The 288358-nt window shown below is 39.3% G+C and overlaps 1 protein-coding gene and 1 long non-coding RNA gene across 4 annotated transcripts; both read left to right on the top strand.

The window, feature by feature from the left end:
• The first annotated feature begins 37394 nt into the window (after positions 1-37394).
• On the top strand, positions 37395-225167 carry GRIN2A (glutamate ionotropic receptor NMDA type subunit 2A). 3 transcript variants are annotated; one of them, XM_074596894.1, is made up of 15 exons: positions 37395-37907; positions 38731-38959; positions 40443-40865; positions 140009-140601; positions 153961-154075; positions 166287-166492; positions 167879-168047; positions 168172-168325; positions 172869-172994; positions 176092-176321; positions 182920-183080; positions 200593-200780; positions 217679-217917; positions 219525-221185; positions 224755-225167. In XM_074596894.1, exons 3-15 carry the CDS (start codon positions 40461-40463, stop codon positions 224768-224770), a joined length of 4263 nt encoding a protein of 1420 aa, XP_074452995.1. In that variant the 5' UTR covers positions 37395-37907; positions 38731-38959; positions 40443-40460; the 3' UTR covers positions 224771-225167. The 3 variants fall into 3 exon arrangements, with proteins under 3 accessions (XP_074452995.1, XP_074452996.1, XP_074452994.1); XM_074596895.1 differs by having other exon boundaries at positions 219525-221125; positions 224755-224899; XM_074596893.1 differs by lacking the exon at positions 224755-225167 and having other exon boundaries at positions 219525-222704.
• A 29183-nt stretch (positions 225168-254350) lies between these two features.
• On the top strand, positions 254351-279378 carry LOC141747479 (uncharacterized). Its single transcript, XR_012588744.1, has 3 exons — positions 254351-255565; positions 275304-275361; positions 279197-279378. It is a non-coding gene; the product is annotated as an uncharacterized LOC141747479 (long non-coding RNA).
• Positions 279379-288358: the final 8980 nt, after the last annotated feature.

Genomic DNA, 288358 nt, shown 5'->3' on the forward strand with positions numbered 1-288358 from the left:
CTGGCTGTCACTGGGCCTGATCCTGATGGTGTGGACTGACTTCTTGGTTTGACCTCAGATCTGTGTCGTCATCCTGGATTTGCCTGATGATCTGGCCTCTTGGCTGAACCTGCCCTCCTCCCTTGCTTGGGTTCTGGCTTTGGCTGGCAAGGCCCTTGCCCTCTTGGCTGTGCTGCTGTGCTTGGCTCCCTGTTCTGTGGGGGAGCAACCATCCCTTGCTTTGATTTGACAAGTGCTTTATTGGCTGGAGTATGGTAGGCTCAAGGAAAATCACAAATTTACACTTTATTTATTCTTTTGAAGTATTAGGTTGGCAGAGGAGAACCTATCTATTCCAGAAATGAACCACTTTAACTGATTTTTATCTTTCAAATAATTCCTTGCGTAATAAAATAAGAAAAAATATACTAGTGCATGGTATTCTCCCAAATACTATTTTCCCAATAATCACCCCTTCTAGGTCTACAGTTCTGCTAAAATAAGCTGGGTTTTAATGACAATATACATGACTTGGTATGTTGCTGTAATAGCTGGGGGAATCTAACAGTAGATGTTTGTAGTAGGTAGTAATGGCACTGTAGCCAATGATATCAGATCAGAGTTTGCAAGTGCTGAGCTTTATGACAGCTTACCTGGTATTTGAAACTGTAGTTTTAATATTCTTAGATATTTCAGCTGAAACTGTGTAACAGATGTTATTAACAAGTTAATTCTTTAAGCATGAATTACATTAGTTTGGAATAACTTTAGATCTTGAGATCTAGTTCGTTTGACAGTTAACAGTTATACAGAAATCTTCTTGCCAATGATTACCTTCTATAGTTTATTCTAGTCTTCTAATGTATGACTTCTCAGCAAGAAAGACTTTAGCCTTTGTAAGTACTATTACCTTGCAAAAAACTTATTGTATTCATCTGTTCTTTCTTTTGTTAGAACAGCTAGCCTTGATACGATATCCAGTTTGCTTCCCTGCATTTACAGTATATCTGCTTTCTAAAGGAAGTGTGCCTGACCTTAAGTTAAATGCTTAATGAAATACTTCTTCGATTGATTAAGATATGTTCAATGTTTCTTCTATTGCTTCTAATTACACAATACAAAAAAACATTTCCATTCCCCAGAATAGACTTTTCTGCTCAGCCTTTTCTGTCCAAATGATAGATGAAACTGTCCTATTAACTAGCCTGCATTAAAGTGAAGATAAATGGTAAAGCAATGGCAGAGGCATCAACCATGACCCTAGTCTTTTGCTGGTTATGCAGGCTCTGCCTTGCAAGTCCTCTATTTAGGAGACTAAGATAGGGCATGGGATTACAAATACAATATCTAATATATGTTCTTAAGGATTTGTTTTATATGTAGGTATTGGTTAAATTGCTTTCATTGATTGCTACTGTTTCTGACATTACAACTACCAGTACTTCAGAATATCACTTCTAGATTTCAGTTTGTTTTCTAGCTCAGTAGCTATTGTTTAGATCTAATTAAAATTTTATCTGTAGTCTGACCTTGGCAGTTGGTCCTGCCCATCCTCCATTTTCAGAGATGCAGCATGTGCTTCAGCTATGTTATAAACACACTGCAGAGATGAGCAATTACTTAAATTATTTCTTGGCTTTAGCTATGTGCTTACTCACAAAACTAGATGCTTTACTCATCTCCCTGTGAGATATGGGAGGGTGGTTCTTGGTTCTAGGAATTATGTAGAACTTCAGATTTCCAATAGAGAATGTCGGAAAGTGAACTAACATTATAAACAACTCAGTCTTGTGCTGGTTTGTTAGGCCCTTTCAAAAAACAAGCCAGTACAGGGTATCATTTTCCTTCAGTTGTGTAAATGCAAGAAGGACTTCCACTTCCCAGACTTCTTTGCTTAGTTTTGTTGTATGAATAATAAACCATACTCATATTTACCAACAAGTTTTACAGTGGAGGGGGGAAAAGGGTAGAGCAATAACAAGGTCATCAACTGTAGCAGAATAAAGAACTTGCCTTATGCAAGTTAGAATTATCTGGAAGTGATAAATAAAGTACTTTATGAAAACCACAGCTCAAAAAGTCAAAATGGAAACAAACTACCTGGGATCTGTGCTGTGACCTGGGGACTTTGGCCTTATGTATTAGGGATTCTACAGGAAGCAGTAGTGAAGATAGTCTAGCTAATTTACTTTTGGGCTGCCAACCTACAGAAGAAAACCAGAGCAAGACTAATATACTGTATTTTGTTGCCAGCTGGTCTTGACATTATTCTGGGATTGCTGTCCCAGTACAGGACCTTGAGCTCAGATTGTCTTTCCTTATCTATGCTTTAGAAGATTGAAGTAACTTGCAAACTTGTTTTCTTGGGCTTCCTGTGCTTCTTCCTTTTATTCACTGCCCTTTGTGAAGTACGGGTTAGATGAACCCTTAGATTAATTTGAGTAGATTAGTTTGAGTAAGTTTGCAAGCTTGCTCTCTTTTGTGCTGCTGAGGAACAGCGAGCCTCTTGTGTTGCTCTCTACCCTTCTAGATTTTTCAAGTAGTACTGGATCGTGGTCTTTTGTGGGAAGTTACCATCTTAAAGTCTTTTTACAATACAGTGCTATTATATTGCAGAAAATGGAAAGTCGTAAGCAGAGTTACATTAAATACAATAACTTCAGTCACCTGAATAAACAGATCCTAAAGAAGATCCATGTGGAGTGAAGGATTGAAAATATTTTCAAAACTGGGTCTTTTGGTCAGTTGCAATGGAGATATAACCATACTGAGATTGCTGTAAAAAAAATTTACCACGTGTCTCCCCATGAGATGCAGCATAAGAAAGACTGAAAACCAGTCCCAATTTTACTGAAATGGCATAACATCGATAATGTAACTTAAAAACTTGACATGTCAGTTCCTTACATGTCATCTGATAAATAAAAGCTACTTCAGACGTGATTGCAGGGATGTAGTGACTTGCCACTGAATAGTCGTCTGATTATAACCTCTCTAAAATACTTAATTTAACTTGTTCATGAATTATTGAAAATATATGATAGTGAAACAGATATCTCAGTAATATTTTCAATGTTCTTTCCTCCTCTCATTTAATCATGTCACCTTTTTACTGTGACTGTTCTACATAGAGCAAGGGAATAATGTGATTTTCTCATCTTGTAGATCTCAAAGGGTGAAGTATTCCATTATCACAACAGCTGCTCTAAAAGCTGAATGTCCCTGACAAAAGGATGTTCCCCCTCCACCCACCACCTTTCAGGTGCGCAGTTCCTTCCTCTTCTCCAGTGTTGTGCTGTCAGACCCCTTGCTGAGCCAATTCAGCTAACTGAGCTGCACAGCCAAGAGGAGTGAAATATTTTTGGTAGGGTAGGGAGTTGTATCAATTCAGCAAAGAGTCTCAGAAGCCACAACAGGAGGAGCTGGGACCATTTGCTTTTAGCTGTGATGAAGTTAGTTTCATCATCAGTCTCCAGAGTCCTTATATGATTTGCTGTTGCAAAGAGTACCTGGCTGGCTTGCTTGGTTGACTATTACAGTTTTCTGAGTTTAAAAAAAAAAAAAAGCCTTAATCAAAATTCGTGTTGTGTTATTCAGAGTGAGAATTGAAAATATGGAGGCTGGCTGCTTCAAAGGCAGTGAAAAAACCTATATTTTTATCTTCAAAGTAGGGATTTGATTGTTTCTGCTTATTTCTGAAATATATATGAGCCACGAGCTGCTGCCTTGGCCGGTTGTGAGATGCTACATTTCTGATCAGCAAGTGGGCGGCATCTTCTTTGTAAGGGATGCTGACTTCCGGTTCCTCTATATTGTGAAGCTTGAAATTCAGGGGGAACAGGAAGCAAGAAGCAGCTGCCCCTCTCAAAAAGATGTGACTTCCAACTTCTGGCACTGTTACATGGCTGTTGTCCTCTAATTCTGTCCTTTTCCCCCAAGTTTTAGCAGCCATGTTCTGGGTTTTTTTGTCTATACTTTCCTGTGCCTATTAGTTATTCTTCATTACTCTCTTTCCTGGTCTATTTTTTTTTTCTATTAACAATGTTTTCATTTATTGCTTTCCCTTTTTTACTTATCATTCCTGTTCCCAGAGCTTTGGTTGCGCACGAACATTGTGTATAAGTTGTCATGTGACTAAAAATACAGTTTTTCTCTGCCGCTTAATGGCTGTAGCTTTTGGAGAATATACAGTGCTTTCCAGAGGTTCAAGTGAAACTTAGCAGTTATTCTGTTAACTGGAAATTATAAAGCTTAACAGATTCTTTACTTCTGCATCTTATGTGGTTAGTAGATGAAAGATGAAACATATCTGCAGACAGTGAAGAAGATTTTGGCTGTGCTATTCAGGTAAACTTCCTTTATGATGACAGTTAAAATAAAAAGGGTTAATAAAATTCCATTAGCATGGATTTGTCACAGCCCTCCTTTCCATGAATATAAGACATGGCACAGAGTAATCTAGTTCTTTAAATAATGCAGTTGTCTTGAGCAAAGATTTATGAATCCTTCTGTAATATGAAACATATAAGATTGGCGTGGCACTTTTTCTGTCAAAATAGTTCACCCTATCCTAAATTTGGATTTAATGGCTTTGGGGGAAGAAGGCAGAGCCCTCCTTCCCTTATCAATACCTCAGGCTGTGTGACAGCTCCTGTATCATAAGACAGCACTGTGCAGTCCGTCATTCATGTTGGGGCTGTATTTGCATTTGTTTGCTGTGTTTTTCAGCAGGTTAAACTTTAATTTTAATTTGCGTCAGGAGAAATTAAAGGTGATTGCCTTCTCATCCTACTTTCAGATGCTTACAGTTATATATTCTTACTGTTCTAGGCAAAAAAAAAAAGCTTTTCTGTATAGAACATTTACACAGCTATGGTCTGTGTCATAATGTTCCTAAGGCTTTAGGTGTTTTTTTTTTTTTGTTTTGTTTCTGGTCAAATTATCTCATAGCATCATGATAGTGAATACGTTTTAAGTGTTTGTTCAAATGTATTAATCGTGCTAACGTGCCTGCAGTTACTGTACCTTGTGTGTTTATGATCTATGCTGCAGTATCATCAAAACAAGGAAACCCTTCTGTGCTTATTGTACTTACAAGATTTACTCTTTTATTTCAGAATCTATCTCTGGGCTTAATCAAGTATTATAAGGGACTGGATTTCCTGAAGTACAGTTGGACTCAGTACCTTGGTTGGACAGCGTCCTACTTGCAGGCAGTGAAGTTGTGAACCAGGATTGTGGCAGGTGAGCAAAAAATTCAGTAAACAGAAATAAATATAAGGGTTCATTTGTACGATAAGGAGACATGTTGGACACTGGTAGAATCTCTGCTACTTAGGGTACTGGGTATTAGGATATTTAAATTTTAGTATAATTCAGACTGAAAAAAACCCCAAACCACAAAAAAACAGATGAATATAATTTAAACTTTATATATTTTCTCTACCCTCCTTTGTTTTCCGTCTCTTTCTGACCTCTTTTCAACCAAATCTTGGATGGTAAGGTAAGGTTTCTGGAAAAAGAATCGCTGAATTGCAGAACACTTGCATCTTAATCAGAGAGTAGGTAGGTTAAGGGATCTGTACTGGCTCTGAGCAGGAATCCTTAACTACAGGATTCCCACTGTAGACTGTCTAGCCATGTTCTGTTCTGTGCATTGCAGTGTCTGGGGAGGTTCAGGATGTCTTTGAGTTTTGCAGAATCCCCGTATACTCTTGAAATCTGATCAAAAGGTAATAATGGTGATTTCCCAACTGCAACTGGGCAAGGAGTGTGGTGAGAAGGATATCTTTGTGCTGCATTTCATGGCTTCAGGTGATGACAATGGAATTAAGGAAATTATTCTTCAGGATTTTGTGTGTTTTCAGCCCTACCTCCCCCTTTCAGTTCACACCTAAGAACAGATTGACCAGTAAATATGATTGAATTGGTCTGAAGTCAGGCTTTAATGATGCTAGCAGAGGGCTGGTACATTACAAGTTCAGTTGTTACTGACTTCAATGACTTGATTTGCAGGAAAGAGAACTCGAAATAGACTTATATATAAGTAGCCAATTCTTCAGCATCATGTGTAGGTCTTCTAAAACTTTATTGCTCTTCTTGCTAAGGGCAAATTCAGTGATTATTTTTTTAAAAATTTTTTTGTATAATTATTTTCTTAACTCTAATTAAACCAGAGTGCTGAATACTAGACGTCTGCTATGGTCGTCCAGGAGTTCTATCCAAATTTTTAAATCTTAGTGATTTTTGAACTAGGGAGTATCTTGACTCTGTCAGCAGTTTCCATGAACTAAATCCTTCTTGCATTTAACAGTGGTTACTGTTTTAGGTAAATCTGTATAGTTTTGTTGCCTGTTTTTCTCTGCTGTGGTCTTGTGAGTCTCTAAAATGAGAATAGAGCTTGCTTTTTCTGGAAAATTTGAAAGGCTACATTGCACAAAGGATGCCCCTCTGATGCATAATATGCACTGAAGGTTCAACTTTGGGCACACTAGAGGTACATGGGAAGCAAAATATCAGGGAAGTTGAGGGTTCACATCTGTAGTAGTGAAACCACTGGAATTGTGCCTTCATCCTACTTTCATCCAAACTGACAAACATAATTTTTTTGTCTGTGAAAGCTGTACTTTAAAAACACTGTCATTTGAAAAGTGCTTCCTGAAATTCAATGTCACTGAATACTTCACAAGATTATGCTTGTAAGTAAGTGGATCCCAACTTTTTGGTAGCCAGACCTTACAGACCCAGTGTTCTATGGGTAACTGGGTCATGCTCTGAATGGGGAATACTCTAAGAGGCAGAAAGAGCACAAGTCTACCACAGATGTGCATGCATAAAAGACATATATCAGCAAATACAGTTTTCGGTATTACTGTTCTAACTTTTCCAAACATAATTACCTTTCTTAAGATGGTCTCCTTACATACATGACTCTTATTTTTGTTGATGATTTCATTATGGAAATATATGTGGACAAACTATGTAGTGTCCATGTATGCTGCTTTCAAGTCATGTCTAAATTGCTGCGGAGCTAAGGAAAGCGCTGGTATTACTCTCTGTGTTATACTGTCCTACTGCCCATACTCTCTGCACATATTAAAGTATCTTAACCTCTGGCAATCATTTTGAAGCTACTTTCTGTGTGCAGTGTTATTTGACCTCAAGGAATGTTTAAGTAGCTGAGTAACTGGATAAACAACCTGTTAGGTGCTTGAACAAAACTTACTTGTGGTGAAAATGGATGTGCCTGTGAAAACAGAAGGCCATTAGCTCTACCACTGTGGGGGGGAAAAAAATTCCATCAACTTAAAAACTGTTTTGACTACTCTCTGTTATTCAGGTAGTGTTTGTTACTGATATTTGAATAGCATAAGGTAAATATAAAACCATTGCTTATCATTCTTGTATTTCATTTTTGTACTTGGTGGTATAAATACTCATGTCAGCACAAACTCATATGTATGCTAATCACTTAACTATTATATCTCAAACAGTAGGAATGCCTACTCAAAAACAGAAGACAGAACAATTTTGCTAGGTATTTCCGCAAAAGTCCCATGTATTGCTTCAGGGATGGGGTTTCTAGTGATCATCCACTTCTCAGATATCAGTAAATCACTGGTTTTCTGAGAACTTTTTGGGAGGGTAAGAAAATCAAGAGATACTTAAGCATATCTCCAAAATGAGTACTTTATAGACATATGGCTAGGCAAGTAAATTAACTTCACTTTTTTAGTGTCTTCACTGCACAGCTGGTATCAACTTTTCTTTTTCATTTTGAGGTAAAGAAATGTTAAGTCAGTTTATTTTTGGTGATAATAAGCAGTTTGTGTAATTGCTCTTAGGTAATAAAAATAGAACTTTTTATATGATTTTTCACTACTTTTGGATACCTCATTCATATGCAGAAAGACCTTGAAATTAAAACATTTATTATCAGCTGTTTACAAGGTTATATCTATTTATGACTGCTTAACTTGAAATATAGGAGCTGGCACTCAGGATTTCCCTTTTTGAAATTGTTTCTTCTGGTGCACTCTCCTCTGGCTGCATGAATTGTTGCACTGCGCCTTCTGCAACTTGTGGGCTGAAGAAACACTTCATATGCAAAGGCAAAGCCAGGAATTTATTGTTAGCCTAATTAAAGTCTTAACAGTCTAATTGAATAGCATATTGTTAATCTAGGAATCATTATTGCAGAGAAAGGAGAGTACTCTTGTAGAAAAGGTCTCGGTCATAATACAGTTAAATTTGTTATTCACATGCACCCTAGTATCTACCCCTTTTTCTCCTGGTGGTGTTCATCCATTTGCTACCCTTCTGTACCCTAAGGTCAACAGTCACAGCCTTCCTTAGTAAGGAATACGGAGGGACTTAAAGCCTGGCAAATTTTCACAAGGAAGGCACTTGATGTTGATGGTGGTGCTTTATTCTTCTTCTAGAGCCCCCTTGGGGCTCTATTTGTTTTCTAATGCATGCCGGGACCTTACTCTTTCTACCCTTATACAGCTGAATTTCCCAAACGTAAAATATACTGTATGCATATCTATATTGGATGCTTATTCTTTGTTCTCCATTGTATCTGGTTTTGCCCAGCTCCTGAATTTGCATGCATTTAATGACCAGTAATCAACTATTCATGACTTGAATATAGCTGAGAGCTCTCTTACTTTCCTCTTCTTGTACTTTCAAGCTCTACGCTGTCATCCTCTGCCTGAAGTACTCTACACATGGCAGGGAGGAGATGTGGAATTCATCCTCACGGCTCCTCTTTGCTGTCTGACTGCTCTGGTGCGGTCCTTTTCTCTACCTGTCTGGGGCTGGTTGAAGAGAAAGCACCTAAATTTAAAGAGAGATTGATTTCAGTTTTGGTGCATTTTCCAATAACAGGAAATAGACAAACCAAAACTGAGACAATATAGAATGTGCAAAGATAGTTACATTCTCTAATGTGAGATACAGGAAATGGTAAAAGTACCTTTTCCCTCAAATGTGTGGGGAAGAGATGGTCCATAAATGTTTTTTTTTCATCCTCTTGTACATGCTTTCTTGACATCTCTGTTCTGATCTCTCTGTTCATTTCATCTGGACATGTTAGGAGCTTTTTGAAAAACAAGTTGTGATTCTTCAGTGTGTTCATTTCTTTAGAGCCTGTTTGGAGATGTACTAAAAGTGCATTTTAGGAAAAATCCTGAATATTTTATTTTTCATATCTCATTACAAAAATGCTAACCAATTTTGAAGGTCTTGGCTGTGCTTTTGATACAAAGTTAATTATATGCTTTCTTAATACGCTGTGAGAGGCGAACAATGCTTTAATGTTTATGGAAGAAATGCAGATACTGTCTGAGAAACTAGTAGTGAGGCAGTTGTCCAAAAATGTTCAATGCTGCAGCTTGGTGTTTGTAATAGGCTATTATAATAAAAGATAAACTTCCTTATAGGATTTAAATCTGTAATTAGTAAGCGTGCTGTTGAGGATTCGGTCAGTTAAATGAGTAAAGTGGGTATTAAAATTCTTGTTGTGCTTACAGGCCAGTGAGAAACTGACTGCCTGCCAACCTCCTTGACTCATCTTGATGCCTCAAAATTAACATAAAGCACTTCACTTATAGATTAACTTGCTCGAAGATTGAAGCTAAGGATGAGGTGACTGATGGGAGATTAGACTGGAGTTTTGTGGTGTAAATAGAGAATTCCCCTGTATCAGGAATAACAAGTTCATGTTTCCATAGTTCTAGAAGGGAACAGTGGCTCCTTGGACTTCAGTGTACTTCAGGTGGGGTTGGCTGCTCTATGTACTTCAGAGCATGGGAGTAATAGAGATGATTTGATTTATTAATGAAATTTCCGTCACTGTTTTCTCCCATCCATTTTCTTTTCTGGGCAGAGGGGTTCAAAGCATTCAGACATCAGTCTCCAGTGTTTTTTTTACACTTGTAAATTGTTAAAAAGCATTGAGGGTTCAGATTTTGACCATTTTTTTCCTACTGCTTTGTCCTTTGCCTGAGTTCTGATTTTGCTGTGAAGATTAAATGTTATATGCAGTGGTTGTAGAGTTAACCATTTTAATAGAAGTGCTTTAGAGATTAAATAAGCATTGAGACTTTAGTGTTGCACAACTTGTGATGGTTTTGTTGAGGATTCTGTATACCGGCTTCCCAAAGTTGCTGTAGCATGTCACATGGATGCCACTGAGGATTTCTACCTCTGGCTACGCTATGCAACATCTGCTGTTGGAAGCTTACTAGAAGCATCTGGGTTTTTTATCCATTTTTGCACTTTTTAAAAAAAAAAAAAAAACCAAACCACAAAGTGCCAAGGAAATTTACCCTATCCAGATAAAGGAAATCTAATCCCCAAAATCTGTGTGGTGCACCTTTTTCCCCAGGTAAGAGAGCTGCTTTTACGGTATTTTCACAAGACTCCAAAGAGTTCCTTGAAACTGTGGGTTTGTGCACATAGGGACAAGAGCAGGAGGTTTGTGAAAGATGTAATTTTCTACCCTTTGGTAAAGACAAACTGAATTTCAGAGCAATTAGTTAAGTATTTGTTTTAATGTATCCTAAATTTCATATCCCTTTTCGTACTAATATACAGCATGTGATTTAACTCTGGTATACAGAAATCCATTGCTTTTACATCTCGTGTAAATCTCATCTCATGAATGCTTTAGATGAGGCACTCATTTCTGACATGCTTCTTAAAGGTCTCTAGATACAGCATTTGGAAGAATGTCAATTTATAATTAATACTTAAATGTTGAAAATTGCTAAGCTGTAACTTGCAACAGAATGAAGCATGTGGAAAAAAGTAATACACAGTAGAATGAGGCAAACTACTAAATTTAGATCAGCCCTCAAATTTGAGGGCCCTAGCCATAAATATGAATTATTACCTAATTTCTTTGACTTTGCATGAGTATATAATCAGGGTCTCTTGAGTATCAGAGTTCTTAACTGATGGCGAGTCTAAGCTTTGTGAATTCTTGAATATGCAGTGGTGGAAATCTTTGCTGTTCCCTTTATTGGAAGAGGTGAAGGTCAAAACTCTAAATCCAAACCCCATCCCAGGCCAAAAATAAAAATCACAAACTTAATCATGAGCCAAGTAAGGTGTGGGCTGAAAAATACATAAAAGCCCGTCTAGTGAAAATACAAGTTATTTTTCCTAGAAAGGGTATATAGAAATGTTAAAGTGTCACACTTCAATTGTTACTACTTCAGGTGAAATTTATATTGAATTTGAGAAGAAGCTCTGATTTGAAATATTGAGTTCTACTGCCTCAAATTGTACGTAGCAAAAATATAACGCTCTGTTAAGTGCAGTTCCTAGTATATTTTTGTCTGGATGGATACAGGGCTGAGATGCATACCCGGGTGTCTCTTGCCTTATCAGTTACTGCAGAGCAGCTTGACTGTGGAGGCTGTAAAATTCATTAACCTTTTGCAGTGAGCTTTCTTTATTGGTACGTCTCCATATAGGTAACCACATCCAAGTCAGAGGGAGAGTTAGCTAGGGAGTAAAATCCTTGGGCAATGCAAAGTAATTCCCTTTGCTTTATTACTTGTCCTGCAAATAAAATAGAGAAACTACCCATTAGTCAGTGGCAGTTTACTACGTGTGTCCCTAGCATCTCAAGGAAGTAACGTAAATTCAATGGGAGCATGGTCTGTGATGTGAATCACACACAACTGCAATGCTTGGCATCATCATTCATTGAAGGTCATTACCCAACTTTTAATTTAAAACATTATTTTAGCTATGACCATAAGGACAGGATATTGAATGTAGGTTGGAAATCACCTTTTAAATTAATTGAGAAAAGCTAAAGAAACCATTAAAAATGAACTCATACAGAGCTGGAAAATAAACATTGAAAATGCTTTATCTACTTTGTAATGATGAATAAGTGTTAATTAAAATGGTTCACTATACCTGTTTGACAACTGCTTTAGTGGTAAATAAATGTTTTTTAGTGCTGCTGAATAAGTACCTGATCAAGAACGTTTAAAGCAATCACGATGGGCTGAACTGACTTCTAACCATGACATTCATGCTCTGCAGTTCTGAAGATCTGAGCATTTAAAATTTCAATGTAATAATCAATGTACAGAGACAAGGTTATTTTTTGCATAACAGTAACCTTTTGCATTTCTTACACAAAACTGTTGAAGGTAAAATACTTTTTGCTCAAACAATGAAGCAGAAAAATCAAGTTTATGTTTTGCAATATAGGGTATTACTGTTGATCTCAGATCAAATTTGGCCGGAATTCCTTTCTTGTTGAAGGGCATTAGTCTGCGTATCTGAGTTTATTGGTCTAATGCCTTTGTTGGTGGTGTGAATGAATGTGTGCTAGCTATTTTTAAGCTTAGTTAGTCTTAAGGGGTTTAGTTGCATGTCATTTAATTTTGCATGGAATTGGGCTGACAGCCCAAATGATGACTGTAATGACTTTGGTTCTAAGTGTGTGATGAATTTGTTTGAGGGCAGCTTCTGATGCGAAATGCTAGACTTGTGAAGCAAGCATGGAAATTGTGATCTGAAGTTTGTTTCATATATTTTATATATATTTTTATATTTACTTTATATATAAACTTCATAGATGTGAGTTAGAAAATAAGTTTCTGTTTAGGAAAATTCATGAAATGCATAGAACAAATAGATACAGTGCATCAAACAGTAGAAGAAGAAAGGACGCAAGAGTGGGTTTATTGGAAGACTCATATGAGTCATTAGTGAAGAGTAAATTCTTCATGGCTGTGTTGGTTATGAAAAATATATATTTTGATTACATCCCACCACCACCTCGCCCTGGTCCTCCTTTTCTCTTTTCTTTTTAAATGACAGTTAACTGTCTGTATAGCAAGACAGGAGGCTTTTCTCATTTTGCATAATTTGGTTTTAGGCTTTGATCCTTACTTTTCCTGTTCTGCATGGGGATAAATCAACTTCTCCCAAAGCTCATTAATTGGGAGCCAGTCTCTTCAGCATTATGTGAATTGCGACTTTGAGTCAGGGGTTTTGTATTCCAAGTTAGTGTCGGTAAACTGTTTTCTTTTCTGGGCCTCTTTCTACTGGAAATTCAGCAGTAGATTCTTTATTGGGGCCGCTACTCCCTATGGAAATGTTTATTTTCTAGAAGAGCAGCTTGTTGGCAAATTTCTGATGACATGTTCTCCCTGTACAAAGTGAGAGGGGTAGGTAGATACTGAGAATACCTAAGAGAAGAGAACAATCCAGAAGGGAAATGAAATTGTGATTAGCTCATAATGAAAACAAATAGAGGAAAGTGATGTTAGGGAGTTTGAAAGAAATGCATATAAAAAAAAAAATAAGAAAAAGATGACGTTCAAGTGGCAGATGAGGTATTTGAAGAAGCTGGACTGATGAACTACAAGGTTGCAAATCTTGATAGGGAGGAGCTATTTCACCCAGATCTGCAAAGAAGGTGCAAATGGTTGGAATAAAAGAAATACAAAAACAGAAATGGCTCGTGGCAGATAGTGCTGGCTGGTTTTCTGAGTGCAAAAGAATATTGCCTCTTGGCTTTTGTTGTTGGCCAGTGCAGCTGTGGGACCTGCATAGCTGAAACAGTCTCTTCTTGAATCACATCTGTGTTCAGTGGCAGAAATCTCTTCCTCTCCTCCGATTGCCTGTGCTCAGAGGATTTCAGGGGCTCTCTTGCTTAATGTTCCTAAATTTCACAGAGGCATAAGTTGGTTGGAACTGAATAGATTATGAAATCCTAATGACTCCTAAGAGAGCAGGTTGCATTACCAGCTTGCTTGTGTCCACAACAGAAGGCCACAGTTGCCTTTGGCAGGTCTACCAGAAGTTATCCATCTTCTTACCCTAGAGGATGGCTCCTATGGATTTTTGTTGAGAAGGAATGAATGAGTTGGCCAAATTTTTTTGCAGCGTGACATTTTCTGACTTAAACGTATTTAAAAAGCAAAACAAGTAACATGTAGTAGAATAAATGTGCATACTTGGATAAGTAGCAATTCCATAATGATTTCAGTGAAATTCCCAGAAGGGGAATCTGTAAAATAAAATAAACCAACATGAATTCCCACAGAGTGTATTTAATTTAGGAGATGGTGAACAGTTTTCAGTCAAGTGAATGGATGGCACCTGCTGTTTGCCAGTTGTGCTGAGGCTGCAGTGGCAGAATATGCACTGTTTTATCCCTTTTTATCCTTATCCATAATGAACAAGATGAAAGTAGAAGAGAATAGAGGCATTTCTACTGTATCACCAAGAAGCAGGTGTCCCTACTCAGTTATTTATAGACCACAAGAATGCATATCATGGAAATGGGCTGTGAATGGCCAGTTACCCATCTGTTTTATCTGCTGGGTATCGTAACCGATTGTGTGGTAACTGACTGATTTTAGCTGATGAAAATTGGGGTTCTGAACAAACCATTATATGGCTGACTTCTTGTTTCTGCTATCCTGTTAGCCCTGGAAATTAGTCATATGTGATTTCGGTTTTAAACAAAAAAAGGCTCTTACTGTAGACCTTTTCTCATTCCTGCTGAGCAAACAGATTTCTTCTATCTGGCCTTGAATGCAACATTCTAGCTTGTAGATATTTAGTACAATTGGTTTACTAGCTGATTTCGCCTATTTCTTCATTATGGGTCTATTGGTTTCTGTGTTTGCTTGTTGTCCCTTTCAGTTTCAGACACTTAGCTGAAAGAAATGTCAATACCTGCTTTCCAGTACTTCCTCCCCGCATTAATCTAAGCCTGTGTCCCAGAATTGTGGCTGTCACTGAGACTATGTAAGCTCTGAGTTCTAGCTTGGAAATACCCTATTTCTTAAGATCTAGGTCAGAAGCCAATTCAAATGTAGTAATTTATAATAATGAAACTAGGGCAAAAGAAAAAAATAAATGCAGCTTTTCAAGTATGGAGAGAGGGGAATAATCCATTACAAACAAAACAGACAGCACCTCATGAGTTGAGAGAACGTATTACTGGTCTTTAGCAAATGAAGCTGTACAGACCCACTCAAGCAGTTTTCTTTAGTAACCATTGCTAGTTCCTTATTGCTTAGTTCTTCCCCTTTCAATTTGTGGAGAATGGTGACATCTACAAATATTGCTCTAGCTTTCACAGAGAAAATCTGACCTCCTTTAATGCACAGTCGTCTACACTATGAACAGTGAAAATCTGCTCATTGGTAGATTAATTTTGTGTGATTATGCATTAAAACAGGTAAATATATTTAAATGTCCTGCTTGTATACATGATAATGTTATAAATAAACCAATCTTGTGCCCCCTCTATAACAGTGAGATTATTACATCTTGGAGTTGCTAGTATTGTCAGGTCTGCATTTAAAGTATAGCTATTCTGGATAAAATAAAATGCTAAAGAATATATTTTCACTTTGCATACTTGTTTAAAAATTTGAGCTTGTAACAGTGATGTTGCTTCTGTTGCTCTGAAGTTATAACCTAGAGCATGTCTTTTATTGAAATTTTGTACAAAAAATGCATTCCCTCTGTGGAACGTGGGATTTGTCATATTAATTTGAATTAAATTGATTGGGGAATATTTTTATAATTCAAAGTGTAAGTTCCTTCTATAACATTTATATGCAATTTTGTTTATTTGTGCTACCTAATATCAGAGTCTGTTCATAGGGCATATTATGAGTTAACATTCCCAAAAATGCCCTGGTGGAGAAAGGCTTATTGAAGAGTCAGTGAATGAAAAGGTTGCCCTCCTGGGGAGTAAGGCTATAAGGTAAATACTATGGTGTACTTTTAGTGGTTAACAGCAACTAATCCTCTCTCTGATATGCTCAAAATATTTCATGAGGAAGGCAGAGGAGCATTCGCTGGAGGCACTGAGATCCTACAGGATCAGCAGTCCTTTTGATGGGTCAGGACAGATAAAGGGGCACACAAAGTGGAAAGCTTCTAAAGTGTTCTATTTATGAGTAGAACTGGGCTGTATTTTTCTGGATACTTATTTATTCAGTACGAAATACAGATCTGGGTCAGCCAAAAGTCTGATATTGATATGTAATCCTATTGAATTTGTCCAGTTGTTACAGAAATAATTTTGACCCGGTGTTTTTGAAACAAATCTATCTTGCTGAGATATCCATTTAAAAGGTTAATATCCCAGCATTTCCTTCAAAGTAAAGTTTTGATTTAAAGTGAACCAAATTGTTTTTCTTTATTGGATTAACCAGTGAACTGAAAATATCCTTCATTCATGTAGCAATATTTGCGATGCTTCTGTTGGAAGAAGCTACAAACAAGTCAAAGCTTCAAAGTAAATCTGCTTTAATGTGTTTAAAAAAACATGTGAGATATTCCTTGATGGGAAACAGAACACTTCTATATTATTATGTAATATTATATAAAGATGAAGGAGCTGAGGAAAAAAGATTAAATGACTCATAGCAAAGAAAGATGATGGAAAAACATTTGCTCCTTTTCTCCATCACAAGAGACCTGTGGATAACCGTATTAGGAGATCGTGAGCTGCTGAAATACAACAAGTGGGGGACGTATCTCTAGTTTGAGAAAATCCCATACATTACACTTTCTCTTCTATCCTGACTTTTGCATGGAGATCGCTTAGCTTCTTTCAGCCATAAATTTTTAAAGTTTTTGCAAAGGCAATATAGAGTTGGTTGACAATGATTATGCATACAGAAATGCTAGTATGCTAGGAAGAAGGATGTGGCATGGAAGAGTTAGGATCTACAGGCAGGCTAGGTTCCTGGCTGTGCTGCAGCACCTCCTTCCTTCTATTTAGTGCCTTTTCACCTATTTAAAGTGATAGGAATAGTTGGGACTGAGGTACAAACTCAGCCCCATTGAAGTGAATCCATGGTTGCAGTGCTGAAGCAGTAGAAGGCATGCTGGAATGAAAGTGGTTGATAAAACCATTCTTCTGTCTGTCCTGGCATACAAAGCAGACAAAATTGGTTCCTCACAAGTCATGGTACTAACACTTCACAAAAAGTTGTTAAATAGGTGAAGCCTGTGCTTCAATGCAACCCAGCTTGCTTTGGCTATGCCTTAGGTTCCCTTTCAAGTCTTTCTTTAAAATCTTACAAAGGAAAAAACACATGAATATAGAACTTCTATAGTGGAACAGAAGCACAAACTCAGTTATGACTTGGGAATGCCAGCCCAAACCTGAATAATCTGATCCAAGCTCTGTGTGTGTAGAGGATGGAAAAGGAATACAAAGAGAATGGTATCTGCTTTCTGTCCTTTTGTTTTTTCCCCTCCAGACATTTCCAGGCAGGCTATGGCAGCAATGTAAGCTGTGAACTTTTAAAGGGAAGGAAGCTATGGTTCCAGTTATAAACTTGGCATGCTCTTAAATAAATGACCAGGGTCAGAGTATATGCCCACAGCCTTCACAAACTGATTAGAAGAGTATCAGGAGAACTAAAGCAATCCTACTACTGCATTTGACAAAGCAAAAAAACCTCAAATCTCCAGGCAGTGAACTGAAATGTTGGTCTCTTCAGAAAGGTCTTGAGACTCATTTTTTACCAGAGTCTGGGAAGAAAGGAAGCAGCATCTGTAATTTGTTTTGCTTGTCTGTATACTCCAGAGTACTTGAAGGCACTTCACGTGCACGCACGCTGTGACTGCATGCTTGCTGTGTTCTAGAAATGTTCCCATGCCCCAAGCAGATTAGTCTTGTGAAGAGCTAAATAAGGGGATTCCTCCAATGCTGGCTATGCTTTTGCTATTTGTTGGGACCATCTCTGAAGAGTTAAATGTGCTATTCTTAGCTCTCTGTGTTTCTTGCTTGTTTCACCTCTGATGCAATGCAGTGCTGAACTGCAATGTATTGTCAGTTTATATCACATTACACCAGTAATGATTTTTAAATCAGCACAAGGTTACATGATTTGTTTTCCTTTCCTGTGGTTAGATGCCTACTAAGTAATCAGGGCTGCATGATAATGACTCAAGAGTAGTTACAGATCATACCTTGACAAAATAATTTGATGTGGACAGTATGTGAATAGCTTCTCAAAGAGTTTTTGTGTAAACAATATAAATATAGCTGTGCACTGGAAAACTTCAACCCAGTTTTGAATGTAGTTTCCATGCAGAAGCAAACTAAAATAACTTATGCTGAACACTAACTTTGGGCTGTTTCATGCAGGATAGACTTTATTTTGCAAAAACAAATGCAGTTGACTAGAGTCAACTGTTTTACTCTGTGTTCTGTCCAACTAATACTCTGTAAATATTACTGGCTAGAATTTTGCTCTGAGAGCAAATATGCCCAATCATATGGCCACCCAGCGTTAGGGTGGTGACACATTGGAACAGGTTGCCCAGAGAAGCTGGACGAGACCCATCCCTGGGGCATGGTTCATGGGCAGGTTGGATGGGGCTTTGAGCAACCTGGTCTAATGGGAGGTGTCCTTGCCCAAGGCAGGGGGATTGGAACTAGATGATCTTTAAGGTCCCTTCCAACCCAAACCATTCTATGATATGTTTGGTATCATTCTGGATTTGACTTTTTGCACAGTTGGACAGAACCACAGAGAAATTTTTCCATAGCTTGTGCAACAGGAATTATAATCAAGTGTCCAACCAAGAAGCTTTATGGACTGGTTTTCTAGATCCAACTGGGCAAACTGCAGTACAGTTGCAGGCCTGGATTTTAAACCTAGTCTGAGACAACTTCAAGCATTTGGTTTAAGCACAGTTTATTTCAGTGTATCATTTCACTGCTGCCTGCAAGAGTGTAAGAAGCTTGAAGACCGACATTCACACCGCACAGGAACAGAGGAGTTCTCACTAGGTGGAATTAGTACCAATGACTCTACAAGCAGCCTGAATGGTTTGCAGTTTTAACAAGCTTAGTCATTCTTCTGCTGCAGTTGGAAGGTGTGGTTACTGCTGAAATAGCTGTTTTCAGGTTCTAAGTTTACCTTTCCTATAGAACAACGTGCAGCGTGCAGTTGCTTTGTGCTTATGCAAGGCTGCTGTACTCTGGTGATATGCAGCATATTTTAGGTAATTGCTATTCAAGACAATGTATGGAGTTGCTTTTTGTCCCCTTGAATAGTTCTAATGTCCTTTGACTTTTAGACCATCTTTCCATCCATTTTAGGGAGTGGATTGTACCCTGCTGTTCCCTTTCTTTTTCTCAGTGGGAAGTCAAACTCTGGGATGCTGTTCAGCTTGATACGAGTAGTCATAGTGGAATTTTGGGATTTAGCCAGAGCTTTAACTATTCAAAAGCCCTTGTGAAAGAAGTGTCATATGCTCAGAATAACTTAAGAGGAGCATTTTATAGAGTGATGTACTTGATACTAAAAATAGACATGATTTCATGTACTTAGATTAACAATCGCATGCTCCAAAGGTGACATGTATACAATCTGTTTCAGTCTGCATGCGATTCTTGAAGATGAGATGTGATGGGCTCTTGGCATTCTCTGTAGTCACTAGAACGTATCTTTGTGTGATGCTTGTTACTGTGTTTATCTAGCTGCAGCAGGACATGGTTTGTTGGGATATGGCTCTACAGGCTGCATCTTGGGACAAGTGAACAACTATCACGTCAGACCTTATTTTAAATGGTAAATCATGTTGTTATGGCCCATAGTCCTTTTCTACAGGAACACAACAAAAATAATTTGAATATAAGAAATATAAGGGAAACAATTTCTTTCTGCCGCAATCCCCTTGATGCAGTTCCTCAGTAAAATACCTACTGGGTTTATAGAGGATTTATCACTCACCCTTTAGAGAAGAAATTATTGATTACATTTTTAGTCTTTCTTTTAGAAATTGAGTGCTTCATACTATAATGTTTATAAGTTCAGTTGGAATTTTTGACTTAATGCTCCCTCCTATCATAAGCTAGTGTCTTTTATGGATCTATATATAAAATCAAAGATTCTGGATCTGTGCTGATTTGTCAGATCAAGCGTGTGTTTATTCTTCATGAAATGAAATGAACATATTTGCAAAACAGTCTGAATGAGAAAATACTATCCATTTATCCCTAGAAAATGAGGTTCATTCCTCCGTATGCTCTTCTCTCTCAGCAGTCTAGGTGCCTAGAATCTTACTGTCACTCAAGAATTGCTAGAGACCACATGGTCCAGGACAGCACTGTGGCCCCCCTTGGCTACCAGGGTGATGCTCCTGCACAGGTGCCATGGCTCCCTCACCTTCCCTGGTCCTGCTGGGATTACCATGGCTGCCACTCCCCAGGCTGGAGCCACGAGTGACCAATAGGAAGACGCCTTGCTGCAAGGTGGGGAAAGCAGTGGCCAATCAGAGAGGCCCTCATGTCTCTCGCACTGGGGTGGGGAGGAAGGACGTTGGCCAGTCCTTGGCACTGTCACTCCAGGGTGGCAAGCATCACCGCCAACCACAGTGTGGCTTCTTGGTGCGTGCTCCAGGCGCCTGGTGCCGTGCAGCATGGCTGATGTTGTGGGGCTGTGGGCGGGGAGAGCGGGGCCATCCCCATGCACAGAATGCGCTGGAGAGCCAGCGCAGCAAGTGCATCTGCTCCAGCACAAGGTGCTGTTGGATGGACACCTGCAATGGAGACTGCCACCACCTCTCAATGTGACTGTCCGTGGTCTTTGAGAAACTCCATCCTTCATTTGAGCACTACTCTGTGTTTTCTTTTTAAAAAACACACAGGCCATGTGTGTCTGCACAAAAGCTCAGTGCAGCTTTGCCCAGCAACAAGTGAGCAGTGGAAGACTGTGTTCTCCACCTCTTTTGACTCTTTTTGAGACTCTGTATTTCTTCAATATCTCAGTGGACTGTGATAAGAGCCTTTTGTCTGGATTCTCGTGCTTGTTGTAGGAGGCTGATTAAATCAGGGTGGTGAAGGAGTTGTTTGATTATAGTTAGATTAATTCCTGTAGGTGTGGGTTGTAGCTCGCGATAAAGCATGTAATCAAAAGACAAATCATCGTGAGTAGTTATTGGTACAGAGAATTAAAATCATAGAATCATAGAATCATAGAATTGTTGAGGTTGGAAGGGACCTTTAAGATCATCGAGTCCAACCTTTAGCCTACCCTGACAAGAGCCACTTCTAAACCATGTCCCTCAGTGCCCCATCTACCATTTTTTTAAACACCTCCAGGGATGGTGAATCCACCACCTCCCTGGGCAGTCTATTCCAATGTTTAATAACCCTTTCAGTGAAAAAGTGTCTCCTAATATCTAATCTAAACCTCCCCTGACGTAACTTGAACCCGTTTCCCCTCGTCCTATCACTTGTCACCAGGGAGAAGAGGTCAGCCCCCATCTCTCTACAACCTCCTTTCAGGTAGTTGTAGAGGGTGATAAGGTCTCCCTTCAGCCTCCTCTTCTCCAGGCTAAACAACCCCAGCTCCCTCAGTCGCTCATCATAAGGTTTGTCCTCCAGGCCCCTCACCAGCTTTGTAGCCCTTCTCTGGACACGCTCCAACACCTCAATGTCCCTCTTGTAGCGAGGGGCCCAAAACTGAACGCAGTACTCGAGGTGGGGCCTCACCAGTGCCGAGTACAGGGGGATGATCACTTCCCTAGTCCGGCTCACCACACTGTTCCTGATACAGGCTAGGATGCTGTTGGCCTTCTTGGCCACCTGGGCACACTGCTGGCTCATATTCAGCCGGCTGTCAACCAACACTCCCAAGTCCTTTTCTGTCGAGCTGCTTTCAAGCCATTCTGCCCCAATCCTGTAGCGCTGCATGGGGTTGTTGTGTCCCAAGTGCAGGACCCGGCACTTGGCCTTGTTGAACCTCATACCATTGGCCTCAGCCCATCGGTCCAGCCTGTCCAGATCCCTCTGCAGAGCCAACCTACCCTCAAGCAGATCAACACGCCCGCCCAGCTTAGTGTCATCTGCGAACTTACTGAGGGTGCATTCAATCCCTTCATCCAGATCATTGATAAAGATATTAAAGAGAACCGGCCCCAGCACCGAACCCTGGGGGACACCACTTGTGACTGGACACCAACTGGATTTAAGTCCATTTACCACCACTCTCTGGGCACGGCCATCCAGCCAGTTTTTTACCCAGCGAAGAGTACACCTGTCCAGGCCATGGGCAGCCAGTTTCTCCAGGAGAATGCTGTGGGAAACAGTGTCAAAAGCTTTGCAAAAATCCAAGTAGATAACATCCACAGCTTTTCCCTCATCCACTAAGTGGGTCACCTTATCATAGAAGGATATTAGGTTTGATAGGCATGACCTGCCCTTCACAAACCCATGCTGACTGGGCCTGATCACCCTGTTCTCCTGCATGTGCCGTGTAATGGCACTGAGGAGGATCTGTTCCATGACCTTCCCAGGCACCGAGGTCAGACTGACTGGCCTGTAGTTCCCCGGATCCTCCTTCCGGCCCTTCTTGTGGATGGGTGTCACATTTGCTAACCTCCAGTCAGCTGGGACCTCCCCGGTTGTCCAGGACTGCTCATAAATGATACCAAGTGGCCTGGCGAGCACCTCCGCCAGCTCTTTCAATACCCTTGGGTGGATCCCATCCGGCCCCATAGATTTGTGCACCTCCAGGTGCTGAAGCAGGTCCCTCATCATTTCCCTTTGGATTAGAGGGGCTTCATTCTGCTCCCCATCCCTGTCTTCTAGTTCAGGGGTCTGGGTGCTCAGGGAACAACTGGTCCTACTGCTGAAGACTGAGGCAAAGACTTCATTAAGTACCTCAGCCTTTTCCTCATCCTTGGTCACTATGTTGCCGGCCCCATCTACTAGAGGACAGAGATAATCCTTAGTCCTCTTCCTATTGCTAATATATTTATAGAAGCTTTTTTTGTTGTCCTTGACAACAGAAGCCAGGTTTAGCTCCAGCTGGGCTTTAGCCCTCCTGATTTTTTCCTACATAGCTTATCTACCTCTTTGTAGTCGTCTTGAGTGGCCTGCCCTTCCTTCCAGAGGCCATAGATCCTCTTTTTTTCCCTAAGTTGTAACACTAGCTCCCTGTTTAGCCAGGCCGGCCTTTTTCCCCGACGGCTTGTCTTCTGGCACATGGGGACAGCCTGCTCCTGCGCCTTTAAGACTTCCTTCTTGAAAATCATCCAGGCTTCCTGGGCTCCTTTGCCCTGGAGGACTGCCTCCCAGGGGACTTTGTCAACCAGGCTCCTGAAAAGCCCAAAGTCCGCCCTCCGGAAGTCCAAGGTAGCAGTTCTGCTGACCCCTCTCCTTGCTTCTCGCAGAATCGAAAACTCTTATCATTTCATGGTCACTGTTCCCAAGACAGCCTCCAACCTTCACATCCCCCACAAGACCTTCCCTATTTACAAACAACAGATCCAGCAGGGCACCTTCCCTAGTTGGCTCTCTCACTAGCTGTGTCAGGAAGTTATCCCCAGCACATTCCAGGAACCTTCTAGACTGTTCCCTCCCTGCTGTATTGTATTCCCAGCAGATGTCCGGCAAATTGAAGTCCCCCACGAGGACAAGAGCTCGCGATCTTGAGACTTCTCCCAGCCGTTTATAGAATATTTCATCTGCCTCCTCATCCTGATTGGGCGGTCTATAACAGACTCCTACTATGATATCCGCCTTGTTAGCCCTGCCCCTGATTCTTACCCATAAACACTCAACCCCATTATCACTATCATTAAGTTCAAAGCATTCGTAACACTCCTTAACATACAGGGCCACACCCCCGCCTCTCCTTGCTTGCCTATCCTTCCTGAAGAGCCTATAGGCATCCATGGCAGCACTATAGCTATGTGAGTCATCCCACCACATTTCTGTGATGGCGACTACATCATAGTTTCCCTGCTGCACGATGGCCTCCAGCTCGTCCTGCTTATTCCCCATGCTGCGTGCATTAGTGTAGATGCACTTCAGTTGGGTTAATTGTCCTGCCACTTTCTTGGGGGGACAGGCCCTGATTTGCACCTGGTCATTCTCGGACACTACTGTAGCTACCATATTATCACTACTCCTTGTGTCTATGCTGCCACACAATTCACTATCCCCCACCATCGCTGAGGCAGGCTGCAAGACCCTGCTATCACTTATACCCATCACAACGAACAATAATGGAAAAGTTGTATACATATAACGTAAGCTGATTGGTTATCATCTATCAATAAAGATTCACACAATGTTCACATGCAGACACATCCTTTTCCACTGTATATGACTATGGTTTCAGGAACTTCATTTGGGTGGATTTCAAAGTGGCAGATGTCTTGTTCTGTGTCTAGACAGATGTCTTGAGCTTGAAGAGTGTTACGTTCACAAATGAAGCCTTGTTGGTCTTGCACAATGCATGCATTTGCATCAATTGCCTGCCAGTTTTCCTCTTTTTGATGGGCCCACACTCTGTGCTCTAAGGGATAGATTATGGTTCCATTGCGATTCACTCCCAATGCAAAGATTGAGTATATAGTGTACACTGAAGCATTGTGTATTGTGAGGATGAAGGCAACAATCTTACCACTTTCTACAGGATAAGTGGAGTTGATTAATTGACACCATGATTGAAACTCCTTTTAAATTCTGAAGCATTGTCCCAAATTAATTTACGAATATCGGCGGGTAGGGTTCCTACTTCTCCTTCTCTAATAATGGCTGCTACTATAGACTGTATCCACCATTGTTCTTGCATAGAACACAAGGCAAGAGAGGTATTACCTTGGGTTGCTATGCGGGCTTTTACAATTCCTTCCCAATGAGGTAAAATGTCTGTTACAATTCATTGACTTGCTTCCAAGGCTGATAAAGATGACTTCAGTGGGCATTCCAACTTGGTTAGACCATTGGCAGTGGCAGTTATTTTGTTCATTAGGACTTCAGTGTCTATGCTATTTAGTACTCCTGATCCTTTCCCCAATAAGCTGATGGTGTCCCGTCGTGTGCATTGGGATTGCTTATTGTTAAAAGATTGTCCATGTAACCATGCTAGCCAGCCAGTGTGAGCAACTCCCCAAAAGGTAGAACAGTCTGGGTTAATCGATCGCTGATGCATTAACGTGCAGCACTCGACCCACTCTTTTTAGAGACCAACTGGGGTGATAGAGAACTCGCTGCTGTCCAGTATTTTTAATTATGTAAGAGCCTGTGTAGTATATGTGAGGAGACAGTTTAGTAGGAGGCCGAATTGGCAAAAACGGTTGTTGAATTTTGATTTTTAACTTGGAAAGCCAAACTGGAATGGAAATCGCAGTCGGCCCAGAAACACGTTATGAGTACTGAGCGGAAGTTGGTAAATGTATACCAATATTCATATCCATAAGGACAAACGTGTGTGGTCAAAATCATGTTTATTTCCAGTGTATTTGACAGTAATGTGCCCCACTGTGACCTGCCACATGCCACTGGGCAGGGAGCCCACCCACGATTGGCCCATAGGTCCTCTCGGGGTGCCACCAGGCCCCCATCTGCCCTTTGAAAAGTTTCTAAGATGCTCCTTACTTGTGCCTTTAGAGATTTCTTGAGATTTCTAAGGTATGCAGTGGAGAGGATAGACTTTTTTTTATGGTGTCTGCAATCTCACTGCTTAACAAAGCTCTCGTTCATTTTTGTCTTCATCAATGCTGGCTCAAGGTGCAACTCACAGCTTTAAAAAGAGAGAAGATGTTGGAGGTTGCAGACCATGAAAGGAGAAAACTAGTTGGCCTGGGGTGAAACTGATGAGACTATAAAGGGAAAACCTGTCAGACAAAAGATCGGAAAGTATAGCATCAGGATAAAAGAGGAAAAGACGGAATAGAAGGTGCAGCTAGGAATGAGACTGGGACTCCTGCGGGTCCCAGTCCAGCAGCCCTGTACCTGCCAGTGCGGCCTGCAGCAGGACAAGAAACCTGTTGCCCTGCCTGTACCTCCTGTGTGTGACTGGCTGCTGGAGTCAGGTGGACCTGGCACACTCCCCGGTGCCAGCCAAGGGGTACCTCAGAGAGGGCGCGGGGGGATCCAACCTCTCCTGATACAGTAGCTGGTGATACAGTAGCCTTGAACAGCACAAAATGCTAGGGTGGAAGGCCCCTCGAGTTGCAAACTAAGCCAAAAGATGAACTGAGTAAGCGCGAAGATCGAGTTCAACCAGCAGACACGGTGAGGAAGACTATCAATGACCACCAGAGGACCCTGGAAGACCACCAATGGACAGGGTTGTGCATGCGTCAAGGACATTTACATGTATAAATGAGTTCTAGGACATGGAAGAGCTATGGATATCATCTACCTGGACTTCTGCAAGGCCTTTGACACAGTCCCCCACAACATGCTTCTCCCTAAGTTGGAGAGATATGAATTTGATGGGTGGACTTTTTGGTGGATAAGCAACTGGCTGGATGGTCGCATCCGGAGGGTGGTCGTCAATGGCTTGATGTCCAGATGGAGAGGGGTGACAAGTGGTGTCCCTCATGGATCTGTACTGGGACCGGTGCTGTTCAACGTCTTCATCAATGATTTAGACAGTGGGATCAAGTGCACCCTCAGCAAGTTTGCCAATGACACCAAGCTGAGTGGTGCAGTTGACAGGCCAGAGGGACCTGGATGAGCTAGAGAGCAAACCTTATGAAGTTCAACAAGGCCAAGTGCAAGGTCCTACACTTGGGTTGGGACAATCCTCGTTATCAATACAGGCTGGGAGATGATGTGATAGAGAGCAGCCCTGTGGAAAAGAACTTGGGGAGTACTCGTGGATGAAAAGCTGGACATGAGCCAACAATGTGCACTTGCAGCCCAGAAGGCCAACTGCATCCTGGACTGCATCAAAAGAACTGTGGGTAGCAGATCGAGAGAGATGATTCTCCCCTTCTACTCTGCTCTGGTGAGACCCCACCTGGAGTACTGTGTCCAGCTCTGGGACCCTCAACAGAAGAAGGACATAGACCTGTTGGAGCGGGTCTAGAGGAGGCCATGAAGATGACCAAAGGGCTGGAGCACCTATCTTATGAAGGCAGGCTGAGAGAGTTGGGGTTGTTCAGCCTGGAGAAGAGAAGGCTCCGGGGAGACCTTATAGCGACCTTCCAGTACCTGAAGGCGGCCTACAAGAAAGATGGGAGAGGGACTGTTTGCAAGGGCATGTAGTGATAGGACGAGGGGCAATGTTTTTAAACTAGAGCAGGGCAGGTTTAGATTAGACATTAGGAAGAAGTTCTTTACAATGAGGGTGGTGGGACACTGGAACAGGTTGCTCAGGGAGGTGGTGGAGGCCCCATCCCTGGAGACATTCAAGGCCAGGCTTGATGAGGCTCTAAGCAACCTGATCTAGTTAAAGATGTCCCTGTGCTTACTGCAGGGGGGTTGGTCCCTTCCAACCCAATGCATTCTATGATTCTGTGATTCTATGATTTAAATCCTCATATGAGCCCACTCATGCACCAGCCCCAACACCTGTCTACTGCTCCCTTGCCCCCCAACATCCTCTCAGCACAATACAAACCCTTGTGTGAACCCTTGAGCAAGGCTTCATGCAAATCCTTGTTCTAGCCCCCTTGTACACAACCACCCCTCCTCCATCATAATGCAGATTTTACAGCCTGTTTCTGCGTGTAGCGGTCGCAGTCACAGCCTGTGAGGGTGACCCAATCTCTGGGTGGGTAAAGATTGTGACCAGGGGGTTCTCAGGATTCCACAACACACAAGGACACAGAGGTCTGGGTTTCTAAGAATTTTGTTTCTTACAAATTACTGTAAAACTACTGTTAGTGGAAAACTTATATGTATATATACACACATGTACACACATATACAAAACCACACGCTACAAGTCACTACAAAATTAGTCTCCAGAGTGCCCTGGTGGTTGAGCCCACAGGGTGCCCTAGGACTCCTAGGGTTTTCCCCTTGGATCTCAAGTATGCCAGGGCAGTCCCAGGGTGTTTCGGGTGGTCCCAGGTGTCCAAGGCCCCTTTGGGCAACCTGTCCCCTTACTCGCAGCCGTTGATCCTGGAGGGTTGGGGCTGTCTCAAGTCTTTCTGTGGCTACCGCATCCAGGTCCTTCCTGCAGGGACAGAGCTAAACAAGGGGATGTGGGGGAGGAGGAGAAGGGGACAGTGGGTTCTGGTGGGAGCAGGAGGACAGTTGGGTATGAGGGGACCCAGCTAGGCAGCTGTGAACACAAGGACCTGGGGAGTCCTGGAGGGCAAAATAAGGGACAGGAAGGATGCTATTATGGACCTATTATGATTGGTTGGAGAAAAGAAAAATTGCCAAAGTTATTCAGCAATCTTGTCTGATGTGATATATTTACAATATATACATTATACAGTGTGCACAAAAAGATGTATTTTAAAATAGTAAATGTGTAGCAGTTTTGTGTATAGATTGTTTAGGTGATTTCTTAAGGAACCAAAAGTTTCTGTCGTTAAGAGGATAGCTGAGTGTTGAGGTTGGTTTTTTTCCTTCAGAATATGCCCAACTGAGATTCTTGGAGGACATCTCTTTTGGGTCAAAATTGTACATTCTTTTCAAAGGGGCGGGGGAGGGGACTGTTCTTGGCTACTTTCTTACTCAATTGTACAGTAATTATTGGTGTTCTGTATTGTCATATACATTGCTCTGTTTTGTGATTTTCAAACTGACACCAGACTTTAAAAAGGAGATGTAATAGAAGGCAAACCTGTCTCTTACCTTTCCCTGGAAGGTGACTTATTGTGCAAAGATAGTCAGGTGGTCTTCAGGCTTTCATTGCTTCTCTTAACTAGCGTACTTTCTAATAAGTTGTGTGGAGGAATGAATGGAAGGTTGTAATTTTTTTTAAGTTGAAGCTAAATTTGGTAATCCTTCTGCAGATACACAAATGACAGTGTCCAGTTTGTAGAGTAGTGAAGATCTAAGAGCTAATAGTCCTCTGAAGAACAAGAAACTGGAAAGATAGTGCAGGCTTGAGGCACAATTTTATTGTGGCAAGAAGTGACAGTGATCTGAAGTTATAGAGCAAGATATTAGTGAGAAGGTTTGTGACATATTTGTTTGGCATAATCTAAATAAATTGAAATTGAGTGAGGCAGCTGGTGATGGAGGGAAGGGTGAAAGTTGGAATGGTAGTAGGTAAAAACCAGGATGCTTGATTTACATTAGAAAGCGTATTGAAACAGTCTTCTCCCTGTTACCTTTGAACTTGTTTTTTTTCACTGATACTAAAAGCTTTTGTTTTGGAAAGTCTGTCTCTCCATCATCCGGTACTCTCTTCAATAACAGTGCTCTTTTAAGTACTATCTTTAACTTTCTGAGTGCCTGTGTAATTGATGGTGGTGGTGTTTTAATGACTCTAAATCTAGAGGAACTGGCTATGCCAAACATCAAAGCTCTCAGGATTGTCAACCTCAGGAAATTATGTCAACTGTGAGCATGTTTCAAATGCCATAATGTTAGCAAGGGCAAAGGAACTCTAGTAAGTGAAAAAAATGTTCTAGATGAGCGAAGATGAACATCTATAAATCTGTCTTTATGCATGTATACATGCTTATGGCTAGTGGAGCTGATGAAGGTTTGAAGAAGGTAAAAGACACCAAAAAACCACTTGTAAATGGTATGAACACGTTTTCATAATAACGGTTAAAATTAATTGCTTAAACCCCACTCCATGTGTGCTATTTAAAAACTGAGCCAACTCCTACTTCAGAGCATTAAGATGTCCCAGCCCCCAAATGGTCATTGAGGAAAAATTTCCCCCTTTGCAATCTACTCCTGGGGTAAATGACTAGTCTAGGAACTTGTGTTATTAAAAAGATCGTTTAGTTCACCTGGGGTAAAAATGAGGGCTGGAAAATCTGCAAAGACTAGGCACGGAGTCTATTTTTCATTTTGTTGTTGAACCTTGAAGTGTTTATCTAGGATGAACAGCTCTTACACCTGCATTCAAGGATGAATGTTGATAACCAGCAAAGATGAAAACTGAATTGGTAAAAAATACGATGTTTAAAGTTTTTCAGACTTGGATCAAGGAGAACTCGGAACCATGAAATAAATCTGTGATGGACTAGGACAACAGAGATCAGTGAGGTCAAGCAGTTATTACTTTAACAGTTGCATAGGAGTGAATATAAACGCAATGTCTTTTGAAATTTCTTAAATAATATAGCTGTTTTATGTTAAGTATCTTTAACTTGGGATACTGTGGAAGTACATACTGTTTCTCCTGCAAATACTCACATATTCTGTGGGTTTTGATATGGGAGTATAATCAAGTATGTAAAGATAAACACAACAGAAGGTAATTATGGATGGGTAGCTCATGAACCCTTGCCCAGCGTCTGTACCTTGGAAGAGCTCATTGTTCCCCACTTAGCAAGAAGGTCTAAGAAGGAAGTCTTACCTTTTGGTTATCATCTTCCATCATTTTATCTTCCTGGCTAAAATCAAGAAAGCAAGAAATCTGTCTGATTTTTGCAGATGAAAGATAAGATCTGGCAAGCTTAAACTAGAAAAGTATTCTTGTTCCTACATCTATCGCAGTTATTTTGGGATCTGTGTTACAGAAAGGACTGGTGGGAACAGAAATAGTTGTGTGAAAGTAGATAGCATACAACTGTCTGCCAAGCAAGATTCCAGTTAATTGGCTTATAAAAATTAAGTGATTGTATATTAATTCCAGAAAGCAGGTCTGGGACCATTTTTTTTTCAATAGATTGGTGAATACCTTCAGATGTTTAGGTTTGTTTAGATGATTCCACATATGTAGTTGTCACCTAAAAAAAACCCCTAACCCTGCATGTATTTTAATGTGATTGAATGTGATTGTCAGGTAAAACAAAACTGAGGATATTTAAAGTTTAAAATATATACTTGAGCATATACTTGAGTTGATCTTATGAGTTTAAAAAGAGGTTTAATACTTGTTGATATGTTAGTGCTATTGTTTAGCAGATGGTATTTCAGAGTAGTTGAGCTCAATTTAAAGAATGTCAGTAATGTAAGCAAAGATTCCGTTCATATCCATTTAAGTTGCTATAATGAGGTCACGATCATGAAGTCATTCCAGTGAATCATGGAAGACTCCTTATTTGGAAAAAGTTACTTTTTGTTTTGCTTTCAGTTTCTGTATTTCTTAATGGTTATCATAGTAAAGTTTAGCAGAAATCATGCACCCATGTATATTTTAAATATAAAATGCATTTGGGTGTCTATGTTCAAATATGAAAACAACAAAACAACACAAATCTTTGTGCAAGTGATTCACATCATTGAATGTGAACAGAACTACGTCTTGAACACTGAACCAGCTTGGAAAGATCAGATCATAGCAATGCTGCAAGCAAAGTCTGCAGTCAGCAGTATTCTCCCTGGTGTAACTGAGGCTCCCGAGTATAGGATTCACATAAATCTCAACCTCTGAACTCGACTTCCTTTTCAAAGCAACATAGAACTGTATTGTGTGACACCTGGAGAACTAGGAGCTTCCCATCTCCAGTCAAGTGTTTAAAGCTATAGTGTGACCTTTGAGGTTTAGAAGTAATGATGTATAAAAGCTAGAAATGAGTCTATACAGTCCTTGAGCTCTCTTTGTGGAATTCATACAGGAATGAATTATTTTTCTGTCCCCTTAGCGTGGGAGAGGAGGAAAGAATAGGGTTCTCAACAGTAACTTTTCTGGGAAAAGGTCTATTTAAACCTGTAACTTTTGACAGTACAGAAACCACCACAAGCAAAAGCTGTTTCTCCTCCTAAGGGATGATTCCGTATGAGTTACCTTGAAGGTAGGCAAGAGAGCAGACAATTCCTGTGTTTCTAGCAACCTGAAAAAATTCCTTGAATCCTTCCATCCAACTTGACCTTCCCTGCCATAAGAAGCAGAAGCCAGCTCTTTCAGGCTTAAGAGCTACTGTCAGTCAGACAAAAGTTTAAAGGCAGGTGAAATAGTATTTGCTTTTTTGGGAGCGGGTTCCAGAACTGTAGGAATAATTGATTTGGATATCAATTCCTAGAAAAATGTGGTCATCTGGGTAAGTTAAGCCTGCATTTTAGGTAGGAGACAAATGTGTTTTAATATGTTATTTTATTTAAAGTTCCTTTGTCTTTTTCGTTGTTCCCACCAATGAGATTAAGCTATGCAAGGTTTGCAAATGCAGTAGAATGAAACTAATTAGATCTACTGGTAATCACAGTTGGTGTAGAGAGCACAGCAGCCCAGAATTCTCCTTGGTCAGGGGAAAGCAAGAGGCTTTGTTTCTATAGGAAGCAAGTAATAGGGTTACTTAGACTGGACCGAGAGCAAACTAAATGCAAAACCTGGAGGCACCAGGACAATTGCTTTTTAAAGAAAACTGATATTCAGGTGGCTCAATAGAATTCCTGTATGTGAACGAAAGCCACATAGCATGTATGCAGAAATAGGTAACAGAAGGCTCTGACTCATTATGTGGAACTGTAATTTAAATCCGATGGGGATTTTTCTATCTTGGATCTATTCCTACTGGCTCAGATGTCTCATAAGCCTTTAGCACCTAGTTTTAATAGAGCTAGTGCCTACAATTGAGAAATGGGTTGGATGCAAGGAGCAAAATACTACTCATCTTAAAAATATCTTCCAGCTAGAGCTGAGGTAACTTTGTGTTGATAGGAAGCTTCCATCGACCTTTACTAAACTTGATTTTCTGGATTTAGAAAAGTCTCAACTCCCTAAGCAAAAATTTGCTTAGTGAAGCACTGAGAAGCAGATGCAGTGTAGGCATCTTGGTGCTTCCCACTCAGTACAGCTTTCTTTTAGCAACAAGTTATCACCAGTGAACAATGTGTGAGAGGTCGCTGCTGTCTCTTACCAGTCATAAGTAGTAATTTTCTTTGTGTTGAATCAAATTTTGAGTGAAATAAGTTCAGAATATTCCATGAGAGTTTGTTTTACAAGCAATACTAGTATTGGTAAGACTAGTAGCTCACCTATCTTCAAGACTCGTAAGATATTTTTCTGATTAATATTTTCAAAACTAACAAGTCTGCCTAGCTCCTTGAATACCTTATACTTATTCAAGGGACTAGGCTTTAGAACCATGTATTTTCCTCAAAGATCAGAATGACAGTAATCTCTGATTTAAAACAAATTTTTGGTAAAACTTTTGAAAATATACATCCGTTATATACATAGGGGCTTTTTTAGGTACATAAAATCAGTGTTCATCACAAAGACCATCGCAAATGTGGAGACACAGAGAATGTTCCATGTGAGGCAGGAACAAAACTAATCCTGTCGTTACACACTTCAAGAATCTGAGCATCCTTTAGATAGACTAATACAAGCTGGTCCTACTTGGCTAGGAGGCCCATTTTGCTGTCCAGAAATAGATACAGAAGAGACAGATTTATATAGTTCGGGGGGGAGTGAAAAGAAGACTTAAAATAGCATTTTTAAAAATTCTGATTCATAAAGGGTTGTCACTTTTACTGAATTCAGAGAGGAGTGGGAGATCATGTTTTGGCCCTAAATAAATAATGGTCGTTTTTGACTGCTCCTCTACTGTTCTAGGTATTAATGAACAAGCTGTACTGGCTCTGCAGTAGTCAGGTGTTTTCTTGGGTGTTCTTAGCAGGTTTTATTAGAGATACACTGATACTTCACAATTTCTGTGTGGGGAGAGCAGGGAGAGAAGAGGAGCAGTCTTAAACTAGGTATTTACACCTGATTTGATTCCCTGAAGCCCAGACCTTGTGCAGGCAGTTGAATGTGTAATGGGATTGTAACTAACACAGTCTTCACAGGGCCGCATTGTTGTGACACAGATTTCTTTGTTAATAGAGCAGCTTTAATTAAAAAGTACAGAGTTCATCATGAAATTCTGGCTTCACCCTCAGAGTTAGATTTGACTAATTCAGTGATTTCCCAGAGAAAGAGAATTCATCTTGGGAACTGCATAGCAGAGTTTGGAAATAAAGCTAAAGATTAATTTGATGCGGAAAATTGATTACAAAAGAGGCAAAGACACAATCCTGGTGAATCCTGGTGAATAACTCTGATAATTGGAGGTGAGGTGGGAAGGCTGAACTCTGGAGCTGAACTTTCCCTGGGGTGTTCCTTCCCTGCTGGATGTTGTTTGCAGAGAAGCTGAAGTGCTGTAACAGCCTCAAGCTCCATTCAGCGATGTTGCCTCCTTTTTTTTCTGTGACAGCCAGCTCATGTCCTTTGCAAAATGGAGAGTAGCTTAAGGCCATCATTTCATGCATGACTTGGTAAATCGTGCAAGAAAGGACACTGCCAAATGAGGAGCGAAGCCAGTTTTCAATAAGAGGGCCATCTGTGACCAAATGTTTTAGCAAGTTCGAAAACAATTGAGTTCTTTCCCATTTTTACTTTGGGTTCATTTAGCACGTATGTAACTCTGCTGCCCCTCAAGAGTGAGCTTATGTTACTGTATCCTTGTTTGCTATGAATTAAACTTTTGTTGACTCAAGTGGTTTCATTTCAGACTTGATCTTGTGTGGTCCTGAAAAATGACTTTGCATCAATATCGCTTTCGATTCCTGCTTGAGAGTTTTCTTGGGGTACATGAATTCAGATATTTGTGGCAGGTAAGATAGATGCATGTAAATGTATTGTTCCTGGTTACAGAAATATTCCCTAACTGTAAGAGGAGATTATTGCTGAAACTAGAAACATTTTTAAAATTGGAATTAATTCTAAGTAAGCGTCTCTCGCTTAACCTAGCCAGTTACTTGTAATCTCTTGTTACCATTTTGTTTCACAAAACGTGAAGTCTTGTGTAATAGTGTTTGCACGTAGGAATGGTTACTCAGTAGATCTGCAATTTGGTTTAGAGATCTCTTGAATCATGGCTTAAACTTTTGTAACAAAGACTATTCCTATTGAAAATACAGTGGCAATAATTTGATATTTAGTGTGTTGAAGGATTTTTCTTGGCTAACTTTAGTGTCATTGCATGAGAACAAATTCTTTTTAAGAAGGGTGACTGTACTTACCTTCCTTAACGCTGCTTTCTTTAAGAGCAAGAGGAAAATGACGGAGTTGTTTCCATTGATCTCGGGGTTAAATCTGGCTTTTAATTTAGCTAACATGTCTGAGGCAAGCATTTTACACCTGGTAAAGTAAAGCAAATGGAGAGAAAGTAACAGGCACGGTGTCACTAATGAGTCAGCAACAGAGACAGAAATGTGCCTTGTGCCTGACCATTAGACCCCACTGCCTCTCTCCCCTCCTTTGGAAACACTGCTTCTGCCTGATAATTTGGCTGCTTGTTTCTGTTGACAAGTGTACTCTGCAACAGGTAATTTTCAGGAAAGGGAAACCTTTTTGTAATTTAATGTTGCTTTGGAAGGGACTGAGTAAGAAGAAAGTTTCTGACCTTTAAATACGGGTTTATGTATCATGCGGGAGGTAGGGAAACCCCAGCTGGAAAGTATCCTCAGAAGTGCACGATTCCAAACTTCTTGAAGTTATGTTGTACCTTCTTTTAGATAAGTGCACAGCTGTTTGTGTGGAGAAGGCAATCACTTACATATCAATCCATCTGCCTTTCAGAATAAATGTTCTCCATGAAAATACTAAATTTGTAACTGAATCTCCCAAGTGCAGGGATGTTAGTGTTTGTTACACTGCTTCTAAAGTAAGTGTTCCCTTTTTACACACAAATTACAAGGGTAGGTTAAAGACACTTAAATGCAAATTTTGTTTTCTTGTTTCTGCTGAGTGAAGTTGATTTCTTAAAATGTTTGCAGCCCTTCTTTTAAATCTTAAATTAAATTGTGCAAATATACCTAGAAATGGACTATGGATGTCTATTAAAATAGCAGTCTAATTTTGCAGCATTTACTCAACTCTGTAGGCAGTAATCTGCTTGACTTTGAGGTTTTTGGGAAGACTGCATATGTACTGCCAAGACGGGTCTCAGTGTCTTTGGGCAAACTTTTAATTTGTAAATTTATTTGGACTAAGTTTTAATGTGATATTTCACAAGCTTTTATAAGAGTAATTGAGGAAAAAGATTGAAAATAATGCTAAATGTGTCTAAATTTACATTAATGAAAATCCTATAGCTCTGTTGAAGTTGGAAAACTTGGCTATTTCTTGTATTGGTCTTTCAAACCATTAAATTCAGTCAATGCACTGTGCACAGCGTATTGTATACTAAGTATTTTCCAAAACCACTGTGTCACTTCTAATATTTTAAGCATATACTAATGTTAGAGCCACATTTTTTTGCCATTGTGAATTTCACTTGCATTTGAGGATCTTGATTGCTGCTGTTTCATTGAATCTACTGAATGATCACAGTGAAATAACCCTTACACAAGGACGGAGATGCTACCCTAATCTCCAGTAACCGCAACAAACATCACTGTAATATTTACAGGAGAAAAATGTGCATCAAGGGTGAAATGCAAAGATGCCTTAAAACATCAAACTTAAAAAAAAAAAAAAGGCACAGTTGTAGCTGCTTAATTGCTTTGCTTAGAAGGACTAATGCAATGTCTAAGGAAGTAATCTCTAAATAAGTTAGGAGATGAGGTCTTTCAAAGGAGGAAAAAAGGCATAGACCTATTGGGGAATTTTATGAAGACACTGTCAAGAGCAGTAAAGCTGATGCGTTGTTAAATGTCTTTGGGAGCGAGTTCTCAGTATTCTGTGGCTTAATGTGGTGAAAAGGAAACTTTGGTGAGTGGACGCTTGGCATTATCCTATTTGAACTCAAAGGTTTCCTCTGGCACAGGTGCCTCGTTGAGTGGGTCTGTCAAAACGTGTGAATTGGCCGTACTCTGAAGTATTCAGCATAGAAATGTGTATGGTTGTAAAGGATGGAGCACAAAAGAGGACATCACCTACGCGGTAGTTAGCCGGTATATTCATTCGTGCAAAAACAAATAAGTTGTGGCAGCTGGAGCAGGATGGTGGAAAAGGGAAAGCAGAAGAGCAAGGGAGGAGGTGTGGTAGTGTGTGGTGGCGGAAGGTAGTGGTGGCGTGGGGTCTGGGCAAGGAGGAAAGAGCTGCTCAACAGCAAGGTGGGTCTGACACCAGGGCTGTGCTACATGAGTGGGAGATGGAGAAACGGGCACAATGCTGTGGGGGGATGGAGCAGTGGGGATGCCCAGATGGAGCCAACTTCTACAGAGCATTTTTGTGATATTTGGCTGTGGTCTGGAGCTTTTTAGGGCTGCTTTTAGTGTGGAAGCTGCTGCTCCACATTTGTTCCCCTGAGCCTGTGGCAGGAATTTCTGGTTGACAGCCCCTGTATCAAGGGAAAGGAGAACACTCAGGGTTTTCCTGGGCTACTAGCCTTTTGCTGGGGCTGTTAACGTGGGAAGAGAGCTCAAGTTTGCGACTCTTCTGCCCCAAACCTGGTGTTTTCGCTGCTCCCCCAGATCTGACACCCCCTCCCCCGATTGTCTGCCTCTGACTCATTCGCTGGTGCTTGTGGAAGCGGAACGGGGCGGGGGGAGCCTTCAAAGTAGCCGCGATTGGTCTCGGTTTGACAAGGCGCCCGTGAGCTTCAGCCCCTGAAAGGGCGGCGGTGCCGGGGGCGGTGGAACGGAGCGGAGCGGGCCGGCGCTGCCAGTCCCCGCAGCGGCGCGCAGGCGGCCCCCGCGCGGCCGCCGCCGGGTGGATCCCGCCGCGCCTTCAGCAACCGGCGCTGCCGGTCCCCGCCGCTTCCAGGAAGCTGAGGGGAACGTGGGCGCTCCGAGGCTGCCGTCCTGAGGAACTGCTGCGGCAATATTGCAATTGCCCTTTACACGGCCAAAAAAAGGGGGAGGAAAAAAAAAAGAAAGGAAAATAAAAAGATGAAGACGCTTAAATATCTCCTGACAAAAGTAAAGAGCAAACCTCAGTTGCAATGGCTGTGCTAAAACTTGATCATGCGGGATTTCAAGCGATAAAGAGGTGCCGGGCTTGTATTTACTGCGGTGGGAACAAGTTGCAGGATGAAATCCAGGCATTAAGGGACCTATTTTCCACTTCGTTGTTTGCAAAGGAATCTACTGAAATGACTTTGAGGATCTTTAAACTGGAACTATGTGGAGGGAGAATGCAGTAAGTATTGCCTTTCTGGCCAGCGCTAATACGCGCCCAGGAGTTGGGAAGGGGCTGGGCGCCCTGGCGCGGCGCAGGGATGCCAGCGCTGCCGGCCCCGCGCTTCCGTGCTTGGCTCGGAGTTTCTAGTCCGCACCGAGGACCAGTTATAGGGAACGCCGGTCGCCTTTGCCTGGCGCGCCGGCGTCCTACATTTAACTGGGGATGCTTGAAGGAGTATATTTACTGGAAATAGTGAATGAAAAATCAAAGCAACCCGAGATTTTCGTGGAGGATCTGCTAGAGCGTGTCTCCCTGGGTTTGTTTAGGATAAATTGAGAATGAATCTGTTCCGTTACAACATCAAAAAGAGCTTTATCCCACACCGATTTAGCTGTTTTCCAGATTATGCTTGTTTTGAACCTGTCAAGAAAACCCCTGGCCTTGATCATGTGAATTAGTTTGCTTCTACCTGCTCTTTCCAGGTTGGATGTCTGTTCCCTTAGAGCTCAAACCCGTGCGTTTCTCTTGGAAGCAAACGCGCAGTTGGGAGCCCAGGATTTTCCTGACCTGGATAGGATGAGGGACGTTTCCCGGACGGCTGCGGGCTCACGGGTGCTGCTGTTAGGAAAGAGCTTAAATTTATTTCGAAGTGAAGCGGGGGGGGGGGGGAGGGAAACTTTTGAGTCTAGCCACTTTATTTCGGTTCACATGCCACATGAGATTAAATTATTTCTAGTTTATTTTCTTTCCCGCTGTCAAATCTTCAACCTGACTAACGGCTTTTCATCGTCTCCTCTTCTCCCCCCACGTTACCCCGTTCCGTCCCCTTCCCCGTGTCCAGCCCCCCTTTGCCTGTCTCCCTGTCCGCCTAGCTGCCCTCCCGGGATGCGATGTCGCCGGCAGGCTGCGGCGGGGATCACGCGTGCGGCCAGCGGCGCGGAGGCCGCCCCTGAGCCCGGGCACCGAGGGGCGCGACATGCCTGCGGCCGCGGCATGCCCTGCACCAGCACCGGCACCACCAGCACCGGCACCACCGGCACCCGCCGCCGCTCCGTCTCCTGAGGCGCAGGGTACGTGGGACGGCGCCCCGCCGCCGCCAGGGGGCGCCATCGCGCCGCGCCGCCGCGGGAGCCGGGGGCGCTCCCGGTGCGGTGCGGCTGGTTACGGGCAGCGAACTGTGCCCGAGGCGGGCAAAGAGGGGTTCTGCGGGTGGTGTTTGCTATTATAATTAGTATTTCTCGGGGTCTGAAGGAAGCTGAAGCGTCTTCGCGTCTGCGGGCATTTAGGTTTGTTTATTTCTACCCCTTTCCGTGCTACCTCTTGTGCTGCAGCGGCGGGAAGCTGGCCCGCAGTGCAATGACTTAGGAAGCACAGTGGCACTGATTTGCAATTAAATGGTCTCTCAAGTGCTCATCTCCTTGTCTGGCCCGAAAGGAGGTGATGATACAGCAAGCCCTTGTCTTGGTGTCTGTTTTGGCAGCAGATGATTCTGATTGATGATGGAGGTAGGGCTGGCAGGATGAGACGGGAGATCTAAAAAATGCCACTCCTAATTGGACAGCCCTGCTAGTGTTTTCTGCGTGGCGCTTTGCAACAAGCTTGGCTTTATGTGGCACAGGGACTCCCTTCTTGCAGCTAGCAGAGAGCCAGTTATGGGGGTGGAAATCCCTCGGGGCACAGAAACAGAGGGAGATCTTGCAGAGTCAGACCTGCTCTCCTTCTTCTCCCTCCTTCAGATAGTTCAGATCACTTCTATGGCTCATTTCTCTCCCCGTCCTACTCTGTCTATATTCAGCCCCCTACAGAGATTCAGTGAAGACATGAAGTAAACCAATGCAGTGATGCTGATTTATGGAACACCCTCCCCTTCAGCACCAGTGACAACTTTGTGTCTGAGATCAGCAGTTCTGAGATACTCAAGTGAATGCTGCGTAAGAGGAGGGAGAAGAATTAAGATAGAATATTGTGCTTCTGAATCTGTTCCAGAAATACAGTAGACTGTGCTTGAGCAGCAGCTGTCTAGGAGAGATCTTCAGAAATAAAACAGCATGGTTCTGGGATGCTGTGAAATGTATGGAATATATGGACTGGGGTTTTCAGCGGACTTCTGGCTCGCTTCTCTCATTTTGAGCTAAAGCACCTCTTCCTGTTAGACTGACTAAACTTTAAATAGACATTCAGGACAAAGGAAGATAGATTTCTGTGTTTTACCTGTTTTAGGACGGCAAGGATGATAATGTCTTTTTTTAATGATGTCAGTCATTTCAGTTTTGTTGGCTGTCCAGGAAGAATTTTAGCAGGTCTTTCCTCTGAACTTATGCTACATGTTTTGCCTTGCTTGCGGGAGACCAGTTGTAACACTGTCATTGGCAAGCCAACTTTTTGAGAGGATGTAAGAGGCTTGAATTGAAACTAAGGTGAAGAATGCATTATAAAAGGCTGCTAAAGTTTGCATTGTGTCCAGAAGTTTTCTGTTTAAAACCTTCATTGGAGATACACAGTATATATTTTTTTCCTCTCTGTTTTTCTCACACAATGTGATCACTTTTGCAGGGGATAAAGCTGGCAAAGATGAGGAAAATTGGCTGTGCTCTCCTGGTACTCCAAGCTCTTCTGGCGCCTCTGGATCTTGTTCATGGAGCGGAGAAAAGTTATCCCATCCTGAACATTGCAGTGATTCTGGGAAGGACCAAGGATATCACGGAGAGAGATATCAGAGCTCTCTGGACCAGGGAAATGTCAGCAGACCTGACTGTTGATGTCAATGTAGTGACCCTTCTGGTGAACCAGACTGACCCTAAAAGCATCATAACACATGTTTGCGACTTGATGTCAGGCACCAAGATCCATGGAGTGGTTTTTGGAGATGATACTGATCAGGAGGCAGTAGCTCAGATTTTGGATTTTATTTCATCTCAGACTTCTATTCCAATTCTTGGAATTCATGGCGGAGCCTCCATGATAATGGCAGATAAGGTAGGAAAATTTATTAAAAGCTTTTGCTAGTCTAATGTACTTCACTGTTGGTCTCTATCATGAATAATCACTACAGGCAGTTCTAAAAGGATGCTTCTAATTGTCTCTCTGTACTTTAAAAAAGAAAAAATATACAGAGCAGTGTCCTTGTTGATCACTCATCAAATATTCTGAAATATTTTGGGATTCATTCCTGAAACTCAACTTTCTGCCCATTGTAAGAGCAGTCCTATTGAAATTTTACTCTCCGGTCCACTGAATGCTGGTCAGTTTGGTAACTTTGCTAGAAAATATGTCATATGGCTGTAAAAACAACCTCAAAATAGTAGGTCCATAAAATGATTGTAGGGATAAGATGTAAAATTATAAGCAGATATTCTGTGGTGCTTATAAGAAATAGCAAGCAATAGACCTGAATGTATTTGAGGACAATAGTAGTAACAGGACAATTGTATCAAGTTGGACTTCTGTGATCCACTACAGTCTATAAATTAAGTAAACTTGAACCACCTTTTGTATTTATTATATTTATTAAATTAGATTTTGCTAACCGGATACTTCTAATTTCCGACTGTAGTTCATGAAAATCCACAATGGAGTTGTCTGAACTCTGGAGATAATGAGAAATTTTTTTGTTGGAAAACATCTCTATATAATCTGTTGTGGGACTGTGGAATGACAAAAGCGACTCATGTACCCAGCTCATGTTCCTTAACATTGTAAAAATTTTTTAAAAATCCTTGCTGTCCTTACAGCATTGATCCTGTAAAGTGATCACTGCTGTTTCTGAAACAGGTGCTTAGCACCGCACAGGACTAAGCTCTCTGGCATGGACTGCTGCTTGGCTCGACAGTCTGAGAGGAGCTCCCACCGTGGTGTAAAAGAGGGTAGCTGAAGAGGGAGTTTCAGTGTGGGAAGTCACTTACTGGTTTCCCAGCACACAAGGCTTTTCAATGCTAATTGCAACTTATTTCCTGATATTTGCGCCCTTTAGGGTTTCTTATTCATTAAATATTGTTATTCCTTACAAGTGGCTTTTCAATAGTACTTGAATAGTAAAGAGCTCTCTGAATCCAACTAAAAATGAAGTGGTCCAGATACGTTATTTCATAACTTGAGTGGTAAAAAGAAGCAGGAAAGATGCAATGATTAATTACAACTGAGGAATCAGCTTTGAATTTTTGAAACTTTAACCTCTGGGAAAGACGTTTTTCATTGGGATAAGAGATCTATCTCTCTTGTTATTCTGAATGGCCTTCCTTTAAAACTTCTGTCATACAAGGGGAGGACAATAAGTGCTGAATTATAGCAGAGATTCTATAACGATGGCTTTGACATCTTGATTTTTTTGGAAAGATCATTACAGTCAATGCTACTGTCTTAAATGTAACTGTAGTGACCAAGTTACAGAGGCAGTTATTTCATGTGCTTTTAAATTACTGTACAGATTTACCCATCTTTATAAAGCTCGCTTTATCTGTATTTAGGAATTTTATTCGATATGTATTTCACTCAACTTTCTATGCCAGTGTAAGAACATTTGAAGATTCCAGCCAGTGCTGAGTGATGAAACACTGGCAAAAATCCTTACGGAATCAACTTCACGCTCGGTTAGCAGATGCAGGATGTTACTGATACAGATCTATTTTTCACTTTTATGTAGGAGTCTCTAGAAAATGAAATAGATTGTATTTTTCTTGTCTCAGTAAGTTAATACTATTTTCATTGCATGTTAACATTGTCATTATTATATCACCGTCTTTGATTTTAGGGGTTATCACAGTTTGCTAGTAAAACATTTTTGTGCTGAAACTTGGCTTCTAAGATTTCCACTTGGGAAATCAAAATTGTTCTTTTGTGCATTAAGACAATCTAACAGAGCTGTCTTCAGTAGCTTGAATTGGCTGAAGGAATTGTTCATGTAACTAGACTTGCCTTAATTTTTACCTTGGCTTTTCCAATGTGCAATGTCTTGCAACTGGGTTTGGAACATCACAGTAATGAGACTCAATTAACCATTCATTTAGGAATTAATTCCTGGGAGTTGAAGGTGAAATTCACATTGCTGTCATAAAGGCAGAGGAGATGAAATCTGAGGGAGAAGGACTGCAAATGTAAAATCTGTTTTCCAAGTTAGTGTCAGGATTTCAGTTGAAACACATGGGTGTTGGCTGAACTGTGAAGTTGATCAGTGTTTAAAGTCTTCTGTTTTGTCTCATACATTGACATGCTGGACATGCAAAAAAGATGTTTGGTCCTGATCCTGCCTGTGGACGTAGTTCTCTGGCACTCTAATAAGGGCATTTCATTTATGTCCTTATTGTGTGGCTCTAACAGATATTTTCTTCCTCTGTGGCATTATGTTGGTACTGTGTTTTAGATTACTTTTACTTCAGAATGAGTGTGTGTGTAGTACCTGCTCCTTTGTAGTCTACCAAGCACAGCTGACACAAAGGCTGCATGATAGTTCAGTGAATTCTGTGCCAGGTGGTTGTTATATGCTGCTTTACATCCTTAACAGTCCTAAACATGAAGTAAACTGAAGGCACAGAAATGAGCAGTCATCTATAATGCTCTATACTGCTAAAGACTGGAATGACTCAGAGTAGATAAGCCTACCATATTCTCTATGGCTCATAAATACTATGTCAATGTGAATCTCACATGAAGAGCAGTGTCTTTAACAAAGAAAAAGTTTCTAGGCTTCTCAATATGAGAGATGCCCACATTTGGATTATGCAGTGATTAATGCAGAACATACAGCTTTTGAAGTACCGAGTCCCTGTGTGAACATCTGCTGTGAACGGTGCGTAGTTTAGACTGCCTCCTCCATTGGCCCAGCTGACTGTACTCAGCTTCAGTTTGGTTAAAGTTTGCCTGCACCAGCTGAGAAGATATGTTGCTTGATATAGACTATGAAAATTGACAGGCATGTGAAGCCAACAAAACTGCAATGTTTCTGGAACCTAGCCGATCTGCCTTCACCTGACATCTGCTGTCAAAACCCTATCAATAAACCAAGGTGACGCTTAAGGATTTATGGTACCTACCTGATCCCAACTGTGCTGTAGAGATACCCTTTGGACAGTGCCACATGCTCTGTCTCCAGCTGACTTTATCACCTGCTGTTGGCAGGAATTCTCCTGCCAATGAACTGCTCCTTGGCTTTGGTCCCCAGTTCTGCCACAAACTTAAAACATATTCAGATGTGGGATAGTCTACTGAAACAAGATGAGAATTGTCTGGGGCATCTGTGCCAACCTCCTGTGCATCAGCCTCCCTCATCCCTTGGAGGATGCTGAAAACAGACTGGTTGTTTATTCATCATCTCTCTGTTGACATTTGAGGGATCTCAAACCAAACATTACTTAGGAACTGTTTCCTGACTTGAGCGTTTGGTTTTAAACTTAGTTATGTTTGTTTCACCACATGCTATCATTACAATGGTAGTATTTGGGATATTTTCTAAAACTGAACATCATGGTTAGTTTTACAACAATAATAAAAGATTTGTTTCCTTCAGGAGTGGGGGAAAAAGCCCCTATGTATTATAAATACATCCAGGAATACTTAGCGTCCTTGAACCATACTACACTTGCATATTGCAAAATTAAGTGTTTCTAACTTCTCATTAGAAATCTTTCTGAAAGGCATAACCTGAAGCATTTTATCGTCATGAAGTACTGACAGTTATAATGCGTAGCCAAACAGCGTTAAAGGTGAGGCTAATTTTCCAGAAGGGGTATTACAAAGCTTCTTGAAACAGCTCTGGAAATGTTATGCAAAATAAATTTTTGCTTTTCAAAAAATAAGTACTATGCATGGTTAAATTATCCTTCTTCATTATTTTTTATGCTGATAATATTAGCAAGAAATACTTTTAATTGTTTAGTATAAAATTCCTTTTGCATTTACCACCACCTTCAGCTTTCCTTTTTTACCCGCATCCTCCTCTAAAATAGTAAACATAGGATCACAGAGCAATGGAAGTTAGAAGGGATCACTGGAGGTTGTCTAACTCAACCTTTGCTCAGTGATGAGCTAACATCAAACTTAGATCAGATCATCCAGTCACGTTTTGAATATCACCATGGATGTAGATACCACAACCTCTCTGGACAATCTGTTCCAGTACTTAACCTTTCTCACCATGCAAATATTTTTGATATTTCTCATTAGAATTTCCCTCTGTACCATGCCCAGGGGCTCTTGTTCTTTTGCTGTGAGTCTCTGAGTCCAGCTCTCTCTCTGAGTAACTGTAGGCTGCAATTATACCTGTCCTTTCCTACCCCTTTTCTGGGGAAAAGAGTTGTCTCAGCCCTTTCTTGCACCTGCTGCACTGCAGTCCTCTAGACTCACTCAGGTATATTGACATCTTGTATGGAGGAACCCAAAACTGGACAGAGGAGTGCAGATGTGGCCTCAGGAGGACCAAAGAGGGGAATAATGCCTCCCCTCAAGCAGCTGGCTGTGCCAGTGCAGCCTGGTTAGGCTTTATCACCGGAAGGGTGCACTGCTGACTCATGTTCAGCTCATCCCCCTGCCTTCTGCAGTGCTGCTGGGATACTTGTTAAGACATCTAACTGTGAATAAATAGTGAGGGAAACTACTTTTTAATCTTGTTTGTCCTTTTGATGGATATTTTTCAGATATTTTACTGAAATACTTGCAGATGTTTGCAGTACCTGTCATTTTTAGCTCATAGCTGGAATTGCTCTGTTTTTTCTCATTCTTGAGATACAAACCCCATACTGTACTTGTGCAAACCAGAACTCTCAGCCCAGCCTGGTAACTATGATCAGAGCACACCCGGACTCCTGGCTCTGGTAATGAAAATTTACACTCCCTTATACGTATACAGCTTTTTACGCTGCTCTTAAGGTTCTTCTACATGTACAACTTCTTTGCCATATGTCCTCATAGTGCAGTGATCATGTAAAAAAAAAAAAGAAAAAGTTCAAAAGCTACACTTCACATTTGCACTATGCATCCGTGTGCTTCGACTCTTATGCTCTAAAAATAAATGTGATGAATGGGGTGCGTGTGTTGAGTTTGTTATAGAATCTTTTCTGGAGCTCATACTTCATGGAATGTGCTCATCAATTTGCATGTCTTCGATATGCGTCATGTAGAATTCTGTCCAGCTCATCTAGTTGGCTCATAAAAGCGCTCCTGTATTTTTTCCAGAAAATCTTAAATTTAAATTTTGTAACTTTTCATTCCTGCCCTTCCTGATAACTGATATTAGCATGTGTATGGCAGTATACTCCTGAGATTGATATTAACTTTGGCTTTGGTTGGTACTGCAAAAGACTGGAAGATTAAACCATAGTTTAATAATTGCTTTAGTGCAGAAATACCTGTATTCATGTAATTGGTGTTTCAGGTCTAGATATAGTAGCTTGCACTATTCCATTGCACGCAATACTTCCAGCTTCTGCCTCTTTTAAAGAAGCAGTTGAATTTGATTTTCTTTCCTTCTAGCTGTACTAATGCTGCTATGGGAAGCATAACTTTCAGATATTCTCATTTTTATTTTTATTTGCAAATCTGTGTTTAATTGACCATATCCATAAAAGTCAATCTATATGTGTTTTTTTAAAAATAAAGTTGTGTTGCACATCCATAAGGATTTTTTAGAACTAGGCTCCTAATCTGTGGTCGTACCTTTTATGCACACATGCATATAATCACTGTTATTAAATGGTTAAAAACATGCTTGAAATCTGTCTTACTGAGGTGAATGGAGCGGTTACAATATCTTCAACAGGAGCCAGTGCTCTGGGAGCGTGAGGTGGTTATGATACAGGATGCTGGCTTACATTACTATTCTTGTACTGTCATTGCTCTGAGAAAGTAAAGCTTTAACAGCGTCCGCTGCTTTGAGCTGTGTCTCAGAACTCGGAAGAGCATTATATTAATGACGTGAGCCTTGCTTTATTGCGCACTCTCTCTCCCACTCTCTCTTTTCTAAAGGATTTTCCTAGCTATTTCTAGAGGGGATTTTATTATTCCTCATTCTCTTGTCCACACAAAAGTTTCCCTCATAATTTAGCAAAGGAAAGCATGGAGGGTTTTCTGGAATACCATGAGAGTAGACTTGAACTGTCACTTCTGTGGAGTTGAAGGGTGGGATATTTGCTTTAATTTTCCTAAGGAGAAGGAACGTAATTTGTGAAGAGATTGGGAATTTCCGTAACTAATAAGCAGACTGTAGGAAATAGAAATTGTTTAGAGTTTACTTGATTTTTTGATGCAGCTGAGGTGCGGGCAAGTTCCTGGTTTTTTTAGCTTGCTTGTGTTGACACAGTTGAAGGTGAGCCCACGGTGCAGGGTGGGGGTCCTATAAGCCGTTCTTATTTAGGAGAGAGGGGTGTTTGGTTTCCCTTGGATCCAATCATTTGCAGTAAGAGCAATATATTTTAATCTCAAATGTAGTTTTCTTTCTCTTCAAACTGTCTGTTCTTACAGTTCTTGAAAATAGAAATCCATAAGTGTCTTTGTTTTGAGCAACAACATTTTAAAACTGCTAGTAAGTCACTGTTGTAGACTGTCCATGCAATCGCTCCAAACTATTGCCTGCCTATAGGTAATTGTAACACAGCAGACTCCTGAGCTGTAAAAGTAGGACACCAGGCCTTCAGTGTAGTTTTCTGCTTGCAGACATTCCTAGTGGCATCTTTGGAATTCTTTTCCCAAGGACATTCTCAAATATAAAATCCAAAATTATTTCCTTTAAGCTACAAAATAATAGTAGAGTACTATAAAGCACAATAGACATTTCTGGCAATCAGAATAGATTCAGAGAACATAACTGAAAATATTAATCCTAATAATTATGCAAGAAGGGCCTTGATATCATGTGAAACACATTTTTCGTGTTTCATCTATTAATTATTTTTGAGAGGATGCTTAGATTTTTGAATAGGCAGTTTAATAGTGTATTTTATTTGTCACTTATTTGAACTAACAATTTAATTTGAAGAATTTCTTTATAATTTTTTCAGACTTGCTTGGAAGATCTGCTGGGGCAGATCTGCATAGTGATGGTATAAAGAGCTTTGTATAGATGAAGAGAGAAACTTTGCAGTCTACAACTGTTTTTATTTGTTAGAAATCTGTGGTCATCTGGGCCAGCTTTGCATGTACTCTCTTCTCCCCCTCTCTCCCCCTCCCTCTTCCTCCTCTGCCTACCCTCTTTCCTGAAGCTATGAAGTTGTGTGGATTTTACTGAGGGAGCCCAGCCTGGATTGTCTCCACACCATCTGTCACCATATTGTTTAAATCCTTGAGATATTTTCTTCTGTGCTTCACTAAAATAAATAAATAAAACTGTAGCAGCATCATTGGCTATTTATATTAGATTTATACTTAATGTCCTTAGGAGAAAATCCCTGTGCTTGCAGTTGAGGTGCATAAGCTAGATGCATAGTTTGTAAAAATGGAAATAGTTTAATTCTCTTAGTGCAGAGCTCCAGTTATGCTGCATGTCCACCCTCTCCCCAAGGGCCCCTCTGTCTTCTCAAGATGGAGACCTAGGGGGGGGTCTCATGGCCCCTGAGAGGCAGCGCTGCTCGTGGATCATGCTTGGGTCTCCCCACTGTGTCTAGGAAAAGGTTTTGTGCTCTTGTGTAAATGTATAGCAGCTAGCAAGCATTTCTTTTTGAATATTCGCACTCAGAGAAGCTGTGCTAGAAGGCCCATGGTGATCATGTATCTTCCTCTATCCTGAGACTTGATATATGGGGTCAGGGAAAAGTTGAGACTCACAGGCTCTGTGTGAAACCAGAACTGAAGATAAGCTTGGTTAGAACAGGAATATTTCGAAAGAGAAATTAAATTTAAGTGTCTGGAAGAAATGTAGTATAAAAGCTGAACAACCAACAGGAAAACTAGCTTGTTTCCTGACGTGCAAACATGATATTCCAAATTGCAGATGGAGGTTATTTGGTGTCCAGCAGTTAATTCTGTCTCACCTTTCCCAACAGCAATTTCCCCTATACTTTACATACATGTGAAGCTTAAGTGATCAAAAAGCCTGAGTGTTTGGAGGAAGGAGGTCCCACGAATACAAGTTGTCTCTTATTTAAGGAAGAGCAAAATTCCTTGGAGAAAGGTCTGTGCCTTTGGGACTTGGGCACGAGGGGTTCATTGCTGCCTACTGGGGTGGGCTGAGGAGGTGGGCTGATCAGACTTTCTGATTGATTTAAACCTCTTGAAAATGCAACAGTTTCTTGCCAAAATTTATGCCTAAGGTTTCATTTGAATACGGACTCTTTAAGTATCACACACAGATTAAAGATATCATTCCTAAGTGTATCTATCTAGACAGTTTGTGTAACACATTGCTGTTCCCCTCATCTCCTCAACAGCCACAGAGACTGAACTAAAACTGACCTAGGACGTCCAGCAACACACCCGAGGTCATAAACTGGTCCTAAACTTCTAGAGTGTGGGCAACAGGGAAACATCTCTATTTGATTGTATGTTTATAGAACAGAGAATGCCTAGCAAGATTAGCCTGTATTTGGACAGGGGCAAATTCAAAGCAAAAGTGCAGTCCCTTTTGGCTCTAATACACTAAAAAGCACATTGGAGGGCTGTGGATGAGACGTGATTAAAACACTAATATTCTGCATGCAACTCCAAAATTACTTCCGTTTCTTTCGGAAGTCATCTTTCATTTCTTATTTTTAGGCATGATCAGGTCTGAGAAAGCCAGGTCTATTTTTTTCGGTATACTTGCAGGTTTTTCTCCCTGCTTTCTCCCAGATTCTCTTGCTGAAGGTGGAAAGGAAGGGTGAGAGAATAAAAGGTGGTCATCTTCATGTCTTTAATATTTTTCTTCAAGTCCATTGATTTACCTACTCCTCAGGATGGAGCCTACAACTAATAGTGGTTTGGTGTGTGGAATTGTCTGACAGTAGTGTAATTTCCCAGTAGGATCACATACACCTATCTTTGAGTCACCTGAACAAAGTAGGTATTTTCAGATTGAGACCGTACACCTTTCAACTTTAAGATTTATGTATCCCTTAATCTAGGTTTTGAGTCAGCTCTCCCGGGGAGGTGGTTCATTGCCAGATGAATCTTCAGTCAGTGTTTTAGGCTTCCTATCTCCATCACAGGTTTGGGAAAGTAATTTCCTTTTAGGCTTTTAATGAAGATAGGCTGGACTGTTTCCTTGTCACGAGTTACCTGTTACAGCATGACTGAGAACACCAATGCTGGTCTTGCTCAACAGCCTCTGCTGAGTGTGCGTAACTGTTTTCAGCCTGCCTTTTGTGCACATCAGAGCAAAATATTTCTATGAACATCTTTCATTCAAGGGATTGCTGGGTGGGAAGCTGCTTATCTTTTCCTTTTGTTTCCTTTTCTTGATAGTGGGGTCTCTTTTTTTTTTAAACGTCCTAACTTTGGATTCAAGATTTCTGTCTATAATTTTGATGATACAAAGTTTTGTCTGTTTGTGCTGACCAGCTTGCCTCTCCACATGACTAGAATTAACAATAGGACTGCTTTGTTTTCACTACATTGATTTTGTGTCTAGTGGAAACGCACTGCATATGTAGAACCACTATGAAAGAGGAAAGAGCAGGGATTTTATAGCCACTGTCCAGCTCAACACAATTTACAATACAATTAGGAATGACAGTTATAATTGAATAAACAGAAAATAGAATTAAGGTAATCTGTTCTAAGTGCATGACATTCCTGTAATGAGTTGCTTTTAGGAGTTACAGAAACATATAATTACCAGACAAATTACATGTTATTTTTTTTGTGTGAGAGGCTAATTAAGAGTTCTGGGTAAATTGTGTTGGCAGAGGCATCAGAGCTGTATGAAGTACCTAATTGTGACAAGATAAGCTGTGAATTCATCGTAAGAAAACAGATGCAGAAACTCTGGAAAGTCTCTGTACTCTAGTCAAGTGCCATTTAGGATGGTCATGTTTATTTTCAATAGTCATGTTATCTTTGTAGTAAATAAGCTAACTTTGTCCTTCGTTTCATTTTTATCTGTTTGCCATCCCCTCCTCTCCTTTCTCTGCCTGCATTTTAACTATTGGTATCTGCAAAAAGGCTGAGGTTTGCAGTTTTTAAATCTGGTTTCTAGTGAAAGATGTTGTGGATGACTCCAATGCTTAGCGTGCAAAATGTTAAGCTCTACCACTTACATAACTATGTAACAGGAAACTGGTACAGAAGTTGCAGAAAGAAACATTTTCTTCCTTCGCTTGCTCTTATTCTGCATTTGTCTTACCTAGTTCATTCTGTATAAAATCTCATTGCACCAAACAGCTGCTTCCAAACACCCTCCTGTTATGCTGCCTTCATCTGCATCCCATCTATTTGCTATTCTACTTTATACTTGGCTGTCACTCTAGTGATAGAGTTAAGATGGGGTTGGGTTTTTTTCCCCTGTATTGCCTTAGTTCACTTCTAGCAGAAGCGAGGTTGGCTAGGAGAGATTATACCACTCTGCTTAAAATTATGTGTCCCTTAATGTTAGGAGTACTGGGACTCTTTCAGTGTACACAGAGCACAGATGATAATTGTTCTAAAATAAGATTAATTGGAGCAACTAAAAATTTGAAAAGAACAAAGTAAAAACTGTTACAACTTTAAGGCAAGCCTGTTTATATCTAAAAAGCAGAAAATAGAGAAATGATGAAAAACTAAACCAGGTCAGCTAGGGTAATATTGGTGGAGAGCTGAGGTGGTGATAAGCCAGCAGCAGAAATTGCTGATGAAAGCTATCTATTTGTGAACAAAGAAGTATGAGAAACCCAAAAGTATTCAAAGCTCTGAACAGTTTCCATCTTAGTATCTCTTCAGGGTTCCTGGGCTTGGGATTTTTGGCAATTCTTCTCCTGTCCTAAGTGATTCCTTCTGCATTCACTGTGACCAGCTTTACACACTCAGGTAGGGGGACATTTGCTTTTCCTTGTACAATGTAGGGGGTCTGGGCTGTAGTTAGGCATCTGGAAATTGATATACTAGAGTCTGCATGTTTCTCTTCTAATGTCATTTAAAATTTTCCTACTGCTTTTGTTTTTTTCTTTATTATAGCCTCTGGGACAGGGTCAGTCTATAGGCTTTCCTAAATACACAACCCTCCCTTTATTTTGCTGTGCACTTGGCTGGCTACTGTGTCCAGCACTGATGTCCTTCTATATAAACACCCATTTCTATAGAAAATGGGAAGAATTTTTAATAATTCTCTGGTAGTAATATATGTACTTTTTTCTGTGTATGTATGTTCACTATGTTCAGGTCCTTTGTTGGGGGTGCCTACTACCTTGGATTTTTAGGAACTGACATTTGAAAATATATTTATGATTCCCTTTTATAATTGATTTTCAATTCAATGAATCTGAATTTCAGATCTCCCATTAGGGGCTTCAGAATACCTGGGGACAGGACAGACTGACAGTTAAAATATATCAAAATAAATTGCTTTCCACACTTAGCTGGTTCGCTGATTCTGCAGTCTCCCCTGTATGTGAATGAGTTTTGCTCTTGCTTTAAAATATTATTCTGAGACTTATGTTTCAGGCACTTATAACTGGCACTTATAGCTTAAATTGTAGTTATGTGCACAGAACAAAGTTCTGGATCATGAATAACATAAATGCTGATGTTGTCTAAATAACTGGTTGTATCATGAGGTTGAAAATGAGCAATGTCTTCAGAGAATAGAGTATAGGAAACTGTCAGACAAGGATAGTTTTGGCTCTTTGCAAGGTAAGCTCACTTGTGGAAGGAAAAATAAAAGTTTCCATTGTTATAACTACCCCCTCCCCCCTCAGGTTGGCTAAAGTCAACAAAAGATCTTCATAGCTGATTCCAGATATACTCATCCTGTCATTTTTCCACTCTTAACAATTTTAAAAGTGGTGTCACATGCTTTCTTCTAAACCTTTTCCAGGATACAGGCTTTGGGCTAGAATCTTTTTCACTTTCCTGTTGTTGTTCTTTACTATCCATTACCATTTTATACCATGAGAGTTACTGGAATATTTCCAATGGTCAGTGAATAAGTGAAATGACACTAAAAGCTGACTTATAACCGGTGTAAATAATAAAAAATCTTCACACTTAAAATATCCTGAACAGTTGCTCAGTAGCTTCTCACTATATAAAAATATTTTCAGATTCCCAATTCCTCATAAAAACACATCCCATGGTCTCTGAATTAAAATTTAAATGAACATGTGGGAAGTTTATGTGGGAGCCAGCTGTCACCTGCAGTATGTGTGCCTTTAATGGTCATCGAAAGCCTTAACAATCTTTTTTGTGTGCTTGCTTGAGTTGTTTTCTTTCTGTTCGTTTCCTTGTATGAGATGACTCTTGGCTTAAGAAGAGCTGTTTTGTGATTTACCTGTTTCGCAGTACGAGGCGGAGATCTTAAAATAGTGAGTTTTTTCATCCAATAATAAAATGTAACGGTCCAGCTCAGTAATCCTTATTCCAATGTAAATTCTATTGACTTATTAAGCTGCGGTGGACACTGCCTGAAAGCAGTGGAAAACTTAAGCCAAAATAAGAATGAATTTTGCTCATTTCTCACCCTCTACTGCTTTTTTTTACTGTCTGATAAGTAAGTTATAGGCATGCAAAACCTCAGTTTTAAATAACGGGAATCAATTCTCTGGGTCAGCAAAGGCATTTCTAAATGCCAAGGAGCATACTTCTGCTAGGAAAAGATAGCATCCAGGTCATGTACGCATCCAACATGGAATGCAAAAATCCTGCTTGTGGGATCCTGGCTGCTGCACGATTGATTTCATTCTGAAGTAAAGGACTAGGAGCAAGTGCAAAGTAAGGAAATACTTTAAATATTTAGTCCTTTAATGCCTACTTAAATGCTTTTCCTGAAGGCTTGAATCCTGCAATGTAAAGAGAAGATGGAGGGGGTTTTGCCTTTCTAATAAGGGGCTTAGTATGTTTATATAAAAGGCATAAAGATGCAGACATAGCCTCTTAATATCTGAGGTGGAAAGTCCGAGCAACACATTAGACTTAAGGCATATTCTGCTTACAAGAGCCATCTCTAGCTAAAGGAATGATTCGGTACGTTAAGGGCTGTAATGGTACTTGGGGTGCTCTCTTTCAAATTACTGGACTGTTGGTGAAATATCTTTCTGACATGCTACCTGGTTTTACTTAAGTTAAACCTGATATTCTATTTAACGTTCATTTTTGGTAATTAGATTTTTGTCTTACTAAGTCACTTTAAGGGTTCATTTCCATGTTTGACCCAGTTTAAAACTTTGTTATTAAAACAGTTTTTCTGATTCAGCTCAGATGGTGATATATTTTCCTTCTTAACAAGCATTCTAGTGTTGTATTAAAAAAAAAACAACCATAACACAATCATTCTCCCTCCCTTAGCTTCTTTTAAAATCAAGTATGTACAATAAGTCTGACTCCCTGTTGAGCTGGTTTAATCATTTGTTTTTCCATCTGCAGAGAGCCAGTTCCCAAAGTAACTTCAAAGAGCCTTGCCTCAGTAAAAGCTTCCAGCTTTGGAGCAACAAAGATTACAGAAATACGCTTATGCAATAGCTTGAAACCTCTGGCTATCTTGGCATGGAGGCTACAGCTGAGTACTTGCCTCTCTTATTCTATTACTCTGGACCTTAAATGTTTGTAACTGAAAGTTTGACTGTCGTTTTGCTCTTGCTTCCCACAGTAACTGTGCGCAGTGTGATATGTTACGCAAGTGCGCAGACATGACGTTTGTAGGCTCAAAGGGAGCACTGCCTTTCTGGGTCTTGAAGTGATCTCGTGTAACTTCATCAAGAAAACAACCATAAACTTCAGGCTAGACATAAATTGTCTATAGAGAAGCCTGGAGACTTGCAGCAGCAAATATAGAGTATTTGTTATATTTGAGATTTAATCTAGCCTGATTTGTGCAGCCTTTAATCAAATGACGAAGAAGCTTCAAGTGAAATGGCTCCTGGGAGAGTGGTATCTTCCCTTCTTCATTTCTAAAATTTTCTGTGTTGACATGTGTAATCTCTCAGTTTGCTAAAAAGAAAAACAATCCCCTGCCCAATACAGATAAATAGATACAAGATAAATATTTTATATGTAATGGGTATGTCATGTTTTTGAGTACAGTAACAAATATAAAGTAGTTAAAATTGCCACTAGGGTGTTTGTGAGAATCTGCTTTATAAAATTGCAATATGAGTAATTGTCTTTATTTCTGTGGTCTTTCTAACTGGATGCTGTGCCTTATTCACGGCATTCCAGTCCAGCAGCTGTCACCATCATTTTGGAGAAATGCTGATTTTTTTTTTTCTTTTTTGACAAAACTCCTATCTGAAAATCAGTGTGTCTGGGATTTGTCCCAAATTAATTTCCTGTGGTGAGAAGGGCTATGAGTTTGGTCTCAGTACAATGACTCTTCTGGATTATAATATCTGTCAGTAGAAATGCACTATTTTGATTTTAACTGAAGCTATTTCAGATCTTAATTTTTGGCTTAATAGAATCCTTACCACAAGCAAATCTAATTCTGATATACTATTTCAGTTGCACAGACTTTCATTTCTGACTAAGGATTGGAAGGCTTAACCCAGATTTTAGCAGCTCTCTCCATGACCGGGTGGATAGGATTTAAAAACTCTGTGCTGCTCATTGTGCCTGTTTATTCCAGTTTCTGAATATTAGTTATGTCTGTTGACTGGGACTGGAAATTTTCTGAGAATGAGTACAGCTATAAAGGACAGCATATTGAATTCACTGGATTGCATTTTATTTCAATTAAAAAAACCTCAAACACACTTTGCCTGGCAGGGTGTTCCTGTATTTTTTTCTGTTAGTGTTGCTATTAGGAATAGAGACAATTTCACTCCACTGTGCAGGAAATAGAGGAACTTCTGGAATATTGTCTGCAATTAGTCTCCTACATTCTAAAAAGCCCTGGCTAATCTCGGAATTGGTTTAGAAATTAGTTATTTGAGTGACTGGGGAATGGAGAGTCTCCCCTGTAGGAGATGAGGTGAGTTGGTTTTGCTTAATTTAGTAAAAATGAGCCTGGGAGGGGAATATGGTAGCTAGATATAGGATGAAGAAAAGCTGATTAAACAACATAAAATGAATTATAGGAGGACTGAAACTAAGGTGGGCATCATTTGGGTGGGAAACTGGAAGTAGTGAAAAGTAGTGTCATGGTTTAACCCCAGCCAGCAACTAGGATAATGCAGCTGCTTGCTCACTCTTCCCCTCAGCCCCCACAAGTAGGGCAGGGAGAAGAGGGAGAAAAAGAGAGGAAGTAACTCGTCATTTGAGATAAACACAGTTTAATAGAACAATAATGAAAAAGGAAAATAACAATAATAATAATGGTAAAAGAATATGCAAAATAAAGTGATACAACACAAGTCACTCCCACCACCTGATGATCAGTTGCCCGGCCTGTCCTGAGCAGCGACTGCAAATTCCTGTCCCCCCCCAGCCAACCCCCATTTCTACACTGAGCATGACGTCTATGGTATGGAATATTCCTTTGCCCACCTCGTCCTATCTATGCTCCCTCTCAGTTTCTATGGGAAGCTGAAAAAGTCCACTTAGCAACAACTAAAAAATATGTGTTATCAGCATTATTCTCATACTGAGTCCAAAATGCAGCAGCGACTTGAAAGAAAATTAACTCTACACCAGCTGAAACCAGGACAAGTATTTAGAAGGAAAATTGAGAAGTTCAGGAATGGCAAGAAGCCGGTTAGTAGTGTTATGATGGAAACTGGTCAATGAATGAAGGAGGATGAGGACTTGCAGCATGAAGTTCTTTCTAATACCACATTCTTATTTAAATTTATAAAAAGCTTCAGATAACCTTACAATACCATAAAAAGATTGTCTCCAAATCTAGCCAGGCTTATATAAATGCTAGATTTGGTGAAGATGAAGTGGGATGAGTAGAATTCTGAAGTACAGCTCATCAGAACATCAGGGACTGTGCTTATCACCCTTGGCAAGACAGACTGGCCTTGGGATCCTTGTAGGAATATAGTAAACTATATTCCAAGAATTTCTAAAGCCTCACCTCCTAGAAAAGGATATATTTTTTTTATTTCCTGAGGAAATGTTAATTTTACCTTTTTATTTTAAGTAGGAGAATTTATGACTATTCTTTGGGTATTTCTGCCTTTTTGTATTTTATTCTCTTGTGCCTTAGGCAACAGCATAATTCTCAAGAGAGATGTGATGAAGACACACTCTCGACTTGGAAAAATGGTGCTGTTTGCTGCGTGTCACCCTGTTTTATTAGGGAAAAAGAGAACTTGTTAACAGCCATGGAGCTGCGTGGTTGGAAGGTTACAGTATTCATAATGGTGAAAGCCTTGTGATTTCTGTGGTCTTATCTCACCGTAATCTCCGCGTGATGTTGCCTGCATGTCAGACATGCTATGCAGTGGTTTACATTACAGAAATTTGTGGGCAGTCTGGGTTGCAGTTGCAGCTGAACACACAAAATGCTATAGTTTTTAATGGTTGTGCTGGACATTCATTGCTACTCTGTGGATTGAAGACGTAAGTGGAACAAAGCGTGAAAAAAATCTGATGTATTGCGTGATGGCAACGTGTACATAATTATGTAAAAATCAGATCCCCATTGTGTTTTCTTCTAGTAGCTGAGTGACCTTGTTTTTCTTTGGAAAGCCAAGCCATTAGTACCCCGTTTGCATGAGTATGTTCCACAGGATGCTTTTAATTTTGTTCTGTTTGGTTTCTGTGTTACATAGGCATCTAGAAGCCAATCATAAACTGTTAATGTTTTTCATGTTCTTGCAGATTACCAGGTTTAACAGGTTCCTCGCTCCTATCCAATTGCTTCTGTATATTATCAGTTACTGTGATAATTTCTTCCAGAGATCTTAATTCTATGGCCTCCAAATACCAGAAAGAAAGATTTAAAACCTCTTCATGCTCAATTAAATGCTTTCGGGTTCAAGTCTGTGGTGGTATTTCTCTCTCTGTAAATAATCAGGAGTTCTAGACCAATAAACTGCCTTTGGCACTGAGAATTGACTTCCTGAATATGCTGTCTGACTCTCAGAAGTTTGGTTCATAGAGCAAAATCGATTAGTTTGTTCTTGTGCTCTGGAGAAGGGGTTTCTAGTACTGCTGTGACACGCAGGGGATATCTCATGTGCCATGAGCTAATATGTACGTAGTGAACATAGAGAGATAATGATGGTGTGATTGTTGTAAGTAACCAGGTGAAGGAAGTAGAAATTGTAAGTATGACTTCATTTTGGTGAGGAGGAAAAGTTGATGGAACTGCGTCTGTGAAGAGATGTAGACCTGTGTTTCTTCATATCTAGGGAAGGATATACTTTAAAAGAAAAAATCTAGGTAAGTGTACAGATAAACATTTTTCTGGATTTTAGGCACTTTGTCATTTCATTTCAGGGTTCTGGTCCCAGTCCCTTGTCTGTCCACACTTCACTCCTGAGATTGTACCTGGAGAAAACTAACTATTTCCCTCCAGGTGGAAACCTGAGCATGAAAGGTAGGATAGGTTGCTCTAGGGTGTTCTCCTTGCGGGTGATATGTGCGCAGCAGATCTACTCCCACGGGCATGAAGGGGAGCACAGCCCTGGATGGGGAGGCCAGCACTTGCCCTATGGCTCAAGAGCAGCAGTAATGCAGGGGGTGCCACTTCTCTCTGGCTGACTTAAGCTGTGAGAAAGAGTTTCAAAGATGAGAATAAGAGTTAGAGATAATGATAAATATCCTTTTAAAATTTGAAAATCTCTCCTGGCTGTTTCCCCTGGGCTACTGTGTTTTTCTCCACAGCTGTCCCAAGGAACTGACGATTTCAGGTGTCTGCTCACAGAGCTTGCACAGTCTTCAACTATGAAGGGTTCCTCAGAGACAGCAGGCTTCATGTGGCCTTGTTGAGCAATTGAAAATGAGTGTTACTATCACTGAGAATTTGATTTTATTATTGGATAGCTCTTAAAAAGGGCTGTATAAGGTAATGCATTTCAGAATCCTTAATTTTTGTGTAGATTCAAGCTAGGTAAGGATGTATTCTCAGTCTGCGAGAGAGGCTGTGCTCCAAGTGCAGGACATGACATACACATACAGCAGAACATTAGCGAAGGAAGACTGTAAAAACATTAGTTATGCTGCATTATTTGTTGCTGTTCGGTGTGGCTGTGCTTAAAGAACTGAAATGGTGTCCTTGCAGGAATGGAATATTCTTCCTAAAATACTTTAATGAAATGGCCAAAGTCTTTACTGATAATTTACTGTGGCTGTAGAGGAAGGGTAAAGTGATGTGCTAATGAATGCTATATATGGTCTGCAACACATGGGTAGTACTGGTTATAAAGAATTTTTTCAACAAAAAAGGCTGAACAGCAAATAGGATAAAATTCTGTTTCAAAGTGACCAAGCCTCTTTCTTCCCCGAAGCAATTCAGACTTCTTCCAGACTTCACTAATGCTGGAATTATCATCATCTATTTATCTCTTACAGCTGTTTCATTTTCAGGGACCCGCAGAAGCCAATTATTTTGTGATAAAGTGCTTATTAATGAAAATATGTGGCCAAGTGGAAAGAAAAGGCCAGTGCAGGTGTAAAAAAAAAAAAAAACAAAAAAAAAAAAACAAAAAAAACCCCCAAACTTTCTGCTTCAGAAAGTTGAAGGCACTCCTACCTCTGCTTTTGGGAGAGAAGAAAAAAGTCAGAGCAGTATCCTTGGTTTTAGTGTTGTTTTGTTGTTTGCGTGATGACCCTTGCTTTCTTGCAGTGGGAGTGAGGTAAAAAGAAGGATACATCTCAGTTTGAAAAAGAAAACAGATGTGTGCTCTGTTTGTACTCATGCCATTAAGTAAGGCAGCATGAAGTGCTGGAAAAAGTTAGTGCAGTTTTGTGTAGTACATGGCTTAATCTCTAAGTTAGTGAACCCAGTTCACCAATTTACCTAACAGAAGAGAGCATGTGCAGAGTCATGAAACAAAGCTGTGTTACTAGCACAGCCAAAACTCCTGGAACTGCCTTCGTGTGCACCAATAAAGCCAGTTCCTCTGAGCACCCAGGGCTTCATTCCCTGACTCTGCGGGGCAGTTGGTATCTTTCTGCTTGGGCATTTTTGTTATAATAGTTTTACCTCCCCACAAAAGCATCTGCTTCATGAACTTGAGCCCACATATGATTTTCCTCAGAAATGTAGTTCCAATGGCATGGTGTAATGTTATAGTTCTCCTGATTCTTACAAACATTCTATTGGGAATGCCTTCGCCATTTTGGATTTTTTTCCCCTTTGTTGCCTTTATTATTTGAGGTTTAGGTTTTTAATGTTTAGATGACCGCCATCCGCTTTCAGCTTTACGTTCTTCATATGAGTTGGGCCTTAATTCCCCTCTTCCTCCCCCATGCTGACAGTGTCTTTGTGTTCTAGACCTACTTCTTCTGCAGATACACAGAGAGAGTTGGAAAAGTATTTTGAGTTTAAGTTGTCTTTTACATTCCTTTGCTCCATTGCTGCATCTGATCTAGTCTGACTGGCACAGAGAAGCCCTCAGGGCCTTAGCTGAGTCGCCTGTGGTCTGCCTCTGCTAAAAGTGAGAGCTGGCCTCCTGCCTCAGTTTCGTTTGAAATGCCTTGGAATGGCAGCTGTGCTTTGTGTGCTATTTTGGATAGAAAATTGGCAGAATTCACCACCTGCTTTTTCCAAAGTGAAGATCAACATGCTGCAAAGAGAGCAAAACAGTAAGAAACATCTAGCGAGTCAGCAAATGAACAGTCTGCTCTCTTTTGTTCAATGGCACTTTTGAAAAAACCCTCACCAAATAACTAAAACCTATGCATTCATAGTTTCTACTTTTAGTCAAGTTACAACACAGACTCAAAATCATACCCCGATTTTCAAACTTGACTGTTCTTAGAGTAAGCATTTAAGTTTATAAGTACCTAAGTGCCCAAATAGACGTGCAGGAAAACTTGTAATCCTCAAAGGACTTAAGTACAATACCAAGGCAGATACTAGTGTGTAAGTAATTGTTGCTCATGTATGAACAGCTGACACATGTGTTGCCTTCTGTGATGTCTTCTTCTATTAGTGTATTTATTTTCTATTGCTTTTCTCTAAGAGATGATTAAGAAGTCCTGGTAAGTGATAAATTTGCTCAAAAAGTGGTGCTGCCAATGAAGAGGTATTTCTGTGAAGAGGGAGAAATCCGAAAGGTTGCAGGCAAGACTCCTAGAGTAGGGCATGTGGGTCAGGTTCATTTGCTCATGTAGGCACCAAGAGCTCTGAAGTTTGAGCTGGCACTTTGTCCAAGGGACAGTAAATCTGCTTTCCCAAACTTCTTATGTGGTTTGGGAATAGCAGCAATTTTTACTTGTTACTTCAGACTTAGACTGTGGAACCGTGTTGCAGTGTTAGCTTAGTAGACAATTTTTGTGTATATTTGTAATATTTTAGGGTTGAAGCAGTAGACGTTATCAGACACGCTAATGAAAGAAGTAAATAGCCAAAGCAATATGGCAGAATGAAGCAGAGGATCCTCTTATTCATGCTGTCAGAAAGGTAGCTTCTGCCAGTTATATGATCTTACTCTTTTGAGGGTGGGGAATCAATAACCCAACATGTTTTCCCACTCTGGCACTTACTGTTCTAACTTTTCCCATTTTCTCCAAGTTAGTCCAGTGAGCACAGTCTCTTATTGACCCCACCAGGTATATGAAAAATCTGTATTTCACTTTGACATTTAGAATCCCTGCCATGTTGATTAAAATCCTGCTGATTGTTTCTCTTTGGGAACAGCGTTGGTACAGTTTTGAGTGGTGAACTAAGAACCGCTTGCTGTTGCAAAAAGAGCATCAGGTAAATAAGCTGGAAATCCCAACTGAGAACAAGTGCCCTAATAGCATACCATGTCTGAATATTAATTTTACATTACCAAGGATTCCCAGTAGACACATAGTCCACTAGCTGTTCAAGTAACCTGATTTTCACATCTGAATAATCAGTATGGTGACAAGTACCTATGAGATAATGTATGGGTAATGAAATGGTCCCCTTCTATAATGTTTGATTGGGCCTTTCATTGTGGACAACATAGCTTTTGATTACTGGAAGAAACAAACAAAGCAACAAATTAAACTACTGTTTATTTCTCCTTAGCTTAATTTAGCATTTACATAGTTGCACGTGCATTGAGAAGAAACCTAGAAAATGTATTTTTTCCACTGAGGCACGTCTTATTAGGGTAGATCAATTGAGCTGGAGATACATGCTGAAACAAACTGAAATATAGCAGTATAGATACTGTAAGCTATTAAGCAAGTGTTAGCATGCTCTTCTGCGAAAATACTCTTGATGTGAGGCTGCATTAATTCACTGCGAGTTAAACTGTGGATATGCATGTTGTATAGTAAAAGAATAGTACCTGGAGTCTTGAATGATGCTTTTGCATTTAAAGTATTTATTCCTTTTATATTTGTGAGAATATTTATCTCTGTGTTACTGGCCTATGAAAGACCAGAAATAAATCCTGTCCCTGATCTTCAATTATTATTCTTATTGCATAATACCAACAACTCACTGAATTGTTTTGAGCAAATTCATAACATCATTTGTGACACTAGCTAACATTAATCGGAAAACTTTACATGTTAGTCCCATACAGACTTTGACACAGTCCACAACAATCAGGTTTTGCACTATATCATTGCCTCTCTGTTCTTTACTTTTTGAGAAGGGTAAGCACAGCACAGGAGAACCACTGGGCAAAACACAGTATGAGGAAAGATCTCTGTGCTTTGACATCTGAAACAAAGCAAACAGCCTTGAAAGAAGGCTTAACAAACTGAAGTTGGCTGATGCAACAGTTGGATGTGTGCAAAATTAAAAAGCAAGCAGAGCTGTTTGTATGGTGGCCATATCTCTCAAGGAGAGACAAATTGTGTCCCATCTGTGAATAATACCAGAGTGTGTCTGTAGAAGATAGACAAAACTGAGAATTTTTGCAATGTGGCAATGTGCAAAATAAGTCCTGCAAGTAGTATGCTATTGAATTAAATGGTTTTAGTCCAGAAACAGGTAACTTGTTGCCTCCTTTTATTGTCTGTCCTATACTTATCCCTTAAACTTGCTAGTCATTATTAATGGTAATTCATATTAGTTCACCCTATCAAATCAAGTTAAAATGGTAGTATTGCTGAGACTATGGGAAAATATTTGGTTATGAGGGGAAAAAAGAGTATGTGAAGTACTGTTGTAGAGGGAGGAAAAAACCTGACATTGTCATATGCATAAATGCATTTTCTGCTTATCACATGAATAGTTGTTATAATTACTAAGAACAATGTGTTTTATATAGCTCATGCTATGAAATCTGTTATTAATGTATCTGCACAGTGTATGCAAATGCATTATATCATAGCAATACTTGCCATTTTAAAGGTGTTTTCTTCTGTGTCATATTAAAAGAAGGTGAAAATGGACTGTATCTACATAAGAGCAATCAATAACTACTTACCAAAGAAGTTTCTAAACAAGGATCTCAACAGATTCCTCCTGTTTGTGTGCTTGTGGCAGGTAATTTAGGGCTTTATAAAAGGTTGTTCTTGTCTGGAATACCCTTGAAGTGGTAGTTACAATTAACTGTTCCTCTCTTGGAATATAGAATAATGTTTTTTCTTAAAAGAAAGAGGAACAGTGGTCTGTTTAAAGATAACTGATAGCTTGCCTCCTTCAAACTGTGAATAATGTCAAGATCCTCATCTTGGCATGCACTACTGAGCTATTTTCAGCAAAGCGCAAATAAAAGCTATAATTCCCTCTGGCACATTAGGGGTGTAATGGAGGTGTCTGGCAGCATTTCAGTAAAACAATTAGATTTAGTGAAAAGGATTCCCCCTTGGCATGACTGACAGTCAAAGTATAAATAGAGAGTGAGAACCTACTACCCAGCCTTGGTAACTCCTGGATGGCAAGTTTCAAGCCCTTGCCAGCTAGCACAGGTAATATGTAACTCTTATCCCAATATTTTTGAATTTATAGGTTATGTATTGACAACCTAGATTGAGCACACTTGAAAATTAGACAACATTTACAGTCTCTGAGATGGGGCAGAACTGCAGATATTTCATTGCTCGCAATTTGTAACAAGGTATGTGTCAAGGTGAGGCAGCTCAGATGTGGCTAAATCTTTGGAAAGACTTCCAGAATGATTTATTAGAAATAAGCTTTAGGGAGAGATCTGAAACAATAAACTCCATTGGGCTTAGGCTTTGCATGTGCATGATAGCATAATGATTCATATGCTTTGTATAAGTTGAAAAAAGTAGAAGCACTTGACGTTTGTCATTTGCACATCCAGTAACAAGTGTTAAAATGACACACAAACAGGTACTTGAATGCTCCCTTGAATAGACATGACTAGGAACAAAATAAATAATGACTGGACAGTGGTTGTTTGTAGAATCATAGAACGTTTTGGGTTTGTTTCCAAAGGTTTTATAATAAACTGTCCTTCTGTAAACATAGTGAAATGTGCTTTCTTTAACTGCCATTTCTGGCAATTCAGTTTGGTGACATGTCACCATTTATGTCACTGTAATGTGCACTTTTGAAAATTCCTTCAGAGTGATTGCCTTCTTTTAACAGAGAGCACAGACAGGGCTGGTCTACACGGAATTGCCTTGAGGGCACAGCTGTGCGCAAACTGCTGATTTAGACTTGGGATGGGTATCTCGAAGTTTGGTAACTTCTGTTGCTTAATTATTTAAAATATGTAACAAAAAAGTAATGATTATTACATTCCTAATTTAACTTGTAAAATATAATACACGAGACCATCCTCCTCTTATTTTGTGCTTGGGAGATAGCGGGGGTTTTTTTTTTTTTTTTTCCAGGTAGGATGTATAGAACAGAGAATGAAAATGTGGCATGACTTTTTCTCCTTCTCATGTTAGAGTGACTTTTCTTAAAATAGTTTTGTATTTCTTGTTGCAGCATTAGATATTTTCATTTTCCCACAACACGGAGAGCCTTAGGGCTCTGCACTTCACTAGATTCCTCTGCCAAAACGCTTCAAAGTGGTGAAAATTCAGATATTATTTCCTTGCGGTTAGATTCCACCTTTATCTCTGACTCCAGTGTTTTTGTTTGCCATTGGTTGTGGTTGTGTCCTACCTCCTAGTTCCACTTCTTTATCTCCGCTAGTCTCCTGCAATTGACTTTCACAACATCTTTTTTCATACCCTTTTGCACCCTCCTCCCAGGAGTTTGCAATGACAGCTCTCCTGGGTATAGATCTTCTGCAGCAACACCTCCGAAATTCAAGCTGATCTTCATGACAATGTAAATAATTGGTTAAAGCTTCAGGGTCCCAAATCCAGAACACAGCATGCTGTTTCATTCCAGGCAGTTATCCATGGATTGTAGAATATTTAGCTGATGGATTGAAGACAGGTTTTGTAAAAAAGCTCTTGCATCCTTTAGATCACTGCTAGAGATCACTAAATGAGATCGCTTTAAGCATGTTGTAGTCAAGCAACGGTGAGTAGAGGGAAGACACACAAGCATCAGCAAAGTAAAACTTTTGGTTGCAGCTTTTTCTGGTTCCTATTTCTTAGAAATTTCAACTTTTTTTTTTTTCTATTCCAAAAGCCCATTTTGGAGCAACTTGTGTGTGGTATATGGGACAATTTATCTGGGCTCTCTGTTTTTCTGTTAACATATGTAAATGAATCTTGCTTCTTTCATATGGAGCTACCCTGAAGATTAGTCAGACTTATTCTGTGGCAGGTGTAGTGTTTCACTTTTAACTTTAATGTGAATTAAGAGCTCATATAGGTAAAAATAGAGCTTTTTTTTTTCCCCCTAGTCCACTTTATAAATTTTCCAAGTATGCAAGTTCCTTTACAAACGTGTTCAAGGCTTTGGGCAGTGTATCAAGGTGTACTAAGGTTTGTATTCAAGGGGAGTGAGCAAACTTCTGAAAAAAAAAGTAACTAAGGTTTTAGTTCAGAGGAAGTCCTCTTGATTTAATAAGCATCTTTCTTTTGTCACATTTAACGTACATCCTGTATGCTTGAACAACTGAAATGGAAAATGAGGCTGTGGAAAACTAGCATTAAGAATAACTAAACATCATGGATCAATTTTAGGTTTATTTTAAAATAGGGGTTTTAAAATTGAAAATGGATATGACTTTATACTTAATGTTGTAACTCCATGTCTTATCTCATATAAACTATTTTGGTATGAATAAATCCCGTGTATTTGATGTTTTCCATAACTCTGGTTTTCTTTGTGCCATAATTATTTATGTTCATGCGTAACTGCACCACTGAGGAAATAACAAGTGAAACTGGAGGCTGCAACGGTCATCTGGGAGATGACTTAAGCTGTGGGATAAGCATAATAGTTGGGTATATTTGCTAGAATGATCAGTAGTGATTGGAAGTTACAATTCAGAAATGAGAACTGCACTTCCTAATGACCCTTCTGAGATGAGCAGTTTTGATTAAGGGTCTTCTGAATATTCAGGAAGATATTACTATATCATTTTACGTTTGCTTGATACATTTAAGGATGGCTTCATCGGTATGATGCTAGCCATAAAAAAATTGAAATCTGGGACTTGGTTTTAGTAACTTGCAGAAGATGATTAATTTTTTGTGCAGAAGAGTTCCCTTTGCACCATCCGTTTTGCATCCTTTGCATCCTTTTGTACACTGAAGGCAAACAAAAGGAATCCCCTGGTTTATTCCAGTAAGGACCTATCTTAAAGTCTTACAGTTAGTTCTTTCACAAATTGCTTTAGAGCTCACAGGTGTCGGAACATGATGTCACCGGAGTGCTACATCTGTGGTTCCTGCTTCTGAAGATGATGACTTAGCAGCCATCATTTCTCTGCTGTAGCTTCATTTGTTGCCTGTGTAAGGCTTTCAGCTGCAAACCTCAGGGACTGTCAGAACTGCTTGTCTCATGGAAAAATTAAAGTACTATGCAGTAGGAACATCTGAATCACTCTGTCTATATGAAGTTGTTCATACTGCAGCTGTAGCTGCTCTGTGCACTTAGGAGCCACTGTGTACTGTTTCTGTGCAGCTGATCTGCTATGGGGGTCTCATGTCCATGTATATACATGAAAGCAGAATGGTTGTCACCAGGTGTGGTACCTGTACTGGTACTGGGCACAGACACCAGGCTTCAGTGTCTAGTGGGCTGGTCCCACCATTGGAGTTCTAATGATAACAGCCTAAGAGTTTGTGTTTGGGTAGGAACTCTGTCCCTGACAGCAGAGTTAAACGGGAAACTGTTGTTGATCGGTGTCTATAACAACTGTGTGCACCAACTCTTGAGGGTCTCCTGGCTGTTTCTAAAATTGTGTGAGTCATAACTTCATCGGATCCATACCCACAGGGTTAGGAATTCTCTTGTGTGGGAGTGTGCAGAATAACCTAGGGAGGAGTTGCAGTGTTTTTCCATTTCTGTCTGTGAAGAATGCAGTAAGAGAAAAAGGAGTTGTAATCATGGTAGCAATTATGATTGCTGGTTTTCTTTGCAACTCATGGCCAGTAAAGTGCCCATCTGTTACTTAGGGCAAGCTATGGCTTTTGAGATGACAGTGTGCTCCCTCGTAGCATTTGGTTGTTCTAGGTCAGCATTGATGTGCATTGGATTTCAGCATCTATGAATGTCAGTCTGCCACATCATTAATGTTTGGGTTTATTTTTAGTTTTTCTAGTTGAGTAAACTTAAGAGTTTGTGGAGGTGCTATAGACTTCAAACGCCCAGGAGACAGAATTTCAGCAATTGCAATCTTGTGCCTCACTAAAGAAGTAAATCTTCCTCGGCAGAGTGTCATGACTGTATTAAATGTTTCTGTTCAGAATTTGTTGCTGATGAATATCCTTTTGTCCTAAGATCATGAATGCAGTTCTACACTGTTACAGCATGCTGTTTGGTGCAGAGTACATGTGGACGTCCCACTGACAGAGTTACTAAATAATTATGTTACTGAATGAAGCCTGAAGGTACAGGGATTTTGTTGAGAAGGGGTTAATTAACTGCGTATGCATCCCTACTTGTTCAGTTGCTGGGATGCTTGCCAGTTGAGGCCATGGATCCAAAAAAACCAAAAGGTCAGCTGTGTCGATAGTAGTGTAAATCTCCAATACCATGAATCTAAGCTGGATTCTCTTTCTGTAAGCCTACCAAACCTGGGACATGGGTGATTCTCCAGTATGATTTCAATGTTTACTACCACACATCCTTGGCTGCACAGTCTCTTCTTAAAAGTCCTCTGGCAACCATGCAAGGGGCATAGCTTTATAAAGGTGGGAGACAACCTGAAGAGAGATCCAGGATTTTGAATTTGGTTTATTTTGCAAGCTGTTTGGTGTGGACTGTCAGTCTGCCTGGGGACAGCCCCACATCCTTGATTTCCCTCTGCCCTGGGTAGCAGTGAGCTCAGGTAGGGAATGCACTGTGTGAGCTGCAGTGGCCTCTGGGACTGGGATAGGGAGGGGAAAGCTTAATTGCAAGGCTTTTGGGAAGGTTGCAGGGGAGTAGACAATAAAGATGATGGAAGTGTCTGCTAATAGTTGGGACTGAGGCTTTTTTGAGGGTGGGAGAGAGACAGAGAAGATGGTTAGGGTTGCTGTGTATGATGAGAGGAAAGCTGTTTGAGACACAGTGGAGATACATGTACATAAATGATGAAGGGAATGAGATTGGTAAGGAGAAGAGGAATGAAATTGGTATTGTTTGGGGTTTTGGTTTTTTTTTGTTGGGTTTTTTTTTTGGGTTTTTTGGTTTTGTTTGTTTTTGTTGTTTTTTTTTTTTAAATAGTTCCTGGACTACTGAACAAATGCTTTTCTTCTGCCCTCTTCTTTCCTTATTCAGATCCGTTGCAGCTCATGCTTAGGGTCCCTTTTTTTTTCCCCAACTCCATCAGCAGCTCTTCTCCTCGGTGGCCCTTTTCCCGTGAGAGGAGGGAGAGCAGCTTGCTGCTGCAGGAGGAGAGCGTCTGTGAATAACTTCTAGTCATGTTCCATTCTGAAAAATCAATACAGCTGGGAGATTTCAATCTGAGACAGTATGCTTGTTTTCATCTACAGCTCACATGAAACCTAAAATTTATGTGCATATTTCCCACAGAAGCTCCCATCTGTTACCTTAAAGTGAGTTTTCATATGTATAAATAAACTTAATTTGCAGTTGAGAGAACATAAACAATTACCTATAGGCTCTGTAGGTATCTCAAGGGTTGCCTTCTGCATTAATGTAATGAAATGAAGACTGTCCAAGAATTAGTGTTAAAGAGTAACTCTTGTGATCAAGGGTCAACTTAGATTGAGCATTTCCCTTTAAGGGTGTATTTTCATTTTTCATAGAAAAGTTTGATTTTAATTCAGCTTGTTAAAATGGCTGAAAAAAAAAAAGATACTTGAAAAGCAGAACTTTTTAAAATTACTTTTTTTTGATACTTAATATTGTATATAACTACCTGAAGCTTCCAGAAGAGGAAAACTTGCAGCTTTGTAGTCAGCTATATAAAAAATAGGTTACACCTTGTTTCGAGTGTAAATTATTATTGGTGTTTCCTAAGTGCCTCATTGAAAGCTTCATTGCTGTCGTATTTCTGGACCAGAAGGCAAACAGCAAGTCTGAATCAATTCAAATGAGCTGTTTATGAAATGGATCACTGGAGAGGTTTTATTTTGCATCTTAAATTAAGAATGATACTTTTAAGAGCATCTTAGTAACTATTGCTTTTTCTGAGAGATTGTAATCAGTGCAAACTCATCTTCCTTGTCTAGGACTGCAGTTCTTAAACTCTCCTTCTGGCTGCACAACTATATTGATACCTATTCCATTACTACAGTTGTGATTTTCATGCATAGTTTAGATTGCAGGTGAAGAGCGTCCATAGCTTTAAACGACCTACTATGCAATTTCTCATGAAGTTTTCAAGTTTTACAAATTCCAAACCACTATCACGTCCTGCATGAGAAGTCATCTCCTTTCAGTTATCCTCCTCTTACGAAGCTTTTGTGCAGTTTCCTAAAAGATTCACACACAATTCTTCTGTTACATATCAGTGACTTTTGACCAATAATGAGAGGCCCGTGATACTCACATGGTGCGCAGGAAAGTGAATTGGGAACTAATGCTACTTGTGTTTCAGAAGTGGGCATCATTTCCAGGCTGGGAGCAGGGGTGGGTGGACTTGTGGTCTCTGTACTGCTCTTCTGCCTTGTATGAGTAAATACTCATTGAATAGAAAGTTGGAGCCTTCCTGGAGAGAAAAAGCCTTGTCTAGCATCAAGTAGGAACTGAATGTCCTGGTAGGACAGAGAAAGCACATCTAATTCCAGGAATTCCACCTGAGTTGAGGAAACTACAAGAGAAAGGCTTCAATAAGTCACCTTTTCTGGTAAACTGTTTCACTGTGCCATTTCTACAATCAGATATGTTTTCCCCACCACTGAAGGGTTATGCAGTTATAGTCCTGAAAGCATCTTTTGTTCCATTTGGATGGCTCAGAAAAAGTCCTGACGGTGGAAAAGAAACCCTGGTCTTCTCTATGTTACTTTTAAAAACAGTAGGTAGTATTTTCTCAAGTAACGTCATGGTAAAGATGACACCCTGTTTTGCTTACTACTCTGGCTTCTGCTGCGCTTGACGAACTTCTAACTGTATCAGCTATAATTAGGTAATATCCCAAATGTTACACTGCAAACACTCGCACCCGTCTAAACTAGAAACTACTTCATTTTGAAAATTTAGAGGGATTGAGAAATAATGGCCCATTTTGCATGAGAGAACAAGTAATGAAAATTAATGTGCAGTGAATTTGTCAAAAAGCATTAACAGGGAAAGTGTGTGTGTGTGTGGGGAAGCAATTAAACCTGAGCTGATGAAGGAAGTTCACTGTACTGTGAGTGAGATTACCTGCCAAATATGCTTATGCAAACAAAATGTACATTGTAGAGAAACATTTCATGTCATAGCCATAACCTTGAGGGATATTTTAAAAGGGTGTTTAATGATAAAACTCATTAATTTGTGCAAGTTACTCCTGCATTTTATTGGTTGGCTTTGCAAGCTTTGAGAACTAACAGAGAAGCAACACAACCAGGTTGAAAAGGTCCCTTTCCAATTATATCACTGAACATATAGGGTCCTGTTGTATAATGAATGATCTAGATTAAAGTTGCTGACATTCAAATAAATGCACCCAGTGAGAAAATCCCAACAGTTCTCTTACTGGTTCTACTTACACTTCTATAATGTATTTTACACCTTCTTGAACAGATGAGTTTGAGCTTTCTCATAGTGTTTTCTTTACTCTATACAGAAGTGTGAAGCAGCCTTCTGTAGAGAAATAGGCCAGAGTTGCTAGAGGTTCTTTGACATGTTCTTACAATCTTCTAAATTTTCATGACTCTACAACAAGAACTCCCATCTGATGCCTATTTTAATAAATTCAAGCTATGCATTTTGATTTTAATTAATGGTTGCTTGTAGATGAAATATACAAGCAACTTCATAAATATAGCAGTGTTATTCAAATGTCCATCAGAATTGCCCCCTGGTCCTCCCTAGTTTCTTAATGTAGATAGGAAAAAAAGATATGAAGACTGCTAGCCTTGAGGCTGCTACAATAGGTATTGAACCCATGGCTATTCTGGGTTATTCATGGATTATTTGTTCCTTAAGCCTCTACATTTGTTTGTAGGATTCTGCAGTATAAACTGGGTACTAGTTGATGGTGAAATGATGAGGGAGAAAAAGCTCTAGCCATTATCTCAAGGGATGTTTTAAATTAATTTTAATTCCAAACCTTTTGAGACAATTAGCTGGATACAAAATAGCTGTAAATGTCATATATAACTCTTTATAGGGTTCATTGAGTAGCGCCTCTTTTTTTTCTGAACTGCTGTCTAAAAATAGACAGGAAAGTAAGCCACATATTTATTTTTTTTTATCTGAACACAAATACCTCATGTTTCGGTTTTCAGTGCAAAATTTCAGCATGATCCTTTGAAGAGAGTGTTGGGCTACTATAATTGTGCAATGACTGAGGAAAAAGAATTGCTGACAATGAAAGGCTCATATCTTTGTAGCAAAGGAGCTTATGAAAATCTATCTAAGAAATTAGTTTAGATCTTGCCTGTAAATAGAAGCTGTGTTTTTCAAATGAAGTTGTTTGTTTTTTGGTTTTTTTTTTGTTCCTGCCCTCTGCTCTCTACTTCTGAATGAGACATGAATCAACCATTAATCCACTTCTGCTTCTGAGTTCTGAAGATAAAAGAAAGGGGGGATAATTTGAGTGGTGCAAGGAAAATGATTTATCTTCCTATTAGATCTGCTGCCAAAGGTAGTTTATTTTATTAGATCCCCTCAGCCGGTGCACATAAAGATCTCGTTCCTATCTGCAAACTTCATCAGTGATACTTAACTGCATTTATAGAACGTGGTTTAGTCAGCTAAGTAGAGATGCTACACACCAGACTGAAATCTGCTGGATCCTGTATGCGTGGATACAAATGTATTTGGGAATGTGGTGAATAAGTCTCACTTGTCCCATGTTATTCTAAGGAACCTGACTGTATCCAGAGAAACAGAATTGCCCAGCATTTTGATGTTTGCAATACCAGCCGTATTTCTAATAAATCCCATATGAAGAAAAGATCTTTTCAGGCCCCTCAGAAGCTTTTCTTTCCCTTCTGTCTTGTGATATGTGCTTATAATCTCTTCTAGTCTTTATCCCCTAGACTTGCTTTGTACTCACCTATTCACGTATCTGCACAATGAAGAAAAGAGATCTTGAAATCAAGTAAGCCTTCAGTACTATGAAATTAATATATAGTATTTGCAGTTCCTTTAGTTATTTTGCTTATGCTTAAGTTAAGAACTCATGTTCCCCAAACAGATATTGAAGAGTAGTAGCATGCAGTGGGCCTAAGTCAGACTTTGCGCAGTGTCCATGTAGCAAATGTAGCTTCCTAAATTAGATGTTTAAAATGGTGATGTAAATACCCTTCTCTCCTGACCCATTTTACTACAAAATGTGCATCTCTTTTCTATTTTATATTGAGTTTAGCTTTTAATTCTGTAGCCGCATTTAAATGCAAACCATTTCCTTTCAAATTTGAGTTCTTAAATGATGTTTTTCCAATTCAAATATCATGGTAAAATATATTCCCCCAGAGGCTTGGTACAGCGTGAAAATGTGCGAATAATGGATGCATGTGCATTGTACATCTTCCTACCAGATGGTACTGCTCAAATTTATAGTGTGTTGCGTAATCACTTTAGAAGAGGCTGAACAAATTTCGTTAATTTTAAAATTTCCTTTGTAAATGTTAAAGGATTTTTCCTGCAATGTCTGGTGTTTCATCTCCAATTTTGCCACAGCACTGACCTAGGCCACAGGAACCTGAGTTAAAAGAAAAGTCAATATTGTGTCTGCTATCAGTTGGAGGGTAGACAGCTTTTGATTGTCGAAAAACTAGTTTAGCTATTGATTTTGGCATATCAGTAAAATAAGAATTTTTGCTTATAGAGCTACAGTTCACATGAGACAATGCTTTAGTACAAGGAATGATTTTTGTTGATTATTACGAGAAAGCTTGGTAAGCTTCGATTACTGATTACCTTCCCCCAACCCATACATTTCTGTTAGGACACATATTGAGTGTCCAAGCTGTGGCCCTGCACACCAGTAGTCAGAGTACAGAATTTAGCTACTTGTAGCGTATATATTTCCTGATGTGTCGGAAATTACTGGGGAAACTGAGTGAGGTTAGTGTTGGCTTAGGATGCTATCTTAATGAAACATATACTCCTTCAAATGTACTTACCAAACTTAGGAAAACCTTCTATGTTTCTTAACATTATGTTAAATGTAAAGAAAACCAATAAAGCTGTCTGAGAAAAGACGCTTGCAAAAGTGCACTGGTTGAGTCATTTTGTACAAGCAGATGTCTTCACTGCTTAAAATGAAGCCATTTGTAAAATACAAATTTTGAGAGATAGAAATTATCAGGCTTCTGACAAACTTGACCTTGGACAGAATTCTGTATACAACTAACAATCTATTTGCAAAAATATCTGTGTATGATTGCAGCTTCAGGGCAGTTTACTTTGGAGGAGGAAGGAAGCAAATTTGAAAGCCTTAAGATGCAAGCAAAAGGTTTGCATCGTGATTTTCTCAGCAGCTCTATCTGCTGTCTTCTGAGTAGAACAGAACAAGATCTTATTTCATCACCAGTTTCTGTCCAGCTTATAACTATTTTGTTTTTGATAAGTTGGACGAAAGCTCTCTTCCTTTTATTTGTGTCAGGTTATTGTGTGAAGTTTTTAAATTTTCAGCCTTGTGTTTAGTATGTCTTCCTCTCGTTGAACTTCTAATCCGTTTTGGTTTTGCTTTTCTGTAAATCCTAGTGTCACTGCCACCACTTGTCTGAGACTGAGTCAGAACTGAGATGATCTATTTAAAATTCAAGTAGAAAATTCTAATATTTAAGTATTAGATAGTGTCCATCTGGTTTGGAATCTAAATATAATAGCACAGCATAGTGCCAGACTAGCTGTCCTGTAATTCTGCCTGCTGATGAATTTTCAGAGAAGCTGACAGCATCTTTTTAGTTTTCCTCTTCAGATGAGAAAGGAATGTTTTGGTTGGTCTGGAAAACTTTTGCACTGTAACAATGCACTCATGGTTAACTATGAGCTTGTTTCCAAGTGGGCTGTGACTTACAGTCAAAGAACCTCTTTGCAAAGTTATCTCTTTACATTTCAACCTTGCTCGTTTTTATCAGGAAATTTCCTTTCCTGTTCAAAAACTCCACTTGGCTTCCATCTTAAGAGCTGCATAACAATATCCCTGTCATAAACTGTGCAAATATTACATTAAAGATTCCTCGGTCCACACAATTTTCCTTTTAAAAGGATGATGTTTGATAGACTCTTTATTTTCATGGTTAGACACCTTTCTTTATTTTTGAACCTATATTTATTCAGGGTTACCTCATATACACTATGACTGTGTAAGCAGCATTCTCAAATTTAGACAGCTCTTACACTTTTCTAATGCTTCGTTTTCATCCCATTCACACAGTAGACAGGAGTCTCTCTGTCAGGCTTCACTTTGCTAGGCTAAACCAGCCTGTGTGATAGGTTCTTGATTTACCCTGTTATTCCTGTAGCCTTTTTTATACTTGTACAGTTTCAGGTATCTTTCCTGAATATGGACAATAAGACCTGTACAAAATAGGATTATTTCAGGTCATTGTTCACTAGTTCTTTGTCAATTAGCACTAATATTTCTGTAGCTGTGCTGCAAACACTGGCTGACGATCCAGAGATGAATTTTTTTCTCAGGACTACGTTACATCATGATCAGTGGTTAATATAAATCATGCCAGGCTATACAATTTTGGGATAAAATATCACATTCGGTGATATGAATGTAAGGTATCATAATATTGTTTACCTTGTCTACTAAGACAAATATAAAATATTTATTTCTGCAATAAATGTTAATTACCAAGGGTAGCTTTTTTAACACTTCAAGTGTCATTTTTCAAGGTTCGATAGTGTTGAATGTACAGCTCTCCTCTCAATTCAACATATTCTACAGGAAAATGCTCATTGTAAGAGGCTGTGATTTCTTTTATTTGCAGGGAGCAAAGTGGGAGCCTAGTTCTCCTTCAGATTGCCTTCCTTTTTCTTTACAACACAGTTCCGATCCTTAATTTGAAAAGCCCAACATAACTCTTTTCAGTGCATTTAGAGTGGTATCCAGAAGACTCAGTGTCTAAGGTAAAAGCAGCGTGTTTTCTGCAATTAAAGTACTGTAACTTCAGGGTACCTTCATGGTTCTAGCTGAACAGCTAGAGTAAGATGGTGATTTAAAATCACTAAATGGTTTAAGAACGATGAAAGTTTTATGTCTGTTTCTCATTATAACTATTTTTGGGATGTATACTTTTCCATAAGATCTGTGGGCTTGCACAGAGTGGATTAGTCAGGGCTATAAAATCCGGAAGAAATAGTAAAAAATGGATATAGCTGCTTTAATAAGCTAACATTCATATTCTGGTACAGACAAGATCTGTGAAATTAAACAGTCATTAACACCAAATTAACCTTTATGTTAATAAGTATTTCTTTTGGTCAAGCTCTGTCATTTCATTGGCAGTCAAAATGCTACTAATGACTGTTTACCAAGACTGGGACTATCTATCACAGAACAGTTCTTCAAGTGCCAAGACCAGCTTTCCTTGGTCTTTCCTGCACTCTTTCCTGCCAGTTGCATAACAACTGAAATTATACCTGTCATTCAATTTGTCTGTATTTTGGTAATTGCACAGCTTGCTGAACTTTGTTCTGAATCTGTAATTAGCTATTTCTAGCAGAAAAATGAGTTACTATTCTAGTCGACTCAAGATCTGTAATGGACTAAATTTGGATCTTCCAGGAGTCAGTATGTCTGTCTGTATTTTAGCCTCATTTATAATTTCATAGAAGACTGATCTTTGCTTTGTCCTTCATGGCCCATTGTGCTCCCATAAGGTTAAATGTAGCCTACTTTGTATAACTGTTTTATAGATCTAAATTAATACATTTGTTTTACTAATGGTTAACTTCTTTTAAAAGTTTCAGACATACTTGTTCCTGTACTTAGAGCATATGAGTTTCAGACTAAAAGGTTCACACTTAATTATATTGAATTTAATAAATCTAGCAATCAAACCATGCAAAGTATAATTGATGTGTTGGCAATGTAGCCAGACTGTCTAGAATACAAAGTGATTTAGAATAGCAGGACCTTGGGGGGGAAAGACTGTGCTATAACTTTTAAGCTTTCAGATGCAAGATTTATAATTTCACTTTTTTTTTTCCCTTTTCAGTAGAGGGATAAAAGAACGGTGTTTTGTTAGTAGAATAAGAGCTAATGAGTTTATAGGAAATATTTTACAACTGCACAGGAAGAGTAGGTTACATCCATACAATACACATACAATACTATGATGGATTTATATATAGCCCTGCATATTTGTGGTAACTTATGCCTAGATTTCCTATCTGTAAAACAGATATTAAGAAGGATAACTGTTTTAATGGATTTTCTCTTGCGACAGTGTATGATACTGTTAAATTTGTCTTCTCTGCTCAAGATTTTACATGGTGGGTGGTTCTTCTGTATAACAGAACCTTCACAGAGTTTTATCCTTTAGAATATAACAACATCCCATTGTTAGTACAGAGGGACCTGTACTAGGTCTAATCTAGCAGTAATAAAAACTGAAGTCACAAGGAAAATCATGTCCTAAGAATGTGACAGTTTCCTGGAGAAATAATTCACCAATTTAGTAACTTGAAGTTGTTCACTGTTTTGATGAGCTCTTGTTCACAAGTCAAAGAATGTCTTGAAGTAGTAGAAGAAAGGGCTTGGCACCATTTGTTCTTTCTTCCAGACAGTGCTGGTGACAATATAGGTTACATCTGTTCTCATGGACATGTGATGCTGACTAGTGATGACTTCTTGAAGTCTGGCATATGTGTCAAAGCAAAGTGGTGAAGTACAGAACAAGGCCAAACCATTTAAGGACTTTGGTGTAACCTGGAACAAGTCCTGGAATATTTTGCTTCTTGGCCTGTGGTAGGTCTGTTGTGCAGGTCTGCACCTCAGTCAGCATTACCAAAACGTGAGAGAGATCCAAGAATAAAAGAGTGAAAAATTGTTCTCTGTAAATGGCTATAGGCAAAGTTATTTTGATGGAGAAGCAACTAGAACAGCTGTGATGAATAGGGCAGCGTGGGGTGGGAGTGCAAGTCATGCTGTCTACAGCATGGGGAGGCAGGTTGTTGTGAGGAGCTTCTCCCCTTCCTCTGCTGCAGGCTGACGTATGTGTCTGTTGGCTCTGAAATGGCTACTAAATGTTGCAGTCCCCAGCTCCATGCTGAACCTTCTTATAGGAAAAATGGGATGAAGGCAGAATGAAGTGTTGTTGGAGAGTGTGTGTAAAAAATATATATAAAATTTGTATATACACACACGTAAAAAAAAAAAACCAAACAAACATGAATTTGTGATGTGACATCAAGAAATGTGACTGTTTCCTTTGGAACTTCCCACTATTCCCTTTACAGAGGGAATATCCAAGTCAACCTGAGGCATAAAAATCAAGAGCAGTGAGTTTCCGGCTCAGTGGGGCATATTTCACCTATTCCCCAAGGGGAAATGTAGAACATTTCCTTATAATTCAGGTGTGTAAATGAGAAGTGCTCTGGGTGCATTATATCAGTCTTTTCTCGTGGATGCAGCATACTTACAGAATCATTTTTTCAGTGGTGGCATTTATTCTATGGTCACTCTTACTATTAAAATAATTTGGATGTTCTGATTCATTTGGAGCTGACTTAGATGTCAAATAAGAAATTTCGGTTGTAGCGTGCTCACTTGCATAGTTTCACACATTGCAGGAGCATGACTGTCAGCATATAAAAGATATCTTTCAGAAAAGAATATCTCGTCTATGAATGTACCAGCTTTTTCTTTAGACCTCTGCACTGTTCACTTAAATTAATGAAGGTACCTAATTTATTAGATAACAAAATACTGTTGTTGCTTACATTTATAAAGAATCCTGCAAGGTATATAAAATGGGAGTTTTGATCCAAGTTGAAATGACAGCACTGTCCTACCCTTTTATTCATTAGATACTTTGAGGAAATAGCCTCTGACATATGCACCTCAGAACAAATGTATTTTACCATATTATTGACAGACTAACATCCCTGTATAAATCAGTGTTTTCTGCAGTTCATCTGTTAGCCTAATTTCCCCTAATAAGTTGCCCATGGGCTGAAATTGCTGTATAGAGGACTGATGATTCCTTATTTTGTTCTCTTAACATGGCTATCGTCAGTCGTAGTTTCATTATTTCAATACTGCTGCACCATTAACCACAGAGCATTCACGGAGATGCGCTGGGTATTCAGAGGACTTGCTGGGTCAGTGAAACAAAATCACAGAACAGCTGAGGTTGGAAGGAACCTCTGGAAGTAATCTGGTCCAACCCCTCTGCTCCATCAGGGCCACCTAAAGCAGGTTGCCCAGGACTGTGTCCAGACAGCTTTTGAATGTCTCCAAGGATGGAGACTTCACAACCTCCCTGGGCAACCTGTGCCAACGCTCGATCACCCTCACAGTGAAAAAGTGTTTACTGATGTTCAGAGGGAACTTCCCGTGTTTCAGTTTGTGCCCTGGGTCCTGTCACTGGGTGCAACTGAAGGGAGCCTGTCCCCATCTTCTTCGCACCCTCCCTTTAGGTATTTATATGCATTAATAAGAAATAATGAGAAACGTTAATAAGAAATGATTGGAAATGAAAGTGGAAGGACAGAGGAAGCTAGATATTGCTGTCATACCACTTGCAGCTAATTCAGAATTGCTGTGGGAAGGCCTTCAGCATTTCAAGTGGTATAAAAATTGCCTGCCTTGAGGTCTTTATCTGGTTTTATCTTAGTATTTGGTATTTGATACAACACCTTCCTTAGATTTTAACATAAGAACTGAATGTATTTTTATCTTTTCTGCTGTTCTGTTTATGTTGAGATATGGGAATGATCAAGTGTTACAGTTGTCCTAGTTTTCTTGTCTGAGCATTTTCAAGGATGATGTGCTTTCAATGAGAGACAGCAAAACAAAGTGAGGATTGAAATATGGTGAGTGCTGCAAATCTATTTACATAAAAGAAAAGTTACGCAACTGAATGCAATATTAGCCAAGAAGTGAATCCTCTATGCCTGGAATAAGGCATCTGCATTCACTTGCTACTGTTGCCTCAACCAGCTCTTTCCTCCCTTTGTCCTTCAAGCAGAAGTTTTCTTTGAAAATGGTTTTATATAGAGCAGAAATGTAAATAAAGTGGACTGCAGGTGACTTTGAATAAGAACAGTATGAGTCCTGGGGATATTTGCTTATTTATCTATTTACTTTTGAAGGGTTTTTTTATACACTTTTTCCATTTGAATTCAGGAGAACCTTAAGTTGTCTGTAAAATTTTTCTTAAACTCAGTGTTGAAGACAGAAAGTTAGACATGACTGGTTTATACAATGGAATAGACTGTGTCTCATTTGCATATCCTGTGCCAAAAACTGGAGAATTGCAATGCCACAGGGGATGAGCTCATAGCTTAAAACTTTAGAGCATGAAATTTAAAAGGCTGAAAAAATAGTGCAAGACTATCCCCCAAATCTGATAATTCAGTAATAACTTAATCTAAGTATATTTTTAAATGGTGATGTTACAAGTTGTAGAAAAGAAAAGTTCTGGGTGAAGATGATATAATCTCTGAGAAAAAACAATAATATAATAACAGGTTTTTAAAAGTAGATCGGATCATCAAATTCCACTCAGGTCAACTCACGACTAGAGCGGGCTCTGCAGGACATTGCAAGTAAAGATAATCTGCATATATGTGAGTACTTGTTAACAGAAACATTAAGTAAAATACTGCTTCCTTTGTTTGACTCCATGAAGACCTTAAAAACCCTTTTGGTGTGGTAAAAAATTATTCCGATATAGCTTCTAAGCTCTCCTTCTTTCTCTCTGTCCTCAAGTACAGCGTGATGTAGAAGTTCCCTAAGCTGTAAGAATCCATGGGTTCTGGGTATACCTAAAATGTTTTTAATAATTTGGAATGTGTGAAGAAGTATATGTATAAATAATCCAAATCCAAACAGACCTTTAAATTTTTTGAAAGAAGTGCATAGTATAATAGGAACTCAGTGAGCGAAGTGTGAATGCATATACTTGATTACTGAAGCACAAAGAAAATCTAATAATCTACGAGAGTCTAATTCAATGTTGTAAAGCTTTATTAGCTGCTGTTTTAATGTGATTTCAATTAGATCAATATTGGAGGACTTATATTATCTTCATTTCTCTGTTTATCATAGAAATGCTTCTCTTCGCTAGTGAATACAGTGCTTGAAATAATTTTTCTCTGGCTAGACAGGATTGTTTTTCGTGACAGAAGGATGTGTTTTTGCAGCATTGATAATGATCAGAACATATTCGGAGAAGCTCCATTCAGTTCTGTAATGTAGTACACGAAGCACACTGAGATCTGAAAAACAGTTAATCAAACTTTAGTTCCCCCTTAGCCTTTTTATTAACTACAAAAGTATAAATGTGTTTCTTTAATGTATTCCTCATAATTCAATTTCTTTAGCCATTTAAGTAATTTTCTGTTCTTTAAGTGTCCTTCTTTTGTCTGACACTTCTACCACTAAGTTTTGAAATGGCAGACAGTTTTATAGGTGAATCTTAGCAGTACCTCACAGAGATTTTCTTGATTTGTTCCATGTCTATAAAAGTGGCAAAAAATGCTAATGGCTTTCTCCTACCTTTGGTACATTCTTTTATAGCTGGTTGAAAAATAGAAAGATATTTAAGCGAGAACTTCTCTCTAACTGTCATTAATATTCAGACAATTCATTTTTTGACATGTTCAGGGATAGTTTTCTGATGGGCCACCATTCAAAATGGCGTACAGCTTCTCATGACAATCCAAGTTCAGGATCTTGTTTTCTATTGCCTATTGAATTACTTCAAGTTTTATGTTTTAACCTTACTGCTGCCATTGGCATTTGGCTGGATAATTCTGTAGCTGTTGTCTAGCCTCTACTGTTCCATTACTGCCCTTTAATGCTTGATCTACAAGATGCCCTGATTCGTGCAATGGCAAGGCTTGAGACTATTCTGTGGACTCGGGGTCTAATGGTAAATGGCTACTGAAATATTCCAATGTTCAAAAAGCCAAAGTTGTTTAATTTTTACATAGTGCTGAGAAAGCAAGTGGTTCAATGCACAGCTGTTGGAATAATAATCAGTATGAATATTTGTGTCCTAGACCTTAAGGAAAAGACAAATCCATTGTCTCTATGTAACTTTTTTACCTATCTGATTGTCCATTCTGTACATTTGTCTTTGTCTTGTTGGCCAAAACAAAAATGAAGTCCACAGAAAAGTTTCAGTGGCATATCCCTGAACAACCCTTTGCTTAAAAAGGGCTGCGTTCTAGCCCAAGAGCTATGTTGAAGCTTTAGTGACTGGAAACGCATCAGAAGGTCTTTGGTCTGGGGTCAAGCTTGAAAAAAAGCTCCATTCTTTAAAGTTCACCAAATGGTCTTTAAAATACATAAGCAAATGCTGACTCTCCTGACTATACTTAATAAACTGTAGCAATCTCACCTTTTTTATTTTTGTTAAGGCTAGTGTAAAGATCTTTTTCTAGCTCTGACAAAACGTGTTTGAATGATGATTTTGGGTGTAGCGTAGGATTCACTTTTGTCATCAATTGCAGAAATACTGGCCAATGCAAAAGCAAAGCTGGCAGAAGCCAGATCTCTAGATGGTCTTCTAGGACATTGTCCAACATGAGAACTCAATAATCAGCTGTCAAAACCACTCTCAATTCTAGTAATTCAAAAAGTTTGCAATTAATTTTAGAGAATTTATGTAAGTCTGTTTCCCAGTGCTGATGTTCCCATGATTCTGCAGTGTTCTCATTTAACTTACAAGTTTGCAACCTGTCAAAGACTAATCTTGCTGCAACAGAGGTAACAACATCTGCGAATATTTACAATAAGAATTGGGAGAAAATTCTAAATGTACAGATGTGATCATTTTTCTGTTACAGAAAGGACAACTGTCACACATGCACAAGCACACCTGTGTGTGCACATACAGCCAGTTGCCCAAGGGTGGTCTCTGTTTATGAAGATGCCATTACCCAAAACACTTCACAATGCAATTTTGCTTAATCTTTAAGCCTTCTCTTGGAATGAAAACATTTAACCTCTAAAGCTGCTTTCATGTGGAGCAATCTCAGCAGAGGTTTACCTAATTGTTCACAAATGTTAGTCATTATGTTTAGCAATGCCCTCTAAAGATACGGAAAAGCATATGATTTATTCTGAAGGAGGTGCAGTTTTCTTACCATCCTTTTCCTCTGATAGCTTCTCACTTTTTTTATCATTTTCTCTGTTGAGAGCTTTGTCCTTCCCAGTGAGAATTCTGGTAGGAAAGATATCCCCCTTCCAAATGTAACACAGTGATATTTAATTTTTTAAGTGTTGTCCCTTTTTATGGTACCTGTGCAAGCCATGCCAATTTACATGTCAAATATGAGTACAATGTCTTCTGTGTGCCTAGACCACGTGCCACAGATTGAAATATACTGAGCGTACCTAGTGAGAGGTAGAAGAAAACACCATACATTTCACCATAGATTTTAGAGAAATCTCTGACCCTTCCATAGAAAGATAGTGCTGCAGTGTCTCCTGACCAGGGAGGAGTCTGGTTCAGGATATTTGCTGCTCTAAGAAAATTCAGTAATACTTCATGTAATGATAAATGAAATACAACATATGAAACGGAATCAATTTCAATTTGTATTTGAGTTGGGAGATCTATGGGCTGCGATCTGTTTACAGGACGCAGGAAACAGTGGGATCGCTGGGGGCCATGGTGAGAGAGGCACGGGAAACATCCAGTGATCTTTTCTGGTTGGGTGTAAATGTGCTTTCTATTGGAGAATGCATCTTTTCAGACACATTGGTGGCTCTTAATAAGCTTGTTTATAAACCCTAGATGATAGGATATATGCTGAGTGGGAATCCATATAAAAACTCTGAGGGCAGAAGGGCATTTGCACAACCCTTTCTGCTTCTGACATGATAATCTTATGACCCATGTGCTGGACGGCTGCAAGGTTGTGGGGCTTGCAGGGGATCTGGGGGAAATGTTCTATGTCACAGGCTGTTGTTAGCAATATCTGCTGCACCATTCCTCTCTGAAAAACAAATGAAGCCTCTATGGAGTGAAAAGGAGGGAGCAGCATTTTTTTTTTTCAAGTCATGGAAGACAGCAGGCAACAATCACTGCATGTAGATAAGCCTTCTTTGGAAGACCTTTGCTGCTTTCTGCTTTGGCTTTTCTTTTGTATTGACACTCTCCTGCCTTTGAGTGTCCAGTATAGTTTGGTTTCTAAGTAATCAGGAATCAAACCATTCAACTAGCAGAGAAATAAAGGAGATGTTTAAGACTGAAGGGGTTTGCAGATCTTTAACCTGGTTCAGGGATTCAATTTTTGTATTTTAAGACTAAACAGTCAGAACAGACATGTCCTCATAATATTCTGAACCTGTTGCCTGCCAGGGTGGTAGAGGTGAATGATTAAGCCTCATCCACGGTGCGAACTTGTGGCGCTCTGCCACTGTGTTAGTACGCAGTGCACGCTCTCAGTGATGAAATATGAAAACATTTTGAATGGTACTTGGGAACAGGACATAGCAATAAAATTTGCTTTCCACTGTGGTTTACTGCTGTCTCTTGAGCAGCATATGCTAGTGCTTTGCTTGTTTGCTTCATCACTGCCTGTGTTGTCGGGCAAACAGGTTGTCACAGGTAAATCTGCAGATGGTTTTCTTAGCTTCGATCCAATTTATCTAATTTGTAGCTTCCCTGTGACTTCCTGCTTCTCCCCTAACTGTGAGACATAGCAACATTAGAGCCCCATGAAAACACTATGCAGCTCATTTTCAACTAAATTACCCCTAGCATATAATTATAGCTATTAGTAAAGCTCCCTCTGTCTTTCAGCCTTCTCCAAAAAACACCCTTCTCAGGCAAGTCAGGCAAAAAGCCCACGGAGGTTAGTAGCTAGATAGTTAAACAAGTCAATCATTTAAGAAATCTCTCGATGTGACCAGCACAGAGTTTATTGTATGCAATAAGATAATATCTTGCCTGGGCAAAAGAGCTATTTAACAATACTGTTGTCTGGAATTCACAACTGGAGAAAAACAAACTCTTTGTCTTACAGTTTTTATAGTTACCTCTTTGCAGCGTACTCATCCATTTCAATAGTGGCAGAATTCATAAACACCGCTGGAGAGCATTCAGGATGTTACAGAAAGTACCTCTCCAGAAGACAGATGTGGTTACTTCTCTACTTTATGCTCTGGAATCTAAAGGGTTTTTGTGTTTTGTTTGTGTGGTTTTTTTTTTTGTTTTGTTTTCTTTTTTTTAATTCAGGTTTAATTTAATTTCATTTAACTGCCAAAAGCAGAATACTTTAAAAGAATTAAATATACAAACCAGTGGGGTTTAAATTCGTAAGGAAACAAGGCTTTTAAAGCAAAATTTGTCTTTCTTTATTGTTGATTCTATACTGCGGTGGGATCCTTCTCACTGTTGGCCCATCTGACCGTCCACGTGGCTGTGTCAGAGTTCAGCACTATTGAGAACTGGCTTGATCAAGCATTCTCAAGGAAAAGACCATTCCTTGCCCAGGAAAATCCTGTCTAGCATTGTGGAGAAAGCTGAGAAAACCAAAAAATGCAGCCATGTAAATGACTTCAGCTCAAGACATTTGTGTTATTTTCAACATTGGCTCCATGATGGCTTGGTTTAACTGGTTTACTGCTCTTAACTTCTGCACCAAATCTGTTAGCTGCAGGTATTGTGGTGGACTTGTGAAGTGGGTGTTCTGCAGCATACTTCTTGGGTAACTGAAAGATTTGAAAGTGTTGCAGAGGTTACTGGATGGAGAAGTGTTGACTTTCTCTCACATTTTTACCTCTGCCCTCCCACCTACTTCAAAAAGATTTCAAGCAGAATTTTGTACTGAAGCAGATTTCTTGCAAACTCCTCGCTTTCCCTGTGTGTCTTTGCATGAGATGATAGGGAGTGGGCAATTATCTTCTGAGGGATATTTATATAGATACTGGCTCTGTTGCTGCATGTATGCTAGTATATATTAGTTCTTTCTTTTTATAGACTGGTGATCTGAAATAGAAGTGACTGGCAAAGAGAAATGTCTTAAGGGACTTGGGCATCTTAGCAGAATACAAAATGTTCCATGATATATATTTACCTACCTAACCAACACATCTTCCATACAATTCCTCTCTTAGGTTTAAGTGGGACTGTTAATTATTCACGCTGGTCTTTTCTCTTCTGATTTTCCTTTTCTAATCATATTTGCTTATAATTATTCTCAAGACAATCACTGCATAGCACAGTTTCTTCAGTATATCCAGTATTTCAAGAGGTGTTTATGCAACCTACCAAGCAGTCTATCATTCCGTGCACTTGGCCTGGTATTTGTTTATGAATCTCACATTTTGAGCTCAAGCTTGTAATAGCAAATGTGGTAGTTTCTGGGGGTGCAGACGTCCCCTTCTCTCAGTGGTAGCAGAGGGACAGTCATTGTAGCACACTCGCTGCTCTGGAACATTGTATGGAATGTGATAAGCATGTGACTTTTCTAGGGGGTAGTTCTTTGTGTAGTTTACGGAACCAGAAAAGACTATTAAGCAGAAAATAGAAGCAACTACCCAGGTAAAAAAAAAAAAAATAAAAAAATTGTTTAACAGAAAAAAGTTAGCCATCCTTTGTCTATGCAAGTAACAATTTTGTGTGAGGAACTTACTAAACCAAACTATAGTTTGCAGAATAGTGAAATTAAGGTTATGTGAATGTGGAACAAGGTTTTCTGTAGCTTGCTCCATAGTTCTTTAGACATCTTCATTGTATTCAAAAGAGCAGGCCTGAACCTGGGCTTTATGTTAACAGCTTTCCTGTCTGCTTGATTACTAGTCTTCTGAGCACCTTGTGTATCCATAAATATGGTTTCTATTCCTCATGGCCTTTGCATAATTTGATGTACATGGAATCTCTTGCTGTACGCAAATCTGGGATAGGACCATTTTATTACAACTGCATCTAGACATTACCATAATCTACCCAAAATTCAAGTCCTGATTACATAAAGAAGTATACAAACACAATCAGTTTCTTCTCCAAAGACTTCACTGAATTCAGTAAACTATTTTCCTCATGCTTTTGGTGACAGAATCTGTATTAGCCACAGGAGATTATCAACTATAGAGAGATACCACTGTGTAGATGCAAACAGCTAATAGAAAACCAAACCAAGGACGACCAGTTGTTTTACTTGGGAGCTGATGAGGGGAAGCAGCAAGAGCAGGCTGCTGTGGGATGGAAGGGAAGCCGAGAGCAAGGCAGCGTCCTCACCAAGCGTGCCGTCCCACAGTAGCCAAACAAGAAGGGCAGAGCAGGTTTGGTGATAGCAGCCAGGTTCAGCCCACAGTCATTTTGAGATAAGTCTGTGGTGACCCGACAGGCTGGTGTCATGCTGGCAAGTCAGTTGGCAGCCAGTGTCAGGTCCAGATCAGCGAGGCAGGTGGCTGGCACAGCCATACTTGGAAAACAGGTTATTCAAAGCCAAGAGCCTGAGCTTCCACACAACTCCAGGTGAGTCCCCAAGAAGGTTTCTTTCAGCTCTTTTCCCACCAGTCTGAGCCAATGTTACACAGCTGAACTGTATCAGCTGGCCCTCAGTGCAGACCACAGAGGGTCTGCAGACACACCAGAGAAGGTGACAAACCAGACACACCAGAGAAGGGGAAGAGGTTGCAAAACTCAGGTGCATACAGAAGCCTGACAGGTGGAGGATAAACTAATACTAATGATTGAATTTATAATATAATTTGGAAACAGTCTTGTTCAGTTTCTGCTCTGACAAATGAACCTATTTCTACAGTAGTAACTTGCTTCATCTCCTCCTCCTCTTTGCCCCTTCTCCATGGTTTGCCATAGTTTGTCTTTCTCTTTTTTCCAAAGAGAAAGTCACAGATTTTAATAGTTTTCCCCTGACCTTTCCAGCTCAGCTCTTGAGAAACTCCATATTTTGATGTGCTTATTCAACCACGTCTCTAAACAGCCTTATGCCTTAGAAGAAATATATTGTCTAATTACATCTGTGTGCCATAGGCAATTGAGGATATTTATTTGGGTGCGTAATTGGCCAAAATATTTTTATAAGCATCCTTTATCTTTTGTGCTACCCTTCACTACAACAAGAAAGAGAAGAAATCTAAATGTCATCAGTAAGAGAATAAGTCATTAAAACAATAAAATCCCTTACGTTTGTAAAATAGATAACTCAGTGAAGCGTCTGCTTTCATAGCAAAGTATGCTTTGTTGAACTGGTTGTATCATGTATGCAAGCCTCACACAGTTTTCTTGCTGCAAAAAGTATGAGCAAAGTCTTTCCAAAACTATCTTTTTTTTTTCCTAAAATGTTGGTCTCTGAGGTATCTGAATTTAACACAAAATTGAAGTACGTACACCCAAATGATGTTGATATACTAGAATGCAAAGGTTGTATAAAACTTTTTGAAATGTTAAAATAAGGACTGTGTTTGAGCCGGAGATAACTAAATTAATCCCATGAATGAAGGATGGATAGTAGGACAGCCATGAACTACCCTGAAGAAACTTTCACAGCATATAGAATGCCAAGTAACATTTATCAATAACCAGATCTGTTTCTTACCAGGTGCACTGTAAATCTTCCTTCTTGTAGCAAGTCTCCTTGTGCATCCTGCAGCTGGAAAGGCAGAGTTAATATGAAAACCTTGCAATTCCTTAAGAGGTTCAATTCTAGTAAAATTAGGTATGATAAATAAAAGTCTTCCATGCAGACTATGTCGTTCCTTTGCTTACAAAGGAAATATGTAGGAAATACTGTATTTTTACATTTCTCAAAAGTACTGCTAAGCCTTCTGTGAGTGATCAGAACCACATAAAATTACTTCTTTTGTGGATCTCTCTAATTTTTTAAAACATTTGCTTCTAGTACAAAGAAAAAGGACTTAATTCGGGGGGAAAGGTGAAAGTGGAACTAATTTTTGAGTCATTCCTTTGAATCCTGCCAAAGAACAGTCTTCACCAGCACATTGACTGCCATTGTGGGTGGCTTGTTCCTAGTCACAGGGGAAAGAATATCTTGCTGCAGTTCAGATGGAGGTGGAGTACTGTTTATTTTGTAACTCTAAGGATGGTTTCCACACTCAGTTATAGGTCAAGAAATGGTATAAATATAACTCCAGAAACTAGACTTCTGTTTTTTTTTTCTGCTGCGTATGTGCATGTAGCACAAAACCCTGGAGTGTTGCATTGGTCAGGCTGTGCCAAATGTGATTTTGGTTGTCTAGCTTCAGTGAAACCACACGGTTAATGTTTCTGACTGAGCTGCCAAGATCTGGCTTTTCTCATTTGTCTGGGCACTGCCACTTACCCTGCATGTTAGTTGCAGCTTTGTTTGCCTGTGGATTGTTTCTCATGTTTCTTGACCTTGAATGAGAATTTTGCTTCTGCTGTCATCATGAATAGTTTTGAGGGGGGTAGACACAGCCTTTTCATCAGCCTGCCTGACCACAGGCAGATGCTTCTTCAATGTAAACCCTAGTGACCTCACCAGGTCTCCGTCTTTTTTAATTCTGTTTACGGTTGATTGTTTTGGTCTGTATTAATGTTCTCTGGACCAAAATAATAGTAGGACTGAATTATTCAATAGCTGCAGTGTACTGGTCTTATACAGATAGATCAGAACTGCACAGAGGGCTGTACAAAGTGTTGCACAAATAATACAAAAGAGGTGGAACAGATGAATTCTCTGGACTCTCCTTCCTCTCAATAAATGTCTAGGTACTTCACTAAAATACTAGTAATTAATCTGCTGGTCAGATCCATAGAATCTACTATAAGTGTAATTATCAAGAGATTCCTGGTCCAAAGTCACCATAGTTATTATCTTACATCTTATTGTCCAGTTGGATGAGATGATCACTGTAGGCCCCTTCCAACTGAAATATTCTATTCTAAATATGAGTTCAGCTGTCTGTATTTTAAAAGACTTGAATAGAGCTGAGCAGATGGAATCTTTTTCATGTCAAAAGCTTCAGAAAAACAGTTTAAAAAGATAGGAATTCACTAACAACATGAATTAGTTTTTAATGTCACCACCTACTGTGCCAAGTCCTGTGGCTTTGTTACATACATATCAGCTGTTGCAAAAAAATCATTTTCTTTAAATGCAGAGTTATTTTAGGGCCATTTGGAGTTTGGCCAGAATCCAGCTCTGTCAAAATACAACTAAAAGATTTGATTCAGTAAAGAATTCTTTAAGGAGCTGATCATTTATATTGTTGCTTTCTGCTTGGAAAGAGTTTCTGTTCTGTAATGTAGGTTTCTGTGTAGGGCTGCAGGAAAGTTTTCCTGTTTGGGGTAATGATATCATGTACCACTACTGGAAATGGTGCTGTTGTTTTTTGGTTTTTTTTTTAATGTAAATTGCTGGTGTGCCCTCTGTTAGAAGACCAAAACTAGTCACACTGTGTTTGATTCACTGCAAATGTAGTGATAGTTGTAACTGTATGATTTCTTACTTTACAAAAAAAAAAGGATTGCTATTATATATATAATTATGACTGTGTTTTGCATTGTGACTTCAGATCTTTAACATCATATCTTCAGAGAAGACATCAGGTTTGTGCTTTATTTTGTCACCTGACAGAGGTGAGAGAGACCTTTCTATTGATGTATTTGTTTATGTGTCTAGAGGAGAATGAAGGGGATGAGATGAAGGAAGGCAGGGCGGGAAGAGGGCAGAGCATTCATTGACTCTAAAACCAGAGCTCTGCTGATTGGAGTTTTCTTCCTACGTGAACGTGAGCAAGCTGTTTAGTTGTTGTGTATAACCGCAGTTGCAGGGAGTCCAAGTTATTCCCAGCTTCTGCAGCAGATCATTACTGGCTGGATCTGTTGTTCAGTAATCACTTTGAGCCAAGGAGGCTGAAAGAAGTCTGCTTCATTTGGTGTCTGCTTCCCACAGATCAATAGTGTGGATCATGAGCTTCTGCACCACCTGTCAGCCAGGTCCAGCCGGTTCAGGAGAGCTACTTCTATCAGGGAGCGCTTTTCTGTTGGCTTTAAAAACAGCTTTTACAACCACAGATGCTGGACATAGATTTGTGGATTATTAGCTTGAAATTGGAAATATGAATCTGATATACAACAAAAGTACTGTTGTCAAAAATCATAATTAGAGCTACTGTACATACATGTTTTCAGTGTCTTTTTTTTAACCCATAAATCTTATCTGCTAGAATTGGAGCATGTGGGATGTTTGCCCAGGCCGCCTGGAAATCCTTGGTATATCCACAGAATTGTGCAGATGACCTATTCCTATACAGTAAATTACTCATATTCTGATGTGTTAGATTTCTTGTCCAGATGGGTGACCTGTATAACACATGTACAAATTTGGGAAATTCTAGAAAATAATATCATCTATGTATTGAAAAAAAACTGTATAAAGGTCAGTGGATATTATTATCCCTTTTTGCTGAATTGGGAGATGGCAGTGTGTCTCATTTGAAAGCTACTGTTGTATAGGAGTTGTTTTTCTGCCTGCTCTTGGTTCATTCTCACATTTTCTGAGGTACATTAAAGATCTGTTCAAACAACTGTGCCGATAAAAATGCAGAAGAGCTACACTATACAAACTAAATGTGCTATATAACTGTATGGTGTATTACCATTATGTAAAGAAAGATACCATAAAATCTTTTATTTTCAACAAATTCATTCAAAGGTGAAATCTTTGAGGTTTCTTCAAAGTCAACACAAAAAATGAGGGCAATTTTTTTTTTTTTATTAAGCAAGCAAACGTTGGTGAGAATGCCCATAGTTATTAATTATAAAGGACTTCTAATAACCTTGAAAGTTGGAGGGTGTTTTGGTTTTGTTTTTTTGGTGTTTTTTTTTTTTTTCTCCTTATGACAGAAAGATAGAGAATGTGGTTATCTCGGAAAAAAGAAATGATTAGACAGGCATGATCAGAGATGAGGGAGCACCCACGGGACAACTTCACAAGCCTTTGCTCAGTCAACCCTGCAATGAAGTGCAACCTTGTGGAAGTAAAAACACCCGAGAGGCAGAGGCAAGGCACATCCCAAACCTGAAAGTCTCTTAAGTCTTCTATAGGTGCAGCTTCATGCTAAAATACTTAAACGTTATCCTAAATGCAAACTGTGATTTGTTGCTGAACTTGCCAAAGCATATAAATTCTGCGTAAAATCAAATGCATTTTTATTATAGCACAAAGATAAAAGTATATACAATTAAGCAAACTGAGTTTCATTGCTCTGGCAAATGAAAGCAGGCAAGGACTCGTGACTAGTCTGAGTTAATGTTAGCTTGAACAGCATATAGGGATCACTTCATAAGGTAAAAAATTAAAAGGTTGCTTATAGAAGGTGTCAGATATTTGATTTGGCTGTTTTCTATATCTCTTAAAGTGAATTATCACTAATATTTAAGGATTTGCAGACTAGATCAAATAGTAATTTTTTGTTAATGTTTCACATAAAACCCCTCAAACTATTTTGTGATCAGAAAACCTATTAATACTGTATCTATTTAAATAAATAAAAGGCTAGTGCATTGATACCATCTAACATATGAAAAAGATTTGTTGAAACATGGCTGGATACTGGCAAGTGTATTTTTTATATTCTTCAGGGAAGTGGGCAATGTGAATGTGACAATGACTTGGAGATGTGCTGGTTCCACGATTGCTGGTGGGATCAGACTGTGTGATGCAAGTGTTAGTTTGCCAAATCTTGAGTATGCAAGGGCTGTTCACTCACTGCGGTGAAATCAACGGGTCTGCTTCTTTCTGTGTGGGCAGTGATCCTAAAGTCTTTGCTTACGTGCCTCTATGTGTAGAGACCTTTACAAAAAACTGAGGAGTATTTGGTCTTACTGAACCAGTGGGCAGTGATCCCACAGTCAGAAGGAGAACTGGGACATGTCCAGCTCCAAGGAAGAGTTTCAGCGAGTATCAGAAGTGAGAGGGAAAGTAGTCGTCATAATGCAGAGACATTGTTACAGATATTTGGTTATGACTGAGCAATTAGAGAAGATTTATACTGGATGTCACGCTGAATCCAGCAGTGAGCCCCTAACGGCAGTTAGGTAGCCAGCTTCCCACTAAAACAGGCGTGACATTACCCCGGGAGCCTCCGAGGCTGTTCTGCACCTGGTATCCCAGGTGTGCTCAGGGAATGGAGCGCCTCGTGGTGTTGGATGCTCACCTTGTTGTGCGTTGGTGCGTTACCCATTTCTGGGTAGACTTTGTCTCCACAGGCAGATGGTAATTCAGTGGTGTCAGAGAACTCACTTACTGCTTGGTGCTGATATTTAGTTTCCTGAAAAAATGAGCATTTGAATTTAATTTCAAAAAGAATTACATGCATGTTTTTGCTACCTACTTGAGACGTAGCGGGCTGTTTGATGTTATGTATATTCCATACAGATTTGGGATTTTGGAAAAGTTTAATAATACATTTTAATTAAATTTTATAATGGCTTCTGTTACTGGATCCTGCACTGACACCCAAAATGTCATTGGAAATAAAACTAATGCTCAGTAGGCAGATCAGAAATAATGTCCAGTCCAGACAGAGATATCTGTAACTGTTAGGTGGTTGGTGGTTCTTCTGTTACAGACCTTCAGCAAAAAGATCTGCTTTTGCAGCTTCCTTCCCAATTATAGTCTGGCATACAGATGGAGCAAAATGATTTGACTTTGTATTGTAAAGCTGTTAGTAACTGTTTAAATTCCCGTGCTCAAAGCCTTTTAAAGGTTAAGAAAGATTGCACATGTACTTGCGTGGGGAAGTTGGTGTTTGCTCTGATGGATGAACTGCCAAAGGGCATCCTTTGCAGTAAAATTGAACAAATGGATATGATAAAGGCTGGCATACTTTTACCAGTGGTTTGTATAGTTAGAGTTACCATTTTGTTGTTCAACTGTAGTTAGGGAATATAAGAAAAGAGGAAAGTTGCTTCTCCTTGGGCTGAATATATCAAATAGTGCCTGAGTGGCTTTCATTAGACAATAGAATGAAGGCCAATTTAAAAAGTGAATTTTTACCTAGAGGTTTCTTTTAGCAATGTCTGTTTTGTATGTAATCATGTTTGGTTACAGAATTACCAGCAAACTTGATTATTTGCCATCACCTTTTTAAAATATTTGTCCCTTTCATCCATGTGATGTCTGCATGTCTGTTGAAAACTTTTGGCAGCTTTACTTCTTACATAAGTTTTTTTTTTTTTTTTAGGCAGGTACTTGCTGTCTACAAGAACGTGATGGTTAAAACTGTCTAATTAAAGTGTATCCTCTGTGCTGGTAATTTCAGAGCTGGCCTAGCCAGTTTTGCTTTCAACAGATTTTTTATTTTCAGGCTTAAGATAGGTTGCCTAAATCTTTGGCTTCTAGATAACTGTCATCTTTAAAATAAAACTAAGTATTTGAAATTCATATGAAGTTAGAATAGAAACAACTTCTCTTCAAACTATGATGTGTACAAAACTCTATATATAAATTTAAAGCAAACACGTGTTTGCTCCTTTGAGCTTGCTGACACGTGTTCCGCATGGTGTCTGATACGTGCTCAAGGGAGCATCATTTTCCGTGCTCTACCATTGCTCGTATTACATGCTTCCATCGCGAATGAATGTAGGGGAATGCGGTAAAGTAGAAATACGTCCCTGCACATTAGCTGCGCAGGTGTTTATTTGCACCTGCACCATGCTCCAGAAGCATCTTTCGCCCAGCCTCAGGTATATGGTGCTACAGCCAGATTGTAGAATTCACCTGGCAGACATTGTAAGTTTTAGTTTTGCTAGAAACAGGGGGAAGATATCAATGTCCAGTGGCTCAGCAAGTGTGACAGCAGCATTATATTTTCATGTGTGTGTGTAGCTTGGGTCTCTGATCTACGCTAACATCTCATTGCTGTACAAAAGCGACTGGAACATTACTGCCCAGTGGCTGAATTTTGTGAATTACTGAGCATGAGCTTTGAAAGTATACAGCTGTTAATGCCACCTTTTTTATTGACAAGTTCTGCTTTGGAATGTCACTTACTGGAAATGCTGGCCGCTGTGAGAGGGCGTATGCGTGCCTGTAAAACCCTCTGCATGCTGGGTTCACTTAGATCATGTATTGTAAATGCTTTGCTAACATTTTCATAAACTTTTTTAGTTTCTGAGGTACGTGTGCTCACTGCAGCACCCTTCTGACTCCCCTCTCAGAACGGATTGGTGCTCTGGATGGAAAATCAGAGGCTTTACCACGTATGCAGTGAATCCTGTAGGTATGCTTACAAGTGATGATCACTATTAGCTATCAGATCATCATCTGCTTAAGATGCCAGTCAGCAGGGGAATATGAACTTGCTGGAATTACAAAATACAGTATGGATGAGGAGCAGGCATCGTGCCCAGGATTGAGCTGAAATTTTTGGCAGATCCTGCGTGATCCTGTGAAAAGGCATCAGGATGATCACAGATCTTGAATATGAGTCTCCCTCATGGTGGAAGTGCGGGAGGTGGTTGGTCTGGGAAGGGCTGTGAACAGGACGAAGGCTGGAAAAGGCAGGGCCATTTTTCTGAAGGGATCCCCTGGGCAGGAGGAGCCATTGGTGGGAGAGGACAGTCTTGGCTCTGCCACGTGAGGAGCAGAAGGAGCCGTGGAAGCAGCTCTGGCTGCACCAGGCTCTTGTGGTTGTGCTCTCCCCAGCAGCATTCCGAAATGCTTTATGCCAAAGGCTTTGTTTTCTTTCTGGGTTTTCAACCTGTCCTGGCAATGTGTGCAGCTTGAATAGCCAAATACACTTTATCAGGAATCTCATGCGCAGAAGAAAATGAGTCCTTTCTGCATTCAGTTACCATGTCTCTAATGGAGTGGCGAGGTGTTGGAGCAAGGCCAGCTCTCCCTGCCAGAACAAACAATGCTGGGGCTGTGGAGCTAACCTGGCACTGTGTATTTACTTAAAGGTTTAGCACTGGAAATGCATGAACACTTATGACTTCATTTCCTAACTGGAGTGCATTTTGTGATTACAGAAGAGAACACACCAAATGGGACTTAGTGTATTTGGGGCTGAAACATGGTTTTACACAATGAAACCTACTCTTTACAGAAGAGTCGACTGAAGACAAGACAAAGCAAAGTTTTCACCATAATTGTACCTTCTACAATGAGATTTATCTATATTAAAGAAAGTTGCCTGAGTTTGTAGTAAATATAATTCAAACCACCCTTTCAAATTATATAGGTTATTGTCTCTATTGTAAAGCAAGACACAATGTTGCTCTAGAGATCATTTTATCTACTTTCATTTGTATTTTTTATTTTGTCATATTTTTTGCTTAGCTTTTTCTGTGTAAAGACTTGCTTGTACCTTCTGAAAGTTGGAAATTGTGACATGAAGCGGTTGTAGTGGTAGATGAAATAGAAAATGTTATATTTTGAGATAGAATGCATTTATCAGAATGAATTATTTATTTCAGTCATATATTTATTTACTTATCATCTTTTTTTTTTTTTTTTTTTTTGGTGGAGAAGCCAAAGAAAGGTGATAATGTTCCCGGATGTTTTTCGTTTTAGTTCAGCTATTTAGGTGCAAATCTTTAACTTTTCCTCCTCGATTTTTATCTTCCCTGTAAACTGCTGAAGTGAATGCTGCATTACTCCTGCAGGTGACATCAGCTACAGCAGCATGAGTGGATGTGACTTGTCTCTGAAATTGCTTGGAAATCACTGTTATCCCGAGGCTCTTTATCCCTTTATCCCCCCAGGAAAAAATGCATAGAATGTAACTGTATTTGGGACTGCTGCAAGTAGAAACTGAGGTGGTGTACATTTGGTTTCCAAGTAGTTTATTACCAGGCAATGCAAAACCTCAAGGTCTCAATTTAAAAAAAAAAAAAAAAGATTTTTGTATGGAGAAATGCTCTGTAGATGGCAGCATTGATGAGGCCTTACTTGCTTTCACTCTCAAGTGAAAAGCAGCAAAAGTGTGGTTAACTGAAGGCATTTTCTTAGTAGGTTTTTTTATACAAATATAGAAGTAGCACTTGGCATTTTGCTTACATAATAAATTGAAGTTGCTTCATAGTCCAGTGAGGTTCATTTTAATGCTATAGCTGCTGTAGGTAGAAAGTTTTTGGTAATTTACAATTTCCACTTCTAGTGGGACACATCTTTTTTCAAACTGCATATGATCATTTTTATTTTTGAGGCATTAACTGATCAGCTATTGGTCCTCTTATATGGTTAGATATATTCTGAAAGATTTTCTGGCTTAACTCCTTAAATAGCTCTACATAGTGTATGATCACAGGCATCATGATTGTACTGCCTACTCCTGCTGAATTCTTTTATATATATCAAGACATTTTTCTTGCTAAGGATCAAATAAGCTTTATTAGGAAAAGAGAGAGTACTCATTTAGTAACGTAGCATACTAACTCAGAAGTCACATATCACGTACATGGAATTTTTAGGTCCCTGCAGTAATTACGGTTTCCACACTCCTTGTTTGTCTGCACTGAACCTTAGCTTCTGTCGGTGCTGGTCTTTCATGAAGCAGCCACAGGGTTTTGTAAGGGTACAAGGGAAGTGAGGTTTTAAAGGAAGGGACAGCAGTTGTTTAAAATATGTTGACTTATTAAATAGATATTTACTTAAAAGGTGCATGACATTTTAAGTTCCAGGACACTGTAAAATGCCCTCTTTATATCAGTCATATTTGCCTTTTCATTCATCTTGAAAATCTATAGTCAGGACTCTGCTTAGCAATAACATCAGTGGGGCAGCCAGCATTTAGTGGTGGCAATGATGAAGAGCAGGCTGAAGTTAGTTGATTTTCCTGTCATCTGTTTGTAAGAAATAGTCTTCTTGCTTGGTGTCGTCAGTTTCTGTCTATAGGGTAGGGAACCGTGGTGATAGTGTTTGATGGTTTTTGGATCATCTGAACACTACTGTGTTCTTAATATTATTCCTAAACTTTAGCAGGGTTATCAAAAACTATAGCTGCTTCTGTTCTTTTGGATGCTTACAACTGCAAAAAGTTGCACCCTTAAGTGTGTGTTGGAAAAAATACTGAAAAAAATGCTGAAAAGATGAAGCAAATTTTTTTTTATGGTTTCAAGCTTCAAAATTTGCAACCTCTTATATTCACACAATTATATTTTCAGGGGAGAATCTTAATTATTGTGCATTGGCAGTTACACTTGCTCTAAAGTACCGGTTTTGAGAATACAAATGAAATAACAAGTAATAAAGTTGGAGGTAGGAAAGTGGTCAGAGTTTTATGATTAAAAAATTGTCACTTGGCTGTAAAATCTTACATACATTCGTAATTAATTTGATTGTTTTCCTCAGTCATTTCTGATTTTCAGTGCATGAATTGAGAAATAGAAGTCTTGATACTCAGAAGCGTGGACTGTGTGCAAAGCCAAAACCGTAGCTGGAAGTTCAGTATTGTTTCAGGGCTCCGGGGCTGCAGGCTGGACTTTAGGCCAGTTTCGAACACTGCTGCGTGTTGCTCAGTACATTGCTTTTGCCCCTGGAAGATACTTCTTACCTTGCAGGGTATTGAGAATTAATTTATTTGTATCAGTAAATTGCTTTGAAACTATTGACAGAAGAGTCAGAAGACTGTCAGAAAACTGAAAAATATGAATTGTTGTTGCAATAGAAGCGTAATACTTTAATCACTGATGAAAATGCTTAGAGCGTGATGCTCCCTGAGAATTAAGTAGGAATGTTCTTGGCTTCCTAGCATATTAACATGCTAAACAGTCTGCTTATGCTTTCATTTACAAGTGAGGCAGCCTAGATATTAGCCTCAAATAAGCCTGAAGCTGTTTTGATGACTTTTCAATCAATGAGAAAAAATGTAGATATGAAGGTAAAATCAATAGTAGCAGCTGCTCTGCCACAGCACCACAGAATGGACTGAGTAGCGGTGATGTACAGAGATTAAAAATGAAAAGCCTCCTCTTCAGATCTGTAGAAATCACTACTACAAAAGGTGTTAATGAAGTTGTATTAATAATAAAGCAGGATTTAGGATTTCGTCCTAGTTCTGCTTTGATGCCTACATGAACTTTCTGACAGTGATTTTGAGGAAAGATTTAACTTACAGTGACTTTTTTTTTGCCAAATTAGATCTAACATAATTTGGTAAGTCATAATATCTTCCAGTTCAGAGCAGATATTAGATGGCTACTTCATTTGCTGTTCCATTTCTATCAACTGCAATGAAGTCATCTTATAGACTCTGCTTAGTTTCTGCTGTTAGTTCCTGCATTATGCAAGCTACTAAAAAGCCGTATGAATTAGGGAGAACCTTTTATGTACAGTTGAAGTGACACAAATGCACAATCCACAAATAAATGAACTTCAGTCGCCTATTGTCATGATAACTTCTTTATTTTTACATGCTAAAATATGGAATATTTTATTCGTTATAATAAGCCCTATTTTTTGTTAGTCTGTTGTGTTCCTTTTAGTTTGCATAAGCCTTCCTGGCTCTGAGAGCAAAGGTTTTTTAGGTGATCGCGTGCATGTTGGTGCAGAACACTTGTGCTCCTGGCCTTTTCCTCTGAGACTGCATGTTACCCCGAGTAAGTTTCGAAGCATATGTTGGGAGCTGGATTTTGTCAGCTGAAAAATGAGCTAGCATCATGCACTTTGCATATTGAAGCCCTCTCGGTATAATCTACAGATACAGAAGAAGCATTATATTTTCTCATCCAACCCTGTGTATTCTCCTGAAGTCTGACCTGCAGAGCCCTGTTCTAAAATTCCTGAGATAACAGTACCTCTGGGGTCATTCAGTTTTGCACCTTGTATCTGTGAGCCAGAAGTGTTCAGCCCAAGGGATTAGGTGCTTGGAAGTGCATGGAGACCTTCAGATTTTTCCAGTGGAAAGTTCTGGTTTAACTGGTCATCAAAAAAAAAAGGTGTTCTATTTTGTCTAATGGGCTAGTGATTACCTCTTTCTAAGACAGTTTTTATAGCGTGTCTGAAGTATTTTAAGGTCATAGGAGAGAAACAGCAGCGAAGAGGAAGAGAATCTCAGAATGATTCTAGAGAGCACTGGTCCTGTTAAAGTGATGCTCCCTCTACATACCTTGCATGATTTTAAGGCAAAAGAAGAACCCTCTAATATTAGCAGAGCTAATTACTTAAATCAATTAGGATGGGATTTCCACTATTTATATATTAGGCACTAATAGCTTTCTGCCGTTGTTTCCTCAGCACTCTATCAGTATTATGCAAGAAAAAAGTAACTCTTCATTCACTGCAGTGATGCTTGCCCGCTGCCGTGCGAGGATGGTGCAGCAGCTGTGAATCACCCTTGATCTTGGGGGCCATCTGGCTTTCATAATTTCACAGTTTGCCTCTCCTGAGATGGACTTCTATTGTTTCTTTTTTTCATATTTCCTTCCTAATCTTTCTACTCTGACCATGTTTTACATCATATGCTTCCTTGTTACTTTAGATATTTTACCATCACAGTGATTTAATGGACTGCAGTGGAGACCAGAACCGAGAAGCATTACTCTAAGTGACAGAGCATTAGAATTTAGATCTAGATTTTTAGCTCAGTACTCAGTCTTTGAAGTCACTGCTTCATCTTGAAATACAGCTTAAAATAGCTACCAAATAGGGAACAAGACAGTTAATGTAGGTATTTAATGTGGAATGATGGAGATAGGGGGAAGAAGGAAACTGGGGCTCTCTGATGGCGTGTGACACATTCCCATGGGTCAGTGTGACAGCAAAGGGCTGCTGACGCCTCAGTGGAGGACTAGGCTGTCACAGGGCACATGAATGCCATGACAGAAGCAAAGGTTTTGTCTGTCTATTTGTAGCTGTCTCTGAAATAAATTGGAAAATTACGGACTTTTACACTTGAGAGGGAAACAGGTATAAGAGAAAAGCTAAATTTTTGTCTGTGACTCATATTACTTTTCTGTCACAGCACAGAGGAGGACTTCTATGCCAGAAAGAGCTAGACACTGCCATTTCTCAGACCACACAGCTTCTCTCAATATAAAATGAGGCATGAAAATGTTATATCTTGATAATAGACTCTACTTAAATGTGAAATGTGTCCTTGGAGCTCATTTTTATAGTGCGGTACTCTTTCCGTGCAAGATACCCTTTTGTAAAATAGCTCAGGCTTCCATTAGTGCTTCTGGACCTTCGCTTCTGGAACAAATTTTTTTTTTTAAACATTAAACACTACTTCATTGGGATGAAAGGGGTGTGGGATACCTTCACTTTTAAGTACATGCCTTGACACACTGACTGTTGAGTTTGGCATTGCCACATTTATACCACAGCACAGTAAGTTGAAGGATTTTGTATGGTTTTATGTGAAGGTCTCAGTCTTTCATGTGTCCTTTAAAACAAATCCTCTAAAGAGCGTATCTAATAGCAAGGAAGGGATAATTTAATATAATTTAGTAAGTTGACCTTGGTGAGCGTTTTAAGTTGTTAGTTTTCCCCATCCCTTCCTATTTAGCTGGACAGCAGTAACGAGTAGAAGATGTGCAGTAAGAGGCTGCTGAAGTTGATTTCGTTTTAAAGGTGTCTCATTTTTCTTTGCTTATTTTGGCTACATCCTTGATGCCCGCACTCTAGACAAAGATTCTCTCATCAGAACTTATCTTTCATTAGTTTGTCAAACTGATCAGGTTCTCACTACTTCTAGCAGTGCAAAGAAGTAGGTCAGGTTTGCATGACCTGATGAATGCAAGCATTAATTATATCTTCATTAAAAGAATGAAAATTTTGATGGGTATTAGTCTGTAAGAATTGGACAGTTGAGTTGATGCGTGTCCTAGATTGCAGATTGCATGAAGTAACTTTGAAAGAACAGAGCTCCGAGCACTGAAGGAGCTGAGGGTTCTGATCCTGTTCCTGCTTTGGACTCATCTGAGTTACAGAGATGATTTACCAGCCCATGTAGTTCTCTGTGCTTGCAACAGCAGGTTTGAATGAAGCAACATGAAAAAAATAGCAACACAATGGCTGGATTATCTCTTGTTGGTGACTCCAGACCACTCTCCAGTGAACGTTTACTATACAGCTTTCTTCTGGGATTTGAGAGCTATATAACTGTACACGTCTTGATGTCAGTATTAGCCTTTCACATCAGTGAGTCTGAAAAGGCTTTTACTACAAAGCTGAGACTGCCGAATCACTTCCAATTAGAGCTGATACGATGTTAATTAGCCTGATGCTGCTTGGTAAGCTGTTTAGCACTTTTGTCTCACCTATAATATGTGCTGGGGAACTGTGACTTTTCCCTTTGAGTGAGCTGGTGAGTTTCTGGAAGTAGTAAAACTGCCTTGAGATTTAGTCTGATTATGTGAGGACTGATTTCAGACAGGCAAAATTTCTCCTGCTTGTGAAGCCCCGTGATCCATAGCAGGTCCATTGTTTATAATCTAAGTGAAAATTCTCTGTGAAATTGTCACATAACACTAATGTGTTTACCTACATGTTCAATCTAGAAAAAATGAATATGGAACTATGTGCAAAGCAGCTGAACTAATGCTGGGTTTATTCTACATTTCCTGTGCTTTTAGCTATGCGAGTTCAATATAGACTTAATTGCTATATATGCATTTTTTGCATATATTCATTCTTTTATGGAGGTGATGGATATCTTGGAGTTGGGACTAGCACTTAAGATTTTGTTACCTACTGAAAAAATTTCAAGTGACTTCAATATTAATAGTATGAGAGAAGCTTAAACACTTAAACTGGTTGAAATCTTTACATGGTGCAGGGTTTTAAGGCAAATAACCTACTAAGTGCTTGGATGGCTGTTCTGACAACTTTGAAGTGTTAAAGTTTGTCCTGAGAAAAATCATAAGATTATTCCAAACAGAGAGCACCTGCTTATTCACACATGATCACCTAGAATGAAGCTAGGAAAATAAAGTGTATATTATATCATGTGAGCCTGCTGTCTGAAACTAGACTGATACATTGCCACACATTCCTTAACTAAACAAAACTAACTTAAATTCCAGTTGTGTCTACTAAAAAAACCCGGAAGTTCCTCCATCCTCATCTATAAAATAATAAATATCTGGTTTTATATTCTCCATGAGTAATGGCTAATAGCTATTCCATATCTTTAATATGCAAGATGTGGTTTTTAGGCATTTACATAGTTATTATTATCGAGGCAGCTTCAATAGTTCACCTGTTTGATTTGTCTTCCTGGGAAAGTCTTTGACAGTACTGTCTTCTCAACCTTCTGAAATGATGCTGGGGTTTTGCTCAGAAGGTCAGATAAACTTACATATGCAGCAGAAACCTCATATGACATGTCAGCCCCGGAATGGCAATTTTATATGTATTTTTAGAGAGCTATGCATGTCGGAGGAAATGTAGTTTAAATATTTGAAAGCTTTTTCTGGTCATCAGCTAAATCAGTACTATTGTATTTTTAATAGGGAGATGTATAAAAATTAAGGAGTACTTGCTGATTTGTTAATTCATATCGGTTAGCATATTTACATGTAATTTGAAAAAGTTTGGTAGCATGTTAATGGAAAAGGCTCAGTAACTAAGCATGGAAGCCGTATCCTGAGCTGAGCATTGAGTACAGTGAATGTGGTGCTTTCTGTTTAATTAGCTTTAAAATGTCCCTGCCTTGAGGGAGCTACGTAAGAGCCAATAAAAATACATACTTGATAGATTCATAGAGCTCATGACTTTTGAATGAAAAGACATTGGTCCTAGGACGCCCTTTTTCATAAAAAGCTTTATTAGATACTCAGGAATGGTTTTGTAGCACTGACAAAGTAATTTGGTGTATTTATGCTCAGTAGGTATTTTTGCTTGGATTGGCATGGCTCTTAGTTTAGGCCTGTCACAGAATTGCCTGGTGAAAATGAGAACTGACATTTCACGTGACCACATGATAACTGTGACTATAATAAAACAAAGATCTCAGCTTTGCCTCCTTTTGAGAAAAGAAATAATAATAATTTAAAACCCCACTCTAAAAGTCTTAGAGGAGTTTTGCACTGCTATTCAGCAGTCTAAGATTATAATTTACACAAACATTGATGCTGGTGATCAAAACCCTTAAATTACAGGAATCCCAGAAAAAAAGCAGTTGTAATGATTCGCTATTGCTGTGCCACTGTTCATTTTGAACCTTTTACCCTGTGCTTCTGAAAATGCCCAAACAGGATGTCCATTCCTGTTTTGCAAGAGATAAATTGTATAGAATTTCATGAAGTCTCTTTGGTTTTGAGAAAATGCAATGCTCCAGTTAACGACGGCGTGGTCAAAACTTCCCCCCAAGCTCTAGTCCTAGGACCTGTTGGCCTGGCAGCTGCCCCGATTGCTGCTTGTCCTTGGCACTGAGGAATCACCTCCATCTGATGCACTCTTAGGTGGAGATCTCAGCAGGGAAGCATCAGGTAATACGGCTCTTAGGAGTAATTTACGTAGAAGCTGTTAACTTGCAGGGAATGGGAGACTGGGAAAAGAAACAGATCTGCTGGGTCCCAGGCCCGTGCAGCAGTCATTAAAGTGGTTTTCTTTTTTTAGTCATAACTCTCTTTTTTGGTCATCTTATTTTCTTACCATATTGGTCCATTTGTTTGAAATCCTACCTCTAAATTATATTTCCCTGGGAAGCAGGGATATGAGCATAAAATTCATGAGTTTAGGAAAAAGAAACCCTGAGTTATTACAAATAATCTAAATTTTGCAAAGCGGATGCTTTCTCAAGGAGTCAGAGCAATATGTGGAAGATGAGCAGTGCTGGGTCCTAGTACCGTTCTGAGTATCATGTTTTGTAAGGTCGTATTAGTAATTTATTTAAACCCTCCATGCCTCAGATTAATGCTGACTTTTCCTTCCTGTTGCTTACAAATTATCTTTATTTCATTTGTGTTGTTATGTACAACACTGAAAGGAATTCTCTTAACTTCACTTTTTTGCTTCCTTTATTTCATTCTTTGCTGAAAAATGCAAGAGTCATTTTATTAAAACAGTCTAAAGAGCGTTACTCATGTTTCTGTAAAAATATTGAATATTTGGGAGTCTGCTGATAAAATATAGATACTATAAATACATTTTGTGATGTGACAACAGCTAAATGTGCTGCAGGCCTGGTAAACCTGCGTTGAGGATGGGCTCGCAAACTCCAAGCTTTATTTAAAGGGAAGCCCGTGCACCAGGGGGCTGGTGACTTCTGCTGTTGTCAGATTTGATGGCAAGTGCTGTAAAATGCCATCCAGCATGGAGCACAGAATGGTTAAAAATTGTGGCTCTTTGGGGATCTCCCCTGTTCAAGCAGTCGTTGTTGGATGGGCAATTCTCTAACTGGCATGGCAGTTTTTAGTAGCAGAGTAGAAAGTGGTATTTGTATAATAGCAAGTCACATCAGACTCTTCTGCTCAGACGAAGTTGGGGAAGACTCCAGCGTGACAGGTGTTACACAGATTTTATCAGGGGCTCGGTATAAATAAGCTGGCATTTACTGGTAGGGAAAGACAAGCAATAAATAAGGATAGTGAATGCCCAGAAATATTCTTATCAAATTAAATGAAGTGAACAGTATTTGCTAACTGAAGATGCTGAGTGGCAAGGAAGGAAATCCGTTTTAATCGCCTGCTTTCACCCAGGCGCGGTTCAGTCTGTTTCCTGCTGTTGTGTACCAAACATCCGAGTGGAGGGTGGACGCTGTCAGCTGATGTGTCCTGTCTAGCCCTGGCTCCCAGCATACTGTAGAAGTGCTCATCTCTTCACCAGCTGCCATCGTAAGAAGATTGGTGGCTGAGAGAGGGGCATGTCTTAGTGCAAAAAGGGCACAGCAGAAAAGACGAAAAAGTGAGATGAACGTAAAAGACCCATTCTGATATTTTGCCCAAGAAATCATGTCTGGTATTCATCTGTATTTGTAGCTAGAGCAGGTGTCTCTTCAGAGCATTGGGGTGTTGGGTTTTTTTGTAAGTACTTGCTAATAGTTTACAAGTTGACTAAAAGGGATCTTTTTTTTTTTTTCATTTTAGGCTTGAATGTGTTTGGATGTAATTTCTCTCTCAGTCCCTTTATTTTTCTTTTATATATTAAGGAGTTTGAAAGTCAATGTCTGATTGTTGTATGCTGGATACTTGCCACAACACAGTCTCCAAGACTTTAATTACAGTAACATTTTCAGATATCTTTTATTACAGTATGCAGCCAACTTTTTTTTTGGTGAAGAAATTGCTCTCAGTCTTTCTGGAAACAATTAAAAGTGTAATTAGCAGAACTTGGCTTACAGGCTGCCGTACAAGAACTGTACAGTACGCTGTACTCCTAAGATTAGGAGTTTTGAAGTAAATTCTTTGTTAGGAAAAAAAAAATGCTGCTTTTTCTTTTGGGGAATGTCAGTTGTGAGTAGCAGTAGCTAAGGATAGAAAACCCAAACACCAGTATAACGGGTTTATATAATGGGTGAACTGCACAATACAAGAACAGTGAGAATCCTTAGGTCAGGTCTGAATGAATCACTCGCAACTCCTCAAATCATGAAAGATTAAACACTTCATGTACTCTATAGAGGCTTTATTAATGGTCAAAGGATAGGAGGAGGAGAAACACAAGATTGAAATTCGAGACTTTCTGAAGAATTGGGAGACTACCTGCTCCTAGTTAGGTACTGGCTCAAAAATTAATATCTGTTTGGGCAAAATAAAGAAGTTATTTGTGCTTCAGAGGAAACTGTCTTAAAGTTGATAAAGCAGTCGCAAAAGTAGTATGGCAGGTGTAGGTAGAGGCTATGAAAAACAACATAAAGAAGGGAAGTGACAGCAGTTTCTCCCCACCTTCCATCCTCTAAGAACTGCACAGAAAACGGCAATCGGTCTCCATGCTGATGGTGTGGAAAAGCTGCAAGCTGGGATATCGAGTAGTGCTTTGTTTCAACATACTTCCTGAGGCTATTGTGAATGTTTCACAAATACCCAGACAGACCATTTATGCATGTTCTACATTAATATTTTTCAGTTTAAATAACTTATGAATATTAGTTATATGAAAATGTAAACGTGGAACGTATGACAATTATAAAAACAGAGCACTTCTGTTTAAATTTTTCAGTTGGGGTGCTCCAGAATTTTGAGATTAGTTTTTCATCCCAATTTAAAATGGGAATTTTTCTTTCCCTCAAGTTTTTGATGGGATGTGGAAAGGGCTTCCTACTGATCTGTATGTTTTCAGGATCCGTTTTAGTAGTCTAGGACCAGGTATTTCCTGGGCATGTCTGCATAGCGCAGTGTCACAGCATGAAGAGAGACCCTAACTAGTGTGAGTGTCAGGTGAGTAAAACTACTTCAAAAACTTTCCTGCCCCTCCTTGGTAAGGTCTTCCAGGCAGGAGCTCTACTGTGTTTATTCCTCCTGCCTTCAGCAGCTGATCTTGATTTACCCTTACAGCTGTCGTAATTACAGTTAAGAAGGTACAGAATATTTTTAGAGTCTTCTATCATCAGGAGTCAATCACACGGTTTTCAAGAGATGTTTATTCTCTTAGTGGCTACTTAGAATTTATATCTATTTTTCAGAAAATAGGTAAGTTAAAACCAGAAGGTTTCATGGTGTAAAGCTGTAGTCAGTCAGTACAATCAGGAAATTATCAATAGAGAATAAAAAGCACTTTGTGTAAATAATGCATTTTATGCTTGAGGGTGCAGAATAATTAAATAAGGGTTTGAAGTTTGATAACTGAAAAATATTTTCACTGTCTGAATCTATCAAAGGTCCAATTATATATAACTAGCACCGGAAGCAAAGCAGAGCAATGAAAGTTTCCTGCCATTTGACAGTCCAAAAATCCTGTGCCATATTGATCTAAGTACAGGATTATTTTTATGTAGTGAAATAGTTTACATAGGAGGTAGGGCCCTAGTCATGAGGATGTTGTTAGTGTATATAAAGTACACTTCAGTTTTGTAAGTGAAAATCCTTCTTACTTTTCCTTGTGACTAGTGCATGTTTTGGGTACAATCAGTTGCTTCTGGATAAAGGAAGTCACTTGGTGGACTTCACTTCCAAGAGATTAATCTGTAGTTCATTTCTGTATTTCAAGTTTGGGCTTCTAAGCATCCCAGAAATTAAAACAGAAGTACAAAACTTTATATTTTACGTTAAGGAGCAAGTAATTTATACCAAACCTTCTGCTTGAGCCGATGCCTCTGTAGATAATTTTTTTCACTTAGCTTGTCATTGTAGGCAGGCTGGGTGAGTGGGCTGGGTTCCTTTCTTCCCCTCCAGAATACTTTCTCGCTAAGCAGTTTTAAGCCATAGCTGATTAACAGTATATTTGCCATTATATGTATATACACTTTTGAGGGAATGGACTATGTCAGCAATGTGTTTTGATGCTGGGAAAATCCATGCAGCTGATCCATTCCCTGAGGTGCTCCTGCACCCTGTAAACTCTGGCATGTTGGCAGCAAGAAGGCAGGTGCTTTTCTGTAGCTTTTATTCACAGAAACTTCTATTTGAGATGATTATACATTATGGTTATCCCTACGTTTGAGTAGTTGCACAGAAGGCTGATAAAAATGCATCTCCTATATAAATCGATCTCAGTATAATCAAAAGAATTAGGTTATGAGTACAATTGCAGTATTTTAGGGATGCTCCTCACTCTGAACTTGGGACATGCAGACTTAATGGCAGAAGCATTCAGAAATTTTTGCTCTGATTTTGAAAAATAATCAGGTGAACTCAATCACATAATGATAGTGCAATACTTACCAACAGCTACTTACAAGCTACGTAATAGTTACTAAAAAGACATTTAAAATTCTGTAGCACATATCTGACACCGAAGAAGTGGGCAAGGAGTTCGCTGAGGTGTTAAAGCGGATGGATTTTTTGTTTTGTTAGGTTGTTTTTTTTGTTTGTTTTGTGTGTTTGTTTTTTTTTTTTTAATTAATTGTGGACCTCTAAATATATACCAGAGAGGGCAAAGAGAATGACCTGGGGATTTCTAGACTCAGCCATACATCAGTTCCAGGTAAAACAGCAGAACAGCTGATATGTGACTTGATTAATAGAAAATCAGGAGAGTAACATAATCAGTGTCAATTAAAGTGAAAAATAAGCTACTTTTAATTTTTAATGAGATTAAAAGTAATAGTATTGATTAAATCTCTTCCTGCAAGACCTTGAATTTGGTTATACTAGATGAGTTTTTGAGGAAAAGTTACACAGTGTTCAGTTGACAAACAACACTGATATCCTGCAGATGACCACAACAAAATATAATTCCAAATGGAAATCCATTTTCAGCAGATGTTACTTCTGGCAGGCCTGGGACTTGCTGGACATCTAGAAGAAAATTATGGACACATGTTCAGAACAGTGACTCTCTGACTCTCAAGGCAGTTTATAATTGCTGATTATCCACCAGAAACTCCAGTGTTATGAGTGAAAGAACACATACAATGTTTTTACTGGTTGGGGAGTTCTCAGTAGCAATAGTGGAGCTGTTTCTGGCCTAAAGGTAACTTCTGTAAGAACTGACTGTCCAGTTCTGGTCACAGTCATGAAGAAATCTGTTGAGGGAGAAAAGCAGCCACCCAACACCTTTCTCTCCCAGAAGAATCATGAGGAGACTTACAAAAACTGGAAACATTGCTTCAGCAATTTTATTTGACAAGATAAAGTGAGCTGATGTCTTGACCACAGTACGTAATTAAATGGACAACAGAGCCTTCTCTTCTGTTGAGTAACAAAGATTTGGGAAGAAAGGTGTTTGAGCTTAAATTTACAGAAGGCAGGCAAGTTTTTAACTCAGAGTGATTATTTTTTGGAAGCTTTTACTAATGGGATGGATGGACTGAGATGGTTACTTCTTCGCTAAAAATGTGACAATCTAGGTTTGTCTCCTCCCAAAGTGTGTAATGTAGTCCCAGTAGGAATAAATTCAAGGAAGGACTAGGTCTGCCAGAGAAAGCCTGCTAGGTACCAGTGGCCTTTTCTGGGCTTCAGATAGATGTGTCTTTTACAAAACAAGAATAGCACATTCTTTGGTCCAGTCTTAGGCTAGAAGGAACATTGCTTAATATCAGTCTTACATAATAGATTTGTAGTCAAATCACTTCTTATGTGCAGTGTTGTCAAATTTTTTGGTATCATGCCTAGGACACTGCTTTTCCTCTTGACTAATGATAGGATAGCATTTGGATTCCATTTTTTTTTTGTAGTGTAGCTTCTTTTCATTTAAGCTTAGATTTGGAATCTTCTTAATTGTTGTCAGTTTACTATCATTGAACAACAAAGATATACATAAAATGGAAGATATTAGAGAACTTTTGTTTAGCTACTTTGTGTCTGTTGAGTGCTGTAAATTTTTCAAATGACTTCATCTTGGATTTATTTGTATATTGTCTGTATGTGGAGCCTGTGGCTTCATGGTAAGTTGTTTTTGATAGCAACACAACATGAAGCATGCCTGTTTCCTCACCTTCCCCCAGACATCTGTTGTGCCAGCACAATGTTTGTACGGCTGTGCCGTGAACCAGATCAAGGAACTGATCTAGCTTTTAAAACAACCATGTAAAGACTATATGATACTTGGCCTCTTTCCAAAATGTGAATGAATTTCAAAAGGCAATGACTGTGTACAAATGTGCCCATATAGGTATTTCCTGTGTATGGCGTGAACTTGTTTCATTATCAAAACGAAAGCACAATTTCTCTTCCAGAAGCATTTCAGACCTGTGCCTTAACTTGCTGGGAGAATTGGTTAATGTTGGATGAGGAAGCAACTGTCAGTGAGTTCATTCACTACTTTTACAAGAGGAGGCTAGATGATTTCGGGATGAGAACAGTGAGGATGACCCCATCATTTTGAGAAAATTTCTTGGAACATTTTATGTTCACAAAAATAGATGTTCACAAAACTCTGCAATGCCAAAACCCGCTGATGTCACAGGGTAGTGCCAGTTCCTAAATTGTCTATGCAGGAAATAGTTTTAGATCTTTGAGTATATCTGTGGATTTTGACCCTCCCCCCCAACTCCTCAACCAATCTAAGTTTCACAGCTGAAGATATTACAGACAGAATAATTGTTGGAGGTTCTTTTTTTGAGTAACTTCATACGCGGTATGGTACAGTCATGGAGTCGGGGGGTTTTTGTTTGGTTTTTGTTTGTTTGTTTGTTTTTTAAATTTAAATATATAGCTAATATGGGAATTGATCATAGGCACGGTGTAATAGCGTTGTGAATATAGCTCTTAATTTATCAGAAATGCTGGAGGCTTTCCTTCACTTTCTCATCTATTTGATTAAGTTTTCACTCCACTTTCTACTATAATGGATATTTTCTTTGTAAGAAACACATTAAAGTCCTTAGGTGTCCTCCCACATACCTAAAAACTCATTTGGCAGACTGAAAACACTTTGACAGCTGGCTTTTTGGGTCAATTAAAAATAATGCTACATTGCTAATGGTACTTTTCTCTTTACGATGCCTGGTAGGATCCAGCAATCCTGAAGGAGCTGATGTCTGAATGCTATATTTGTTTTTTTGTAGTGGGTTGAAAGATACCATCACAAGTCAAATTTACTGTGTGTTTGATTGAGTCCACATTTTACTTGGTTTAAAAATACTATTTTCCTACCACTTCCTCTACCACTGATTCTTCTACTGCTGCTGAAGAATTGCTCCCTTGTAGCTCTTTACTGCAGACAATCTCCTTCTATACTCCAAAAAGACCCTCTTAGACTTTTAAAATCATCCAGGCAATGCTCACTTCTTGGTGTCCACAACTGCTCTGCTCCTTGCTGAAGACAGTGTAAAAGCAGCAGTTGCAGATCTCTGTTTCAAATGCTGATTTTGACACCAATCCAAGGAACAGCCTGTGGCCAGCCTCTCGGCTGCCCGGGCTCACTGGACTAGAACGGTTTAATCTCAGCTGGACGGGGTGAGGCTGAGTTTAAGGACCTGTCACTGAGATGCTGTTCACTCATGTGCAGCTCGTGTGGGTAACATCCTGAGAGAGAGGATCCCAAGTGCATCAGGTTGTTTGCTGCTTTGATCTAGGTCTGTATTTCTGTGCCTCTGTGTCTGTATGGATATTTTCAGAAACAATAATTATTTTTGAACGTGTTTGGTATTGATACAATATATTCAACAGTTATGGGCTATCTTTGCAGATCTAATACACGTTTTGATCTATTTTGCTTTTGCGGCTAATTTGTGGGGTTTTTTCTGTTTTGTCTTATGACACCCATCTCAGGTACAGTTGTATTTTTCCTTTCAGTAATTTTTGGATGAGTGTTAACCCATTTATATCATCTGCTGATGGGTGGAGTACTGTGGGCTCAATACCACTCAATAATTAAGAAGTATCGATTCATTTAATTGCTCTCCTGGGGAGTTCAGTAGCCATTTTTATTATAATTGCTAGACTTTTTAAGTAATTCTCCTGATCATGCGTCAAAACTAACTGGGACCAAGGCTGGAAGAATGAAAAGCTTTGGAAACCGTGGAGGCACATAGCTGTAAAAACTGCATGAGGAAATATGGTATTTCTCAGCAAAAATAGTAGCTTTAGCCTATAGGGACTAATAATCTTTGGGGCTTCATTCTGTGTTGGCGTTGCAGGTGATTGCTGTGTCGCTGTGAAATGAGACAGGAGCACCAACCCTCTTGGAGTTGTGGAGGCCTGTGTGTCACCTCAGTGACAGGAACTTTCTGCAGAGAGCTTGTATGGTGCTATAATTTTAATTTAAAATTCCATGCCCTGAAAAGGCTTCCACAAAATTAAGTTGACAAACTACCTCAACTCCTCGGAGTTATGGATGATGCACCGCTTCTTGTTGATGTATGCTCCCTTTGTTAAAATAATTTGAAATTCTGATGTAACATAATGACTACTTAGGAATTATTTTGGAAGCTGATTAAGAACTGATTTTTCTTGTGCCATGTTCTGAATGGTTCTGTGTAGGCACACTAAAATTAGCTGCCACTCTTTAATAATGTAAATGTAAAACTGAGGCAGGTGTCAAAATAAGGCAGTATTGCAATATTTTGAAACATAACACCGTGGTGTCTCAAGACATTTGTATATAAGCCTCTAAGTTTAACAAAATTCTGTTAATCACAAATGGTTCCTTAGTCTTTGGGGAGTTAATATGTAGATTAAACAATCAAAATAAAATTCAGCTTCGGAAGTGCCTCTGGAGGCTGCCTGGTCCGATGACCTGCACAAAGCAATGTGACGTTGGAGATGAGGTGGCTTGCAGCCTGACGTGGCTTTACTGCTTTATCAGGTTCTCTTTGGTATTCTCCAGCTAGATAGTTGCCAAGGCTGTACTACCTTTAAAGATCTGACACTTTTCCTTCTTGGATAAACTAGAGCGTCAGAGTCTATATCGTTCACTGAAGGTTTAGCAGAAAAAGCAGGATAAACACTTCTGCTCTAAGCACCCAGCTGTTAGAAAGACATTGGGCAAATGAGATTGATTTTGTGAAACTTACAATATCAACTTTTTATTCCACTGCAAAACGGTCTATTTAAGACTACTTATAATCACAGATGCTCTATTTATGCGCAATGTATCTTACTGAGGATAATTCAATTTAGCATTTTGAAATATGTATGAAGAATAGAGGGAAAATTTATACCTTGTGCAGTCAGCAAACATTTGTACCCTGCATGACAGTAAATCAGATGCATCATACTGTTTCTCCTTTTCTGGCAAGTTATGAAGAAACAGGTCAAAGAGTGCTGGCAGCCAGCATAGCCTTTTAGACTTAGGTGGCTGGTAATGTACTGCCTGGATTCTTCAGTTCTTGCCAGGGAAAAGAAATAAGATTTGGTACTGTATTTTATTTGTGCTGCTCTGATTTAAGTTCTTCAGTTTCTGCTGAGGGAGCAGGATCTCCTCTTTGTTTTACACGCTGCAGCCCAACAGCAGCTGCAGCCCCCAGGACCTGCAATTTTGAGATTTTACCATTTGGTCCTCCCATGAGTATCATGAAATATTAACCTCCTAGTGTGCTGTCCTGTGAAAGTACAAATTAGCTAAATGAATGTAAGCATATAACCTCAGAACTGGTTAAATTTCAGCACTAATCAAAGTTAAGCAGAGTTGAGGTGACTGAGTGCGAAGTTTGTTCAGGTGATGTCCTTCTGCCATGCTGCTCTTTGGCACTCCTGCGTCTCAGTGTTTTCAGACATACATTATTTCCTGGTTAGGGCAGAAGTCCTTAAGTGGCAGGTTCAAAGTCATTTCCCCCTCAACCGTACGCTACTTTAATGGTGACAAGTGGGAGTGAGGAAATATGCCTCTGTTGCAGTGTTAGAAAACGTATTAGTTTCGGTGTTCTGGGCTCTGTTCTGGGTTCTGTTTCAGAACGTGCTAAGCAAAAGGAATCCAAGAAACAGGGCACATGGATGATCCACTCCTTGGTATCTCTTTCATCTTTTAGGCTCTAGGGAATTGGAATGAGATAATAAAAGCTTCAGGTTGTTTATATTGCTTCCAGAGGAATTGTTTTGCCAGGCTGGAACGGGTGTAATTTAAAGGTCTACTTTGTGGTCCTGGCTATTTAGTCAGTAATGTGTATTTTCTGTCTTGCAATGAGTCTTTGCACATGCTCAGAAATGTGTGCATCCAGTGTCTTGAGTCACCTTTAAACTGAAAGGTAACCTTTCCATCTGAGAATTTGGTTTTTAATTGATGTTTCAAGCATTTCCTATCTTTGAATAGGAAAAATGTTTTTTTTTTATTTTCTTGTAAGAGAAATTACTGGGTTTTATTGGGAATGATTTTTAGTAGGATTCATACTGAGAAATCAGTTTGTAGCATTTTGAAGGCTCTTTTCCTGTGCCTCGTCTTACAAAATGATGTTTTTCATTCTAAAACCATTTTAGCATACCAGTGAACAGATTGGGCATTACAGTGTACTTAAATTTGTTCCTTTAGTGGCAGTAAAGCTGAGGCCATGGGGCAGTAACCGTGGTGGATTTGGCTGGGGATGAGAAATGCCTATATGTGTAATTCAAACCCCTATAAGAAGGTGGTGTAGTTAGTGAGTTAGCCATTTCTGAACTTACACTGGGAATTTTTGTTTAGGTTTATTCCAGGTCTTCCCTAGGGTTTAGTCTGTGCAGAGGGTGGGGGAAGGAGGCTGAGGCTATAAATACAGGTGTTAAGGAGTGAGTGATGGGATGGACTGAGAGAGAGAGATCTCAATGTGTGTTTAGGATACAGATCTGTGCCAGTGGTAGCTGAGGACACTAAGCAACTGTTGTCTGAAGCATGAACTGTTATTAAGGTTCAGAAGCTTGTGATTCCTGTTTGTTGGCAAAATTCCCAAGTGTTTAGATGGGTGTGGAGCTGTGGTTTGCTTACAGAACTGTATTTAGTGACAGCAGATACTTAAGGTAAGCTTGAAAACTTAGTGTTCCTGGTGTCCTTCCTCTCCCTTCCTTTTTTTTCTTCTACTCCCCCACAAACTCCTGTGCTTTTTGTATGTGTTAGTGATTATTTTTCTATACAATTTTTATGGTAGTCTTTTGAAAGTTGCTTGGCAACTACTAATTCTCATTTGTTAGAAGTGCGCATACAAGAGTCCTGGGCTTTGAAGTGTTTATAACAATCCTAAAAGAGAGTCGTGTCCAGAAAAGAATCCTGACTTTCATACCAGGAGGCTTACGTGCTGGTTAGAAAGGCTTTTCTGTGAGGATTCACTTTAGGACAACATCTGCCGACCAAGATAGTTCTTATGAAAATGAGGATACGTTTTCAGTGTTTATAACAACGATTACAATGAAATCAGAGGAGTTGGCGAGACTCTTTGCATAATATGGGGAACGCTGGATTTCTACTCACTCCTCAGTTTGGTGGCACAAGGCAATGATAGGGATTTGGCCAGTACAGCCATGACTCAATCTTTTATTCAGTAGGAGCTTTGCTGACTGCTGGGAAGAGACTATGCCCTGCTTCTGGCTTAACTCCAACCTTCTGCTGAAACATTTCTCCCCGTGAATGGCTCTTTGCTTATTTTGTTCCCATAAGGGCAAGAAATGCTATTTGCCGCTTGTTTTAATAGTAAAAGATTTAATATGAATTCAGTCTTGACATCAAAGGACCATGCTATCAGTTTCCTTGGTGGAGGCAGGTGATCTTGGTACATCAGTTGCCCTTATTTACATCCATCCCTCTCTGCAGGTGGCCTGACTGTCACCCAAGTTGGCAATGATGAACTAAGAAGACCCGATTTTTGGTGGTCTTTGGCGACCTGCACAAAACATTAATGTTGTTTGCTCTCTACACACTGATTAATTGTGTCAGCTTATGATTGCTGTAATTGTAACTCTAAAGCTTGTGCTTCCTTATATTGTAGCCCCATTCTGTCATATTTAAAATTGGTTTGAAAGTTCCTTGGGGCAGTATAAAACCACCTATAATTAATCACATCAAGCATCTAGCCTACATCCAGTACAAGATAAATGGCAATAGACAGTATCAGTTGGCACTCATGGATATCATGATCTGTAAAGCTATGCTTATCAGAGGGGGAGAGCAAAGAATGGAGCAGGGGGGTCCAAAGCAAAGTATACCGATGGTGGTTCTGCTTATACCAGACCCTCTTTGGAAGTTTCTAAGGACCTCAAGGTGCTGCAGTTGCCATTTAGCGACTTTCAGAAATGCTATCTCCACTACAAAAGCCGATAGCTGTGGGATTCACCTAAGATCTGTAGCCTTTATGTGCTTAATTCCCTGGATGCTGCAGTGTAATCCATAGGATATACAAGCCTTCACAGTTATTGTATTTTGTTGGCTCTATGGACATTATAGATGATGCTAGATAACTGTGTTATTTCTCTCAGAGGAATATTGACAATTATTAAACAGAGAAGACTTTTTGAAAATACCATTATGTGTTAGGAACATATTAAGGAATGAGGCCCAAAGGAATCTGGGCTCTGATCTCCCTTTGAACTTAACTGAACTGGGCACCTACCTAAATATCTTCAAGAATTTGAGCCTTGAACCCATAGGACATTTTAGTCTTGCAGTGCATGTAGCCTTGGGAATAGCATTTAGCTTTCAGAGGAACTTGACTCCTGTAGAGTGAATTAAACCGAATAATGTTTTATTCTTGTAAGACACTCTTTTTTCCTAAAGGATAAAGAATTTAAAGCCTTTAACAGTGCAAAGCACAGAGTTAGAAGTATCAAAGGAAAAAGATAAGGATGGATGGTTTCTTCGACAGTTTTGTTTCCCTGCTGTGCCAATTGACAGCCAACATCTTATTTTAGAGGAAAGCTTTCCATACTGAAAATGGTGGCACAGAAATTCTTTCTTTTGGCCTCATCCAAACCACGGCTGATCCTGGTGATGCTTCATGCTTATGGCAATTTAAACTATTGTGGATCCAAAGATAATAGGATTCATTCAAGGGCTATCACAGCCAAGTGGGACCAATGTCACATTCCCCTTAACACTTTAAGTAAATAATGCTTTGAATTATTTATTTACATGTTTATTAGTTTGGATGGTATTTTGTGAAACAATAAATGAGTACGATCTGTTTACTGGTAACCTGATTCTGATGGACAGTTTGGCTCTAACACTCCTATCTGAAATTACAAAGCAGTTTTAATGACTGCATTTTTTCATGGGAAAGTTAGATTTAGTTTTAGAAGAGCACAGCAAAAAGCACTTCTAATGAAATTAAATCTCTGGTCTCATCTGGCTGTGTCTCTGGAAAAACTGCTAAATTCAGCATTTAGTCATGAGACTAAATTATTCTAATTTTATTTATTGATTGGAGGAACGCTAGGTTAAACTACTATCGTATTAAATTCTTGCACTATTCAGCATTGATGTAGCATTTTGCAAAAGCATAAATAAATACGTAGGTGTCTTCTGAAATTCTGAGAGATCAATTTTTAGACTTTTACAGACCTTGCCAAATTAACTTATGCAGTCATTAAAAACTGTTTGCAGAGGCACTATTCTTTAGGACTATTATTGAAGGTTTTAGAGTTACAAAAGGACACTTATTGCCTGTTTTTAAAATCTCCCCTACTGTACTTTGCTAAGCGGCAACATTAGCTTATTTACTTGGATAAACATATGCGAATACATAGAATCATAGGATCATTTTGGTTGGAAAAGACCTTTAAGGTCATTGAGTCCAACCATACACCTAACACTGCCAAGTCCAGCACTGAACCATGTCCCTCAGCCACATCTACACGTCTTTTAAATACCTCCAGAGATGGGGACTCAACCATTTCCCTGGGCAGCCTGTTCCAATGCTTGACAACCCTTTTGGTGAACAAATTTTTCCTAATATCCAATCTAAACCTCCCCTGGTGCAACTTGAGGCTGTTTCCTCTCAGCCTATCACTTGTGACTTGGGAGAAGAGACTGACATCCAAAAAAATATTTGGGGGAAAACCCAAACCCACACAGAAACAACCAGCAAACCCTGAAACCTTACTTTTTTTTTTTTTTTCCCTTATATCTTTTCCACTACAATGGAAAGCAGCAGGGAACTAAAGAGGGCAATGACCAAAGAGTAGGATGCCAGGAAGAGAACAAATTACAAGCTTTTCTTAGCAAGAGATCCCTTCCATTCGGCCTGGTGACTTCTGGTGACTTCTTAAGCATTGAGTGTGGGTGTTTCTTTTGGCTTGACATGTCAGCTTGAACCTATGGTTATACTGAATTACTGGGCAGCCAAACGGAAGGTGTGGTGATACAGTAGCGCTGTAGTTAAAAACTCGGTGCATAGCAAAGGTAGTAAATCACACTAATTGTTTCTATTAATAGTAGTAATTCTTTAATAAATAATACATTATTCTTACTTTTTATTTAGTACTATACTAAATTACTAAATAACAATTTTATATATATATATAAAATTTATATAGAAATAGTAATAAATGACCTACATATTAAAACTGCAGGTTTTCGTTGGGGGTAAACCGGTAGCAAATCTCACCGATGCTGAAATTCCTGAGAACTTTTTCTTGGGGAAAAAAACACAGGGGAGAACCCAGAGTTGAAACCTAGCTGCCTACTACTTTGTCCCTGTAAAAACTGAGAGTCAAGTTTTTCAGTATATGATTTAGATCTGCCAATGTGTTTATTTTTCTGAATTGAAAGTTGCAAGAATTGGTGGTGAACTGGAAGGAGGAAAGAAGTTCTAAATAATCTCTTTGCTCCTTGGGTTTACAATTTTTATGAAATGAATCTGTGAAATTTGGGCTACAGTTCTCTGAATTGACTTCACTGGAGGTGTACTAAGAGTGATGCTGCACAGAGCACTGTGGTAGTGAGCATGACTGGGTTACCTCTGAAGGTGAGAGGTAATGTGCCACACGGGTAAGTCGTGCTCTCAAGGGGAGGAGACAGGCTGAGCGGCAGCAGCTCGAGTCCTGGTGTGCTTCGTACTCCCTCTGGGCCCTGCCCTTCACTCAAAGCACTGCCTTGTGCAGCGTAGACACATGCATTCTGAATTTCAATCTGTGAATAGTGAGGAGTAGGATGGGAGCTACAGGACTCTTGTCATTAATTGAGAATTTGCTTTGTCTTTTTCTTGATCCATTGATCAGCCCAGCAAGCCTGGGAGCAGGCTGACCCAGACGGCCTAGCCTAATGAGTTCTGAGACCAGAGTTTCCCATGTATCTGCAGCAAGCACTGCATCCCTGGCTGACCGCTTTATCATCGCTGCCATCTAATCAGAGCTGATTTTCTAATCTAGAAATGAAGATTTCGGGTTTGGTAATAAATTAGTGATTCCAGTCAGACATTTTATCTTAACCTACAAGAAACAGATAACTTAGCCTCTGCCATTTTTTGGTCAAGTCAAAGGCATTGCTAATCGTTAAGGTGGATGTGCTTATTAGCTAGACCTTTCCCTATGCAATGAGCTTCCCCCAGAAAACCTCAAATGGTTTTAAACTTAAAGCAAGGATTTACTGTAATAAGTAGAAGCTTTTAAAAACGTATTAAGTAACAAAAATTTGAAATGGCTTTAGAAGAGAGGACAGAAATAGGAAAGGTTTATACGCTATTTTCCCAGGAATCACTTTTCTAAGATGTGATTACTCTGTCTGCTTTGCTTTCCTTCAACAGGATAATTACAGTCAGACGTGTTGGGATAAACTCCTCTATGTTTAGGAATCATCCAAACACTATAATGCGATGTTTATAGAAAGCCTGTAAATTAGCTGTGAGCACTCCAGAAATCATCATTATGGCTCAGCACATGCGGGGTTCAACACCCACAAACAGGCTTTTCTTGCTGCAAATGACATTTTTGTTTGTCTCAAATGAGGATCCATGTGCTATGGGTCACTTGGGAGCTATGTCTCTCTTCCACTTCTAATTAAAACAACTCATTTAAAAGAAGAGGAATTTAATTTTCTCTTCACTATTTGTAAAAAGCCCAAAAATGATTTCTGTCATAGCCTTTTAATGACAGGAGAAAATGCTTTCCACAAAACAGCAAGATTCCTCACTTGAGACAGCATCATGCCAGGAGATTCTGAAGGGATCCCTCAGAGATCTGGAAATTAAGGATTCACTTTTTTTAAAGTCTTATGGAAGAGGTTTGCACTCTTTTTGTTAAAAAGAGACAGATATTTGCTTTCCTTTAGCAAAAGTGAATGCTTTCTATTCTTGTGTTTCAACCAGCTAAGCACTTGGGTATTGTCAGGCTTTAAATTTAGATTTGGAATATCAGATTTTTCTAATGTAACACTTGTCATGCATGGAAAACAGGGCATGCCAGCTCTGAACAGGTGAAGAAAAAGTAGGGGGTTTTTCTGCTTATTGGTTATATATTCCAGTTTGCAAGTTCTCATATGTGTTTGTAAAATCTGAAAAAAAATCGGTTGTCTGTAGTGTAATTCAATAAACAAAGCATAATATGGAATTTTCTGGTCAAGAAACTTTAGAATGTGTTTGGGTTATGTTTGGAAGTTGTTATGAACATATTCCAGTTCTGGGAGAATCCTGCCATTAAACTCCAGTAGTCCCCACTGCCTTCTGGTGACGCTATCTGGTCTTTTGGATCATTTTACCTGAGACAAGTTTGAATAGTTGAACACCTCTGAGATCGTTAGTGGTGAAGAATGTGGTGTACTGATCGTAACACAACGACGTCTGTATTTTGAAGAAACATACTCCTAACATGATAATGACTCTACTAGGATCCCTCATAGATCTAGAAATGAAACAATAATTTAGGTTAAAATATTACGGAAAAGTCTTGCATAATTCGTAACAGATAATAATATGGGTGTTTGCTTTCCTTTTATTATTAGCAGTGCAGGTTTTAGAGCCCTGGGTGTTGACCAGCTGTAGAACTGTTTGAGATTTTGGATCGGCCTTGACTGTTCTAGGATTTTGCTTCTGAAAAACTGCTAGAAATACTATTCTGGAAATTGATGAAGTCTTTAATTTCTTACCAGCACTAAAGGAAAGAACTTCCCTGCAATCTTATTTGTGTATTTGTATGCTTGATCTGCATGATGTGTTATGAAATTTGTTACTCCTTTCTGTAGTATTTCATCAGTCTGCCTATGTGCTAGTGTAGTAAAGCTAGGTTAAATTTCTGTCAGTACATAGAGTATTACTGACATGAGAGACAGGGATGAAAGCACTGTGGAAGAACTGTAGCCTGAAGACAATTTCAGCCAGTCCACCTTCATTAACTTTAAATGGCCTTGGCAAGTCTGAGGTGTAATCTGGAAAGAAACTTGGAAGGCAGTAGGATTGTGGAAAGGGAATTGGGATATGAAGAGGATTTGTGGCCTGCGTTGGAGTGGGAATGCATACAGAGCTCAGAATGCGTCCTGGGTTCTGAAAAAAAAAAACAAGCAAGCAAGCAACAAAATGCTTTATCGCTGCTTACCTTCAAGTAAGTCTGTCTTCAAAACATCCATTTAGTTTAGTATTGCTATTCTAGTGCTTAATTTGGCTGATGGGTAAATTATAGGTAATGTTCTTCTAGTAGTAAGTGAACTAGAAATCACTGTTCTTGCCTTCTACTGGAAAATAACTGAAATAGTTTTGGCATTATAAAATTCGCTTGGTTAAAATAAAATCTGATACTTAAGCTTTTAATGACTAAAGTAGTAAATATCTTTGGTTCTGTGGTGGTTTCATAGTTTCTTCAAATTACTCATCAGCTGTTAAGGCACCACCTAGTATGATGGAGTCAGTATGACAGGAGGAATATGTTGTGTGTATCAGTGTGTGTGTAAACATATGGGTATTTTTTGGTATATATAGGGATTCTATCTGTGCATTGTATATAATACATGTTGTTATATTTTTTTATATGCAGTAGTTATGTAACAAATAGAGTCCACAATTTGTTCTGAAACAGATTGTTATTACATGGTCTCCAAATGTTGGATGCAGCAGTACCTAGATACATATATTGATGTGACTTGGAAAAGACCGCCAGTACCCTGCAGGGACTGAACAGCTTAATGACCATTTAGAAGGTAGAACTTGCTCGAGGAGCAGATTATTCCGGAAGTTCTTGTAGCTGCAGTCTTTCCTTTTAATCCTATAACTCCAGTCAGTTGGTGTCACTTACTTATAAACCTCAAATTAATTGGATACTGGTGAACATTCTGTTACGCAAGAAGGAAGTATGCTAATCATGCCTAATGAACTGTCATGACCTTAAGTCACAGCCATCACCCGTGCTATTTCGGAAGATATATGCATTTTGTGATCTGTTTGGATGGAAATTACATTTGTTATTCTTTTGGCTTATTCTCTTCATGGAGTTTACCCAGCACGTTCAGTTGATTGCATCGATTAATTGGTTGCATCGATTAATTGGTTGCATCATTAGTATTTGTTCTTAAATGTACAGGTTATCATATCTCCCTGCAAAGAAATTAAAAAAAACCACAAACAACAAACCAACAGCAAAAAACCAGAACAAACCAAAAAAAGGCACTTCTTACGCTGGTCTGCATGGCCAAAATTAGGAATACAAAGGGACGGTCAGAGACCTATGTTGTATTCTAGTGTAACAGCACTACAGCATTGGACTATCTGTTCAGAATATGAAAAGAGGATGTCATATCTATATGCTGGGCAGGAAAACCAAAAATGAAATAATTATTTCTTGATGTCAGGGTCTTAATAAGAGTGCAAAGCAGAATGAAGCTGAACAGCTGATGTGTAATACATTACCTGCAAAAACTGCATTAAATAAATGCAAAGCTTGCTTAAATTTAAAGTGTTAGCATATGTTCAATATTTCCAAATAGTTCCTTGATGCTACAGATCAGAGGTAGAAAATATAAAGCCTGAATATAAGTTTAAATAGGCAGACGTGATTTTGAGATAGTCTGCCTGATCTGATTTTTTTTAATTGGAATGTGATACAATTTTTGCTTTGCTTTGAGGTTAGTAATCTATATCATTACAAATGTCAGTGAGATTCTAATCACAAGTGATTATTTTTTTTTATGTCAATACAATCTCTGAATCTAACCTAAACTTTAGAGGTGTAATTTGATTAATAAATTTCAATAATGGGAGACTGAGTCTATGGTCAGATAATAATTGCAGAAATAAGTTATTTCACTCCAGTCTGCATCTCTTGCTCCAGTCCCTGCAGTGTTCAATAGCATCCCTCTCCTTTGAGGTTACTGCTCTGGCAGCACTGAAAATCACTGCACACCCTTCATCATCTTCAGAGCAGAGTTGGCCATTTTTAAGATGAATGAGACACAAGAGCCTGTTTAAGACAACCTGACTGATTTTTGCACTGAAGCAACCAAGGAGTATTCACATGAATCTTTCTTTCAGCTGCACCACAAGGATGACAGCTGCCAATGGGAGGTAACAAATTAGAGGTCAATAAAAAGGGGCGGATGGGACACATCGGTTAAATAATTTTAAACACAGCAGGTTTTATTATTGATTATCATTCATTGGCCCGAGAAATCTCAGCAAAGTCTGCCAAGCTATCTGTTTTCATGATTTACAGGATTTCCCAGCATGTGGATCTTAGAGTATGAAACTTGTGCAATGGTAAAATGTTAATAAGAAGGTCGTTGGGCATTGTACTCTCCCAAACTTTGGTTAGAAGCTAAAATACTTGTTCTGAAGGTCTAGTGGTTGAATTACTTACCCTGCCAAGAAAGTAATGGTAGTTCAAATAATAATACAAGACTAACAAAATTTGTAGAAAGTTCAATTCAGCTGAGATGTCCTACAGTTAGGTATAAATTTGTAATGGTGTGACTGCTGTGCCTTCCCGGGCAGCTAGTTAAGGATCATGGCTTACTTGTAATGTTAGAGATTTGTCATCCATCCATCCCCATCCGATCCCTCCCTCCCCTTTTATAGTACTCCAGTACATAGACATTGATCAACATACCCTTTCAAAAAATGTACATTAAGCTCTTGGTGAGTATGGGACCACAGAGTAGTCTTTGCATAGACAGGGCTCTGAAAACCAAGTGATGAGCATAAAAGAAATTGACTTCTCCGATTCCTGTGGTGAAGGGAATAAATGAAACTGGTTTATGAGTATATAGCCAACCAAATCACACTCGCTAACTAAACCTTTGCTCCTCTTAGTCATCAAATACCCTGAGTCTATCTGGAGATCCTGACAAGTTTAAGTGCGTGGGCCCCATCTTTCTGAATTGGGCAGGAATTCGTCCTAAGCTTTGCAGTAAATAAAGGTGCACCTGGTTTTTTTATAAACACATTCTTCAAGCTGCTGCTTGGTGGGAGTGTGAAGAGGTCTCTGTCAAAGATGTTAAGAAACAGTGAAAATGTTTGAATAGTTTGGGAAATTACCTCATATTCATGAGTAGGAATCCGTACCTTGGGCTTCATAATGCATCTGTGCGCATTTAACTAGTTCTCTGAAAGAAACTGAAGAGATGACGGAGTCTTCCCAGATAGTGGTGTTAGCAGTCAGGCCCCGTTGTATTTCTTCTGCTTGTTTGCTGAAGGAACTACAATCATTTTTCTCATAGTTTTCTCAAATTCTTCTGCTCATTGTGCACCAATTTATATGAATGAGTTAGTGAGAATATTCCTTATGCATCCATTTAATTTCTAAAAGCGCCAATGTATGTACAAATATAATTGCTCAGTTGAGCTCTCCTTTTGATTTAGTAGTCTCATTTTCAAGTAATAATTTGAGCCCTTCCTTATGAGCAGACAATACTTTTCTGTATATGCTTGTTTCTGCCACAGCACCAAGCACCTGTATGTTATTTTAATGATGATGTTTTTATTTATTCTTAATTCTGTGCTTTATGTTGTATTTTGCTCATGAATAATCCATAAAATCTGTTCTTTCTTGGGGTTTTAAGTGAGGTTGTAAGAAAAACCACTTTTCACAGAAAACACAAATGGGGTATTTTAACTAGTCACCACAAGCTGTTTGATATTTTCATAGTAAGGAAGAAAATGTTACTGTGTCTTGTTTCTATGGAGTGACTGTATATAATAATAAATTCAACTCCTTTATGAGATTGGTGGGCAAGAAAAATCAAAGGAAAATGTGCTCCTTAATCTCCTAGAGAGGGATGAAGCACTCAGTGTGCAGAATTCTTTCAGTGTACATAATTCCATATATAGTATATCTTACAGGTTTGCATTTTTTGTGACTATAATAGAAGTTAGAATATTTTCAGCTTCAATTTTTATTCTACAATCAGATGATGTGTTGTCATTTGATACACTGAGATAAAATACAGTTTTATCCTCTATTATGGGTATGTATAGCAACACATTATCATCCATATAGTAAAATATTAAAACCACCTTTTGACCAGACTTACGGTCACATGAAAGAGGGACTAGAAACTATTTCCATATGGATGGTTAGAAGACGTTTTACGAGGTGCGCCACTGTAACATGACTTGTGCTAAATTATTCTATGTATCAGTGGGGGTAAATAAATCTTCCAGGAGGGAAGACTTAAAAGGAAATGCATTACACTTGCTTATTCTAAGGCTATTCTCCTTATTACAAGGGAAACCTATTATATCTTTGAAAATTTATAGCTGTTGAATTGCTGCTTTCATAAAAATGCCTTTTTATGATTCGGTCATTGTGCAAATGCACTCTGAAGTGACAGACAGATTATTGCTACATTACTAAGAATAATGGATAATTACTGCTTTAGTTTAGTGAGTTAAACTTTTACTGGCCCTCACTGATTTTATTTAAAATCATGGTATTCTTAGTATTTGTTTAATAATAAGGATGATTAACTTAAAGGAAAAAATGGCTTTTGTAAATGGCATTCCTTAACTGTGATTTGTGTCCAGTCACCTGTCACATTGTATTACTTCTGCTCTATGCTTTTTTTAATGTTTTCTGAAAGAGAGTACGAATTCAAGTGACAGAGGATTTTGTGTTTATGTTTTCAAATGAAGGTGTTTCATTTTAAAATTGTGTAAAACTTTCATACTTCATACTTTCATCAAAAACCAGTGGTTGTCCAAAATATTTATCAATAATAGATGATCCACAAATAGTGAAAGAAAATATGTACTGCTACTGATGAGGGAATTAATTTGTTTTGCAATATTGATCTATTTCTAATGGTGTCTCCGACATGCTGAGTGTTTGGCTGTGAGTCAGCTCTGGACGGCAGAGCTGGTATAGGATGTGTTGGAAATAGCTGCGCTGTGACCAGAAATGGCTTTCAGAGGCAGTGTTGTAGATGACATTTTTCCTTGTGGGCTGCCTACCAAGGGGTCTGTTGGGAGCAGGAAGCTCAGCTCATGGGTCTGTAGGTACTGGCATACCCGACTCTTCCTCTTTTGTGGTGCTTTTTAACATCAACCCTTCTTGACCAGGTTTATGCTGAGGAACTGCTCACTTTTCAATGGATGGATTTTGCTCCTCTCTTCCATTCCCATTATCCAAGGTCCTTTGCAGTAGCTCAGTGATTCTGAATTCCTTGCCAGTGATTTTGAAGTATGTGCCAGGCTGCTCTGTGCAAGGAAAGCCAAGTAGAAAAAAAAAGATGCACGTTGTGGGACATTGACCCATTCTCTGCAGCATGTGTTTGGTAATACAAATGTGGTCATTTGCTCTTTGCATGTTTTATAGTGACACTTTTGTTCTTAATACCTGCTCCTGTCCTGATCTTCAGCAACCAGGTTTACTACCATAGAAGTCAGGGATGATCAGAAGGGAGCTTTTCTCTGCATGAGCTTGCTTCTGGTTATTTCTTTGAGACTTCTAATGAACTAACAGACTGTTACAATTGTAGCAACAAATGTCTGTCCACTGAGAAGAATCACGGATCTCACGCGAACTTCCATCCAGCCAGGTATCCACCTCCTGAAGAGCTTCCTGTGGGGGAACAGTTCTACTTTGTGTGAAACAGAGCACATCTAGCAATATGGCATAGTTTTTACATCTCATTTTTCTTTTCTTTACCAATTTTCAATACATGCTGTGCAGGAAGTCTGTTTTATTTAGTAGGGATTTGAAAAATCAACACCTTTCTCCCTAAAAATGAGCTGTGTCTCTGTGTCTGCTCCTGAAGACAGGACAGTCCCTGCTTGCTCCACAGATCCATCTTCCTTGCACAAAAAGGGGAGATATTCAGTTCAGCTTCATTATTCAGCTTTTAATTCTCTGTTAATGTAACATGAAATATCATCATCTGCCGAACTTGAAGTCGCATTGCTTTTATATAGAGAATTATGTTTCATGGAAAGGAGTGCCAAAACTGCCTAGTGAAAGCTGTGCGGTGAAGTCTTCCTCTGTTCTTCCATGTTTCACCCACATTCCAGGAGTTTTGGTGGAATGTATGGTAAGGAATCAGGTCATGGCTTTTTCTTTTCCTTTTTGGTAGTATATCCTGTCACAGTAAGCCATGGCAAGTTTGAGGATCAATCCTAAAATACTTATTTAATAAGATGTTTAATCATAGTAAGATATTACAGCTGCTGTGAAGAGCAAGTATCAGATGGAAATGGCTAAGATGCTGCTTTCAAGTCTCAGTATTTTTCAGACTGGATTTTGGACACCAGAAGGTCCATGGGTTATTTATTTCTAAAGGACCTGCAAAAGAAGACCAATCTTGTAGTCTGTAAACTTAAAATTGCTATTCTAGGGTATGGCACTAGGAGACACAAATGGAAACAAATCAAGATACGCTAGTTGGAGGCAAAGCACAATCCCTTGTGCCTATTACACTGAAATCTAAACTGCAATTGCAACTTTCTTAACGAGCTTTGTTACATAAGGTCCCTGAAATGTAATGAGCACTCATGTTTGATGTGTGGAACTGAAGGCACTTAGCAACATGTAAGAACAGGTGTTTTGTTTGTTAGCCATCCTACACAAAAGGCTTTTTTTCAAAGGAACCCAAAGGATTGGCATCTAAATCCCTTTGATGCACAGTTCCATTAATGAAAATGAGCAAGTACCCCCGCTTTGTATTGGTAGACAATCTAGTTCAGTTAACTGAGTACTTAAACACTTTTCTGAGGACGTGTGTAGTAGTATAAATGTTTAAACTGGGTATGGCCAAAGTCTCACATCCGTGCATATGTTCCTTTCTGCATGAGACACCCACCTTTGGAGGCTGTCGAGCACCCTGAGCTCCCACAGAATTTAGATGTGAGCGTAGTTACAATTTAGTTGCATTATGGATACTTGAAGAAATCTATTAAATGTTGTAGTCTATACTGAGATTACTTTAAAATCTTTCATGTTTCCTACCTAGGTTAGAAAACTCTGATGTTAATTTTTATACGTTCATAGGAATCTATAGAAGTCATTGATTTGTGTGGTTGTTGTATCCTTCTAGGAAACAGCTATATGCATAGTGTTGTCAAATGCACCTAATAAAAATTTCTGGCATTAAAAACATCAACCCAAGTAATATGTTTTGTTATTTATTTGTATTCAGTACAAGAGTTATTAAGTCTCTCACTTCAAAGTATAAAGATACTGTGCAGGTTAAGGAAGATGGCTTCAGTCTTCTTCACACTGTACTGAACGTTGTACAAACGTTTTTTTATGGCTGGAAACGAGATACTCAATTTCCTGTAGCAGTGCAGTATTTACTGAATCTAGTGTGACTGTCAAATCTGTAGTAATTTCTAGAAAGAATTACTATGCCTTATAAGGACCTAAACTCAGGATTTTGAACATTTCCTTCCTTGGAGTGATGTTTTCCCTCTGATATTTACTGTAAATCAGAACCATGCTTAAAGATATTTTGCATCTACTTAACTAAGGAAAAGTAACTTAAGCTAAGCTATTTCATAGAAGAAATAGTTTTACCGCCCATATAAAAATCTCAGTAATTTGAATATACGTTGGTAAAGCTTGTCTGCCTGGAATATTATTTGCTCATGGGAGTAATGCTCGGCAAATCTCTTGATGTGTGACATTCTTGTACATAAGTCCTTACACAGAATGCTAAAAACAAAATGTAGATTTAAGTCAAAGGTGTGGAACAGCGCCAGCGGAGTCAGAAAAAGTAGGTGCAACAGAGTTTTTTGTCTGAATATCTCTGTTGCATTACCTTACTTACCATCCATCACAGAATGAAATGTTAAATCCTCGTGTCCTTGTCTGGTTAGCACATTGATACTGCAAAACTGTTGAATCTGCCTACAGCTGAATTCCACATTCTTCATTGCTATGTTCCTTCTGGTATGGATGCAGTAGCTCTGAGTACTGGAGATTTTGCGACTACTTCAACACAAATGTGTTTTGTTTTGTGATTTGCACTATGGTTGTTCAAAGGCTCTGCAATGAATACCAGGGAAATATCACCCATTATTGGTGTACTTTGGGCTATGTTCTTATCAGCAGGATTCATTCTAAGATAAGCAGTTAGCCACCCTCTTGTTTTGAGCTAGAGTGATACGTAAGTACCAATATGGATCACACAGATCAGAAATTTTGTAACTGAATTTGCTTCTGCCCTGCTGTTATTAAATGTACAATGGAAAAGGATATTCACTGCTAGAGTGATGGGCTGATGGCTCACTTCGAGAAAGCATGTAATTTCTATTAGCATAACAGAAGTGCAGCTGTAGCTTTGCCCAGAGGCCAAAGATGGTGCTTAAAGAGGAGAATATAAAGGATAAGCATAAATGGTACTTCCCTTGAGTACCGTCTCTGCTTCAGATCTGCTGATTGTACATAGGAGCGGAGGAGCATACCAAGTATTTTGAAACACTTCCTTCTGGGAGAATTTAAAAGCAGCATGCACGTTTTGGTTAAGTTATGATGTTTTTGTGACTTTGTCTTCCAAAGGCAGGTGAGTCAGATTTGCGCCTCATCTTGTTTAGCACCCAAACTACCTGGGGAACCAAAATACATATGTCTTACTGAAGAGATCAAGAATTTGGAATCTCTCGTCTTGTCATGATCTTCCTCTGCTGCTTGAATATACCCCACAAATCTCTGTTGCCATGGAAAGCTGCTCTGAACGGCTCCTTGAACTTTGTTTAGCCTTCCTTTTAAAAAATTTCCTTCCATCTGTCTATCTGTTTGTCCTCCCCAGCTAGCCTCCTGCTGTTGGATTTCTCTCTTCAGTCCAATGCCACTGAAGCAGACTAGGTACACAGAGGTGGCTAGTCCAAGAGTCCTGCCTCATAAAGGAAAAGCACACAGTTAGAACCGCACAGTAAAAAAAGTGAATTGGCTTTATATTTCTTTTATTTGCTTAATATTTCATACTCACCATTTGGTGAAAGGGGGCGGAGGGGGAGGTTGTTTGTTGCCTTCATTTTTACTTTTTAAGTGTAGATGTATGGAAATCATTTAGTTAATGGTTTTCTGGCTTAAGCACAAGTGAGAAGTATTTTAGCATCCAATTGAGACCAAATGTTTTTAGATAAGAAGATGATGTCTTAAGGCATTTTTATTGATATTTAATTATGCATATCTTTCTATATAGTGTATGGCATTTATGCACACATGCAATACATACTATAAGTAATCAGCCATTTGGCTTGACTCAGCTGCTATTAAATGATAAATGGTTAGTGATTCTGGATTTAATGCTGGCTTCATGTTTAAATAACATATTTAAATGTTATTGTGGGTAAGTGAAGTTTTGATTCTGTTTACAGGATTGAGTTTGGATGGTGTTGGTTTTAAAGCTCCTGATGGCAAAAACTGAATGAAAATCCTTTTGCAAATTTTGTTGATGCATGAGCTGAAAGCAGTTTGTTATGCAGAATTTTCTTGGTCAATATTTGTACTAGATAAGTTAGAAAATTTGAACAGAGACTCATACTTGTCCTCAACCACTCTAAATTCTTGTTCTGATTCACTCTTCCAATAGGTTGGGGGTATAAGACACATATCTAAATTACTCTGTGATGTCACCTTACCGTTAAGTGAAATGGTTAGTGTGTTAGATACCAAATAGCTGGAATGAAATTTTGTCCCAAGGATGAATTATTGCATAGTATTGATTATTGAAAATTTCCATAAGCTATTCAAACAACTTATATTTGTTTTTTTTATTCCACAGCAATGGTAATGTAAGCACATGAAATTTTGCTTAGCTAAAATATTACCATTAAACTGGAAAAAATATTACCCAATCTGCATATTTTAATTTAGCAGGTACCCAAAAAGATGTCAAGTAAATTGGATTCTAGCAGATTCTGTAGCTGGCTCACAGTAATTTGTGTGCATGTTTAAACTTGTGGCTGGGGTAGAGCAAAATCGATTTGGATGACTCATTTTGAAAAAAAAAATAAAAAATTAGGCTGGTGCTGTAAAAAGCTGTTAATCAGATAAAATGTGGCCATTGCACTTTTTAAAGACTAATGACATAACCCTTTTGGGCAGTAAAATCTGTTAGACTAAACTATTAAAATGAAATTTTATTTGCTGAAAGCTTAAAAAATAGAGATTAGCAAGCTTCACTTTTTATTCAAAGATGAAGATAAAACACTGATTTTTCATTTGTTTTCAAGATTTATAATTAGAACTGTCTGCTCCAAGAAATAATATAACTCACTGTAAACTAAATGCTTTGATTTTTATATCCATTAAAGTTCCCCAAATTGCCCATGAATAAAGAGAAGCTCATCTCTGATGGCCTTGTGGGAGCAGATGTGCTTCAAAATAAATGAACTAATTGATTTGATAGATAATTCTCTATAGTCACGGACTGAAACTTGAGGAAGGTGAGAAATTCCACATAGACCAGCATGGTGTTTTGGTAGTAAAATATGTAGTATCTCAATATTGATATGACACAATGTGAACATCGGTAAATAATGGCCCAGTAAGAATGTAAGAGAGTGGGATAGTGGGGATGGATAGCCTGTATACCAAGATTTTTATTTATTTTCCAGAGACCTGTCTGGCTCATTTGGCTGGTATCCTTCATTCATCCTATGTCTTTGTGGTATTTTATTTCTATAGGTAAATTATGTGAGTTCCAATGAAATACCAGTACTAGGAGAGGGAAGTTATCCAGACTTTTCCTTTCCTCGGATGTCTGTGTCTATCCCTGCTGGATTTCCTGAGTCTTGGCCTTTCACCGGGCTAATTCACAAGCTCACAGATGCTCTCTTAATGCTTTTTATTTCTGTTACCTGGTGAAAAGCTTTCTATGACTGCAAAATGAATTTTTGTGCTTCTGAAAATAAGCTGATGCTTTTCTCCTTCCAACAAGCACGTTTTGAAGTACGTCTTGCAGTAAAACCATAGTTTGGGTTTCTTTCTGCCTTGTTTCATAGCATCGTTTCATTGTTTATTTTTCTCATCCAGGTAGGTAACCTGTGCAGAATAGGTCATCATCAGTTTGTTCTAAACTTCCTCACATTGCTGTGGGGAGAACAGGAACAGGATCCCATTTTCTTCTAATGCTGTCACCAGAGCTTCATTGTGATGTATCGAACGTGAATTGTTGGCAGATGAATGTTTACATACAGCAGAAAGCCAGTTACTTTCACCAGTATTAAAGCATCTTCACAGCAATTGCCTTCTCTGTCTTTGAAAAGTCATTAACTTTCTTGATTGCTCTCCAATCATTCATAACTGCTGTTTGAAGAGTTTTCACTGAAAGGACAGACTCAAGAGCTCTCCATGTGAACTCAGGTGTTCCTTCAGGTGAAAGATGTGCTGCATGGCTAATTTAAAGTGATTTTCCCATGGAAAATGAAATCTTTAGGGCTCTTAAAGAGGCTATTTACTTGCATCAGTTTAGTCCTGACTAATTACATGAATAAAGCAGAAGGATGCTGCTTGTACAAACCATGAGAAAATCAAGACACCTAAATTTAAAAAATGGCAAAACATTTATCTGCAGTCATGATAAGGGGCAAAGGAGAAATGATACTCAGCTATAAACTATGGCATAAAATTTGTCCTTCTTGCTAACTATTTGATATATTAGGTCACACACATTTTTCAATATTTATGTTCATGGTGAAATACTTATAGGAAATGAGAAACTTCTGTACAAATCTCATCTTCTCCATAAAGGAAAAATATTTTAAGATAATGCTAACGCTTTATAGTGATGTAAAGCACCGCATGATCCTGTATGGGTTAAAGAGTGACTGGTTTATATTCAAGAAATATTTGAACATACAAAGCAAATATAACTTGTCTGAAAAATACTCATAATTCTCTGTTATCTTCCTTGCAGGCATCAGTGCTTTACTACTTCTTACATATTGGAAATCTCTTTCACCCCAAAAACTGTATAATAGCTGTTACTCATCCAAATAGCTAGGGTACAGCCAGCTCCACGCTGCCTTTTTGTAGAACCACAACTTTGCCCTTCCTCATTGAGACATTCACAGTGTAAGGCATTTCTGTAACAGTGGAAGCCAAAATTTATCTAGAAAGGAGGCATCTTGTGAATAAACCTTTCATCAAATGACCACACCAAAATCCCTGCATGAATCTTTTCAGGAGTTTATCAAGTTTGGTTATAAATGACTTGTTGATGTCATTTCAGCCTTTGAAAGTCATTTTTCACTTGTCTGTCCTGGTTGAATAGGAGCTCAGACTGAGACACCACAATGTCCAATGTTTGAACAATCTCTGAATGGGAACCCAGATGCCTTGAAAACCCTGACAGTGTGCTCCAGCTCAGGGAGCTCTGTGCTAAACTAGTCGTCTTCCATAATTAAGTTATGTTGTTTCACTGTGGTGGCATGCGGAGTTACTTTAATTCATTAGACTTGACACTATTATTTGAAGAATGTAAAGGATCAAATACCAGTGGACTCTGCGATGATCTGTAGAAACTCTATTCTTGTTCCTTTGTATTTGTTTATTTGCTATTCTAGTATAGAAAAAATAGTGACTAAGGTCAACACTTGTAGCAGGCCCAGATAAGCCTAGCAGGTAGTATAAAATTAAATGGACATATTAATGGAAAAAAAAACCCCAAACCCCTCTATTATCTAGCAATATTCTTAGGATAAAACCATGACCTGAGAATACATAAGCCTCTGCAAAATGAATCTCTGCAGGCTCCCTGTGGAAATGGGAAAGAACATGCTTGATTAAACTGATGCTAACCTTTCAAAGTCATGTTTCTCTGATATTTATTCCTTGAAATAATAAAAGAAACATGTCAGATGGTGGAAAGCCATAATGTACTCCCTTGCTTGCCACTGCCCTTTTCTAACTTGAGTGTTCCTCTCCCAGAGCAAACTTTTAAAATAAAAAATAAGGCCTTCGTTTGTCCTTTTTCTTGACCTTTATACCTTTTGTGGCTCTGCATTTGCACCAGTTAAATTACAGAGTAAGAGAATTTCCATCCCTTTTCTAGCTCTGCTAGAAGGCCTTAGTCTCTTCAGTGGCAAATGCTGAAACACATTCCCAGGTCTGTGTGGGCAGATTTGGGGAACTTCAGATCTATCGTGTGGGGCTGCAGGAGCCCATATGCATCCTCGTCTGCAGAGCCCCTGCCTTGCTGCCCCCTCCCTCCCTCCCTCAGCTCAGCCCGTGCCTCGGGAGGGCTGGCCCGGGGGCCTGGGCGCTGCTGGACAAGGACAGAGTTGGGCTCCTTACAAGGAGCAAGTCAGTGTCCGCTGGGGCTGGGCACGGGCCTCGCTGCAGCTGGGGGTCCCACGCGGGGCGATAGTGGTCGGTGGGGGATGCCCGGGGCCTGGGCAGCTCCACTCCCAAGGGAGAGGTTGGTATCAGCAGAGAAACCTGCCAGCGGGGGGTCCTGCGTCTGTGTGCCACGTGTGAGGCCAGAGAGGTGACAGGTCCTTGGGAAGTAAGTCTTTTCTGCTGTTCGTAATGATTAGTAAATTATTTCCACTCTCACAGCTCTGCTTTGCCTGAAAATACATAATTTTGTATAATTTCCCCCAAATTGCTCCCATGGTGATAATGGGGGAGTTTTCTCCCTAGGCACCTCAGTGAGATGTTTTGTGTTGGGAATTGCATGTTATATACTGTTAATGAATAGAGGCAGGAATTCTTTAACTTAAGAGTTTAGAAATGTGCAGGATATCTTGGGAGGAAGGGGTTTCCTTTCAGCTCCTCCACTTCAGTGTTTGCATTTGCTGAAAGTTTTGCATGGGTCTGTATAGTAACACAGAAGATCATAAGGCTGAAACCTAGATATTCATGACAGATAAATGCGATTCACTTCAGGTTTACCTGGGGATCATTTCAAGTAATCCATGAAAAATGATACCAAGTTAACACACTGGGAGATACATTTATTTACCTACATTTGAGATTGGTACAAATAAATTCCTTCTGTGCGTTTCTGATGAGATGCTAGGTTATTCAGCTTAAATTAATGACTAATTTCTGGCTTAAAGTTTTTCCATAAAATGCCAAATAACTACTCTAACTCATTAAATAGGAAACAGCTTGCATTGTATATGTAGACCTAGCACCACATGCCTTAAATCTGTTATAAAAATGGAATATATGAGTTGCAGTGGTGTAAAACAGGAGAAAAATAATTTCTGCCGGTTCTCTGCGGAAGATACAAAGTGAGTAGGAATGAAGTAATTAAGATAACTTTAAAGTCCTACTTGTAGTCCTGTCATAATAATCTTGTTTCTAGCTGAACAAAATCATCCTCTGGATTGCTTTTTAAACTGTATTTCATATTGTTTTTTGCTTCCCGTCATAATATTGTCTTACCAGCGAAACAACTGTCCTTGACAAGTCTGCCAAGTGGAAAATCGATTTGGTCTTACGTTGACCCCTATTTTGTTCTGGTTTAGCATTTCATTTTCATTTAACAAAAGGTATATTATTTTAGATAACAAATGTTTCTTTCTTTAACTAACCAACTATTGCTGCTTTTTCCCTGGTGGGCATAAACTACTGTCAGGGCCTCCCTCAGCTGTTCCAGCAGCTGCGAGTATGCCCTGCTGATCCCATGGAAGAGCCGGATCTAGGAAACTAAGTTGTCATGAAAATAGCTGAGGATGAGGTTTTGAGAGAAATATTCCTGTAATTTGTTGGAATTGGGGAAGTGAAATGTGCAATTCTGACAACAGTGACAGATTTATAGACCCAGTACACTAATTAAAAAGCAACTTACTCTAACATATTAATCTATGAAATGACAGCACCAGAGAGCTCTGCTCTGTTTTGTGCACAAGCATGGGAACGCTGAAGTGCCCTTCTCCTGTAATGACAGACTTCTGTATTGTATACAAAATGCAACAATAATGTTAAACAAGAAGCAATTGAAGGATTACTTCCTTCTGGTGTGAAACATATGGGGAGATGTTTTGCTATAAACTGTATGTTCATACAAGAACAGAAAGAAACAAAGTTTTCATTTGTTCTTTACCTTCTCTTTTCATTGCTGTTTTCTGTTTACATGGCTGTGGTAGAATCCAGCTAAGAAGCTAGAACAGAAAAATCAAATAAAGCATTGCTTAATCGTTTCCACAACTACTTCTAACTAAATTTTTGCTCGTATTGGTGTAACATCTTGGGATTTTTATGCTTTGAGAGTTCTCTGTGGAATCCCTTTTTATAAAAGTCTCTTGTATTGTATAGGCGGTACAGCTTCCTTGCGTCCTCCACCAATCGTCTCAATAGGTGGGGCCAAGAGGAGAGAAAAAGAACGTATTTCTGATGTGCATTTAAAGCACCTCTGGTATTGCAACTGTGTATTCCTATCTCAGCAATGAATTAGACAGATGACTTGATAGATGACAAGATGACAATTAAATTAAAATAACAGAATAATTTTTTTACATTTTTTTTTGTTTACATTGTTACATTGTTTTTTTACAAGCATCGCTTTTGTTTGCTTTTGAATATAGGAAAGTAAAACTTAAATTCTATCTGTGTAACAAAATACTAAGTCTGTACAAAGCAAAGGAATAATAATGCTCTTCAGGAAGAATGTGAGGTTTTAAAAACCCCAAAATGAGCAGTTCTGTAGACGTTTAAGGATACAGTAGTTGAATCCTTATACTTTTTACTGAACTTCCTTTCCCCTCCCCCCTACACTTAATGGATAATATGTCCTTGAATATTCTCCTTACAGGCATTTAAATATCTGCCGAAGTTCCTAAGGCTGCAATTTGCTTGTAATCTTCCATCTGTTTCAAATTTATTGTAAACACATGCAGTAAGATCTTTAGCTCTATAAAAGCATCACAAGAAGTCAGCGGAGCTACATGGAATGTCTTCAGATGAGAATCTTACGTGTGATATTTGTATCTCCACTTTTCTTGAACTCAAACTTGTTTTCACCATATAACTAATTTTTTTTCATTATTCTGTTCACAAATTTATATTAATTGCCTGATTTTGACTAAAGTTCACATTCAGAATTACATGAAAAAGATTCTTGTAATATGGGTGTGAACTTTACAAAAATGTTTAATCAAAACTCCTTTCATAAACTGTTTTCCTAACAAAATGTTTGCAAAAGGAAAGGATTTAGTCTTAGTACTTTGCTTCTGTTGTCAGACTCCTTTAATGGTGACACAGGCTGTTGTGCACAAGACCGTTATTCATGGCCAGGGAAGATGACAAGGACTGCTCTAATTTAAAAATCAGTACTTACTAGTTGAAAGGTCACACTTGGAAATGTCCGTGTGCATTGGTTTTTGCCCTCAAAGACTTCATCTTCCGTTGCCTTACTGGAAAAGTTGCTTGTGATGCATGAAGGAGCAAGTTGTATGTGTTGTTTGAAAGAATTATTCCACTATATTAGTAGCCATAAACTATATATAGAAATAGGGTAGAGTGAAAGGATATGGTGGAAATAATCTATTTAATTTATTGTAAATTGTTTTTACTTATTTTTACTGTTCTTTAGCATAATCACAAGTGAAAACCAGGGTAAGAGCTGGGGAAGAAAACTGAAGTGATTGACTTTGCACTACATATTTTTTTTTATGTTCCATTAGGAAGCTACAGCAAACTTGGATTCATGGCATCGTCTCTAGATATCTAATTTACTTTGTAATAGTAAATCAGTAACTAAACCATTAAATGCTGACTCTGAACAGATTTTCTCTGTGCTGGATTTCTTTAGCTGTAAGTGTCTCCAGATGAAAAGCCTGTTTGTTTGTTTATTTTTAAGTATACAGTGCAGGTCACCAGGAAATTGCTCCTAGAAGGATTCAGTAATCAAATCTTGTTAATTCAATTCATCTCCCAAATATGTTTTATAATATCTGTAATTAACCCAAACCATTGCAGATCTAGCACTGGCATTCAGAATGCCGTCTTGGAGGTACCAAAGAAGCCACGGCAGCTTATTTCGTTACCGCCAGTGGTGTGTATTTTGTACCCTTGATATCAGTCTTCATGGTCTAACACCAGTCGTAAGATTTGTATCGCTGTCAAGCTATATAAAATCCTGGTGTCAGGTTCTTAACATCTGGAAAGTCATAACACTCCTCATCTTCTATTAAAAAAAAAAATATAGACAGTTTGCTCTGAATAGATTTCTGTAGAAAAAATACAGAACTTGTACAGCTGAGTTACTGTTCTCACTAATAATTGTATGTTTAACACCACCTTGCCATGAAACCTAAGTCAATTAATCTGTTTCTGTTCCCCGCAAGTGTAAAATAGGATAGCAGTTCACAACCACATTCATAAAACTCTAAATTAAAAGCACCATGTGTCTCTTTCCTGTAAAGGCTACATAAGAAATCTTGCATGGTTAGTATCTTCTTTTTAAATCATAAACTTTTCTTTCAGCAGGACTTCATGCTCTCTGTATCCGAAAACGATGCCACTACTGGTCAGGAATAAATACTGAAGTAAAATGAAAATAAAGAATTATATAGTTTACTGTATATAGTTTTGGTACTGTAATAATTGTGATGTATATAAATCTAGAATGTAAATTTCAAAAATAAATTTAGATCAAACAGCAACATGGCAAAAATAGACCAATGAAAATGTTCATAAATGTAGTGCCAACAAAATACATTATTGTGTTGCCTATTTCTGATAGATGTTGTTAAAACAAGAGGCACCTGCCCTTAAGCTGTATAAAATGTTATGAATGCTGTAAAAGCCTAAGACAAATATTAGAAACAAGTCTCATAGCAAATTGTCAACACAGCTGTGTCAGGCAAGGCAGCTACCAGTTACAGATTATGAGGCCAATGTTTGAATTTACTTCCATTTAATTCCTTTAATGAGGACACCAGCAGCTTCCTGGTTGTCCCTGGAGTCCCATCCTGTTAATTCAACATCAGACATCAATGGGCCATGTGCTCTGAATGAAGCGTAGTCAGGAGCGAGCACATGAACAGTAGTGAACTTGGGGATGATAAATCTATTTCTGCAGAGTTTGACAGCTTCTACCAAGTCCAATAAACCTGTGGAAACGAAGTATCCCTCAGACATTAGATCTGGAAGCACAGAGCTTTTTCATGTATTTACAACATGTGCATTGCAATTTATTTCTATTGTAACTGAAAAGTGGTATGAATTTATTGGGTTGCATTCCTAGTAAGTTTGATCAATCTAAAGCTAGCTGCTGGAGATGAGTTGTTTAACAGTGGGTGACTGTCTCTAGGGAGCTTCCTCAGTTAACTACTGCTTTGAGTTGCTGTCTTCAAGTGATCGAGCCTTCAGAAATTTCCTACATAAATATCTGTTTGTCACTTTTTGGCAAATATTTTAATTAGCTGTGGTACTTACTTTTGATCACTGTTGCTTATTAATGATATGAACATGATAAGGCACAGAAAGTTATTTGAATGCAATGGAAGTTTGGTAGCTGTGGTGGACCGAAGAAAGGACTAGATATTCTATTCTCTTCAGACTTGTACAAAAGTAGTAATCTTTCACTGTCTTTGGTATTCTAGGATGTGATGTCCACATTCTTCCAGTTTGGGGCTTCCATCCAGCAAGAAGCCATCGTCATGCTGAAGATCATGCAGGATTATGACTGGCACGTGTTTTCTCTGGTGACCACCACCTTCCCTGGGTATCGAGACTTCATCAATGTCATTAAGACCACAGTGGAAAATAGTTTTGTGGGCTGGGACATGCAGAATGTCATTGTACTCGATACTGCCTTTGGAGATGCCAAGACCCAAATTCAGCTGAAGAAAATTCATTCATCTGTCATCCTGCTATATTGTTCCAAGGATGAAGCTGTCTACATATTGGATGAAGCTCGTTCCCTGGGCCTTACTGGCTATGATTTCTTTTGGATAGTTCCCAGCCTGGTTAGTGGTAACACAGAAATCACTCCCAAGGAGTTTCCTTCAGGACTCATTTCAGCATCTTATGATGAATGGGACTACAGTTTAGAAGCTCGGGTACGGGATGGCCTTGGGATTATTGCCACAGCTGCATCAGCCATGCTGGAAAAATACTCCTTCATTCCTGAAGCAAAAACTAGCTGCTATGGACAACCGGAGAAAAATGACCGGCCATCTCACACCTTGCACAAGTAAGGCTTATTGGTTTGGGGTTTTTTTTCCTGCATAACCTTGATAATTTTTCTTTCTATTGCCACTATATGTTCTTGAAGGAGGATATTGGTTTTCTTCAATCCCATCATGCCCTTTTTAAGCAGTGATTTTCAGATGTTCCAAGGGAACATGCAAGAGGACTTGCTGTATTGATAACTGTGTGTATGATGTTACGTGCTGGGGAGAATAAATACTGCTCTGGATCTGATGCAGAAGATGACAGAAATTGGTCTTAGAGAGTATAAAGCTGAGTTTATAAAATCATGCTATTGTCTACTTTAACTATGAGGTAAAATTGCCCAAATGCTCTGGAGGCTGTGCCTGAATCACTTGCATCAGCAGGAACCTGGTAATATTTTAGAAGACAGGAGATGTACAGCATTAAAGAGATGTCCCTGGAAATTACAGAAGTATTAGATTAGTTAGGCAGCTTTATCACCTAATAACTGAAATCTGTCACTTCTGCTTGTGAGGATTTTATTTTTGTCACCTATACTAGAATAGCTGTAAAAATTAATCTGCATTAATAATCCAAGTTGATATGGATGTTTTCTCAATACAGTTTGTCATATGGGAACTGCCAAGGTTTAAATCAGGACTCTTTGCACTTTCTTTTTTGCCTTTTAATTATCTCTTTTAGACATGATCCTGATTACTTCTATCCAAGATGTTGCATAATACATGCCACACAGTAATAAATTTCTTCATCTGGTTTGTGAGAGGAAATAAAGGGAATCTTGCATGTTTTTTAATAGCCCTTTACAATATCTCATATGGAAGCTAATAAGCAGTAATTATGAAATTTGTTCTAACCAAATATTGCAGATGAAGCGCTTTCTACAGAAAAGCAGGATGGAACTGGCACAAGAAGGAATGTCAGTGTGGATTTCATATAGGAGATTGTGGAATATTTTAATATCTAAGATGTACGTGCATATTTAGATTAGAGGCTGACTGCCATATGATGTCTTGGAACAGTTGTTGTTTTCCATGAAAATGGGGTCTTTGTGCACAGCATTCTTCAGAATCTCTTTTAAAAGCCAAATACTGCTAGGTAGATGGGTTTTAACATTTCATAAACAGTGTGACCAAAGTTCAGAAACTTGCACAGCTCTCTGCAGAGAGAACTTGCCTTTAGTATAACACTTCCACATTTTTTTGGTCTCCCCTTTCCTATTCCTAAGCCTCTGCCTTGAAAACTGTATAAATTTACCAGAGGTGTTGCAGAAAACCTGTGATTCTTTTCCTGCTGCCCGACTTGCCCCTGGGGAGTGACAGGAGGCAGCACTGGGGTGGCTCTCCGGTCCGGCATGGCCCTGGAAAAGCCATCGCAGGGTCACTCAGGTCAGGGCAGAGCAGCTGGAAGCCACAGCCAGCATGACACCACACCCAGTACGTGATCCTCGTGTGGTTCTTCCTAATGCATGTGCTGACAATGCCAGATAAAAGTGAAAGCTAATGGCATCTCATTAACCAAATTCTGGGCCTTAACAGTGGGATCTGCACAAAGAAGTTCAATGTTAATATTTGAATATCAGTTTCTGTGACGTTAAATTGTATTCTGTCATCAGAAGTGTTAGTGTTTAACATACTGTGGTTCAGTTGGATGGGCCACAAAAACTTGAATGTGTTTTGAAAAGGTTTTGGTAATATACGAGCGTAGACATGAATTAAGTATTCAGCATAAGTTGTCTTTCTTCAAACAATCACTTTTTTCCTCATTAAATCTGTATAACTACAAGAATAGGGCTTGTGAGTGTTAGGGCAGTGAGATTAGACTTCACCAGGAGATTCTGCAGCGTGCAGTGCATGATGCACATACAAATTATTAATAGGAGAAGTTGTAATATATAGTGCACTGTGGTTAATAAAGTCACTTCCCAATGCAAAACAGTGAGCTGTGAAGTGAGAATATATTTTCCGTACCAGAGATTCTTTGAGCTTCTCCAACACCACAAGAACAAGAGGCAGGCTGTTTTTAGTTTAGAAATGTCAGAATTACACTAAAATGAATAAACTTTAAATAGTCCTTCTTATGTAATAACTCCCCAAGACTATTCTTGTCACATATAATCTGCAAGAAAAGCAAGTATATACAGGCATTTCGCAGTGCTAAGTAGTGGCTGGGAGCTGACCAGTCTCTCCATGCCAAGGTGAATTATGTAAATTCCTTGTACTTTCTTATCCTCATCACTAAATTGTAGGTTTCTTCCTTACGTGACAAATCAGTGCCTAAATTGGGGTTTTATTCTGAGATGTAATCTTTATTGTTTCAGGTCACAGATAGTGCAGCTTTGTGTTTTAAATTGTAAGATGGATGTATATGGTGCTGTATTAAGGAGTTAACTCAAACAATGGATTTCAGAGCATCCTCACAATGAAAAGGGCTGAAGTAATTGTAGACAGTTTAGGGACCTGGGATCTGCTGTACTGTGCCTCCCTGTTTGTGATGGAAATCAATGCTGGAGAAGTAGGGTTAGGTGGAGGGACACTGCTTGTGAGCTCAGGAGCAGAGAACCCAGTGGAAAGGAGGAAAGAGGCTCTGTAAGGCGATGCTTGAGCAAAACCAAGCTCAAGAATGGAGCAAGAGGATTTTTAGACTCCATCTATTTATAATGACAGTCTAATTCAGCTTTAAAGCCAGTATAGTATTCTAAGGCTATGCCATAATAGCTAATTTGCTTGTAAATGGAGATTGGTAATGCTTTATGTGTGACTTCCCACATCTAGATAGTGATTTTCATCTCCATTTATGAAGAAATTCTATGTAAAGAAAGCCATGAAGTGAAAGCTCCTCCTCCCTCTTTCACAAATCCTTTGAATATTAAATTGGTTTGAAGATATATGTTTTGAAGCATACAATTTATCCTTCCCCTGTCACTGCAATTTTAAGATGCTTTTATTGGCTTTCTAGACCTAAAAAAAACAGGTTGGGTTTAGTTTTTGGAATTATTTGATCAATGTTCAGTTCTGATACACATGGGAAAACTAGTTTTTCCCTATGAATAAAGGATTTCAAATAAAATACAGGGATCATTTTCATCATTAAAAACATACCTATATATAGATAGATGTATGGATTCAGATCATCTTTTCCCATCTGTGTAAGACCCAGATTCTCCCAAGACAGAAAAATACCATTATGTGAAATCCTAATACCAGCGCAGCAGGATAGGTAGAATTAGCAGCTCATTAATGCAATGTCAGTTGAACAAATGCTTGCTCTCCCTCAAAAAAAGGAAAACATGTAAGCAAAGAAACAGCCAAACAAAATAACCCTGCCAGTCGTCATGGAAAATGCTGCTGCTTTGTGAATAGAAATGCTTCTGCTTTGTCTAGAAGAGTGCTCGTGTTGTGTGTTAAAGTCATAACCCTGGGAGATACATTTCACAACAACATTTCCAGTCGCTCTGATCTGTGCAGGGGTGGATGGGGATGACAAAGCTCTGGTTCTATTGGCATTATCCTGAAAAGCAAAAAGATGCGTCTGTCCACAGGTAGCCAGGCATTTACCACACCGTGCTTACACTTAGTTACATTCAGTTTCCAAATACAACCAAATAATAGTCAGGATTTAGAGACTCATCCTACGTTCGGTAGTGAAGGTGTAGGGCTTGCAAGCTGTCCAAGCCGCGCTGGGCGGGCTCTCACTTCACACCCCTCCCAAGCAGAGTTTCCTTTATTTGTCGTCACCCAGCCAGGGAGCAGGAGCAGTGTGAGGTCCAAAGGACCAGGTACAAATGCATTAGTTGATCCCGCCCTGAATCACCCTACTTTAAAAACTTGGGGACCTAGTGGTAATGGTGTTTTGAAATGTGTTACCTAATGTTGCTGTCTTTCCATGGCCTACCGCGAGGTTCATTTTCTTCTTGCTGGGGTTAGCTTACAGCGTGGCTATGAGACAGCGTCGTCTTCAGAGGGCAAGGGCGTGCTGTCTCTAGAGTCCTCATTTTCATTCAGCATGTTCAATATTTTGATTCCAGCTTTTAGCAGTGACAGATAAATTTTCCTCTCTTTCTTTTGAGCAAAATCAGGTATTAAATGGACATAATGGTTTGATGAATAATCCAGCAAATCTGTTTAATATTTTCCTGCATGCAGATCAACAGCAAATTTACAGAGGGTTTGTTAACTTAAGTTCTGTGAAAAGACTTGGGAAAAATAAGTATCATCTGCTCTATTGTATGATTGAAGAGATATCATTATTTAACTAATTATATACGAAGCAAAATGCATTTTCACTAGTAGCATACTTGCTGTGCAGAAAACCAAATGTTATTTATATTCAGCTAAGACTCTCCAGGATATTTCATTTCTCTTTCATTTTTTGGTCCCGCTGCGGTTTTACTGGAGCCACTGCAAGCTCACAGGAGCGCACTGCATGTAGAGCGATGATCTGAGATGGTACCCCAAGTTTCACTACTCACATGCATTGCTTATGTGTTGTGGAGGGAAACAGCTAATTTGAGTATATTTTAAATTTAGTACTTCAGTTTTGGTAACTTTAAAACTTGAAGAAGTTTCAGATTTTTCATGCTGATAGATTTGCTGCTTCTTCTCCTTTGCTAGTGCAAATGCTGCTCTACGGAAACAAATCCGAATGAGAATGATGCACCTAAATGGCTGAAGGCAGGGAGAGAGCTGCAAGCCTTCGTGGAGTGCTGAGGCCACAGGGATGTGGGGAGCAGCAGATTTCCAGGGAGGACAGTGTATTAAGGCAAGCGTCTCCAAATGAGGACCAAGCTTCCACTCCTAGAATTTAACGTTAACAACTGATTTCAGGATTTGTCAGTGGCAGGATCCCACTTAGCCTCATTAATTTGTGAGGAGATGATTTCTGATCAGGAGACCCAGCAGAGTATTGTAGCAATTGGATTGGTACACAGGGATACACAAACTCTAATGTACTGCTGATGAGCAGATTTTAAACAGTCACAACTAGATATTTGCACTTCCTTTAATTCCTGTGCTGTAAATGCCCTCTTCTATAGTATGAGGGTATTTTCCATATAGTTGCATTAAACAGCAGGAACTGAATTGATGAAACTCTTGTCATGTTCCTCCGAAAGTAAAATTAAATTTCACTGGCAACAAAAGAGGGGTTGCAGGGGACAACACTCCACCCAAGAGATTCCACCATCACTGATGAGGTAATTCAAGAAATTATAGAAAATCTATATCAGAATTTTCTCCCAGGTTAGGTCAGTTTAGGAAGCAGAAGGTACCAAACGCTTACCAAATTAAGGGCTCTTAGAACATTTTCCCCTTTTTGCGATAATTATAAAAAATTTAAACTAAGAGAACATGCTGTTCTGGAGTTGAGCCAGCCTTCAGGGCTGAAAGCAAGCCTTGAAATTCAAAATGTAAATGAAGGTTTTTGGAGATGGAGCTGCTGCAGACACCATCCCCGTGCAGGAGGCCACGCAGGTTCACAGGGAAGAGATTGGGATGTTTCTGAGCTGGTGCGGCAAAATATGACCGTATTAGTGCTTTTTATGAAATGTTATTTCTAACAATAACATTAACTCCCTAAATCTTTTGGTGTTTTATGAGTTACTCTAGTCTGCGGCACCCTCCTAGGCATCTGGGCCCTTTCTAAGTTCGCTTCCCTGCCCTTTCAGACTTTCAGAATGGCTCCCCAAGAGTTTTATCTCTTGTCTGGCAGAGTTGGGGCAAAATTACTTTTCCAGACCTAGTGGCAACTAATGCTTTAAGGAGCAGCTGGCAGGAGGTACAAGTAGCTGGCATGCCATTCCTTTTTTACAGTCACTGAGCATATTGTTCCCAAAATTTTACTCATCCGTGCTGGCTCAAGGCCTACATCTCCAAAGCAGGGTATTGTCACGGAGCTTTATTCAGGAGAGCGAGGGCTGGGGGAAGTGGAGGAGGAGGAGGAAGCACGAAGAGGAAGAAGAGGCTCTTTGCATCACTGCGAAGCATTTGAGTTTAGAAAAAAAACCATCCTACCTAGCCTAAGCTATACAATTGTCTTTAAAAAAAAAAGTCTTCACTGTTTGACAAATGCATTGCTGCCTTGTTTAATAGTGACCTATTTCAGCCTATTTTTGTATGTACTTCACAAGTTATATATTCTGCAGTCAGCATTTCTTGAGTTAATTTTGTAGATGTTTTTAGGAAATCTGTTTCTTAATGTTAAATAATTTGTCTTGGGGTTTCTATTCATAAGTATCTTTCAAATTTCACAGTAGAATCATAGTAAGGAAGTTCAGCAGTTCAGAGCCTCAACAAGATAAAGAAGAAAAGACAAAATTTGGATTCACTCCTTTTTTAGGTATGATGCTGGGTGAATGCCAAGCCCAGACAGGCTGGCTGTCTAGATTATTAAAATGGTTGGTTCATACTGTTTAGAGGAAAGAGAAATATCACCAGATGACACGTTGGTTATGAGGCATTTCATCTGCTTTAAATTTCAGTTTGGAAATGCCTTCTTAGGGAGAGGAGGGGGAAAGTTTCTTTTATGAAACCTGTATTTCCCTAAGTCTCTGCTGTTTCCCTTCATTGCCTGTGGTTGTCACTGATTTGAAGCACTGCCCCATGGTGAAGAAGGCACTAAATAAAAACTGATAGTCCCCCAGTGACGGCACCTCAGGAATTTATCAAGTTTTATTATCTGATCTGGGCTGCAGGATGAGGGCAGGAAACGTGGGTCTGACCTCGTGGCAGTGAGGAGTCCTGCGGGCTTTCAGCTCCTTGGCAGCTATCAGGCCACGGGCTTTATTTTACAGGTCTAGTAACTAAGTTCTCTTCTTTGGAGGTAGCTTAGGAGTGATATGTTTTCATTAATGTCTCTGCCTTATCCATTGTATTTTTCCCAGCCAGTGATCTCTTTGGGAGCTGGATACTATGTGGATTTCATACTAATTATAAACCAGCCTGTTATCGCAGAGCTAGCCATGTTCCTGAGCCCAACGAGTCCTGAATTTCTACTTCTAAAAGTCTGAATTTCAATAAAATTAACATTACGAAACAAAAATGGAAGGAGCAAATATCAGAGCAATGAGAAGAAAGGGCATCTGAGACAGCCTGGCCTTCCTGTCCCTGAACTTGCTTTTAAAACCACGGGACGTTTTGCTGAGGGTGTTTGCACGACTGCTTTGGTTTGTAGAGGCGTAATTCCCCTGGGGTGGGCAGCCCCTGGCCCGCTCTGCCTGCACCCGGGTGCCCTGGGTGTTTCACCAGGCTGGAGCACAGAGAGTTTCTCCTGCGATTGCACTTGCACCTGCCAGAGTGAAGGTTTTAAAGGTAACCCTGGGAATGCAAAACGTTCCCCCCTCATTCTAGCTATTTATTTATTGGTAGATGCTGTCATGTTATGAAAAGAGGTTAGTGGAGAGAAGGCTTAAACCTTGGCATGGGAGGAACCAAAGGATCCTTTCTGTAGGAACAGCAGCTGTTGTTACTAATTGTGCTGAGTTACACAACTTGATCCTAGCACAGACCGTTTCACATTCATATTTCAGTGGATAGATCAAAAGAAAATAAACATGAAATAGAGAAAAATGGAGAAAACATCAGAACAAAGTTTGGAGAGGAGGGGAGGGAGTTTTTTTACTGTATTAGTTTTGGTGAGAGCATTTTTTGTCATATGTATAATTATTATCTCTACTACATTGTATGCATTTATTTTTAAGGGATTCATTAATTAAAAAGTTTTAATTTATTGCATTGCACCAAGGACTTCCTGAGTCTGTGTATGTACAGGCATGCAAATGCTAGCTTTTAAAATCTAGGGCTTTTCTAGGTGCCCTAAATTTTTACACATCTGGAAAATTATTTTCATATATATGACATCTTTTTAATGCTCTGATCCTTGCAGCTTTCTAGAAGAGTGTTTCAGTTTTATTTTAAGTGTAAGTAGACCTGTCTGGCCTCAGCAAGCGCAGAGTGCCACTGCGGCAATGTGTAGGCTAGTTTTATCCTGTCTGCAGCAGCGCTTTCTCCTGGCTGTGCGATGCTTTTGAGGGATGGTTCCAGATTTTTTACTTGTTTCTAGCCCTGTGAATCTCAAAAATCTCCATTTCCCTAGCCTTCTGGCCAGGGTTTTACCTCAACTTGGCTTTCCCCTGGCGAACACAGTTGATTCAGCTCCTGGTTCATGTGCTGTTGCCCGTGGCAAGTTACCCTGAAAAGGAGAAAGGAGGGGCTCAGTCTCTTGGCTCGCTGCTCTTCATGCGTGATCAGGAGTAAACGCAGCTTGCTCTAAGGGAGAAATAAATTGTGCTGCAGGGTCTTCTGGGACACAGGTGAGTGGGCATAAGAATGCCCGTCCTGAGGACATGAATATTTGGGAGGATGTTCCATGCCTGGCATCCCAGAGATAGAGTGCGTGGGGGGGACTGCTGGGTGGGGGCTTCCCTGAGCACCATCACTAGTGTGGTTCCAGAGGTGACATCGCACCTGCTTTGGTTTTGCAGCAGTGCTTTCCCGTGCAATATTGCGGTTTCGTTCTGCCACTGTTTGCTTTCTCACATCCTCCACTGAAGTTTATGAAGCCAGGGCTAAGACTGATCTTTGAGACAAAGCATTCTTTGTAATTTGCATAGCTTGGGGTTTTTTTTCCTTAAAAGAAATACCTGCCACAGAATCCACTTTTGGTCTCAAATCCTTGCACCTATTAGGGAAACATTTCTGTATCTTGCATGTATGTATATACATATGTATGGTAAACACCAAAAGAAATCCCATAGCTTGCAAACATTTTTGCTGTTGTATAACATAGAAGCACAGTTTCTCAAAGATCTCCAGGGATGGCTGCACCTTTGCGGGGCTTGAAATGGTTTCCTGCCAAATAGGAAACCCTTACCAACCACCTGATGGGCAAAGAATGCCCATGCCTTTTGTAAGGGGACTGGCCAGAAAAGTCCTTCTGTTTCAGCAACTAGAAAATGGTCTTCTAAAAATTGAAGTCTTCTAAAAATTGAGGTCTGATCCTTTTGGCAAAGTCTTCCCCTATTTGCTAGTGGAAATGAGAGTCAATGAATATTTACAATGTAGGAAAACCCACCTTATTAAAATACGTTCTGTCTTTCTGGGTAGAGTCAAAATTTTGACTTGGATAAGTATCGCATGGTTTTGGCATTAATCTGAAGCTTTACCTGAATTACTTGATCTTTCTGAGTCTATAAAAATCAAGTTGGAAACCTTGAGAGCATTTTGTAACCCTGGTGTTTCAAAGGTTTGCTGTAAATACAATGGGAACAGTGTTCTGCTGTGGTGTTTCAACACTTCTCTTTTCAGTTTTGTTGGGGAAGGTGACAGGCAAAAAAGAATTGTATAGATGTTTAAAAATGTTTGAAATATATAGTACAGAGTTGGTTCACTGCATGATAAAACCCTGTTTTGGATTCAGTGTGAGAATAGCTTAAATTCTGACCAAAAATCCCATTTTTCCATACATGTATCTCCTGGGGAATCTTACTTACTTCAGTTTGCAAAAGGTAATTAAGACTTCAGTGTCATAATAGCATCAGAAGGCATTTTGCCATCATGTCTTTGCAAAGGTTATAGCATTAATGAGGTATGAAAGCAGATAAGGTGTACGCTGAATTGCCTCCTTGTAACAAGCTCAAATAATGAAGCACCTCATTTAGTTAGGGACAGGAATATGCAAGTCTAAATCTACTTCAGAAATATATTTTGACCAATTCAGAAACCAACAACGCCTTGCATGGAATTAATCTTGGGCTTAAAACTCTTTAAGAATAATGTATAATACAAATGCTTTCTTTTCCTTACTCTTCCTCACTGGGAACAGAAAAGCACATAGAGACAAGCAGTTTAGGATCTTGGCCAGTAAAAGCAGAGCAGGACTTTTGTCCTTTGTGTAGGAAAAATGACGATTCAAAAGGGAATATAGGTTGTAGGCATTGGTTTCTAAAGAACACGGGCAGGTGATGAATTTTGTACAGAAGAGTGTGCTTGGGAAAACAAGAAGCTCTTTGAAGTTCTTTTTTACTGCTGCAATTTGAGAAACTGGGGTAGCTCAGTCTGCATCACTCGCTGATACCTTTGGATATGACTCAGACAATACAATTTGACATTTACAGATTAGGGACTTTTTTTTTTTAACTTTTTTTTAACTTGCAAAATGTGTTTCACTGCTAAATGGCTGGTAAATTCACACAGTTTAAAAATATGCACTGAGTTCAATTTTTCATTTTAGATTTGTGGTTCATCTTTCTTTTTGGAGCACTTGAGCATCACTGCAGCTACAGCACTGCACCTTGTGATGGTCCTTGACTAGCTTCTAGGCGAGAGTATTTGCATATTAATCCCAAAACATCACGAGTGGTATTTGAAATCTCAGGCAGCGATCCTACCAAACTACATAAATTAAGGGTTCAACTCAAGTCCAATCACCAATGGCTACGTAATCAAAAACCCAACTGGACACAAAAGCCTGATGTAGCACAGCATGCGTGTTTGTGGTCCAGCCCTTAGGGCAGACAAAATGCTCAGCTTTCAGGTTTATTGAAATGAGCTGATTTCTGCCTGGGCCTGTACATGTGTTCATTGCAGGGGGGTGGTTATTTCATGAGTCAAGAGGGAACCTGTGAGGGAGGGTGCACAAGTACAAATACAAGTAGTGCATATTTTCATGGTACGTCCTTGTTTTCCCCATGCGGTGGCTTCCTGGGCATTTTATTCCTTGGGTCGCAACGCATTTGATTTTCATCACTGAGCAAATGTTACGCTGATTTCTTAAAGGTATGCACAAGTAAATTCTGTCTGATGGTTTGCCACTTGCTCTCAAGGTGGCAAACAAGCTTTTTAATCCCAAGCAAGCTCTTTCAGTGCTGGATAAAAATGTAATGTACAGGAAATGAGTTCAACTGAAAAGCAGAGTTCTGCCAAGGGGAAAATTTTCACGCCGAAAGTCTGTCATAAAATTTGAGTGATTACAATGGGTGAATTTACAAATTGCTGTCAAACCGGTGCTGAATGATGTTAATATGGTTGTTTAGGGCAGTGCACATTTAATTATTAATTGTTATGATACAATGCCATTATTTCTTCTGGGTCTATATATTTTATTTAGTGTGCTTCTGCTATTGGGATTTTGAGGCAGCTATGTCAATACAAAGCCTTCTCCTTCGAATGTGGAGCTGAAGAGCATGTAAACCTGTATCGGTTTCTTGTGGGTAAAACATTACAGAGCAATGTATGAAGAATAGTTAAATTAACTTTGGTGCCCTTCAACACACATATGTTTGAGGAGTGGAATAATATATGTGTTGAGTTGAATTCCAGAAGGAGAGCACTTTGGTGAAAGCTCGGACTGAATTTCGTTCAGAGAAATACACTGAGAATTCAGTACAACTCAACGCAACAATGCAGTTAACTTCAGACCATGCATACAGGGTGGAAAGCACGTTACCTTCAGGAAGTGCCGTGGGATCTCCAGGATTTGGAATTGCAGTTTTACCTCTCACCCCAGGATAGCCCTGTCAGGCTCACATTGGTAGTCTGGAATTTTGATTTTTTTTCAACAAGACCAAAGAACACCAATGCCAATACCAGCCCTTTGCTCTCTTCCCTTTTGTGCCCCATTTTCTTAGGAGGAGATATCAGATAATGTATAAAATGATAGATTTCTGCAATATCCCTGTCTGGGGAGGTTGACCTACGTGCTGTGGTAGTTCAGCCTCTTGGCAGTAAGTTTCCCTGTATTTGCGCTTTAAGTAAAAACTGCAATTTCTCATCACTCTTTCTGACCCTGGTGTGGTAGAAACAATCTGTTCTCACCGAGACACACTGACACTATGTGGAACTGGAGCAAATATAAATATGGATTTATGTTATAAATCTGTGGAAAATTTTGAGAGAAAATTATTTTTGAGGAAAGTCAAGTTTGTTAGATGGACAGCATGATGGAATTTCTGAATCAATGAAAGGACAATGCTTTGGCAAAGAGGGTACATGGTTCAATGATGAATGGAAAACAACAGCTAGAAATCAAAAAGTTATACATACTAATCAGGTAATAGAAAAACTAGCTAGGCTATATTAGAATTAGTATAAACTCAGTAATGAATTTAAGAACTTCAGGGGCAAATCAGTGGCTAGAAAAGCTATAGAACTCTGAAGAGCTGAAGGATGTCTCTAAGCTGATGAGTGGAGTACTGAGATCCCTACCCCAGGGCAGATCAGGTCCACTGCAGTGTCTGGCAGCCGAGGGCATCTGGGCCGTGGCTGGTGTTTGTGGAGCCACCTGCAGTGTCATTCTCTGGAGTTCATAAGTGTCCCTCGATGGCACAGTCCAGGTCAGAGCAATGACTCAGTAGAGTTGATGTAATCATTGCTAATGACAGGATTGCTTATAAGAAGTAATATTCTATCCTTAGAAGACACAGGTTAGCTTGGCAATACAGGAGAACAGAGAAAACAAGGAACCGTACTGCAGCACATCTCAGGACAGGTGCCTCTTGTAGCACTCTGAGTAATTTCTTTCTGTTGACATAAATTCATACAAAATTTTCAGTTGAATAAGTCTTCTCCTTTGTAGCTGAACAGAGAGTCTGTGCTAAATAAACAATTTTATTGTTTCAGTGCCTAAGCTGATAAGTCTAAAGGCAGGAAATTTGGGATTGAACTGACATTTTCAACAAAATTTTAAAAATCCTCTTTCTTGCTGTACATTTTATTCTGAGTCCCTCTATGTTTGTTCCGCTCCCTCCCCGGCCCTTAGTTTGTATATCTGTTGAAAACCATTGAAAATCAATCTAGATACAAAAAAGTTTTTTTAAAAACTCATGTTTTCTTTTTGGAAATATTGAGCTGAAATATCGACCCCTTCAAAGTTTTCATGTCTGCTTTTGGCTGAAGGCATTAGTGGAATTTACCCAAGTGTCACAAAGACACTGTGTATAGCTCCAGTGTCAGGAAGGGCTGATAGGACTCTTGGAGGTCTAAACAGTTGAAGCCAGAGTAGATGCACTTACCTCTGATGAGACAATAGTATAATGGTACATGCAGAGCTGATGTAGACATGTTTAAAATGGTCCTAAAAAACTGGTAAGGTTGCTCAAAGTGCCAGAAAGATTATTCATAGAGTACAGGCGTGCATAATGTGTAAGCTCCTTGAGAAATGATGTCTGCGTTAAAAATCATATGTAAACAATATTTTGCTTTGTCTTCTGCTAAGGCCTGCGTTGAAATGCTCAGGCCCCCCATGATGCAAGCGTAGGCTTTTCACAGCGTTAAGAGGATTTGGTGCATGTATTTCATCCCTGGTTCTGATGACTGAACTAGCTTGCTCATTAACTGCTGGACACCTCATTAATTTTTTCAATGAACTTTTTTTCCTTGCCTTCTAGGTTTATGATGAATGTGACTTGGGAAGGTAAAGATTTGTCCTTCACAGCAGATGGTTATCAGGCACACCCCAGGCTGGTGGTGATAGTACTGAACAACGATCGCGAATGGGAAAAGGTGAGCATTACCTCTGGGTAAAAGACGTGATAGGAGAGACTTGGTAGAACCCTATTAATGACAAGTAGACAGGTAAACGTCACGGATGTCAATGATGATACTCTACTGTAGCAGGGTTGTCACAACAGTTCAGAAAAGATAATTTTACCTTATTCTGAGTAGGTCTAAGGAGTTTTAACAGGGAAAGCAACATATCAGTGAAGATGTGCCATGTGGATTTCAGAAGAATGTTGTGAAACACACCTTGCATTTCTTCTTACAACTTAGTAAAATAAAATGGATGACTGAAAAATCTGCAGAAACTTGGGCCTTAACTACCTAAATTTGGATAGATTGGTGTGTCTTGGCAACTCCAGTCCTCTTATTTGCTTGGGTTTGTATTCTTCGACAGATTTTAGAGCAAAAGTACACTTTTTTTTTTAAACTGTAAAATTCCTGTTGAATTGGAGGATAATCCCTATAATGTTTGCCTAAAAAATCAGAATCTTGACTTGTGTTCTCCTGATGGGTCAGGGATCTCCATAAACTTCTATATCGACTAGAAGGAAAAGTGTCTTAATATCAGGGCTAATCATATATGCAAGTAATAAAAAAAGTTTATCACGAACGTTTTTTCTTTAAAACTCCTACCTCAGCCTCTGATTGTTTTGGCTCTGAGTATTGCAGGCTATCTGCGCTCCCATGTTTTAAAAACAGGGGTCCTTATAAACTGCTTGCAATATGAGACTGTAGGAAAAAATACATCTGTATCATCTACCAGTTTTAATTTAAATTCATAAAGCATGATCCTGCATTATCTAAATTGCTGATGAAATCTATGAACTCTTTTTCTTATAGTTTTAGGATCCTATAAAATCAACTTAAAACTCCACTTTGTAAGACTGCAAGACTCTTCATGATGTTGAATAATAATGGCAAAATAAGAATTACTGAAGGACATCTCAGTCAATATGCTAGTCATGCAAAAACACAGAGAGTAGTTCTAGATTATGCTATGTATTTCTTTATGTTCTTTTGCTGCAAATTTAATTCTCTGGATAAATTTAATCCTATACAAATGTGTCAATCTGAATCTTTGGAGGAATCGTTTGCTCAGTTACCATTATGAAAATTTCTTACCCTATTTTAAAATTCTTCAGCAGTCTGCATATCATATATAATGTTCTGGAAAAAATATTATACTACTTAGGGAATATTAGTATGAGGCACCAAAGGGAGGAAATAGTTAGAGAGGCAGCCAACAATGCTTATGGTATGATAATTTCGTTCGTTGCGTACCTTGAAACTTCTCTAAAGAGACCACTCAAAGGACAAGAGGAGAGAGGTTTGATGTCTTTGAAAAATGAGCTAACAGCAGCAAAGAAATGCTGTATATATGAACCGACATGATTTCCAACAAATAACTTGAGTCTGTTTTAACCTTCAAGCGACTCTCCTATCAAGGAATGGAAGTTCTGGTGCAGGTTTTGCTGTATCTAATGCTGCATGTTGTACGGCAGCAGCGCACGCTCCACCTGCTGCGCTGGGCTACAAGACTCTCCGTAGGCCGATGCTTACGTTGTCTGTGCACGGTTTTCCATCTGGTAAACCCCTTCCTGCTTATTGCTGTGTTTGAGGGGCTTCTAGGAGGAAAAAAAGAGTGACTGGAGGGAGGCTCCTGGCCAGAAAAAGATGTATGCATCTGCTCCTAGCTGCCCCTTTGGTTTAGAGCCCTTTTGGTAGCCGGCCAGTCGAGTTACTTGGGCAGAGACAGCCTGCCCCTAGCTGCAGCTTGTGTGTCTGCTTCTCTATCATAGGACTATGGGAAGGGGGCCAGGTTTAATTATGTCAGAGGGGAGAAGTGGAAGGTGGCCAAGAACGGGCTGTCACCACCAGAATTATTCTTCTGACCACAAGCTGATCCCTGCCTCTGTAGATGAAGAAAAATAAACTGACTAATCAATTATCCTGGCAAGCTGGATGTAGCTCTCGGCGATCTCGGAGCACCCCACACCCGTATCAGCAGAGTGTCACTGTGCACTGCGGAAATAATAGGACAGTTCCTCTGGCTGAGAGACATGAGAAGGCCTTTGCCCACCCTCTGGTTTATTTGAACATCCCTTTAGTATTGTCTCGACATTCTTTCCAAGTTGCATTTCTCACCCCGTATCTCTTAGCCTATTTCTTTCTCCTTCTTCCCTTCTCCTCGTGCTGTTTTGCTCAATTGAAAAACTGTCAAAGGTACTCATCTGAGATCTAACATTTCCTGCTCCGAGTTTCCAGACAGGCACATGCTTTTACTTCCAATTACAATATTGCAATGAGCATCACAGAATTGTTTTATTGAAGTCTTATTAAATATCCTCAATCGTATATGGAAAACATCAAGTCCTAGAATCTAATTAAATGATTTCTAATGTGAAAAACTGACAACGCAACAGCCTGCTAATCCTTGTAATGTAACTAATGTACAAGAAGTTGTGAGTAGCTTCTTTATTATTTATGTAAGAAAGAGTAATTGTGTTTTATGTGAAGATTTTTTCCCAGTATTCTCCTGAAAATGTAAGATCTAATTTTAAAACTCAGTTTTCTTTGGTTTTAGTATAATAATCTGCTTTTACTTAAATACAATTTTTCGTTGGTCTCAAAATTGATATACTTGACTCGAGCCTTGAGGTTACAGAAAATCCATTCAACCACAGTTGAAGAGCATACATCTTACCCCTAGGAAAATAAGTTCCTTTTACTTTACGAATGACCCAGTATCAAAACTTTGAAGTGGTAACTTCACATATAAATGGGGTCGATGGAGGGATTTGTCCCATATCAGATTCTGAAAAAAGCTGGTTGAATGATAATAGTTTGAAGACTGAAAATCACTTTTGGGCATGTTCAGCAGGCATCCAGCAAGCTATTTTGACAGATCCTAAAGCAGCTACTCAAACTTCTGACATCAACATTCATATACTTGCTGCTAATCTTGACAGGCGAAGGGGCTGCTCTTCTCAGGCAAGAGATTTTTTAAGGAGACAAGCGTGATGTGCTTGTTTCAGTGAAACTTGATAAATTTGCCAGAGTTAACAGTGTTGCCCAAATAGCAGGAAAGCACTGCAGGATCGCTGTGCTAGTGCTGAAAAACCCCTCAGAGGTCCAGCAGGACCAGCTGCGACTCCCCCATGAAGCTTATCTCGGCGAGGTGTGACCTGGGTGTCTCACCCGGCACATTAACTTCACCGAGTTGCAAACTTCACAGCCTGTTAGTCTAGCTTTTCTTTTCCTTTTTTTTTTTTTTTTTTTAGATTTTTTTTTAATGTGGAAATAAAAACAGTCAATCCAATATTGAAATCATATACTAGAATGTTATTAGCAGTGGCAAAATTAGGCGTTTTAATTAGCCGTGCTTATCATATATGTTAAGTAAGGTAAGGAGGACTGTACAGCAGTTAAAGATGAGTGTATTCCACATGTAAAGAGGAGTTCCAGGGTAAAACCAATTTTTACTGGTGCTCCCAGATAGATACAGGTAAAATTACCATGGTGATCTGTGTTCTGGGTGAATTTGTGAATATAAGTGTCCTACATTTTTTCAGCTAATGAATTTTTACAAGAAGCAAGAGTTAACAGGTACCACATCAACAATTGCTAGTTAAATGCCACTGCAAGAACCCTTACTTACACTGAGGTTTATTCTAAATGTAACCAATCATCTTTAACTTTCTATTAATGCAGGATTTAATGTAGAACTTGATTTTGCTCTGATTACCTAGCATATGCCAGATTTACAAGCTCTGTGTGAGGTTGTACACATTTGTATCTAAGTAGGAATGAGTGGGCAGAGGGTGTGCAATTCCTGCCTGGAATAAATGAACCAAGGTCTTCACAGAGAGCTCCATCTGGCTACTCACATCCGCCATCGTGTAGCCAAGAAGAGGCAGCTATTGTATCTAATGGTGTAGCTGAAACTTGACTGGACAAGAACTGAAAAGCATCCTGATGCCTCATGATAGACTTTCCCTAAAAGTTATGAAGAAATGCATATATTTAAATAGAACAGATGAACTTGCATAATCTAGTCATCCCTTTGCTGGCTTATCTTTTGTTGGTAGCTCTGTGGCCTAACATGATATATTATCTTTGCCCATACCAGAAACAGCATGCTCTTTAACATCTGTTGGGTTGTCATTTCCTTTGTCCCATCCTTGTTGCTTTGTGTATTTGGTCTTGCTGAAATATGCCTATACTGGCAGTTACTGTCGAGTAAAAATTGCGTATTGTTTCTGCATCAGTGAGCTTTTACTTAGCCTGAAGGCCTTTCCTTTGACCTTTACGGTACCGAATTGTTTGAATTGCACCTATTATTATGCAGCATTTCTTAAATCCCGTATTCCCAAAGGGGATGGTTCCCTCCTCTCTGCTGCTGTAAAGGAATCGCAGCTACCGTGGAAAGCAGTGGTAAAGTGTGCTTTGCTCCTGTTCTTTACAGCTAATATTAGAGAGATGAAAGAGTAGGAAGACTTTCAGGGCAGGCAGCTTTTCCTCTCTGGAGGTAAAGGTATGTCAATCTAGGCATTTCTGGAGAGCTGTAAGGTCTTCATGGAGTGCAGAGGTGACAAAAAAATCTTCACTCTCTGGGAGGTGGAGAAAGGGGCTGTCAATTTGTTTAGCTCTTTTGCTTTCTAATGCCATAACAACTCATAAAACAGCTTCTCTGACATGAGTTTGAACTTTTGCGCTACATAGAGTTATTTGGGACGTTTCCCAGTACCAAAACTCTACCAACCACTGAGGATTTGGTGAGTGCTAATTACTAATTCGGTATTGAAAAATGAGGCTATAGGAGGTGGTAGCTTTTCTTTCTCCCGCTGTTTGTTTATAATCTCTCTGGGCACCGCATTTTCCTCTGAGCCCTGCCGGTCGCAGGATTGGAGCCTTCCTGGCAGCATAAGGAGCAGCCATGAGGGAAGAGCGGTACATTTGCATACCCCATCTGAGATTTTGCAGCAAATTTTAAAAACTTCAAAGTCTTTAAATGGACGTCTTCAAACCACCCAGGACTGTAAAACACTCCCTATTAATAAGACATGAAAGTGCTCGCATCATATTTTGTCATTTAAATTTAGAGTGTCATTGTGAAATACAGACCTTCAGAAGCGCAAAGCAACACAAAGGTTTGCGGCAGAAGGTATAGAACAGATGCTGCTTCTGGAGGAAGGATTTTGCTCTTGTGCTTGGTTCTGCAGCTGCCTGTTATTGCTAACCCGACAAACTCAATTTATGCTTTCTAGTTATTGACTTAAAACTTGCCAGCGTAGCTCTTCCTTGTAAGTGTAAAAGTGTGATGAAATAAAAGTAATAAATAGTTTTTCTATAAAGCAAGATGAGGTAGATTTTGCATTTGCTCAGCATTATTTTCTTCACAAAAGGGAGACAGCTCAAAAAGCATTTTGCAATATGTGTGTCTGTGTTTAATGTAGAAAGAATATCCCTGAAAATTTTTCTCTTTTCAAAGGTTTGGTTGGGGTAGTCCTGGGAGTGCATTTAGTATCCATGTTGTCATGTAACATTTTTTCTTACAAAAGGATGATGACTGTGTATTCCATACAGTTCCCATCTGCTGGGAAGAGGGTGATAGGACCGAGTTATTTGTTTGTTTTCTGTGAGATATGCCGGTGTGACAGACTCTCTTTTCGTGCCAGCATTGGCACGCAAGGGAGAACATAGTCTGCTCTTTTCTCTCTCTGCTCAGGATCTGGCCTTGCTCTTTTTCTCTGATTCAGTGCTCTCTGTGAGGGTGTGTGATTAGGATTATGTCAATCATCCTTGTATTATTTAGAGACTGCTTTAGTGTGCAGTGGGAGGCGCGTCTCCGAGAGGTACAGCAATGCGTAACTTTGCAAGTCATCTGTCTTAGGCTGGCTGTATTTATCTAGCTGTTACACAGAAACACGGCAAATACTTCATTATCACCTCCTTGGCTGCAGTCTTCAAAAAATAAATAGGCACACGTAAGGTGGTCAAGCCACAAATGTAATACAGTGAGTTTGTCAGGTGCTTTAGGCAACGGTGGAAGAGATGAGGACCCTATGATTGCTAATTCAGGCTGACACCGAACAAGCTCTTCCATGCTCTCAGCTATTTTCTGCTTTCCTTCCTGTATCCTGTAGAGATTCAACCAAAGGGAATATTCCAGACTGCATATCAAGATGGAAAAAATAGGAAAGAATGTACAAGTTCAGAAGTACAACAGTGTGCACACTCGAGTGGACACACAGCTGAGTTTTGCACCTACAACAGTGAATCAAGGGTTTAATTTTCTGTTGAAAATTTATTTCTTTTATGACAGTCCCAGTCTTTTGGCCATAAATTAAGGATTTTTATAATCTGGGGCAGGATCTTTCCCCAGAATGATTCTATTGCCCTTTTTTCAAGTGAGGCACATTTGTATTTCTCTGGGATCGCATCATGATCTGTCTAACTAGAAATGACAGAAATTTACCATAAACCTCTGGATATTTTGTGGCATTTACACACAGTAAAGGTATTTGCATGCAGTTTTTAACAGTTCCATAACGGAGCATGTCTGCATTCTTTGAGCGTTATCCCCAGCTTGGATTTTCTTTTTCTAAAAACATTTGTTTTACAAATAGAAACTACTGTGTTTATTACTTTGAAATCTTTCTTAATGCAGTTTTACCTTCCCTTTCCATTCTTGAATCTAGCAACACAGATATTTCATTGTATATGCTGAGAATAAGCTCATTTTCACTTTTAATTTCTCTAGTAATGTTAATTGGATTCTTAGGAGATCTAAGCAGAAGAGTGACTTGTGCTCCTTGCACTCCAAGCATGCTATTCTCTTCTTCATTGCTTGACCTGATATAGACTGTAACTAAATGTAGTTAATTTGGTTTAAGGTTGGTACATAAATCAAATTTTCAGACCTGTCTTTGAACTAATTGGTAGTTTTATCTTTCAGATTGCATAATCCAGAAGTCCAAATGTTCCTCCTGTACTTTATTTAATACTTTATTAATGGTTGTCATTCTAAAAAAGTCACGTTACCTAAATGAAACGGAGATTTTACAGAATGCATTTTACAAAAATAGCTATATTTTCCCCGTGTTCTACGTGTACCTAGAGGTGCTAAGGAAGTGATTCCTCAGCACATGAGATTTTGAAACAGCATATGGTTGCAGGTGAAGATAACTGTGAGTTACACCAAAATGGAGACCTTAAATACTCCTCATCTTCCAGGAAAAAGGCAAGGAGTAGGTGAGGAAAGGGATGCAGGTAAGACTGAGCAAACTGCCTGATTCATTTACAAAGAAATTTCCTGTCATTACGGAGTGACTACACCAAGTATAAATGTTTTATCTTATATTGGCTGCATTTTAAATTCAGCATGGCTGGGCCTGCCACACCGACTCAAATACGCGAGATTCTTCTTGATGCAGTTGGCACATGTCTCTGGCTGCCTACTGTTAGTGAGCTGTGTTTCAGCTGAGTTCTCTGGGGCAGCGGTCTTACTTCCAGGAGCTAGGGGAAATGATTTTCCTGATCGACACAAAGTTTTGAAATCTTAAAAATGTTTCCATTCTGTTTCAGAAGGAAAAAAAGTTAAAATTTCAAATTCTATGGATCAGTAACCCAAACAAACAAATAGATTGGAGTAGTTGAAATTCTTTCACCTTAAATTTACTTCCACATATTTTGATAAATTAGTACGTATTTCTACATAGCAAGTCCAAGAACTATAAATGAGTTTATTAAAACATCTTTATTTCTGTTTATGAGATATTTCAAATGGTGTTTTTATGTTTTGAACAGTAAATAGCCCACTTTCTCAACTGTTTTCTTAAAGAAATTAAGACAATGGAAACTATCTTCAGAAAAGTTCACTTCTACCCATTTCCCGTGCTATCAAAATATAATTTGGGCAATCTGGCAGGCCTGTGCAGTATTTTAACTCCCTGTTGTCCTCTGGCTACCTTTTTCCAAGCAGTGGTGGTTTGAAGACTGAGGAAAGAAAAAGCTTCTGAAAGGCAAAGAGTACCCTTGAACTTGATCAAGTACAAGTGGGAAGTTTTAGGCTGCAGGTGGAAAGAATGAGAGTCATTCTTCACTGTAGTGTAAAAATTTCCACAGTAGAGGCAACGTGTTTCTGTGCTACATGTGAGTTTACCACTGTTCTATTTTTGTGGACCTGTTAGTCTTTGATAGACTGGCTATGAAAATTGTCTGTGGACTCTGCTAAGAGTGTGTAGAGTTACTGTTCAGTGCTGTTTCATATTGGAGGCTTGTAGGTTGACCTGCAAATTAATGTGTTCTAGTGTTCAAATAATTTGTCATTAACATTAGAAAATGTTGCATAAAGAATATCTGTGTCAGAGATACCAATATTAGTAAGTAAGCATGCTAATTTAAACACAGGCCCCCTCTACTTCAAATCTAGATGCTTGAACTTGGTTGGAGGATGCCACGTTTAGTTCATTTCATCAGTAGCTATAATGATCATGGAGTAGCACGCTCCGAAAAGGAGTGCTGCGAAACACTGGAGGCAATTGAATTTTGAAGCTGTCCAGGTTGGTAAACTACTTCACTGTAAAGTGGTTTATTCAAATATCACCCTTGTCTCCTAGTGAGAGCAGAAACTGAACTTTTCATATGCAACTTTTTGTATTTTACTTATGAACTTTTTTGTATTCTTCAGCATTTATAATGACCTTCACAGGTGAAACCAGGACTTGCATGCTTTTTTTAACTTGGGTATTCTGCTTTCTTGTCATAGGGAAGGCACTTTAAGAGGTCAGTGTTGAATAAGGACTTAACATTTGTGTTTGCACACAAATTCTTACACTTTGTAAGCACGCCTCTTTATAATGTTCTTTATAATCTCTTTATAATGTTCTGAAATAAAATGAGCATGTTATAACCGATTGGTTTGTTCCCTAAGCATTTGAAGGTTTTAAAGACATTCAAAATGGATATTGACCGCATCTAATACTAGATCTGACTTCCATAAGTCACATAAATGCCAATCCTGGGACACCTACATATGGATGCAATTTCATAAATTCTCTGTATTTCGATGGGGACCTGTTCATGGTTTAGTTTTGCTTATTCTACAGCTTTTTTGTTTCATTTCAACCCCTCACCCTGTAAAGAAGGGATACTATCAATTTCGCAAGGATGTCAGAAAAATGTAATAATGTGTGAAGATACAAAACATTGTGTAAATAATTAATATCATTCATATTCTTAATAACAATGCTATAATTAGTTCTGCACAAGCTAAAAGGCTTCTAATACAATTAGAAAAATCCTCTCATATTTTGACTATGTGATTCAATTGTAAAAAACTAAATTATTACCATCCACTTAAAATAAATGAGAAAGAAAGAAAAAAGTGTTTTGATCATTCAAACCTGTAGCAGAATGATAGAAGTGCAGCATGTAATCACCAACAGTATAGCTATTTTAAAAAGAAAGTACCAAATAAACATGAAAAGGGTTCACTTGTGAGTCCAGCATCAGTGGCAGAGCAAATCCGATGCCTGTGCCAACCATTTTTTAATTAGTACAGGCAAATCCAACAGAAACATTTCCTAAACAAATGGAGTGACCTACAGGCTCTTTCTAATTACTGCCCTTCCTCGTTTGCCATTCTTAGCCCACTGGCGAGGATTTTCAGAGCTTTTCTGCCTTTTGCTTTTCTATCGTTCTTCATGATATTGATATCTTTCTCCTATATTTTTTTTTTCATTGTGCTTTCTGACCCTGTGGGTTGCTTAATGTACAGGTGGTAGGAGGGATGACCTGCAATGAACATGCGATTTGTGCACCTTGTAAAGCCCAGGTGAAGTTATTGTGCATCCCTGGGACTGCAGTAGTAGACCTCTTTGGATAGAGAGGTAGGAATGCCCCTAAGACATAAGGCAAGGTCTTAATTTTTAATCATTTTTAAAAAGAAAAAAGGTGAGGTGTGAATATTGAGATAAAGGAATTTACGAGACTACAAGGAGTGAATATTGAGATAAATCCATAGAATGCAACAGATAAAGAAAATTTTGACCTAACATTAGAGATTCACTCAACACCTAGCACTTCAATGCAGATGCAACTGTCAAAAGAAATCAGCATTTGCCTAAATTCAGATATTTAAAAATATCATGGGTTTATCCTTCTCAGAATAATAAGATGGCAGTTACTCCAGTTTACGTATGAAAGAGTATCATGATTTGTCTTTTAACAGCATCAAAACAGTCGTTACGTTATTGATGGGCTTAGAGAACTCATCTTGTCATGGGCAGCATGTATCGCTGTTGGTCCATGGGATGGTGCCGCCAGTGCCGGGCGGGCTGGCAGAGGGAAGTGCTTCAGGGTCGGGCAGAGCTGCCTCCTCCCAGAGTCCTGGAGCGGGTGATGTAGAAAGGCAGGTGCTGCTGCGGCTACAGTCCTGAACGCGCAAATGCAACTCAGCCTCAGTCACGTTTCTTTTCTTCTTGCTGGTTGGAATAGGCAGGCGGTTGGGCACGTTTTCCACTTCTGAAAGTCATTGTAGTACTTGGCACGTTTGCGGTTTGACTGAAGGACTGAACTGGCTGGAATTCTCCCTGTTCCAGATGGCCAACTTCATGGCACACTTAGGGCATAGATATAAACAACACTGTGTAAGCTAACATAAACCAGCACAGACTCTGCTGTGACTGCGATTACATACCATAACTTGATGATTAAACTATTTTTGCAATGTAACTGTCTCATACAGAGTTAAAAAGATTTGTTTCCCTGTGTATGTTTTTTTCTTTCCCACGAAGGCTTCATCCATTGTGATTTGATTAAATTTCATACTAGAACTGTACGTAGTATAAATCCTGTGCCCAGTGCCCTTGATGTAGGCATGAATTCCTAATTCCCTTGAGATATTTTGAATTTCCTAATTTAAATGTATAGAGATTGTATAGAGATTTGGCATTTCTGCCTCCTACATTAAAGTTCAGCAAAACATTTTGACTTATAAACAGGATGGAAAGGAAACTGCAAAGGGTGTTTGCTTATATGCTTCCTTAAATAGGAATGGATATAAATCATGTTCTTTGGGAATTTTTGTGATTAATTTTAAAGTCTTTAGGAGACAGAAGGTAGATGACAATTTTTTTTACATTTTTTAGGATGCCAGTGTCTCGTTGTACTGTTAATTCCCACCATTTTCCTTGCAAAACAAATATTTTAGCACTCTCGTGATTGTTATAATTTGTTTAGCCTAAGCAACTGAAGAACTATTAAATGCATTAGGTTATAAATTTTGTGAAATGCTAGCTCTTTTTATTATCTATCATCGCTACTTGGATAAAACATGCAATTAGATTTATGGTAACAAAGTAGTTAGTTAAACACAATCTGAGGAAGAAAATGCAGGAGTTTTTGAAATATTTTAAACATATGCCCCTTTCTGGTGTTCTGGAAGTGGAAATAAAAGTAGGTTAATTTAGAAGGCATAATTAATAATAGTAAATAAATAGGCAATTTTAATGTAAAGTGGAGTATGCTTTCTTAAACTCCCCCAACAGTTGGCATTAACTAAAGCAGAATTAAATCTGTTATTTCTAATAAGAACTAAATCATGCACAATTGAATTTGTGTTTACTAAAACCATGGTTTGCCTGGCTGAGGTGTGATGGAACCCTTGGGAAAGGCTTTCCCAATGGCTTTGCAAACTATAGGAATAGAAGAGTCTTCCCTTTTGAGAAGACACAGAAATAACACTCGGATAGTTTGGTTATCAGTCTGATGTGTATGGGTGTGTGGGGGGATTAGTTTTCTTCTTTTTATTCTTTTTTCTTTCTTTGAGAACTGTTTTCTTATTACTGCAAATTGGTCCTGATTACAAATGGAGTATCTGGTTGCTCTTCTGGCTCAAGTGGAAATTACACGTCACATTTCAGTGCAGCTGTAGCCAGGTGATAGATAGTGTTAACTGATGCCATCCAGTCCTAATAAAGCTGTTATATCTTAAACCAACGTTACCTTACTTGTCTTTACCACAGTATGTTTTCTCACTTCCTGCAATTACTAAAAAGTTCTAAAGTAACTTTGATTTAAAAAAAGCACCCAAGACAACTGTCTTTGAATGTAATTTCCTGTAGCTATATCCCAGCACATTTAATATTAGGTCTCATTTGTCAAAACCAAGCAAGCGGATATCAGCAGCCTGTGTATCTTGGCATTTCAGGTGGGGAAATGGGAGAACAACTCCCTGAGCCTGAAGTACTCTGTCTGGCCCAGGTACAGCTCTTTTGCAGACAGCGACCCAGACGATAACCATTTGAGCATTGTCACCCTGGAGGAGGCTCCCTTTGTCATTGTTGAGGATGTGGATCCTTTGATGGAAAGTTGCCAGAAAAACACCGTGCCATGTCGTAAATTTGTCAAAATAAAGTAAGTAAATACACAGCATTCCTTTTTTTTTTTACTTTTTTGAGTGCAAAATATATTCCCCTGTTTTCTCATTAATTCGCTCCCTTGCTTCTTTAAATGTAGAATTGTTTTCTGGTACTTTGCTGTTCTTTTCCTCTTGCTTCCTGTATTTGCTTTTCCTTCTGCATTTCATTTCCTCTTTCTTTTCCCTTTCGCACACGGGATGCTCTTGGTTGCATATCTTCCTTCTTAATAAGTGAAAAGGTTCTGGTTATATACATGTAAGTCACATTGAATTAACAAGAAGATAGTAAGTTTATAGTAAATTCAAAGTCAACTAGAATTAGCCCTTTTCAGTCACATGGAAGAGCACTGTGTTCTAAAATTGGATTGTTTTAATGAGTCCTCTTTGAATTGTTTCTGGTTATGTTGAATTATGCCTGTTTTAATTAGTCTTCAACAATTGGAGAATGTCTCCTATTCAAAATGTGCATTTATGTTGAAGTTTGGTACAGGATAAACTACTCTGGCGTAAAATACCACTGTGACATACCATCTAGAGAAATGTTCCCTGCTTTGATTGCTCTGTAACTTTGAAGTAGTCATTAGAAATCAGTGGAAAATTTCTCATTGTGCATTTATCAGTGTTGTTTCACCGGTTCCGTGCTTCAGTCTACATATTTCTGAACTGAATATAATAATAACAACATTTTTTACTGAGCAGATGTTGGGGGATGTGATGCATGTTTCTGAAGATTTCCAGAGACTGGTTGCGCACGTGCTTCCTAAGTACTTAGTCAATTCCTAAACTATTTTTTATTTCAATTTTCAATTCTTTCAAAGCCAGTAAAATAGTGCATTGGCCTCTAAAGATGCTTATACTGGAAACTTCTGGAGGTCATGAAATGAGCATTTCAGAAAAAAAATAAAGAGAAAGTCCTCATTTTTGCACTCAAAGGTGGCCTGAAATTCGCCTTCTCAAAGTGCAGAAAAAGGTTACAGTCAACTGCTGTGCTTTTATATAGCTTACATGTTGAGGAGTTCTCTAATTACTAAATGACATGTAGTCTTATGTCTTGAGAGTAAAAGTAATAAATGTTTAATCTAAGGCTAAGAGAGAGATTAGTAAGAGGAGACTATATCTTGATGGAGGAGTGCAGCAGAGAGCATGTCATACAAGGTTTACCATTATCTTCTATTTATCTCCTGCCAAGCAACTGTGTTATGATTTGTAAGAGCTACAAACACCATATAAAGCATCCTGTGGATTATTTCTGCATTTATTCAGAAAAGCACGGTCATTCACAAGTATGACAAAATGTAGTTTCGCACTATGCTAAATCTTGCTGTTACGGTTCTTCTGTTTTTCCCAGTAGAAATGTTTATGTCTCTCCTTTCTGTTGACAGCAACTCAACTAATGAGGGAACTAACGTAAAGAAGTGCTGCAAAGGATTCTGCATCGATATCTTGAAGAAGTTGTCTAAAACCGTCAAGTTCACATATGACCTGTATTTGGTGACTAATGGGAAACATGGCAAAAAAGTCAATAATGTGTGGAATGGAATGATTGGTGAAGTAAGTTCTGTTAGGTAAAAGAGCTCTTAAGTAAGAACTTAGCAATGTTTGGTTTTAATTCTTTTGGAGAAATGAGGTATTCTCTACTGAGTAATATTGGTGGTGTCTTCTCTTTGTGGATCAGGTGGTGTATCATCGTGCAGTTATGGCTGTGGGGTCTCTCACTATTAATGAAGAGCGCTCTGAAGTGGTTGACTTTTCAGTGCCATTTGTTGAGACTGGGATTAGTGTCATGGTGTCACGCAGCAATGGCACAGTTTCACCATCTGCTTTTCTAGGTATGATTCTCCAACCCCTCCAGTTCATTTAATTGTGTTCTTGTAGGGTTGGGTAGGTTTCATTGTTTGTTAAGCTATATATTGCATTGACATGTTTCTGCTGAGGTTTGAATTTTACATTAGGAAGTTGGTACCGTGTCGACATGCTGATTAACGTGATTATTAGCACATGTGCTGTTGTGTTTCAGATGCAGTAGGTGAAAAACAACGATGGTGATTTCAGTATGAAAAAGGATTCCCTGAAATCTTCAGTTGGGAAATGACTTCCTCAAAACCTGCTCCTTTACAAACTAATTTATGCTTGTTTAGCCCATCATAAATGGTTTAATATCTTCTACGCTCACATTCACGAAATAATTTTTAAACCCCTTGTAGAATAGTTAAGAAAAAGAGATTTTAGTTAAGAAAAATAAGTTAAGAAAAATAGTTAAGAAAAAGATGATTAGAAATGATCTGACAGCTACTTTGATAAGTTACTTCTGGCTTCTGCACACCGCACTAATGCACTGGAGAGCTTCTGAGTGTTTTCTCCATTGATGCAGTTGAACAGTGGAGGTATAGCAAAGAAATTAAAGGCTGGACAGAAAAGTGATGGGATACAGAGAAACAAAGATGTTGGTCTTTCCTTGTTTGCTTCTTGCTTCAATTGTTCATTTCTTCTTTCATTATTTCCCTCGCCTTCTCTTTTAGTGCTTATTGTTTAGTTCTATATTTGGTCATTAACCTGAATTTACCTGAAACTGAAAAGAGAATGAGCCGCAAGATGTATCAAAAGTGCCTGGGATGTTATGGTCCTCATAGTGTATTTGGGCCCAGTATTTATAAAGATAATTTGCACAGGAAAACAGTGCTTGTGACACTAAATTCCTTTAAGTGAAATTGGAAAAAAAAAAAAATTCAGTATTTTCCAGATATCTTATGGAACATTTTAGTATGTTCAAGTCCATCGGGTCAGCAGTGATGTCATTTCTGCATCACTGATTGCATGTTTTCCTTTTAGATTGCTAAGTGTAAGTTCTTCACTTCCACTGAAATCACGTGTAGCCATTGAGGGACAGACTGTTGGTGTAGTACTGGCTACAAGTGGGAAAATAATTTGGTTTTCTTGCACCAGAATCATCATCACAGAGCCTATTTCTCATACCTGTTCCATAAAGGCACATTACAGAGATGATGCAGATAAATATGACACAGGGAGTGATCAAATAACTCCCAAACCTGCTGATACCTAAACAGATTTTGGTGGTGGTTATTATTTTGTTTAACAAATGAAAGACTTTTTGAAGAAATTATAAGAGGCTGTACTTTTAATGAAAATATCCAGATAGTGGCTTTTCATTTCTATAATTCACTGACTTGCAAAGTTAATTCATTTATAAAATTGTAGTTGCAGCATGTTGAAATTATCATTTGAAATAGAAGTACTGGGGTGTTTTCTACATGTGCTGCAAGTGCAGTTGATTTTTATTATGGACTTTGCTTACCTCATAAAAACCTGCTTACAGCTGCCATCAAAAGAGACGCTGCTTTTGCATTTTTCACAACAACATAGTTATTAGTTTTCTAAAATGCATTTAATGTTATTGGTTTAGTTGGACGTACATATAATTCAAAAAGTAAAAATAACCTTTCTTATAAAGCACTATAGAATAGCATCGTTTTGGAAGAAATCTGATTTACTGCACCAATAAATCAAGTCTGTGCTCTCAGAAGTACGTTCTGGTTTTTCAGACGTAGATGAAACTGTCACTTTACTGGAATTGACTGTGTATTTCGATGAGGTGTGCATAGTAGTAAAAAGCTTTGCCATGCAAAATGCTATCAGGCAGGTAACTGAGTTTATTCACAGAGAGAATTTGTTTCAATTAAATGAACGTCTAAGAATAGAGTCATCTTACATAATTCTTTTAAAAGATTTTTTTTTAAACTGTGTGAAATACAATATTATTTCTTTAAAATAGCACTTGATTACAGTTCAAGAAATATCTGGGGTTTTGTGATTTGTTACTACGAATGTAGACAAATACATTCAAATACAGATTTTGTCTGAACTGGGTTTTCCATTCAGTGGTTGAGTCCAATAGATCTAAGTGACTGTTGGGCTGGCAGCCCCTTCCTCATTGTCTGCTGTGTTCTGTTTCTGATGTGGGTGTCTCCTTCAAAGGAGAATTTTATCCACATTAAAACATTTCCATATCGTACTAAAATTCATATGTACTAGATCCGCAAATATATTTTTTTTAATATTCTGTGGAGATTTTATTCAACTTTATTTAAACAAACAAAATAAGGGAAACCTCAAGTCCAAATTTCTATATTTTTAAGAGGGAAAGAGATCATAAGTGAGGTCAATTTTCTCTTTTGGAGGCATTGCTGGAATAGGAAATCTATGCCCCTCCTTAGTTTTTGTATGTTTAAGTATTGTTTTGGTGGTGGGAGGTAAAACTTGAAGTTAGTGGAGTACTGCATCTTTTTGATTGCTCAATATTCTCCATTGCCAATCATTTGAAATGTACACTGGCAAGTCATATATTAGTATTTTTCTGACGTATCATAGCTTTACTGAAAATTCTTATAAAACCTGCTGCTTGCTTGAGGGAAGTTCTCTTTCTGTCCTTTGAGAATCAAAGAACGGTGCTGAATGTGTAATTTGAGCTCTAATATGACAGGAAGATCGACTTTGTTATTCAATTGATTTTGTACTTGTTCCATCTTACTGCTTGCTATTCTAAATAGCTTTTTATTTTCCTATTGCTTCTTTTAATCCTCCACCTCATTACCAGAGTGCTTAAATTATTAAAGAGCATTCAGCTTAAACTGTTGTTATAGCTCACTTTTTCACATCAGCTTGTTTTGCCCTTTGCCTTTTTAGATTTTGACAAATTACCATTGCTGTTTCTACACTGTTGCTTTTGATAAAACTCTTATCAGGCTTGCTTTCTTCTATGAAAATGCTCTCAAAAAAATTGTATGATAGTTTTATGTGAATTCCAATTTATTCCAGTTAATATGTGAATTCACAGAATATTTGTTATTAACTGTATTTGGCTACAGAATGTCCTTTACCTGCCTGCATCTGAACAGTTTGGCTTAAAATTTCCCTGCCTTGCCTTTTAGTTTGCATCCAAAATCACCAGTGGGGCTATTTGGAATTTGCTTTTTTCTTGCTTCCAAATTTCTGAAGAACTGTAGCAACGGCAAATGATCTCATGAGATGTCCGTGCTTGGGCCTAAGTTATTACATTTCATTCTAGTTCTGGGTGAATCATTCATGCTAACTCAGGCAAGGTTCAGATTGGGCTATTTGGTTTAGCACACCTCAACTCTCTCTCGTGGTTGATTCCTTCAGTGATGGAAAATGATAGAATAATTTTCAGTGGTTCAAATCTTAACTTAAATTCGAAGAATAAAGAAGTTAAGATGGAGGAACCTCTTGGGCTTTCAAAAACAGGCAAAGCATTGGAACATACTAACTTCTCGTCATTTCAAGAGCTTCTTGATTCTGTCCTAATTTGAAATAGTATGCTCAGAGATTTTTTTCTCGCACCTCAGAGCACACTCACACTTGCATTATCTACCAAAATTAGGATATAAAATGCCTCCAAATAAGCTGACCTAATAAAGAGATATTACTTTGCCATACAAAACCTTTCTTACATATATCCTTGTATCGTGACAGCTGCCACAGGGACTCCTGAAGTGACAGAATTTGTGATTGGGCAAAAGTGATATTTAAGAACTTTGTGTTATCACATACTATTACCAAATCCAATCTCTTCAAAGAAGTTGGTGCTTAGTCTGGTATTTGAAACTGCATTTAGTTTTCTGTTCCAACCTACTCTTTTTACTTAATCATGTTTTTTCTGTCTTTCAAACTGACATTCAGTTTTCCATAAAAACCTTTTGATTTCACAAATTTCCTCCCAGATGAGAATGAGACTTTCAAAAGGATGTGTTTGCAATTGTTAAAAACAACATCTTCATTGCAGGTAGATGAAAGTGAACACAGAGAGAAAAGAATTCTGAAACAAAGGAAAATAGTTTGAATGCGAGTATTTAGCTTTTTTACATAACGCTTATTGTTGGATAGAAAATGAGACAGAATTCACTGAATTACTAAATGTATTAAACGTGCTTAATTGCTCTTGCTCTGCAGAAACACAGTCAAAATGGTAAGACCATTCTGTTGGTACATGCATATAACATAGGATACACAGAAACGGGCGACCTGATTGTAAACCACATAAGCAGCGAGCCAAAGCAATTATTTGCAACTCAGTGTCAGTTAAGGCTTTATCAACGGAAAGTGTGCAGCCTTTGTTTTTGAATTGCAACTTACATTTAAGATTTTGACTGTATGAATTTTGTGTATAGTAACAGCTGTTCTTCATATATTGCTACTTAGTTATTTGCTAGCATTTTGTTTGGTAAAACCTAATTTAAAGAAAGCTGCTGGACTTCCCTAGCCGAAGACATTAGAATTCTTGTGCTGTGACTGGTTTAATGAACTGTGTTTCTGTTTCTCTTGTCTGTTTTGCTGCAGAGCCTTTTAGTGCATCTGTCTGGGTGATGATGTTTGTGATGCTTCTCATTGTGTCCGCCATGGCTGTCTTTATATTTGAGTACTTCAGTCCTGTAGGATATAATAGGAACCTAGCACAAGGGAGAGGTAAGCTTTGCATTTTACACAAGACTAAAGCTATAAAAAAATCATGTGTTTCCCATCCCTTGCCCTCCATCTTTTAAAATAAACATACCATAGAAATAAAACAGTAGAACGAGCTGTGAAACTGTTTGCTCTTAATTTAAAATATGATTTCTTGAGGGCTTATATGCTTATGTTTGAATTCTAATTCATTGGAATAAAGACATATAGAAGGGTAAATGATATCAGAGAGTCATATTCAGGCAGTGTTTGGTTAGTATACTGTATCAGTTGTAGAACGTCAACTTAAAAAAGCACTGGAATAAATTCTACAGACTCCTGACTCTTCATGAATTCACGGTTAGTTCAGAGATAATGATCTAAACTGGTGTGGTTTGGTGGATAATGTGGAAAAATAGCAGTTACGTTATATTTAGTTTTATATAGTCCCTATAAAAAATCTGATGAACTCAGCCTTGAAATGAGGCCAGTGACAGAAGGGCATCTCTTCTTTCTGTGTAGCATCTACGGTTATAGAAATTTCATTTTTAAAATATACCAGCACAACAAATTTAATACAGAGCTTGCCTTTCTCAGCGAAAGCTGCAGTTGTAAATTATTAGCACTTTGACCTGAGAATGAGGATTCCATGTATTGTGGTGCCCTCATCCTTCCCTTTCTTTACTTACAGTTCAGAATGCAGCCTGTTTTTGATTTCTAAATCATACTTGCCTCATTTTATAACAAGAGATCTTCCAGCTTCATGAACACAGTTCTGGGGACTATTACAAACTAGTGGTTTCTTCTAGATTATCATTGGTTTGTTCGCTGAAAAGGGGGATTATTGTAATGTGTCAGATGGTGTTATCGTTTTGATAAGATGGTAAATATGTAACCTCTGTCCAAAGTAAACACGAAGGGGAAACCAAAGGTGAATATAGAGACTGTAGATCTAGGGGCTAGGCTGTTCTTTTCTGTGCTACCTCATGTGCCAGAATTGATTATTTAGTGTACTTAAGGCTATAAAGACATATTATGGCACTAGACCGTCCTAACTTAGCTCTAGAGACTTGCCATGAATCCAGCTGCCATTCATTTGAAACATGGGAAGCTTAAAATATATGGGCATCTTTATGTAGATTACTCCTTCCCCTAGGCATTTTTGGCAGGATGAACAGAACCATAGAATTGCCAAGGTTGGAAGGGACCTTTCAGATCTAGTCCAACCATCAACCTAACTGACAAAAACCGTCTCAAAGCCATACCTCTGAGCACTATGCCTACCCGTCTTTTAAATAGCTCCAGGGATGGCGATTCAACCACTTCCCTGGGCAGCCTGTTCCAATGCTTATTAACCCTTTGAGTGTAAAAATTTTTCCTAATGTCCAATCTAAACCTCCCCGGGTGCAACTTGAGGCCATTTCCTCTTGTCCTGTCTCCTGTGACTTGGGAGAAGAGACCGACCCCCACCTCTCTACACCCTCCTTTCAGGCAGTTGTAGAGAGCAAGAAGGTCTCCCCTCAGCCTCCTTTTCTCCAGGCTGAACACCCCCAGCTCCCTCAGCCGCTCCTCATCAGACTTATTCTCCGGACCCCTCACCAGCTTCATTGCCCTTCTCTGGACTCCAGCACCTCAATGTCTTTCTTGTAATGAGGGGCCCAAAACTGGACACAGTAAGAAGCTCAATGGTAATACAATCTCATAAACAGAACTTTAGACTGCTTTCTTGGCATGTGCTTTCCTTATCATTGTTGCTCAGAAAATATATATTATCCTGGCATCAGCCCAATTTTAAATGGCTCTAGAAGTTGGTTTAATAAACCAAAAGTCAGCTCCATTTTGCTGCACTCTATCTTCTTAGCACTGCTGCAGAATAAAAGATGGTAATCCAAGATGTTGTGCTTGATTACATTGTGAGAAATTAGCACTATATTAGAGAGCCTTTCCACTGAAATGAGAACATACACTGAGTACACCCACTTTGGGTTTTATTCTTTTAAGAGTAATTAAATTATTACTAAAATAAAGTGTAATTACATTAATAACCAAATCTGAATTTTTAATGTGCATCCCCTTTGACAAAGGGGCAGGGCAGGAGGTAATATTACAGGTGTCTGCATCACACCTTGTTGTCTCAATTGTGATTTCATTAAAAAATAGATACTTATGTAAAGGTCAAATGAGTCACAGTCAGGGGAGGCATGTTTCTCTCCATTGAAGATAAAGGGAGTCTAGATGATGAGCAGTGTGTGATGACTGCACTGTACTTACTTAGAGCTGGGTAAGAACAAACTTTGCTCTACAGATAAGGCCTGTTGAGTGGATAATAGCATTGCTAACCCGCTTCTGCCACTGTGTGGGCCTGAGGGCATCGTGCTGACCACTTCTTGCTTTGGGATGAATTAAGAACTGACTGAAAACAGGAATAACAGAAACTACAGAATGGATTAGCTGGGATAGGTTTTTACCTGTAATGCCGACACATTTGAAGCCACGGAATCAACTCTGAATGAATGAGGTAGCCAGAGTCTGGTTCGTTTTAAGTCGTGTATCTATACAGTAGCTGCTTTGTGTTGGCTTACTGATTTATCCTCTGAGTGCAAGGTTGCTTAGAAGTAGGTGACGTATTCACACATTTTGATCTTAAACATGTTTATATAAAGTTTGAAAAGCGTAATGTTGGAAGACTGGAGAGGATACAAAATAATTTGGGTGAGAAAAGTACTAGAATTGAATTATTAAGACTTAAACTCCCAATTTTCCATTTTACGTGTCCACTGTCACAGACAACTGCAGGGGGCATACAGTGGCACATACCTTACTGCAAGACCCACATCACTTTGCTTCTCCTCCAAACCTATGCTATCCTTTTTCATTTGAAAACTTTTGAAGTAAATGACACATAGAAAAATGTTGAAAAGTTTTTTATAAATATGGAAATAAATGTCATTACAATAGAGAGTACCTATGGTAAATCCTGTGATTCCATTGGAAGTACAGTGAATACGTACTGAAATATTTTTTAACTATATCTTTGTGAGTACTTCGTTGTTATTATGTAGGGTATCTTGCCAAGGTTTAATTGAATTGCAATGAAAATAACTGCTCTTTGCAATTACAGATCCCCATGGACCATCCTTTACCATTGGAAAGGCAGTGTGGTTACTCTGGGGCTTGGTATTCAACAACTCTGTGCCTGTGCAAAACCCCAAGGGGACGACCAGTAAAATCATGGTGTCAGTTTGGGCTTTCTTTGCTGTCATCTTCCTGGCTAGTTATACTGCCAACTTAGCTGCGTTTATGATTCAAGAGGAATTTGTTGACCAAGTGACTGGACTCAGTGATAAAAAGGTAGGTCTTCAGCTCAAAAGACGTCAGTGTCCATTCTTCATAATCCTTCTACAAATTTGTACTTTGTGCTAAAAAAACCTCTGAGCAAGATAACAAGCTAAAACTGGATGATTTGATTCTGAGTGTAAGCCTTTACTAACAAACCTGAGACCCACAGCATGAAAATATCAGACTGTTTTCAAAGTCTTTGAGCTGCCTTTTGAAAAGTAACTGCATTATTTGAAGAGTATCTTTATTTTGTGATGGAAATCAGTTCCTGTTTGATTAAAGGGAATGCCTCACCAATATACAAAATTTGAAAAATAAAAAAGTCAGCTTGAATGCAGGGAAGACATATTTAAAATTATTTGAACATCTCTCTGTGGAACATTAATAATATATTACTTGAAAAAATATTTATAAAACCAGCAAGTATACAGTAACTAATGGAAGCCAGTTAAGGCTCCTGAAAAAATGTCTTTTTGCTTTCTATGTCGTGTGCAAGGAAGTTACAGAAAGAGTTCAGATTTAAAGTGGTGCCAGCACAAATAAGCAAAGAGAAACAATAAGAAGTGATACATGTTGTCTGTGTATGTTTGAATGTTTTCCTTATATGAAATGGCAAGAGTAAATAGGAAAAATAAACAGATCAGATAATTTTGGGTTTTGTATTATCACATTGAAGTGAGATGTAAATTACATAGGAAAAGGTGCTGAATTTTGATATGTTTGTGGAAGACACTTTCCTAATTCAAAAACTTTTGTGAGAATTGCACTTTGAGCAGTAGACTCTGATAATTCACTTAAACCCTACTCAAGTTTCACACAAATTGACAAATAATAAATACGCTTTTTCTTTTCGTATTGTTGTAGCTTGACTGAGCTTCCTTCTGCTGAAAGTATACTTTCCAAGTCTTTGTACTTGCAAAGTTTAATCAATAGTCCTAGAAACCTAGCGATTCTTTTATTTCGTTTGTGTGACTGCTTTGGTAATTGGATGGAGGGATTGAAATCCATCTGCAAAATTATTGTTGTGGTGGATATGCACAAAATACACGAAGGCCATGCTGTTCTCGAGTTTATGCCCAGTTGTTTTAAAAGGAAACTAAATATTGACTTTAAGAAGTAATATTTAAATACCATATAGCACAGGGGAGAACTTCACAAGGGATTTATCTCAAAGGACAGAAAATAAAGGAAATTATTATTCAAAAGAAGGCAACAGCTCAGATGATAGCCTTGTGTCTGTTTTTTGTTTTAACTGCTTTTTATGACCAGCCTTTGATTGATCTCCTGAGGTATCAAAGCATGAATTGCAAGCATGGCTAGAGGAAAGACAGATAAAAAGAAACAAAAAATGATAGTAGTTTTGTTTTTATTAAGTTGTGTTGTCACAAAACCTTTGAAAGAGTATGAAGACTGTTAAATATACCTCTATTTTAAGATAATATTCTTAGTAAGAGACAGATAAAAGGTATTCTTCGGTTGAAGATAAAAAAAAAAAGGATTTGATAAATGTCTCTCCTGTTTGTGAGAAAGTACAGAGTGTTTTCCTGGGAAGTCTCAGTTTTGGCAGGATTTGGCCTGCACCTGGCACAGCACTAGTGTTCGGGGCTGCCAGGGCACCCTTATCTTCCTCTCTCTGCTGGCTGTTTGCCACTCTCACCTATGGGCTGGGAAAATGTCAGAATCTGTTCTGTAGCTTTTGGCTAATAACTTCCTTATTTTTGTTATTCTGTTCTCTTGGCTAAGTAGGATTTTATTTCCACAAAAAGCAAGTTAAAAATAGCAAAATACTTGAATTAGAAAATACCGTCTTCTTTTGTGTGGTCCTCTGATCATTTATTTCATCTGCCACCTTTGTTTTTATTTTATAGTTCTTCAAATTTTGCCTGAAGGATATAGAGATAAATCAGGGCAGCCATGCCGTTTCTGATTAAATTAAACAAGCCAGAAGTCCAGAAAAGCAATGATGATCTAATTCCAAATATTCGTCTTGTCATACACAGGTTTTGCCTCCTCTACAATCCTGAGGTTTCTTGGGTTTTAAAAATTCAAATAATTAAGGATAATTTATGGGAATATAATCTGATTCGTGTTAAATTATTTTTCTCCTCTCTTTGTCTTGTTACTGCAATGTTGTTGTTGGGGGACCAGTTCTGGAATTCACAACAGTTTTATTGTCATTCAGTGGAAAACCCCAATCCTTCCTGCAAGGAAAGTGGTCATAGGCAAAGGCCAGGGAGAAGGGACAGAAGTATGGGTAAAATTAATTTAAAATAGTTAATATCTAGAAGTTAAATTAAAAAAGAAAAACTTCTGGGCTGGTAAAGCAGTTTACTGTTCCCTTCTCTCCCCTTTTTCCTACTGCCACAACTGAAGAGTCAAGCTCTTTTGTCAATGCTCTTTTTGCCAATGCTCTATTGTCAATGCAATAAAGTATTCCCAGTTAGAGGTCCCGAGGTTTCTCAGCCCAGCTCCTTATGTGACAGACTATCGAGAAAAGAAGCCAGGAAAAAACCTTTCTCTCTCTGAGCAGTCATCCCTGACCCTCGGCGTTCAATACCTTCCCGTTCAGGAAACGTCTTACACTCTAGCATCTGGTTCACCAGGTTTGCTGAACACATGATAACGTCCTCTTTACCCTTCTATGCTTTGAGACCTCTTGATACTTTCCTCAACCTTCATAATGTTGCTAATGAACTTCTGAATGCCATGTCATCTATGTGTCACCCAGAAATACATGGCACAGCATGTACTGGAGTTACTAGGGGTGGGTGTTCATAAACTCAAATGATTCAGAGATGAGAAGAAAATTATATTTTGACATCCTTGTGTATGTAAAAGAATTTAAAAAGCTTTGTGTTCATAAAAAGGTACAGAAAATTAGTCCAAAAGTATCCAGCACAGTTGCCATTTGTAGCCGTTTTCACTTTTGAGACCATTTATGCCTTTTTCATGTAGTGAAAGAGATGAGATTACTAAGGGAGAGTAGATAGTGGTGGACAGAATCGTCTTGCAAACCGTTTATCTGCTGTGATTCCTCCACAGTCACATTTTAAAAAATGCCCCACGTGCATGGGGTCTAGGGGATTCTCTTCAACCTTCACAAGAAGCCTTAGTTATGCCATTTACAGGTTCCTTATTTTCGCAAGATTCACAGTATTCTAATAATGTTGGATTTCTATTTTTGTGCAAACAGATGGCACGAGTTCTGTAGTTACTTAGAGATATGTCTGTGTCAGAGCAGACTGAGGTCAAAAGGCAGCATGGATGATGGGGCAGTTAGGGTGACCCTCTTACCCCAGTCCATCTTTCCACGTCTATATTAGACCTTTACAGTGCTTTTTGAGAGTTGTCAAGAGTATCGACTACATTTCAGTAACTGACGAGTATAATAATAGTCTTGGAATTGCTAAACACAGTAGCTGTATTTTTCAAAGATCAGAAATCAGACTGTCAGTGTTTTCCATCTGGTAAAAGAAGAAAGCAGAGAGTTGAAATATGGGTGTTTTTCTATCACTCCAAACCAGCCATAATTCCCATTAAAATCCGTGTTAGCAGAGGGAGAATATTTACTATTTTCTACTATTTTAGTGATGTTTTCCGCAGTTCCTTAAAATACTCCAGAACAATAACAAACAACTGCTCTGAATATCACCTTTTCAGGCAAGCCTGCAAATCTTCAGATAAAGTCAATATTTAATGTTTGTGAAAGATCACCTTACTGGCTTTAATGAAATTGTCAGTTTTATTAAGGCATTTAGGTAAAACAAAATAAAACCAATAGGACAAGGACTCTCTCCCCAGCTCAGCCACAGTGTTTAGGATTCCTAGATCAGTAGGACTGGAGTTTTGTTACCACGTGCCACAGTTCTAGCAGCTGGCAGAGCATGGGGAAGCAAGATCAAATTGATTAGTTTTCTGAATAGCAGTAGATCTCTTCACAGTTATGACTCAAGCAGGGGGCTTGTTCGTTCAATTTAGGGATTTTATTAGCGATTAAAAAAGATTAACATTTCAGAAAGTGTCTAGGAAGAAAATTGCTTCCTAGCAGACATGATATATTTTATTTCCCATCATGGGGCTTCAGGGAAAATGAATTCATGTAGAGTCTTGATGCTTTTTTCTTTCTTGTCTCATGCCTGCCACATAGATCTTTGCTGCAGTCACAGAGCCTATATGCTTCTCCAGGACATGTCAGTTCATAGAATATAAGTTTACAATTATTGACAAGAACTTTATACACTTTAGATGCGAGTGTGCCATTCGTAAAAAGACTTTAAACTCTTATTTCTTCTTTACAAGACATCTGTGAGCAGGCAGTAGTAGCAGACAATAATTTTCAAAAAATTATCTCCTTGTGACTCCTGTATGTATTGGTTAGTGTCTTGTGCCAAGAAATTCTAGTCAATGGATGGTGTTTGGAACCATGTCTCTCTGAATTTTCTGTATTTGAATTCCTTGTATAACTTATTTCGTAACTTGAATTGCTTGTTATCCCCATGATCTTTGAATGAACTAGTACTTTTTATTAATCTTTGCTCTCCTGCAGAAATATTTTTGTGTTCCATGAATGTTCAATTTGGGACAGATACCTCAATTCCTTCAACCATTCCTATGGGAGGGAAACTCCTCCCAACAACTTAAACTCATATGAATGTTCTTGAAAAGTGAGAATAATCAGAACCAAACTCCATTTCTAAATTACCAGGACACTTCACCATAATCTTCCCGTTCCCTCAATTCCCCTGCCATACCTCAGGATTAGGAATTGAGTTTGCAGAATACTCACCACAGCTGAATTTCCAAAATATGTCAGCTGTAGGACCAGCAGCACTTTTTACAGGTCTTGAAATCGGCATTGTTTCTCTTTAATCATTTTTTTTCCAGTTCTGTTGATTGGGGAATTTGATACAGACATTAGGAGGTACTGGAAGCCATCTCACTACTTCAGGGATTAATTATCTGTAGATTTAAATAAAGTTAATAGCAAGCTACATCTGTATTAGAATCTCTGGACATGTATTTATGTGCGGGGTTTGTCTCAGCATTGCACAATAAACAGAAAAAGGAGATAGCAAATATAGACTAAGAACCATGACTAGTATACAGTGTAATTTTAGTGCATGGGTCAATTAGTATGTGTAAAGTAGTAGCAAAGTAATAATTTAAACAGTTAAGCTGTGAAAAGGGAAAATGAGAAAAGTAAGACATCTGTTAGCTGAACAAATAGAGAAAAATCGAGTTCATTCCTTTATGCTTTGTCAAAATATGCTTAATTAAAATGAAGCATTTAATTGTAGTACTGTAACATGAAAATATTGTTGCAGCAATAATTTCACAGTCAAGGTTTGATGGCATTGAAAATACTCCCAGTTTTAAGCTTATTTTTATTATTTTTGCAAATTGGCACTGGATCCTGGGAATTCCTGGTGCTCTGAGACCCAACTTCAACAAGAGAAGTATTACATGTGTAGCCCAAAGGAAGCAAGCAACCCTTGCAGTGCAGGGTATAAAGATTGCTCTTCTAACTCCAATAGTTAAAACAGAGTGCGTTTTGCTGTGGAATTCATGGGTGACTGCTTTTATCAATGCTCAATTGAATTCCCTCATTAGCCAATAGTTCCTCTAATTTGAGTGGCCTTTTTTATTTATTTCTTAAAGAAACATTTTAATTTAATCCTGAATTATCACTTGGTATTTAAAGGGAGATATTGAAAAGGTGCATATGAAAGTTTCAGGTCTGTTAGCAAAGGTTTATGTGCGATTATTTGAATGATTTCCAAATCTGAAACTTGAGGGTGCTCTGAGCTATTGCTATTCCTTTGCAGCTGTTCCCTGGCTTGTTTGTCTGTGCTGATGAAATAGCGACATAGAGGGTAAAATTGTAGAATAAACCTATATGCCATCAAGCAAATGGTTTGTAGTTTTAAATTGTAGGGATAAATAGGGACTAGGATTATAGGTACGGGAGCTCAAGAAACCCTTTCCATGTCAAGTGATGTAGCTGCTGAGCCCCTGGGGAAGATGCAAGAACTTTTATTCCCTTTGAGTGACGGTGGTGGAAGGGAAGCCAGCCCTCACCCTGTCCCTCCCTGCACACCAGCTCCTGCAACCACCTGCACCCAGCCAGGAGCAGCGCGTTAGACGCCGCTCAAGTGGCAAAAATGATCCTTTTGCCCTCTTTGTGTGGGGACCCACAACGTCTCAACTGACATGAAGGTGTGAAATGACTACCTACAAAATACTCTTTTCTTTTGATTGCTGTTTACCAGTGTGTCTGCTTGTAGTTTGGGTTCTCTGGGGAAATGTCGGCAGATGAGGAACATCTTCCAGTATCTCTCTGCTCCAGTTTCGGCGGTCCTGCCATACTGCAGTGCATGGGAGAAAGTCACATTAAAGTGGCAAAACTGAGCTGTTTTTACTTTCGATGTAGATGTTTCTGTAAATTCAGACAGTGTGAAGACACAGTTTCTGGTATAATCAAGCTGAATTACAGCATTTGCCTACAAGAAATTTGAGGCAGCTTATACACCTTCTGTTTTTTTTAACCTGAAATTGCCCTTCTTCACATTTGGAATGCCTGAAACACTTTGCTTTTCTCATTTCTCTCTAGTTCCAAAGGCCATATGATTATTCACCTCCTTTTCGATTTGGAACGGTCCCAAATGGAAGCACAGAGAGGAATATCAGAAACAACTACCCTGATATGCACCTTTACATGACGAAGTACAATCAGAAAGGAGTTGAAGATGCCTTGGTCAGCTTGAAAACTGGGTAAGCTTTTCCCATTATTTTTAAAGAATACTGTAGATTTTGCAGAAACTGAGAAATATTGATCTGTACTTACTGTGATACTGAACAGACTGATGTCAGGCGTGCTATGTAGTACATGGCTCCTTTTTTTTTTTTCCAAGTTCGCTGTACAGATATCGGAAAGGAGAATGGTTGCCTGTGATTTGTATGACTGTTTTAAAATTGCATAGAAGCTTTGATGTCCTATATAAAATAGATTCAAAGGGCAGAATTAGTATTTCCCAAATTTAAAGAGATGAAACAGATGGGCCTGAGTTTGGGTGAGGGCTCAACACAGAACATGATGTTTTGTACAGTTCCTCTTTATCTTTGCAGAACTCCGTTTCATAGTAATGTGCTTTCTCTGAGTGAATTTCTGACAAAGCTTGTTTGCCTGGCCAGTGTGCAACTACTTGTTATTTCTTTTCAAGCTCCTGTCCCTTAGGTATACTTTTAGGTCTACTCTTACATTTTCTTCCCTCCTCTAATTAGCGTGGCCTTTACTGTCACATCTGAAGTATTGAATTTGATCTTCTTGAAATCGGTAGAGATGAGAGAGTCTCAAACATAGTATCTAATCCTGGGAATCTTGGTAAATATTCTGGCAAATATTCTTGTCCTTCTTCCTCAAGATGGGAGATTTAGACTTGAGTGCCATCCACCCTTTTCTCTCTCTGAAGCAGCTCATTCTGCCGGGTTGGACAAAGAGACTAATTTTTCATTCTTAATCCTCAAAAGGCATGGGAGTGCCTTACTACTTGTACCAGTATTCATCTCGGGGACAGGAATCTGTTAGCTCTAGTAATCTTTTCTAAACATATAGGCTTGATAATAGCATGTGTATTTTGTTACTGGATTACAGTAATCATAATTTATCAATATAGTTTGTTTAGGTTTGTTTTGTTTTGAAGTGAGAAGGCTAAGTTACCCATAGTGGATTTGAGTGCATCTACTCTAGTGGCTGTTTCAGGGCACATCTCACCTGCTATTATTTATAGCGAACACAGACACATTTCTTCCAATGCTAAATTAAGCTGTTATTTTTAGTCCTTTTTTGGGAACTTCTTGTCCTTTTAATTTTTACTCTCCTTCTCCCAAACATTTAGGAGATTGTAATATATTTCTTACGCAAAAAAGCCCTAAGTCCCCAAATCTTTCCTTAGCGTGCAGATTCCCTTCTTTAAAATGTTATCCTTCCTTCTCTTTCCTCCTCTGCTATCTCCATGTTGCTGTCTGGAGTCCCTCTGTTGTCATTTCTCAAGGCATTCTCAGCTGGTGTTCCTTGAGCATGGTTTGTCCCATCCTATGATAGACACATAACATAACGTGAGATGAACCTCGCCCAAGGTCTTCCAAACTGGAGGCAGAACTCCTGCTCTGACCTAGCCTGGGCAAGTTATATTTCCTGGGTGACAGCTAAATTATGCATTACAGATAGTCAACTGAATGCTACTGTTCCTGCTGTGAATTTTTAAAGAAGCATCTTTCCTTAATTTTAGCCATTGCTAGGGCTTGTTCAGTTGGGTGGATGGTTTATTTAGGGGATGTATATTCCTTGTACTTTTCACCAACAATTTGCGCTACTGAAAGCCCTGAAAAACTGCTGTTAGCTTTAAAATCAGGAGACCTGTCAGACACTTAAGCATGAAAAGAAGGGGCTACCTGACTGCAGGGGAGTTCAGGACATTCACTGAAACTCAGGCTGGCTGCTCTTGTGCCAGCTGCCGCTCTTCCTGAAAAGCTTTAGTCCTTTTGGCAGCATAAGCTATTCATTTTTTATAGAAAGATTATTTTTTTTTTCCCCGTTGGAGTTTCTTTCCTCTTCTAAGTGATTTCCCAGTGTGGACACCCCAGGTGTCTACTGTGCTCCCCGTGACTGACGTTTCTGTAGCAGATGGTGCAAATAAGCTGCCATGTGCGGTGTTTTCCAGATCAATGTAATAACTGCTACATACAGCTGTGCTCCTCAGTATTTTGTCTGATGGCGCCTACAGAAGGATTAAACAGCATGCCATCAGCTGCTGAAGTTTCTCACAATAGAAGTGTCACTTTGTGTTTGCTTATGTGGCAGGTTTGGACATCTCAGCAGGAGAGTAGTGTCAAGTGGGCTTACATATTTTCTGCCTTCAGTTTCTGCAGAGCAAGGACTCTGCAAAGACCCGATCAATGTGGTAATTGTGGGCAGTAAACTCGGTTACAGATCAGGCAGCATGATTGTACCTTCTTTTTGCCTCAGAGTGGTTTCTCCCTGGAAAGATGATTTCATTTAGCTGACCAAACTGATCAGGCTCCGTCATCCTCACCTGTCACTTGCACCTTGAGCCCACCCAGATTTTCCTTTTTGCTAATACCTTTGGTGAGGATGTGATGGCAGTTGCCGTGGCTGACACTTCAGGGATCTGTGGAGCTAAAAGTGTCCTGAATGAGAGAGATGAGACTGTAAACTGTGGGACTGGAATAACTTGCATTTTCCGTAGGGAGGACAATAGAAAAGCAGGAAGAGGTATTTGGTAGTGTATTACAATTGCTTGCCTCTTCTTTTTCTCCGGACTCATGTTCTTCAAAATATCATTTTTCGCTTCTACAAAATTTTCTGTTCTGTTCCTCAGTATACATAACTGTTTCCTCATTTTTATATACCTGCGCTCTATCTTCTTCCTTTCTCCCTCAGGAATTATTTTACCAGATTTTTTTTTTCTCTTCCACGTAAAGTTTGCCCTGTCATCCTTATCTAGACTTGATCAGGCTTTCAGCTTCCCTACTTTGCTTAATCCTATGGTTTTTAATACATCTTGCCCCATGGAGCCTATGTTGACGCTGCTCTTTTCGGAATGACCTGTTCCTCCTTCCTCATACTGCTTCTGAGCAAATACATAATTTCTGCTTTCCTCTTCAGTATGTGTGTGTTCTGCTTACCTTATTACAGCTCTTTTGTCTGTTTTCATCTTTATTTCTTGTCAAAGCTATTCCTATACTTTTATCTTTTTTTCCATCCTCATCATTGGTAGCATACAACAAGCAATTTTCCTTACATATCATAAAGCTTGCTGCTTCTGCACAGCTTTTTGAAGATGAACTACTTGGTAATTAGAGTCATAGACTATAGACCTGGGAAGGACTTGCACAGATTGTCTGGTTGATACTGCTGCTGTGAGTCAAAATAAATAGTACCTGTGTCATTCCTGAAGAATGTTTGTATAACCTGTATGTATTTCCAATCTCACTTTTAAAACAGCTTTTGCTTAATTGAAGACGTAAGATTTTATCCCCTTTAATTCCTTATGTATAGTGTATGATTCTAATTTTAAGGTGGAGCAAAAAATACCAGCAATCAGGCAATACTTAATGACTGAATAATGCTACGCGTGTGGCATCTGGTCTAAACAGAATCAAACTATTCAAGTAGCTTCTTGTCACAGTTCAGTCTGGTTTTATTGCATCTCAAACTCTTAAGTCTTTTGATCAGCTTTAATTAGTGTTAGCCTATAGGGATGTATTGGGAACATCTTGGTCTTTGAGACCATCATGTTTAATACGTAATGTTATTGAGTTGAATTGGAAGGAGAAAGCGGGAAGGAGACAAACATAAAGCTTCAGTTGACCATATTTCTCTAAGGTTTCTTTTTTGTTGGAGATGTGCTCATGTCCCTTTTCTCATTCTAAAAACAAGTTAAAAAACTAACTGGGCTTTTTATCTTGCTTTTCTCACAAGAAGTGAAAAATCATCTGCCTGAGTCCAGTCGCTAATGCGGCCAGAAAGAACCTCAAGGGCAGAAATACGTATAGGAATTTGTACAAAATAACAGATGTTTCTGCCTTTATTTCCTGTCTGGTGTAGGGATTAGATAGGTCTTTTGTTGGAGTGTTGCTGTACATGCCGAGATGAGTGTGCACATGTTTGTGTCCAGGAAGCCTTGAGCAAAATACCTAGCCCCTTTGTGTTTTCATCTTTGAGGGGTGAAACTAATAGTGTTTCAAAAATTAGCTTACAAGGAAAGCATCTGCATTTGTTTTTTTTAATTAGAACAAACAACTTCACTACATGGGCAATAGGCTTGGACCTGTCTTGTTCAATTAGCATCAGAAATGTTTAAGATCATTCTAGAAAGGAATCAACTGGGAAATCCTGCAAATCAAAATGGAAATAAGCTTTTTGCTTTAGACTGGCATTGGCATTATACCTGCTCCTTCAAGTGAATCCCATGGGGGGGCGGGGGAGGATTACTCAGCTTACTCATGAAGGTTTGTTGCTATCGATGGTGAAGGCAAATTTATCAGCTATAGTGGCTTTCCCCCTTTGTTTGATAAGAAATCAGACTTTGTTTCTGAAAACATTTTTAAAAAATATCTATAAAGTCTCAATAATATCTACCTCTTGTCAATACTGTCTTATTTCTGAGATTCACAGATACAGTTCTCAGAAAGCCACTGAAACACCATTTGAACAAACAGCAGAACTTTCTGTACTCCATGTATTAATTAAAGGTATTGGTTTGCAACCAGGCCTATTAAAAGGGAGCAAAATTAATGCATCTTGTTATTGAAGTACTACTAAATATTTTTCAAAATGGCAAAATATTGTACCTACTTCAATGCAATTTAGTACTGAAAGTAATCCCAATCTTACAAGCTTGTCAAAAAACGTACCAGTGTTCTTCCCTAAATTTCATGCATAGAAGGGATCAGCTGAACCACATGTGCTGTGCTACTTCCAGGGCTTCAGATTGCTCTTTAGGCAGGAGAGAGCAGCTCAGGAATTCTCTAGAGTTTTTTTTTTTTCTTTAATGAAAACAGAAATAGCAGTTATCTTCCTGAGTGTTATTCAAAAGAGTAAAGTCTGTAAGACATTAGCTAATGCATTCTTGGTGAGTGCAGTCCAGCTCTGGTAGAGCCGTGGTGGCTCCTCTGTGTTCTTTAGATGCTTATTGATCAAATAAAGTTCTGAAAATGCATTGCAAGCATTTCTGTCTATGCTATGTTTAATTAATCTACATTTCTAGAATCCTCTGTATCGGAGAGACAGATCCTATTGATTTTTCTTCTTTAAGAGAGAATAAATCGTTGAATAGGAAGTAGCTAATTATTGTGTTCTGTTTACAGTGGCTGTTTGGGTTTGTTTGCTTCTGTTTGCTATGCTATACTTTTCCAGAAGAGGTTATAGTTAAAGGATGCTATCTTTTTGCAAGCAAAACAAGCTTACCTTTGTAATTCTTCGGTGTGGGTGGTATCAGCTCATAGCTTTTGAGTTTGCATGTAGTGTTTCTCCGTATTATGTAAAACTGTCAAGAGGAGAAAATACAATGACAATAAATTGGAAATGTATTTCATGTTCTCACCTTTGCCCCAGCACATCTACACTGGAATATTGTCTGGGATTTAACTGCTAATGGCTGAAATCAGAAAATTTACTTGGGAGAGTCTCTTTTTACTACGGAGGTAAAATGGGAAACTTTCACTTGTCTATTGCCCATCACTCATGAATCCATCTAATTTTTTCTTCACTTAATTTTCTTGGATTGGATATGAGGACTGCTGCTGAGTATCACACAGTGTATATCTTGTTTCAAGAAAAGAGATGGTCTAACTGATGCTGTGTAGCATATTGATGTGAGGACTTGATTCCACTTTCATTGCAAAAAAGCCGAGAATATAGCTTCTTTCAAGGAAACTGCAGTAATGAATCCCTTGCGTTCCACAGGCAAGCAGCCCCTTGTACAGCTGCAGACCCTCTCGCTGTCGCGAGCAGTTTTCAGTTTTTATTTACAGCCACAGCTGTGGCTATATATTCAGGGATTTGATGGTGAAGTTTACTTGGGACTCCATCTGCCTTCCTGTTAAAGATTGCTATGCTTGGTAGTTTGTACACATCAAGTTTAATACCTTGTTCCCCGGTCGTCTGTGGCATACTGGCGGAAATATGAAGCTGCTTGGAAAGAATGTTGATTTGAGTTGTCCCCCGAGAAGATGCTCTCGGCCTGCAGGCATGTCCTGTGCTAGTCGCTTTGGTAGGAATGTGAGATGATTCTATTCCTCAGCATTTTTTAATGATGAACAATAATGCTAGAAGAAACACCTGAAATATCTAACTGAACAGTGGGGATGGCATGAGAAGTTATTTCCTCCCTGCCAGCACACTCTCCCATGTGAAAATGACAATATGATTATTAATACTTTTTTTAGAATCCAATGGTACTTAGCAGAGAAAGTGCAAGAAAAGACCCTAGAAGGCTCTGATGCCCTTTTAACCCTCAGTCTCTAAGTTCATTGGCCTGAATTGGATTTTTGTTGTGCCTACAGTGCTTATCAATTGCGTCCAATTCACAGCTTTGCACACTCTGTTTGTTGCCGAACAGATACGAACTGGTCAGAGGCTGTGCTGGCAGCTTCTGCCGCGTGGCTCAGGCATGACCAGGAGGCAAACATCGCCATTGCTGGCAGCTGGGACACAGTTCACATTGTGCCCAGCAGGTCCTGCTGTTAATTAGGTCTGTCAGTTAAAGTGGTGGTGTACTTAAAATTAAAACCAAACCAAACTTGTCTTTTAGGCAGCCAGCTGACACCTCCACCTGGATGCAAAAACAATTTCAATATTTTTTGCAGTATTTTAAACTTATTTTTACAGAAAAATTTTTATCAAAATTTTCATCAAACTTGCTAGTTTTTATTCTTTCTGTGGTTCATACCTTTTCACCTAAAAAGAGGAGGGAAAGCTATGAGAGAAATTACCTGTTTAAGAGAAAAATGATATATTTTAATTTTTCATACAAATAAAGATAATATATATATATGTATGATATAAGCAGATGAGCTTATGTATAATGAGCAGAGCAGATAGTAAGGGCTTGCAACCGGAACTCAAAGAAATGTTCAGAAGACATACATTTTTAAACTTTTAATCTAGTGGCTCAATATATTTTGACTGTTCCTGATTGACAACACCTTACAGTATTTGTAATTGAGGATTTTCATTATTTTCTTAGACTTCAAATGTTACAGCACATATAGCAATTCTTTCACCAAATTTTTAAGAAATTGCCAAAGATGGTAGACTCAAGCGTGTTTGAGGGAGAAAGGGAAAGGTCAGTGAGGCAGCATGGGATATCTGTAGTCTATAATAATTTATTGCTTGCAACCCTCCTGGATGCCTGTTATGATACATGAAGAAAGAAACTGTGCTGGAGACAGCTTTAGCACAAGCACTACTTTATGCAAGTTGAATTTTAAAATAACGTATCAAATCCTTAATATCCAGCTATCATTCTAAGAACATGATGTTTTCCTGCGTTCTCATGGCCTACTTGTCTAAGACTTCTATTTTGAGCCTGCTTGGGTTTTGTGTTTTTTCACAAGCTTCAAAAACAGGATTAAAAAACCAAATACAGCAACTGAAATAACGAGTTTTGAGATGGGTGGTCTTTGCTCTAGTCACATTTTTAACATGTCACTGAAACAACAGCCTGTAGTCGAAGTATGCACTGGTCTTAATGAGGAGGGAATGTTGTTCTGCTCTTTCAAAGTGTGAAAGCCTTAGACATCTTTTGGGATACTCAAAATTCACCAGGTTAAACTACTGAATCTGAAACTTGTTTCTTCCCATGTGACTGAAAAAATATTTTCCTGAATCTGCATTTGCTGTTATTACAACAAAATTTATAATCTAAGATAGAAATTAGACTTTTTTTTTTTAGACAGAAGTAAAGTACTGAGCAATGAATCCAATTTGTATCCCTAAATGTTGTTTCATTAAGGAGAAATGTTTAAGAAAATTATTATCTATATTTTCATCAGATCTGTAGGATATTAATTTAAAAGATTTTTGTCAGGCGCTGAAAGGGCAAATTATTGTTCCAGGTGACCATTCCTTTAAGGGGGTGATAAATCCAAACTGTGAATGTGTGACATAAGATGAGAAATTAATATTTCAGATAATTCACTGTCTGTGGTAGTTATAACTAATGGTCAGGAATATAGAATAGCTTAGAGGACTGATTTAACTGGCTCCTGGATTGCTGTACTTCTGTACAAAGGCACCTGCTAGACCATTTTTCTGAATATAACTTTTGGACATTTTTGGACATCGATGCTTAGAAGCATCCATTTCTGCAGCTGGTCTGAAAGACAAAATAAAAAAATCAATAGAGCTGTGAGGCAGGGCCATGGGAACTCCTTAGAAAAAAGCTGAACTAAACTTTAATTTTCTGTGTCAAATGAAATCTGAAACCAAGCTAGGCCACCTCTGGAGAACTGATGAGTTCAGGCAACTTTTGTCATAAATCTTATATACAGTATCATGCCTATGTCTGCGTACTTTCTGTACTGGAAATAGAGATGTAAAAAACTTTCAAAATTTGTTATTCTTTAGTACTCTTTAGTGCTGACAAATTGAAAGCATCACAACTGTAGAACATATGGCGGGTCTTAATACAACCTCGTAGCTCATGGAATAGCTATTCATCTGAAGCCAAGAAGATGTATTCAGGTACAATAGTATCCATACATGCCTAGTTTCTGTTATTTCTCCTTAAGCATTTATGTTTTACTAGTATCATAGATTGTCGGTACCCAAGTCTAAGCCAGTGAGGATCTACTGCCCATGTATAGATAGATATTCCTAAACCATATATACCTCTGGGGAAACTTGTAAGTTGAACAGCACTTAACAAAGATCCAAAACTACCTGGAAGAGCACAATGTTTGCCATGCTCCAGAATGTCTATTTATCCCTATCAGTTTTGACAGTAAGTACTAAATTATTGTACAAATAGAAATACACTTTCCTTAAAACCATCTGAAGTAGCTAATAGTGTGAATAACAATTTTCTTCCTGACATTCTGTAAAAACAAAAAAATAAAAATAAAAGATCTCTGCTAAAGAGTTTGGCCCATTCAGTATTTTCTCGCCTGGTTGGCCAGGTTCAGGCAACTTCCACAATCAATACCTTAATTTAGTTTGGCATCAGATGGCTGGGGTAGCTTAATTTCAATTTACATTCTGATGCTTTCTTTTGGACTTCAATCTTATATTTGTTTCAGTGTTCATTCTAATATTCATTTTGGTATTACACTCTGAGGGGAATGATTTTCAATTGATGTTACAACTGTAGTCACCCAAGCTAGGAATTGGAAAGCTGGTTTGCAACTGGCAACTGCTATTTGTGCTGAAACACTGCAGAGACATGACGACATTTAAATTTGCTGCTCCATCTAGGCACATTCTTCAGAGGATCTGTTCCCTAACGTATGGATTCTGAAATCTAATAGCTTTAAAGCAATGTGTGCCTGAATCAGCATAGCTTTCCTGCTTTTACTGCTAAAGTGAGCAGGGTGCGGTTTGGACTACGCAGTGCCACCAAGCTGGCAGCACAGAGATAAAGACTTCCTATGGCATTTCCATCTGTGGCAGGATTTTCTGGCACTAGTTTTTCTAATGGCTGATGCCTGTTTCCCCATCACTTGCCGTCCTTTCAGGAAATGCAGTTATTCTCACATTCTTGTGTTTCTTCCACATTTATAGAAAAGTCTAAATAAATAACAGAGTGGGTAGAACCTAATGTGCTGTTCCAGGGGACTTTCTGGGGGAGGCTGTTTTTTACAGGCTTTGAAGAACAGGCAAATACTACTATTGGCATTTAGAGGGTTATCGGGATCTGAGAAGGCACTCATCGAAATGCCTGGGGAAGTTCATACCTCCATAGTTTCAAGTTATCTCTAAACAGATGCAGACATCATCGTGTCCTTTTAAGCTGAGTCACATCCTCAGGAATTTCTTCATGGCCATAAGATAAATGCACTGGGTGTTTGTTAGTTTGTTTGTTTTTTAAATTAAAAACCAGCCTGTCTCTCCTGTTCAACTGGACCATGGCAACTTGCCTCTAGGAAAAAAAATAATTTATAGTAATTTGTTTCTAATTCCTTTACTCAGTACCTGAGTGCTCTTCTGATTTTTTTTGAAAAAAGGTTATCTCCTGTGTCTATATTACCATTTTTTAGGTAATGCAGTTATCTATGTAATGTCTTTAAATATTATAAAGTACTTGGAAACAAAATGAACAGGTGAAAGTAGCTATATCCCATCTAACCCCTCTTCTTTTGAGAAGAAGCTATTCTAAGTTTTAGTATTCATTTGATTTGGGGACGAGATCAGGTGCTTGGTGAAATGTGCTGATTTTATCCTTCATTATGCTATTGTAACTGGGACAAAACCTTTAATCTAAAAATATATTCCCCCTACTCGACTTTTCAAATTTTGTGTTTTGATAAACTGACGCTTTGCAAGTACTTCGTTGCGTGGCTTCTGAGACTTGAAGTGGGACACTATTCCATTGCATAAATTAATCATAAAGGCACACTAAATTTTCCACTCTGTTGTTGCTAAGGGAAATGCTGCAGGGCCTGGGAAGGTGGGCGGGCAGAGGGGTGGTACAGGGGAGCTCCTGTGCGTGAGGGGGTGACTGTGCCCGCGCAGGTACCCACAGCCAAGTGATGCAGGAAGGTTTACAGCAGCTTTTCTGGCAGCCTGAGATTGCCCTGACAGGTGAGGTGAAGCCTCCACAATCTCTCACGATGGTGTGAATGTCTGTCAGAGCTTGCTCTTTCGAATTTTGTGTCTGCGTTTTCTGTGTGAAGATTGAAGTGAGGACAGTTTGAGCTGGGAGAAAAGTTGAAAGCTCATTCCCTGCTAATGAGTTCATCATTTAACTGGGTTAAACTTTGTTAACCTACGTTGTTCCAACGGGGTGGTTGTTAAATTTTCCCCTAATGAATTAGCAATGTCAAGATGTCAAGAAATCCATCCAGTATATGTGAACTTAAGATCTGCGTGGAGCTATTTCAATATGTGCTAAAAGATAAAGTCAGTGGTGGTGATGAAGTGCCGTCAGATAACCTGAAATGCATTTTAGTCAAAACTGGGAAAAAGAAATCATCAGCCCATCATGCTAAAGGTTAAATTTCTGCTTCTCTTGCTCCAGCAATATCAAAGTGTCACTTTAGAGCACTTTCATTGAAGCCTTATCTTCAGAGCAGCCTTCTTTCCCTTTGATTGCTGTGTCATTCCATAGTGACCTTTTGGCACTAGATCCCCTGGACATAGCTTTAAAGATGCACAAATGACGTTGTGTCTCTCATTGTGCACTCTTGACATACATTCTTTTATGCCTTCTGTGGATAAAGAAGGGATAAAATGTAAATTATTAAATTTGTAATACATCAGTAAATCTGTAATGTAAATCCATCCTATTTTAAAGCCAGTATTTTTGCACTTGCTGCCTTACCAACAATGGTATTGATGATCTCTAAAATATATGCTTATGTTTAATCCAGCCTTAAGTGGATAACAGTTTTTTGCCTAATATCAAATTATAAATGCTACTTTAAGGGTCACATAAGGCATCTATTCTGTAGACTATGCAATTTATTTTCAAAAGCAAAAAAGCTGAAAAATAGTGCTTTTTGCAGACTGTTTTGAAAATGAGCTGTGTCTCTCCAAAATTATGTTTAGAAGACAAAGCTTTAATAGGTAAAAGTGTTCTTGATGATGGAGGTGGGGGTAAAGACGGGAGGGAAAAGGTGGTGTTAAAAGTATTGTTTGAGGATTCACTGAATTGCAGTTTGATATTTGGAATAAGACAGTAATTTCAAATATTGCGCTTTCAAAAGACACTACTGGAGCCTTAGTAAACAGGTATGACACTTGCTATGTAATCTTGCTATATAATAATCTTTGTAGTCTCTTTTGCATTTATTTACAAGCAAATTTGAGAAATAACATCTCTTAATTTTTTAATTCACCTAGGCAAATTTCAAAAATAGATCTGATTTCATTAGCTATCTTTCCTCAGAATAACATTTATATAAATTATAATGAATAGTTATTCTTAAATATGTAATCGACCCTTTAATTTTCCAGAACAAGCCCCAGAAGGTGCATATTTGAGTAAAAAGGTACCCTTTGTCAAAAATAATGTAGAAAAGTCATTGCAATTGGAATACAGCTGTTTACAGCAAAATGCAGTGCAAGCAAATTGCTATGATGATGCACTTTATATATTACATGCATTCTGGTTTTGTGTAAGTCAAATCTGTGTTAATAATAATACACAGCTTTCCTCTGGCCATGAAAAGAACATATTTGGGGTGTTAGAAAACATAAAGAAATGAGAGTGCGAAAAATTGATTCTGAAGGTAATGTCCTGGATCTGACAGATGAACACTGCACTGAATGGTACCCACTATAGCAAGAAATTAATTCCGCTATACATATTGTATGTTTGGATTTACTGCAGTAGTTGAAAACTGGAAAGTGACTTCAGTCATGCTTCAGTTTCTCTGATCCTCAATGGAAACACAATATTATTTGTTCCATAGACTCTAGTGCTTGACAGTAGAATAGAAGAATGTGAATAAACAGGACTGCGTTAAAGCATCCCTCTCCTTTTCTGAATACTATGACACAAGTCATAACAGGACACAAAGTAATGAAAAGAGATTGATTTCTAGTGTGCTGGGTTTCTGTTTGTGTCTCCAGAGCTACTGAGCAGATTGCCATTTTAGATTTTTCCCTCTTCTTTCCATCAAGAAAACAAAATCCCTGAAGCATCGTGTAGTTGCTTAAGGAAGCAAAGTAACATTTTCCAAGTGAGCTACACTTCTCTTGTTGAAGAAGAAGCGATGACTAATAAAGGGGCATTTTCCTAATCAATTTTTATCGTAGGAATTTAATGAAAAGTATGTGCAAATAATAAAGATGGGGAAAATTATAGGGAAGTATTTTCAGCTTTTCTGAAATTACTTTTCTGTACCTTTTCCTCTAACTTTAATTTTCTTTACACAGGCATTTTCTGAATGTGTACAGCAACACTTTAGAGAATGGGCTTTTGCAATAGCTATTTTGATTTTTCAACTCTTATACTTCTTGGTGACTCATAAATGTTTAGATACAAGACTGTCCACATTGGGTTTTCACAGATTTCCCGCTTCAAATTATTACATTCAGTAATGCTCTTTCAGGTTATGTTAGAACTATTCCAATTCATAATTTTATAGCACCTGGTGTTCTCCTATGCTGTGTGAGCTAAAATTCTCCCCACCCCCTTTCCTCTTTGTGCTTGCTGTGTAATGAAGGACATTTGCTTTTGTAGGCTCTCTTATATAAACATTCCAAAATATTTATTTTCTGTTCTACCCAGGATTGTTGCAGTAGTTCAGAGGAAGTTTACAAACCTGCCAGTTGCTCAGATGAGTCATAACACTGTAGTCCTCTTCCTCTGCATTTGTTGAAGATGCCCGGTGTGTTTGGCTAGTTCGTGGCAGTTATAGATCTTGTTTCTTGCTGCATTCCACTTTCTGTAGTTCTCTTTCATCTTTTTAATAATTCTTAGCAGTTTATTTAAACCTACACAATGTGACAAAGCTTTTTGCCCCCTAAAGTGACTGCACTGAAATGACAAGTTAATTGATTCATTTTTATGTGACTAAGGTTTGCAAGAGGCTTTGAGCCTTTCTTGATGTGGGGTGCTGTACTCAGTGCGTGCAAGCTGGTTTCCAGAGGATGTGTAACTTAAATAGCAGAGCAGTCGGCACTCAGAGCAATACAAAGCTGCGTGGCACAATTGAATTTTGTTGCCAGAAGAACAAAGATCCTGGGACTTGCCAGTCCTTCTGTAGAAAAAGAAGAGAAAGAAGAAAAGGGTGAGCTGGAGCACAGCTCCAGGCTTCCCAGTCCTGCCTCAAGAATGGCAAGACAAGGACGGGCTACTGCCTTCAGCAGCCACTGGCCACACACACAGCCTGGCTCGTCTGGCAGTGCCAAGCTGAACAGCAGATGTGGCTTTCCCCACATGGACATGGCAGGAAGGAAAGTCCTCCGCGGCCCCAGCTGCCTGCTGGCCTGCACAAATGCCTGCTTTGCCTTTGTCCTGAGCTTATGCTCTCTGCCATCCTTGCAAACAACTGGAAAAGGGCCAAATTGTTGGACTTGGACAGATTTTGCTGTCTCAGTTTTTGGAAACTCTTATTGAGGAACATATAAAGTTGTCTGGAAGTTCTTAAAAAGTCAGAGTGTCAGGAAATTCACCGCCTAGTGAGGGAAGAGTTGGGTGCCCTAACATCCGAGAGTTTCATCCGTGGCTCGTTACTCCCTGCCCACGCTGCAGGGGTACATCATGTTCTGAAGCTTCGCTTTGCAAGGAATAGTACTTCTGTAATCAGCACGTGGTGAAGAGATAATTAAGCCTTGAGAGGTTATAAGATTTATGTTGGAAATGGAGAAAATATATTCTGAGTATGAGTTTGTATTTGCGGAAAGACTTTTTCAGGGCAATCAAGTTTTTGGTTTACAGTTTGGGCACTGAGCAGCAACTGATAGCAGAACCTTTCAGCACTTAGCATCTGTAAAGAAGGTACCTCATGTTTTTAAATTGATTTGCGTAATGAGATTTGTTGTGACCTTATAGAAATAGTATAGAGAAAACCCCTAAGTAAAGCCTTCTGCATCTTCAGAACCTGCTTTCCTTGTGTGTATGCACTGCAGCTGATGCCAGCCTCTCCAGAGGGAAGCTGGGGGGGGGGGCACAGTGAGCGAGTGAGTGAAACTGTGATTGTTCCTTGTCTTTCTGTCCCAAGGTTTTCCTAAACTGCTGAATAACTGAGGAGGAGAGCTGCAAGTGTAGAGCGTGATTTCTGAGGTAGCACAAGGCTTTTGCCCTGGAGTCTTTAGCAAATATATCTTTTTCCCTCTGTGTTTCTGACTGAGTCTGTTTTGACAGAAGACGAGCTGACTCTCTATATTTTCTTTTTGTTTACCAGCATGTGTTTTATATGCCTACACTGCAAAACTATAAATCCCAGAATAAACAGATGCCAAATTCCAGAGTGTATTTAATTTAGGTCGGTTTGTTGCAGCGGTGTCAGTACCCACAGAGAGGAGCATTGCCTTCCAACCCCTTGCTTGAGCCAAAGGCATCCACTGAGAGGGGAGGTATCCTTCCTTCCCCACAGATACAAGCATGAGATTGGATTGTATTGATTATGGTAATTGCCTGCTGTAGATCAGAATTGTTGAGGGTATGGCAAATGAGTTTTTCTTCTTTTCCCCTTGTGTGCCTACCCAAAGGACGTGGATTTTTGTTCTGTCTCTCTACACAAACCAAAGATTGTCTCCAAAGTGCTGAATCAAAGCACATCATTTAGAAGACTGTCTGGCCTTGTGCTGGAGGCTGCAGGCTTGGGCAGTGCCCCAACCACCCCAACCGCCTCTTGGCTATTTCCAGTTTAGCTACCCTCAGTGCTAGGTAGCCGTATCTTATTTCTGGGTTGAATTTGTGACATATCACCCTCTAGCTGTTTAGCAATTGTTTTCTCTATGTTTAAGTACCCATTTAAAGGAGGGAGAGAGTCAGACTTTTAGCATTGATGGAGCTAAGCTGACTTTTAAGCTGAGGATTGCACCAACTGAGTTTTAGGAAAGAGCGGAAAAACAAAAAAAAAATGATGGCCCAGCTATTTCTTTTAATGGTTGCATGAGCCACCTGTACATTCTCTAAATTAACTACTTCACTAAATTCTGGTTTGATGACTTGAATGGTGACTGTTTGGGTAAGTATCCTTGGAAGGAAGCAATAAAGTACAGAAAGTAGTGACAGGAACTTCACTTTTTCATAACAGCAGACAAAATCCAACAACCTCACTCTTTCCTGCTATTTCTCTTGGTTTAACCTGAGATGGATAGGGATGTTTTTTAGTGCCACATTTTTGCTATCTGGTCTAGAGTTCCACAAAAGTTAGAGTTCTGTATGAATCTGTTGAATGATTATTTAAGAACAAACATTCAATTATGTCATGAGTGAAAGTTTGGGTTTTTTCTGTCAGTAGCAAAAATCTGATATGCCTAGGTCTTGCTCTGTTCTATGTATATGAATGAAAAGCTTTATCAACATAAACTGATTTAAGCTAATGGCAAGTATGATTCCAAAACTGGAACAGCAACAGGATTCACAACTGGTACGTAAATGAAGTGGATGCTCTTGTACCTGTTTGTGCCCCAATTAATTTATTTTTATAATTCCCTTCCCATGAAGACAGCTCCCAACTGTTCATGAACAGCATTTTGCCAGCCTCTGGCATTTGCATCCCATCAGAAAATTTTAGTAGAAATGCATTATGGCTCTTCAAAGGCAGAGCAGGCAGTGCCGGCAGTGCCTGGGAGGGTGGCAGGGTGAGACCCCTCCTACGACAGCCTGTGACGCCGACTGTGTAGCTGTGTCCTCCCCATTCCTCTGGCTCCTATGAAATGGGTGAAGATGTTGAAAAGGGAGAGTGTGTTACTGGGGGATGCAATAACTTCGTTTTAGTGTGTCATTTAGTGGGGTTTGGGCTGAGATGATAGTTTTATCCTACTTCCTCTGTATTCTGCTAGTCTTGTGCAAGTAGTAGAAATCTTAAAGGTTTTGGCGGCAGAAGAGGGCAGCAATACAAAATATACTTAAGTTTTACCTTTTTGCTTTTAAGGATTGCATATGAATTTTTGTAGGTATAAGAATGTCTTTCATCAATGTCTACTGCTGGCAAGTGATTGTTCTTCCAAATAGCCTCCTCTTCTTGTATATACACTTTTATTGGCATGTATTATATGCACTTTTATTTCGTGAAATACCCATGCACCTGTCTCTTCTAAAACTTGCTTTACAGTACTTCTTAAACATTATCCCTGAAGAACACTGCCTCTTCTCCTTTCCTTGCTGGTTTTGTTTTCTTTTATTGTGTTGTGTTCCCTGTACACTTTAGAGAATGGGATTATCCCATTCTTCCATTTTTAGCTAGGTGGGCAAAAAGGCTTGAAATTCCCCTCAAGAATTTCCTTTATTCCTGCTGTGCTCCATGTACAAAAATAGTATGTTTGGAAGTGTGAATCATGAAGAAATATTTTCTATAATTTTTAAGCAGGATTCAGATAGTTGTATCAGATATGCTCCAACACCTTCCTCTGTTTTAGCAAGGATTTAACCTCCACTTCCATTGTTTATTTTTGGAAAGAGACATAAAATAATAGTGTGTGTGAAAAACTGGTGAAGTCACGTTTTCGGTCTCATTCATTATTTTAAGTAAGCTAATTGGTTATTATTGTTTCAATTCTAAATTCTCTGTTGTCATTTGTGTTGCTTTTGGACATCATTTTCTACCTCAAGATATTTATTTTGAGACTTTGAGAGCAAAAATACAAAGATAACAGGGCAAGACATTTTGTAGCTGGGTTTCTCCTGCTCGGTATTTTTTAACAGCATCTCTTAAAATAGAAATGCAAAACTATGTGTCCTACTTTCCCCTCACTAAAATAGATGCCTTTTGTTAATTTTAGATACAGCAGAGCAGGATATGTAATTAATGATATCAAAGAATCCATATGATATTCAACAGGGTCCTAACATCAAGGACAAAAGAAGTCTGACAACAGCTGTCCCTAATGATTTGGTTTGTAAAATGTTTTCTTTTATTTCAGGAAGTTGGATGCTTTCATCTATGATGCAGCGGTGCTGAATTATAAGGCTGGAAGAGACGAAGGCTGCAAACTTGTCACAATTGGGAGTGGATACATCTTTGCCACTACGGGCTATGGAATAGCACTTCAGAAAGGATCACCTTGGAAGAGACAAATTGACCTAGCCCTCCTTCAGTTCGTTGGAGATGGTAGGGACCAACCTTTTTCCTCTCTTTTCTTTCTCTAGGCATGCACAGTCAATGCAGTTTTAGTAGCTCTGAGCCTTTTACTACTGTTCTCTTACAGTCTTTAAAAAACCCAAACAAATGCAAAACAAATGAGTAACGTTATTTCTCAATGCTGAGACAGGAATTCTCTTCCACTCTGTTCTAACTCACCTCACCACCAAGGACATTTGCATCTATTTTCAGAAAGTGTTTTGATATACATCACGAAGTAATGCTGGCCTCAATGTTAGAGCGCATTTCTAAACTTATTTATTTTCTTCTTTTATTTTTGCCTTTGAGCAATTCCTGAGGAGTTTTTACTTGGTAGATGAATTAACTTTCAGCATGACTGTTTGGCTATTTAAAAGTGTTTCGCTCAGGTCTGAACTGGTGCGAGTGATCCCTAATCTAAGGTGGATTACTTTAAACTTCTGGTAAAAGAATGTTTACAATATTGAAGTAGGGTGACTAGTTTTATTGGATTTCAAACTGCTATTTTTCATTCTAACACAAAACCAGAAGAATTTTAAGTCCTCTTGGCACTTTTGTCCTGCTGAAGAAGAAAACTTACTGCACATCTTTGATACATTAGTAGACAGTAATAATGACTTGCTCTCCACATAGGGCTTGAACTACATTTTAATTGTAGAAATGTTTCTTTGCCACAGTGAAACTTCAAGCCTTTCACATGTGCATGCAAATAAAAATATGGTTTAAAAAATTTCTGTGTTATGACTGACTAAAATCCTCCATCAGGTGGGAATATGGTGTGTGTTACATAATCATTGTGATATTTTTTATTACATAGATGCATGTATTAATTTTGCATTTCTCTGACAGTGAAAAAGAGGGCTTTATTGAAGAATAAATATGCGCTTAAGATCACCAATAGCATGCCATTGAGACAGAGAATGGCAAATTTCTTTATAATGTGACAGTTTGAATGGCAAAGTGCAGGACCTTAGCATAGTGGCCTCCTGTTCCATGAAGAGCAAGACATTAATTTTCATACTGGAGACAGTGAGTGTGTTAGTCTTCCAGCACATGGATTACATTCCTATTATAATACTAAACGACTGGAAAAGATGTAATCATCATGACTGATGCATTTTGTCTGCTGTACGTATAGAGATACTAGTGTCATCATTATTGATCTGCTGGATTTAGAGAGGCTTATGGAAGAAACATCGCTTACCTCTGCTAAGGAGTGACTATATGACCCATAATAGCTAGGTTTCAAGTAATTACATATTCCTGCTGTAATTCTGACCCATTTTTAGATGGGGAAGTAGAATCAGAGAAGTTGAATTATTTGTCCCATACTAAGGAAGAAAATGCTTCTGTAGCCTGAAGGAGGATCTGAGGTGTCTTTCTCAGTTGTGGGCTAACCCCTCCTGATGTTGCCAGAGTATCGCTGAAGTTTTCATTCTTTCACCAAGCATTCTTCATGCTTACTCTTTCATCCTTTTTGATACTTCTTATCCAACAAAAAGAAATGAAATCACAGAGAAAGAAAATAAACTAAAGAGAAGGGAAAGTATTTGAAGCTATTCAAGAAAAAGCTCGTCAAAATACCAAAGGTACTGTGTTTTATGCATCACTTTGTTTCTGAATATCAGGGAGAAAACAAAATGGATGGGAGGAAAGAGGAAAAAAATCTTATCACATATTTACACTTTGAACTGTGGATTTACGTGGCACATGAATGCTTATATCTTTAACCCATTTTTAGTAGCCAAAAATAATACAAATGAAATGTCTACGAAACTCGGTATTAAAACTTCCATATGAATAATTTATAGAAGTGCAATAGATACAGATGGCACTCAGGTGAATGAAACCTTGTCATGAACTGTCAGCTCCCATGTTCGTCTTGCTCAGATATTACTTCAGAAGATAAGTAAAAGTTTGATTGGGCAAACCGTGGGGATTGTGAATGTGTTTATGTAATTTTTTCAGTGGTATTTTTCAATACCTTTAGAAGGTACTCTGAACAACCCATGAATGCTAAAAGGTTCATTTTCTCTTGTAAAGGATCCCTAAATTTGTTCAGAAAATGATGTGGGCACTATTAAAGAGAATAGCAGTTGGACATACATGATGTGTAGGAATTATTGTAGGCGAGTTTCCTTTAGTCCCAGAAATGTTTGCTACCTTGTCTCACTTCATTGTCTCATAGGTCTAGATGATCATTTTCAGGAAAACAAACAAACAAACAGGGGAAAAAAAGAAAAAGAAAAAAAAAGAAAAAAAAACCACCAACCCAAACCCCCTTAATGGTACTGAGGTTGAACTTTCTTCTACTGATTTATAAAGTATGTTGCTGGTGAGCTGGAACAAAACACCAAGAAATGAAATGTAAAGAGTGATTGCCTGGAACTAGCATGACCTGATTTTGTAATCTGCATCTAACTTCAGTAGTTCAATGAGTTTAGCTATGAATTTACAGAACTGTGTTTTGGTGAATTAGAAGGGATGAAACCAGAGTTCAGACCAACACCACTTTGCTGTATCACTAAAAATCTCTTTGAAGTTATCTAGACTAAAAGCAAGTATGGTTGGGGGGAAAGTTTCATCTGAAGATGATACTCCTGGGAAAGCCTCAGTGGAGGCTGAATGAGGTTGTTTAAGTAAATAGGCAAACACAAATGAAGGCAGAAATACTTCATTCATATGTATAGCTTCTAGAGAATTTATTTTTCTCTAAGATTAAGACTATAAAACAGCAAAGTGCCTAGTAGTATTGAATTATTATTCAGTATATGTAATAGAACATTCATCACATTATGGAATAATTTCAGTGAATGATTATAAATCTAATGAGTTTCCTAACTATAAGAAAAAAAATCCTAATGAGTTGAACAAACACAATTTCTTGATGTGAATGTTATGTTAATAAGAAGAGAGAACCTTTGGATGATACTAGATATTTGGGTAAGACCAAGTAATTTGTTTAAAACTATCTGATTGCACCTACAAAAAAACATGAGCTCATCTGTCTTTTACTCAGTACTGAGATAGCCTTTTGAAATGTGTTTTAAAGCTTTCAATTTCCTCTGATTATGTCCTTCTGCTGTGATTTTTCTCATTTGATATTTGTTCCTTGCTCCTTCTATATTATTCTCCTATCCAAGGCAGTTAGTTCACTTACACATTGAAATGAAATTTTTACAAAGTGGATGAGAACCTTTTCCCTCTTCCTTGCTGATATAAAACATCCAACTGAAGCATTAATGACTTGTTAATGTAGGAGCATCTTTTCATACTTTCCAAAGCACGGTGCTTTTTCTGCGTTAAAGTCAATGTCTTTGAACCCTCTTTTTTATCTTGTTGGCACTGGGAAGAAAATTAAATACAGAGGGATGTAGGTTTGTGTTAGGGGTAACTTTAAGCTTAGAGTGGGTGGTTTATATGTATCTACATGAGGATAGTTCTACTGGGTGGACAAATCATACTGACAATTAACAATTATAGCGTGAAAGCGATTCTGAAGTCTCAGTGGAAGGATGCAGGCTACAAGATGCCCAATTTGTTAATATAACAAAGAGGAAAAGAGACAAGGGGAAGGAAGATGGGGAGGAGTTGCCGAGGAACTTGAAGAATAGCTACTTAGTTGTCTCAAAAATCAAATTATCCCCAAAATGTTTTATCACTTGGTCTGTGCAGGTTCATATACATAGCCCAGTTCACAGGAAGTTGAGATAAATATGCAGGTTGGTATAAGATTCATTGCTTTGGAACACTGAGTCTTTTTAATATAAAATGTTAGGAGTTGCTTTTTCTTATATAAAAGGATACGAGTGAAGTGTATTACTAGTGAATTTCTGGCTCTGTACATCACATCTCATTATCTGCAAAAGCTTCCAGTTGATGATTAGCATCTGCAGTTTTGTTTAAAACAGCTGATGATCAGTGTAATTCTCTAAAGCACAGTGGGAGTTGTGATTTTATTTGGCTTGCTGTGGTCACGAGACAAAACTTTCATTGTTTTTTAACAGAGAAATAAATATATTTCTACTGAGACATAGAAGACTATTTCTCAATCTTCTGTGGAGAAATAGAAGCACCCAGGAGTTCAAAAGCAACTCAAATGATATGGCTGCTAAGAAGCAGCACCATCATTTTGTTTGGATCTTCCGCCCACAGCCACAGGAAAGTGTCAGAACAGAAATGTTGTGCACTGAAGAATCGCATGATACGTGCTTTGATTTCTTCTATAAACCTCTGTAAAGAGCAGCTGGGCAGGCTGACATACCCAGAATCCAGCATGTTACCCTAGCAGCTGTCAACTGCTCTTTTGTGCTGGCTTGCCGTTTGATAAATGCAGCAAAGGCTCAGGCACACAGCCTGTGTAATTTAGCAAGTCTGTAACTGCTGGACTGCGACATTTGTGAAGGCACCCATGTTCCTACAGCCCTCAATGGTAGGAATTTTTGGCCAGCTGCCTGAAGGCCCAGGTATTGCTGATATTCCTCTGGCTTGGGCTCCATGGTGCCATTTAAAGCAGAATGGTACTTTGCTAAAAATATCCTGCAAAGTAGTTTGAAAGATATTGCTTCTGAAACCTGTAGCATCATGTCTTGGGGATTTGGAAGAGAATCACTGGTACCTAGTAGGTGAGGAGAACTTATTTTTCTTTCTCTTTCTCTCCGTCTTTCTATTTTTAGTTTGTCTTTTTTTTTTTCCATTTTTTTTTTCATTTGTAAGCAAATGAGATTATTGAACTGCAAATGACAAAGCTGCTTTGGGATTAAGAGAGTAAGAGGGCTTCAGAGTCTGCATGGGATGGAGAGAAAGACAGCAAGGGGCCTTTAGCTGCGGGGGATGCAGCAGAAATAGGGGGATAAAAGATGCATGACAGCAGAAATGGAAGGAAACAGGGAACAGAAAAATGCTGGGTAAAGAGGGCAAGTATGGGGAGGAGTGGGAGGATACCAGCCAGCTGGCCAGGTCAAGCATCTACGGCATGTGAGGTATTTGTAACCTACTGCGCTACCTGCAGGTTATGGGCTCAGTTCAAAGGAAGGTCTGGGAAGAGATCTCCAGGAAAAGAGGGGCAGATGGTCTAGCTGGATTAATCCCTTAACCCTTAAGGCTGCAACCTTTGGAGCAATTAGAGATACAGAGATATAAAGAAGAAAACTGGTTTTGGTTTGAGTTTCCACAGAGTCTGTTATCCACTTCCTAATAACTTCCAGTTCTGGTTAATCTTTATGTGCTTTTAGGATGGCTTAGTGCACTAAGAATTATTCTCCTGGGTGGATAATTGCTTCTCACTCCTTAGGGGTAATAGGTAACTGTGGAAATAAGATTTGCCCCCTTACATCTGGAAGAGGAAAGCTCTTCGCTATTTTTTTCATATTTTAGCATAAGCCTTCCAAATCGCTGTCTAGATTATAAGGAAGTGTAGCAGTGTGACTCACACAGGCTGTTAAAGACCAAGGAAATACGTATGTGATTATAAGGACATATTTTCAGTGCGTGCTGCTCAGGCAGAATACACCCCCAATCCCAGTGATTTTCTGTTTATATATTTAGTGTCCTCCTTAAGCAGTGGGTGGAACAAATGTGACTGGAGAGTGTGAGTGTATAGGAGGAGGGTGTTTGTGTAGCTGAACAAGAGTTAGAGGGACTGTAATATTGAAAGTCGTGCTTAGCAGTTCTGTTAATTCATCCCTAACTAATGGGGGCATGCAGAGTGCAGTCATTAGCTCACAATAAGTTTACTGCTGTCAGTCATCTGTGTTCCTCTTGCTATTTTTATAGGGGGAAATAACTCAGAAAATGAGACTAAGAGAGATTGTTTTGGGGGATCTCAGAAAATGAGACTAAGAGAGATTGTTTTGCGGGATCCAGACTGAATTCAAAAAGTTGCTGTGCTTTTATATAATCTCTTTTATGAAACGTGCTGTATGGGTCGTATAACTAGGTCAAATTGAAATTGATGAGCTTATTGAACCAAATACACATCAACCCATTTGGCTTCTGACTCCTCTACTCAGGGTAAAGACCCTTTTACGTTAGGGTCTCCAAGTGATGGGGTGCTACCTTCCTCCTCCATCACTTAGTGGGAGTTCTCACCAGAGTAAGTGTGAAACAGTCTGTCTCTAAATTTGAAAACTGCCTTTTGTCCAGTCTGAATAAACGGATGATTCTGCTAGTGCCGCCACAGTCTTTTGAAGATGATGCCCTACATCTGACCAGTGTGGAAGTATATATTTAACCCTTTTATTCAAGATCTATAACAGTTATATGTCAGTTTCCTTTACTTGGATGCTGGCTCCTCAGGCTGAACCTCAGGTTAGCGCTTTGCGCAAGAGTCACCACCCTTATACCGTCAATACCAGCCTGCTTCTTTTTGCACCTTCTGCTCTGTCTCATGCACTGTGATCTCCTGCCGGCGTGGCCTCCTCCTGCCCTGCACCTTGGGGATGTGCTGACACTAGAGGTCTGTTATACTCAACCAGTGAAACAACAAAGACATCAGGCTGCAGCTCCGCTTGGACAGAGCATCCTTTCCTTGGACAGAGCATCCTTTTCTTTCTTGCGCTAGGCACGCTCCTGCAGAATACGCAGACTACATTTAGATAGGGATGGTTGCAGTGTGTGAAGCAACACAATGTAGCAGGGAATTTATTTTTCCAGAAAAATCTCATTCATGCGAGGCAATGTTTTTTGGAGTCAGAGGAAGGTGACTTTCCATGCAGTTGCAGTTAGTTGCCTGCTACGCCTGCTGCAGGACTGGCATTCGTGTCCGGCACTGGGGATCCACAGCTCTGGTGTTTGGGCAATGGATCTCACTGCGGGAACCCAGTCTCTCACCCATGCTCAAGAGAGCAGTAGGCCATTTTAGAACTGCCACTGCCAGAGAAACCGCCATTAGATTATTTTTTTCCTCAGCTTGTGTTAGGTTTGCTGTTTCTTTTATGTTCTGTTGGTGCCTCCATGCCAGGTTTTGGTTTGCGATGAAGTGAAGGGACAGGCTGGCACTCTGAACCACCCTGAAACTGTCATTTGCCAACAGCATGTGAAGTGTTAAAAATCTTTTTCTGGATCCAGAAGGGACATATAAAATAGATTTCTTCTCCCTTTGTGTGTGAGAATAATTAAATAGGTTAAAATTAAGGCAAGAACTTGATGAAAATACTCCTCCAGAGTACCTAAGGAAGCAGTTGAGGCAGCCTGTGAACCATCAGTGATTACAGGCAGCAATCTATGGCTTTAACCTACATGGTTAAAGTAGGGCAGAAAAACACCTGTCTTTTAAAGAAGAAAAATAAGAACTCAGTGAATTATAGACTTTAGTGCTGATAGAAACATTAAAACAAATTATTTAGCAATTTACTTTGATCATCTGGAGGATAATAAGGGAATCAAAACTAAAAAGTCGATTTTCCAATTGCAGATCTTGTAAAATTAATGTAATTACTCATCTGATACGATAACTGTTCTTGGAGAGAATGTAGATATGTGAAACAGAAGTAAATAGTAGATTCTTCCCAAGGACCATTTCTGTTTCCTTTTGCACTTGGTCAATGCTTTGACTGTAATCACTGTTTATATGTTGCTGCTTGTTCTTCCCTCCCCTAACTTTTATTTAATGGCTTCTTGAGAAGCATCTGTCATGTGTAGAGCTAATTCCAAAGTCACATCACTGTTATTATTTCTTCGATTTCCCTCCATCAAACACACTGTCCAAACCTCTGCTGGTGGTGTTTCCTGCGGGGGTGGCTGAATGCAGCACACCTTTTAAAAGCAAACCGTGTCCTGGACTTCTGACTGCTGTTTTGGACTGTCATAGTCTGTGCTTAATCTGCCTGTTTTCCCAAGTCACGCTGAAACCCAGCCCAGGCTTGGCTGACTTCCCAGGAGTGAAGATCAAAGGAGGTAAATCATGGACTTTGTTTGATTTTTTTGGGGTGTTTTTGTACCAGGATGGAGCTGCCCTGGCTGGCACTCCCAGGCATGCAGCAATTCTGGTGCTTGTTACTTACTGACTCGCGTTGTGCGCTCTCAGTTTTGCCATCAGGAGCATTCAGAGTTAGATTCTCCGTCTCTGTCCCTTTTTTCCACATTTGTATCCTCAGGGAGAGGGAGAGAAGGTGCTCAGATGCCACTCAAGCCTCAGAGGTCTTGCTTTCTTTCCTGGAATGGAGCAGCAAGTTGATTTTATTATTTACTTTTTAAATAAGCAGCAAAGAAGGTTATCCTAGTCTGTTTGTTCTCTTTTTGGATGTAATTATAAAACTTTGCACTTGTTTATTTCTGGCAAGTTTGTAACTAGGGACATACTTGGGTGATAATGAAAGATTTTATTTATTTTTACTAATCATGAGGAAGGCATCAGACAAGTATTGTTACTCCCTCTCAAAAAAAAAATCTTACGCCCTACTGCTTTTCTGTAAGTACATGTAGAGAATGATGGACTGCATGGGTTTGGGGTTTCCCTTTTATATAAATAACGTCATTTTCAGTGTGTGTGCATCTTCCTGGATGCATGTGCAGATGTAGAGGAAAAAAACCCACAGAAAACAAAAGAACATCAGTGAAATGACCCATAAGTTAGACAGCTCTAACAGTCCATATCTCATGGCTCGCCCGTTGTTCTTTCCGGAAGGTGGTGTAATGAGCAAAGCTGAGAACCAAGGGAAGATGCCAGATGCTTACAAGGTGCTGGGCCTAGGAAATGAAGGGAATCTGGGGATACCAGTAACCTCCCCTAAAAGAACCCCTGAGAGCTGACACATCTCCAAGAGAGACAATGACAGAGATTGCAAAAGGACAGCATGTTTTTCAGCTCCAAGAGGATGGTGTCAGGGATAGATGACGCTTACCACAGCCTGCAAAAACTGCTAAGGGCTAGGATGAGGAAAAGTGTGTAATGCTGCCCTTTGATCTGTATCTTTTCTGTGTCTGGATAATGATGTTTTTATTGTGAAAAATTTGTCAGAGGGCACACTGGACAGTTTATCACTCCTTCCCAGCATGGTAAAGTGTCAAATATGCTGGAGGTGTTGTGCAAAATGAAGAAATGAAGGTATTTGTGTGATATTCAGAGTCAGAATGGCCAAGCGGGACATGCTGTGCAAATGGCAGTCAGAGCAGAGAGCACCATAGCCACGGGAACAAACCCAACAGAAACACAAAGGGATGGGAGTACTGTTTGCACTGTAACCTAAAAACATTATAAATAGTCTTGAATTACCACTGAGAGAGAGAGAATTCTGCAATTTATTAGAGAAGACTATACTGTGCTTTAAGTGAATATTTTAGAGGCTCAACACTGCTTGAAATATGGATCTTTAAAATACTTGCTTTTACTGATTCTTACACTATAAATGAGGCAGACTTTTTATGATACAGCACTATAGAAATTTTAAAACATTTTACTGAAGGCACCATGCAGTTATTTGTGAGTTTTGCAGGTTAAATATACTGTGAACATATTAAACAGAAAAGAAACACTATTTTTTTTGATGAAATATGTTGGGACTGTTAATTTTCTAGTCTTGTGCTAGTGTTGTTATGTACTTTGTTGCTGAAGTCTAGAACTATTCATTTAATTGTTAATCTCGTCCACACATGGACGGATGTAGAAAATGATTGTGGCATTACATTACTTATAGTAAGTGCTTGAATTGAAAACAAAAAGCCTTAAAATAAGTCTGATTAATATTTATAAGTTACTTGAGACCCCCCTATTAGATGCAGACTTGAACTCCATTAACACTTGGTTCATTGAGGCCTGGCATTTGTATATATTGAGGTCGCTGACTTAGATTTCCAAAGTCTTTGTTATGAATGATTTGGAGCTCTTACTTGCTAATTAGAATTATGCACACATTGAGATGACTGAACCCTCCAATGCCTAATAATTACAATTTTCTGGCCTTTCAAGTGCTAAAACTACTATATTGCTATAGGTGTCATCACCCTACACATTCACCTCATGAGTTAGACCAGCCAAAAGGATTTGAAAGACAACAATATTCCTCCAAACAGACCTGAAACTTTTAAATATTTTTTTCTGAAGCAAAGTTTAACTAGCCTGAAAGTTCAATGGTTTGAATTCCAACTCCAGGCCAAGTTTGGAAGTGGCTGATTTTTATAAGTAAGGAATCAGCACCCCAGTTAAAAAATTCTTCATACTTGAGGATTTTGTAATAAAAATGTTATGCCTTCTGTAAATAGCTTGGGTAAAATGTAATTTTACCCAAGGGCAGGAAGAGCAATAAATAAACTGGGACATTTTTTGCCAGTTTTACAGGGTCAGCTATGCAGTTATTGTGTTATTGCAGTTAAATTAGTAACTGTTTTGTCTGTGTTTCTGTGTGTATACACAGATTATAAATATATTCTGTAAATGGTAACCGATTTATATATGTAGACCAGAATTACCAGCCTAATCTGTCCATAGAATCATAGAACCGTAGGGTTGGAAAGGACCTCTGGAGATCACCTAGTCCAACCCCCTGCCAGAGCAGGGTCACCCAGAGCAGGCTGCACAGGAACGCGTCCAGGTGGGTTTGAATGTCTCCAGAGACGGAGACTCCACCACCTCTCTGGGCAGCCTGTGCCAGGGCTCTGCCACCCTCAAAGGAAAGAAGTTCCTCCTCATGTTTAGGTGGAACCTCCTATGCTCAAGTTTGTGCCCATTACCTCTTGTCCTGTCCCCTGGCACCACTGACAAGAGCCTGGCCCCATCCTCCTGACACCCACCCTTTAAGTATTTATAAGCGTTGATAAGATCCCCCTTCTGCCATCTTTTTTGCAGACTGAAGAGACCCAAATCCCTCAGCCTTTCTTCATCAGAGAGGTGTTTGAATCCCCTAATCATCTTGGTAGCTCTCTGCTGCACCCTCTCCAGCAGTTCCCTGTCCTTCATGAACCAGGGAGCCCAGAACTGGACACAGTACTCCAGGGGTGGCCTCACCAAGGCAGAGCAGAGGGGGAGGATGACCTCCCTTGACCTGCTGGCCACACTCTTCTTGATGCACCCCAGGATGCCATTGGCCTTTTTGGCCACAAGGGCACATTGCTGGCTCATGATCATCCTGTTGTCCACCAGGACTCCCAGGTCCCTTTCAGCTGAGCTGCTCTCCAGCAGGTCAGCCCCCAACCTGTACTGGTGCCTGGGGTTACTCCTCCCCAGGTGCAGCACCCTGCACTTGCCCTTGTTGAATTTCATAAGGTTCCTCTTTGCCCTGATCTCCAGCCTGTCTAGGTCTCTCTGTATGGTGGCACAGCCTTCCAGTGTGTCAGCCACACCCCCAGCTTTGTGTCATCAGTGAATTTGCTGAGGGTGCACTCTATCCCCTTGTCCAGGTCATTGATGAATATATTGAAGAGGACCAGTACTGACCCCTGGGGAACACCACTTGTCACTGACCTCCAACTAGACTCTGTGCCCCTAATCACTACCCTCTGAGCTCTGTTTTTCAACCAGTTATCTATCCACCTTACTTGTCCATTCATCAAGCCCGCTCTTCCTAAGCTTCCCTATGAGGATGCTGTGGGAGACCGTGTTGAATGCCTTGCTTAAGTCAAGGTAGACCACATCCACCGCCCTCTCCTCATCTATCCATCCAGTCATGCCATCATAGAAGGCTATCAGATTAGTCAGACATGATTTCCCCTTGGTGAATCCATGTTGAGTACTTCTGATAGCTTTCTTTTCCTCCGCATGCCTTGAGATGACGCCCAGAACGAGCTGTCCCGTCATCTTTCTAGGGATGGAGGTGAGGCTGACTGGCCTGTAGTTCCCCGGCTCCTCCTTCTTGCCCTTCTTGAAGACTGGAGTGACATTGGCTTTCCTCCAGTCCTCAGGCACCTCGCCTGTTCTCCGGGACCTTTCAAAGATGATGGAGAGCGGCCCAGCAATGACTTCCGCCAGCTCCCTTGGCACTCTCAGGTGCATCCCATCAGGGCCCATGGACTTGTGAATATCTAATTGATCCCTCACTCGATCCTCCTCAACCCAAGGGAAGTCGTCTTCTTTCCCCATTACTTCCCCCAATGCCTGGGACTCCTGAGGGCTGGGCCGAGCAGTAAAGACCAAAGCAAAGAAGGCATTCAGTAACTCTGCCTTCTCCGCATCCTCCATCACCATGGCTCCTGTTTCATTCAACAGTGGGGCCACAACTTCTCTGGTCTTCCTTTTGCTTCCAATATACTTGTAGAAGCCCTTCCTGCTGAGCTTGACATCCCTAGCCAGGTTTAATTCCAAGGCAGCCTTGGCTTTCCTTGTTTCATCCCTGCATGTTCTGGCAGCATTCTTGTAATCCTCTCAAGGGGTCAGGCCCTTCTTCCACTTATTGTAAACTTCCTTCTTCCACTTGAGCTTTTTCAGAAGCTCCCTGCTCAACCACGCAGGTCTCCTGCATCCCTTGGCCGATTTCTTTCTCTTAGGGATGTGCCGATCCTGAGCTTGGAGGAAGTGGTCTTTGAATACCAACCAGCTTTCTTGAGCCCCTTTGCCTTCCCGAGCCCTGGCCCACGGGATCTGTCCAGGCAGTTTCTTGAAGAGGTCGAAGTTAGCCCTTCTGAAATACGAGGTTGTAATTTTACTTCTTGATGTTTTGTGTGTAGTACCCATGATCCTGAACTCTATCATTTCATGATCACTACAACCTAGGGTGCCCCCAACCTTAATGTCCTCCACCAGTCCCTCTGTGTTTGTCAGTACCAGGTCCAGGAGTGCTCCTCTCCTTGTTGGCTCCTGTACCACCTGCGTCAAAAAGTTGTCATCAATGCACTGGAGGAGCCTCCTGGACTGTGCGTGCCTGGCTGTGTGGTCTTCCCAGCACATATCGGGGTGATTGAAGTCCCCCATGAGAACCAAGGCCTGCGATTGCGAGGCTACCTTCAGCTGTCTGTAGAAACCCTCATCAGCTTCCCCATCCTGATCAGGTGGCCTGTAATAAGCACCCACAACAGTGTCCCTCATATTTGCCTGCCCCTTAATCCTTATCCATAAGCTCTCGACCCTCTCTTCATCCGCCCCTAGTGAGAGCTCGATGCATTCCAAATGCTCTCTCACATAGAGTGCAATTCCACCACCACGCCTTGCTGGTCTCTCTTTCCTGAAAAGGACATAGCCATCCATGACAGCATTCCAGTCATGTGAGCTGTCCCACCATGTCTCAGTAATTGCAATGAGATCGTGGCCCTGCAACCACACACAGATCTCCAGCTCTTCCTGCTTATTCCCCGTGCTGCGTGCATTGGTGTATAAGCATTTCAGAGAGGGAGTCGTGTGTGTAGTTTTGACCCTTGAGATGTGGTGTGCCTTCTGGCTTTCAGAAATACTGGCACGCTGGCCCACGAGCGCTGAGCAACTACGCCCTGGCACCTCACCATCAAGCCCAGTACCATCCCCATCCCACTTCAAATCTAGTTTAAAGCCCTATTAATGAGCCCTGATAACTCTTGTCCTAGAACCCTTTTTCCCCTGGAAGTCAAGGTATTCCTGCCTGTTACCAGCAGGCCAGGTGTTTTGTAGATCAGGCCATGATCAAAGAACCCAAAGTCCTGCCGGCAGCACCAGGCTCGAAGCCAGGCATTGATCTGCTGGCTCCTCCTACTTACTCCCTTGTCATTCCCCGCAACTGGGGGGATAGATGAGAACACAACTTGTGCTCCCGATCCCTTGACCAGGCATCCCAGGGTCTTGAAATCTTTCTTCATTGCCCTTGGACAACTTCTTGTTACCTCGTCGCTGCCTACCTGAAAGAGCAAAAGTGGGTAGGAGTCTGAGGGCCGTACCAGGGAAGGAAGCATCCTCTTCCCGTCCTTGACGCGGGCTCCAGGGGGGCAGCAGACCTCCCTACGTACCGGGTCCGGCCTGCATATTGGGCCTTCCGCTCCCTTCAGCAGGGAGTCACCTATGACAAGGACCCGTCTTTTCTCCTTTACCGCAATCCATTCCCAGATAATATTTCGTAAATATGACAGTCCAATGATTCACAGTGCTTTGCGATCTATAGAATTGTGGATTACTTTTGGGTATTAATTAACAGTGATTTCTGTCATTGTCAGGTACAATGGGAGGGATATTGCAACAGCAGGATCTGAGAGACTCTGGGATGCTTTGTTTTTCGCAGCTTGCCAGGGTACTGTCATTTATCTCGACTCAAAACAAGCTTGGTTGGTTTCTGTAGTGACGGTTTTGGAAAGGTTAGTGGATTATCAATAGTTACTTTAGATGTACATGCCAAAGGGAAAGAAACGCAGAGGAAACAGAAATAAAAAACAGGTTTAAATTCCTTTGTGAATTTTGTTATGAATTGTAAAAGGGCACAGCAGTCAAATCAAGTTGATGTTTGACAGTCTTGGGAGATGTGAATTTTCCTGTGGGATGTAATGAGGGCTGATTGTCAGAGCTTCGGCTACTAATGCACAAACCAGAAACATTGCACTCTCTTTGGACTTGGGTTCTTTTCTATCGCCTCTGTGAGCTTTATTCATAGGCCTTGGGGAGGACTTGAAAGAGAGACGAGGGGAACAGTCCACTGAGGTTTAGCAGCACAAAAGAAATCCAAGAAGATATGGAAATGCAATAATGAACCCCAATTATCTATGTAGCGACAGTGTGCAATATCTATACTGTTACAATTAATAATTTATTGTCCCAATGTCCTGGATTAGAAGACTTTTAAAGATTCATTAAGATTGACTTTCTTCTTTAGGGATGCTCTTAGGTATTTTGAAGATTGAGCACTGTAATCTGGGAGAAGATACACTGCCTTTTTCAGATGTAGAGGTTTAATTCATGCTTCAAGCACAGAACTAAACTCAGAATTAACTAGGAACTGAATAATCTCTCTTACAAATTTGTGAAATGCCTTTGCTAAAGTGCCTGGGTACTTGTCCTTTCTACTTCAATTTTTCCTTCACATTCTATGAGAAGCAATTTCTCCATCACAGTCCTGTGTTCCAACTCACACATCCTTATTTTCCGTGGGCTGCAGCTTTTCTAATGCCCTGCAAAATGCTCTTGCACAGCAGGTCATTGATCTTCTAGTCTGGCTTGAAGGTAGCTGAAATGTCAATATAGGTTCTAGACGTTTTTTTTTCTGATCTTTACTCCAATGATGTATGAATTATAATACTAAAAATGTATTCCCTAATCCTTGGGTTAGGATTAGGGATCTGTAGCGTGGGAATTCTTCCCCCAAATTGAAGCCATATCCTAAACTGGGAAACACACCAAGCCAGCTAATACTGTACTTTCTGTCCCTCTGTATTGCCTGCTTTATTTTCTAGAAATGGCAAAATTTATGGCTTTAAAAATAATAATAAAATTACTCAGCTGAGTATATCCTCAAGAGAGTAAAGAGGCATGTATGCACATGCAATGCTTCAGCAAGAACAACACTAAGCATTTGAAAATTAATCATATAATGCAATATAAAAAACAGTCTTGGCAGGAAGAATTGCAGTTTCTTGCACACCTCTGTCCATGTCGGCAGTAGCAACCGCTGCTAACAATGGTGTCCTTCATCTGGGGCCAAATCTCATCGGTGAAATGTGGATTCTAAGACTAAGAATATGCAACAGAGGGAAAGAGCAGATCTGCTTCCTTAGCTTTAAGTTAATGAAGTGTTTTCATGGCAGTGAGGGTGTGGCACAGCCAGGACCAGGAACCAGGAATGCTCTGTTTCGCGCATGTGATGATGCCGTTTATTTTGCTGCTGCTGCCCAGGAGGCAGGTGCTGGCAGCAGCAGAAGGCCAGAGGAGGCTGGAAAAAGAAAGGCTGGGTGATCCAGCACGCCAGGGGGGAGCAGAAGGAGGTGTCCAGGACACCAGGAGAGAGTACGTGACATGGGAAGGGTTTGCAGTTATTGCATCACCCAGTGAAAAGAGGCAGAAAGGCAGGAGAAGAGCTGTATTTGACAGATACTGCTAATTACAATAAAAACTTAAGAACAGAAACAAGCATAGGAAAATGGAGAGGGGAGAGCATAAAAGGGTCTGGTTGTGTGTCAGGATGCTTGTCTGACCTGTGTCTCGTGGCTACAGCCTGTCCCATCTCTTTACTAAACTCAGTTCCCAGCTGTTTGTGCTGTGTTCTTGCTTTCCATTTGTTGTTTATGAGTGTGGGGGCAGATACGATTTGTTAGGGGACTTCTGGAAAGACCTGAGGTCCAAGCTGGTGCCTGGGTAAGGGGTGTATAGGGTTCAGGCACAGATATCGCACAGGCATAGCCCATGGCAGTGTTTGAGGGGTCTGTGAATACTGGTGTGTTTGTGAATCACACGAGTGATCGTGTGTGTGTGTTTCACTAGCAGACTTCAGTCCTCATCAGCTGGGCAGGAGGAGGAGGATCAGGCCATCTTTATTTGGGTTTGTGAGTGCCATGTGGTACTGCTAACGACATTGCTGTCTGTGAGGGTCTGTGTATGCATCGGCACCTCTGGAGTACGCAATGGGGGCTTACTACCAGCTGGACCTGCAGACTGGAGCAGCACCGGTGGCACATATTGGACTGGGACAGGAGGAGCCTCCTGGGTCTGAGGGTGCACCAAACGCAGCTCTCATGGATGGGGTGGGGGAATCCCCTGGGACAGGAACCCTCCAGTTCCACTCTCTGTAAGAAGGGGTACTAGTTAGAACAAGCAGAAGAAAGTTTTCCCCAAATCACAGATGCTGCTTTCTAGAGCCGCCAGCTTCCCACGTAATTTATGAAATCTGAGGACATCTGAAACTAGGGTGCTGTGAGTTGAAATCTGCTATATTTGCAAATCCTTAGTAGATAGGACTAAGATGCTCCACAAATGAAGCATTAAACGGTGCTGTATTTTTAAACTTGTAAAGACTTCGAATACTGTGAGTAGTAATTTTTGCGTTCTAACCTGTTTGACTCCTTGCTCTCCCTAGGGGAAATGGAAGAGTTAGAAACCCTGTGGCTGACTGGTATTTGCCACAACGAGAAGAACGAAGTCATGAGCAGCCAGCTGGACATTGACAACATGGCAGGAGTGTTTTACATGCTTGCAGCAGCCATGGCACTCAGTTTAATAACCTTTGTCTGGGAGCACTTATTTTACTGGAAACTTAGATTCTGCTTCACTGGAGTCTGCTCAGATAGGCCAGGATTGTTGTTCTCGATCAGCAGGGTCAGTATTACTTTCATTTCCCCCCATCAAGCAATAGATAGAATAAATGCTACCTCCCTAAAACATTATGTTTCCTTTTATTCCCACTTGGACATGTGAAATACATATTAGAGCATCAGTGTGATGCTCTAGAGTAGTCAACAGGTTTAGGATGTACTTGCACTCCATGAGAAGTCTTTTCTTCATTGGAATATTCTAAGGTATGAATTATCATATGCCAGGATAATCAATAATCAAATGCTGAAAACTAATACATTTAGGGGAAATTTTGATGAAGAAATGGTAGAGCTGCTCAGATACAGAAAATGGATTAATTTACACCAAAAAAAATCCAAACAAAATAAACAGTAAATTTATGAGAGACATTAGTTCCCAATTTTGTGTTTTTCTTAAACAAGTGTATTTTAAGCAATAAAAATATACTGGAATATTTTAATAAGCTTCTCTTGATAGCAAACTTGAATAAACCATGTGAGAAAAGGCCAAACGCAAGTGTCATTTGTGTTTGGTTAGACACTCAGACAGGTTTTAATGATAACTTTACCAAACCCAAAGTGGATTTACATATCCAAATAACTGATACTTGTCATAAAATAAGGGAAGCATGTGCTTGTTCTTAAATTTTTGATAAATTAGTTGGGGTTTTGTCATTTTGGGTTTTTTAAACACATAATACTTTCATTAGGTAGTTGATTTTGCTGGATTTTTTACATAGCTGAAGAGAATTAAAAATGATACTAAAATGCCCAATTGCTTTAAAATGTGCTGAAATTACCCTGTTGAGTAAATTGGACTGTATTGGAACTGCATTAAAAATACTCTGCCCTTCCCTGTTGGGGATTGTCTAGAAAAGCATATAGAGTTTAATCTCCACATTTTACATTTGAACTTTATACTTTTGGCCTTTTACGTGTGAAATTCTCCTAACCAATCTAGGGGAAAAAAGCACTTATTTCAAAGGCAAATTTCTAAGAATTACAAGTTCACAGGGTCAGAAACGTCAGTTGAGCTCACAGGGGAGACAGAAGAGGTCAGAGTTAAGAGACAGGCTTCAGCCTTTTGCTCAAAACGAACTCAAATTCAGGCTTTAGAAAGAGATGGGATTTTTTCACAGGCACCAGGATAGGAAACAGAAAAGCTAAAATACCATGACTAGAAGCCTTTTTATTTCAGTGAAAGTGAAGATTACCTTAACCTCCAAGAAGATAGCCTGCCTGCAGGCTTCTTTAGGGGGGTAATTTAATCACTGGCTTAAAAGAATAGAGTTTCCCTTACTGAAAGCTAGTTACATTTTGTGATGGGACTAGGGAACCTTTTGGGGTACCTTCTAATCTTGTTTTCTAGAATAAGCAGGGGATGCCAACACAGACCATTGGTTTGTAAAATACTGGCAATTTTTCTCCTTTTCAGTGCCAACAGATACGGTAGAAATAATTCTCCTATATCAATGTAAGGAAATGCTAAAAGAAGAGATATGAACTTTTAATCTTTCCAGTCGTTAGATAAGCAACGTGTAACTGTTCTTTATGGTTAATAAAGAAATAGAATGGAAGTGTTAAAAATTGACACATAGTGATTTAATTTGTTTTATATTACTTGTATTACAGGGTATTTACAGCTGCATTCACGGAGTACACATTGAAGAAAAAAAGAAGTCTCCTGACTTTACTTTGACCAATTCCCAAACAAACATGTTAAAACTACTGCGAACAGCGAAAAATATGACCAATATCAATCCTTCAAGAATTAACTCCCCAAAAAGAACAGCTGATTTCATTCAGAGGGGTTCCTTGATTATGGATATGGTCATGGATAAGGGAAACTTGATATTTTCTGATAACAGATCCTTTCAGACAAAGGATAACTTTTTTGGTGACAACATGAGTGAACTGCAGACACTTCCTGGTAATCGACACAAGGACAATCTTAACAACTATGTTTTCCAAGGTCAGCATCCTCTCACGCTGAATGAGTCCAATCCGAATACAGTAGAGGTTGCAGTAACAGCAGAAGCAAAAGTGAATTCCAGACCCAGGCAGCTTTGGAGGAAATCTGTTGAATCTTTACGTCAAGAATCTGTACGTCAGAGCCAAGGTTCCCAGAGAGAAAACGGGTCAGATGAAAACAGGCAGCTTTCAGTGAAAAGCCAAAGATACCTTCCTGAAGAGATTGTCCATTCGGATGTATCAGAGGCATCAAGCCGAGCTACTTGCCATATGGAGCCTGAAAACAACAACAAGCACCACAAAACCAAGGACAATTTTAAAAAAAGGACAGTAGCATCAAAATACCCAAAAGACTGTAGTGAAGTGGAACTGACATATCTGAAAACCAAACCAAGCTCTCCACGGGATAAAATCTACACGATTGATGCTGACAAGGAGCCAGGATTCCGCTTGGACACACCTCAGTACATCGAAAACATTGTCCTTCCAGAAACTATAGAGTTCCCTGATGTTTATCAAGATCACAATGACAACTACAGGAAAGCAGAACATGCTAACAGGACTCCCTTGCATAATGAAGACAGTCTTCCAAATAATGACCAGTATAAACTTTATGCAAAGCACTACACTTTAAAAGATAAAAATGCTTCCCTAGGTGACATGAACGATAGATATAGACAGAACTCCACCCACTGCAGGAGCTGTCTTTCCAATTTGCCCACTTACGCGGGACACTACTCGAGCAGATCTCCCTATAAATGTGACGCATGCTTGCGGATGGGGAACCTCTATGATATTGAAGAAGATCAGATGCTGCAGGATACAACGAACTTATCACTTCCTGAAGAAATCTATGAGCATAGTTGGTCACAAAACAATGCTCTGCAATATCATAAAAAAAATAAGTTGAGGATTAGCAGGCAACATTCTTTTGATAATATCGCTGATAAATCCAGGGAAATTGATATTGGAAGACCTTCTCGTAGTATAAGCTTGAAAGAAAGAGAGAAATTTCTACAAAGTAGTCCATATGCAAGCATGTTTAGTGTTCCCTCAAGCAAACTGTTGAGCAACAAGGCCTCACTTTTAACTCATGCACTAGAGGACAGTAAACGGAGCAAGTCCCTGTATCCTGTTCACTCAGATGATAATCCCTTTCTGCACTCCTATCGTGATGACCAGCACTTATCTCTTAGGCGAAGTCCGGCTGATCTTTATAAACATTCATTACCAACAAGAGGAAGACATGATAATTATTTAAGGTCATCCATAAAGTCTTCAGCATCATACTGTTCCAGGGATGGTCGGATCCATAATGACATGTACATTTCAGAGCATGTTTTGCCTTATGTTGCAAATAGGAATAGCTTGTACTCAACTCCAAGGGTTTTAAATTCCTGTAGCAATAGACGTGTGTATAAGAAAATGCCTAGCATTGAATCAGATGTTTAAATTTTCCGTGAACACTTTATCTATAGGGAAAAAATAGTTGCCACCATCTTAGAGGGAGAATTTATCCTTTAACAGTATCCTGCTATGGTAAATGATATGTAAACCTCTCCCTTTCCCAGTGTACTTTTGTACATGAATAGGTAAATTAGTCTGCTTTTAACCATCCTTTTAAAATATGTCTTGTTGAAAAGGATAAAAAAATAGCCATTTATGTATGCTTTATATATAAATGGCAAGCTGTACTGAAATAGCCCCAATATATGTTGGCAACTATGCTGTTTTGTATCTAATTATTTTATTATTTTGGTTATTCTAATTTATGTTGCTAAGTATCATTCAATGTACTTTTGTCCTTAGAAATGTTTAATGATTTTCTAGTACTGGATAAGCAATATGGTATGCATGTAGTATGACACAGACAAAAAGAATTAGGAATGCATTTGCACAGTTTCAAAAGTAAGACTTTAAAAGAGAACAGAAAGCTAGACTTTCAAAAATATATTTTAGCTTCGTAAGCATTTTCAAAGCCAAATAATAATAAAAAACCCCCCGAACCCCCGGGACCTTAATAAATAAAATACAGCGTGTTAGCACAAAATTAGTATGTTTGTTCTAGACTGACAGACGATAAATGGGAAGCCTGTAGGGCCAAACATGTGAACTGCTGTGTACCAAAAGGAAGCCCCATGGATATTGGTTAATGTTAATGTACAAATGCTTTTCTTCTATTTCACATGCATTTACCATTACGAACTAAGTTCATTGAAAAGTCTGCAGTCATCTTGTCAGAAATTTCACAGCTGCCTAATCCAGAGTATATATTTTTAGATATCACTATATGACACTTACTGTGGAGCTGTGGACTTTATTAGTAACCTTGAGGCCTAATGTAAGTTTGCATTTGCCCCTTACTGGTGATTACTCAGGGCTGTATAGTATTTCTTTTATTCCTTCACTTCCCAAACCAAATCCCAGCCCCCTGTAATTCTTTGTTCATAGTGTATTAGTGACATCTAATTAATTGTATGTTAATAGTATTAAAGCTCTTAATACAGTATCAAACACCGACAGCCATACGTTCAGTGTAATCAGTGAGGAGCGCAGTACCATTTATTTGAAGGATTAATGCCTTTGGAGGGACTTCTTCCTTCCAGAATATTGTGCATATTTGTTGAACATTAGACCATTTTTAAAAATTTCTCCAACCGAGTCTGTTATATAAATTGAATATATGCACACATCACTGAGGAACAGTATCTCTATTGTCACTGACTGCTATACAAAGGTATTCACATAACAGGGATGCATTCTTATATGAATTTACCTCTAGTAAAGATCAATCAGATTATTTCACAAGTATAATGTCTGCTACACACCCCTCCTCACCCCCGCTGGAAAAAAAGAAAGCACTAGATACGAATGGTAAGGGAGCATGGAGGGGAAGAGAGGAAGCCTCTTGTGAGTAGAATGTAGAACTGTGAATTTAATTTAAACTAAAAAAGTAAATATAATTGCTAATGTATTTGAACACTGAAAGCATTCAACAGGTGGTGCTCTCCCATTCTCCTGCTACTCTGAGAACGGCTTTAGGTTTTTTGTGTAGAGGACGTTTAGATTATTCAAGCATTATTCCTTACATTTCACTGAAGAACAGCGAGCAGGGAGACCATTACCACTGTGAATTGGAAAATGTGAATATTACCCTAACTTTTCTCTAAACTGAAACTCTTTTCAGTAGAATCATGCCTGTCGGCTGTAATTGTAGTATCTGTATGCCAGAGGTACAGTATGCAAGTTGTTTAATTTGGAATAGCAGACTGCAAAGCGGAGCTGCAAATGGGAGATAATATAAATGATGTATAGGGGTAGGCAAAATACATCTTCTTGAATTCTGTTTTACAATTTTTGCTTGTTAAACAGATCTAAGGCGACTTTAACTACCAAACAGTCCAGAATGAGTTTGTGGTATTCACAAATATATTTGTATGTTCACCATGATGGTGAAGGATAATATTTTTTGAAGGAATGGAATGTAATGAACTTTGGGCTTCCAATCCCTTTCCAGCTTTCAAAAATCTCATTATAGTTTATTCCAAGTATGTTCAGAAAGCATATCTATGGGTATCTGTACGCTGTCCAGAGCAAATATGTGTTGAGATTTCTTTATTCAACATTTGGTCACAATTTTTGGCCCTGATTCACCTGGTATGCTTTCTGGTTCCTCACTGGATGTGGTTTTTATAAGCAGAAGATCCTTACTCGCCCTTAGAGAGGTTCACATTGCTTAGGACTAGTTGTATGAGCGAAGCAGGGCCAGGCTGTTTATGGGATGACCACTGATTTTCATCAGCCAAAAGCTTTTCCCAAAGATATAGGTATACAATTTGTCTTAGGTGTACAGGAAGGCAAATGCACTGAAGGCATAGATGTTGTTTTAACGAGCTTAATAAAAATATTTCAGGCAAATTTTAATTTCCAATCCAAATCATGGTATATTAAGTAGATCTACAGTATTTTGAACTACCCGGTGTGTTTCAGCAGACATGGTATTTGCTGGTATCATACCAAAAACTGCCATACAAGTCACTGAGAATTTTACCAAGTGAATCATAAAACTCAGTGGTGGCTCTTCTCTTTCGTATCATCCTTAAGTTCTCAAAATATTTGCTGATTGCTACGAGTCTTTTCTATCATCATCTCTATCTAACTAGACACACATAATTCAATATATAGACTAGTACTGTATGTGAAGTTCTGGGAAAGAAAAATTCCCATTTACAACATTTTCGAAGTAAACTGTTGAAATCCAAATGTAAACATCCTAAACCCAGGTGGATTTATCCTTCTGTGAAATGTACAAGCAAATTAGCTATAAAGAAATACATTGCAGTGTTTGCTTTTTCTGATTTTGAGCAGATTTCTGCTGACTGTAGAGATTTATTATTATTAGCTGCAAACATGCAGTACAACCACCTCCCCTAAACCAAAACAAATTAAAGAGACAGAGGGAAGACTTGATAATGTTGCACAGCAGTTGTTCACATGGAAATAAAAGATGCTGCCTTAAAGGGGAAAAAAAGAAAAAAAAAAAAACAAACACAAAAAACCAGATACTGAAAGTAGAGGGAACAAGAATCTGCATGCATTTGTTGTTTTCATCTTGGCATATAATGTGAGTGAATGAAGGGGGAAGAAAAGGCTGAAGTGTAGGGTTGTAGGCGAGTAGCTGGTGTGGTTGCAGATGTATACGAGTAAAGAAGAAGAAGCTGGGAAGTTGAAGAAAAGTCTTCAACAGTAGAGCCACAAGCCACAGCTTGTGAGGCTCAGCCGTAGAGCGCGTGGAATTCTGAATATTGCCTGAGCTTTGTTGATATATTTGCACTGCCTTTCAGTTAAACCGAGATCAAGACTTTCTGTATTTCCCTCTCTCTCACTCTAGCTGCTGCTATTCTTGAAGAGGAGAAAAGAATCTTCCTGCATAAGTGGCCATCCTTTCTGTACCTTTCTGGATGGTGCTGGTGACTTGTTACATTTTCCTGATTACAGCTCTAGCAGTTTGTTGGTCATTCCTATCACCAAGATTTCCCGTGACTCCAGCTGGAACTGAATCAGGCTGTAAATGATATGGGCCATTCTTGGTAGCATGTCCTGTAGTGTTACACTGCTCCCGGACGACAACTTTTATGGAGGCAGGATATTGAATTGCTGAGGAATGCAGTAGGTACATGGAGGTAAAACCAGCTACATAGACATACCTGCCTCTTGCTTTTTTCCTCTTTTAAAGACATTGTAGAATTTCTTCATGTTTTTGTCTTTCCCTTTTCACCACAGTAAATTTTCCTTTTTCCTTTCAAATGGATTTTGTGTTTTGCTTGTGTTTCTTAGAGCAGTGTAGCCACCCACTAACTTAAACGCATGGAAATAAGATATTTTAATATATAAGATAAAATTAAGGAAAATTAAGAGTTTTTGTATTTCTGGAAAATTTCATTTAATGTTTTTTCAGCTTTTGCTCAGAATTCATTATTCTGCTACGTAAGAAGCTCGGTTAGGAGAAAGAGTGCTGTGGACAAACAGAACCCAAACCACTGCCAGCTCACTGTGTTTTAGCAGCATCTCATAAATACATGTCTCCTTCTCTATGATCTTTCAGGAACACGTAGGAGGTGAAGTAAGGCTCACAAGGAAAATGAGGAGTGGGGTTTTTTTTCCTGGTGAAAAGAAATCTTTTTACACAGTTTTAAAGGAAGCAAAAGCTAGAGCTGTGTGCGTAGTGTTGGGTTTCTGTGCTGGAAGGCTGAGCTCTTTCTGTTGCCAGTGGGGAGAGAGAGAGAGAAAGCTCCGTCCGGATGGTAGTTCAGAGCGCAAGGCTTGGGAGCAGTTCTGTGTGTGATGTGTCTGGAAGATTTTACCTCTCTCTGTTGACTTTTTAGAAAGTATAGGCTCCTAACAAGGACATCTCAGTTAGGTGGGCTTAGGAAAGTAATGGTCTACTTATCCCCAGCCTTAAAAATCTGCTAGTTAAATGTGCAAGTGAGTGCCAAGTTAAACCTTGCAGGTGCCTGGAGGTTCCCGTGCTTATGCGAGTAGTCACTAAGGTAGCACCTGGCAATTGCGGGTTTTGCAGTACTCCCAGCCTCGCCTGTATCATCGTTTGCTTTCTACCACATGACTATCCAGCATGAAATAAAAGTGTCAGAATCTATTCCTTGTAGAATAACTTGCTATTTTCATAGTTCCGCAGTGTAGCGTATGCATCTTAGTGATGGGGAAGATTTTGGTACTATTCCTTCCCTTGCTGGGTTCACATCGTAGAACAGGCACCAATCGTGGCACCAATCTAAGGGTCTAAGAGTCAGCTTGGACTTGGGAAGAATTCAAGAGGTGAATCTTTTTGTTGTTTTACATTGCATTTAAGATGTTTGATATATAAAACCTAGTGAAAACAGATCTTTTATGGCAAAATCCTCTCTTAGTTGATATAGAACAGTAACTATCCTGTGCTTGACTAGATTGTGTTGTGTTAATCATCACGTCGTGTGCTTCTTTCAAGATGGAGTGTCATACGTTCCCTTGCTAAACTTTCCCTTTCCCAGCTCTAGCCCTATCTTAGCTCAAAAGTCCTTTTAAAGTAGATATCTTTCCTGTATAGAGCAATCTGGTTTGGAACGGAAAAACAGTTTTGCAGTGATATACTTAAATTGTTTTTGTTTTAGTAATGCTTTTTTTTTTTTTTAATCTAAACTGCCTTCCTTTTGAGAGCTGAGCCTTCAAAGTATAAGAGTGCTGAAGGAACTTCTGAAAGAGCGTAAAGGCCTTTCAAAGCGTGACTTTTATGATGTGAGCCATTTCCCTGCCCAGACTCACCTGTCTTATACTGTCTTATTTAAATGTATTAGCAATATGTTAGTATTTACTATCAGGAGGAGGGAGTGGAGTTTGATCACAGCTGTGTGTTTATTTGTGGACGTAAATGCAGGTGCGGGCAGGTATATGATAAGGTAGAGGGCAGGCTCAGCCTGCTCTGGCTGGAGTCACCTGTGAAGCTGTGGTTAAATGGGAGTAGCCTCAAGACCGTCACGTCTCTTACATCGCTCTGATCATGCAGACTCCTCTGTCTGATGTGCACGTACTGTACGTAGTGTAAAATCCTTGTTGATGCTCAGCTTTCATTGTGGAATTAATCCCATGTTCACCTTCATTACACTGTCACAGCCATGTTCGTGGGGTGGAGAAGTGGTTGTTCGTGCTTCCTGGTGTCTGTTGCCCCATTAAATGGGAGCAGAAATCCTGCCCTGCTTCTCTCTGCGCGGCCAGGGAGGGTTACTGCACTCTTTGTGAATAAACTTCGCCTCAGTCAGGCTTTTAATTTTTTCTTTTTCCCTGCTTCTCTCAGCCTGTGTACAGAGTATGCTCTCTGCACATACATGCTCTTCCAATGTCCTGCAACTTTGGAAGTCAGGATTGCAAGTGTGCATCGCCCTGCAATGCAGTGAAAATGCACTTCGTTCTCGCAGGCTCATGAGCTTTTTTGTTACATCCTGCAGGATATATCTGCTGTGGTTGAAACTGGGGTTGGTTTGTTGTTGTTGGTTTTTTTTGGTTTTGTTTTTGTTTTTTTTTAAATGAATGCCAGTCTAACAGCTGTAAGAATCCACTGCTGATTTTGTGATGATTTTGTCATATCTATAATTCAAGAGCCAGAAATAATATAAGTAAAATTAAGTTACCTCACTATTTACCAGGTTTTTGTTGTTTTGCACTTAAATGACACTTTTTCCTCCTTCTGCTTAATTCTTTACCTGTATTGAAAACAATGCTAAATTAGTAGAGAATATAACCACGCTGTAACATTGTCATGCAATACCTTTATTAGTAGATAACCACACTAAGTATAGTACTACATATTTAAGAGAGAGATGGTTTTGACTCTCCAACTCTTAAAAAGTAGTGGTGATAAGCAGTTATACTCCTAGATGTTTTGTCCTTTCCCTTTTGTATTAGTATTTGTTTTCACTAATATATTTCAAAAATTATATTTCTATGTGCACGTTAGAAAACTGTGAAAATAAATACCAATAAATATTGTGATACTTATTCAGTGCACTGTAAAGTTCCAAGTGAGATGATACTTTGCTTTGGAATTGATGAAGGTTTCCTCACTTCTCATAAATGGTACTAAGCTTTAATGTGGGCAAATGGTAATATTTACAGTGACATGAAATTTTAATGGAGAATGTCTTGGTTTGCACTTCTGGTACTATTAGAAGAAATATGTTTTTCTCAGCAAATGCATTATGAGAATACATTTTTTAATTTGTTTTGTGCATTGCGGCACGGAAGAATAGCCGTTTTGAAGAGATTTGTGTTACATCATTACTACAGGATTCTTTAGTCTGATAATTTTTTATTGAGCCTGTTTAATAATGGTGTTTAATGGCAAAAACCTTTTGGAAATATATTTTTGGCTTATGTTTCACATTGCAAACCCTGTATTTGGATTCATAGTGCCGCAGTGGAGGGCCCTCACGAGGTTGCTGTGCCTCCCCGTGCTGCTGGGGAAGGCGACCTTTCTTGTTCACTGTTGGGACAAGATTAGAGGAGTCAGGAAAAATTCTGGAGGGTGTGTTGTGCAACATTTGAAGTGTAAATGATCTTCAAAAGTGGAAAAAAAAATAAATAAATTGGAGGTTCGCAGTTATCCACACTAGCGGGTGGTCTGTGACAGGCTGCGGGGCGTGTGGTTTCTGGAGGAAAATGACAATTTTTAACTGAAGTGATTTGAATTCTACTTAAGTTTCTGAAAGTCACTGAAAAAACGGGAGTTTTCTTTTCTTCTCTTTTTTTTTTTTTTTTTTTAAAGCCAAAGTCTTTATGTTATCATACGAGGTTTCACAGGAAAATGGGCCAAAGAATACAATTAAATATGCAAAAGGTTAATCCTATGGAAAAGGGTATCCTGTCGTCTTGATATGCACAAGCATATTAATGGTAGTAGGAACAATGTGTGTAATTTTCCTGTATATTGCTATGTAGGTTGCACTATTTTGAATGACACAAGCCTGATATTTTAATTACCAAATACCATGAGAAGCTGTTTATTAATAGTTTAAACTTGTTAACCTAAATATATATACAGTATAGACACGCGTGCGTGCATACGCTTTCTAACCTAGTCATGTGTGAGTAGTCTCCCAAAGCCGCGGGACACGTTTCAGCAGTGCTGTATTTTAAGTGATTCTCTTCTCTCCTTCCCAAAGCTCCTACATCCACTCAGCCTCTGGCAGCGTTTAGTGTATTACCCAAGAGGCTAAAGGACTCGCTGGGGTCGGGATTGCATTGTGCTAGGACACGTGAAAACACGTCAGAGGACAGGTCCTGTCCAAAGAGCTTGAAACGATACTCACTGTAAATAACAAAGCCATAGGAAAAGGATGTCTTCTCGTACTGTGTTGAAAATTCATGGCCAGAGAGGGTCTATTGGCGTGATTTTAAAATTCGGTGCCAGCTTACGCCATCCACACCTGGTCATTAAACACGTTACTTAAGGTAGCTGAGGAAGCATACCTAAAAAACAAAAATTCCCCCCAAAAAAACCAAAAAAGACCAGCCAGTGTGTGCACCAGTGGCCGCCTGTGTATTCTCCACGCAGACTGAGCAGCCTGCAGAACGGGTTTTGCAGGCAGAGGCAGTATTTAGCAGTGGGGGTGAAGTCAGAATCACTTCTCAATGCCCAGGCTTTTGAACTTGCTATAACTGGTGGCGTGGAGATTTTGACCAAGAGGTGATTGTGGTATTTGGCTTCTTTTCTAAATTTACAGAGCTCTAACCCAAACTTCTGACAAAAAAATACCTTGGAATCCTTTGTTTGAAGTAATTCCTGAGCTTTTTTCCAAAGGGAGAGTTGGATAGTTATTAATTTTTCCACCTTAACCCAGAAACAGAAAATTCTATAGGGTCAAATTTTGGCTACAGTTCATTGTGAGTGTGTCTTAGAGAAGAACTTGGTTCCAAGTCCTTTGTCTGCAAGAAGAAAAATTTTGGCTAACTCATTTTTACCTGGCCTAGGTCTGGATTCCAAACTTAGGCCAAACACCTTTTGACTTAAATAGGGATGTGGGAGAGCAGATCCTTAGTGCAGTTCACCCTCAGAATTATAAAAAAACAACCCAAAACCTCATGTTGCAAAGGTATGGAAGTTGCATCATGAAAAATCATGTGCAGCTAGAAGGGAAACTAGTGCAATTTTTAGTAAGAACCGTTTACAGTTTATACTTGATATCAGCTATAATATTTTGAAATAGTCTTATTCACTTCAGAACGTCCATTTTGCACTGATGAAGAGCAGCGTGATCTCTCCGTCTCCACACCTCATGCCCCCATGCACATGCACAGTGTATCTTGTGTCTTCCCTGGCGAAGCCAGAAGGTACAAACAGAATTCATTAATGTGTGAGGCAAACTCCTACCTGATTCTTAACTAAGTATGCTATTTTTATACAAAATTCGCATCCGTACATTTCAGGTTCTCTCAGAAGCACTTCACCGGTGAGTTAATGATGTTAATTTTAATTCATCAGATGATTGAAATTTACACTAAACCTGAAGGGCATTTTGTGCTTCCTTTCATTCTGTTTAATGATTTTTGCTGGCTTAGATGAAACACCAATATTCCTGTGCTGCTAAACAAAAAACACCAGAAATATTTTAAAATCTCAAATTATACTTTTAAAAACATTTTTATCTGTTTACTTGAATAATGTAAATTTAGTGTGTTGTCCTGATTAGTCTTTGTATACATACATATATATATATATATATATAAAAGCTATATATAAGCTTTATATATATGTGTATGTGTAAAGTTTTTGGGAAGAATGAGGGGCAAGAGAAAAATTCAGCATTGTGACAAAGATTCTACAAACATTTAATAACAGTTTCAAGTAATGTATTGCTGGTTTGAGTATGATTAGAAGTTATTTGCAATTGAACTCTGAAAAATTAGATGTAACTGAAAATTAGTATTGGATCATCAGTCGTCATCCTAAGACCGGTTTAGCTTCATCTGCATCCTGAGAAAATAAGAATTCACAATATTAACTTAGAATTTTGCTCAGAAAGAAAATTATAAGTTATTAGTACAGTTAGTACAGTTGGAAAAGTATTCTTGTTCCGATGAGGGGGAAAAAACTCCAAGTGTACTAATTTGTACTGGTTACACGGAGCACTGATGTACCTTGCAGTAGAAGAAATTTGCATCCCATAAATAACATCTTACCAGAAATCTCGGAACCATCTGAGTCCATACACAGTAAATTACAAAGCCTATCACTTCTGTTATTTGCTAGTGCAATTTACTGTAAAACTCTCAAGAGTGTAATATTTCAAACCAAAGGGTAAGTCATAAACTTCCAATCGTTAGCAAAGAATAGTAGTGGTTTGAAGACCTCTTAACGCCTGGGGAAATAAATCAGGATGTTAGAGTAGAAATAAAAGAATATTGGTGAAATGGAATCAAGCATTAAATAATGTTAAGAGAATCCAGAATTTCATTATAAAATTCATAGTCTAATGGATTCTTCAAAAGAAAGGGTTTGGGGGAAAAGAGAATAATAAAAAACTAGTTTTGACATTCCAATTACTGCCTGGTTTATTAGATAGATTTAGCAAACTGAAATGCATTTTAACACACAAGCGTCTGTACACACACAGTTTTAACTGTTTTGTTACGGAGATTCGCGTACGCCCGGCTACCCCTGCCCCCGTCTGCCCCTGAAATCCTGGTGGTAGTTGGATCTGCCCAGCCCCGAGAGCCACACACTTCTCTCCCGCGTTACGCATACTGACTCACAGCAGTTCACCCCGACCATATTTTAACCCAGTGCATGACTGAGTGCTAATACTGTATAAATATTTTGAAACATATCTAAAAAAAATGTTTGCTTCAAAGTTTTTACGATAGAGAAATATATAATTATTATGGTTGTCTTACAAATTGTATTGTGTTCTTCATTTTTGTTAAATATGTAGAAAAACATTAAGGGAATGGGGGACTCGAATGTCTGTGTGTACCGAAATGTATATAACTATTTGGGGAAAACACACGTGCCAAGTATAACATGATGTAAAAATTGTAAATATATGAAAATTCATTTTTCTAATAAAGATAATTTCTGCCAATTGATATGAAAATGAACAATGGTATCATTCTTGTCTGTCTTCCTTGTTAACCGGTGCAAGATGAAGCGTCATCTATGAATATGGCTTACCTTTGGTTTTTTGTTACAGTTGATTTGATTTGAAAGGTGTTAACAGCCACATGTTACGAGCCATCCTTTGCTGTTAGAAATTATCTAAAGGTGAAGACGCCTGAAGCTAAAGCTGACAGTAGATGCTTGATGTTCCCAGTTTAATTTAATTCATGAAAAGGACGGAGACAATTAACTTATGAAAAATTCATTCAGTGTGAGAAGTCTACTTTGACTGATGCTCCCTCAGCAGAGGGAGCTGTAGGAGCTGAGTTCAGGGTGGCCTCTTAACCCGGGGCACCATTTTCCAATACATCAGATGCACAAAACCTGGCGGGCCTGCATGAAGAGATGATCCTGGCTGCAGAAATGCAGGAGCTCTTTGGGCGATTGTGAAAGCAGCATCCAGCCCGAGGAGGAGGAGGAGGTGTCCTGCCAAGAACAATGCCGTCCCTGAGAAGAGGTGGAGAGCTGGGGGTGTGAAGTGCCCCTGCTGTGGCCCCGCTCTTGGAGGTCGATCAGGTGAGGATGGGGGACAGCAAACTAGGGGGTGAGAAAACGGCAGAGATGTTACACGTTTTCTGTGACTTTGATATCATCAAGCTTGTTTACTGTTCTGGTTAATCATGACTTAAATGAAAATAGAGGTTCTAGTGGTGCGATCAAAATCTTTTCTAAGATTTGACCATTTGCCTGGCCAGGGGAGCTAAAGGAGCGAGGCTCGTGTGGCGCTCCTAAGTGGTTCTGTAGGACCCCATTTTCCAGGATGTCTCATCAGCTAATGAAAGTCTTCCTTTATTCCACAAAATGGGCATAAACAAAGCCTTGGCAACTGGAATAATGTTCTTCGAGGCAGCGAGATGAAAGTCATTATATAAATCCACAGCATCGTTTTGATAAATGTGCTTCATGTTGAATATAAAAATAACAGACAGGAGGGGAAAGGTTGCTCACAGATGTCTCCCAGCAGAACAGTCCCATCTATTTGTTCCCAAGATAAACATGACTGCACAGATAATGAGAGATATAAAACTGGAATTCAGTCCTTAATGAGGTTTTTAATGAGTAAAGACTGCTGGGCTTATTGTCCTCTTCTAGAAAGCTATTTTAAAGGGAGCCCACTTTATTTTTATCTAAACATCCCCATTTCATGAAATAAAATGAAGTGTGCATGGGTTATTGAATCTTTATCTGATCTTGAATCTTCATCTTTATCCAATGGACAGGCCAGTCTGTTCTGCACGATAACACGTGCTGATCCGAGTGGCTTTGGTTCACCTGCAGCGATGACCACCAAAGGCCATTTCAAGTCCTTCAGTCGTGTAAAAGAGCCGGGAGTCTCCGTAGGAAAGGGTGGTGCAGGACACAGCCGTGTGACTGCGTCTGGGAGCACCGTTTTGAGTCCTGTCTCCCGGCCTGAGGGCTGGGCTGGTGTTTGTACCCCGGCTGCTCCTCCAGCACCACCTGCCAGCGCTGCTCAGTTCCCTGTTGCGCCGCTGAGTCATCTCGGCTCCAGCTTTGATTCCCTTTGGGATCTGGTTCAAAGGTAGTCATATCCTCCCAGATCACTCTTTTGAGTCTTTGCTGATGTGTCTATGGCAACTATCAGTCCTCTAAGACTTTGCTTACTAAAAAAAGATAAAAAATGAAGCGGTAGCTGGGAAATGGAAGCTTTTTAAGTCTGACATAGTGTGCATAGCACTGCTAGCAGTGTTCATAGCAAACCGAGCAGTTCGGCCGGTAGGAATACAAGTGTCTTCCTGTAATTTGGATGCAAACCCACCTGTTCTAAGGCCAGCTGCTGAAGTCTGCTCCTCTCTATATACAGAAACACTATCCACCCTACTTGTCACGGGGCGTTTTTCCCATTGATCACTACCCACTTGTCTCTGTGCTGCTTCCAGCAGTTTACAAACAGCGTTAGCTCCCCCTTGCAGATTTGTTGCAGCACAAAAAATAAACCGTGGCTTCCCCAAGCTGCATCGGATCTATCGTGTGATCCTCTGTCACTGCTGTTCTTCGCCCACTTCAGCAGGCATCGCTCCATGTTACGCAGCTTGTAACTGGGTCCTCCTTTCCACTGGAGAAAGAAAATTCCACACACTTGAAGGTCTCTGCCTTGATTTCCATATTTTCTTTCTGGAAGTTCCCCAAAAAGCTTTATGTGGGGTAATTTATTGACTATTTATCTATCTATTTATTTGCCACTGGTTAGCTTACAGACAATGATCATTACAGAGGCTGACTGCATTCTGTTAAAATCAGTATGCTCAAATCTTGCTTATTAAAAATAATCTATGTTTATAATGTAGGTGATGATGGTTCCTTAACTATGGCAATAACGATTTTAATGCACTGAAGTTTCTTAGCATTGCAGTAGGCAACAGGGGCGGTAATATAGAAGATAATCATGATTAACATTGTTTACACAAGGTTACCACAAGATCAAAGACATTTTCCAGTGGTCACCATCCAGCTTCAGGTGTGATAGAACAGCAATAATCCTTAAAAACCCCTTTGTGCTGCAAAAGTGCAAGGTCTGGCAGTTTCTTTCTCTCTTTTTGGAGCGGACCGTAGCCTGCTAGTTAGACATGACTCGTCCAGTGAGATCACTGAGCCTTTCCAAGACCCCGTGCGCAGCATGGCGGTAGCATTGCATGCTGTATGTGAAGAGCTATGAAAGATAGAAAGAGCAAAAAAACTGAGCACAGGACTCTAGAGAGAAAAAATACAGTATTAACCAGGTTTGAAAGTCTAAGGCCCTCTCATTATGGAAGTGTGTCGTTCTGCTAATTACTTTGGGGACTGATGGTGTTTGGCACTTCAGAGCCTGGTTATGAGCAGCTCTCTGCCTCCGTCCGGCACAGGGAAAAGCAAATGGAGTAGGAAGCAGAACAGGTATCTCTCTATGCTCCAGAGAAAACAGAGAACTTGGACAGGTTTTACTCCCATTTTCTGAACGGGTATAGTTTTGTCAATTGAGAGGTTTGACAAATGAAGAAAAAGCTTCTGCAGCAGTATCACAATATCCCGATGCTGGTTTTACCCTGCTCTTTCCCAGCAAGAGAAATATGGCAAATTGTGTAATTCTGGTAGCTGAAAGGCCTCCGAGTTCCTTTAGTACGGTTATAAAAGAAGAACCGTTTGTATACCTTGGAGAGGACAAAAGCAGTAGGAACGAGGATGACTAGAATAACTTTGATTTTCCTCTGAGAACAAAACTGCTGTTGCATTGATTTGGCCACAGAGAGCGTTTCCTAATATGGGCTTTGAAAACTGCAGCGCATGTTAATTCCTGTTACCCTTCTTATTTTATACATAAATGTGTGTGAAGAGCTTATGTTTAAAAATAGGGGTGGGGATAATGCTGAGGGGTTTTGCTGTGGGAGAAGCTTTCAAATAGGACTAGGCAACTCTAAGCATCCTGCAAAAAATGGCGCAAATCTCTTTGAACATGTCTTCACCTGCAAGAAACACTTGCAGTAAGTCTTAACCAACCAAGAAAATAATTTGTTTTAACGAAAAAGCAAGTGTCAAATTGTTACTTCATTTAGATTTTTACCCAAAATAGAAATGCTGGAATGATAATCAGGTCCTGTTTTGCTCAGCTTTAAATCCACTGCTGTTCCTGTCCATGGACGCACTATTATCTCAGCAAATGGGAGCACCCAGTGCGACCTGAACTATATTTGTGCTTCTGTTGCTTTCACGTATCTCTTCTCTGAACTAAACAGCTCTGATATTATCACCTTCCTTCTTATTTCCCATTCCCTCTGTCTATTCCTAACAGTTTTCTCCATCTCTGTCCCTGATAGAACACCGTGGAAGCGTGAGCTGCAGCTCAAACCAGACCTGCATGGTCAGCACATTTCCATGTGTTAGTTAAAATCATTGTAATCTCCATGTTCCTTTCTATTTCTGTCTCTATAAAAACTAACATTTCATTTATTTCTGCACTGCCACTCTGCACTGAGAAGATGATTTCAGTATTCAGAGCATAATGCCATCCCTAACCTTTTTTTTTCCAGATGTTATTTTCGCACTCAAAACATTTGGATAGCTTAAATTATTTCTTCTTGTGTGTATTTATTTTCTCGCATTTCTAAACACTAACATTTTTTCCTTAATAAAGGAAAGCCTGACAGGTCATTTGAGATCTCCTTCAAATCAATCTAGCTTGGAATAGCAAAGAAATGACAGGTCATCTGCAGACCAGGGCTAGGGTTAGGATTTGTGTGTTTGAAGGGATGCTGGACAGATTTACGTACTTCTGTGGCCTGAATGCCTACGTGCCGGGGTGTTGCGCTCCATGTGCCGAGGACTTTCTGAGTTAATGTTCAGCATAAAAAAAAAAAGAAAATCTTGATTATATAATGTGATGTACTGGGTTAAACCACTAAATGCTTTGAAGTCAGAGAATGAGAAAGCCACAGTTTAGGTTATCAAGAAAGTTATTAAATATTGATGCCTTGAGAAAATGGCACACGTCTTCAATTCTTTCACATTGCAGTCTAAAAAAATCACAAGTTGACTTCTACAGGGAGCCGTATGCAGGTAGCTGAACCAGTCTTCTAGGGAGAAATTGAGTCGATGGTGAAAGCACTCCTATCTGATCGTGGTGTTTTTACGTATTTCTCAGAGCAGAGGGTGGGTAGATTGGAGAGTGTATGAACCAGAGTCACCAGTTCACATCAGTGTATTCCCCAGCTGGTTCTGCAGACTTCTGCGGAAACATTTCTTCTTCCTGAGGCGGAGAGGGAAAGTAGGATGTGAGGTTATCTGCAACATGATGCTTGTACCCTTTTGCCGACTGATTGTAATGCTGTGCCATATTTGCCTCAATGATGTAACAACAAAATCCCATGATTTCAGACGGGAATTTGAGATGTAGTTATTTACACATGGGCAACCCACGATGAATTAAATACAGATTAACTCAGAGTGAACTGCAGTCTATTACCCCGGTGAGCATGCACTGTAACTCTGGCTCGGCAGCCCGTGCACGATCGGCTGCGCTGGTGTGCACAAAGACCAATTACATCCCGGAATGCTTCGATCCTCCTAATTGCAAAGTGTTCCCCACTGGCTTCATCATACTGGTGTAACCCAGGGAAACTTGGTCCCAGATTCTTAGTCTTTAGCAGGCACTGCAGGGCTTGAGCAGTCTAGAAACGTGACTGTTACTGAGACTGAGTCCGGGTTGCCGCTAGTTTAAGTGACTGCTTCTGTGTGTGTGTGTGGCACACTTGTGCAGGTGTGTGCATATTTGAGAGAAACGGCTTCTCAAATCCTCTCTAATGTGAATGCAAGGCTCCCAGTACAGACCCTCATTTGCTGATTTTAGCAGCAACCCTATGAATGATTTTCATGGGGACAGATGGCTCAGTGGTCGGTAAGGACAGAGGACATTGCCTGTGTGTGCTGAGCAGACCCCGGAAGCGCCCGGTGCCAGGGGTAGCTGGCCAGTTTGTGTGCGACTAATGCGTCCTGGATGAAGCTATAAAATCTTGCGCCTTCCTGACAGTAGGATTTTATGGAAGTCCTGCTTTGTTTTTGTTTGGGAGCAAACCAGATTGCTGGACTGGCAATGTCAAAGGCTGGTTTCTAATGGGGGCCCTGGCATTACTGTGTCGAGGGATCTTGTGAGTCACTTCACCTCTTCGGTTTCTCTCCAGCTCCTCTTCAGTCTGCAAGTAAGGTCTTTGCTGGGGTTAATGCCACTTTCTCATGTAGAGCAGACAGTAAAGTAAGAAGCTCTCAGTCTTGGGAGAGGCCAATTGGCTTGGCAGCAATAAAATAGTTAAAAATACTCAATTCCTAATTTTTCTCCTACTTTGAAGGCTATTGGCATATCCTCACTCTATCTGACCATTTGTCAGCAGAAGCCTAATGCACAGAGAGGTGTAACGAAGCAGAGCACACCTCTGGAGCTACGGACATTTAGGATGAAATATAACAACAAAAATGAGCCTCCAAACTGGTCTCATTTCACAACTACCTGCAAGACAACTGCAAATCCTTGACAGGACTGACACCATGTTGCTCTTCATCGTGATGAGAGGTGAGCACACAGAGGAAGTACCATTTTTAAAGATGCAGACCTGAAACCATGAGCAGCACATGGAGAACACTAGTCTTTTTAACCTTTGTTGGACTTTTTGTCCTAATCTTACACAGAAACTTCATTTTCTTTAAACCTCATATATGTTATGTTGTTAGATCATTTTTGTTTAAAGACTTTTCCACATCATATTTTCAGTGGACCACGCTTGTGAAACTTGCTGTGCACTGGGCCCCTGTGAACTCATTCAAGTGTCCTCAGGGACCCACGAATACGAAAGTGTTTCCTTTTTTAGCTTCCTTTTTCATTGATTTTGCTGGCTGGGTGGTTGTGTACAGTGCACAGCAGCTGTCCTAAACGTTATCGCTCTGTCCTCCTTACAAGGGGCACAGAGGAAAAGCCCTTTGGAGGAAACAGCTTGGTTTCCCCTTAAGAGCTTCAGCCTGAGAAAAATGATCGTAAAAGAGGACTTAATGAGAGAATTTGAGCTAACTATAACAAGAGAGATCCAAATATTTTTTTAATGAGATAGGTTATAAAAAGAAAAGTCCTGTAATAATGGTTTTGGAGATTTAATCAGAAGAGTTGATTCATATTCCAAAACCGATCTTTGCAGCAGAATTACATCTTCATTAAGGGCCTGCATTTTAATGCTCCACCAATCAAACTAAACATCTCTTTGTGGATGTAAGATGGCGACAGTCCTATTTTAGTATTGTGATGTCTTTTAATTGCCTTCTCTGCACAGCCTGTGCCAAAACCCCACTGCACCTTTTCATGGAGCCCTTCATTGAACTGGCAGGTGAGAGGGAGGAGCGGGAGGAATGGTTGTCACTGGGTAACTCAATAGGTTGACGCGAGTTGTCCGTCCACTGGCAGAAAATAAAGCATCAAATGGCTGTTTCAAAGAAAAAAAAAATCACCAGCAGAAACTCTGATTCAGGAGTACTGAAAGTGTGAGTAAGAAGTTGTATTTGCTACGGAGACTTACTTCCCGGTGCAGAAAGAGGAGTGACAGTGTTGGGGATGGGATGGAGCAGCTACGCAGCAGCTGCTGGTAGTGCAGCATCTCACCTGGCAGGGCCCTGCTCAAATTTCTCTGTTAAATAAGGAAAATAGTCAGTATTCAACCCATACATCTAGCAGAGGAAAGCCTTCCTTACACAGATAAATGCTTCCAACTGCTGAATAAAAATATTGCACTTTGAATAAGAGATGCTGCAGCACATGTTATACACCAGTAATACTGATTCCGGGTGTGACTACTGGGAGGCGTAGTGCTGTCCTGCTGCGCAACATGGTCCTGGTTCCAGCTGGGGCAGAGTTAATTTTCTTCCTAGAAGCTGCATGTTTTGGATTTAGTATGAGAATAATGTTGATAACACATACTGTTTCAGTTGTTGCTGAGTAATGCTTTTATTAATTCAATAGTGTTGCCATCTGATTCAGATGAATCTCCTGAGTGCAAGCGAGCCAGTTTTCCATTCCCAGATGTGCCGGTGGAAGCGTTACACCTCCCAAAAGTGATATAATGCCCCCAAATATTTGGATGATTTATTTGAATTCTTGTATTTATTTACATTTTGATTGCTACAGTTGGAATAATCCTCTACTTTGAAGTTTTATCACATTAATGAAGCTGGTTTAGTGCTGCCTAACTGATTTTGGAAATTCTCTTCAACCTTTCCAGCTCTGTGAAAGATAATTTCAAGTAAAATACAATGAGGCCTGAGTAAGTTGTTTCAATACATGGCAACCTGCTGGCCTCAGATGTATAGAGGGGAAGAAAAAGACACGGGTAGCAAATTTCTTAGTGAGAAAGAAGTTAAGCTCTCAACAAAATTAAGTGTTTTTCTTTTGAAGAACCAAGTTTTTAGAATAAATAACAATTTTTCTTTCAGTTCTTTTTTTTTCATTTGCTCCAGTACCCTTTCTCGTGGGATACCGTGCCTCCTCCTGAGAATAGGCACTGTGATGTATCCTGACAGAGAGAGACAACATCATAAGTTTTTAGGAGCCATATGTATGCAGCGGACTCTGGCAACGTTGTCTTCAGGTACGTCATGATCCTTTAAATGGTTTGAAAATGTTTGAAAATCTTCAAATATGTATTTCTTCTACGTTAAATTTCCAACAACAATTAATGAAATGAAGACCTGGTGAAAACCAGCGTGTGGGAGTGGCAGGACCACCTTGGGGTTTGTCCACAGGTGACGTGACACTGAATTTCAGCCTCGTGCGAGGGGACGCATGCTCTCACCTGTGGGTGTCTTGCTGGCATCAGGTCTGTCCTAGTTGTGGTGATGTGTCAGAGGGATTGGTTTCTACGCAGCCATCCTTGATGTTATATCCTTTCATACCTGTGAGAGAAACTGTCTACGCAGGTGCCGGTGCGGAAATACATCAGTTAAGCTGTGAACAATGAACTACTTTCTTTCTTCTAACACTAAATTCAGATCCTGAAAAAAAAAAAAAAAATAGGACAGGTTGCACAGGGAACAAAAACTTTCAGTTCAGACAGTGCCAGGGTGGGTTGTATGTGGTGGGTATGAAAGGTCTTGTCAGATTTTATGTTCAGCTGGTGTGTGCAGTGTAAGGAAAAAGCTAAAGTGTGGGTATTGCACAGGCAGGTACCGAGGATGCCATTGACTCCATTGACTTCTGTGTCAGGCTGAAAAACTTTGAAAATCTGTTTTCCCCGGTGCGGATGTCTTATCTGTCGAGTGTACCATGTAGTAGATGTTTTAAAATCCTTGTATTTTCCCACATGATTAGTTTTGCAATAAAGTGAAGCTGCAAATGGATTGACACTCTCTAATTTCCTTCCCTCGCAATGTGGCAACTTGAAGCTTGGCAAATACAGTTTTTATAACCTATGAAAAATGTGCTCATAATCTTGCATTTTAACACAAGCTGCTCACTATTCTTGCCTTAATCTGAAAAAAACCTGATAATAAACATGCAGGCAGGGAAAACTATCGAGACCATTGACTGGTTGCTAATAACTCTGATTCAGTACCTTGAATGACTAAAATGAAATTGAACGTGATAACATCAGTTTTGCACAGCCCATATTTTCTCCCAGCTTTTAATCATTTATCATAGCAACTCTCCATTAACACTGCATCCTGGAAATGCATTTCTCCATTGTTCTCTGGCATTACAGACTCCTTTTTTGCTTTTCTAAATGTTTCTTGCCCTCATTCATCTGTGCTCCCTGCATATCACCAGGTAGATTTGATGGCTTTCTCATATTGAAAAACTTCTGCTCAGTTATTTTAGATAACGTGAACCCATCCACCAGAATGCAAGTAGACAGAAATTCCTGCTGAACTGAAATGCTCATTTTGATCCTTCTTTCCAATATTTGCTCTATGGCCAGGCCTGCTCAGCTGAAACCTTCCAGACAGTGCTGGGACTCAAAATGCACCTTTAGAGTTGGCCAGTTGGCCATAACAAGCACTGATGGGACCAGCTTGGGGAGGCTGCCCAGAGTGGACAGGAAGAGATGGACAAAGAGAGTATCCAAAGAGAGAAGGAGTCATATACCCCCGTACTAGGTCATCGTGTCCAAAACAGAAGATACAGGAGAAACTGGGAGGACAGCATTCAGAGAAAGTGAAGAAACTAGGGTAGACAATATGTAGTTAGACCGATGTGGGGAACTGCAAGCCAGGACACACAGCATGGGTTCAGGTGACCCCGATGAGGAGCAGCAGCATGAGAAGAGGCTGACCTGTGATGTGGGGAAGTTCAGCTCCTGCTCTTCTGTCACTAACACTTGTGCAGACCGTCAGAGAACTGGGTATGCAGGTGATGGGCTTCACAAAGGAAACAAAACCTAAATAAAACTGATTATTTCTTTTAGACAGGTTTGCCCTGCACTTGCAAGGTGGAAAGCTGTTTGTGCAAAGGGCAATGTCTGGGGCTGTTGTCCATCATCAGGGACGTCAGATGGAAAATGCATCTGCCATCGAGACCTCAAGTTGTGGGAAAAGCCCGAAGGACTGTGAGACATCCAATCAAGTTTGTAAGAGCAACATGGTGGGTCTGTCACACTCATGACTGAACAGTTGTATTTCTGCCGTGTTTTGACTGAGGAGATTTTCTGTTTGACCTGCCCTTGTGCAGAAGCACTCTGGCATGAAATGGATGGGTTGTACTTAGGCTAAAAAGGAAGTATTTCTTTACATTAACTTTTTCCTCAGCTATTTCTCAGCCCAGTCAGTTATAGTTGCTCAGGCCACCGTTAGGCATGGTGTCCCCATCAGGTGACCGTGGGAGAGGCAGAGCCATAAGCACTGGATCCTCATTTTTTTCTCAGACTGAAAGACACTGTGGTATTACACAGAGCCCAAATGCCAGTGAGTGCATCCAGCTGCATGAGAAAGTGTCTCCAGAGTTTGTGGCTTCTCAAACATGTAAGTTGTGGTATGTGTAATTTTCACCACCTCCCACAATGGGAGAGGTGGGATTTCACACTCGGAGGGATGCGTGTTGTACTCACTCCGTAGAGTCAATATGTGCCTCCAAGTGGAATTTCACAGCTCAGCCCTCCTCCTCGGAGCTCACTGGGCTTCTGGTTTCCTTTGGCAGGAAGTACACCATGGAAAAAGTCACTCCTGGAGGGAGCAAATCTTACTTGGGCTAATTACCTTGTATTGTTTACAGTCCTGGAAGCGTCTAAGTTGATCTGCTGAGTGCAAGAAGGGGAAAGTGGCTGCAACCTGTAATGTAACTTAATGCGAACTAATGAAAATTTAAATAAAAAGAAGCAAACAAGTCCCTAATGAGCTACCTGAGCCATAGTTACACAAAATTTAATTAATCTTTCCTTGGTATTAAACATTATGATGCCGAGAAGAATCTGTGTCAAGGGCAGCAGTGACTAATTTCATAGTAAGGAATGAACTTTTGTGTGTGATTGTATCTCACCACGTGCCTGGAAGAAGGTACAAAGGAACAACAACTGAGGACCTCAGGTACAGAGATGGCAGAAACCAGCTGCTGGATGGGGCAGGTCACAAGCTGACATCATCAGGTAAATATAGGCAGGAGGTGTTTAGTTTTTCAGTCAAGAAGTAAAGGAAAACATTTTTAGTGCATGTTTGAAACAAAACTGCATGCTACCAATGGTTTAGGCTGTGATGGAAGTCACTGGTAAAGCTTGGTTACCAAAATATTGGTAAAACACTGGCCACAAGCTTGCAACCCTTTGAAAATACCTGGCCAACTGCTTCAGGAACACGAGGTATGTAGAGTTAAAGCTTTATATCTCACATTTTACCAAAATAAACACTTCCAGAGGTTTAACACAACCATTTGGAGGGCAAGAATAACTATTACATGCTGACAACAGTCAGAAGTTCCTCCCGGAGTAGCCCCTACCCGCAGTTGCTCGTTTATATATAACTGTGACATGGAAGCAATTACTGTAACATATTTCTATGTTACTGTAGAGGTAAATATTTGTTTGCTCAGTAGATTCATGCCCATGTCTGGGAACTGGCTGAAGGTCTGCGTTTCCTTCAGCCGTGATCCTATTTACAGCCGCACTTTCAGACATCCTGCCCTGGCATTAGAGATAGCAAATGTGTCGGGGATTCACTGAAATGCTGCTCTATGTACCTCTGCCTCTGGAATTGGCTGCTGTGCTGGCAGAAGCAGTCTTCACAAGGCAGCTCCTCAGTCCTGAAGAGAGAGACTCTGGTTCGAGAGGTGAGCAGATGAGGAACGCTGGCAGCTGCACCAGCTGCTGCTGCAGGTTTTCTCCCTGTGAATTCCTTCTGACAGCAGCTGATGCTCTCTGCCTACAAAAAAAAAAAAAACAAACAAACACAAAAAACCCCTTTTCTGTTGCTGAATGAATGGATTCCCTGTCCTGGAAAAAGAAAGCAGATCAAGAAGATAACAGTCCTACCTACAGTACAGGTGTTTTGGTGGGGGCTTGGAGGGCTGCAGGGTGATGCCTCAGCCTTGGCCATAACCCCACTGTGGTCAGGTCACTGCTTGGTGTGAGGCAGCCCCAGCAAGCAGGGAGGGAGGTCTCCTGCCTCTGGGGTTGCCTGGTTTGAAGGGCACCATCTCTCACGCTTTGACAGTGCTGGGAGAGAAGCAGTTTACCAAACCCAGGCTCTTTCCACTGACTTTCTCTCTAATTTAATGTGCCATTTGTAACCTTAACCACTTCTGGTTATACCAGTAGTGTCTCTCCCCCTGAACATGTTTCACGAATCACAAAACATTCAGCTGGTGCTGGAGACCGGGTCTCCAAAACCCATTGGTCAGCCCGGAGAGCTGGATTTGCACTCCGGCTCCTGGGAGTTGTTATTTATAGAGCTTAAATAAGAATTAAGAAATGTGGCACATCTCACGACAAAAATGTTGTCTGAACTTCTCTGACCAGCTTACTTTGCCACTCTCTGATAAGGTACTAATTTGACAAAAAGCAGGTAGTTGATTAAGTGTCATTTGGTGAGCAGAGTCTGGGCAAGAATATTCATCTCACGGCTGCAAGGTGTGCAAGGGCTGGGTGATGCTGGGTGACAGCAACCCCACGCCGCCGCAGAGGAGGACACTTTGACAGGGAGAAGGAGCCATGTGTCATCCCGTGCATGTCTTGCATGTAATCTGTTGCACTTGCTGATGGCACTGTGAGAGACGAGAAGTTCATCAACTCCTCCCTTGCCTTTGCCCTCAGACATTTAGTTTAATGCATGGTGTGTGTTCCTGACTGCCTCGATGCCAGGAAATCTCCTGCTATAGCATTTTGATTGAGTTTAGTTTTTTCACATGTTTTGTTGAGAATATGGTTTCACAAGGAATGCAGCATTGCTGCAAATCTTTCGTTACCTTTTGCTGCATGAGAAGAAGTTAGGATATTTACAGAGAAATCTAAAATATTAACAGGGAAAAAGAAACAAATGTATATGTGAATTAATACAGAGAAAAAGACTTGTTTTTATTTAAAGTGGGGATAGAGGAGCAGAAGAGCTGTCATTATTATCTTGTGATAATAAGTAGTGATAACAGGGTCAGTCTTTTGTTAACACCCCGTTTCTTCTGTTTGACTTGAACTTGACTTATTGAAGCCAAAGACCTGCATTATTTCATAAACGCATTGGGCACAAATGCATTGTAAATGCACTGATGTGGGAGAAGCTAATTAGCATGAAGAGGGAAGCTGCGTCCCAGGTGGAGGAGCCATTAGTATTCTTCCGCTCTAGTTCCCTGAACCACTGCATTTATTAACCTTTAGCCAGATCAGAGCCAATTTCTCCTGTTTCTTACATAATATTGGAATTATAATTGACAGTACCGATGAAAGGGAGAAGTCTCCCTGCAACTGAAATTCTTCTTTCATGTAGAGGGTTTTAGAACAAGAGTCTTATCAGCTGTGAATAATTGCATCTCATTAACTGCGTACTGGAGATATATGTATATGCATATTAGTCGGAGTAGCGTATATATTTGGCTGGAAAATGTTATGGCGTGTTTCAGCCAGCATCAGCGATGTGGAATTCAGTGTGCATGGTGTGTTTATGTAACCAGAGGGACATTGCTAAAGAGGTAGGAGACGATGATAGTTAGACATTTGAGGGCAGTTATGGAGGGCTTCTTGCTAGCAGGCTTCAAAAAAGAAGCTTTCATCCTCAAAGTTAATTGGACAGCTTATCAACATTTGGTACTCTGTTAGTGAAAACAGGAGTGGTTTTTTACGGCTTCTGCTGCGCCCCTCACTACGCCTGCTGCTTTGGTGGGACAATGTTTCCCGCGGGACTCGGAGTTTCCCGCCTCATCACTGTGAGCGTTTGCAATGGTTTTCTCTGGTACCGCAATAGGTTTTGCTCTTCTAGAAAAAGTTACTTCTGAGCCAGTCTTGTAAATCCCAATTCACAGCAGATTTTGGAGTCTCTAATAGACAGGAAAAGCTGCCAAAAAGTCATTTGTATAAGAGTGGTAAACTGCCTTAGCCCTTAAATCCTTTTGAACACTAGGAAAATCAAATAATCCATTTACAGTCCTTCTGATTACACCCTTTATTTCTATGTTTTTCTTCCATATGGTTAGAAAGACAGTTCTTTTTAATAAAATTAGGTGATGTATTACCAAGAGGGCAGGTCTCTACTCTTTAAAGCGACTGAGCAGTTACCCCAGTGAGGACTTTCCTTAGTTCAGAAGCTGCAGCTGCCACGTGGCTGTGCGATAGGGGCTTCCACTTGCAAGACTAACCTGGCTGCAGTGCAATAATTAATTGCTTTCTGGCACAAAGAGTATCTTGTTATTGCTTGTAGTTGAGAGACAATTCAACTCACACACGCGTATGCTGGCATGAAGAAAATGCCAAATGCTCTTATTTCCAGCAAAACAGTGATATAATTGTCAAGCTGATGAAAAACAAAAGCTTCCTCCTAATTTATTTGTTATTAAACGAAGAAACAAAAAAATCTGCTGTTTAACTAAGGAACACTTTCCATGCTTTGCTGCAAAAACAGCTAACATTTAACACTGAGACAATTCATGATGAAGTTGTTGAAATATCACTGTTAGATGAATCCTCATGCTTTCTTTCCCAAGTGCAAACTGCTGGTTTCTTCTTGCTCCTATTGGATTAGAGCCATTTAACCAAAGAGGAGCTTTTATGTATGGTTCATTTTATCTTACTGTTTTGCCAAAATTACAGTCACTTTATGTGTAAAACATACATCAACTTATAGGAATATTTTCTAATTTAGGCTACTTTATACTTTCCTTTAAAGGAGAAAATGAAATACCACCTTCTTTTTCTTAAGATGACTTATGTTTGCCAGCTTCATCTTTGATTTGACCTAAGGTTTTTTGCAGCTGACCATAAAGTGCTGGGAATCAAACCCATGGTGAGTGGAACAGCAAGTGCTGCACCATGTAGTGCACAGCAAGGAGATGAAGAGTGCAGAAAACACATTTCCACTGGCTGCATGGAGATGAACACTCCAAGGATAGTGCTGCTACTGATGGCAAATAGTGGAACCTCCACAACTGTTTCCAGAAACAAATTGAAAAATGTTTAGCAATATATCAATTACCAGTTAGAAAAGAATATGGCGGAGTTACTGTAGTGATTAATTGTTTAGCTTATTAAATTATTTTCCTAGCATATGATTTTTTTTCACAGAAATAAATTACTTTAAGTATTATAGCTTGTGCTTATGTGAGAAAAAAATAAGGTATTTTCTAAGCCAGCAGAACTATTTTCTCCTGTATTTCTATGGAAAATAATAGTGAAGATTCATCAACACTTGTGACCTGCCTGGAAGAAAATAGATAATCAGAGACTTCATTGTGTTTTTGAACCAGACCCTTACAATCAGAGAAGCGTGCAAATGTAGGGACAAATTTTGTGACAAGCACCAATTTTCTGATTAATCAACAAAATATAATAAAAAAACAGGATTATGTTGTCTTTGAGGAAAGATGGAAGGAGATTATTGAATTAATTTTCCATCAAACTCAGCATTTTATTAAAACAGAGATGGAAGTCCATGTATGAAACCTTCCAAACCATCATTCATGACCAAACTCCAGGCTGGACATCATACCAAGTAGTTATATAAAACTGAGCCACCAAGACGGACAAAGAAGTGAACCCAAACTTCCTAAAACTGCAGTTACTCCAAGATTTGGCTTCTAACCAATGTCAGCCCCTTCTCCCCCATTTTGTAAGGCTGTTGCTAGCATGTTACAACCTGTGCAAACTGGTTAGTTCGTCAGTGGATCCTATCATTCAAATGTCCAAGTGGATACTCTGTTGCTTCTTAGAGTTTTCTTCTAATGTTTGTTAGGCATTTCATCATATATTAAAGATTCCTCTTATCTGTGAAAATCAGTGAGATTAATGCTTTCTATTAATCAGGACATAAGACTCTCCTGGTAAAGCAGGTCACATGAGCAGTTAGCTTTTCATTACGGAAATTTTAACGTAGTCTGTCCTTTCAACTTTATAATATAATTTAGCAGGACGATTACATCAAAATCCAAAAACTTGACAGCTCCCAATGTTATCACGCCAAACTTATAAACACAGTCCTACCACAGGAGGATGTGCTGCATCTTTGCAAAGCCCAGATTACAGATTATTGTTACTTCACTGGGCTAGGTAATGTGACCATGCTGTTCCCAGGCCATAGTGACCTGGGGACGTGCCTACCCTTGACCCAGGTGGAAGGATAGGTCCTGGCCATGCAAGTCGACTCCTTTATCCTCTGCAGCTGTATTTTGCCTTCATTCTGTGTTGAGGAAGAGTGACTCCCTTTTTGAGATATGCTAAGAAATGGCCATAATTTGGCTGAGGAGAGCTATAAAACATAATAGCGTTTGGGCTTGCTGAGCTGGTCAGCAAGAGCTCACCATTGCTGCAGCTTCATTTCTCTGGCCAAGGCACCCGAATGGATTCAGACGGATGAGTCACTGCCTGTGCTGGGTGTTAGAGCATTACAGAGTGCTGCTGAAGCAACTCCTACTGATCTGGAAGACGTAAGAAATACAACTGGGTTGATTCAGTGCTGCGTTTGGTACACAACAGCTCTGGGGCAGGACACACTTTTTAATAGCCTTAACCTGTTTTATTATCCTGCTGAGGTGCAGTATTGGAAACATTAGTCCATGCTTGCACTCTTCTCCTGTCACTGCACTGAAAGGTGGAATATTACCTTTGTGTCCCAGGAGGAACAGCAAATTAGCCAAACTTTTACTCTGGGATCCCTCCATCTGCTCACCTGTCCATGGGTGGAAACACTATAGGAGCCCACTCTTCGTCCAATTATGTCATGTACCAATTGGTGCAAGATAGGCCAAAAAAAAAAAAGCATCTAAAGTAAGTGTGTTCACACAGGTGCTGATACTGGTATCATTATACCAGTTAATTTGATGGTAAACAAGGTTAGAGGAACAGGCCCTATTCAGTGATGATTTTAGCTTCAGTGATGAGATTTACGCCTTTTTAAAATACGTGTCTGAAACAGGTATATTGTATCTCTTTCAGTCCTCCTTAGGGCTGCTTATAATCATGACTCTATTAAAATGACACTTTTAGGGACTATTTATTTGATAGACTCTCAAATATTCATTACCTTAATTACCCAATATAAATTACCCAGGATACTCTATCCTTGTTTGGCTCAAAAATAATTACTTGTTATTATTCAGGTGCTAATCACCAAATCTTAATCCTTTGCTAGCTATTATGGATTTTCAGAGGAAAACTAAAAGGACAGTCTTAAATATGTCTGTTCCCTAATTTGTTTAATAACAACAGTGTGTCCGTTCTACCTCTGGAGAACTTCCACAGAGCGTGCCAGGCTGCAAAGGTAATTGTCTGCATGTGGTGCTGGGAGGTGGCAGGGTGGTCGTCACCCTTGCTGTGTGATGCTATGTGCTCCAGCTCTTTGAGCTGCGCATGAGCATCGCTTGATCTGTTATGATGGGATTTCTTGTTGGTACTTTTTACATAATTGCTTGAGTTGTTCTCCAGTGGTGTTGAGTGCTTGCCACAGCAAATGAACTCAGCTCCTGATGACGCACAGTTTCTGATTCAGAGCAAGACCTCGAGGTGGACCGTCTGCAGTCTGTTCACCTTTCCTTGATGCTCTGCAACTGGTGAAGCTGCTGGGTGTTAGTGGTGCTTTTAATGTGGGCATGTGAAAGTGGTCTGTGATTGCATTTGCCCATATGCTTTCTGTTGAGGTAAGGCTTGAAATCTGTGAGGCTGAGTTGTATTGCACAGGTTTGGTTCCTCAGGATTTTGCACTGGCATAAGTGAGTACCCTGCAGTAACTCTGGCTTTGCTTCAGACAGAAGATGGTGGCTTTAATGGGTGGCCTCTGAGGGGGCTGTGGCACTGTAGGAGAGGTGTTGCCCATCTCCGATGGTGAATGAAGGTTAGCCTGTGGACAGACAATCTTTTATAGCCTGGCTGGGGTCAGTGGTGTGTGCACCCAGAGCTGACTGAGAGCCAGGTCTGCAGAGCAAGTGTTTGGCGCCTGAGCCTTCAAGTCCCTGAATCTCAGGGGTCTGTATGAGGAAAGTGAACACCCAGAAGCCAAAAGCTTTTTGTCAGGCCGTTTTCCCTGCGCTCCCAGAGTATGAAAACACGTCTGGGCAGAGTAGGAAAACAGTACATTTATAAATTGGTAGAGCACCTTATTCTTGCTTAGATTTTCTGTGGAGACGCTGCCAGCATAGTTACAGCCTCCTGTGAACCAGACGGGACAACAGAGACTCTCTATTCCCATTTTGCCTCCAACCAGAAGGTCACACTATTATGCTGTATCTTGACAGCGTGCCACCCTGGCACTACAAAATCTGCCCATTGCTCATGCCATGTGTCCCTCACAATGGTAATTTTTGAGCACTTCTCAGTCAGTCAATCTCAAAGACATTTATAACAGAGTTAGTATCATTGAGCCCATGTTGCAAACTGATTGGAAAGACTTTTCATAAGGTCTCCTATGAAATGCATCAAAGAGCAGAAAGCCCGTGGTATAAATCCTGGTCCTGTGCTGCATTCACTAGGCTGCAGTGCTTCACCTGCACACATAACATACACTGAACCATATCCTAAAGATATGGTGACTAATATCCTAAAAACATGGTGAAGCTCTAGCTTGTAAGAATAGTGTTTTAGGAGGTTGTAGTGCCTGTAGACCGTTCATGGTAATCTAACGTATTGGCACATGCCAGGAGAAGCCCACAGCATTTTATCTCATTAGTGTCATTGCTGGAATTATTTATGAATGTTCTTGGTTTATCTTGGTCTATCTGTTTTCAGTCCTACTCTATAGAAAGAGTGACTTTTTAAAATCAGATTTAAGATATTTTTACCAGTGTTATTTCCAGCTGATGTGATTTTTCATGGCAATTAGGTGAGCAAACAATTACCCAGTATGATGTTGAGGGTGTGAAAAATTTAATATAACCCATCTTGTCTATAATAATCAAAGTAATCCTGATCAAAAGATGGTGTGAATTGTGTGTGAATTAATATTATCATACAAATGTCTTTAACTGTTGATGCTCTTTGATGTGACCATGTAGAAAAGACTTAGGAATCAGTGAAGATTAGGGGAAAAGTGACTATTTCTGATAATAAATTCTATCCGCTCATAGTAATACAGACAGATTGGCTGCACTAAATCACTTTACCAGGATTTTCAGTGTCTTTTTTTTCAAACTTGATTTTTTTACATTTAGCTATTGAGATGTTGGTAGGAAGGGGGAAGAGAAAGAGTGTCGTCTTCAAGGGAAATATATCTTTTATTATTAACATATGTAAACAGCACCTGACGCTGCACTCATATTTAAATTTCCTTCTCCCAGAAATGCTAAGGAATTTTTTAAGTCACCAGGTGAAATGAAGGAAAGCTCTACATGATGGTTCATTTGGGCTTTACCCCTGCAAGAGTCTCAAACTATTGACTTCTACATGCCTGACACCCCCAAGGAGCCTCTGCCTCTGTGGGTCTCTGAATTTTTCTCTGCAGAACATACTGCATCCTCTCACAGCCTCAGGCTGTCCTGAGATACTACCTGTACAAGAATGCAGTTTTCCAAGTGCACCGTTCCTCTAGTCTGGTTTTTCTCTCTGCAGTTAATTCCATTTTTCTCTTTGTTTCTAACTTCTAGAAACCTTCTGGCCAAGAAGAGACAACCACCCATAACATACCTGTCTAACACTTGGCACTAAGCCCATTGTAAATGAAATAATATATGTTTGGTTATATGCCATGTTTATACACTTTAAAAGAAATTAGTTTGAAGCATTTCCATTTGAACACAAAATTATGAAAAAATGTGAAGTATATGATGATAAAATGCTGAACACTCTAAATGCTCAGGTGCCTAACTGATTAACATCATAACCTGATTTTAATGGCACCCTGTCCAAATGTGAATGTAAATGCATATGGTATGTAAAGACAGGCCTTTGTTTGGATTTCATTGTTTGCCAAATGTGGCAGGACAAATCTGAAAAATTAGTCAAAAAGAAAGTAACTTTTTGCTCTGTTGGATACATTTGCAAATGCCTTTTAATGATATGTGAAAATATACTCTTGACAAATTCACTGATGAACCCTATTGATTCCCTTATGAACCTCACATGCAATAGTGTTCTGCGCTTCAAAACATGCCTTTTCTTTTCAGTTGAAGCTTTTGCTTTTTACACCACGAGAAGCCTTTTGAACCAGTGCACCTGTTCTTAATGCTGCACTATCAATTTCTCTGCAGTAGTCAGTCATTTGTCAATATTTGACAATAAGTGCATTCAAAGTTAGTAGTGTTGGTGTTTACATGTGAGTACTACTTAACTTACACTTTAACTAGCAAGCTGTTGGAACCTCTGTTACCAATAACTGACAAATAATTTCAAACTATAACCTTAATTTGGAATTCACTCTGTGCCAAGAATTACTTATATATGAAAGGGCTCCCCAACAAAGGACTCAGTAGTAAAAGAGGTATTGTTTAAAGTTTAAACTTTCTTTAAGTTTCCAGACTGATATCTTGTTTGTTCGCTATCTGGTAAGAAGTAAAACTTTTTATCAATTCACGTACGAAAACCGGCAAAATGGAACTGCTGCTGATTACTCCATGGTACATTGAACCATGAGGGAAGATCTGGATAGCAAGGTCTTATTGGATTTGGCTTCCATTCCGATAATAAATTTCCTTTATTCTAGGAAGAGAAACTTCTCGTAAATAGTACTTGTTTCTGGCAAATTAAATGAAATGGAGTGGGTTTCCTTGGCACCAGCACTTGTGACTGCTGAGGCCTGCAGTAAGAGCAGAAGTGTCCTACACCACACCTGAGCGGCATGTAAGAGGTTTGTGCTGGGGCTCTTGCACACTCGCCAAGGCCTAAGAGAGATTGACTATGACTGCAGCTGATGGATGCCCTGCCAACTGCTGCACATTTGTCTTTTACAAAGCATCTCCCATATTGTGGTCAAGCCCAGAAAATAGCCTGAATTCTTATAAACTGTCCAATATGTCACAGCTTTATTAAAATAAGTACCAGACACTGTGAATGAAGCACTTGAAGCTGCAAGTGCATGGAGGTCTGTTTGTGACCTCTGCTGAAGACAGAAGACTGAGGTAAGTGGACGCTTAATCTCAATGAGTGCAACATCCTTACATGCCTCTCTAGTTTTTGACTGTGTAGGTTGCTTAAACAACTTGGTGTTCATCAGTTAGTTGATCTTCTCAGGTAGAGCTATTTCCTAGATTTCTGTAAACCTGAAAAAGGCTTTAATGTGTGTGGAATGCATACAGTGTGTTGGGTTACTGATGGTGTTGCCTAGTGGTTATATGAATGATTATAGAAAATCAGAAGAAAAAGTGGAAACCTCATCGATTTTCGTGATAGTCATTATGTAAAAATATGGCAGTGGATCACCGTATGTGAACAGACACAGTGTCACAGCAGGAGAAAAAACCCAGGTGCTGTTCACATTTCCAGTCATTCCTACAGTGCCTTTGTGTGTGCCCATTTGTATGCTCACATACTGTGTATGGGTAGTGTGTGCAGGGTCTTAGCTCAGTCCTTTACTAGTAGCTAATGCTCAGGTATTATTTTCCTAAGGAAAAAGAGGTTTTGCTTTCATATTTTCTAAGGTTTTTTTTTCAAAATAAAAACCAGTGAAACTATGTGTTGTGCTCTCAGAGGAGGGAAAAGAAAAATAACATTAAAAACCATGTGTGAATGTATATCAGTGTTCCCATATTATCTAAGCAACATGCAACTTAACACCTAATTGTTTTGCAAATGTTATGTAGCTGAGGTAGGACTTAGAAGCTAAAGCTTCTAAAGGGAGCCTGCTAGTCCTAGGTGCACAGCCAGTGAGATGAGGGTACATTTAGGGCCACTCCGCTAAGAATGCAAGGTTAGCTTGACAAAGAGAGTTAGAAAATGAGAAGGTGCATCCTGAGGCTGCTTAGTCCCAGCTTCTGGACCCAGTTCCCAGAGCTGTTCACGTATTTTGTGTGAATACACCACTGGATAATGTGCATAGTCACTACTCCTTTGCAGCTGTCAACATTTCTCTAGTTTCAAACATGAAGAAATTCCCTCAGATGACCTATTCATGTCTTGTAAGTTTCATTCCTTCAGGGCATACTTCCATGGAATTATTAAAGATTTTTATTTTCCTTTCATGAGCGCATAACATTTGAGCCTTAAAGTGTGGTCTGGAATTCAGTTCTGCTGGAAAGAATCATTTTTCCTTTCTCCTTTAATTCTGTTGTTGTAGCAAAGCAGAAAATACTGCAGACAGTGCCATAAAATGTAAATAGTTAATGTAAAAATCTTTTTCCAACTGTGACAGGGTAATATCAAAATGTTCTGAATTGTTTATCTGTTTCTTAATGAGAAATAAGGATATTATAGTTATTAAGAGATTCCCTAGGGCTAATGTGTTTGAGATCCATGTACTGAAAGTTTTTAATGTGTAATAAATTATAAAATAGCAATGTAGGATGTTTTTAAAAACTTTAAAAAATATTTTTATTTGTGGATTTGTTTTTTTTTTTTCCCCCAGATTTTCTTTGGATAATGAATACAAATACATTGCACCTTTGCAATTCATGTCTGTTCCCATATGAAATTCATGTTTACATAGAGAGGCCAGTGCACATTTGGGAAATGTACTTGCACGCAAGCAGCTAGGTTCATTGTCCTCTTGTGTCTGCAGAAAGCAATCAGGAAAACATCTGTGCTTAGCTAGAGCTGATTTTAATGGATTGGGTTCAAATGTTGGCAGAAGGCACACAGGCTCCAAGAGCCGCCAAAAGATGGTTAATTGGCTGTCAGCTTTGGAGCCTGACCATTAGCTGGGAGACACAATATTTATTTACAGAGAGTCACAATACTTATTTAAAAGGCAAGCAGAAAGCAATGGGAGTCTGTATGGCTGGGAGGAATGGGAATGAAAAACGACAGGGTAAGTGGCGCTGAAATGCTAGTGTCTTCTTTGCCAACGGGGATAAACAGAATAATGCCATAAGCTATAGTACTTACTCCTTCTCCAGTTAAAAGTAAATAAAACCAGATCGAAAATTAAAAAAAAAAAAAAAAAAAAGAAAAATCCCTATAGTCATTTGGTGAGGGAGTTTTCTTCTGAAGTTTGTAGCACTAGTTATTGCACTTCAGGAGTAGGGATTGTGCCAGGTTTACTGAAATGGTGCTACTAAGTGGCTAAATTATCAACTTTTCTTGTTACAGGTGTGTGGCTGCCTTAACGGAGGTCCAGCTGCCCTTAATTAAAGAAAAATATTGGCAGCAGCTGGGTTTGCTGCTGGTTAGAGTCCTGCCACGCCCCTTCCTGGGAGAGAGGATAATGCTCCTTACTTTATTTTTTCTCTTGTCCTTGATGCAAAACTGGCCGAGTGTGGAAGAAAATGCTTGATGGGGTGAGTTATGAGTGCAAGTTTGTCTTCTTGATACGCTAGCACTTGATTGTTTGGCAGTTCCTTCTCTCTTTGTGTGATATTCCTGAGCTTCTGTAAAACATTTTTAATAAAAAAGAGGCTAGGAAAGTGAAGGATTTTATTCTCCATGTTTCAGGAGAATAAGTATACTCAAACCGCTTGTAGATTTTAAAGTGATGTATGAAAATGGAAGTAGGGTATTTTGTAGCTGAAGACAAGTGAGTTTGAACTTTCTGGAAGAGCAGACTCCTCTGTTTTGGAAAGAGCTGGGACTGCTGCCTGGATGGATTAGTCTGGAAATTGCTTGTTGGAAGACAGTCCTGTGCTGTGCCTTTCAATGAAAGAAAGCCTCATAACAACCACTGCTGTGGCATCTTCTCACTCCTGTTGCCTCACGCTTGCACAGTCATCTGCTTTTTGACCCCCTTCCCCATTGTTATGTTGCAGTTTGGTTCCTTAAGGGAAGGAGGGTTATGGACTTTTGTTCTGTCTGCCCAGTGGCCCTCAATCAATGCAAGTTCAAGCTGCTGGGCAGTTTGAACCACAGTTAGCAAAGGATGTTAAGTTTTGTTGAAATATTGCTGAGTGGAGGAGGAAAAAAACTATGGTTGCCTACAGAGTGTGTTTGACTCTTAGTTCAATGCCTATTAGACATCAGAAAATCTGTGCTCATCTGTACGAGCTAGTCTAATACTTTAAGTATACCTTAATTTGTTTATCATAGTTGCTTTATAAAAAAAAGAAAGTGCCACATCAGAACACACAAACAAAAGCCCCACTAATCAGATTTAAAGTGTAACAGCCAATGAATTGAAAACACGTTGACATGACTTATTTTGGATATGCAAGTGTTTTAGCATGCCAATTTTTGCCCTACATATTTTTTACTGTATGGAGTCCTAATAAGTTGCAGTTCTTGGGCTTTTATTTCTGTACTGTTAGACAGTGGCAACAGGAGTTGGGGCTGCTCGAATTAAGTATGCTTTTTTTCACAAGCAAGAAGCAATGAAATCCTGGGACTTGAAAAGAAAAACAATTCTCCCTTCAGTTTGATGGAACAATATCTGCACTAAACTGATACATTAATTGAGTCTGGCAGCGTTCATTTAATTGTGACTCATTGCAAACGATTGAGTTAGTCAGCTTCTCAGTTGCAGTTCTGTTTCTGTAGTGAGAATAAAGGAAAATAGCTAGCACGTATAGTTTTACTCCCCCCCCAAAAAAAAACAACTCTGCAATTTTGAATATTTACAGATTTGTGATTTTCTTGATTTTTTTTTTTTTTAAATTTTTTGGTTTTGGGGTCAATCCATTTCACACGTTTTTGACCGCAATAATTTTAGAATTTAACTATGAAATTTAGTTCTCACAATTTATTAGCTGTTATCACAACCATTGCAGATGTAAATGTGTATGGGAAATAATTAAGTGCAACTACTTACTTGCATAGTTATGCTACAACAGTAATGCCAGTAAACTTCAGTACTAGCTAGTAAAAAGAACAATGCCTGTGACAATGAGTAGCCCCAGAACCTGGAACCAAATTTATCCCACTGTAACTCACATGATGCTGTTGTTGAGTTAGGAAAAAAACCCCCAAGTGCTATGACTTCTTCAACAAAGTAATAAAGGTACCACTGTGGATCAACATCATGAGAAATATCCATCCTCTAAATCTTTTTAGTCTAAAGAATGGTGGTGGAAAATATTGCAGGAGATTAAATGCACCTTACTTGCATGTAGAAAGTTATGTCATTTTTATCTTCTCATTTGTATTATACTTGCTATGAAGAAAACTTAAGTTAGGCTGAAGTCTTATTTTGATGGGAGTCAAACACTTATTTTAATTGTACCTATATCGAAAAGGCTTTTAGTCCAAGGTAACTGTCTAAGTTGAGAAAAGAGAGGGTGGAAGGGAAAAGAGGGACAAATGGATAATGATGTCTGCAAGGCCTTTGTTGAACTAGAATAGATTATTGGAACCGCTGCTAAATCCATTTGGTTACTACCAATTACTTGCAGACCTAAAGAAATGTTCTGCATCCAATTTGCCAGTGTAGTCTGGTTTATAAATGCTATGATATACAATGGCTTGACTAATTCCTCCAAAAGTATTTAAGCTTTAGAAGTTTCTTCCTGACTTTGGTAAACCAGAGTCCTAATGCACCTGTGACATTATGACTGTTGTGTAGCGACTTATCTAATAACTACATAATAATACCTTGTGCTTTTAAAATGCTTTCCAAGCAGAGGAAAGAGTCAATTTATTTTTTTTTAAAGCAAAATTTGAAGATAAATAGAAAGATAGAAGAAAAAGCTTTAACTTAAAAAGGAACATGGGAGAAACTGGTGTCTCAGATATTGATTCTCAGAAATATGTATTGGTGCAATTCTAAACTCTTTAAAGTTAAGGACCTGCTAGGGTTTCTGCTATGACAGTCAGTGTTTGCATTGTTCCCAGAGCTGTCACCAGTGACCAGAATGTTTGGAATTGCTATTTTGTGTGTGTTTGTATATTAACTTTTTATAAAAATATATAAACAAAAAATAATCCAGGATGCAGAAAAAAGAACTCAATCTCAGAACAGCTTTAAAACATTACAATAATAATTGGTATTGCTGTGCAATACTGGTTAATTAAAGGCCTACTACTCCCACATAAATAAGAGGAAAAAAAAAAGCGTGAATTATCTTCATCTATGTAATATCTTATCTCATAAATATAGGTTAGTAGGACTGGTCCCTGATTCCTTATCTGAAATTAAAAATAATTCTTAAATTCTGACATCATATGGAAAGGCTAAAGCTTCCCTTTTTTCTGGGGTAAGATATGATTGCAATAGCTATGCCTATGTATAAAAAGGAGCTGTGTATAATTTACATACTTCCAATGATTAATGTTGTAGTTATTTCTATTGTCCTAATGCATAATGCTTCTTGCATTTACTTTTGTAGGACAAACCTACATCCATCAGTGGAGCATTATCTTGCCAGCTTCTCCGCTATTTTTATTTAGCTAATTCAACCATTGCATTACCTAAAAGGATCTAATTAATCATTATGTTCCTAATCTTGGCTTTTATTGAGACTACAGTTAATTAAGTTTACAAATCGACATGGCAAAGTTTGATCCAGACAAATTACCTTGGAGGAGGATTTGTATCAATAAAAGTCTCTGGACCAATATGTTGTTGGTGTATGCAGCTGGTGATGAAGATCTAGCTGGGTGGTCCTGGGTCGGGGATGGCTCGTAAACGCAGTCATGCCAGGCACGCCAGCTTGCTGAAACTACCCCAGCACGTTAGAAGTTGGAGAATGTCACGAGCTCTTCTAAATGGCTTCGCAGTGAAAGGGGCTGACTTGCAAGGTGTTCAATACCCCAGCTCCTGCCTAAAATCAATGGCTTCTCCGAGTTTAGTATGGCACAGCTGAAATCAATGGGAACAAGAAGGGGCCTTCCTCATGTTTCATCAGGAATTGTCCGGTGCCAGCTGGGACAGCCACCTTGGCACCTCGGCCGCCTTGGCCCTGGGCTGCTGAGGGGCTGAGGCTGGCGGGGCCGATGGGCTGGCACCCGAGCCTGCGCGGGGCGAGGAGCCAGCAGCTGAGGGGGAATAGAGCCTGACAGGATCTTCATGGAAACCTGGGGAGATGGTGCCTGACCCCCCATCCTGTGCAGGAAGGCATGCGGCCATGCTTGGTACGCAGGGTCCCAAAATGGGGGAGGCTTGGGCCTCGTGAGGCAGCTGCTGAGGGGTGAAATCTCTCTGTGGAGGCCTCAGAGCCAGCTGCCCACCACCAGCAGGTCTGCAGCGAGGGGCGGCGGGGCAGAGTCCCCCCTGCGGGCGCGGGGCCTGACCTGCTCCCTGGAGGGTGTGGGTGCTTCTTGGGGGCTGTGGAGGCTTCTGGGGCTGCCACCCCTGCTGCTTATCCCTGTGAGTGTCAGCGGCGGGGCCAGGGAGGCCTGGGGCAGGGGGCCTGGGGTGTCCTCCTGATGGGATCCATCTGCAAACGGGGGGGCAAGGGCACCTTGGCTAGCTGGCTGACAGCCTGCTCAGGGGAGCTTGGAACTAGGAGCCATGGGAGGGAGGTTACAGGCCACAGTTAGGTGAGGTAATGGTGGGCAGGATTGAAAGTGAGTGGTGCAGGGTGCTGGGAGCAGGGGAAGGCTCAGGAATGGTGCCCCAGGGCAGAGAGAGGCCCATCCCAAGGGCATGTGCACAAACGCAGGCAGCATTTGGGGTAAATGAGACCTGGTGGGCCGGCTCGTGTGGCTGGAGTGCTGCAGTGGAAAAACAAGGAGGAGGAGATGTGAAGGAGCAGCTCAAATGTAGATGGAGCCGAGAGGTGTGCCAGGCTGGTGGAGAGCCTGTGGGGCAGGGCCCAGTGGGTTTGGGCTTTGTTAGTGCTGTCCCCAAACAGTTCAGTACTTGTGTTTCTAGAGTCACAGGTAAAAGGAATTGTTCAGGTTTTGTGCCATGTAATTGGTAATATGATGTTAGAAACACATTAAGCTGGGCATTTGTTCCTGAAAAATAAACCTGTGTATGAATGTTTTGCTCTACTGGATCTCTTATTTTTTTTCCCCAATATGATCAATGGTGAATATATTTAGAAGCGTTTTTCCTGCAGTATCTGCAGGCTGTGCCAATTAGATACAACAATTCATTTAAAGAATCTATTGTCCTTTGCAGAGGCTAGACGAAGAGCTGCAGGTTTTTTGTGTATTTGCTATGATACTACTTGTTTCATTCCCTTTTTTGTTTTGAAGCATTTCATCATTTTCATTCTCCACCTTGCTGTCTGCTGTTTCAGTCAGAGGTCAGCAGATGACTAAATTCTCCTTTAAGGGTATTAAGAATCTTGTGCTAACTTTAAACCACGTTGTTTCTGTGCCTGCAGTATAAATGGATGTGTGATAGCTAGCTAGCTCTGTTCCTCTTCAGTGCTATGCTAAATAGTCTTGGATACTATTAGACCAAAACTGTAAAGGGCAAGACACTTGATTTGTGCTGCGCCATGACCACATCTTTTGGGCACATTTGACCATTTTAGTACAGAATGGCTGAAGTTAGGCCTACGTAGTTTGCTGAATGACAGCACACTGGTTCCAAAGCAATCAATAAGGCGGTTTCTTTGAAAGGGAGACCAAGTGGGTGAATGAAGAAGAAATTCATGCAATGGCCATGGAAATGCCATACTGTTTTGCTGATCTTTGGCAGTATTTGTGAAAGGGTGGGGGGAATAAGGAAACTGAAGTGTTTTGTTCTTTGGAGAATTTTCAGAGAAAGATTGTATGCCTTGCCGTATTGTGTTTTTGAGTGCTGTTTGAGTCAAGTTGATCCAAAATTAATTGGTTTTGTGTTTTATTGTTTTCTAGCTGTCCAGCCATTAGAATATTGCTGATTTGCCCAGCTTTTCTTTTCACCTCTGTGCCAGGAATATTTACATATGTGAGTCTTTTTTTTAAAAATTCCTTGAGGCTTAGATACTTTTGCCCTTACTATGAAAATATTTTGGAAAAAAAAAAGTAATATCTGAATTTAGATATATTGTTACCTTGTGCTTATTCTGAAAACATTAGCAGATGAAAATAAGCTTGCTTTTATAACATTAGTTATTGTGATGGTTAAGTACAGAGAGATGTCCCTGCAGTTATATTTTTTCAGAGTAATGTGCTATTACTAGAACTAAATTATTCATATAAAAAGGATGATTGATCAAACACAAGCTACTGTAATGTGAGGGGTAGAACAAGGTCAAACTTATTTTACAGGTATATGGAACCTAATAAAATCAGTAAATTGCACATGCAGACAGGTATTTCCACTCATGAATATCATTGTTTTCATTGTTACATTTTATAGCCTGTTTTATACTTCTGACTTTCTCATAGACTGTAGTGCACTTTTATACATCCTGGCCTGTAAGCACTTTTCAAAATATTTATTAATAGTAATATTAAACTCAGGTCCTCCGTTAGTTTTACGCTCCTATATCATACAAGAATTGGTATAAACCTCTTGCAATATCTTGACATGTCAAATAAAGATTATACTGGTTCAGTGATCTCTCTCCCAAGTACAAGCAATCTGTTCTCAGAGGTACATAATTCACAAAAAAATTAGAGCCAAACAGAATAATAATCATGAGTGAATTTCCCAATCAGTTGTGGTACAAATAATTTATGTATGAATTTCAACATTGCATGCATTACCATTCCTAAGCAGTGATTACATCTTGTCAAGAGAATCTGGGGACTCCAACTGTGTAATAAAGCAAGTACAATTTAGGACAGGTCAGACAGAAGCTTTATTAACGGTGATCATCGTGAGAAAACAGACAGCATCTCCCCCCCTGCTGCCCTGTTCTCTGCCAAGTGGTTGCAGACCCAACCTATGTACTCTCTCAGAGAAAGAAGAAAGGTGAGGAAAAGCAATAATTCCAACGTTGACAAAGCCAGGTATCCATCCCTGGGGGGACAGACTCCTTAAGTAGCCTCCTAACAGTAAATAACATGAGAATATGAAGAGATGGATCTTGGTAGAGACTAGAGTGGCACACCCAGCATTACCTTAGCTGAGAAGTGGGGAGTTGGAAACAGTCCACAGACTGTTAGCTTTTAGGTAAAGGTAATCTTCCTTTGGTAAAGATAACTTCTCAGGCAGACCTCTCAATCCTAAATATTAGTAATTTTACCACCACAGTCAGATATGCAGCAGGAAAAAAAAGAAGTGCTCCAATAAGTGAATTGAAATGATGCCATGCAACTTCCCTGATCAACCACACAGACAACACTGCTCGAGGAATTAAGATGAATATTTTAATCATTTGCACTATAATCAACAGCAGATATGAAAACGAGCATCAATGAGTTTTGTATCCGGTTAGATGGCAATGCAGACTGCTTCCTGATGCTCTGTTTAGTAGATACACTGTTCTACATTATGTTCTCAGATCCCGCTTTGCGAGTGCTAGAAAAATACAATTGTACATGGGTATACAGAGAATGCATGCATTTATAGGGGATATTTGCTATGCATTGAAGAAATCCGTGCCAATTTGTTAATCAGAGCAAGGACGTTACAGGTCCCAAATCTGGAGCAAAAATATTTTGTGATGAGCCGGGGTGAAGTAACATTATTGTCCTCTTAACTTTGTCATTGTCACAGGCAGACTCGATTACCCGAATTCTCTTAATGCTAATTATCTGTTTTTATCTGACCCCTCCCATAAATTCATCCTTGCAATGGGGCCAATACAGTGTATCATTACTCCTCATATCTCAGCTTGTTGCTGTGACCTTTGCAACAAATCTTTAATCAATTGCCTGCAATTGCAAATCAATAGCAATTTTCAGACATGTAAAAGGTCTTCCCCATATGTCTGGGGCTTCTTCCTGTTTGTTGCCTAAACTCTGTGAAAAATGGGGAAAGAGTAATCTGAGAGAGATCAAGGCAGGTCAGTTGTGGGCTGTGTTCAGCAGCCACTGAGAAGTTGTCTAGAAGCAACCAAGAAGTCATTTACTTAATCTTACTGGAATAATGTTCTAAGATTTTCCCGCAACTATTTCTATGCCGAGTTCCTATCTATTGTCTTTACACTGTTGACTCTTCCTAATTATCCTTCTTTCTGGGTAATCTTCTAGAGACAGGAGATGCATTTCCTGGGTTGGGTTCAATTGGACACACAGGTTGGTTTTGGACGTGCGTTGATTTGGTAGCTAACAGCTGGACCAAAGTTTAGCAACTTGCATGCCGAGAAGATGAACAAATGCACTGAAGCTTCTTATTCAGTCTTATTTAAGAGGATTGAGTCTTCTATACCTGGATATTTACTCCTCCATTTTAGCCTGTTATCATACTACTGTGGCTACAGTATGGGGCTTGAGTTTTTCCTGTTGATTGCTTTTTCTTTTAATTCTCAAAAATTTAAAAAAAAATTTATTGTGTGTTTCAAGCTGTGGCAAACTGCTCTCTAGTCAGCAGCTGCTACAGCTTAGATTTTACCAGGACTTACTTTCAAATTGATTGTTGTAATGACTGTGTTGAAGGCTGCTTATTGTCTATTATCTGAGACACGGTTGAGAGTCTTAGTTACTTGATTTACATTTTTTGCCAATGTTTTTATCTATTTCCCATTGTTTTAGTCTCAGATCATCTGCATTATTAAGAATTTAAATTCATGTTTTAATTTTACATTTTAAGCTCTGCATTCCTCGTTTCACTTATTTTTAGATCTGTTCGTCAATGTACAGAGGCCTGCTACAATTTTTCAATCATATCATTTGGCAATAAGCATAAAAATTAAGTAAATTTGTAAAACAAATGAATTCATAACATGATTATTAAAGTAAATGAAGGGTAACAAATTATGAAGATCTACAAAACTGAATTGTGTTCTCTATTATGCATTTCTGAAAAAAAAATAAGAACGCTTGAGAAATAAAATTTCAGCCTATTCAGTAGTCTAGTGAAGCCTCATGGATGTGATTAGCTTATGGCAGTCTCCAGTAATGGATGTTGGAGAAAGAATTCACATCCAAAAAATTAAGGTACAATAACCAGTCTTATGCTAATTGTGAATGTTATTTTGTGCAACATGTAATAAGATCTAAATTAGCTGTAAAAAGTGAGCATAATTGTTTATATTGTCCCAGCTGTGAGTAAGTAACACCCTCCTAAATTGGCTGTATTTGGGCAGCAGTGACCTTCACAGTATCAAGTTCAAAACCACCCTATTTTACCCTCCTGTTACTTGAACTAGCAGTTGGATATTGTGAACGCCTCTGTGAGAGAAGCGATGACATGAAAATTATTTTGTCTGTGCCACAGGTACTTTCTCTGAGCAATTTCTCCACACAAGTCCAAAACCCAATTTGGTCTGGTTTGTTCCGGTGGAGCTGTTATTCAATAAGGTTCCTGTAGCCATGTGCAGTATTTCATGATTTGAGCCCTAGATAAATTATACATCATCACATAGTTTCACTGCTCACATTTTTTATGTATTTAAATAGAACTGAACAGGATGTTTTAGAAGAACATACTTCATCTAGAAATGCCAATTTGTCAAAACCGGAATTGTGTGGGAAAGGGCTGATTTAATCCATTTTTTCTGTGGAAAACGCTTTAAGAAACAGATTTCAACTGCTGAGAGCATCTCATTTCAACATTTTCAACATGCAAGTGGCAGTTTTCTTGGCCTGGAAAAAATATTTAAACTATAATTAAATGCAATAGGAATAAAAGAAATGCAGAGAATTTTAAGAGAATGAAATAATTTTAGTGAACGAAAACAGACTTTAAGTACTTAAGACTTTAATTAGACTTTATGGCTCTGCATCCACACTGTTTTCAGCACTCCTGTGCTCAGATGCAGCTAGCTTATATTTCTTAATTTTGCCTGACGTACCCTTGGCCTAATGCTGGTAGTAAAATAATGCTACTTCCATTTAAACTGATAGTAAAACTGCTTTAGGGCTAGGTCAGTGCTGAGCACTTGAAGAGCCCATCTTTGCTCCTATGGCAGTATGCACGATCCAGGAGATCTGACTGACTCAAGAGCTGCGCTGCAAGGTGCTATCAATCGTTCTTTATAAGAAACACAAAAATAAAACTACTGCTTAAAAGGCAATTTCACTGAGAAGAGTTGAACGCATTACAATATAATTTTCTGTGATCTTTTGGTGATGTTTGAGAATGTGTGGATTACTGTCTGATAAATGCAGATTTTTGTGCATCATTACTTATGACAAGAGTTGGTGTAAAAAAAAACAAAACAAAACAAAAACCAAAAAAAACCCCCAAAAAAACCACAGTTACCATCCCATGTTGGAAAGTCCCTTGGAATCGCATTATGAGGGATAAACCCAACAGGATTCAGTAGGAATTACTCTGAAATCAGTAAGTTATTAGGAATTACTCTGATTTTCGTTTGACAGCAAATGTTCTTTCTGCACTTTTTTTTATTACCCCTTAAGATTATATTGTGCATAACATTCATATATGTACATGCACACATATACACCATGTTAGACTAGATGATGGGATTTTCTGTTTTTTGTGTGCATGTGTACAGAGAGCAAGCTCTGTCTTTAGATGGGTATAGCTAGGGGCATACACACATATTTAGTGTCTCTGCTTTCCTAGTCACATATTTCTGGGTGTTATTTTCCAGAGGCTACAGACTGCTTTATACCTGTCAGTTATTGTCACTCTAAAACTGTGGTCTCTTTCTGGTATGTATTCAGTGGAAGATTTTCTTTTGTCTCATTTGGGCTGTCATCTGTTAGAACTTGGCTTTGAAATTTATTTGCTTTGGAGGATAGGATCATACTATTTAACTACTTGCTCAGATGGGAAGTACATTTTAGAAGTAACATCTGTGCAGCTGTTGGGAGATTCACAGGCTCTGCCAGGCCTTCTCTGCGATTACAAGCATGCGAGGATTGCATTCCCTCTGCTGGTTTCCTGTACTCAAATTTGAGAATGGAGATCTTGGATCCTCCCTTTATTAAAGATCCTTTCTTATTTGATTTGAGTTTGACTTGAGCCTTTCAGGGATTAGGAGTATTAAAAGAGTTGAGCATGTCCATGGGGGAAAGATTGTCTTCAACTGCTGTCTTTTAGTAATCCCTGTGTAATGCAAAGCAAGGATGTGCAGGTAGCAGAGAGCTGTAGTTCCCTTCTGATGAATGGAGGGGTCACAGTGATGCCAGGCTTTTGATGGGCCTTTGATGATAAAATGTTAACCAACACAGGGAGAAGGAGTGGTTCCACTGCCCCAAAGCAAGCTGAGAAAAGTCTGTTTTGCTCTAAACACAGGCTGTGGTTTCAGAACTTGCAATTCCGTGTGCTTTCCAAGATGTCTTGTGTTTGGTTTTATGTGGCCTGCTGTAATTTGTTGTAAAAGACATGCAAGTTTAGAAAGGCTTTCATATAGGTGTAATGTAACAAAATGCATGAAGATGAGCTTGGAACGTTTTATGGATTTCTCTCTTAATTGAGGGGAAAAAAAAAAAAAACAAACCCAAACCAAAAAAACCCAACAAACTGTTTCACACAAGGCATGGTTTTTAAGATGTTTATGATGTTTTCTCTGATCAGCTCAGGGGGAGGGAAAGTGCATAGGGACAGATAGATAAATGAAGATAAACCACGTGGCCAGACCTAGAAAAGACTGTAGGGCTCGCAGCCCCGTTGGCCTAGACCCTGTTTATGAAACTATGTGCCCAAAGGCATACAAATCACAGGATGCATCTGTACTGCAGTTGCAGGTTATTGACCTGTAGATACTCTACCATCCTTAACTTGGGAAGGGGAACATGGGGCAAAGAATTTAGAAGGGCTTATTATTAGGAGTGCAGAATGACGCCAACAATGGTATCCCATACGAGAGCCTGTGCTGGGAGGTTCATAAGGCACCACGCTGCTTAGCCTTGTTGCTTGGGTCTCTGCAATGACACTTGCACCATGGACACACCCATGGCTCAGAAAACTCATGTTTAGGTTTGAATGCAAAGAGTTAGACTTAGTCTGCAGTCTGATCACAAATAAAAAGAAAGTGCATGCTGGAAAAACAAACTCTTAATCTGGTCTTGAATAGCAATTATGATGCATTTAGCATAAAATAGTAGTTACGGGAAAAATAGGTTTTCTTTTCCATTTGCAGCAATGTGGTTCCCTGTGAGATTTAATTAATGGCTCTCATTTATTCGTATTTCTCCCTATTTTGTGAGTGCTGAGTATAAAAGAACACATTTAATTTGGCTTCTGGGCAGCAAACAAATTCATTTAATGTTGATATAGAAGCATCTATTTCGATTTTAGAGGGAAAAGAGAGGGAGGGACATGAGGGGAAATGTGATTAGTAGCATTGATATCATAAACAGTTTGAATGGCTTTAGCAATCAGAGCGAATTTTTATGAAAACCGAATTTATACTCCTGCATAACAATTCGGAGAATGGGGAATTATCTCCAGTAGCACAATAGATAAATGGAGCCTGGAAGCTATAACTCACTTAATCTGGATGTAACATTTTCTCTTTTGGGGGATGTAGGAGATGTTAGAAACACACCTATGCTTTCTTTTCTCCTTTTCAATTAAGATAATAAGCTTTCCTTTGGATAACGTTGTCTTGATGAATAAATCTCAGGTTAAGCAAATCTCCCTGTTGGATAAGACAAGCTGTAGCACACATTTCGCTATGATCTTGAAAGGGACAGAGTAGCCAATCTGCAAAGTTCCTTCTACAAGCACAGAAAGCAGGGAGTGAGGTGGGTATTGATGGATGGATTGAGTAAGTCAGCTAGAGGGCTGTGTTCCTTAATGGAAGTTTTGCTACCAACTTTCAGTTAATTGAAGATCAAGCCTTCAGGCTTTCATTTCTACCAAACTTGGTTGCAGAGCAGTCCTATAAACTTACATCTGCATCTTTTACATGAGGAGCATGTTGTTCTCAGGAGAGGCTGGAACTGAAAGCAGCAGCCTGTTGTTCCATGTAGCACTTGCCTGTGTTTGGTTCATAGGGTCTAGAAAGAAGATCAATGTGAAAAAGTTTTGCTCCTGTCCTGTGATACTCAAGCTAGCCAAAGAGAGAATGATGTGAATAAAAGAGAAATAGGAGCGTAATTTAGGGGTAAAAATTGCTCAGGACCCAATGCAAAGGGCCATTAGTAAGCAAGAGTGAATCCTGAGGATTTCATAGCACCAAAACCAGAAAGCGCAGTAACACTTCGGTCTCCTGATGACTGTACATAAGATGACATTTTGAATCCTGCTCAGTCCTGTCTAACATCACCTGCTGTCATCCCTGTAGATCAGGTAAAATGGAAGCACAGGTGTCTCTGCTTTTGATGAAATGACTAATTTATTTGCTTAAAAAAAGATTTCAAGTGAGGAATAGGGATTTATATTTTGGCTGCTGTAGTTGCATCATTCATCAACTCTTTCTTTTCCTTTGGCAATGGACATACTCTCCTCTGGCACAGTACTAATTTTAGTTCATTTAGGCTCTCTTAGTTTAATTTTTTTCATATTTGTTGCTGCTTAAAGACATGCAACTGGCAATTTATGTATGCCATAAGCTTGGGCTGTTTATGCTCTCCTCTCCCTGCTCTCTTTTAAAAAATCTTTTTATTTTTTAATAGAGTTTTGAAAACAAATGGTATTAGCAGGAGTGGCTGGCTGAGCTGAGTTGCCGAAGGCCATTTGGCTTTTGTGCAGACCTCTTTGCCCTGTAATGCCATACAGTTTCTGCCACTGATTCTTCTCACCAAGTGTCCTCCATGGTCTGCCTTTCAGCCCTGAGGTAATGCACAATAGGAGCGTACTCAGTCACCAGATGTTGCTCTTTCTGGTCTTAAGAATAGCTTATAGTATTTGACTCCTATATCACCAGTATGTTATGTTCCCATGTCTTGGGTCTTGTATACTCTTTTGTGCTGGTAGGGGTGGTGCTGACTATGAAAGAAATTGGAGTTTTTTTAGGCACAATTTTTGAATGAGTTTGAAGCATGAAGCAGGAGAGGAGTTGACCTTCACCCTGTGAGGTGAAAGACAATGGCTGCTACTTTTGGCTCCTGAGTTGATATGTAGCTTCACAAATAAAATGTTTAAAGAAAGTAACATTCTGGGTCCCCTAGTGTACCAGTGTGCTCATTTCTATTACATGGTAAAAAAAGCAAGGAAAAAAAAATTAGAATGAGAATAAACAGCTCTCTGCACACATTTATCAATTGGATTCATGAGGCACCTTGCCTTGGGAAGCAGTTTGGATAGAAGATTGCAGATGTGCTTTATGAATTGCATTTGAAGAGGATTATCTGGGATCAGAGAAGTTCTTTTTTTATTCCCTGACATAGTTCTCAGATTTATTCTTGATTGAGATATCTGACCTGGTAATTTTTTTTTTTTCTCCAGGAGAAAAAAACATGGAGTTGATGTGATTTGCATTGGCTTTCAGATTAATTTGTCTTATTACTAGGAAAGGCCTAATACAAAATCAAAGAAACAGATGCTACTTACTGAATTTCTCTACAGCTCACATACCTTCAAGCTCTTACTGTAAACTTGCTATAGGGGCTGCTGTTGGCCATCTTCCTGTTTTTAATGTCACTGTCCTTTGGCGGTACATAGATCTTAGTGAAACAAGATGTTTTTCTCTGCAAGCTGTATGCGTTTTTTTTCCACAGTCTGCTGTGCACTTTAGGCAGGCTGTGAGCTAATGATAAGATTGCTAAGGTGAATTCCCTTATCACCGTGTCTTCTGCCAGAGATGAAAGGCCATGTAAATATGCTTTTCTGGATCCTTTCTCAGATGTAATTTCCCTGTTTTCTTTTTCCTCTGCACTCTACTGGCAATATGGAATCATAATATCTCTGTTTACTTACATGGCCTTCTTAACAGCATTATCAGAGTGCAATTATTAATTAATCTTTACATATTTTTCCCAGAATACCAATTTATAGTTAAAACTTTGCTCCAGTTTGCACTTGTGTTTAAGTTTTCACAGAGTACTTAAGAATGTTATAATAAAATTAGCCTCCAAAGGTGTTAAATAATGCCTCTTACAACAGACAAATATCTATTTTAGAGGGACTAAGTCAGATGTTTTGGAATGTGCTACATCCTGTACCCAGCAAGGTCATCCAAACTAACCTTAAAAGCGAAAAAGGGAAAAGTACTGAGAGCTCTGTTTTGAGCTGGGTCTTCCAAGACTGCCAAGGCTCCTGTTCTCCAACGGGAAACCTAGAAGCTTAGGACAGGAACAATTTCATGCTAAATGTCTGCAGTCTTATGCTAGAGCTGCTTTGTGGGATCTAGTGTCATCAGGAAATTTCTGATCATCTGCCCAATAAACTGCAGTGGTGTCAGGTTCATCTTTAGCAATCTTAACACTGTGGAGAATACAAATGCCTAGAAAGTAACCTATAACTTATGATTTCTATTGCCAACAAAGTGGGCTGAATTTAAGCAATTTCCTTGTTGGATGGGAATGTTTAATTGGGTTTCATGTATGCAGAAAGAAAGAAAAAGTTTGTCCATACAGTGATTTTAAGGAACAATAAAATTCTTTGACATTCAACTGCAAATGCAAGTTTATGCAAAATTTGCAATGCATCCAAAGGGAAAACTGAGGTCCGTTTGGAAATTTGAATGCAACTGAAGCTGTTCTCTAAACTTTTTTGTTGGGGTCAAGTTGTGGAAAGAACAGTTTAACCCTTCTTCATCCATATGCAGTCAATCAAGTTAATGGTGTTCCTATTATTTTCATAAGTAGTCAGAATATGTGTGACATATATAGAACTATGGCATTCCCTCACAGTACTGTGAGGGCACTGAAAGAGCTGATGACATTTTATAAAATGCAGTTATGTAAAGCATTGCTGGAGGCAAGACTGAAGCTAAATCTTTACTGTTTCTAAGGCAGAAAAAAAGCTCTAATGTGTTTATCTAGCCTAATTGTCATCAAAACTAGCCTAGGCTTATTAGCTACAGTTATCAGGACTCTTCAGTTCAGCTACAACTAAAGGTATTTCTTAATTAGTGGAACGGAGACTCAAAATTATTCTTAGTATTTAAAGTTGGTTGTACTCATTCATAGCTTATTGAACTAATTAGAATCCCCAGACAACCTCTTATTTTTATCTAAAAGAATAATGTTCCCCATCACATCACTGATTTAATATTTCTTTTAAAGTGAACTGCTGTGGAATCTAAATTTAGGAAGGAACTCTGAACAGGGACAGTTTTTGCATAGCTTATAAAAGAATTGCTCATGAATCATTCCACAACAGATTTAGATGAGTAATGTATTTTTGTAATAAGCAGTACATACATCTTTGTCAATCTTCAGGCTTAATTGGGAATACACTCAACCCTCTCTAGTGCCATATGTAATAGTTTTGGGGTCCTGTGTGATTAAAATGGGAATTATAGATGTCAGAGACAGTACACTGATGATAACATTATGAGTTGGGAAAGTGGCATGTGTAGGCAAGGAAGGAAAGTATCTCCTTGCAATGATGCCTATCTAAAGGTGTACTAAATTTTTGCAACTTGAATCATTCCTGTTTAAATTTGGAAACGTAATTACAAGAGTTAGTTGAGCTTGATCAATATAGGGTAGAAGAAGGTTTTCTCTTCATAAGTCTTATTGGTAACTTTTAAAAAGTTTTCTTTCCTAATGCTTCTGTTGGTAACTCTGTTAGCTACGGTCAAGCAATTCTCATGAGTGTAGTAAGGTTGAAAGTGCATTTACTTGCTCAAGAATTAGGACTTGGAACATGCTGTTTGAGGATAGATTATCCGAAGCTGAACAAATAGCTTGTTCTAGAGAACCACTCTCTTCTCCATCCCGTTCCATAATACATCAAAAAACAAACCCTAATTTCATCTAGTCTCATGAAATCATGCTTCTCTCAAGTTAAATTTTGCAGTTCTGCACTCATTATCCCCCATTGGGGTTTGTTTACATAGGATTGCACGTGTTGTGGCTCAATCTGACTGTTGAAGACCTTCATTTTTTTGTTTAAGCTTGTTGACCTGTAGCCTGACAGAAAAGGATAGGCCCTCCCAGAAGCGGGCACCTAGGAGGTAAATGCTGCTCTGACACTGTTTGGGAAGTAGGGGAAGGGGCTTGTTTGAAACTAGCCATGGGAAGGCCTGGAGTAGGTCTGCTAGGAAGTGCAATACCATGTCAGAGCAGTCACCATACAAATTAATATTCCCACACTTGTGGCTAGCAAGATAATCAGTTCCCAAATGGCAGAGAGTGCTGGGCCAGAGGAATAGTTAACTGTGTAATTGGTAAAAAGGCAAGGCTCCTGCAAGCTTGATACAGGTTTGTTTGGACTTAGCAGACAGAAAATTCACACAGCTACGGGAGTAATAGGTCGTTTCTGCAATACTAAAATCCCCACATTGAATAAGAAATCAGCTTAGCAGAGGGAAAGAGTTGCACGCAATGCGGAATCCTCACTTTGTATGACTGTTTGTAAACTGCTGTGTGTTTTGTGTAAATGTGTTATGGGAATGCTTTCATTATGTTGTCTGTACCTGTGCTTTAGAAAGCAGCATTTGGATTGTACCATTCTGTTCTCTCTTCTCTAGAGGATTCAGAGTTAGACAAACCTGAATGTAAACCAAAATTATGCTCTCATCTGCAGCTAAGTAACTCTTGAACAGGCTAAAGGAGGCAGTAAAGCAAAACATTGTGCAAACCACAATGGTATTCTTCCAGCGAAGTGCAGGCAGTTATCAATAGTCTCACTCATGCTTTAAAATGTGGTTTAGATTTTATTATTAGACCTGTGTCAAAAAAGCTCTGAAAACTACGTATTTGTTGAAATTTTTATTCACCAGAAGTGTCTGAAGTTAGTTCCTAATTCTGCCAAAGAATCCCTACAGCTTTGCATGTAGCCAGAAACATTCTAACACAGGAGTATTGTTGCTCACCGGTGGCAGCTGCCAGAGGAGGAAGCTGCATTTCTTCACAGCTTGAGCTAAATATCCACGGTCCCTAGGTGTCGTTGTTGGTCATGCCCATCCTCTTTGGATGGGACAAGCACTGGAGGGTGGAAAGGTATGTAATGCATATTTGACTGATGGTTCTAGCTTGCAGATACATGAGCGTGACCAGAAATGGAGTTCATGGCTCTTAAGAGAGATAAGTACGCTAATTCGGTGGTTGAGTCTAGCATGTTTCTTGCCCTTATGGAAATTAAAAGATAAATAATGAAAAAGCACTGGTGAAGTTCGCTCTAGGAAGGAGATTCCAATAAATGCCATTGACATTCAATGGTGTGAGTTGTCCTATCTCCTTTTAATGGCTAACCTGCTGGGTTTCGTTTCCTTGTTTTTTAGGGAAAGATTTGCAGCGGCAGGCTTCAGGAAGCCTGGGATTAGGTTTTATTCCCTTGCTTTGACGTATGATAAAGTCGATTTGTATTGACCATACAGTTTGCAGTGTCTGTGTATGTCAAGGTGTGCAAATGTTCTTTGAAACCTATGGTAGATTCATGCTTGGAAATTATTATAATAGTTAATGGGTAAATAAGACAGTGGGGAAGAAAATTATGAGCCAAACACATGGATTATGACAGGCAGTCTTTGTGTAAATTACTGTATGTAACTACATAGTATTTCCTGCAAAATGTGCTCTACAAGTGGAAGATCTAATTAACAACGTACTGTAACAGGTTACCATTTGAGTTATTTTTGTTATTAGTAATCCCTGATGCCAGCTGTCATAGTTTTATTACCTTGCCTGGTTTTGGAGGTTTATTTATGGAAGTTGTGGTCACAGACCAGTGGAGTTACTTTCTTTGATGCTTCGGCCCACAGTTATGTGTAATTATTGGTTAGGCTTGCTGTAAGTGACAACTTTTCTCTTCTAGGTCAGTCTAGTACTTGGAGATTTCTAGATTTGAGATTACATTTGCACATACACGCATGTGTATGACACTTTATATCCAACAGAAGCACTCTGGAAAACCAAATTAGAAAATAGTAGCCTATGAAGTGTTACATAAGCGTAAGCACGTTTAATATGTGTACAGCAACTTTGTATTGATCTGGATGAAGAAGCTGGGTATATAGATTAATGACATGGTGCATGGGAAGCTTTCTTTGTGTATGTGTCTGCTTGCAGCCATGAACTGGTTCATGCAACAAAAGAGTATGATTTTCTAGGGGGGAATATGTGTGTATTTGGATACATGAATGTATGTGAACATCATCTTTGTCTAATTTTAGCTTTAGGTCAAATCGATTATAGGTTTTATAAACATGAGAGCCAATGAGAGTCCCAAAGTTGTGCATTCCACCTAAGTGCTACTTACTTTTCCTGGAGCAATCAAGGACTGTAGTTCCAGGAATTCTTCATCCTAAAAATACAAATAAAGTGAATTCTTGATCACTGGAATCCATGCCCTTAAATTAAATGTAATTCCAAGACTCACGAAATGGAGCACTCTGCTGCAGTGTGAGTTTGGTGCTGGGTCTCTTAAACACAGCACAAACCATTGGGGTACGATAGCAGTACTGCAGCTGAGCATAGATTGATTCTAACAGGATTCAGTGATTTATTGCATCAGGTATAACAGCATGGTACAAGGTAGCATGCTATGATTAGATTTAAGCAACATAACTCAATGTGATGGCTGAAATGTCAAGAGGGGAAGGCATCCATTTTTCTGGTCAGCCAATATTAATTCCCCTACCTAATGTCCAGCATAATTTTTTTCAAAGAATCAGAACAGCAGGGGAAAGTTTACAAGGAGAGATATATGTAGTTTTTCTGAATAAGCAACATCATGAGCAGAATGATTTATAATACATGGATAATGATCTAAGTTTATATCTAGCTGTTTTAGCTGTAACTAGCAGTTAGATGGAATAATTCAAGACCAAATCATCCTTAATCCCAGTTCAGAGCTTCTGTTCTTACAGCCCATCTGTTGACATGACAAATTTGTCAAATTTCAGAAGACTGTTGCTCTGTAATTTTACCATACCCCAAAGTGGTGCTGCATAAATAAATCAAAGTGAAAACTGATGAACTTTAGCCTTGGGATAAAATATTTTGCACGTTATATCATCAGAACAATTTTTTTTTATTCTCAGTTATTTCATGTTTCCTCTGATTTATTTATTCTTGTCTCTAGAAAGGAAGTCTCACTAATTTACTGATTTTTTTTTTTTTTTCCTCACTAAGTCTTTGTTCCAAACCATTTGCATGAGGTTTCATCAGCCTACACCTCTAACTCTAAAAGGTGAGTGACCTTATTCAACTCTGGAAAAAAAAAATCAAGGAATTCCTCAGGTAAAGGGTTATGCACTCGAAGCCAGTTAAACAGGACAGTGTTGTGTTTAATTTGTTTGGTTTTATTGAAGTTTTTGACATGCCAGAGGTTTTTGTACCAGGACAAATGCCAGCAGAAGTGCAAGGATTTTTTGATTACACGAGTGTGTGATAGGTACTGGGCTAGGCTGGTCTGTGCACCCATACCTATCTGTGCAAGACAGCATCAACATGGGTTTTGCGGCACCAGGTTGAAGTGGAAACATCATGGAACATCTTATGGAGCTCGTCTCTGCAGTGCTGCTGGTGGAAGCATTAAGATAGAGCTGTAGATGCATCTGCATCTTCCTATCATCTCTGTGTTTCTACATGGCATCCTTCTGTAGCCCTTGACACCACATCAAAGCCACCAATGGCAAAACATTTAAACAACTTAATGCTGAAATCTCTTTGTTTCCAACCTACTGTAGTAATACTTGCAGAAGGACTACAGTAGGCTTTGGCTTTCAATGGCAGAGGTAGAATTTCCCTCCCTGCGGAAATGCATGCATATCTTGTATCCTTAAATTCTATCTGGGGTTAAAGAATGATCCAAGTTCAGCTAGCAGTCATGCTAATGAGCTTTGTCTGAGCTTCCTGGCTGTAACTTACTTCTGCATAGGAGTTCTGGGGAAACACCTCTTAGGCCTTACCACCTTCTTGAGGCACCAGAGAGCTTACACCAGGAGGAAACACTGTATTGTCCTGAAACTTGTAGAACTATCAGTACCCTAGAAGGTATTTTAGGTGTTATCAGTTTAAGCTCTTTTAGGATTTCTCCAGGAAGGGCATGTCAGTCACAACGAGGACTAGTTAGTTAAAGAAGTTCATGTGATGTAGCTGCAAATCCCTGAAGGGTTATTCTGATGGGTCTCTTCAGATCCATCTCAATTTTGTTCTTTGCCATTGTGGTTGCTCTGCCATCCTGTGAGTGTGTGCGTATAGATCTTTAATGAGGAAGAAAGCCTAATCACTGTGATAACATTCATGTTTTGTTCTCCCTTTTTAAGGCCACCAGAACTTAATATGCAAGTAAGATATAATTAGTAATGGGTGGTTGGTCATTCAGAACAGGATTTTCTCAGCTAGCCACTGCAGCTTACCTGTTCTACTGAGGAAATACTTCTCCGTGGAAAGAGAACAAGGATGGAAGCGTATTCATGAGTTGTCCATCATAGCTAGTGGCACCTGCATGTATTTTCTGGGATCTGTCTTGATAAATTGAGCTTGTGAAAATTCTCTGCACCATTTCGAAAGTAAATGACTATATGTAGGATATTTGTCCATGCCACTGAAACTGTATTACCAGTAATAGATTAGTGTGTCAGGGTGCATCATACATAAATGATTTTTAGAGTGAGAAACTTTCATCTAGAGTGTGTGGAGTACCAGAGTATGTGTGGAATATCTGAATGGGTTCTTCTATGGTCATAGAAATTTCAGTGCTTGGGGACAGACCTCAGGGAAAGAAGTTCATCAGGTGTGTTACTGGGTATCTGCTATATTACGAGATGAGGATGTGCTCTCTGTTTTGAAGATCTTGCCTAGATGCGCCCCTATCACCCACCTCTAGATCTGTGGTTCAGATTTAGCACTGGTCCTTTGAAATGCACATTTCTACTCAAACACAGTTTGGCTTATTGTCTTGTGTGTTGGTTTGTAATCTGAAGTGACTTCCTGCTTTGTATGCTAAAAATACCCTTAGCCTCAAGGTGTGCAGGTGTTCCAGGTACTGTTTTCATTGTCCCTACCTGCTGGCTGGCAGGATGCTGAAACAGCAGGTGGCTTATGCTATAACCCACATGTTGGGTTATAGCCCTCCTGAGGGTTGAGGAAACTCTTTAGCATTGTCAGCAAGCAGCTGGGCTTTCTTCTAGCAAAGCTTGATCTTTACATGCTAATGCAACAACATGACCTTATAACTCCTGCACCATAATGGAATTTGTAGGAAATCTTTAGTCTGTTACTCTTATGGCCGTTTCTCTCCTTCCTGCCGATAAATGCTTCTGAGCTATACGGTTTCTATTTCTATTTTCCTGCTCCCTTTAAAAAAAAAAAGTTCTAATTCATATTAACAAGAAAGAAATATCCAAGAGCTATGTCTCTGACAGCTAGGGAAAAGTAGAAGCACCGATGTTAATTGGCTATTGTTTGTTGGAAAAAAAGCTTCAATTAGCTTCTAAAAGTTTGGCTCCAAGGGAGATTTGACCTTTGTGTTTTAGGATGATTACAGCAGGTAAATCTTGTGACAAGATCTCAGTAGCAGTTTAATTTCTACTATTACCACGATGTGATACAACTTCTAGAGAGGAGAATGGGGTACAGTGTTTGTCACAGATAATTTTTCTGATTCTGCACCTGAACTGTCTGATGATAAACTTTGTCATATTCATTAATCACACTGATTTGATGGCAAATGAATTTCACTTGACAGATTTGACGGGTAATATTCACTAAGCCACTCTTATTTGAGTATTTTTTGTTCAGATCATGTGACTGGTTACCTGGATCAATGGAAAATAATTACTGCTGCTTCATTTAATATTTAAATAAAGGTTTGAATAAGGCTCTACATATGCAGCAGCTTTTAGCTGGCAAAGTGATACTGTTCAGAGGTGTCATGTTGTGCCATTCTGTCAACAGAAGTCCTTAAAAAAGACACGATTACAGGGGCAGAAACGGGCTTTTGTAACTAAATTCTTCAGTTTGTGCATGGTTCACTGGTACACCAGTATGAAACTGAACTCTGGTAACACAAATACCTATCAGTATTTCATTGTTATAGGAAATAGTGGTTTTTTTCCCCCTTTTTTTTTTTCCTAGAAACAGTGGCTAAATCATTTTGAATGGATTTATGACTCATTTTTCTTCTGTGAGCATTCTTGTGGCAGCAATATGGTCTCAGCACAGTGTTAAAATGCCCTTATTGACAAAAGGAGAAATAAGAAAACCACTTGAAAAAGCAGACTCATGGGAAAGAAGTGAAGAATAATCTGGAGTTACGTGGCTGAGTGGAACCAAAAAACTTCATAAATGTTTCTTTTTTTTTTTCTTTTTTTTTTTTTTCCAAATAAATGCAACGTCCGCCTGTTTTCCCTTCTCCTTTCCTTGTTCTTGAGCTTCTTTTTCAGGGGCAAATCCAGACCAAGGCAGAACGAAAAGGGTATTAAGAGAATAAGACGCATGCTTCTAAAATAACTGTCTTCTTGTTTTGATAATCTTCTTTTTAATTATGATGATTGTTTATACATTTTAGCTGAAAACTGCATCAACTAATTTGGCTTTTTCATCATGCTGGCCAATAGTGGCTGTGCATGTAGTAGTTTGGAGAAGTTTATGGCAAAAGATAATCATTAACTTGTCAATGAGGAATGGCCTAGATGCATAAACTCAACACAATTTTCAGCTCCAGTTTCAAATGCTCCATTGGAATAACATCTAAAAAACTATCAAACTGTTCAGGCATGCATAATTTCTGATGTATGGATCTTCTACCAATCTGCCTGTGCCTTGCTGAAATGAATCAATTATATTTAAAAAAAAAAAAAGGTACTATGTGCACAGATTCTTTTAGTTAGGAATTTCTTATTGATTTTGCTAAGACTTTCTGACATCTGGAAAAAACTTGGGCTCTTCATTTGACAAATATGAAGACAGTATTAAAGGGGAAAAAAACCACTCCACTAATGTGGGTATGCTTCCAGTCATCTGCCAACACTGAGAAATTGAGCCAATATTATCACAACAGAACTTTTTTTTTTTTCCAGATGCTCTGAAGCAATTACTGTGAAAACTCTTCTTGGTAATGAGTACCATTCCTATTTCGGAGATGGAGGAAACAAAATTACCGCAAAATCTAACCATGGGCAGAAAACAAATGTTAAAAGTGGTGGTGGGGTGATTATTGGAGATTTTGGTTCTCTGACCAGAACAGTGCTTGTTCCTTGATCACACAGCTTGGACCCCCTTGAATAAAGTTAAATAAATCTTGAATGAATTCTGTAATAGTGCCAACCTCTGCTCTTACTTCAGTTGCTTAAAAATTTAAAGTAGTCTCTTACTGTAAACAGTTTGGGGACTTGTGAAAGACCTGTGTCCTCTTTACTGGTGTTAAACTAGGCCTCGATTGGAAGAATTACACAGCATTTCATAGGGAAGAATGCACATTCCCAAGTCACAGAGTTTAGCAAAATGTGTTATTTTTAAGTGTTAAGCTGTTAGTGTCTTGATTCCCACCTTCATCTTCTGCCTTAAATACTTTAACAAGGATGTAGATGTCAGAGTTTTCAATGTAAGCATCTTGGGAGGAGTTCTCAGGGACGTGGATTCATGTTTAGACCACCCCTCATCACCAGGGTGATGTTAATTTTCAGGCAGAAGCCTGTGCAGGTATTACTTCTGCAAAGCAGAAAGAAACCAATTATGATGATAGACTGGGAATCAACATATCTCAATACATGCGATAACACTATGTTGGTTTCTCCATCTCTTGAAACTGTTGAAAGTGCTGCTTCAGCTGTGCTACCTGCAATTTTTAGGTACTACATGTTTTAGGATTTTTTTAATGTTTAAGCATATCTCAGATCTCCACACACAGAGAAGTCTGGCATTCATCTATGACACTGAATTGGAAATGTACCTAGCGTGGGCTAACTGCTCATTTTTTTTACTTCAGAAAAGTTTTTTAGTACACCTCTGCCTGTACTTCACAGAAGAGATTAGATACCCTGATATGATAGGTGCTATCCAAACACAGAACAAAAAGACAGGCTGTGCCCCCAGGAGACTGTAATCTCTGTAGAAATCAAGAGAAAACGGGTAGGGAAGGGAGAACAGGGGAGCAAAGGAGTTAACATTGTTCAGACTGACAGGGAGTGGTCTTGGCAGTAGTTGAACTGTTGTCTTTGCATGATGAGCTGCGTGATGATTATAATGAACAAATGCTTTGGAAAAGAAAGAGGGATCATTAATGCTAACTGGCCTTTGTTTTTCCTTATCTCGGTGGAAGTGTTTTCAAAAATATTTTTAATAAGCAGAAGAACCCACTGGAGCAGATTGCTGCAGATGGTTTTGCTTAACAAGCTGCATCTGTCTAAAGATTATGACTCCTTCTGGGTTGCCCTTTATTCAGCTGATCTTTTGAGATGGGAGCCCACGCATGATAATATTGAGCTATGCTGATATTAGTAATTGTTATTATTAATATAAATAGTAAGAATTGTATTCATGTATTTAAAAGGAAGTGTAACTTTTTATTAGCTTACAAGAGGCAATGATATTAGCCAAGGTCCACTGAAGTCAGTGCATTAGGTCAAATCCTGGTGCCTTGCCCTGTGATCTTTCTGTCTAAACACACAAAGCAGCCTCAGAGCAGATGTCGGTCCGGTCCTGTGGACAATTCCTGACAATGGGCAGCCGGCACTGCTTGTTGAGAAGAACGGGACATGTCCAGTGTAGCGCTTCCCCTCCTTCCAGCGAAGAGCTGCTGAGGAAACTCCTGAGCTACTTTGCACTGTGCCTGCTGCTCACTGAGTTTAACAGTGCTCTGGTCTATGGGGGTATTTAGTTCCTTTTCTGCCTCGGCTTTATTTTTGTTCTCTGCATTGCTGTGAGTTTCACAACGTAATCATGCTATATAGTTGCAATAGAGTTATTATTTCTGTCAATATAGCACAATGTTTTTATAACAGTTTTTAGTGATCAAGACAGCAGAAATCAGAATGTATAAAGGAAAAATTCTTTTTTTCCCCTCAATAAATTTCTTTCTAGAATTTAGTAAAACTCTAAGTAGGACTTTGGCATTCAAATGTAAATTGCAGAGGTTTGTCCTTAAGTCAACATCGTTACTTTTAATGTTGCTTGCCTACTCAAGTTTGTGTTTTATACATAGTCAAATACAGGGCAAATGTTCAATGATAGCTTCTACAGGCTGAACATTATAAAAAATCTTTTCATAATTAACAGGGAGGGAAATTCACCATTAAAATGATTCATTTAAGGATAGGAGTGGATTTTATCATATGCTGCATGTAAAACAGGGCTATGAGGTGACGAAAAGGAAAGTTGTAAGGTTGATCTGGAAATTACTGGTTGAAGTTTTGCAGACTGTTCCTTGTAGATTCTGTTATTGTTCACTCCTGGCTTTAAAATTGGTGAATTTAAGTATGCAACAGAGCATAAACTTGAAAATTTAGTCTCAAAGGTGGATGCTTTTTGAAGGCTTTTGAAAATCTCTACGGCCTCTAATATTACTCCCTTGGGCAGATCTATTTTTAAAAGTATCTTTAGCCTGTTGACTTATTTTAAAAGCAGAGAGACCTAGAAAAGGGTCAAGAGCAGTAGAATAAATAATCTCTTATTTTATAGGCATATTTATATAATGAAGGTGAAACTGAAAAGCATTTTGAGGTGAAATGAGCTGATAGGCAGAGTCCTGAGGGGTCTTAAATACTCGCAGGTTGCTGGTCTACTGGAAATGTCTGGTACTGACGCAGTTACTGTCACTATAAGCACTAACTAAACAATCAAACTTTTATGAAGATAACCTTGAGGCCAAATATTTTTGATGTTGCAAAAACATTTCACTGTAGGAGGAAAAAAATATGGAATGGCTCTGTGGATTTGAGTAATCTGTGTTTTTATTCCGCTCATAGACTAAGGGGTATTATCAGATGTAAAAAAAAGTCGTCTTTCAGTGAATTAGAATCCTACATTAAAAGAAATGAATAGTAAATGCTAAGATCTGCTTGGTTATGGACACATGCATTAAGTAATATAATCACAGCTGTTGGTTGATATTACTGTGTGCAGTAACAGCCTGTTAAGAAAGACAAAAGACTATTTGAGCAATATATTTTCTTGAGTCATCCTCCCCTGCAGAAACGTTCAGAAGTCTCCCGAACAGAGTTGTATGTAGGTGTTCCAGCAGAGATGGTGTATGCCTGTGTTTACCTTCCCTGCTGCTTTCTGGAAAGACCTGAAGTTTCATTTGAAGGCCAAAGGCTTGTTTAATGGTGTTCCAGAAACTTACGCAGCTGGGCAGAAGGTGCTCTTTCCATGATCCATGTTTTTACCCATTTTCCAAGAATTGTAGCTGCACTGGAACCATACAATTGGGCTTCTGCTGACCTCTGCATTTGTTTGTTCCCAGCTTTGTTAAGATTAGTGTTTTGGTGAGGGAGGAGCCACTAAAAAGTCCACCCAGTCTCTGGATGTGTTGAGTCTCTTCTTAGTATTAGACATGTCCAGTTTTCTGCCAGTGAATGATCGCTCACCCTTCACAGGAAAGATGAGCAGTCCAGAATTTGGTACAGTATTCCCATATGACAGCAGCCAGCACATAAGAAGCAGGGGGAATTGAATGGTGAGTCTGCCATTTTAGCTCTCTGTTTTTGTGGTTGGATTCTTGATTAGTTGATTATTGATCTCCCCCTCTGCAATGTACTATTCCTTCTCCATTGTAAACTGTTGTGAGATCATCATAGAAAAGAAAAACTAGAAAAGTTAAGTATTTTTTTCTGGGTTTCCCATCTCATTTTGAGCTCATATAAGAGGGAATATGTTGTCTTTGTTGAAGGGGCTTATCTGGAATTGCAGAAGATTATTTGGTGATACTGAGTTGGAGAGGATTAGTTGATTCTAGTCAGTTAATTTGCATTAATTTTTCATCACCAGTCTCAGCTTTGCAAAACAGTTCTTTACATGGATATTTTCAACCAGTGAAAAAAAGGATTTTATATATTGCTATTGAGTATATATTCCCAAAAAGGATGTGTAGTTTAGCTGATGGGCTCAAAGTAGGAGAGTGCTCTGCTGCAGCCAGCAAGGTACTGTTTGATAGCACAGCAATCCTCTCTCAGAAAAGTGGTGCAGTACCTTCAGAGTCCATGAAGAGAGGGTATGACACAGAGCAGTAACAGGAATATGTGATGCTCAGCCTTGCCTGTCTTGTGGAGATAGTATTTCTAGGCTGAGCACCTTTAATTCATGGATTCTTAGGGGGTAATCCTGACCATATCAAAATGGAAGCTTTTCAAATTAAAGACTGTTTTAAAATTTTGAAACAAAGCAACAAAATCCCCCCCCCCCCCCCAACAGTTTTCCAAATTAAATTATTCACACTTAGGGCTGCTGGTGCTGAGGGGTTTTTTTCATCGTCTTCCGATTCTGACAGATTCTTCATGCAAGGAATGTGTAACATTTTGAAAAGGGTGAGTGCCTTTGCAGATTATATCACCCTAGACATTTTTTGAGGTGCTGCATATCCTATATAATCCTTGGGTGGATTTCAGCGGAGGACAGTGCAGACATAGTTCCTTTTCATGGCATATGAACGTTGCTATTCCTTTGTATTCAGGAAACAGGTAACTGCGAGAGAGTCTTTGTCCACTGTATAATTGGTTCTAATCCTGTGTTCTCATCCTGAACATTACAACATCAATCAAATGAAAAATAAAAATCACTTTTCCCCTGAGCAGTGAACAAGTGCCATGAAGATGGATGGATAGATACAGATTTGAATGCATGACTGAGGTGGAAATCTTCAGGGGGAAATGTCATGGGTCAGAGAATTGGCAATGCCAGTAGCAGCCCCAATTCAGAAATGAAGACGACCTATATTCTGCTTTTAAAAAAGGAAAAAATTCATAGTGATAATAACTGAATTGTGGAAACCTTCTCTGTTACTGCAGGGTGAACAGCGGGATAAATTCTGCATTTGACTACATGACAGCTACTTTATAAAGGGTCCTGTTGAGACAATGACTGCAAGAGGGGGTTGAGTAGTTGTGTTAGGCTGAGCTGGATGATTGATTAGCAATTAGAGGTTTCTGTTGGTAAGGAGACTGGAAAAAGAAATACTTTGCTTTGTTAAACTAGCAACCTGCATGTGAGATGATACCTTGATCTTGCTGTTCTGTAAGCAGAGTGCCAACAGTAGGTATTAATGTGACAAAGTAATTGGTGAGATAGGTCAGTGTAGCAGAGGCAGAGTAATTATTGCATCTCATGGTTCCCAGAATACACTTTTATGGTTTGTTGCTGTCCAGAAACATCCAAGATCAAATAATTTAGGGGATCATGTGGAACAAGAAAATGCTCAAGTGGGCAGGGAGTCAGACTGTTCACAAGCAAGAAGGGATTACGGCATTATGCTAATCAGCATGCAATACCAGGCAATGCTACCAGATTTATTCTTTTTTTTTTGTTTCCTCCCCAGCCCCAAACTCCCTGTTCCTCTTTGTAATGGTGATGTACAAAACCTCAAAACAGTGCTAAGAACAGTTGATGACTTTACTTTTTCTGCCTAGAGAGTATTTATTAGTTTGTGCAAGAGAAATATCTTTGGCATAAACCAGAGGTGTGTAAGAAGACCTTAAGCTAGACTTCATAATAAGCAAAGAGAAAGAGGTCACAGAATCACAGAATGGTCGGGGTTGGAAGGGACATCTGGAGATCATCTAGTCCAACCCCCCTGCCAGAGCAGGTCCTAGCTTGTATGTATTTGGGTAAGTGCAATGATTATATATTGTATACAAAAATCTTCATCTTCTAACTGACACAGTATGGAAAATGTGTAACTAAAGAGAAATCTATCATGTCAGATACTATTTAGATATTGAAGCATGCTATGATTTGAGATTGATACTAAAAACAGCAATGTTTTTTCACTCCTAGTAAGCAAATATTTATGATGTATCCAGCACTGTGGAAATAACATATTTCTAGGAGAACATTTTCTGATTTATACTAATTCATACGTTATTTTGTAAGACTAAGAGAACAGATAAGTGCCATTGAAAGATATGTTTGTGCCTGAAGGGAACAAGAATAAATCACGTTCATGTAGATCTGGCTTGACTATTCAGTGTCTGACTCACCAGAAAAATTTGCATCGACTTTGATGCGTTTGAAACATAGAGCATATCCCTTGAATGGTCCTGAGCTTTTTCATGGCAATTTGATGTCAGTAATTATCAAGTGTATTGCCAAAAATGCACTTTTAATTTGAATATCTCTGTAATGAAAGTGGGGAAGATGTTAATGTGTTACAATAATTAATGCTTGGCAGCATTTATCTGAAGACAAGAGTGAAATAGTTTATATATGGAAATAGTTTTCATCTACCCTTTTCTAGTGTCATCACTTATCCTTTGCTGACAGGTTCCTGTGGTTTCAGTACAGTAAATGTGCATGCTTAGAATTGCACCCAAGGCTCTTTGACAAGGAATATGGACTGCTAGTCCATGTGGTCAAGTGCTTTCTTAGCGGTTAGAGAAAATCTTGCCACAGCAATTGGAATTGTTGATGGTAGGATTTTTGGCTCAAGAGTTTGAGTGTGAAGCAGATAGGACAATTTTCACAGGTGATGTTAGAACTTACGTTGGAGAAGTTATCTTTAAATAGGGATTGTTTTACTTATCCTCATCAAATTTTTCTTATGATGGACTCTATAGAAGAAAAACCCAGTGTACCTTATAGAGGTTCGAGCATATAAAGTTAGATTTATAATCTCAGAGCTAAAGTTTCTGAAAGACTCTCTTAAACTTAGCTTAGCTTCAGATCTGGAATCTTTTCGTATTTCATATAATTTAGGATTTTTTCCTTTAGCAGTTATGGGCACTAATAGGTCCAATCAGAAGCTGCAGATTCTATTCCAAAGCCTATTCACAACTAATCCATCTAGTAATCACAAGATTTTAACTAATCACAGTTTTAAAAAAATTATCTGCATAATGACCTTATAATTGGGGAAGTTATTTTCACATAAACCTAAACTTACATTGGGTCTTAGAGCAACCAGGGCACTGTCCTTTGGAGGCACCAAAGTTTCCAATTCCTACTGAATTTGGAAGGTTCTTGATCAAGATGCTGCACTAAGTCTGTACAGGGGTAGATAAGTACTGGTTCCAACTCCTGAAGTGTCCATATCCATGTACATCTAGTGAACATAATATTTCTGAATACTATTTCAATTGCATATACAAATTGAAGTGAAATGGCATCAGCTGCCCCTACTTTCAGATTCTGAAATTCTTAAACTGAATGGTTGGAAAAACCCATGTAAACACATATATGTACCTAGGTCTTCGAAATTGCTTGTAAAACTAAAATAATTGAATAATCTTATATCATCTTGTGCCTTCAATGATAACTGAGTTTGTAGCAATTCTTAATCATTATCTCTGGAGTCCATCTGAGTTTGCATTTCTTCTGACTCTTCTCAGCTCATGGCACCTATCTGTGGGAGTCAGCTCACCTAAATGCCTTCTTTTCAAGGTGACTGATGCAAACTTTGCAGTATGGTATCTCGCTCAGCTGATCTTTGTTGTTTGCTGGTAATTTTTTCCCTTACTTTTCTCCACACTATTTTGCTTGTGATTTTTCTGCCCAGTACTTATGTTGTCATTTTTAGTACAAGCACATTTTACTTTCTGGGCATTTTTGTTTACCTTTGCATGCAACTTCTGTGTCTGTAAATTGATACATCATAAATAAATCAGGCTGTGATGCGAGTGTGAGTAAGATTTGACTTGAATATAGAGTCAATGTCACTGCAGTTGATGAAGAAAACAATCAACCTATAATTGCATTCTGAATATGGATTCTTAAAGCATTGGTAAATGTTAATAAATATACCAAAGACAGCTTCTATTATATACCTATGTTATTGATACACCCATATTTCTAAAATACTTATGACATAAAATGGTAAAATATATTTGCTGCTCATCTTTCATCAAGATGAACCTATAAATAAAAGAAAACACATGAAGAAATGGAGAAAACACATAAAGTAACTTGGAGAATTTTTGTACCTGCTAGATAATTTGTCAGGCAGGCTGTTGTTGAGTTTTGTCCCTAGTTTGAATCATTCAAAATTTGCCTATTTAGCAGGAGGGAATTTCTCAATGTGTGCTTGATACACTCATGTTCATATATAAGAGGGTAAGAGCAGAATGGAGAGGCTTAAGAAGCTTTGTACTGTGGTGTATATATGACTGACTTACATCATGCAGGAGCTGTAGAAAACAACCCAAAGGCAATCCTGAGTCAGTGTCATTCCTATGCCATCCCCAGGAGCTGCCTGTTCCTGGAGAGGCACTGTGTGACCAGGGGTCTGTCCCAGAACTGCGCAAGCCAGGCACGCTCCAGCATTGCCTTACTGCCCTCCTGCCCTAGGCTGGGAGGTCACAGCTGGCTTGGGAGGACTTTTTCATAAAGTCAACTTTTTTTCCCTGATGCATGTCTGGATTTTACAAACTTCTTCTAAGGTATGATGCAGAGAAACCTGTTACTCATCATTCTGACTTGAACCGCATGATTTAGCATTGTGGCATTTCACTGTGGGATACCTTTTGCACTTAAAGGGTTGTGATGAGCCGAGCTGAGCTCTTGCTGTACAAAACTCCGATGGTGGTAGAAAGAATGAACTAGGCTGGAAGCAGGGAGGTTGCTTGATGTTTTGTTAAGGCATGTGGGCAAGGGGAGTGTTGTAGTGACTGGATGGGAAAAGGATGATGTTTCTGTGTGAAATGCAGTCACTGCACCACAGTTACACCACAAGGAAATGGTGGTGCAGTAGTTTGAAGACCATGTATTGCTTCCCAAGCCTTTGAAATAGGTTATGTGATGCAGACAACATGCAGCTTGACATCTTTTTCATGGCAAGCCTATAAGAAGGGAGTCTGTGTCTTACCAGACCAAAATCAAAGTTGTAAAAACAATGGCTTTGGAATGTAGCATACATATTACTGGATTGGGTTCTTTCTAATTGGCAGAAATAAATCTTGCATCAGCTCCATGCTTGCTGACCAGGAATTTATTGCTGTAAAGCAAGTGCAACAATAGAAATAGCAAGTCATTCTGGAATATAGGTGTCTTGGGTTAAATTTAATGGTGTGCCTTGAAACAAAGGACAGTCAGCCGAC

Source organism: Larus michahellis, chromosome 8 (assembly GCF_964199755.1).
Source record: "Larus michahellis chromosome 8, bLarMic1.1, whole genome shotgun sequence".
In the NCBI taxonomy this organism is placed as follows: Eukaryota; Metazoa; Chordata; class Aves; order Charadriiformes; family Laridae; genus Larus; species Larus michahellis.

What these genes read in the sequence shown, in the direction of transcription:
- GRIN2A (XM_074596893.1), top strand. Translation starts at nt 40,461, where the DNA reads ATGAGGAAAATTGGCTGTGCTCTCCTGGTACTCCAAGCTCTTCTGGCG. An exon ending in GGAATGGAATGATTGGTGAA is followed by an intron (nt 168,048 to 168,171) that starts GTAAGTTCTGTT and finishes TTTGTGGATCAG; the next exon opens with GTGGTGTATCATCGTGCAGT. An exon ending in GAACCTAGCACAAGGGAGAG is followed by an intron (nt 172,995 to 176,091) that starts GTAAGCTTTGCA and finishes TTGCAATTACAG; the next exon opens with ATCCCCATGGACCATCCTTT.